Genomic DNA, 255,199 nt, shown 5'->3' with positions numbered 1-255,199 from the left:
ATGGGCGTGACTTTTGATGCCTGGAGGGGTGTGCACACTCCCTCTCAAGGTCACGGGTGCAGACATAGTTTTTGAAGAGTAATGTGTGTGTTTGAGGGAGAGAGCGGGGGTCGACATCCGCAGCAGACTTCCCTCCCAAGGACAGTGGGACCCAGTGTGAGACAGAGCAAGGCGCTCTCTCTACCGTGGGATAAGTACAGGTTGGATATAGCAAGGGGTAGTTAAGTGGAAAAGACTAACAGATGCTGGGGCTAGTTTACTCAGGGGGGAGGGAGCCTCACCGCAGCTCCAGCACTAGCACCCCGACTAACACAGACACACACTGCATTCTCACTGCGGCTTAGAAAAAACAATTTTACTGCAATGGCTGGAGAACAGTTTGTATCTCTTTAAGTTATTTTTTCAAAGCGAGAAATAGTCGGATAAAAAGCTGATTGTCTTCAGTAAAGAAAGACGTAGTTCAAACTGTCTCAAACCTTAAGATAATAAAGGGTTGGTTCACCCAAAAATCCAAAGAAACCAAACAAAACATACTTTCTACTGCATGTCTAGTGGTATCTGCAGAAGAAAGAGAACATCTTTCAAGAAACAGTGTCTCTGTTACTCTGGAAGATCCACAGATCTCACTGTCGGCCGTTTTCTTGGGGACTATTTCTTCTGAAGAAAATAGTTTTAATTCAAACTGTTCACATTGTTGAGCTTTGATAATTCATTCCACACCTTGGAAACAGCAGTTAACAAAACTTAAGATCTACTTACTCACTTGTTCAAGAGCTTTCGACCACTGCATCTTCATTATTATCAGCTGCTATCTAAAGTCGAGAATGAAATGTCAAAGCTAAATGCTACATGGCTGAGAAGTCATTAAAGTGCTCAGAAAAACTGAAAGGTTGAAATTACAGTTCAAACTGTGCAAAATCTGCTGATGAGGACCATAAAATACGGTTGAAAGTTCTGAAACAAGCAAGTAAGAGGACCTTGAGTTGAGATTGTTTTGTCAGGTGTCCCCATTGTGTTTTGTGGATTGTCATAAGTAACCAAGAGGAAGTGATGGAAGTATTATTTTTCATCTTTTTTTTGTACTTTAAGTGAACTGACCCTTTATGAATCTACCAGCTCCACCAGTTGTGGTTGAGAGAAAAGAGACAGAAACACAAAAGTTCCTATAAAGCTGAGTACTAATCAACAGCATATCTGAAGTTAATAAAATATCAGACAGAACATCTGAAAAACACTTGAGGATGAAGAGCTGTTAACGTTTTAACTACTTTTAACTATAACAACACAACTACAAGCAGAAAGATGCTTTGTTCAGATCGTTTCCATTTATTTGTTTACGATCAGTTTAATGGTCAGACTCAAGTTCGTTTCACCAGCGAGAGTTTAGTGAGAGTTAACTCAGATTTAAAAAAAATGCTTAAATTTGACTGTTTTTAGATTTAAAATAAATTTATATATTAAATTATTTTTGATTATTTAAAGTAAATAATTTATTTAAGATTCACAAGAATGACACACTGTGGAGAGACAGACCATGATGTGAGCAGATAAAAGTTCATAAAAAAGTTAATTTATAATAAACAAAATGCAGCGTAAACGTTTAAATGTTTTGTTTTTTTAAAAAGGATGTTCAAATGTGTGTGACTCCCAACATTAATATTTCTAATATGTATTAAAGGTTTCTTATTATATCTGAGTGTTTTGGATTTTTCATCTCTCAAACTTTTGCAGTTGTTGTGACCTTTGACAAAGACCTTTGTTCATATAGTGTTAAAAAAAAAAAGCAAAAACACACTATTTCCCCCCTTTTTTTAAATATTTCTATCCTGCATTTCATCGTGGTCGAGGCAGAAATCCGGGGCAATATCTAAGTGGCTTTATAAAGGTTTTTTATATTTTTTTAATCTCTTTTAACGGTAATTTAGATGAATCAGTCCTTTAATATATCGTGCACGCTAAACGGTGGTTAAACTAAACTAAACATAAACTGTTGACCAGAACAACGTTTTAACTGTCTAGTTATGCAATTTTATTGCTAACCCATCTGAGTCGTGTGGGCACAGTTTAACTTCAATACAACCACTGGCTCTCTTATACGGCCACGACTGGAAGTTGTTGTGACAACCTTGTATTTTTCCAAACTGGACTGCATCCTATTCAACTCAAACTTTATTGTCAACCAGGTCTTCAAAACACACACACACACACACCCCAAAATAATAAAATGCATACATCTCACTTTCAGCGGAGCCGCAGAGAGAACATCTGCTTACAGATGTTTTTCATACACACAATCACAACAGAATTCACAATAAAATCCAGAGAGTAATTTTGGTGCTATCATGCATGACCTCACCAGCCACACACACATACACATACACACACACACACACACACACACACACACACCCAGTCGCTCGTTCTCTCTCTCTCTCTGTCACACACACACACACACACACACACAAACCACTGGCATACCAGAGAGCCTATATTTAAAATGAGCCCTTGGGATGTTTTTTATTTTCAGCATTTAGACATTCTATCAAAAGTGGTAAATGCGGATACTTGGGTGTAGAAAGAGAAAGTGTGTGTGTGTGTGTGTGTGTGCGTGTGTGAGTTAATCAGTGAGACTGATGGTAAACATAGGTATGACAAAATATAATCATAGCATAGGAATAGCAATGAGTCAACAGCTTTTTACAATGATAATGAGTGCGCATTCAGAAAATGAGCATGAGATTACGGAATGTTTTGAGCCAGACCCAAATAGTTACAAATTTGTTAAGGCTGCAAAATACCACCTTCCAAACTTGTAGCCGTTCCAAATACAGCCCTATCATCCCACGTCTCATTTTCAAAGCCTCTCTTTTCTCCCTCTCTCCTCCCACCACAAATCCCAGAACCTCGAGCGACGGAGAGAGAGCGAGAGAGAGGGAGAGAGAGACAGAGGAGATGAGGGGAGCGTTTAAATCTAGCGTTCCGTGAGTGGTCGGGTCGGTGTCTGGAAATCTTTCACATCCTGTTTACGCCGGGCAGATTTCAGCCCGGGACCGCAGAGAGCTGGCAAGGGCCTCTGCCTGGACACAGCTTCTCTCTCTCTTTTCTATCTGCTCCCTGCCTCCCCGCCTAAAGATCTCCGTCTGCAAACCTTTTCCACACCGCCTCCTTCCTATCAACGCCTTCAACCTAAAGCAAACAAGCACACGTCTGGCTCGCTCCGCTGCCCTGCGGCCGCAGGAATATGACCGGGGTGGAATCGAAATCGTGATAAAGGAATCCTTTTTATGCAGCAAGCAGACCAAATGTGGCTAAATCACACAACAGCCCCTTTTAATGTCCAAGTACAGGTTTAATACAGCTATGTTGTCATATTTACAGTGTCTTATATCAAACAGAAACTTCCAGAGAATGTCAAGAGAAATGATCTGAGAAGGTTTTTCATGCCTGTAAAGAATGAGAGCAAAATCCTGACATTTGAATCAGGCAACGTAAAAAAATAACATCTGCTAAAAGTGATCAAATAGCGAAGGTAAATGAACAAAGGATCCATCTGTCCTCTCGTCTTTATTTTCCCCCTGAGCGAAGCAGTTTGTAGTTTTAGTCCTGTATTCATTCTCCTCCTCCTCCTCCTCCTTTCCGCCTCCCTCACCTCTTCCTCTGCACTCGCTTCCATCAGCGGCACTTGCAGGATTTGACGACCATGTTGGAGAGTTGCTCAACACGTGGCGTGCGGCCGATAAAGTACATGATGGTGAGGGGCTCAAGGTCCTGGGGAACGCAGCAGGGCGAGGCGGAGGCCTCGGGGTTCAGCTTGTTGTACAGGGGCAGGATCTGACCAGGGAATAGAGATGAAGATGAGTTAAAGGTGCTGAAGACTTTCTCAATCAGCTTCTTACTACGACCGATAGAGTCCTACATGAACACAATTTAGTTTTGGTTAATTCCGGTGAGAGATTTTCTGAATTTGTGTTTTCTCTGTTCTTTTCTCTCACTGGTCTGAAGTAGGTGGTGCTTAACTGGAAAAAGTGACAGTAATCATGTCCTTTTGGCACCAATCAGTATTTGGCAACATTTAAATCAAAATCTGTTGACAGCTTTGGGGTTGTTTGCTTATGTTGCCATGTCGCTATCAATCAAATCTGATCAAAACACACCCACACACTCTGGATGAAGCAGATCAACAGAGTAAACCTTAACTCCAACTGTTGCTTATTTAGTGTTATGTGATGTAGAAATACTTCATGTTTTCAGGGGCTTTAAAAGAAGGCTGTGTAGGTAAATATATTACTGTCAAGTCAAGTTCAACCATTGGTGCTGTATCATGTAATCCTTTATCAGTGTGTTTCATCGTTTCTTTTTCAGATACTTTGACATGTACCAAACTCCATAAACACAGGAACCAGGCAGATCAAATAGTGCAAAAGCCACAGCTGTAAAGTGTTTGATTGCAGCAAACTTCACTGTCAAATAAATCCTACACATTTGACTCAAAATGAACAACATGAAGAAGGAAAAAGTAAAAACAGACGTTCTGTAAGAGTCCGTGTGGCTACTTGCCAAACCATACGCTATGAGACAAACAGGCCGTGTTGCGTAAGTCTATATGTTGTGTAGTGAAGCCATAATAGACTTCTGCGAGGTGACAGCCCACTTATGACCTTGGGGTTAACCAATCTTAACTGACCGCGGTGTTCAGCCACCACAAACAATGCACATTAAGCTCATTTAAGGGCAAATGTCACCCGCATCTTTAAGTTTCTGCACCTTGAAGTTGGGCTGACATCTTATTGGAGTTTGGTCCAAACCAAAGTGTTTTACCAGAGCGAGTCAGAGCAGTTAGTGAGCAGCTGTTGTTTTCTGTTAGGAGTTGCTTTTGTTCCGACTGAAACAAATGTTCATGACGGCTCAATCACAGATGATTTCTGTTTGTACCATCTGGCTGTGTGTCTTTCATTAAGAAGTCAGTCATTTTGCCATTAAAATTATTACATAACAACTTTTATTTAGCAAAAAGTGGTCATGAATCTCAAGATTGGAGGAAAATATAATTTAGTAAAAAAAGAGCAAATCTAACTTGGCATGACAGTACTACAGATGGTGGTCTAATTTATTAGTCTCGGTGGTTAAAACAGAGTTTTTTTGTTGTGGTGTCGTGCTCCAGATGGGCTTAGATCAGATGTAACAGTCACAAAATGAACTGGTGTTTTTTGACAAACCCAAAAATATAAGAGATATTTATTTCTGGATGCAGACATACAGTATATGAGCTTGAATATTGTCTGAAAGATTTTAGTTCTAGTGCTGATAGGAAACAATTTTTGGTACCAATGACAAAATGATACTTCATTCAATACCTGACTTTAAAGGAATAGTTTACTTTAAAGGAATAGTATGACATTTTAGGAAATGCGCCTATTCATTCAGAACCACTAAAGCCCACTAAATAACAAGTATCTTGCTTGTTTAATCTATAAACAAACATGATGTGGTTTTACTGGGAGTTACATACTGGAACTGTTTCATAGCCAGGAAAAGTGACTTCCCGGAGTCAGAAGAGATAAAAACATGTTAATTAGTAAGCTTTAGAGGTGCTTGTAAGCAGATATTTTTAACTTTAGACTGAGCCCCTGCTTCCAGTCTTTATGCTACGCTAAGCTAACAGTCTAGGTTCATACGCAGCTGACAGACATGAGCGTGGTATCAGTCTTCTTGTATTCCTCTTGGAAAAAAAGAAAATATGTTTTTTATTGAATTATCAAACTGTTCTTTCAAGAAAGATACAAATATTTTAGTTTTTTTTTCCATTTAACAAAAAGAGGCCAATTTTCTAGTATTAAACACAAGCAGCTGTACGAGAACTTGTACTGACGATGAAAAAAGTTTGATTTACATCAGGAACTATCTTATCAAAGAATAAGTGAACTAGATTTTGAATCAGATCAAGTATTCTATGCAGGTTTTTGGTGCTTTTTTGACAGTTTAGTGCTGTGGACACGTTTCACTTGTTACCAAAAACACTGAGGTTCAACCGGGTCCCAGTCATATGTCATCGTACTGAAATAGATGACGATACCAACTCACCATGTTGTAGTGGTTGTTTGCACTCCAGAGGTAAGGGCAGTTGCCAGCACAGAAGTTGGCTTTGTAACCTTTGGGTTCGTGAATCCACTTCCAGTTGAGGTCGCGCCTGAAGTCAATGTAGAGCGAACGCAGGCAGCAGCCCTGGTCTGAACCGCTGAGACACACGGAGAGAGAAAAACTGTACTCAGAGCGAGATTTTAACTCCTGTCCTGCATTTCAATGTCTGGGGCAAAGGCCCAAAGTTTGGGTCATGGGAATATGACAAAGGGTCACCATTGAAGAACCAGCCATCAAGAGTTAATGACTATGCAAGTCAGCCAGAGTTTTCCCCTGCAGCGTGAGGTAGTCTAAATAAAACACTGCATGCCTGTTGGCCTGCAGTCTAAACACAGGTTCAGTATTGTTAGTTTTGCCACACAATAGTCTGAAAAGTGAGTTTTGGGTCAGCAGGGAAAAAAAATCTTAAATCCACCACCCACCACAAAAAGATTTCAGAATTATAAAACTACAATTCCTGGAAGAGTGTGAGCGCTATCAATCATCCCCTGAGCCCCCACACAAAACCACACACACACACACATGGGTCTCGTTGGCGGCATACCGGGTGCAGGTTGTGGCGTCTGTGGCGGCTGCCCTCTTCTTGCGGTTCTTCTTGGCCGGGTTGTCCACTCTGTCGCTAGGCAGCAGGGTGAGGATGAGGTGCGGCGTCTTGGTGCTGAAATCTGGCTGGCCTTTAACCTGACCCGGCTTTCTTATCTGACGAAGCTGCTCATCATCCACACCTGCGGAAAAGATGATACCTTTGAGTGTCTTCAGTTCGCTCAGTTTGCCAGACAATGTGGTAATTCAGTTAATTAATAATTACCACACATTTACAGATTATACTTCTGACACAGATGTTTTTTTACACACCAAAGATTGTGTTTTTAGCCATCCTAGCAGCACGGCTCTATAGAGACGGCAGTGTTGGTCAGTCTGTCCACCATTTTGGTCCTGACTGAAATATCTGTATGTAAGTATTGGATGGATTACCATCAAATTTTGAACAGACATTCATGGCGCCCAGAAGATGAATCCTGATGAAGTTATCTTGTGACTTTTCCTCTGGTACCACCATGAGGTTGACATTTTTGTTTTTTTTAATGAAATCTCTCGACAACTATTGGATGGTTTGGTTCAGACACTGATGTTCTCCTCAAGATGAATTGTACTTTGTCCATTACTTTAGTTTAAGACCAAATACCTGCAAAACAAATGACATTCCCATCAGCTTTAGCTGTACTTTGTGTTTTGTGCTAATAACCAATTGTAGAATGCTAACATGCTAAAATGAAGATGGTGAACATAATACCTGATTAACATCAGCGGGTTAGCATTATCATTGTGAGCATATTAGCATGCTGACGTTAGTATTTTGCTGTGCACCACTGTACCTGAGCAGCATAGTTGTAGAGACTGTTTGTCTTGTTTTAAGACAACATTTGAAGTTCTAAACTTTTTGAATGTTGTTAAACAAATAAGTACACGGTTAGAAATATATACATCATACAGTTGTTTCCGAGGCCAGAAATGACTGACCTGACTGTTTGCATCTGATTTCATGGTTTTTATGAGTCTTCCTGGTCTTCTGGAGTGCAAGAACTAAAAACAAGTCCCCCGCCTGTTTTGCCACAGTATCAAAAGCTGACATTTTTACCAAATGTGAAAAAAAAACTGACTTGGCTGAGCGTAAATCCTGAGGAAAGTGCCGTAATTTGGGTCCTAATTAAGCAATGCAGACAGTCTGGTATTCAACAGTATCACAGTGTGTGGAAGAACAGTTTCTCCATTATTCTTGCAGAATAGTGTGCAAGTGATTCATAAATCATTTAGGAGACGCCTTCCGGATGAGTCTACATTTTATGGTCATATTTTGTGACCTGCAGGATTATTGCTCTGCCAATAAATCTTACCGAAGTGCTTTTAACGCCCTCAAAGCCATTTATAAGAGACATCCTGTCATGTTTGCATCTCACGAGTATAAATAACCAAATGACGCAAAATAACCGCTAGTAAGAGATCAAGATCTTTTGTTTTATCTCATTAAATCTGTTATCTACTCACAACCAAGTGACAGTAAAGACTAAAATGATCATGTAACTTTCTCAGAGGAACACGCAGGTTAAACTGAGCCTTACAGAAAGCTGCTCTAGTCTAATCCACTCTGCACATACAGTGTAGCTGAGTACTGAGCCTCAGTCAGCATCATATGCAAGAAAAACAGAGAGAACCGCCACAAACCTGCAAAGAGCGCCTCCAGTTCCTCACTCTTGTTGGGCACAATGTTGTTGGTGGATGGGACAAAGGTGCAGCAGGGACAGTGGACGCCCAGCCTCAAGCCTAGATTATTCTCTGATCAGTAGGAGGGAGACAGAGGACACAGATTAATTTATAAATATATATATGGATCATACTGTAAAGTAAATGTGTGGCTGGTGCAGCAGCTGACCTGGATCTGACACCCAGTCCTTTACGGTTTCTGTGACGTCCACAGATATCCAGGATCCCTTCACCCGCGGCTGAACGGTGCGAGAGTCAATATAACGTTGAGTGGAGGTGCTTTCTTCATCTGGCTTCAGCAGCTGACACAACAAACACACACAGAGAACGACAGGACGGTGACGAGGCAGACACACGCAACATATAATTATGATTTCTTCACATCTACCTGTCAGGATAGACAGTAGATTTTATAATTTCCACTGTGGTTAAAGGAGGCAGCGAGTTCACCGCCACAATTTCTGCATAGCACACAAATGACATAGAGAATAAAAACAAAAAACAAGCAATAACCTGCAAGGTTTTTCATCAGGCATGTAAATTATGTTGACTCACTTTCCTGGGGCTAGCATTTTTCTGTAAGAGGTGTGAAATTTCCCCCTTCGAGCCAAAATATAAATATAACTTAATTGGTAAAGATTTAGTATCAAAATTGTCTTGCTGACAAATCCAGACAAGAAAAATCTACCCTAAAACAAACAAAAAAAAGGTGTTTCTGTGATATTACACAATTCAAACAGCGTGTGCACAAACAAGTTTTTTCAAAAAGAAGAAACATGTGCAGGTGATTTTACAGAGTTTTCATGTTGAAAAGAAACAATTCTGCTTCTTTTATAATAAATGGGGGATAAAATGACCTAAAGAGATTTTAAAGCACAATGGATTCTCCTTAAAACAGCGTAAAGGGTGCTTCATTCTCATATAAAAACATACAAAACTCAGGAATCAACAGTTTATCTTGTTGAACTCAAGTTTACGTTCTTGCTCTCGCTCTGAGCTGTGTCCGTTACTGACAGACTGTCCTCTACCTGATGGATCTCCACTCTCTGCTCTGACGCCCGGGCCTGCGGGTTGGGAGCTCTGAAGATCCTGAATTCAGCTTTGACCAGGGTGCTGTTGGTCAAATCCACTCCACTGACGTCGAAGTGGACGACTCTGTAATGGGGGTTGGGGGCTACTGGCTGCACCGCATCTGGAGGAAGGAGCATAAAAAGTACAGGATAATATTGTTAAAAACAGCATTGTGAGCCAGATGCATTGTCTCTGACATAATTACTGATGATAAGTGTCTCAAAACTAAATGATAGGTTTGGGCTGAGTGAGTAAACGTATCTGGCCTTGTACTTAACATGTGGGCAACTGTCACATTCATAGGCTTTACTCCATTAGACAGTTATGTAATTATAAACAAAACAGTATCCAGCTCCATAAATCCTACCGTCTCTCAAATAATCCACTTGAGACCTGGTTCAAAACACAGCTGGTGAATGTTTGTCACTGTGAAGCTGCATCAGAGGATTTAGTGCTTTGCTCAAGGGTAGCTTGAAAGTAGCTGTAAAAGGAGGGTAAACTCATAGGATAACACATTTTTTTCCAGCCCTTCCTCAGTTTTCCAGCTACAACCGCTTCTGTCTTATGATGGGCGGCATCACTGGATTTGGTCAATAGATCTAAGCAACAATAGTCAACTTCATATGATTATATTTCTGTTGATGTATTAACGGTGCACGTTCTGTAATCAAGTGCAATCTCAGGTTGCTGGTGCTTTACTTGACCATGTGGTGAAACTTTATACTTCTCTAAACTACAGAGAGATATTCAGTACTCTTTCATCTACATTTATTTCACAGCTTCAGGTACTATTTTCCTTGCAGAAATGTATAAATCTTATTAAACCTTAAAATATAATAGACTGTGAAAGGTTGAACTACCCAACAAGACCATGTATAAGAAGTTAGAGTAGCGTCACCTGGACCAGATACAACATTGAAATAGTGCTTATGAATTAATGCGTCAGTAATTGTTCAGTTTAATTGTACTGTTACTTTTAATACTTAACATATATATTATATAATGTGTAATATTTTGAATAAGGGACTTTTACTTGTAACTTCCTACATTCATTAGAGAAGGATCTAATAGTTCTTCCACTATTGTCTGAGTTAACACTAGTATTGATGGAAGTGAAGTCTGTGGTTACAATTAAATAAAGTTACAGTACGTCAGTGGTTCCCAACCTGGGGTCGGGATGCCCCGTGTGGTCCCAACATGCATCTGTGTACAAGATGATTAAAGGAAAAATATATAAATTATGTTTTCTGTCTTTTCTTCTTTTTTTCTTAAGAAACTGAACACTTCGTGCCATTCAAATAAAACGATCTGAAAAGAAAATTCGCTGCTCACATTGCTTCATTTTAACTGGAAACAATAATTTAAATTCACTTAAATTCATTTTGGACCCACGAACCACACACAAACCCTTCTCATGTATAATAGATGGACTCACTTGTATCGGTGCGGGGAGGCAGCATGTCAATCCGCTGCACCTCTTTGGCGTAATAGTCCTCCTCGCTGCTCTCGCGCTCGCATGCGGACTCGGCCAGACGAGCGCGCTCCTTCAGCAGCTCCCGCGTGCTGTTGTACAGCAGCATGACCTCCGGGGGCACCGAGCCAGACGGTTCGGCCTTGGTCGGGTCCGGCGGGCTGCGGATGCGGAGCTTGCTGAGGATCTGTCCGCGGACCGCCTCGATGCGCCGGGACTTTTGCTCGTCCAGGTTAATGAACTGGCACGTGTTGATCCCCTCCACCAGCACACCGGAGAACCGGAGCAGCAGCAGCAGCGCGAGGTGGGAGAGCCACATTGTCCGGAGAGGAGACGGAGGAACGGAGCTACTCCCTGAATGGCCGTGAAGGAAGTCCAGCTGAAACAAGACTACTGATGACTTTAAAACTGAGACTTGCAACCAAGCATGAAGAAATGTGTGCGTCAGTGATGAAAAATTTAAACTGAAGGCTTTACTGCCTCCAAAACTCTCTGAAATTAAATAAAAAGTCCAAACAATTCGATATGCACGCCTAACAGGCTGTTCTGGTCAAAACAACTTTATGTGGAAAATGAAAACCACATCTGCTGACTTAACGTTTATCCTGCTACGGTAATTTTATAACATTTTTCATACACGCGCCTGCAGCAGCACCCAAAACACAACGACACATTATTATTTAGTCATTAAAGGCAAGATTCTGGATAACAATAAAACTAAGCGAAAACATTTTTATGAATAAAAGCTTATCAGAAACTGCTTATCAACGCCAGTTGATAAAAAAAAAACTACCAAACTCCAAATCTAGTGATTGGAAATTTGGATGACGCTTCACTCCAGGCTGGTGCGCTCAGGAGCTCCGGTGTGGTCCTGCGCTTTTGACGCATGCGAAGGTGAAAAGATTTAAATGACAATCAGTCCGAAAAAGTTACAGTTTTATCCGTCTCCGTTTTCCGTTGTCCATCCTCGGATAATTTAATAGCTTTCAGGAGAAAAGAGTCATCACAGGAGCTCAGCCCATGTCGCAAATCCTCCAAACGAAAACCTGAGCTGCTCACTTCATCTGAAGCAGCCGGGCTCCTGCGCCTTCACCTCCGAAAAACCCATCGGGGGAGCAAAAAAGTGGCCCATACCCGCTCCCAGAAAAAAAAATCTAGTTAATGCTTTTAAAAAAAACCTAATGACGTCCTCCCATTCCCCGTTATAGGTAAACAGAAAGCAGGCTGCACTAAAACGTTGGAAAAAACTGTTGATTTATGTTGGAAAAACCATGGTGGGCCTGTTAATCCCCCTCATACGCTATAAACATCAAAACACGGAAAGAGTCAGGCGACATAAAAAGACATGACGCAAAAAAATATATATATGAAAGAAGTCCTTGTGCTGTGAATTAAAAAAGGCAACTTCCCAGTAAATTACAGATCCCCGGTTTAAATGAGCACCAGCCTGATCTCTGCTGGGCTGAAAGCACAGAGGCAGAGAGCTGCTGCAGGATGTGACTCCATTATTCTGCAGATCCTCTGTGAGAAATGCACCGAGTCTCAGACAGAAAGAGGAGGTAGAGGAGGAGGAGGAGGAGGAGGGAGGGACTGGACGTGTGTGTGTCTGTGTGTGTGTGTGTGTGTGTGTGTGAGGTGGTAGTGGTGGTAGTGGTGGTGATGGGGCGGGTTGCCACCAAAGTGAAGGGAGTGTGTGATTATGTAGGCAAGGGCCATCTTCCTCTCACCAAAGCAGGCACACACTCATACAGAGAGGCGCAAGTTTCTCCTGCAGTTTTTTTCTCCCCACAAATAATGCTTGAACCGCCATCTCTCCACAGGTAAACAGGTGAAAGAGGAAAAAGAGGTCAGAGTGGATGGAGGGAAGAATGAGAAGAGCCATGGATGAATTAAAGAAGCTGCTTGAGTCATCCAAGTTGAGATGGAATAAATTAACTGTCTAAAAAGCAGAGGTGGAAGTAACTACATGCTAAAAATAACTGGGTTAAATTTTTACCCAGTTTGGATCAATACAGCATCAACAACCCAGTTTCGGTGTTATTTTTTTATTTTACTGTTGGTTTATATACAGAAACTAAAGCTTTATAATCTACTCCACTCTTTTTAAACTTACATGTCAGGTTTGTTATTGATTGTTAATAAAAATGTGCATCTTTTGAATGTCATATGCAAGTTACTACAGCTTCCATAGATCAAGATTTAAGGATACCAGCTGAGCTGATAACGTTAGTCAGTTTAAAAAGTTGGCTCGCTGACGAGAGATGTTAGATTAAACTAGGAAATAAACACTGAATCTAAATGATTTAGATGTGTCACACACACACATCACTGTAGGTCAGTGTCACATGTAATATACACATGCAAGAAAAAAATGCATGGAAACAGTCTATTTAGAAGTATGTTTTTAAAAGTTTTTTGGTGGAGAAGAATCTGGGCTCAGTCCCTGATGGTTAACAGTCCAGCCAACACCCCTGGTGAGATGGTATTTAAGGCTGCACTCAGATCAATAGGGAAGAGTTTGGTTAAGAGCCCGGAGTCAGCTGCCATCAACAGGTCATTGGTGATTTTCACCAAGGCTGCCTCTGTACTGTGAAAGGAGTGAAAACCAGACTGATATTGTTCAAACAGATTGTTGTCAGTAAAGTGAGCGTGTACCTGAGCTGCAAGTATTTTAGAGAGAAATGGTAAATTTGAAATTGAGCGGAAAATTATTCAAATTGTTGGGGTCTGCACCAGGTTTTGAGTATTGAAGTTATTACAGCTGTTATGAGAGATGAGGGAACCAGAAGTAAGGGAGTCAGTTATTAAAGAGGACCGGGAAGGTAGACAGACTTATACTAAATGAATAGGAAGGGGGTCTAGCTGGCAGGTAGATGATTTGGATTTCAGAAACTGCTGGAAGTTCAAAACTATATAGTGAAGAAAAGAGGGGAAGACAGAAAGGCGATTAAAGTGGACTGTATGTGGTATGGTTCGAAGGGGTCAGTTGCTGGTGAATATTTTCAATTTTGGCATTAAAAAAGATCATGAAGGCGTCACATTGAGCAACTGAATACAGGTGAGGTGCAAGAGTGTCTGGTGGCTATAACCATGGAAAACAGGGTTCTTGTGTTACCTTCACCTGACCTAATTAAATTTGCATAAAAGGTAGATTTAGCTGTGAAAAGAGCATCCTTATAATGAAGTATGTGGTTATTGTACATGTCTTTATGAACAACAAGGCCAGTTTTCGCATAAAGGTGTTTCAGGAGATGGTCTTTAGCTTTAAACTGGTGTATTTCAGGTGTAAACCAAGGGGCAGAGTGAGTAAAGGAGACAGACTAGGAACAGGAGCGTTTAAAAGACTATGAAGTCCATCATTGTAATGAGAGGCCAGTTTGTCTGGGGTGGATAAATTGTCCTACTATCAATTCTACTGGAAAGAGCAGAAAAATCAATATTCTTAATGTTACGTAATGAGATGGAAGGTAACAGATTTGTTCTGGATAATGTAAGGTGACATTGAAAGATATTAACTTTTGGTTGGAAATGGGCAAATGCAGTTAAGAGGAATTACACCGAAGCAGCACATAAGGTCGAGAATTTGTCCTTTGAAGACGTAGGAAAAATCAATATAGTGCTGTAATCGAAAACTGTCCAGACATATTAAGTCCCTTTAGTATCGTTGGCATTATCCATGTGTAAAATAAATTCACCCAGCAATATTACATTTTAGGGGACAAAGGACATAAAAGGGTTAGAAAAACAGAAAGTTGGTCGGGGTGGTCAATAAATAGTGGCTAGTATAGTAGGAATTGGCCCATTGATTTATAGGCCAATGGACTTAAATGAAACATGCACAGATGCATTTATAGAAGACACTTTCACTTTTGGCTGTAGAGTATCATGAGACTGGTCCTTACCGCTTTTCTTGCTTTGAATTGCTTTGAAACTTACACATGTATCCAGATGAATTACTGTTCTGGTAAATATTTTTAAAGGCACAATCTGTTCTCCAAATGTACACTAAAGGGCATCCCCATTAACAAAAGTCAAAGCACAAGATTGAAACTGCTGTTAAAGGACTAACAAATCTTTTAATAAAGGTACTAACGCTACAAAACAACTCTGTTGTTTTCTTAAGTTGTTAAAAGGTTGTTGACCTCAGTAACTGTGCCGAACAAAATAAGTTAGAAGCAGGCAAAAAAAACAACAACCCAAATCTGTGTAAATATTTAAATACTCTGGAGACGACCTACTCCTGACAAAAAGCATGTTAGGAAACAACCGTACGTTTTGCAAAATGTGTAGGATGGACTTTAGTGTTTGTCATGGTGGTAAAATGATGTTAACCAGCATGCTAGGTCTGTTAAACATAAACACGCCCAAAAACCCACAAAGAACAGATCAACCATCCGTTCGATTATAGCAGGGCGGGCAGTAAAGGCACCTGGTGATTAGATCTCTGGAGCCGAGAGAAGAAACTCCTTTCATAATGTAAAAATCATGGTCAGGTGGGGTCCCGCTAAATCTCCCTTATTTTCAAAGCCAAGTGTTGACAGGTATGCTCTAAACCTAAACTAAATGAGAGGAAAGAGGTTCTTGTTGGGTTTGAGACTCCATAACTTTTGAATGATAAGCAAGTCCTTTCAAAACTTGACATAAGTATGTTAAGAGGGGTGTATAATTTCACAAAAATGTATTTTGTGTAAGTGAAGGTCTGTTATAATTGTGCCCTAACACATATAGCTGAGTCCACTCCAACGTTACAGTAACATTAGCTAAAGCCAACAGCCGGCTAGCTTAGCATAAAGACTGGAAGCAGGGGGAAACAGCTGGCCTCAACCCACCTCCACCTCTGAAGCCACTAATTAATTAACATGTTATATCTTGTTTGTTTAATCCGTACATAAACCTAAGTGTAAAAACAACAATTGACCGTTGTTGCTGTTGGTCTATTTCTCTGCTGGGACCAGTGGTTGCCTAGCAATGGGTTTCTTGGCAAATCAATATTAGCTACTCTCTGTAACATGGCAAATTATTGTTTTTACACTATGGTTTTTGTATTGATTAAATAAGCAGGATATAACTTGTTAATTGGTATCTTTACAGTAGCCTAGTAGGTAGGTGGCTCCTGTCACCTGTTGACAGAGTCAGACTAGCCGTTTTAAACGGTTTCCAGTCTTTGTTAAACTAATGTTAAAGGACCAGTAGGAAGGATTTGGTGGCATCTCACAGTGAGTTTGCAGATTGCAACCAAATGAATATCCCTCCCATCACCCTCTCCTTCTAAGCGTGTAGGAGAACCTACGGTGGCTGCGAAACTCTGGTCTACTGTAAAAACATGGCAGTGCAACATGGCGGGCTTCGTGGAAGAGGACCCGTTCTCTATGTAGATATAAAGGGCTCATTCTAAGGTAATGAAAACAGGATTCTTATTTTCAGGTGATTATACACTAATGAAAACATACTTATGAATATTATATTCCATTTCTGCCAAGTCCGTTCCGCTAGATGCCACTAAATTATACATAATGCACCGTTAAGTGCTATCGATCTTTTGATCTCTCTCGCAAACATTAAAATGGTAAAATCCACACCAGCAATTTCCAAAAATGCTGCTTTAGTCAGGATCTCTGTGTGATATTCAGCTTTTGACTCAGTCATGCCAACAGCTGAAGGCTTATTCCTAATTTTATTAAAATCACTCCACAGGCAGCCCATCCCTTTTTTCTAAAAAATCTTTATCTTTCCTTGTTTTCAATCTTGCTCCTTTCTTTCCTCTCTGTTCCTCTTCAGTCTCATTGTTAATTACAGTTCAGCATTTGGAGAGGACTGTTAATCTGTCAGGGGTGGCTTTTATTGCTGCTCTTCTGCCATCCCATTATACCGTTATTATAGTTGCGGGTGCAGGCCTGTAATTGCTATAAGTAGAAGGGAAAGGTAGGAGAGACTGAGGCTGCCTCCAGGCTTCTGGTCAGGGCAAACCCCCCTCCTTCATCGTCTCTCCTGGCAGGGTTTCTAAAAATGATAACACCGCCTGCAAACAAACAGGTTCCTGTTTCAACTTGACTGCTGCTGTTGCACCATCTTAAAAACAGCCAGAAAAGACACTTAAAAAACACTTAATTTGTCTCTTTGAATCTCAACTCCTTCTTTCTGCCATCTTAAAAGGCGCAGACGCACTACACTAAAGGCATCTCAGATCTCAGGAGTCCGCCCAGGTGAGGCGGTGTGTATGTATGTGTGTGTGTGTGTGTGTGTGTGTGTGTGTGCGCGCGCTGTAATGTCTGTCTTAAAAAGAAAAAAATTCCTCAAAAAACAGCTTCTAGCCTGGCTGCTTTTTTCTGCCTCTTTTCCTCAAAGCCAAATATAGACAAGCCACTGCCACGTCATCTGGCCCTCAGCACTTTCTTAACCCTGACAGAGGGCTCAATGGGGTTCAGAGCCTCAGCGCGCACACACACACACACACACGTAGGGTTATATTTTAGCATGTCTGTAATATAGTTCCACAAAAACCTAAAACCGATTGGGCTGTCACGGAAATTAGGACAGTTTTATTGAAAATGAAAAAGAAAGAGACCAAAAAAGTTACAAAAATAAATACAGATAAAACCACTGGGGGTTACTCTCAGGGGAACATTTCCATCCGTTGCTCTTCAAATCTCTCTCCTCCAGAGGAAACATCAGCCACTTAAATGTCAGAACTACAATCAACCAAACAGTGTGGCCTATTTTCTCATGGCACCAACTCAAACCAGAGTCCAGCCTCTTCTCTCTTCTCTCTCTCTCTCTGGACACACACAGTCCCGTCTGAGCGAGGTTGGGTGTGAGAGTCAGTCTACACCTCGTCTTCGTTCAGCAGCATGTTGGGGATTCCTTTAGAGATCGGGAACTCGCGTCCTGATTCAGGGCACTGCAGACAGCCCTCTATCACCTCCACCTGCAACACACACACACAGGATGAGTTACACCACCACTAGGTGTCGTCATAGAGCAACATACACTACATGGCCAAAAGTACGTGGACACCCCTGGGGCTGTTTCTTTATGGTTTGGGCTCATCCAATAATTCAGATAAAAGAAATGTTAATGCTACACTTTACAATAACAGTTTAGACCATAGTGTAATTCAAACTTCATGTTGACAGTTTGGGTCTTTGCAAAGACATAAAATAATCATTAAATAAGATTAAAAAACTGAAATAAAGAAAATTTGTGACTATCCTTTAAAAATAAAACAAAAAATCTATTTGCATAAAAACAGAATGAAAATAAAAGGCAATAAAACAATTAAAGAGAATGCAATTCTAAAATAATGTGTTTTTTAAGAGATGTGAATGAAGACAATGACCCTATGCACAAAACCAGGTCTATAAAGAAATGTTTTCCGAGTTTGGTGCAGAAGAACTTGACTGGTTTGTCAAACGACCTGAAAGGGAAAATAAATATGACAAATGGTGTGATTCTCCACTGAATAGGGATGATTTAGCAGGATAATGTGCACAAGATGACCACCGGAAAGCTTTGTTGCTAATTGCTGTTTCCAATAATGGAAGCATGATGTTTTCACTTTGTCAATATTGGATAGTGTAGATTGAAGGGCAAAGTGGCAATTTTATCAATTTAAAAGTAAATCTACAACATGGTGCAAAAAGTGAAGGGATCTGAATACTTTCTGAGTGTTAAAACAACTTGTGATAATAAATTAGAATATTTGCTCCAAATCTGTCTTTGTTAAAAACAAACAAAAAACAGGCATTTTACCTAAAACAGGACTGATTATGAGTTGCATACCTCTAATAGCGCTCTGTGCACTTTCTTCAGGAACTCTTCGTTTGTCTGGTAGTCTGGCACCAGCTCACTGGGCAGGTCTTGTCGATGACCCAACTACGGAGAGGAAAGGATCAATAACAAGAATTTTGTCTATATTGTTTGGTATTTTGTCCACAATACCATTCAACAGCACCACAAACTAAACAGCTGCTGGACTCTCTCTGTTCAAAAACTCCTGCTGATCTCTGTTGCGGTCGGACTCACCTCCTCCGCAGCTTGGACCAGAGCGCTCCACTCCAGCTTGGGGATCATCCGGCTGATGAACTGAGGGTTGAACTCCAAGTCGTTCACCTTCACCTCACTTGCCTGCACAAAGAAAGCATCAGCAGGAATAAACACAGCCTGTTAGTGTGAACATTGAGAATCCTAACACCCTCTCCAGACACTACGTATATACACTCTGACAGCACATAGCAAAACCAAACAGGAGACTGGAGGTAACTGAGGAAGACTGGAATGACTGGTTGGTGTTTTAGTAGGAGCAGTGACTAAAGTGACATCTGTATTTAGATCCATTAGAAAGACATCAGTAGATGAGGTTAGAAATTGTGGTTGAAAGCGCACATTTGATGACCGTGATGCTCGTGCCTTAGTGCGATATGTCAGGAAAAACAGAAGAGCAACTCTTCCTCAGGTGACCGAGAATGTCAACGCAGGACATGACAGACTGTGTCAGCAAGAACAGTCCGTCGACAATTACATAGAGAGAGATGTTATAGTAGGGTTGCAGTACATAAACCCCTCATTACAAAGATGAATGCACATTTGAGAGTTCAGTGGTGCAAAAACCAGAGGCACTGGTCCACGGAGATGTGGAAAAAAGTGATATGGTCAGATGAGTCATCTTTCACCATATTCTCGACAAGTGGGCGAGTGCATGTGTGGCGTTCGCCAAGAGAACGTGTTATGACCCTTGGTCATTTATTTGTTTCTGCTCCTGCAATAACCGCTCTCTCTCCCTCCTCGTCCCTTTAGTGTGCATTCTGATTGCCTGTGATGAGTTGCAGGTGGTGCTCCCTGATTGGCTCAGGTGACAGGATAGTTGCTGGCTGATTGGCTAACGCAAATGATTTAAACACCAGCTGATGCCGGCTCCGCCCCTCTCCTCTCTCCGATTCCCAACGACGGAGGCCCTCCTGCTAACCCTAGAGTGTGTGTTAGTCAAATGTATTTGAGTGGTTTAGTGTGTTGTGGAACTAAGATGTCAGCCAAGTCTGCTGGCATTTCTCCTACTATTAGATGTTAGTTCATTGTACGCTGTAAATAGCTGAACTACTTTTCTTAATTAGTAGTTAGAAACAAAAGACAAAGCTTTAACCTACTTATTTTTTCATTAGGGAAGTTTAGGGTGGGGTTAGTTAATTTTTGTTTGTTGTTTTGGGCATTGCTCAACTCTGAAGCATCTGAAAAATAAACTGCTACAGTGTGAACTTTGATGGTTGTTGGGTTGACCATTCTTGGGATTGGGAAGAGTGGGGGCTCTAAGCATGTTGTGTCCAGGTTTCCCCTGGACTGGGGACATAACAAACGGTACACATCTGAATGTTTGACCCCTACAGTGAGGGGATTTGGGGGCTCTGTTTTGCTGTGGGGGGCATTTTGCTGGTATGGTTTGGGTCCACTTGTCCCCTTAGAGGGAACGGTCACTACAAATCAATACAAAGTTGTTCTGAGTCATCACCAGGGTGCGAACTACAGGGGAGCCAGAGGGAGCTTGGCTCCTCTTAATAAAACATGAGCTCCCCTAAAAACATGATTTGTGAAATTTTGGGGGGGTCTCTAAAATATTGACAATATGCTATTTTTGCTGTGCCTTTCTAGTTTTCTATATCTTCATCATCATGGATCAAGCATAAAATGAGGTTATTATTGATGTATAATTCATGCATGAGGGTGATTCATCACTAATTCACTTACATAAAGATACCGGCGATAGTCTATCGCCATCGAAGCATGGCGGCGCAATATCATAAACTTCACTCACTTTAAAGGTGCAGTGTGTAAGATTTAGTGGCATCCAGCACTGAGGTTGTAGATTGTAACCAAATGAATACCCTTCCCTAACAAAACATGCAGGAGAACCTACAGTGGCCATGGAAAACGCAAAAAACCCTCTCGATAATCAGTGTTTGGTTTGTCCTATCTGGGCTACTGTAGAACCATGGCAGCACAACATGGTGGGCTCTGTGGAAGAGAAGCTCATTTTAAGGTAACTAAAACACAACAATTCTTATTTTCAGGTGATTACACACTAATTAAAACATACTCATGAATATTATATTCAGTTTCTGCCAAGTCCGTTCTGCTAGATGCTACTAGATTCTACACACTGCACCTTTAACTCAAATATCAGAAAAAAACAAACGTTCTTAGTCCCACAGATATGTCAAAAAGAAAACAAGGAAGTTTACTCACAAAAAAATCTAAGCCAACTGACTCAAAGTCAGGCCTCTGTGGTTCTAAGGTAAAGGTTATTCCCAGTTGATGGTATTATTCAATCTTAGCACCATATGTGATGGATCCCTTGTAGGCAGCCTGGCCTGTTTTGATTTAATGCTCATACATTTGTGTGTTTATAGGCTGTTTTGCTATTTGACCTGTCCATGTCTTATTTGTGCCAATAAACTACAGAATATAATACATCACTGTGCAGAGTATAAATAATCATCAGTAATGTGGATTTAATGACCAAGTAGGCAAAGACAAATAATAATAGAACAGCTAAAACAGTCTGGTAAGTTCAGAAAATTACATCACTTTACTGAAATGCAGCCTTTAAAACCAGGAAAACACAACACTTAATGCCATATATATTATGATATCCAATATCTAAGACGATATCTAGTCTCATATCACAATATTGATATAATATCAATATATTACCCAGTCCTATTATGTATGTAATTAAAATATCTTGTTCCTGTACAATTTTTGAGCAGTCAATTCATCCATTTTGGTTTTAAATATCAATAAAACTGAAGTTAAATCATTTGAGAGTCCAGTAGCTCATGAGAGGAAGTTTTATTTAAAATGAACGTCATAGAAACTGCAGACAGACTTGTGACAGACGTGTTGTGTCTGTTTGTTTTTGTTGTTGTTGTTTTACAGTATGGAGTAAATTTAGTCCTCCGAGCTCGTCTCTTTAACCTACTGAAGTCTTTCCCACATTCAGACTGTGTAGTGTTAGCAGCACTCACGCGCTCAGCCAGGTGTTTACCAGCGGTTGACAGTTTACCTTGATGAGTAGCGGGTATCCTTTAGTGACCCCCTTCACGTGAGACGTCAACATGTTGTGCGTGAGCAGCTTCATGTTTACAGACAGACGCTGGAGACTCAGAGGTAACTGATACTAGTAAATGTCTGCAGATAACTTCGGTCTTCTTATTATCACGCTGTAGCTTCTACATGTGAACCGGAAGCCAATATTTTTTTTCTAGGATGGCGAAGTCATAACCCGCCCACCTCTGCCTCTGATTGGCTAGTACTCGTTGCCTTCGTTGGTTGGATTGGTTATTTTTAGGCATGAGGAGTGTGATTGGTTAGGGTTAGCGTAACAATATCAGGGTCAGCCAATCAGAAGCAGAGTAGGGCGAGTCATGACTTCATCCTATGAAAAAAATGTCGCGGACCGGAAATGCCGTTGGTGCATCGCTTAAATGTTCCCAGTAGAAGTCGCTACTCTACCTTTGGTTCCACTGTTACAGTTGTAAAATAGGAGAAATCCTTTTATGTTATTTGAGTTATTTGGAACATCACACACCACATGTAGGTAATTATTAATATCTCCAGTATACGACACTATCTAATAGTACTAACACCGTCCTACTATAACAGCTGGTTATATTCATCAGTGGTGGAAAATATTCAGATGATTTGCTCAAGTAAAAGTGTCGATAACACTATAAAATACTGCATTTAAAGTCCTGCAAACAAAAGGTTCCTCGAGTAAAAGTATATATGTAAAATTATAATACTTAAAGGATAGTTTCCCAAAAGAGCCCCTTCAAATGTGCTTTCAGTGTAAGTGATGGAGGCCAAAATTCACAGTGTGTCCTCACAGTCATTTTGTGCAAAAATGCATTTAAAAGTTTATCTGAAGTTTATATGAGGCTTTAGCAGTCTGAGTTAGTCATATCAAGTGGATATCTGCCACATTTACAGTCTTTTAGCATCAAATTCCCTCTTTGTGTTTCCTCAGACAGTGTTTCCCTGTTGGACTGCTGGTGGAAGTATAATAACAAAAAGAGGGACTTTGGTACCAAAAAGACTATCGCTGAAAGATATCTACTTGATTTGACTGATTTGGATGACTGAGGCTTCATAATAGCTTCAGCTTCACTGCATGTATAAAATGCTGAGCAGGCCCAGTTGATTCTGATTTTGTATCAAGATGGCAAGAGGAAAAGATTTAAATGACTTTGAAAGAGGGTTCATTGTTGGGGCAAAGATGGCAGGAGCTTCAGTCACAAAGACTGCTCAACTGGTTAGTGTTTCAATAGGATTAGTGACTAAAGTGACATCTGTATTTAGATCTATGGGAAAGACGTCAGTAAATCAGGTTGGAAATTGTGGTCGACAGTTCGATAACCTTGATGTTTGTGCATTACTGTGATACGTCAGGAAAAACAGAAGAGCAACTCTTCTTCAGGTGACTGAGATGTCAATGCAGGACGTGATCAGACTGTGTCAGCAAAAACAGTCTGTTGGGAATTACATAGAGAGAGATATTATAGTAGGGTTGCACTGCGTAAACCCCTCATTACAAAGATGAATGCACATTTGAGAGTTCAGTGGAACAAAAACCATAGGCACTGGTCTACAGAAACGTGGAAAAAAGTGATATGGTCAAATGAGTCATCCTTCACCAGTGTATGTGTGGCATTCACCAAGAGAACGTTACAGGTCTGAATGCTGGACCACAACAGTGAGGGGATCTGGTGGCTCTGTTTTTCTGTGGGGGGCGTTTTGCCGGCATGGTTTGGGTCCACTTATCCCCTTAGAGGGAAGGGTCACTGCTAATCAATACAAACATGTTGTGAGTGATCACCTTTATCCTATGATGAAACATTTCTCTCCCCATCCACAGGGCATGTGGGGTCACTGAATGGTTTGATGAGTATGTAAATATGTAAATGATGTGAATCATATGCTATGACCACAGTCACCAGATCTCAACCCGATTGAACACCTATGGGAGATTTTGGGCTGATGTGTTAGGCAGCACTCTCCACCATCATCATCAAAACACCAAATGAGGGAATATGTTTGTGAAGAATGGTGTTCATCCCTCCAGTAGAGTTCAGAGACTTGTTGAACAAGACTTGTTGAACCTTACTAAGACACTTAATGTTCGTTTGTCCTTTGTCATCCGTCTGTATAAGCAGCACTTTAACCTTTCAGCCGTCCAAGGAGCTAATTTTAAATATTTTCTGGTAGTCTCAACTATAGCAATGGACCATATCTTATTAGTTGCGCAAATGTTTGGATTTAAAATCCTAATCTGCAGCATAACTACTAATTTAGCTGACAAATAAATGTAAACGTAAAATGTACTTCCCTCTGAAATGTAGCGGAGTAAAATAATTATTGGCAGAAATAAAGCAGCAGGAAGTGGAAAACTGACAACAAAATATTTGTTGTGGATCAAAAGGCAAAGATGGCGTTCAGTTTTTATACTCAAATTTTTTATTTTTTCTATTAATTTGTATACTCCTTGTCTTTGTATTATACAGGTCATTCATACAGTTTATGATATAGTAAATAGTAACACACAAGAGGTTTGACAAGCGTCAACCCGTCACCCTCACAGACATGCATCATGCGCGCACACAAACACACTCTCTCTCTGTCACACACACACGGACACACATCCCTTACACTTATTAAACAAACAAAAAAAAAGATAAAAATGTAAAACGTTTTTTTTTTTAAACCACAAAACCCAAAGTTCTCATCCTCCATTGTCACCAGATTCACATCCTCTCAACACTTATTTTGAATATGACAATACTTATGTTTAACGAAATTTAAAAAAAACAAAAACAAATAAAAGAAACATAAAAATGCAGGAAGGCAACTAAAGAAAAGGGCAAAGCAATTTCGAAGACAGAGCAGATTAATTGAACTCCCGGCCCCCGTTGTCTCCAGATCGCCATGGAGACAGAAGCACAAACGAGCTGCAAAGCAGGTAGAAGAACCACTGGCTGACATCAGGACAGTTTGCTGAGTTACTGATTCACTTCATCAGAGAGACAATTAAAGTCCAGCTTGACTTTGTGAGACTTTAACAGAATTTAGAGGCTTCACGTGTTTCTATTCAGTCAGTTATGCAAATCATTACAAGCCAGTATTAATTATTTATTATTCTTCTAGTGGGAAGGTTGCAGGGACGAGGAAGGCAACACAAGCTAGTTAAAAAAAAAAAAAAAGAGCACTCTGCAAGGTTTATGGCACAAATAACAGCACTGAGGAGGAGCAGGTGCATAGTAGGGCCAAAACTGAACCAATCACAGATCACGCTGTTGTGATGTGAGTGTAAACCATCTACCTAACTCTGGAGGATCATCAGCATCTGCAAAGACCAGACTTAAATAATACAAGTAGACCAAAGCTGGAGTCACCTGTTTTCACATCATGCACCCAATACGGGTGAACTGAATCGAAATATTCAAGTTCACCTGCTTACCAGGTGCAGGGAAACAGTCCCATGAAACACACTGATCTCACAGTTAAATTGTCCATTATTCTGTTTTGACTCCTTTAGACTATTTGCCTTTTGCGTGCATCTTGCAAGTAAGTGAAGCTGTGAGAAATCCCATTGAACTAGAACACAAACAGTTTTGAACAGTGCAACTGCAAGTACATAAATCCCATTTTCTTATGAACATCAAAGAAACCTTGAGAGTGATAATCCTATCTGCCCTTGTTTGGATTGAAAACTCAGCCGGATGAGAGTGACGGCGATATGTTTGCACACTAAACTGACAGTGAGGAGAATCTGCAGACTAGTATAGTACTGCGGGGAGGGACTCCTGCTGGATGCAAAACAATAATTAAATCCACGTATAATGGAGCCACGTAAAACACTGGGCGTCAGTAACTGCAGTAGTAGTTAGTCGTAGCTTTCTTTTTGCATTGAAACACACACTGACTCTCGTTAGTCCGTACACACATGCAAATACACATTCAAACCCTGCATTCGCTCCTTCAGCTGAGACGTTCCCAAATCACAACCTCTCTCTCATACACACACACACACACACGCTCTCGCTCTCCCACACGGACGCAAAAAAGTCGTCATCATTCTTGGCCATCCTCTGTACGCCACTTCAGGAAATCTTCCTTCCTGGCGTCCGGTTTGATCTGGTTCCGCATGCCGCCGAGCAGATTGGAAGTAGCTTCAGAGGCCACTATTAAGGGTCGGACCACAGTGGGCGGGATCTGCCGCAGGACGCCGCCCACGGCACCGGGGAGACCCTTCTGTTCATGGCCGCGGGATGCTACATCGCACAGGGTCTGAGCCGTGTCGATCACTCCCTGTAGAGGAGACAGAGTGCGGAGATATTTCAGTCAAAGTGTAAAGAGGCATCAAGTGTTTTTAGTACATTTACACACACACACACACAAGAGATGAGGCTGCTGGGAGAAATCAAAGAAAAACAGGAAATCTTCACATTTGAAAGACTGTAAAAAGCAAAGTTTTGGTATTTTTGAATGAAAAATGACGATTTATCAAAATTGTTGCCAGTCTTTCAGCTCCATATCAGACATTTTCACATGAACTGTGCATTACTGCGTGTTATGATCACCCCTTTCATCTTGTGATCATTCCTTTCACAGCAATACTTTCCCTGTTTTAAATCTGTAAAAAGCTGATGACAACTGAGATGCAGTGATGAAATCATTAGTGGTCCTTAAAGCTCAGATTTTCATCACCATATATTGTTCCAAAAGGTGAAGAACAAACATCTATGTAGATATTAGAAACCTGGTTACGCATACTGTATATATGACCAAAAAAATTGTATTTCTCCAGGAGTATCTCTTAACTCCAGCCCTGACTACAAAAACTGGGTTTCTCATATAATTAGATGAAGATGCAAGTTACAGAAACGCACCTCTCTGACGGTGTCGTAGGCCTTGGCTACACCTTCCCGGAGGTCTGCAGGCTGGGCGGCTCTGCGGGGCCGGCTGGTGGGGGCCCGGCCCTCAGTGATGGCGAAGCGATTCAGGGGTGGCGTCGGAGACAGGATGTCATATACTGTCTCTGCTGTGGCCTGTAAGAGAAGCGAGCAGACACATACAAAGGTTCAGTTATTCTTTATCTGAATCAAGTATCTGAGGTGTTGTATGTTGTACAGATTGTAAAGTCCTTTGAGTTTGTAATATGTGATTTTGGGCTCGACAGACAGCAAATACTAGAGGCCCTGCTTATTCTGAAATCCTTCTGGAAAGCACAAACATCGACATCAAGGACACATTCCTAATCTTATGTCATCATGGAGTTAATTTACCTTGTAAAGGGAAGTTTTTCTCTGAGGTATCTGAAACATTTTCTGCAGATAAAATTTATTCTATGTTCTAATTTATCTCCTTGAAGCTGCCCTGCTGTACAACTTTAATTCAGTCACTAATCATGATTTGCACTGAATATCGTTTAGGATTGAGTACCTGGATTGCCTGAACCAGCCTGTTGCTAAGCTCCAGAGCAGCTGATGCTGTTGAGGTGCCAAAGGATGCTGCCCCCCTCTGGAGACCTCGAATAATGCGTCCATCTTTCCTGTACTGCTCTATAGGCAGCCAGAACAGATCCCTCACTCCGTGGACTGGAGAAACACACAGAGATGGAGAATGAAATGATAGATGAGATGAGAATAAGAAAAGATGTAAATGTTATGCATCACATAAACTAACACTGTGTAGTAAGCAGTTTCAACTCACAAAGCTGGACAACAGAGTGCATGGGGCCAACACCTCCCAGGATGCCCGGCAGCTGATTCTTCCTGATGTCTGTCAGCCACTCTGTGACGGCGTACTGGATCACTTTGTCTACACCGAGGAGGCTACAAAGTGTTGCAGAAAAAAAAACTAATAAACTTACAACAGAGAATTACACAGGTCTGCATTTCACACATTGACTCAGAAAGTCACAAAAAAACTGAAAGAATTTGGGACGTTTACACATCACAGAAGCTCTTTCATAGATCACATAAATGTATGTCAAGCAACTAATGAGATTTTTGTGTTAGCAGAGAGATGTGTATTTCTACCCGTGTCTGCAGCAGAGCCTCTTCAGCTTCAGCTCAGAACAATTTAACTGAGCCAGGCCGATCAGAATCCCTGCAAACGTTCCCTGTGAAACCAGAGAGGGGTTAAAAGAGTGTTATCTGGACAACCTACGCATGATCAAATACACTAAAATCCTACAGATTTCTGTATTGTGACGTGACCTCTCACCTGTTCAATGACGACATGTTTGCCGTGATAGTCCAGCCAGATAGGCACTTCAGAGGTGAAACGAAACTCCCTGAAAGAGACGGCGGGGAGAACCAGGAGACCAGTATTATTAATGAATCATCATTTGCACTTGCTCTGTCTTACACAATGTTATACTTTATGCTAAGATGTTCTAAATTTTGTCATATTTGAACGTGTTACACACAGGCGTCTTCCTCCTGGTGAATTAGTGTTTACATACCGGAAGTAGATTGGCTGGTCAGAGGAGGAGGTGGAGCCGGCGGAGGAGGAGCTCTGCTCGCTGTAGGTAGTTTCCACAGAGGCTGTGAGGTCAGGTCCCAGACCACCAGATGACTCCATCTCCTCAGATGCCTTCTGGGAGGGGTCTGCCTTCACTGAAAACGTACAGATGGAAAAATAAGCAGGAACACGACAGTTAGAATACGTCACAAACTGTAAACAGCCAGTTGCTAAATTCACAGGGAAAACCAATTTGGACTAAAGCCTGTTCTTAAATACTAAATCTAGGACCAAATATTAATGTGTTCATAATTAGCTTGAGTGATCACTTAAATATGTTCCTCAGCCAGTGAAAATTCATCCATCTGCAGTAATTAAATACATCACTTATCCATAAAAATCAGCTTGTCCTACATGATTGATCTCATTTAATATATTAATGAAAAGTGCAGAGAAAAAAACATCAATGGACACAGCTCACCTTCAGCGGCAGGGTCCACAGGCAGGTAAGGGTTAACATAGGAAGCTAGATTACTGAAAAAGTCCTTCAGGAAGAACAGCGCGTCCTGGACAGCGGAGGGATAAAAAAAAAAAAGGCTGGTTAGATGCGGAGAGGCTACAGGAGAAGCACAAACGATGGTCCCTGTCAGAACGCGGTAGGCAGTGAAATCCAAAATTCGAAATAAATATCAACTGATCAACATGCTACAAAGAAATCTGTGTTTCTAGAGCATGCAGTGACTTTTGTGAGTTTAGTTATGTTGCCTGTGATGGTGAAACTGAGAAGCCACTTAAGATTGTGATAGAAAGAAACACAAGATCAGTCGTGGCTTTGAATGGCTCATTTCTTGTGTAAACTGGTAGTGACACACAATCATAACAAATGTTAAATGCTGTTTTCATTTCTAATTAAATACAACTGAAAAACAACAATAATCACTGTTAGTAGTTACATGTTTTCTCTAATCTGATACTTCTAGAGCTGATATGAGCAGTAATTTCTGGTTTCCACATAAATATGCAGAATGAATTCTGCGAACACAGTTACATATTTATTACCTTTCATACAACAGCTCTGAATAAAACTCAGACAGATGACCAGAAGACCAAAACCATTTACTTCCCTCAGTTTCCACACAGGACAAATCAAAACAAGGGTCTGAAAATGTCCCTGCAGATCTGAGAGCTCTACTCAGCCAGTTTTAGGGGTCTTGTGTTCAGCTTGAGAGTGAGTTATGATAGACGAGTAGAGAGTAGCTGTTAGTATTCATCTCAGTGGTCGGAGGTACCTGGTCGATGTTAAGTCGCAGTGGCAGCAGGCTGACTCGGAGACAACACTCTGGACCACCAAGACCAGATTCTGGACACACCTGCAGGGCCTTCACTGTCAACTACAACAAGGCAACACAGTTAACGTCATAAGATGGTAGCTGCAAATAATTATTTTCATTTGATCATTTAAGAGGGCAATTAAACCAGAACAGGTCCATTTTTTTATAACAAACACCTCCAACATTTGGCATTTCAGAGGTTTTTTTTTTAAATCAAAGACTTCCTGCCGTCTCACCATGTTGGAGTGGGCTCGGCGTGGCATGCTCTCGCTGGTGTAGAGGTAGAGGAATTTGTTGATTTGTGAGGAGGCCAGTCGGTCTCGAACCTCCAGCTCCTGGACAATAAACACCTGCCTGGAGAGAGGCTGCTCGCCACCGGGACCCACCCCGACCACAGTTGCCAGTGACCCCTCCCCATCCTGCCCGGCCACGGCCACCTGGTAGGACTCATGCTGGAAGGACACCTAGGGAACAAAACAGGAGGAATATGTTGGAAAAAGAGGCACCATGAAATATAGAGCACAACAGTGTTTGATTGTATGTTGCAATGGAAGTTTTTCTTCATCTGAACTGAGGGTCTAAGAATAGACAGAGGGTGTCAAAAGCTCCAGAACAGCCACTTAGTGGACTTTGTGGTGAGATCATTTTGTCAACCTCTTCTAGTTAGTTTCATCTCAGTCAAGATCACACACACACACACACACACACACACACACCTTGGTGAGCTGGATCTCCATTAGCAGGGTGTGCTGGCGGCCGCTGCCTCCAGCCCAGCGCCAGGAGTTCTGTGGACGAGAGGAAGTGACGGAGCGTGACGGGGAGCCACGCACACCGGCAGGGACTGAACGACCCCTGGAAGGAGGAAGAGAGAGAGAAATTATAAAGGCAACAGAAAAAATGAACAGATGCAAGTGTGTATATATATTACACGATAAACAAAACGTCTGTGGGTTAAATACTTGTGTGAGTGTGTGTTACCTATTTGCATGTTGGGCGTGTATGGACAAGGGCTTGCCGCCAAAGTCCTTGCCCCCATAGAGATGCCAGACCACAGAGATCTCCCGCAGCACCACCCTGCTCTGGGGCACTGGGAAGCGGCTCGGGGCACGGAGCAAGTCTGAGCTGCCTCGCGGCCTCGAAAAATGGCTATCTTTCACCCGGATGGGCCCCTGAGCCAGAACTGTCACCACGGGCTCTCCATCTCTGGGCTGTGATGGAGGACACGACTCACTTAGTAACAAATCTCATGTGCGGACATTTTATGAATAAGCATTCTAGAGGATTCACGCTGTGGGTGAAGAGAAAAATCACAAGAAAGACCAAAGAGACTCATCAGACTCACTGGGATGCCCATGCCGGGAGCCTCCAGGATACAAAAGTCGTCGTTGTCCTCAGAGCCCTCGGACCCTTCCTCTGACATCATATCTGCCTGAGCCTCTGTTGCTGTGGCAACCAGTCCGTCAAGCTCAGAGTCGTCCCCCTGCAGCACAGAGGGACTGCGCTTTGAGGCTTCACCGGGGAACAGGTAGACGGAGACGGGCGAGCCTCTCGGCATGGAGGGTGAACCTAAACAAACGCAGAGAATCCAGCATCCATCAGCAACAAATGCAAAGATGTGTGGTTAAGACGAGCAGGTGCTGTCGTCACTCCACCTTTATCTACAGTGACTAAACATCTCCTGAGCATATTTGTACTGTGAATGACTGCATATGGTTGCGACATACAGCAGTTTTTCTCCAAAACACTTTGAGGCTGGATTAGTTAAATCTGGTAAACCAGGGTTGTTTCATGTTTATTCACCTGATGAGATGTAAAGTATAAAGAAAAAGAAACAAACTCTTCTGTACCTGGGTCTAAACTCTCTTCCCGGTGGCTCCTCTCTGTGTCAATTAAGGCATCAGCCAGATCATACTGGTTGATCTCAGCAGTTTCAGCTGGAGGGAACGGCAGAATAGACGCAGGACTCTCTGACAGCTATTAAAACACAATATTACAAAGAAATTTAAACAGTTTCATTGTTCACATTTTGCCTCTTTATTGTGTTTCTTCATATTGTAATTATACTAAAGCTTCTTCTCTCTTCCCTGTATATACGGTAACTACTGAATGTTTGTCCATCCTGGAAGAAAGTTCTTATTTCTGTTGCTCTTCTGAGGTTTCAATGTTTTGTCACATTAAGGGTTTTAAGATATTCTATGGACAGAGGATGTCATAATGTATCTTTATATAAACAAATTAACTTGACACACTCAAATAGTTCACAGCTGTAAGACTTATCCATCCGTTAACTCTCCAATGAATACATAAGCCTCACCGGTAGTTTCTGGCCAGCGATTTCTGTGGGTGAGGCGTGTCGCGGCGGGGGGTGCAGGTCACCCTGGGAGACCAGGTACTGCAGCAGATTGACCAAAGCAGCGCAGGAATCAGCACACGTGTGGAGGTGAACCACGTTGTTGGAGCAACGAAGCTCAAACAGAGGCTGAGACTGGAGAACAAAGACAGTTAAGATTAAAGCCTGACCAGTACTAACATCGAAATTTAGGTACAAAAAAAACCTCCACCATATGTACTGAGCGGGGCATTTTACAGTTGAAAAAAGAAACTGCATAAATAAAAATATACATTTATAATACATAACTACAAACAAAATATCAAGGACTGGTCAGATTTGGACAAAACCTGTGAGAAATAATCACCTGATGTCTGCATCTATTTCCATAATAATCATGAGTCAAAAGACAGTAGAGTTATCTGTTGATTTTCAACCATTTAAAATGGATTGAAAAGTAATTTTTACACTAAAAAAAATCCATTAGAAGGTTTCCAGTTGTGAAATAAGCAAGAATCAGCCCATCGATTGCTGACTGTCGCTGGTTTGTTGATGATCACACTCAAGTTTTTAACCTGTTTACTTTTGGGCATCATCAGCGCTGTCAAAGAGCTTGTGTGTCTTTCACATCAAATACATAATATTTAATTTAATAAATACAAAAGAGGATTAAATAACAACATAATAGTGTGTAGAGAAGATGAATTGGAGGAGTGTATAGAAAGACATTTTCTAGAACATACATAAAAACAAACAAACAAAAAAAGAAAGATAAAATACACCTGATGCTATGAACATCTAGCAAGAAAAATCAACAGAGCAACTGCCTAAAAGTCAAGCCTTGTATATACAAATAGACCTACAGACATGTTTGCATTGTTACATAACAGACTGTAAACTGTCCGTTCTTACATTTGTACAACTTGTTACTGATTGGCTCAAAAGATTGTTGCATCACTGTCGAGGGACGACGTGTTTACTGTTGCCTTGTCGGTTTAGATTTCACGTCCAGATGAAAAATGATCCCACTCTTCAACTGCAAGTCTATTATTATGGTGAAACCTCATTATGGTAAAACAAATATTTATATACACGGGGCCTGCGCTTGTTGGTGGTTTTTGAAGGAAATTGAACAAAATTATAATGTTTTGTTTACATTCACATTTTCTGTGGCAGGGGTAGTCTTTCTTTTTCTTTTTTTTTTTTTTTGCTGCCGTCCTTCATGGAAAACAGGGACGTATAGTGAACAGACGGGAAACGCTCACCAGTTTGCCCGTATCGCTTCCTTTCCATGTGGTGATGGCGAGCTCCAACAGGTCAATGTCCAGAACACAAACATAGTCTGTTGGACACAAAGGAATTAATATTAACTCATTCATATCTACTGATGACACAAGAACAGTATTTTCTATGTCTCACCTCTCCTCAGGTCCACCGTGTCAGTCTCACATTTGTCGGAGAGGTAGAGAGCCGAGTCATCAAGGATGAATCTGACGGCAACAGGAGAAAATATTGACTGCACTGACTTTCATTCATTTGGTGGAGATCTTTAATGCTCATTTAGAGGTGAGCTGTACCTGAGGTGGAAGGTGGCAGTGTCTACAATGATGTTACTGGACAGAGAGAAAGACTCTACTGTGAACAACACCCGCAGCGGCAGATACAGAGGTCTGAAGACAGAAAAACAGACAGTGAGGGTAAAAAAAACAAAAAACAAAGAGACATTATGATTTTATTGCAATAAAAACAGTCTTTATGTATATACCTGTAGTCGACGGCACAGGTAGCAAGGTGTGTGTGGAGGACAGTGATGACGGCAGGTGCTGTGTATCCCAGAATAGGGTCGTCAATGACATCCAAGAAATCGACCAGCTGTAAAAAAAAAAATAAATAAACAGACTGAGTTGGCAGGAGATACAGGAATATTTTAAATCTATTCACCTAATTGGACTTCAGTGTGGAAGATGGGTGTGATTTGTGTTTTCTCCACACATTAACCTATATTTAAAACTATCAGTCGCATCCCATCTAGGACTATCTTGCTGTCAATCAACGTATCAATAGCTCTGGTCCTTATGAGCAAATCAAGCTATCACAATTAGTTTTAACCTTCTTTATAAGTGGGAATCCAAGCAGCTTGTGCGCATCAAAATTTTGTTTGTTTCTCATTCTTCTGAATGGGGGGAAAAGGCTGCAAACAGTTCACCGAAGGGTTTCTTGTGTTATTTGTTGGTTATGATGATTTACCTCTATGAAGTAAAAAAAAGAAGGTCAGTTGCATGGTTTGACTTGAGTAAAACATTGAGTAAATGTTTTTGTTGTAATTAGTCATTTTCACCTGTGTTATTTATTGATTATGAGACTGTTGAAACAAACTTCACAGATTTCACCTATCAGTTGTGTTACTTTTATCGTAGTTAAAAAATGCATTTTGTAATACATGTTTTCTAGGCTTGTCTAAATACTACATATTCATAATTCATCATTAATCTTAAATAAATATTTCTTTCATTTTCAAATAATTCTGATTATTCTGAAAATGAAAATATGCAGCGTAGACATATTTGAAGCTACTGAAAGACTTTGAGAGGCACATAAAGCTAAAAAAGAAAACATAACAAATTGCAACTGCTCTAAAAAATAACATTGGTTGCAGATCTGCTTGGCTACAGAACTTATATGTAATATATATATATATATACATATATATAATGAAGTATTGTTTTGCAGCTATTGTACAGTTATGCATTTATCCATGTTATCTTTGGGAGCAAGAAAGGCAGAGAAGTTGGTTTTCTGGCATAGGTGGTGATTTAGTGTAGGTGGGCGTTTTGAGGGAAAGCAGACTGACTATAACAACTACCAGCACAGACAGTATCACATGTCTGGTCATCTGTGTTCTCCTTTTCTCAGTTCTTCTTTAATGTATTATGTCTTCTAGATGGAAAAATTATAAGATGCTATTCACCTGTTATTTTGTCATCAAATGCATTTTACCTATTTCTCACTTTCCCTAAATCTGCTACATCTACAATCAGTTATTTCCAAAATACCTTTAAGATCCACCAAAGCAGCAGCAGGTTTATGTGATTAGAGAGGATGATCAAGAGTTGTATGTTCTACTTGAACAAAAGCAACAGCTGCATCCCTTATACAGAATTTAAAGTGATATGACTCGTGAGAAATACTTCAATACTACTTTACTGCACTCTGGTCCATTGCTACTGGAGAAATCAGTATCCTATTTCTTGTTCTCTACATTCGCCACATTCATATATTTCTATTTCTGTATGAATGTGGAATGTCAAAAATGTTGGTCTAGAGAGAGAAGGAGCCCTTTTTGACTCTGAGGGACTAAAAAAAAAAATCTTTAAAATCAGACATTTTTCTCAAAGACAGATGATAATTGTTCTGTTGTTTCCCTCCACTGTAACTGTTCTCAAAATACTTAATGCAAGTGATGCATGAAATAAGAAAACACCCTGAAATGCCTAGAAATTAAATGATAAAAATAATCACAAATGCAAGGTATACTGCCAGTGACTGTTTTTCAGTGTTTTACGAAGGTTTTTTCCTTTCACGCACTTTTAAACAAGAACATGAAGAGACAGGAAGACTTTTTTCTTTTACCTTCCTTTTACTGATTCTCACCTGCTCATGCCAGCTGTGATTGGTCTGCGTCATGTAATGTCGCATGGTGGCACCTTGAAGTCGAAGAGCGACAAGGAATTCCTACAAAGAGACAACAACGAAAAAACAAAAAACAACAACATTGTTTAACTTCAATCTTGCTCTAAATGTAAAATGATGTGCGGAGGGAGGGCGTACCTTGACGTTCCTCTGAGGGTCTAGAGTGATTTTAATGGCTGTGGACAACATCTGTTGCTCTCCCTCCCTGCCACTCACGCTGCTGACTCCCACCTCTGTGGGGTAGATGGTAGGGTCCAAGTGCTTTGGGGCAGAGAAGGCGGGCATCTCCAACCGCTGCGGGATGGGGGTGTCTTTCACCACCGCTGTAGTGGTGTGGGAGGAAAACAGTTGTGCTTGATGACGCAAAACATACATTTAAAAGTTCTGTGCACCATTAAATGTAGTATTGGACATGATTTATAGTGGAAAATATTAATAAAGTTGTAATAAAATGATTGCAAACAACACAATGATGTGCACCTCGGTGATAGAGCTCAACTCGTCTGCTCTCCAGACACAGATAATTGAGATGAGGGTCATTCTGGTGCTGCGCAACACTGAATATCTTCCCTCCTTCCAGGTCAAGCACAATTTCTCCATGACTCTGGTCCTCCTGAATGTAATGGAAACAGTTAAAAAAACACACAAATTACTTGATAAAAAATTGATATAGTTTTAAAAACATTTTTCCTTACACAAATATTCCAAGATCTGTGGCAGTTAAGCTTATTCGTGCAAGTTAAATTCAGTGTCTTCTAATATGTTTAGCAGCCACCTGACTCACCTTCCTGTCTGTCCTGGCTTGGAGGCGACCTTTATTGATAATGACAGTGAGGGAGAGGAGGCTGAGGTTGTGGTTGGGGCTGGAGGCTGATTTTGTCCTTCCAGATGGTTCACTGGCCAAGTAGAACTGAGGTTCGTCCTCCTCAGAGTCAGAGTCTATGGCAGCAAGAGAGAATGAAGACACAAGAAAACATACTTTAGCTGTGATTCATGTCCACACACTGCTTGATGTTTTGGCAGGTTACTTGTTAGTTTTGGCTCAAATGACAAAGAGAAAAGTGACAAAACGAGTGAGAAAAAACAAGAATAAAATCAGTAACCAGTAACTTAACAAGTTATACTCCTGATGGTGGCAAAAAAATCTAAATTTGGTTTGAGTCTCTCCATCAAAACTGCAGTCAAACTCACCCAGTCTAAAGGCCGACTTGCAAAGCTGGAACTCGTCGTGCTGATAGCGGCTGTGGTCAGGGCTGTGGGCCGAGGAGGGAGGAGGGGGAGGCGGCTCCCACATCAAAAGGTCATTATTGATTCTGTGGAGGAGATTGAGTTCAGCGATACTTATGATGTAGAGGACCAAAAACAACAACAGGATAGTTAAAGTGCATCTTGTAACCCTGAACCCTGTTCTGTGTTCATCTATGAACTATATTCCTTGTATTTAAGACATCTTAATGTAGATAACTTAAAACATTTTCCAACTGTTTTGAGGCCACCTGGATGATGTAAGCGTAGATGATCACACTCACACTCCTCCTACTGTACTGACGTACCTGTTGTAGACACTCTGAAAGGCCTGTTTGCTGGGCAGAAGGATGTAGGCCAGCGGCAGGCTGATGTCCACAGCGCACTGACACTGAGCGACACACTGAGCCTGAAACTGACGCATCTCCTCCGGGTCAGCTGGGATCACCATCTAAACCAGGGAAGAGGACTAGGTCAGGGCTGACATCTTGATAAGACAGCTGAATATTTTGTGTGTTTGTGTGTGCGCGTGCGAGTGCCAGCACACCTCCTCAGTCTCAAACATGGTGCGGTTGGAGGAGAACGGAGAGCTGGTTTTGTCTTGGAGTTCACAGTGGCTTTCAAAGAAGGCGGCCCCCAGGTCTCTGGCGAGGTCCAGGGTAATCCCGCCCAGGCCTGCTGCCGGGCCCTGAGTCTCGCCACCACGCACACGCACCGATATCCTGTTCAAAGAAGGATGACGACTGATCGATTTTGGTGGTGCAGTAATACCGAGTGCACTTGATTATGATTTAATGAGCAAGAACGAGTCAATGTAGACAATAGAAAGTCAGGACATCTGCTACTTCCTCGAGACAGTAAAGTGCTGATTTGAGTATTACAGCATGTTATGAAACACCAAAATACGTTTGTGTGAATTATTATCCACTCTATATCGTCACGACCATCACCACTAACCTGGGCAGAGAGTCGTGGCTCTTCTTCACTCTGATGCAGGGGAAGGAGCCTCCCTCCCAGCCCTCATACGACCCTGATGAGACACAACACATCAGTTCTCTAACTGCTTTAACAACATATATATAAACTCAACATGGCAGCAACTCGCAGCTTTAAATTATTTTCATTATCGATAATCTGCTGATTATTTTCTTAATTAATTTTTTTGTCTATAAAATATCAGTAAATATCGAAAAATGGCCGTTATAATTTCCCAAAGCCCAAGTTGACATCTTGAAATGTCTTTTTTTTGTCTGACCAAGAGTCCGAAACTCAAATCTATTCAGTTTACTGTTATGTGTGACAAAGAAAAGCATCCAATTCTCACTACTGGAAATGCTTTAACTGTTTTACTGTTTATAAAAAACTCTAATGTATGGGGTTGTGTTTGCTCCCACCGTGCAGGTCGGTAAAGGAGGCCTCCAGCAGCTGGGTGAGGCAGGGAGCCGACAGCTGTCCCAGGACGGGCTGCTCGCTCTGCAGATCCGGTGCTTCTTGGTGCTTCAGCTCCAGCTCCGTCAGCTCCAGCACCAGCGTCTCCTGCCGCACTGACCTCACGGTCAGAGGCTGTCGCTCAGGTAGGGGCCGTAAATCTGGTATGGGGAAACGAAGCCTGAGGACAGCGTGGGGGGAGAGGAGGGAGAAGGAGGACCACAGCTCAATGCTCTGGGTCTGAGAGATGGGAGGAAAGAAAAGTGAGAATATGTTAGTATTTATCATCAAAAGAAAGTTGGCTGAATTTTAGGGGATGATTCAGTCTCAGCGTTACAGTTAGTAGTTAGAGTTGGCCACTGAGAGGCTTTACTACAGATGTTGGGCAATCTGAAGTGCTTATTTACTTTAATCCCTGTCAATTATGTTCATGTTTGTGTCAGCACTAATATCAGGTCAGACATGACATGATTACCTCTTGAAACCTGAAAAAGAGCTTTGTCTATTTCGGGTTTCTCACTGTGGTAATGATGTAAAAATCCATGACACTGCACAACCAAACTGGAGCGTTTCCATAAGCCAAAAATAAAATTTTGCTTGATTTTTGATTCTTTTCTGTTCAGATATGAGCAGTCTGGTTTATAATACACAATGAATGCTCTTAAGAAGAACAGCTCATCAAATGCAATGTGTACAAGATACAAAACCCAATCTGGTCAGTTCCTTTATTATTACCCATTTGTTAAATTCTCCATTACTGTCAGATTTTTATTGAATTCATCAGTTTCTGCGTGTTTCCAGTCTGTAAATACTGCTCTCCAAATTCAATGATATGAGATAAATATGGAAGACAAATTGTTAATTCTTTGAGAGGGCAGGTCACTGCTCAGTTTGCTTCTCCTTGTGTGATTAATTACAAATTTATATTGTGATATAAACCAAGTTAGGAGGCTCCATTTGATTTAAGTACATGCTTTTCCAACGTCATTACAAACTGCCCTTATTTCTGGTCATAGGTCATAGTATTACTCATGCTATGACAAAACAGGTGCAACGACGTGCATGCTGATTTGTGTTTTCAGCCGATTGTGTCATCATGTATTTCTTTTATACACCCTGTTTTCTTGCTTGTGTTTTAATTGGACTACTGATGGTCTATATTTTTCATGTAATTAGATTCTATATGATGGGATAAAATGTACGTGAGGTTCCACCTGCATGTGTCCAGGTCCGGCTGTCTGTGAGGGACAGTAGCTGAAGGCCTTGCTCAGGTTCTCCAGGCGACTGAGGATGTCCAGGTCCAGCTCGGCGCTCAGTTCTGCCAGCTCCACTCGCACAACACTGTCTCGCCGCACCACCCGCTGTTTACCCTGCAAACACACACAAACATGCTTGAAGATTTTACATGACGTGTGACATTAAAAAAAGTTATGTGCAACATTCTTAATGCTATAATCAAAAAAATAGTAAATAGTTGCTTTACTTTTCAGACTTGCTTCATCTGCAGTCATGATTTATTTGTCTTTTAGTAGTTTTCTTTGATCACTCCTCACAGCTCTACTTCAAACACCAGTCTTTGACACAGCTTTGTGTTTTATAACAGTAGAGCCACTTTTGCACTTAAACACGCAGGAATCCAGTCTGTGTGTGTTTGTGTATTAATTCGTACCTTTCGCAGGTGTTTTTCAGTGAGGCTGTAGTGTACTTGGGCACATGGTCTGGCTGCGGCTCCAATTGTGAACAGACCAGCTTTCTGGAATTGGAGCAACTAGAAAGAGACAAAGAGAGAAACAAACTGTTGTCTAAGGTCTTCCTTATGAGCTTAGTAAGAGAACAACAAACATAAACTACTTTCAGACAACAAGGTAAACGTTTACTCATATTTGACAAAGATATCACTGAATCTAACATTTTCAGTTCTGATTTGGGTCACTTTCCTTTGTGGTTTTACATCAACTACATATTTGTTTTTTTCACATATCACAATTCATTTGATTTTGTTTAATATCGATGAAGTTAACATTCATCTTGACTTCATGCTGGCAGTCAAACTTCTATCATGTTGGTTCTAGTAGAAAAGAAAGATGAAGGACAGCTGTGACAGATGTGCTCAGTGGAGTTGAGATGTTAGACCTTATAACGATCACCTGTGACATCATGTTGTTGTTACTGTTTTGCACTGCAATCAATATTATGGACATTCATTGACAACATAATGATCTAATGTGAATGGCCAAACAAAAAAAAAACAGTCTTGCAGTGTGAGCGCTGCCACACAGTGAGCAGTGAGAGATTCTGTACCTCGCTGTATTGAGGCTTGCTGTCCTCCCAGAGGCACTCTAACAGTTCCAGTCTGCTAAAGGAAAGGTCAGAGGTCACCGCCCGACTGTTACGCCTCCCGCTCCGCATCTCGCAAGCAACCTGCACTGCTGCTCCTGTCAGCCTGAGAGAGACGATGAAAGGAGAAAGAAAATTTAGATACTCTTACCTAGGAGAACCCTGTAGGAGGTCACAACAACTTTGGTTTGTAAGAGTGTATGAAACAAAAAAGACAGAGAGGCAGAGACATGAAACACATTCATCATACCTACTGATTATTTAACTTCATCCAGGTTTATAGTACTTGAACAATATCCATCTCTGCTATCTCATCTCTTGTCACCTTTGAGTGAAATGTCCACTTTCCTTATATTTATAAAGAACTACAAGTCCAAAATAAGAGTCTTCAAATCTATAACTGCTGTGCTAAAAGAAAATTAGATGTGAACATCAATCAAAACTCAATAATGACAATACACGTGTGTGTTTTTCTACCTGAGGTGGGAGTGCGGGCAGGCCTTGGCGAAGCCGCCTCTCAGATGGTGGAAGTCTCTCTCGCTGAACATGCTGTCTTTGAAGAAAGCGAGCTCCCGGAAGAACACCTGAGACACCTGAGCCAATGATGAGGCTCCCTCAGCTTTAGCCGGCGGGTCCTCCTGCAGCAGAGTCAGGGTGAGCCCGCCTAACGTCAGACGCAGCAGAGCGTCGGCCTTCATCTGCTCCGCCTGGCCGCTGTGTGAACGTCCTACAAAGGAATAGGATGAGAGTTCAGTGTCATTTGGGAAAATACTAAAACATGAACAATGATGATTAAGTGAACAGCTGCGGTATGTGGTGACATGCAAGTTAGTAATGAAACTCTGAGGTGTCATTATGTTAAAACAATGACTTTAAAGCACAAAGATCCTGCAGGATTACTATCTGACTCTGGGTCCTTGTCATAAAAGAGAGCAACTTTCAGAACAATCCAGTACTTGCAGGCTCCTTCATAGTGATGTAAAAATTGTTTGCTCAGCACAGCAGTGATTTTACCTCTGGTGCGGCTGCTGGACTGCGGTAGACTCGTCAGACAGCCTGCTACAGGATATCTCCTGGGACAGTTCATCATGCCCTGAGAGGGAAAAATGAAGTGGAAATTACCTATTGAATCACTTGTGATTTGATTAGAACATTTGGAAGTTCTGTGTTTTGGATCTTTGCGAGGGCAGTGGTGGCCTAAAGGTTAGAGAGGTTGTGATCATGCGTGAATGTGACGCATTCCTGCAAAAGAAAGGCTGCCTCTCAGTGAAATGTCCCTGAATAAATAAAAGGTTAAAAAAAAAATAAGGAAAGAAAGAACAAACATTATCCTGTGCTATACATATTTTTCCATTTCCAAACACATGCATATTGCCTTTGATTATGAAAACAAACAAAAAAAAAACAAAAAAATGGCAAAGTAACAGAAATTTAACACTGCAAATATTAAAACTATACCCGATACTACCAATAGAAGATGCCACTATTGACAAATGCTTAAACTGTAAAAAAACACACACACACACACACACACACACACACACACACAGAGGTTGTACCTGTGCAGATAGCGCTGCGGGCTGTGTGAGGCTGGCTAGACTGTGCGTAGAAGACTCCATATCGCTGTCTGACAGCTCGCTGCCGGAGCGCACAGACGTCACGCTACTGCTCATCCCAGCAGGACCCATGGAGTAAAACATTTCTGCAAGGACACAGTTACGCACACACGCAAAAAAAAAAAACACACAGTGACAAATAAGTTAGATACGACAATATACATAAACACATCGTGGAACTTCGGTGCAAGTGAAGGAGTAGCAGGTGTGTTTTTAAATACATTTCTTCAAGAGCGACACTCTTCTTTTTCAGGGCTACAAATAACAAAATCACAGCTCCAAGTAGAAATAACAAAACTCAAAACTGAGTCTCTGCAATTTTTCACAACCAGGCACCTTGTACCTTAATCAGGCTGTTTGCTACATTTTGCTTTTAGAGGGAAAAAAAAATCAATTTCAACACTAAAGGATAAAAGAAGTCTCTTTCATTTCATTCAATATTTTGGAAGAAGCTCACTCGGGCTGGGATGAAAATAAACTAAATGCCTTTTTGAGCATGTCTGCTGAACTTATTCTGTGTTTCATACAGACAGATGATAAGTTGGCCTTTGCTGTACTGTTTACCTCCGTTCTCCAGGGTGGTAATGTAAGGTTCCAACTCAGGATCAGAGTCCCAATCCTTGTCTCTGGGACTGGAGCCCAGCTGCTTGCTGAGGTCCTCCTCAATCATACGCAGGTCGTCTGAGTCCAAAGGACGGCTGTGTACCCCCCCACACTTAGTCTCTGGCTCTGGAGGAGAGGAGAGAGGACAGAGATGAGTTCATCTTTGTGTGTGTGTGTGTGACCTTACATTTATGAGGCATTTACAGATCTGAGAGTGACCTTACTCTCTTGCTCCGGGCTACAGAGGGAACAGTACATACAGGTTTATTGCCTGTGTCTACGTGTATTTGTTCAGTCCTGCTGCCCGTGAGGAGTTTTATATTATGTGATGCTAAAGCCTGCAGGCATCTGATTACCTTCTATGTCCTACACACACACACACACAAGTAGTATTAATGCCCGCTTGATATAAATGTGTGGTGAGATTTTTTAAGTTTTATTCATCATTTATTCATCAGCACCAAGGTTGGAGAAAGGATCACTTGACAATGATCTCAGAGTAATGAGGTCATTTTAAAAGCAGTTTTATTTGTGAACAGGAGAAGTGCATTGAAGGCCCGTGTCCATTTGACTATTATTTATCTATAAAAGGCCATGCTATGACCTGACCATGACTGTTTTTTGCCATTAACCACCATAAGCTGGTCAAATCATAATCTTTTAAATCACAGAGGCAACAGGTCATCTTGTGTGATGCCATAACCACCAGGATATATTAAGCATAACCTATAACGCCAATAAAATCCAAGGATCTGAGACATAATTGCAATCTCAGATTTCTCTGAGTTATGATTAAAGGGTCAAGTGTGGTCCAGATGGCACTGGGATCTGGAGTGTTTTGAAATGAGAAGTTGAACTTGGACTGGTTCATGCCCAGTGTGTCACAGTGGCTATGTTTTACTGTACCAGTGTCTATGCAGAGGGCTGCCAGCAGGTCCGTCAGATGAGTTATTTGATCTGGAGACAGCAGCATGTGGACGCAGCCCACTTTCCCATCCAACTCCAACTAATGAACAGAGAGAGAAAGACAGGATACCTCAAATCAATATGAGAGAGCAAATGGATTTTATAATCTATTAGTACACATGAGAGAGTTGATGATCTTATATTATACAAACACAAACAAACACACACACACACCTTTGGTCCTGGCAGCATGTCGTTCTGTTTGATCTTGACAGTGGTCTCGATGAAACCGGAGCAGCTTCCTATGAGCAGCGGCTGAGATGGAGTAGAAGGAGGAACAGCCTGGGGCTTCACCTCCTCTTTCTCCTCCTCCTCCTTCTCATTGTCATCTTCCTCCTCCTCTCCTTCACTAGCCGTGGCTGAATCTGGCTGCTCTTCCTCAGGAGGGCCCTAAGAAATCAAGACAACTCTTTGAGCATTTCTAGTTGTTGTGCTGATGTCCACAAAGTCAGCTTATATTACTGCACATTTCCTTTCTCACTGTAAGGATTTTTCAGTCTGCTCCTCCAACTTTACAAATTAACAAAAGTATGTATTCTGGGTTACCACTGGGTGAAACTTGCATTTCATATAACAAACAAAAATATAAGTGGGCTTCTACTTGAAGACTTTCTTTTACCCATTTCTTCAGTTTAGAAAAACAAATATTTTGCTTAATCTTTCGTAAGCCTTCAATAAGTCTTTGAATAAGTAAATTAAATACATAAATAGAAAACAAATGTGTGAGAGAAACAAATTCAGACACAAACGGGTAAATAAAGGAGAAATTATAATCAAATTTAAAGATTTTATATAAAGACTCTACAGTCAACCAGTGACGTCACCTGTACTGTGCCATTGCTGTCATAGAACAGCTGAACTGCACTCAGCTGGAGGATCTTGTGCAAGAAGGCGGGCGGCTGGTGGATGTCGACAGGCACGGCAGTCTGGCTGGCTGGGTCCCGCACCGCCTCGTCAAAGTACTCCAGCCTGGAGAGAGATTATAAATGAAAGATGTAGATATTACGAAGTAGAATGAAGAAAAGGTTCAGTTTCTCTAACACAGTCAGGACATGATCATACCTGTTTTGTGACAGGAAACATGATTTTAATTTTGAGAAACACTGCTAGAAGGCAGAGAAGACTAACAGGTTGATTATGGAAATTATGCAACCGTAGGAACGTAGGAACATTTTGTTACTGTCCCCCACTGTTAATCAAACACTACCACTGTAACATGCCTAATTTTTTTTTTTTTTTTGAAATCAAGCCGTTGTGATGACTAGGCCTTCTGGTCATTGACCCTCGATCCACACGACTTTCCTGAGAAACTTTGTCAATATGACAGGAAAACAAACAGGTTCAATTGTGTCACAGTAACGCATTTTTTAAAATGGCACAACAGTAACAGGACACGTGGGACATAAACACAGGAAACTAACAGTGACTACGTGATGATGATCAAGTGAGTAAGAGGTTGGGAATGTGTAAACAATCTCAGTTACCAGTCAATTTACAAATGTAGCTTTACATGACAAGTTTATAATTTTTCCACATCTGTCAGGAGCCCAAATGAACACTGACACATATTTTTCTTGCTGTAATCATTTCTCCTGTTCATATAAACCATTAAGAGATCCCTTCATAATGCACTACAATGTAATGATGGGGGCCAAAATCCACAGTCCTCCCTCTGTGCAAATATGTATTTAAAGGACCAGTGTGTAAGATTTCGTGGCACCTAGCAGTGAAGTTGCAGACTGCAAACAACTGATTACCGCTCCTCCTCCCCCTCCCCTTCCAAGCATGTAGGAAAACCTACAGTGGCTGCGAAACTCATGAAAAACGTGAATCTAGTGAATCTAGATCAAACAAAATCTAATATAACCCCTATACTTAAATATCTTTACTGGCTCCCTGTTGCATTTAAGATCCAGTTTAAAGTTCTTATTCTCACTTACAGAGCTTTGCACAATCAGGCTCCTGCATATGTGGCTGATCTACTACACCCTTACTCATCAGCTTGCTCTCTTAGGTCAAATATGCTAAACTTGCTGTCTGCCCGACACACCCGCCTAAAGACCCGTGGTGATCAAGCTTTTAAGGCTGTGGCACCCAAACTATGGAAAGCTGTGCCCGCAACCATACGGTCTGCTGATTCTGCGGATTCTTTTAAAGAGCAGCGAAAGACACACCTGTTTAGACAGGCAGTGTGTGTTTTAGCTTTGCACTTTTTTATTATGTGTCTTGGGTTCATTTCATCTACTATGTTTTCTTTATTTCTTTTTATGTGGTTTTATGCCTTGTAAAGCACTTTGTGACTAATGTCTATGATAAGCGCCATACAAATAAAATTTACTTACATACTTAAAGGTGCAGTGTGTAGAATTTAGCGGAACAGACTTGGCAGAAATGGAATATATTATTCAGAAGTATGTTTTAATTAGTGTATAATCCATGAAAACCTTAGAATGAGCCCTTTATATCTACATAGCGAGCGGGTCCCCTTCCATGGAGGCTGCCATGTTGCGCTGCCATGTTTCTACAGTAGCCTAGAACGGACAAACCAAACACTGGCTGTAGAGAGGACCTTTTGTGTTTTTTGAGTTTCGCGGCCACCAAAGGTTCTCCTACACACTTGGAAGGAGAGCGGGGGGAGGGTGGGTATTCAGTTGGTTGCAATCTGCAACCTCACCACTAGATGCCACTAAATTCTACAAACTGGTCCTTTACGTGCAAATTGCAACCACTGATAAAATCTTGTTCAGGTGGATGACCTCATCAATACTGATCCTGTTTAAAATGAGCTTTACACTGAAGCTGTCTGACAATAGGAGGTCATAACTGTGCAGAGGCCTCGTCTCCTTATCTGCTTACTTAATGAGCTGAGAGAAGATGAAATCTGATTCTTAGCGACCATTTTGCTTCCTCTCTCCTCTGGCTGTAATATAAGTGCTGACGTGGGAGTGTTACAATATTACTAATGATAAACAGACACTTTCTAATGCTTACTGGTGTGAGTGATAAAAAGTGAAATACCGCAACAGAAAAAAAGGTGGTTATAAAACTAGAGACAGAGAAAAGACCCATCAAGGGCTGCAGAGTGCTTTTATGTCTTTATGACGATGGCTCATTTGTAACAACACTTGTTCACACGTGTACTTTGACAAAGAAGGCTTTGTCATGCACAAATACAAAAAATTGCAGTGTCATTTTACAGACAGGAAATGTAAAAATACTTGGAAAAATTGTAGAATTTAACAATTTAAATTTATAAATGATGTTTTGATTTCAACTATAGCTATCACAAGCTGTTGAGGGTAAATGGTTAAAGCCTTTTGAGGTTAAAATCAAAATGAAATTATATGCTTTTGTTCTGATCAAGCCTGAAACAGAACAATACACTGTTCATATAAGCAATAACCAAAGAAAACAAAATAGTGTTTCCTACTGTTCTTTTGTAGAAAAAAATGTTACATAAGCCAACTGCTTTCGTATTTTAAGTGAAGAGTAATTAATTAAAAGGCAATCCAGGAAGGATTTTCTATAAATATATCATTGCCAAATGAACTGTAAAAGTGACCTTTTAAGCTGCATTTAAATGTCCCATGAGTTGCTTTCTATCAGCGAAAATGTGACTCCACTAATGTGCTTGTTTAGCATTTCAAAATATGTGAAAATAAATTTTACAACTATGTATTAAAAAAAAATATAGCTGTAGGATAAAACTGAATACAGCAACCAACATGAAGACAAAACTGGTCCTATTTTTTTTCCTGCAGCACATTTTCTTTACATGCAGCCTGAAAGGAAGTTGCGACGTACCGTTTGATGTGCACCTCTAAGGCAACGCCTGTTTCCAGGTCCAGGGGCTGGTGCTCGATGCGGACAATAGTGTCTAGGAAGGTGACTTTAATACGACGAAGGACTACAAACAGACAGGATGAGAGACATAAAAAGTTTCATTAGCACTGATCTTTCAGACTGGGTTTTACATTTGAGAAATATTCCCACTATTACTGTCAGAGTTCACATTATTATTGTGTATGATTGTGATGTTGCAATCGTTGCTTGTTTACATGATGAGGACAGACGCAGCTTTAACTCACCCGTCTCAATGGTTTGTGCAAACATCTCAAGCCCCTCCAGCGGGGCAGGTGGCTCTTCAGACGCCTCCGGGGGGTCCTTCAAGCACTCCTGAGCCAGCTGCATGCTGGAGGTCATGCTTGATGACCAGACTTGGGAGTCCCAACCCCCACCTGAGTGCAAACACCACCATATGGGAATCAGGGATTTCTTTACATCAGAGCTACTGTGACGATTATTTATGACTGAATATAGATGATGACTAATCATAAAACATTGGCCCTTTTCAGAATTTTCTTTCTGTGTTTTGACAGAGACTTAAGTTGTGTCTGAAATCACTCCTTCATTTACTTATTCACTATTCCCTACATAGTAGTTTACTCTGAGAGGTAAATTTAGATTATGAATAATCATCATTGTGCGTCATCACTGACAGGTGCGGCATCCATGACTGTAATTTTTGCATCTATAAACATGTGACATATTGCATTGTGGAATAGTTAAACAAGGAACAGTGTACCTGCTGTTGACACAACTTATTTTGTTGTTAACTCTTCATAACGAATAAATTTCAGAATTCAGACACTCACATAAAATGGCAGACAGTAGATATAGGGCACTATATAGTCAATAGAGAGATTTCAGACAATGCTAGTGCAAGTAACGTGCATGAATGTGAATTTCTCAGTGTGTGATATAAAAAATTAACAATTCATACATAGGTGCACCTCCTGAGCTTTCTGTAGACCATTGCTGTGACTTACAGAGCACATGAAGGTCTCAAAAAACAATAAACTCTGTCTGGATGCTCGGAGCTCTCAATTAACTGTTATCCGCTCACTCACAACCTGACATGTGAACATTTTATTCTATGACACTATTCGCATAAGTTAAATCTAACAGAACAGACACCTTTCTATGTCTGCAGATCAACATCAGCTCTACATCAGTGATAGTTTGGAGGGAATAGAGACAAATTAGTGAAACTCTGGATGACTTTAAAGTAGTACAGCAATGTGAAATCTGATTAACCCTTCACTCAATCTGTGGCTGACTGGTGAGTTCTCAGTGACCCTAGAGAGAGATCCATCCCAAAGTTGACTTTAAAATGGTGCTTTATAGTGAACTTACTGGTCCGATACTTGGGTCGACATGTTATCTGGAGACCAGTAACTTCTAAGGTGCAGTGATCGGTCAGCAGAGCTTGCCAGGGTATGGTCACCGCTATGGTGCTGACAAAGCCATCCACTATCTCCAGAGGAGCCCCGAGAGACTCCAGAAGCTCATTGACCGCCTGGAGTAAAGAGGAAGAGGCAGAGAGTGAGGAGTGACAAGGAGAAAGGGGAATAATTGGTTTCATATTTGTCTCATCACTCTGGGTGCAGACTTAGAAAGCAAAGCGGACATAGCAGATGAAATATATCCATGCAGAATGTTTAGACATTTGAGACAGATACATCTGATCTGGTGCTGCTAGTAATGTGCTTCCCATATGTGCATTTCCTCGAAGAAACGCGAGCTAGGCTATGAGGCATGACGTTAGAGATTGTTGTTGAACTCGAGATCTGTTGCGAAACAGTCAAGGGTGCATGAGCCCGACACAAACACACGATGACTGCTGCTGCTGTTGTGGTGGCGGTGGTGGTGGTGGAAAGTTGACAGCCAACCTCTCTCCTCTCTTTTTCAAAACTTACCCACACGTCGAGGTTGATTTCCTTGATGACACCGCTGCCATTGTACAGGTCCAAGCCCAGCTGGTCCAGGCTCAGTCGCTCCTGCAGAAAGTGACCGAGGTAGTGCTGTAAGAGATACCGACAGGCCCGCTTCTTGATTGAGCCTGACCAGGGGAAAAGCCAGCGAGACATAGGGCCAGAGAGAGCGGGGAGAGGGAGCGAAGAGGCAGCGGAGGAGAACGAGTGCGAGTACAGTCCTCTGGCAACTGCATAACAGACTAACACAAAGTGTGCAGAAACAAGGAATGAGCCACAGCTAGCTAGAGGGGCTAAGGAAAGGGGAAACCGTAACTCTACTTCTCCCCTAGGCTTCACACTAAAGCTCGGAAATCCTTTGTCGGGACCGACGAGAGTCCCAGACTACTTGACGAGACGTTACTCCAACTGTCGGTAGCTGTCTCGGCTCATATTTTCGGTACGTTTGTGTCGGATTGGAGCGACAGGTCCTGTTGGTGCGTATCTCTTGTTTCAGGGTTGTTTATTGTTATCATACGCCAACTGATGGTATGGTGAAGACGTCCGTGCGTCACGCGTCACCGCGACGAGACGCACAACCCGGAAAATTAAGATGTGACGCAATGCAGGCGCCATCTTTGTAAGGTCTGTCGCTAACTCTGAGGCAAGACGATGTTGGAAAGGAACCAAGTACATTTACTCAAATACTGTATATAAAGATCCCTCCAGACATGTTTTAAGATGTATATAAGTACTCTTATTTTAATATGATTTGTGTCTAATATGTTTTTTCCACAAAAAAAGTTTTAAAAAAAATTATCATGTTAAAATCTTTAAAATGACATCTACTCATTCTCCCTCATTAAAAATTCCAGAGTTTATAAATATCTAAATATATTTCATTTCAGAAGTTTTGGACAGAAGATGTCTCCTACTTCACTGTAAAGTCCGTTATCAGTGTTGTGCACTGCAGGCATTAAACACATCACACTTGTGAGTTGAATACTGAACCAGGATTGGCTCCAAAACTGGTTGTGATGTCACAAATCATGCTAATATAGGCCCACCCCTTAAAATTTGATTTTTAATGAGCACAGAGAAACTTTGCACTTTCAGCAGATTAATGTGAAAACAGCCTTCTAGTGTCAAACTCTGCACATACATCATTCTGCACAGTGAAGCTCAAACATCCAACCGAAGAAACAAGAAGAAAAACACATTTTTTGACTGGAGGTGGACTTGAAGTACATTTTAGTTACTTTACTTGAGTATTTAGGAAGATATAAAGACACCTGTTACTAGTCACAAAACCTATGATCAACTTCTAGGGTATGATCTGTTGTTATAAATCAAACTATCTGACAGAATATAAAGTAGTAAACATTTCCTTCAGTCAAGCTGCAACATTTACATTTGCTTTATTACATGTTATGGTAGCAGTAATAAAGCTATATTGTAGGCTCATAAACTGTTCTGTAAATATACTTAAATATAGTGCAGCTACTCAAAAGTTTTGGTCATACATTTATTTGTTAATATTTAGTTGCTTTAGCAAATCAATTTATTTTTCTTACCACATAGTTTTGTTTTTTATATGCTCATACTAATAACAGAGAAGTTGATGACTATAAAGAGTATTTGTCTGCTATGGAAATATCATATAAATAAATCCAGAACAACAATGTTCCCAATTTAAGACTTTTTTTCCAACTGAAGTGGAAAAATGTTATGCATTCAATCTCTGTAATCTTAAAAGCACAAAAACTGCCTCACTTCTGGAAGACAACATGGAGCACATTTGAGGTTTTGACAACTCTATTTTTTATCATATCTATCTTTTTCATACAGTTCCTGCCTTAACTGATTACAAAAAAGTCTAAAAAAAAAAAAAAAAAAAAAGTCAATGTTACCTTGCTGATGTTGTTCCATTATTTGCTTAATAAAAATAAGAATGATCAAAATTCACCTAATCATAAAAAAAAGAAAAAAATCCATTGTTTCTGAGAGTCTGGACTACCTAATTATCCTTCAGGACAAATACTTTCTAGACAGTTAAATAGCTAAAACCATGCTTTAATCCTTTTGTAATAATACAGACTCCTACTAGAGCTGCAACAATTAGTTGATTAATCAATTAGTTGCTTACTATTACATCAATCACCAGATATTTTGATAATCAATTGATCATTTTGAGTCCAAATTCTCCAATTTCAGCTTCACAAATGTGAATATTTTCTGGCTTCTTTAGTCCTCTGTGACAGTAAACAGACTATCTTTGCGTTGTGGACATTTTATGGACCAAAAAAGTAATTAATTGAAAAAATAATCAACAATGAAAATAACTGTTAATAGCAGCCCCAACTCCTACGTTAAAACCATCTCATCACATGACAAGCAAGCTGTGAAAACATTAACTGTCAGCTATATAACATCTTTATTTTAAATTGTATTTATTTTTTTCTGTGTGGCCGTCACATATTCCCCTTTCAAGTTTTTCTGACAGGAAAGTGTTTTGTAATAACTATATTGTCATACTCATCATAACTACAATGTTATGAAAAAAAGCTCCAACCCAACATCAACTTTCTGGCCTTTTCCTCGATGGATGCAGTTGAGAACTCCATAAAAATCAAAAAAGTGGACCCTCAGTGATGATGTTTTTGTGAAACTCCCATTTCCAAGGTCTAGAATGAACGTGTACACTCATATTCTTTGTGGCTTAAGTGAACAAAATATTTTTATTGTTAAATGTTCACAACAAACCAAGATTAATACAAGTTAACCACTGGCAATGTGTATTTATTCCTATGAAAACATGTAGTGATGTATATACAAAATGACTAAAGTTACAATAACAACCAAAACTGCATCATAACATCAGTCTTTAGGTCAAACCTAGGTTAACACAAATGTTAACTTGATCTACATTATTATGAATAAAACAAAAGGCAAAAGAATAAAAGGATAAATAAAAAATACTTCAGATTTTATTTCACAGAATTACGCTTTTCATTTTATGAATGCAACATCGGGGATCTTTCCATCCGCCTAAAACGAGAAGAGAGGAAAAAACATTTTAGTGCCTTCCTATAATAATAATAATAATAATAATAATAATAATAATAATAATAATAATAATCATCATCATCATCATCATCATCATCATCATCATCATCATAACAGATATGCATCATTAAAATAACTCATGTCACCTTTAACTGAGTGAAGATTGCAGCCGCCCTGTTGAAATCCCACTCATTGTCTTGCAGACACCTGGAACGAAGAATAAGTGTTGAGACATTTTAAATGAAGTCATGCAACAGTGCCAAAATAACCTCACATGAAAACACAAAACATTAAAACACGTACTTCTGGGACCACTCCAGGTTCATGCCCGACTTCACTGAGAAGGCTGTGAGCATTTCCTGCTGCGGTGCAGTGAGGGTGGGGACGGGGCTGGAAGATGGAGTCGGGGCGGGAGCCACGAAGGCTCTGCGGATCTCCTCTGTTGTGGCCATCCGGATGAAAAGCTGGTCATTGACGATGCACAATCTGTGTCAGAGAAATAGAGTGAACAGGCTGTGACATTTCAGACATTTCAGAGAGAGCTGTGCCTCTTCTTCCCTCTGGCTTGTTGGCACAATTTCCCAACTTTCAGGTTCACCTAGAACTAAAACAACATGTCTGCAATAAATCTGACCTTCATGAACGTTACTGTATTCAGTTTTTGTTTAAACTTGCTTATATTTAATTGCTTTAGTTTTACCAATATGTATGTAATAAACTTGCAACTGAGTTTGTTTTTCCTGTATGCAAGTCAAATTAATAGAATTTTAAAAAGTCTTCACTTTAATCATTTTTATTCTTATTGGCAGGTTTTCTGTTTAGGAAACTACATCTGGGTGCCTGCATGCTTGAGAAAGTAATAGCCATCAGGAAACGCAATTTCAGACAAATTTGAAAACATTATGGAAAATCACCACAATGAATTATAGCTAGTAGTTGTTAAGAAACCATGAATCTGGGGCATCAAGTGTTCACCATTCAGTTCTGGGAATGGACCTTTATTGTAAGTTACACCCCTCTTTCTGCCTATTTTCTGTCAATGTGCACATTGTAAACTGTTCAATAAAAAAGGTCAAAATATCAAAAATTGTAAATCTCATTAATAGTCATTTTAGAGTGTGGACATAATATAACTGAATGCAAAAGAAAGAGACAATGATGTGATGTCCAGTTCATCTCCCTGATGAGCTACAACAGTTGTTACCAAGTATTGGGAAACATTTCCACAGGGAAAGTATGAGGGACAACATGAAGACAATAAGCGCTGGGATCTCACTAGACTTACCCAGAATTCCCTGCAGGGACTGTGATGAAAACTCGAGAGAAGGCCATGGTGGAGTCTCGGGATTTACCATCAACAGCAACTGAAAAACAGACACAGATTAGCAACAAAGTCAACAACGATACTCTGGCAGTGGATGAAAATCACATTTGAATCATGTTTATAAAACTAACTGACCTTCTTTGAAGACTCCGCTCACTGTGAATGATAATAGTGTGTTCTGCAAATAGAAAACATTTTCGCACAATGAATACAGAGGAGTGATTAAAGGCGAAAGAGAACTGCTGGCCGACAGAACAGATATGAACTCACGGTGTAGGTGTTCACGTCAACGGTGAAGGAGGCGATGTCATGTTGAGTTTTGGGCAGCTCGTTGAGGAAAGCCACCACGTTCAGCCGCGTGTGCTTCAGCAGTCTGAACCGCACCGCTGAAGGAGGCAAGTGAGAGGAGGAAGAGAGAGGAAAACATCAGCAAACATCTGATCACATAAAGATTCTGTTTTAGGAGCCCACAACAGATCAACGGCTAATTAAGTAAACTCACTGGAGTCTTTGAGCCTCTTGAGGTTTCGACTGTCTTTGTGGTACTCTCCCAGACTGGACCTGAACAACAGAGAAGAGTGACAGATGTGATCACAGCTGATATTAAAAAAGGAAGGTGAAAAAGCAGCAAATGATCGATGGAGCTAATAGAAAAAAAAAACATTTTAAAAGAATAACAAGTTATGTATGATATCAGTTTCGGTTCATTTTGCTTTTGACAGACAGACACCCATTAACCAGTAACTAACCCTTGCTCTCTACCACACTGATTGGCAGCATATCGGTCTCAATCATTCAGCACACCAACTGGGTGATGGCCTCAGACAAGCGTGCATCACACTTATTCCCTATGGCTAGTAGCAACATGATATTTAGCTGCTCAGACATGGCAGCCGGGTGCTTGTTCTTAATGTAAGGCAGCATAGTGCTAGTACTACAGCTAAAGTGAAGAGTAGCATCACACAATTTATATTTGACTTTGTTGCCTTTCAGCAGAAAATGATCCTGAGCTACGCTTTGTTTGGAGCGCTTCATTTTTTACCTCAGTCTGCTAGCTAGCAGCAAAGCCATTAGCAGAGTGTGTATGCAAATTAACCTATACACCGACATGTAACCGGTCAAAAATGTTCTTGGTGATTAACAGTGACATCCCTAGTATGTATACATGTTCGTGTCTGTGTGTTCTTACCTAGAGGGGTTCTGGGTGGAGTAAGGTGTTGTGAGGGATAACGAGGCTCCATCATGGTAAGCATCCAGGAGAGGCTGTCTGTCCCCCGAGTCGTATATACTGTAGTACCTGCAACACAGTCACATGCAACATGAGTTAGTTTTCCTCTGTTGATTCCTTTGTGTCCCTGTGATTCTTTCTTGCCCAGTTTTTTTTTTTTAAATGCAAAAGTTGTATAGAAATCAGTACTGGTTAAGCAGTCACCAACTGGGTCACATTACCAGTGAGTTAACCCTGGAACACAAGAACTGATCTACTCACTGTTAAGACAAGAAATAAATAAAGTAGAAACTCACTGTTGCAGGAATCGAAGGATGTGAGCCTTGATTTCATCAGAGCCGAAACAGCTGCCCTGGATTGTGAAATGAAAAAATATCAGTCAGGTACAGACAGGAGACAATAAGACTCGCAGTTGCAATGGTTGCAGTTTGAACTTGCACTTCTGAAGTTATTCAATATTATGAAATTACCACTTTGGAGCATTTAAACTGAATGTCATGTACACCAGAGGACATAATCAATATGGCAGTTTGAGTACATCATGTACAATTTGTTCACAAGATAAAAGCAGTAACCTTGCAGGGGGGGATAGTGGTGGGTGTTTCCACATCGAATCCAATGGGTGGGGGAAGGTCAAAACCATCCTAAAAAGAAGCCACAAAAGGAGGAACACATGAGAGAAAAAATACCACTGGTGGACCTCTCTGCCACTTTTGTATGCAATTCTTTGTGCATTTGGACATTTTAACATCCAAAATACAGCTAAAAATATTTTTTACAATCATCTAAATTATATGAAAAGAAGATCAAAACATCTGCACACTTATATGGAGATAAAATGGAGATGAGTGTGCAAATGTTTATCATGTTTGTTTTGCATCCAGCATCTCCACGTAATATGGTAGTGTGCAGTGGTTTTGGAAAGTTTTACAGTCATCTAATTAAAAATGTTGACAATAGAGTATTGCATTATCAGAAATATCAAAGAATGCACAACAATGAGGACATGCAGTGCTAAAAAAAAGACATCATAACCTGCATGTGTGAGTGATGTGGTTTGACTGAAACCGGTGTTAACAGCCTGCCTAACAGAGAGGACGATGATGGAAAAAAGATGAAGTGTGGAGATAAATGTGTGGACTTGCCAGTTTGAGAAGCCGGGGAAACCTCTGCCGCACAGCACTGGTACAGGAACAAGAAAAAAAACAAAACAAAAACAAAACAAAACAAAACAAAAAAAGAGCGATAACGTTATCATCACAAACTGACCCACAAGCACATAAATTATGCTCATTACTGCAGATACCACTCTCAGTCACACCTGCTGATCGACTTTATGTCACTGTTCAGCTGATGTAATTTTAAGCTGCACTGTTGGGGACATTTGGGAGAATAAAATCATTTATAAATTTGTGAAAATTTCAGTAGAGCTACAACCAGTGTCACACAGGATGTAATATTCTTTGTATACAAGAAAAATCCACAGACGGACTAATACATACACTCTTTTCCTCCCTTTAGTTTCATGCTGTGACAATTCTCCCATCCCAAAGTGTACTTACCAGCAGGTATACTCACCCTCTCCCCCAATATGGAGATATACACAGATCTGACATGGGGAAGCAACACAAACATACTTTTCTAGAAGCACACACACACACACACAAACATGCAGAACCCCACGGTCTACACGACTGCACTGGAAACCAGAGGATACATCCACTCTGAATCAGTAAAATAAAGAGGTTAAGCATTTTTGGGAGAGAGGTGGTTACCGCCAGTCTCGTGTTAACTTCCCCCCAAACTCTGGCCAAGATGTTGGAGAACAGATGAGTCTACATCTCCAAAAAACAAAACAGGGTCTGGGTATAAAAAAAATTAATTAAATTCACACAGACATGTGACTAGAACAAGTAGTTTAACATTCAGAGGAAGTGCCAATCACTATTAATCATGTGTGCAAGTTTGTTGGTGTCTGAGTCCATGATTATCAGCAAAAGGAAGACAACCTGAGAATAGAGCTGAACAGAAAGGACAGCGGGCCTCAGAGTGAGCTGGACCCAGCTCTCGCCCCTCATCCTATAGCTTTACCCTGCTGCACAAGCACAGCAGCATGTGTTTAATTATCACACTGCCACCACCAATTCTGAGGAGACAAAACTTCTTGCACTAGCAGTCACAGGTATTTGTACACTTTGGTTGAAACTGTTTATTTACTAGTTTAATTTGAGCTGAAGTCTCTGGTTACAGAGGAAGATTATGAAACATTTGAAAGATAAGATGATGATTTCCTTTCCTGCCCTGTGTGCTTATTATTTGAGCTTTTTTGTACTGATCACAGCCATCAGCAAGTTGGAAGAGGAAGTGTTTTCACTTTTTTTTCTCATTTGACGTATTTCAGGCAAAATTGGACTTCAATTTCCAGTTCAGGAAAATATTTCCCTCAGCAGTTAGTTAAGGGTGTTTGCCAAACTCTTTCCACTGAACAGCATTGGCCTGTTCAGGCCCGAGGAGGACCGACTGAGTGGAAGAGACAGACTGCTTTTTCCTTTCTTGGCTCATCATTGGTCATTGATAATGACACATATCCCCCTCCGCCTCAGCCCAACCGCTTCTCCTGTGTAGTCCCGCCTTCTCCATTTTTTCCCGTCACGTTCTCAGTGAGGCAGCGCTCACAGGGACTTAGGCTGAGTAATCGTGACTGTGCCTGCCTTAGGTTGTCCCGAGGTTTCGAGGTGGGATCTTACCCGTCATGGGCTATCCAGCCTTCCATACTCGCCTGATACAGGCTGCAGAGTGGGCAACGGTGCTACGAGGGGAGGAGGAAAATCACTGGCTGTGGATTTTCTTTCATTTCATCCAAACATCTGTCAAGACAACTGGATTGCCCTCTCTCCAATAAACAACCTACACTGTTGTACAGTACTGCTCAAGAGATGTTCTTGACATATTTTTGACAGCAGTTCACATCGTTTTGTCTTAGAGGACATGTCCTCTTGAGAAAAATTGTCTACACATGGAGTTAAATATTATCAGCAGTGTGATGGTGTTTTACTGCAGTTCATGAAATGATTAACCTGGATGTCAGCAGGGGAGTGCTGGGTACAGCATCACTGAGAACCTCAAAGCAGACCACAGATTGAGAGGGCGTCACCCCAGAGAAGCTGAATAACTGGCAGAGAGAAGATGGCTGTTCAAACTGTGGAGTTTAAGCAAGTTGGTAAGAAAACAATAAGGAGCTGCATCATGGTAAGATGTCCTCTTAGCAACTTTTGGAAGTAAGAAATGTTTTTTAGTTTGCAGAGTAAAAGGGAAATGTTAATCATGAGGTGGGAAGAAACGCCCTGTATAAAATGAAACCAAAAAGGAAGAATCAGTTGATCTAAACATTGAGTTGAATTAACGTGGTCCTTTTCTCCCCCTTTTCTCTCACACAAACACACACACATAAAGGGAATTAATGTCAGCCGGCTCTGCTCAATCCAGAAGTTCATCCTTGACTGCTGGGGAAATGGTTTCAGTTGTTGTACAGACATCTTAACCCAAAACAGGCTGGCTTGATCATCTTCTTTTGTAGCACACTGCTACTCTCGTCATACAGGCGATACTCCTGGACACATTTGACGCGCGCGCACACACACAGTCACACCAATGTGTCCCCTCCATAAAAACGTCTCCCCTCAACCCCCAGAATCGCTGACTGACCTGATGTATGAGGCCTGATCTTTGAAGAGGTCACACAGAGGGTTCCTGTTCAGCCACAGCTCCACCAGCTTCAGGCCTTTCACCTTGTCCAGCTCCCGGTCAGACTTCAGCTGGACAACCACATAGAAACACAACACGTTTGTGTAAGGGATGATTCCAAAATCAAAGACACACACATTTTATATTTAAAGAAGGTCTGAAAAATTCTTTCAATTGAGCATCCACTCTCACCTCGTTGTGGGAAAGGTTGAGGGTCTTCAGATGAGGCACCTTGGTAACTAATTCAGCAAGTTCATCCAGTTTATGAATACGGTTGTTACTGAGGTTCAAGCCCGCCAGCTGGCGAGAGGGGAAGAGAGGACCAACATAAGCACATTCAGTTTGAGTCACCACTTTGTCAGTTAGCAGGAAGGGTGTGTGTTTACATAATGTCAACAGCAAAGAGTTTCTGGCACGCTGAATGCCATGTTATCAATTTATTTCAGGAAAACAAGAATTTTAAAAAAAGGTTAATTGTGTAATTGTTACCTCTGGAATGTTTTCTTCAATGATCTTGATGACAGCTTCCATATTTGTCTTCCTATTCAGGATGACTTCAATGTTCTGGGACACCAGGTCTGTCACATAAAACAAAATTAGCAATCAAACCACTAAAATATTGAAAATTGGACAACATTGCAGTGACCATTTTATTAGAAAATGGAAAAACCATCACCCTGTTTAGCACAGATTATTATTAAAAAAAAAAAATCTTGTATAATTTCATGGTTTGGCCGTAATGTCTGAACAACAAAAACCAGATATTTACTTGAGATGAGTCTGGTAAGAATTGTCAAACAGCTGCCGTCTTTTTGTGTTCAATATCTTGTATTATATGTGATTAATGTTAGAAAGGGTTGAGAGAGTATAATTACCTGGGTCTGTTCGGATGTTGTTCAAGTCCAGTGCTTGCTGGGAGCCATCAAAACGTTTTGCCATGCATTGCTGTGAAAGATGGGTTGTGATGGGGTTTAAGAACAGAAGGAAAAAGGAATCAACTTTGAATGAGAGTTGTGTCTTTAAAATGAATACAAAAACACCTCAAAAGTGTTTCCTTGAAAAAATATTGCCCTCAAACTCTATTATTCAGATGATATTACTTTATTTCCAAAACTAATTTCCACTTCTGTCAAATTAAGGGCAAAGCCGACCGTACTCTGGTTAATGAAGTGCATGAAATTAACTTATAGATCTTACTGCACATTGCTTTTATCAATCAGTGTTTTTATGTAATTTATAGTTCATATTCACCCCATTCAGACCCTTCAGATAGTTTACTACTTCCTCTAGCTCACCTTCAGGTGCTCCAAATGTTCAGGCTTCAGGTCTAAGAGGAGGAAGGATGGTGGAGCGCTGGGGTTGACGTGAACCTCCACCTTCAACAAACATCAGGTAACATAAATGGTTAGTAAATCATTGATCAGTGCAATTCATGATTAACACAATATAGAAAATGGTTGGTTGACAAGTAATTGAATTAAAAGTAAATAGGATGAGAACTTAATGATAGTACAGCGGGGTGTAGCATGTAACAGTGCTCTGATTATACATGTGAGAAGACTGAGCATTCAGGGTGTCAGATTTTACAACTTTCTGCACCAGTAAGAGGGAGATTTGCAGGATTACTGCAACATACCTTGTAACCATCTGTGTCGGTGATCTTGTGAGAACATTTATGCAAAGCGGTAGCAGCAGTGGAATCATCCACATAGAAATGGACCCTGTTATGGTCAACATGGTACTGGATATAGATTGAAGGAGAGACAAAGACATAATGAACAGTCATCTACAGTATACATAAATATTGTCTACACACTTTTTTTTCTTAAATCAAACCCTCAGAAATACACCAACAACCAGTCAGTTAAAGGGACAGGACAGGGCCAGTAACAAAACATATTAAAAAATGGCCCATCTAAAAAAGTCAATATAAATTTAAGTGTACTATAAGTGTAATTTGTAGTGCCATAGGAAAGGACTGTCTGCCGGCAGGGTAAAGAGGTGAAAATATTCTAAATGTAGTGTACGCTAAAACTGATTTTTTTTAGCTGGGCTTTTTTTTTTTTTTAGGTGGTTAAATGCATTTTGCTGCTGGCCCTGTCCACAGCAGCACATTGTTTAGCTTCCATGCCAGTACTTCTACCTGCTTCTCAAGTACCTCATACAACCCCACTTCAAAAAATGCAAACTATCCCTTTAAGGTTTTTCTGACTATTTTATAATTAGCAATGATTTATATAGATGAGACCGTGCTGAACCTTACCTGTACAGGCGCGTATTGTACTGTACAGATGTTCTGAAGAGCTGTCAATAACCATTTCTTGTCATATTTCCTTCCGTGTGGTATCTGTTAAATGGACACGAAGGAAAAACCTAATCAACAAGTTGGAAGGCACAAGTAAGGATGTCCTGAAGCGACTGATGTAATACACACCGTCACTTTGTACCAGCCTGATCGGTTTTTCCCTCCTCCACCTCGGTCTCCTCCTCTAAAGCCCCCTCCGCCTCCTCTGCCGCCTCCTCCCCCTTTGCCTTGTCGTCTGTCTCTGTCAAACCGTCCATCTCCTTTCCGAAAGGGTCTTCCATAGGGGTTGCTGAGAAAGACACGATAGGGTTACAAATAATCCTCCTTTTGCCTATTTCCACCACAAGAATATTTCCAGGAACCTTTCCTGTGTTTTGACCTTTTTGCTCAGAGCTTCCTGTTCAAAGCAACCAGCAAGTCCTAGAGGTAAATTTTTTTTTTTTTTGGATTCCTTATCTGCTACACACTAATGGTTTGATTCCCTGTGACTCTTTGCCCGAGCATCATCCGTGAAGTTTTTTAAGGTACCGTAGAAAAGAGAGAAAAGGGTACTCGGCATTTTCATTTTAAATAAATAAAAACAAGTTTTGCATACATTCAATGTTCCTCACGTATCGTTAAGGTGTGACTAACATTTTGAAAGCACTTCTCACCTCATAAACCATCAAAGAAAAGCTTTCTTCCTGCTCTTAAATGACTGCCTTATTACCTTTTATGGTGCATTACCAACACCAATATGTCACTCAGTGGGTCTTTTTGTGTGTCTGTGTTCTCGTGTACATGCTGGCAGAGCACCACATACAAGCAATAAGAGAAACTTTTCATCAAAACGATGCTTTACAGCTACATGTTGGTCTAAAAAAGTTAGTGTGACATTATTGTATTGATAAACGTTAGGAACTTCCACCCTTCCTGTCCTATTAATTAAAACATTGTTTGAAATGTGTGAAATGAGTCAGCAGTAAGTTAAAATATAACAGTGTTTAGATTAAAGTGATAGGTAATGACAAATAAAATTTCTTATTTAAGCTTAATTCACTTTCACTTGTTTTTCCAGGTACTTTTTGTGTGGGTAGATGACTAATGCAGGTTTTTATTTTCTGCATGCTGCATGGGGTGTTAAATGTGAACATGGTCAAACTTCCACTTTCTCTTCCTGCCATTGTTTCTAGTTCAGAAAAGGCGTTTTCTCATCTTGTTCCGTGAGTGGTTGAAACAGATCCACATCAAAGAAATAAGATCTTCCTGTCTGTGCGTCACTCATCTTATACAGATAAACAAGCACACTAAAAAGTTAATTTTGTAATTTTACTTTAAAATTATTATACTTGCACTTAAGTGACAATATTTGATATTTCTTTGAGCCCTGTTGGTGCTTGTTTTTGAGCTTGTAAATGAATCCCACTCAAACAAACATATCTGATGAGTTAAACTATCAACACTGTGTTAAATTACAAATAAACCAACACTGGCCTGTTAGCCACACTCACAATCTGTTCTGGGAGTTGCTGTCCTGAGAGTTGTCGCTCATAGTAACATCTCCATCAGGATCATCAAGCCTAGACCGTGGTCCAGGACCTCCAAAGCCTCCCGCATGGTTTCCTCGTTGGCGGTCCCTGCGGGACCTGTCATACGACCGACCCTTGTGGGAGCCTCTGCCTTTGCGGTTGCGAAACTGTGGTGCAGTTCTATCATCATGCTCTGATAAAGGAAACATAATTGAAGTTATTTTACTGACTCAAATACCACATCACATGCATACAAGCATACAAATAAGAAGCTTTAAGTCCAAACAAAGGTGGACAAAAGAGAGTATGAACTTTACCAGGTAATGTACTATGAGATAATGGCAAAATGGAGCCAAAATTATACATTTTTATTGCTTGCAGTGTATACATTTGGGGGGACGGGAGGGATACACATCTTAAAACACTGCTGTCTGGGGGGGGGGGGGAAAACTATTATATGAATCTTATCATTCATGACACAAACTTTTAAAAGGCCTCCATGCTTGGACAGGGAACAATAGGAGCTTGTATTATTGACCAATGCAGCAATGTGTTTTGTCTTAACTCTAAAACATACTTTTCATTATTCAAATACTAATAAAAATGATAACAATAACAACGTAAGGTTAATGGATAAATACTTATACCTATAAAAGCAACATGATTAGATCTCCATGACGCCCTGTAGACATAATTTTACCTTCTGGAACCATGAAACCAGTTCTCCTGACCTCTCTCCTCACCAAAAACTCCCCACGGTCTGAAAATTGACGGCACAAGTTGCAAGATGTAAGATTAATGCAGTGGTGAACATGGTTTCTTACCGTTGTAGTAGTGCCCGCCGTCCGCCATATTTCTGCAATAGTGTTAGATTAAAAAACACAGCCCTGTGTGACAAAAGTAATATCTGTAGGGCCCTTCTTCGCTCGCTCAAGAAACACAAAGGCTGGGTTGCGGAAGAAGCGCCGACATCCCAAGCCCTCGGACACAAAGGCGAGCGACGACACAGGGAGCACTCCTTGACCAGCTGCTAACGTTAGCCTTAGCTTAGCTTCTCCTGCCCACTGCGTGTTGACGAGAAGACAACGGAACTACAACTTCACTACACACTTTCCTCTTCCGGGGGGAGGTAACTTAAACGGCGCGGTTAAATATAAATTTAAACAACAAGGATTTTTTGAAGTATAGTTGAGTCCGCTGTCACTGAAAATTACAAAAAAGTGAACACAACACAAAATAAAGGTCGACTCTAAGACTTTGCTGCCGTTATCTTCGACTTGATATCTGTGGTTACGTTAACGTTATATAACTAATCTACTCGGAGGTCTTCTGTAGGTTGGTGCTAGATTGGATGGGACAATGTCTCGCGAGATTTGTACGATAACCTGGACCCTTACCTAAAGACCAACACTATCTGCACTCGCGAGAGTTCGTCCCTTCGGCCCATCCAATGTGGCATTGTAGCATTTACCTTACCTACTACACACACACAGCATATTCATCATTGAGTTTGGAAATTACACTCAGTTTCTTCAGGATCCCCTCCAGACATGTTTTAAGATGTAAATAAAATACTCTAATTAGAATAATAATTTGTCTAATGTTTTCCACGAAAAAAAGTTAAATTATCTTAATCCTTAAAATTACATCTCCTCCTTCTCCCTCATTAAAAATTCCAGAGTTTGTACATATATAAATATATTTCATCTCAAAGATTTAACAGCTGGACACAACATGTCTCCTACTTCACTGTAAAGTCCATTCTCAGTGTATGGGCACTGCAGGCATCAAGTTTACACATCACTTTTGTATAAACTGAATATTAGACCAGGATTGGCTTCAAAACTATTTGTGATGTCAGAAATCATTCTTGAAGGCCCACTCCTTCAAATCTGATTTTCATTTAGCAGAGAAACTTTTCACTCTCAGCAGATGAATGTGGGCACATATGCACAAACACGGTCAAGTAGGAGACATCTTGTGTCCAGCAGTTATGCTTCTGAAATGAAATATATTTGCATATTCATAAACTCTGGAAAAAAACATATCAATCAAAAATTATATTCCAAGTAGAGTACTTTATATACATCTTAAAACACTCTAGAGAGTCACACTGTTCAGTTCACTGTCCATTTTTACATTTGACTGCAGTAAAAACACCCTAAACACTTTTCTTTTAACCAGAAATTTGATGACTGATTTGATGAAATTTGATGACTGAATGTGACCCAGCATATACAAACATATACAAAAAAACATTTTTGTGCAGCTGATACACATTTTTGTAGAGTGTGTGACCCATTTTTATTCAAAAATTCAAAAATCACCATTCCAAAAATAATGGTGCATTCTTCACATCGAACAATAATTAATTGAAATCGTTATGCTCTCCTGTTTTATGTGACACATGACCATTATATAATGTGATTGTAAATATTATTTCTTCATAAACAAGAGGCCTAAAAACTAAAAAATCAACTCTGCTGTCTGAAAAATTCATTAAGGATTATCTCATTGATCTGTGACTGATGAGGTATTCATGAATGATTTGTTGTTCATACATTTGCTGTAAAGACTAATTATGAGAGGATACAGTGAAGCGTCATAATATAAACAGTCATTATATAAACAGTACACAAGAGTTTCAGTTCTGGTGTACATACAAACAGGTAAACATGGTCTCCACTGACAACACAGCTAATTCACCTTTGATTATATTTAAACATTTAACATGTTAACTGCTATCTATGAGGCCAAATCAGTGTCAGTATATGTGTTTTGTTTTTGTTTTTTTTACAGGGGTTTCGACCATAATGTCTACTCTGCTCACACGTGTCCAAAGTGAAGCTAATGAGCCAAACTTACTGTGATTCAACACACGTGTCACCACAGCCAGGTTGGGGTATCTTCTCCGGCAGAAAGGCAAATGATCCATCCAGAAAATCTCTTCAACCGTCCTCAGCCTTCAGGGAACTATTGGGTCTTACTATCGCGCTAAAAAAAAATCCCCAAAAGACTAACCGTACGTGATGATAAGTTAGCCTTGTTGTCGAGCGAGACTGAAAACTTCAACCGTAGCTTTTATTTCAACTTTACCTCCGTCAGGTGAGCAGTGCGTTACGGTTAGCTTAAGCTAGCTGTTACGCTGGACTCATCGACACAATCTGACGATGTACACTGATTAGTTTTTATCTTTCTTTTTTTTTTTTTTTTTTACCGTGATATTTGTGAAGTGACGACGGGAAACGGTGATTTTTGGCGCTGCTATCGGCTGGTGTCAGTCCCGCTATCCCGCTCAGCTTTCTGCAGCACGACGAGTAACAGGACGTCCCCTGCTGGAGGACTGAAGTCACAATACTGACGGCTGAACACGCGGCGGAAGAAGCTGCGGTTTGAAAAAACACAACCTACTAGTTATGACTACAGTCAGTACATTTACTCAAGTAGTCTACTGTACAATTTCTGGGTACTTTTCTTGAGCATTTCCATTTTATGCTACTATAGATAGATAGATAAATAACTTTATTTATTCTCAGGGATAAATTTCAGTGTTACAGCAGCTCTCACATAAATGACAATTACTTGTCATATATGACAAATAATACACGTAGCTTTCAAAAACACACACAATGAGGTATGTGAATTACTTGTCTATCTGTCTATGTTGTCTTATTTGTTATGTTGTCATCTCCTTATTTTATGTTTTATCTTATTTGTTTTATATATGTAATATTAATGCAATGTTATATATTTTTGTCATGTATGATCTTTACTTGTTTTTAAGCACATTGAGTTTACGCCTGTCGTATGAAATGTGTTATGTACGGTAAATAAATTTGACCTGACTTGACTCGACTTAATTATACATACACATATATACGTATGTATATGTATATATGAGCATATGTATGTGTGCGTGTGTGTATCAGAAAATCTTCACATTTAAGAAGCTAGAACTAGCTATTTTTTGTCATTATAATTACCAAAATGATTAATTGATTATCAAAATAGTTGCCAATTAATTTTCAATTTTCAATCAACTAATTAATGAATCAACTAATCATTGTGGCTCCATTTGTAGTAGTAATAGTAATTTTTTTAAAATTAAAATTATGTATGTATGTATATATATATATATATATATATATATATATATATATATATATATAATTAGTGCAGCCTGTAAGACCAGGAAAGGACAACATTACAACACTTAAAATTTCAAATCCTTGTTAATAATACAACATGACAACATCTGTTTTATCAACATCTATATGTGTATTTTAAAGATTCATTTATTAACATGTTTAGTCTTTTTAAGATAAACTGACTAATAACAGGAAAGGTGTTCAGCTTTATCAACTGATTGTGCGTTTTTATGTGAATCAAATGAGCTTGAGAGAAAACACAAGTGACACTTTTGAGTTTTTGCAGACAAACACACACACACACACAAAAACTCATCAGTGTTGTCAGTGAGGACGACTGTACACCTCCGGTTTTCAATGGATATTACAAAAAGGAGAAAAATTCTCTTAAATATTAAGAGTCTATCTAATTGAAACCACTGGCGGACGCCAGGAGGGGGTTGCCCCTAGAGGAGAGCAAACATGATAAAATGCCCTGTAAGGTGCCCGCACACAGGAGAAAGCATACCAAAGTTCTGTAATGACTGTCTTAGTTATGGTAAATCAGGATGAAGTGCCCTATAGAGGGCCTCTATATGTGGCAAATCTGAAATGACGTGCCTTCTTGGGTGCCATTTCAGTGGAAGAAAATGTGACAGTGCCCTGTACAGTACCCCCACAAGATGTTATACAGTGCCCTATGAGTTGCCATTATAATGGGGTGAGCTGGAGGTTCTGTATTGGTGCCCTTCTAGTGAAAAAAAAGAGGAAAAAGTGACATTTTGGCTTCCCTTAAGTCTAACATACTGAAGTGCAGAATTGGGTGCCCTTTCAATTAAAAAAAGTGCCCCATAGTTCAATCCCACTGTATGGGAGAAAAACATGGTGAAGTACCCTTCCAGTGAAGAACGAGATACTTTGCCTTATAAGATGTCTTTACGATGGAGTAAACTGGCCGTTATGGTATAAATTAATGTATCCTTTATGTAGGCTGACCATCAGGAAAATAAAGCACCCTTAAAAACATGTAGTTGTTGTTGTAGCTGACATTATTGTAATAAGTTGATTTTGGTGCAGTGTTACTCACTAGTTTAGATTATTTGGGTCAGTGCAGTCTAAGCTGTAGCCTGTAACCTGAGCCTAGGCAGGTTAAATGTTTTACATATGTATTCTTTTATGAAATCTGGAAGGGAACCTTTACTTTAGCAGTTACCCTGCTAACGGACAAAACTCCTCAAAATATGTTACATTGCCAGTGACAACTGCATCAGTCAAGCGATCATTCACCAAACTGAAAGTGATCAAGACTCAGCTTAGAAACAGACACTCTCAGATCTTCTGCTGTTGTCCATCAAGAGGGACGTTCGAATCGACCATAATGAGTTCATGAACATTTACAAACTCATGGCCAAAAGAAAATGTTTTGCTTTTCGCTTCCCTGAGAAGACTAGAAGAAGACTTTCCTGAGAAGGCTAATTCTCAAAATGTTAATAGTTCCATGTTTTTACTACAGATGAGTTTGAGAAATAAACATTTAAATCCCATTCCCTGTATTTCATGACAGAGATGTTTGCAACATAAGAGTTTAAAAAGTAGATCCTTTTTAATACAGAGGTGTTTTCCTTACATTCTGAGTCACCCTATAAAATGTTCATCTTAATTGACAATGTAGCATTTTTACCAAACACGCATCATTGTTCTCTGCTGATGGGGACCCATTCAATGTATCAGGTGCCCCTGAGACAGCCTGAGTCCGCTATTGACAAAAACGCTGTTTCTGTTAGAGTATGTACATGCCGGATGTACAAATGCACAACAACCATATCAACTTCCTCCACCCATGAAGACAAGACTTAAACCCTTTGTCATCAACTCTTCCTCTCTTGTCTTCTCCAATGTAATGAGGCAACCGTTTAAAGCATAACAGCAGCCATTATGTCCACCTGATCCGTTATTTGAGTGTTGTTTAACCCTCCAGTCTGCTTCAATTAACACTCTTTTCTTCTTCAGAGCTGCTCTCCTGCTGCCAGGAGGCCACACTGATGGCCTGGCCCAGAGAGGTGATGAGGGAGGTCAGACCGATGAGGTAGCCGTCCTCTCTGTTCCCCTCGGCCCACGGGACATTGTGTCGGAGCTCGCTTGTGTCAGGCATAGGGTTTGTCTTTCCAAAGTCTATCATCCATACGTTGGCCTTGCTGCTGTGGTCGTGGACAAAGAGAAGCGAGCTGCCAATCACCTGATCAGGTCAAACATAAATATTGATGTAGATTCATTACAAGAATATAGATTTGAGTTCAGAGATTTGAATATAAATTGGTGTTAATAAACAAACAGCTAACAGATCTTTATTTATACCATATTACTTTACTTTAATGACACCATTTTCACTTTCATTTAATATCATTTTAAAGCAAAACTGTCTGTGTATGTAAACCAACCTCATGGGTTCTGAAAAATGGTGAATTCTTCAGTGCGTGATTCAAGTCCAGGAGTCTGGAGTGGTACACTTTCTGAGAGATGGAGATACAAGTGTTACACAGGCTAATTTAACATTATATTCTAACATAAATTTATATGATATATATTATTTTCATATATGTTTGGGTGCACTTTAGTTGTCATTGTGGTAAATTTCTGTTCTTGCATGCACATACATATGTTTATACTGTTTAGAGCGGCAACGATTAGACGTTTAATCAATTAGTCAATCAAAAAGTAAAAACCGTGAAACTCTCTGGTTCCAGCTTCTTAAATGTGAATATTTTCTGTTTTCCTTAAGGACGGTTAAGTGAGTATCTTTGGGTTGAGGGCTGTTGGTTAGGACAAAAGAGGACATTTGAGGTTGCATCTTAAGCTTTGTGAAATGGTGATCATCATTTTTCACCACTTCTATAGCCATTCACTAATCAACCAATCGATTATTCAAGAAAATAATCAACAGATTAATTGTTTGTTGCAGCCCTTATACTGTTTTTACTGTGAACGTTTCTGCTCAATATCTTGTACAATATTTTTAAACCCTAACAGCTCTTTTCACTTAGAATATATATTTTTACTTATTCTTAATGGTCAAATTTTATATGTATGAATGTATTATCATTATTATGCAGATAAATCATAGCACTTTACCCACAAGAGAGCAACTGGAGACACTGAATCTGAACAGATTTTTATTTTATGTCAGTTTTTGAGGATTTTTAGATTCTGTTCCATCTGTTTTAATTAGATACTGTTTTTATATAATGAGATGGATAAACGGCAGCAGCAACAACATGAGAACAATCGTCTCCTTTTCAAAAACACCCTGTTCGCACTGTCAGTTACACACAGTAACTGGTTTTAGATTATTTAGTTAATGGTCTTTGTTCACCATTGTATAATTTAGGACACCTTTTGTAAAATAAGTGCAGTGTAACTAATGTTTCTAGGACAGACAGAACTGACCAGGATGTCCAGCTGACTCTTGGTGAAGTAGAGCAGGGCCTCCGTGAGCTGAGCTAAGGACAGAATTTTCCTGAAGTCTCGTTGGACACTGCCGTCCTCCATCTGACTCACAGAGAGAGAAATACAACCACACAGACACTCAGCAATTCAACATTTAACAATTAAACTATTCAAATTGGTATTTTAGGGTAATATGAGTTATGCAGAGATTTTACCATGATGCCCTCAATCCGGAAGCCCAGCGTGGACGTTGAACTGGTCGTATCCCTCCACTGAAGGTAACGCCACTTGGTCACTCCTTTCTGTGCGTGTTCCTCTGCTGACGGAGCTGATGGGTCTACTTTAATCATCTTCTGGTACATGTCACTCCGCAGGGTGGCTTTGGTCCGTGCTTTTGTCAGTTCCTCCTCTTGGTAGGTTCTGGGAAGAAACTCTCATTAGGGACTTTGTATAGAAAAACATACTGATACAGGGAAAAACATTAACAGTGTTAGTATTTCTAGATCGATCAGGGGTAATTTGAACACTATGTTTTAGTTTTGAACAGCCACACTAGAGTCGGGCTCTATGAATACACATTTACACATAATAATTTGGGAATTACGTCCCCAATTTAGCATTGTGGTTGAAACAGGCATCAGATATAATCAATGCCACACAACAAAGTTAGATTTTTAGACTGTCCAAGTCACAAACAAATAATCTAAGGCAATTATTTAAGAATCCACAGCAGCTACTAAATGGACTTTGAGGTGAGATTGTTTTGTCAACTGCTGTTTCCAAGGTCAAAGGTCAAGAATGAACTTTGAACCTCAGCTTTTAAACCAACACAGATGAGACGTTGCCTTAAGTGCTCAGAAAACTGGACATTTGGACATCTACACTCCCACGACAACTGGAGACTTTCCATCTGCTGATGATGATCTTGTGACAAGATCGAAAGCTCCAGAACAGCTACTAAATGGAACGTGAAGTGAGACAATTTGGTCAACTATTTAGGACTTGTAAGCCAAAAAGTGCCTGTACAGTAAGGTGAAACAGAGTGAGACAAAGTGGAACATAAATGAGGAAATGTAGTGTCCAATGTCTAAATTACTGAAACTAAGAGATGGATCGGAAAGCTTGTAAATAATCTAAATATACATAAAATAAAAGAGGGCAGAAAAACATTCTTGTGTTCGCATTAATTCAGTCATTAACACCACAATATAGTTACAGCAGTATAGTAAGAACACCACATGCACCACCTACATACACAAACCTCTTTCCACACTCACATTAATAACCTTGTAAAGAGACTGAAACTCAAAGTTTTTTATTTCCGTTTTAAGAAGTGTTCGGTCCACATTTTGAACTGTCTTAGATTATGGTGACTCATCACTGTGATTTATACATGTTAATTGCTCACTAAAAATACAGAGACCATTTTCATACTCAGATCATCTAGATGGATAATCTTCAGTATCCCTAGAGTCTGCTCAGAACACTGCATTTACATATTGTGCACCCTGGGCTAGGAAGAATTTAAACCTTATCTGGAAACGTACCTTCATATCAGGCATTCAAGCATTACATTAAAAAAATGTTTCATGATGTATGATTTATTTGTTTTAAATTTAAGTTTAATCTCACTCATATTTCTCAGATCCTGTTTTGTTGTGTTGGATGTGATTGTTGTAAATTAATGTATTTTTATGTAATTCTGTGACGCCATAAACATTTTCTCTGGATAAAACACTGTTCTCAAACCTACCTGACTCCCATCTTGCAGTCCATGATAACAGGTCTCCTGAGGCCACTCAGCAGGTCTTCCAGGCGGATGTAGGAGTGTTCCCCCCTGGTGATTAAACCGTGGTACTGCGGGACAAAAGGTCTCAGCGGGTCTCTCATCAGGGAGTCCAGACACTTGGCCTCCACTTCACTGTACAGTTTCAGCACTTCCCCTCCCTCGCTCAGCTGCAAGTTACCTGATGACAGACTTAGTTCAGTAAAGCAAGAAGGCAGACTGTGGATATTATCTGATGTCAGGATCATTCTACCAGTTTGAGAAGTGTAACAGTTAAACTCCTAATCACTAAAATAAACTGTATGGAGTGGTGATGTATTTTTATGACTGCCTGAACAAAATCATCATTACTAACACTGGATTCAATCTTCACTGAAGCTGCATAGTTTATGATTCATTACTTAGGTCTACTGTAGTCTACGTATGAGATAACAATCCCTTACATAAAGATCCTTAATCTGATATAATCTATTCTAAAACACATTGTATAAATAAAAATACACAAGATAAGATTCCTGAAAAGCTGACTTTCACAGCGGCACTAATGTATGGGGCAATGTGAGCTATATATAGTTAGCAGAAGTGTTGAGACACACACAGTAGTATAAGTGAATGTAATATCCTACCATGTTTGTGCAAAATGTGTGCATGGTTTTCACTGAAAGTTTCATAGTGTCTTGTGTGTTTGTGTGTGTGTGTGTGCGTGTTTGTGTGCCTTGGTGTCCGGCCAGCTGGACCCAGGAACTCTGTCGCCGCAGCGACCAGTGCATCATGGTCAGGTAGGTTTTCCAGGAACGACACTGAGGACACAAAAGAAGAGCAGAGGACGATATTGTTGGACACATGAATTTTACACACAGTTGAATCTCTACTTCATGCAAAACAAGCACTGAGAACAAAGGTCTGTGTGAGGAAATGTCTTGAGGCGGGGCTGAGCTCCAATAACCTTTTGCATTGTTGTGGTTCTTCAGGCAGATCCTAAAAACAGATTCTGAATTATGAGTTCATATATGCGGCTACAAGAGCCACCATTACACCAGTCCATCCATTTAGCCTGTAGAGAGTCACAGGGTCTATAGAGGCATGAGCAGCACACCCTGGACAGGTCAACAGCTATAAAACATACAGACATATGTACCTGCAGACAGTTCAGAGCTTCCGATTCACCTAAAGCTGCATGCAAATGAAAATGTCCAGATGGACAGCAGGTTTGAATCCAGGACTTTGTTACTGTGAGGTGACAGTGAGCCATTGTGCTTTTCTGATACTATACCCATAGATGTAAATGAACATACGCATTTATTCCTTTGAATTCAGCCTACAGTAAGGCTCAGACATATGGATGACAACAAAAGGTTCCCATATCATTTCTCAAACATGTTCCCATTATTATAATTTTCAGTCTTTCCTAATTGAAAATGATATCTGAGACATTTTTAAGGGAGATTATACAGAATAAACACCTCTTAGGTCTTCCTTGTGTTGGTATATTTGTTGTTTACAAACAGAGCATACTTCAACAGTTATGATCTGTTTTGTATATACACAAAACAGCTGCTACCAGATAAAGGCCAGTGACAAAAAAAACAAAAAAGCAAAGGGAGCTAAAGTACAGTAGATCAGCAGAGAAGCCTCTACAAAAAGTGGAATCAAACATTTTCATACTGTTCAGGTCAAATTGGACCCATTTTTACACTTTTTACACAGAGCAGTAAAAACATCACCCATTTATTAATGACTGATGAGGTGTTTATGAATGAAAATTTGATTTTTGGTTCAGAAGTTTGATATAAAAACTAATTATGAGGGAATACTGTGATGAATCAGAATATGAGCAATATAAGCGTTCAAAAAATTTGTTTCTTATATGATATTTAAGACTAAATCGTTCAAATTCTAAATGTTACTGTTTTGGGCACCAAGATGTTAAATTCATCACATTTGATTTGACAACATATACAGTTTGCTGCTCATGACAATACACAACACAAACTGCACTGACAAAATGAACTTCTACTCCCTGGTCTGCTCCCCTCTACTCTCATATCTGCAGCGGCCAGGCATGCAAACGCCATTCAAATCTGACCATGTCAAAGTCCTCTTTCAAACCCATGCAAATCAACAGGACCACAGGCGCAAAGACCAGTTGAGAAAAATAGTTTTGTAGCCTCTTCCACAGAAAACCAGAACAGCCAAAATGCACAGGTGTGAAACCTGTTGCATAGATTGAGAGCTGAAAATGTTATTCTACATAATTAACTGTGATGTATAGCTGCTTCCATCTATGCATTCACTGTTTATCTCACCTTCCTGAATGCCTTCCTCTTAGAGCCAGCATCCTCTCCTTCGGTGAAGACGTCATCGCTCTCTGCCGAGGAGAAGTTGATGGAGGCACAGGAGGAGGTGGAGGAGGAAGATTGCAAAAGCTTGGAGAGGATCGGATGTGGTGTGGACCGCTGATGTGATGTGGAGCCCTCTCTCAATTCTGGCAGCTCCATAAGCTCCTCACTATGCTCTCCTAGGGTCTCTCCACTCCATTCGCTCCCTCCCTCTATTTCGGAAACAACAGAGCTGTTCCTCTCTTTATCCTCTTCTTCATTTCTCTCTGTCTCAGCGTTTGGGTTTCTACGTCTCCAGTGTTTCCCTTCGCCTTCCCTCTCCTGGTCATCACGCTCCCTCTCTATTGCAGTCTCCTCCACTCTTCTTTTCCCGCTCCATCTTCCTCTTGCCCATCCTTCTGCATCAATGTCATAGCTGCCCCCCAGCCTCTCCTTCCTCCTCATCCTCCATTTTGCCCTCAGTTCATCACTTGCACAAGTCGGAACTAGCTCTATGTCTTCTCGTCTTTCTGTGCCTCGAGCCTCTTCATGTCTGAGATAGGGCTGGTGATCAATGTGTGACTCTGAATCGAGCTCATTGTCCCAGTCTCTGTCCTCTCCGAGTCCACCTATACACTGACTGTAAGGGGGGAAACTTTTTGTTGACAGGAGCTTGGGTCTGGATTTCACTCTGACCCTCTTGCAACTGCTGGAAGGCCCTTCACTGATCGACAGATGCTGGTGCGTCTCATCTGATAGTCTGGCAGAAAAGTCATTATCCACCTCTCTTTCTTTCTTCACATCCTCCATGCAGTGATCATCCGTAGTGTCCATGTTTGTGTCCAGTGGGGAGAACAGACGGTGAATCTACTTCATGTTTCTCCACTCTGGACCCAGCATGTGCTTGTACAAAACAGGGAAATGTTTACAAGAGATGCAAAGTTTGGATTATGTTTGAGGAAATGCATTTACAAGTCTAACAAGCCTCGAGAAATGTTACTCGGTTTTCGTAAATTGACGCACATTTAGATGTAATGCAAAAAAACCCCAAAAAACATGTCTTAACCTACCTTACCTTACCTGAGATGTCGTAGAAAGCTCTGTGACAGTAAGCCGCATGCCTGTCTGTTCCTGCATTATCCCTGCTGGTGCCGTATTTTGCATGCAGTGACGTTGTTCAGTTTCCAAAGCTTCAACCAGGGCCGGCCGCTGGAATGTTGCCAACAGTGCCACAGGCCAAGAGGACATCCAGGAATGAAGCCGCCTGTGTCAGATGTCTGGATGGAAGCAGGAGTCAGATATCCTCCCACCAGTGATGAATGTGCACTCTCTGGGTTAACAGTTTGAAGACATCTCTCCTGATTATGTGACAATCAAAGGCCAGATGTTTTTGTACAGTAAAAAAAAGACACAGTTTTGTCTCACATGATTTAATCATGATGTTACATTTTGCTCAAGTAATGAAAGGATTGACAACATTTCAGTTAGCATGATAGGTGCAAAATGCAATGGAAACAACACCGCAGGGTTACATCTGCCTGTAAAATATGACATGTTCCTCTAACTTTACAAGGAAACTGTTTCAAGTTATGTTTAGGTTATTGTTAAATTCACTTAAATCTAATTGTATTTACTTAATTTTTTATTAATTTAATTTTTAAAAGTTAAGTTTTTACAAGCTGTAAAATATGAAGTAAACTTAACGTGTTCTTTCTAACTGTATGTAGCTTTTGGACAGTTGTTTTGTTAAGTGAAAGAAATCAGGAACTCCCTGACAGTCAGTGGCATTTTTAGAGTGTATTTGTGCATGTATTTGTCATAGGTGAACATCAGGCGTCCGTTTCACCAATTGTGCAACACAAAACGTGCAGCTTCATCATTTCCTCTTGCGTTAATTTTGACATGTTTAACCAATCAAAAGGAACATCATACTAAAGGACCTTAGAGCTCACACATGTATCTATAATAAGGTGACAATCCTTTGTGAAATGTGTGAAATGCTTGCAAATCGCTTTTGTGAAATGAGCCCCAGATCAAGACTGTACAGTACATAGTAATAAAAAAGGCTACGTGAATGTGAGATTTCTTTTGAGTGATGAGGGTTCATATGTCAATCTCATAAATCACAGGGTTACCATTAAAGCTGAAACACTGGGACACAGATGTAGGAGTGGGACTGGTAAAGCTTTACAGCTCAAACAGGACAGACAAGCCATCACCCGGCATATTTGTCGGCAGGTACTTTCTGAGTCATTCTCTTATCTTCATCCTTACATCTCACTATCAAGATCGCTCTCAACACATTCTCCCTCCTCTTTATTAATGGCCTCAGGCTGCCTCTGACTCATTTATTCCACTCTGACCGAGTGTGTGTCTGTTCTGCTGCTCTGTGCTGTCACCAAAGCGAATGTGGCGTCTCTCCTGGCTCCTTTTTGTGGGGGTTATCTGGAGGGGACCCAGCAGCTCGGCAGTACCTGCCAGAGAATTTATTTCTGCAGTCAGACACATATTGCAAATAACTTGAATAACACTGAAAAACTGAGTGTCTGTGTGTCTTTGTACTTGCAGCAGCATCTTCTTCGTTCTCTCCCCGGCTGTTGTCTGTGTTTTTCTCCCTCTCCGATGGCAGTCCATCTGTTCTGAGCTGTAAACAACGAAGAAAACAAGCAGTCAGAGCTTGTTTAGTCTGAGCTGTAACACCTAGGAGGGACCGGGTAATAATCCACACTCACTTAAACACAATCTCATTAAGTAACTGTGCAGCCAAGCGGTTAGAAACAGGATGCTGCATGCAGTGAGTACAACCTAGAATCTGTCCAACGTTAACCTATGTCCTCTCACCTGCTCTGGCCTCCACTCCACTTTCAACAGAAGCCTCAAGTAGCTGAGGATGAAGAGGACACTGAGGAAGATGAAGTTACTTGACACGCCCACCAGGGCTGATAGGACAGGGTAGTAGAACAGGAAGTATCTGATGAAGGGACACAGAGAAAAACAAAGAAAACAGTAGTTGTTATGATGATCTGTTAGTGGATTTTTATAGGAGAATTACTTTTAGCAACACACAATGTGTATCTGAACTGCTGTATGTGAATTATAAGTGTGGGAGGAGACATAAATTAACCAAGAGAGTTTTTCCCGTGAAGAAAAAGTAACAATAATTGTCTTTTAGCTGCATATACTGCATTGTGAGCTATTGAGGCTATTGCTGGTGGAGAAATGAGTGTCTCTTCCTCCTCTGAGTTGATGAAGTTATACTCTTTCTGAAGGACTGTCACCAAAACTTGATGTTTAAGGAGATTTGTAACACATTTTCTTGATAATAGCAGCTACTCAGCTCTGTAACCACTGACTCTAAATTTCATCTCATGGTCTTCTCATCATAATTTGACAAGCTTACATTATTAATTTCTAGTTTACATTGTGGGTGTATGTGGTGTTCTATTTTTTGAACCTTTGTATTTTGTAATATGTCCTGTGTGTTTTTGCTTTGTACTGTTGGTTATTGTGCTGTTATATGTTTTAATTGTGACCTGCCTAAGAGACTGCAGATGAAAATTAGCTCTAAGCTAACTCTGGTACAGTACATCAAATGGTAGCACTGTACATGGTCCCAATAAATACAATACAACAACAAATATCTACACATGATGTCATACTGTAGGAATTTAGACAGCTTTCCACAGAAATCAGACAAACTATCTGTTGCAGCCTCATTCAAATATAGATTTTTCCTTTTTTCTCTGAGAAATGTAATGTGATTTAATCTGTTTTATGTTACAGCATGGTGTATAGATCAGTTTGATATTTCATACTTTGGTGCAGGTTTTTCTGCAGCACGTAGGCGACTCTCACCTTATACCAGTGAAATGAGCGTGAACGTAGAACTGAGATGAGTAGATCTGCACCTTGTTAGACAGGATCTCAATGACGGCTGTGGTTGAGGGGGCATACTGTTCATGAGGAAAAACATGTTAGGTAGGTTTTAACATGCACACACACATCACCACAACCTCACATACTTTCACGTTTCACTTTCACAACGTTCAGCTCATGATAGTTGTAAAACCTGCCTCTTTCTGCTTGCACTTCTAGCTTCAAGTATGCTCACACACTCACTCACACAGCACACAGCAGTCATGACTCACAGGATCGTCTGTGTAGTCTGAGAAGAGCTCCACCTCCAGTGTTTGTTTCTGCTCAGTGGCTCCGGTCAAGAATGCCGGGAGGAAGAGTAGCGTTCCAATGGTCCTCAGCAGGTCTGAACGGTATCGCAGCATACTCTGACCACAACAGGACAACACAGTCAGCCTGACTTACACACCTTAGTTACATCAAAACTTTTATTTTCTCATACATACCGTAGCTGATACTTTAAACACAGATGAGGATTCAAAAGATTCAGTGATGTAACAATGAATATTTGTAAGTAGTGCTGTGATGGATGTAAAAGTTTCACTTTCTCATTTACTCAAAGATGCAACTCTGTGCTATGTGTTAAATCAACAAGAGCTGATCTCAGTGGACTTTGATTAAGATTTTTACTCTAATTTAGTCAGTTCATCCCCTCAATGATCAATACTGAGTGAATAGAAAATTAGAAACTTCTGCACAATGTAATTCAATGCAACACAACAGCCCTGCAAGATACTTTTTTAAAATCTAGACTGAAACTGAAGTTGTATCTGTATTGAAGCAGTTTTACTGATTTACAGCACTTTTTGGAGGTTTTATATATCATTCGGCATTATGTTACTGAAAAGTTTCTGTCCATCTATTTAACAAATATGAAGTAGAATAATATTAGAAACACCAGACAATATAATGCAGTCAACACTTCTCTGATATAATCTCAGACTTCATAAATTTTTCCGGTCACTCAGTGTTTAATAGAGTAATTAAAGTCACTGATGTCATACCATGTCTTTCCTCACTTAAGCTGAGCACTGAGATCACCTCCTGTTGCAGTTTAGCTCTATAGCGAAGCATAAGCAGTCTTAATCTGGCTCTGACCAGGTTGTGTGATTAAAAGGTTATTGTGCGTCAGCGCTGTACTCACAAAGCGAGAGCTGGAGGCGGACAGCAGTTGTCTTGCCTGAGAAACACACAGCAACGCAACAGTGAATCACTGGAGTTTGCAGGAACTAGTAATGAAGCACAGTTTGATTGTATATATACACATATGGCTGCCTACAGGAGCTGAGCTAATCTCACAGAGCAACTCACAGAGCGAGCAGAGGAGGCAACTTGCCCCCCATCCTGAGAGAAACAGGTTGTCTTAATCATGAACATCCCTAGATCATGATTGGCGGGAGAGTCAGGCATCTCCAGCTGCAGAGAGATCCGATAGGCCTGGCCGAATGTCAACACCTGAATATAAAATTTTTGAAAAGTTACACTCCTGGGATAATTTCTGTGAATGGATGCATGTTTAACACACAGAGAGATACTGTACATACAATAGATACATAGATAGATGCACACACATAGACATACATGTTTCTTGTTTCTCATCAGAGAGATGTTGGCCACAGGATAAGAGCACCTAAAGGAGCCTTGAGATTCACAGTCTGTCCTACAGACAAAAACATGAATGAGAGCAATCAAACCCATAGTGATTACAATATGTGTTTTCCTGATGCAATACGTCACATACACACCTGTAGTAATAGTGCACAGAAGTGGAATAAGCTGCCTTGGGCATGTAAGAGTAGTAGAAGCTCCCATATAAAAAGGCAGCAACCCAGAGGAGCAGCAGAACAACAGAGAACACAACAAAACCCTGTACAGCTCTCTGACGGGCACGTGACATCACCATGGCGACAGCATCCTGGAGCCTCAGCAGCGCCCGACCAATGAGGACTGTCAGTTCTTCACCATCTTCTGGGCGCAGATGGCTTGTTTGATCCATTGAATCTAAAGATCTTCAAATAAAGCGACGACCAATTAAGTTAATGAAACTATTTAAAAAACAAATCAGGAAAAGGAGAAAACATAAAAACAACTTAGAAAGATAAATGACCCACATTATAAACAAGCTAAAAGAAGTAATTAACAGAAACATACTGACTCCGTTTGGCTCACAGTGGTGGAGATTGAAACGTTTTCCAAAAAGTTATCTGATCCACATTTTCATGTAAAAAAAGACACATTTAGCATTGTGTAAAGTCATAAAAATGCAATGTGGTTGATGATGCTATGATCCCATGAGGCCAAAGACACAAGCCATCACTGAGAGCATCGATAGCTGTGAAACCACCGAGTCCAATCTAAGTCACAGGCAAAAGTCTTTCACATCTGATGACTCCAAACTGCGTCATCAGTCAGCTGCTATTCTGACTGTTTTATCAAGAAGCCGAGAAGTGACCAAGAAATGTGTAACAGCTTGTTTTGACTTATTATGCATTGTGTAAAAAATGAAAGTGGACTAAAGGTATTTATCAGTTCTCCACAATAAACACCAAATATCTGGAAAATTAGGATGTTTACCTCCTCATTTCATGTGACGTAAGTTTTAATCACATTTGAGTGATAATATAGAATAAAACAGAAGGAAGGGGACTTGCTGAGATTTTCAGTTCAAGAGTTATGCTGGCCAAAAAGGATAAAGCATTTGTAACTATAAATATATTTTGTCCAACGACACATTAAAAATATCTCTTTTTAAAAAAAACGTATGGTGTCCAACAGCAGCATGCCTGTAACAGTCATCTGTAGCTATAAAAACTCACCGCTGGTTTCTGTTGGCCAACTATGAGCTCTTAGGAAATCAACTGTTCCACTTCTGCTTTCCCTGAAGTCTTTTGGTCCACGGCTAGACGCTGCCTTGATGAAATGTTATGAACTGAACCCCCCTCCCCAATAACTTATCCCTGGCTCCTAAAAAGCTGTCATTGGACAGGGTGTAGTCCATCCCACATGACGAGAGCTGCAGCTGCTGCCAACTGGAGCAGAGTTCTTAGCGTAGAACAAGACACTGACAACAAGGCTTCAGCACTTTGTGATATTTAAGAGGATTTGGACGGCAGCTTATTCCACAAATTATGTCCCATAAGAATATTTTGGTGACACTTATAAAGTCGATTTAAATAAGCTATATGTAGAACACTACAAACACACAACAGGAGTTACTGTTTTCTTCTACCCACACTGGCTATAGTGTTGAAATTATAAGTTGCCAATATTTATGAACCTCAGCTGTTGACCTCTTGTTTATTTTCTTTTGTTGTTTCTGGTTTTTGTCCTATTATCCAGTGTAGTAATATCCAACAGCGCTCCCAAGTGCCAAAAATGTTCATAACTGATGTGTGGAAACTATCTTTAACATTAATCTTACATTTCATGAGTGTTACTGACTGCAAAACACTCGGAGAATGTTTCTGCATGTAAAATTGACTTATATGAATGAGCGTATCAAGCTTCTTGACACATCAAGAAAGTGTTTGTGAGAAGGTATGTTAATAGAAAGAGTATCTACTGTACAATAAATACCCAGGTAGCAGTTTACCAGGTTATGTTATTAACTTACAATGTTCAAAGTGAAATTAGCAATTTTAAAAGGTGTTATCACATCTGGATGACATCTGGATGTTTATGGCTGTGAGCTGTGATTATGGATTGTGTTTAGATTTTCTATTCTAAACTGCAAAAGCATTAAAAAGACTCATTGCCACGTTACCTTAAGATCTCTTAAAATTAAACTGAAATCCTGGACCCTAAAATGTTATGATGCTTAGAGAATCAGTGCAGAACTTTTTGTTACCAAGTGTTTAATACATTTTGGTAGATTTTTTTTTTTTTTAAATCACAAAAACAAGATATCATGGACACAGGACACAATAATTTTTCCAAGAAATCCAAAATTAGATATTACTTCAATCACAAAGAAGTGAATAAAACAGACCACAGTACTGATACAAATCCTCAAAAATCAATAATGCCTCTGAGTGCAGGATTGACAAAAACAAAGAATAAAGAAAATATTTAGATATATGTATTTATTTAGATATAAAAGAAAACAAATGAACTGTAAAGAGAAATTCATGTGTATGAAACAAAATACATGAGTTTTAAATCCCATCCTAAACTGAGGAGATGTAGAAATTTGACATAAACATCGAGGAAATTCTCTCTCTCACCGACAGAATCTCCCCACAGGACAGAAAAAACCCGCCAAAAATTCTTCAAGCGTAGAAGAAGACTCATTCGACCAATCACACGCCGCGACTGGCGTTAACCGGAAGGAGTTATATTTACTTCATTTTCACAGAAGCTTTGGAAAACGTCTGCAAGGTAAACCGCTGTTTAATATAAGCGAGCGAAACGGTTATTATTCCTACCTTTGTAGTACGGGAGGAATGATGTTTGTTTTAGTTTATTTTATTGTAAATTCTCTGTCAACACCTTGGATGCCAGAGCTTATAAACGTTTCCCCGACAGTCATTAACTTGGCAGAGAAGATATCAGTTAACATTATTTACTATATATGCTGTAACTGTAACTCTGAACAGACTGTAATAATAACAACAAATATTAATCATTCAAATTATGATTAAATGAGCACAGAGTATTTTTATTTATCATACATTACTGTGGACTAGAGCTGCAATGATTAGTTGCTTAATCATTTAGTCGATTGACAGAATACTGTTTTGATAATCGATTCATTGTGTAGGTTGTTTTTTTCACTTTTTAAGCAAAATATTTGATGGTTTCAGGTTCTCAAATTTGAGAATGACTTTTCCTCATCTTACATTAAAGTAAACTGAATATCTTTGATCAGACAAAACAAGACATTTGATTTCCTCACCTTTGGCTTCTACTAAATTGTGATGGGCAGTTTTCACAGTTTTTTATGCTTTATAAAGCAAATCATTAGGTGATTAATCAAAAATAATAATAATCTGAATCTGACTGTGCTCACTTCAGGAGCCTGTGGATACGCCTGACACAACTAGGGCTGCAAATAATGATCATTTCATTATCGATTAATCTATCAATCATTTTCTTGATTGATCAATTAGTTGTCGGAATTGTCAGAAAATGGTGAAAAATGTTGATGCCTGTTTCCCAAAGCCCAAGATGACGCCCTCAAATGTCTTCTTTTGTCTCGATCAACAGTTCACAACCCAGAGATATTCAGTTTACCGGCACAGAGGACTAAAGAAACCAGAAAATATTCATATTTGAGAAACTGGAATCAGAGCATTTGGACGTTTCTTTCTTTAAAAAATGACTCAAAACAATTTGGTCGTTTTTCAAAATAGCTGACGATGACTTTTCTGTTGATTGATTAATCGACTAGTTGTTGCAGTTCTAGTGTGAAAACAGTACCAGAGTGTAATTTGTCGTTTTGTCCTCTCCTGTCTTCTGGCTGCAGGATGACCTGTAACAGCAGTGTGACTCGTGTTAATGTGTCATCGGTGGGTCAGGCACTTCGAGCACCAGTCCACCTAATGCCCTGTGAGATTGAACACAACGGACCAGCCCAAGTCTCACAATACCTCACTGCTACCACCAAAGACCGCAAATATGGTACACTCAGTAATGTGTCTGTCAGGTGTATCGTTTCAAAAAGAGAGAGTCAGATTGTTTATGCAGCACTGGAGTGATGGAAGTTTTTCTATTATAGAGGACTACACTGTAGTTAATTGTCATCGAACCACTTTGAAGAAACTTAAAAATGATCAGTTGGTAGTGCAGAAGTGATCACCATATGAGATGATTTTCTTACAAATGTAAATAACTAATCTTTTAGATTACACATTGCTCATAAAAGCTGACTGTCTTGTTTAAATAGCACAGGCTAGCAAGGATAAGGATGTCAACATGACCAACCTCCAATACTGGTTTCACGCCGCGTTATCATGTTACATTTGTATCCAAGATGAATGGAGAGTGGTGTCCAGCCATACGTCAAGTTACCTCTTGTGAATATTTGGCAAGGACCTTATCAGACCATTCTACTTTATTAGTCACAATACCTGCATCCACGCAAGTCACCAGATGTAATAGATGGAGATTTGCATCTCACTTACTTTATGATTCAGTGGATATGATTAGCAGGAAAATTGACTCCTTTTTTGTATAAATCAAAATACAGCAAATCCTAACATTTCATGGGACGCCATGAAAGCTTGTCTCAGAGGTCAAATAATAGCCTACACCTCATGTAAATGCAAAGAGTATAGAGATAAAATCCAATCTTTGAAATATGAAATCAAGGAATTAGAAAAACAACACAGACATTCACGTGACAGTATAATTCTCCAACAACTCAAATCATAACAGCTAGAATATAACATGCTTAATACACACAAGACAGAAAAATCAATAAAAAGAATGAAACATAGATATTACCAACAAAGAGACAAGGCAGGTAAACTTTTAGCCTGGCAGATTGAGAAGAAGACAAATATGGTAACATACACAATCAAAAAGGGTGACACATTTACCAGTAAGTCTAGTGAGATTAATGAGGCTTTTCTGAGCTACTATCAATCCTTATACACATCACAAGGATGTAACCTTGTCAGCATAAAGCATTTTTTGGACAAGCTTGAGCTTCCTGCATTATCAGGTAATAATAAGGAGACACTAGAGGGCAGTATTACAAAAGAGGAGGTGATGAAAGCCTTAACCTTACTTGCCTCTGGAAAATCACCAGGCCATGATGTATTCCCTGTTGAGTTCTTCAAGGCATTTAGTCCCAAGCTGATAGAACCTACACTCACAATGTGTAATCATAGAAACAGGTAGACTCCCAGAGTCAATGGAGCAGGCACTGATCAATGTTCTACCCAAACCAGGCAAGAATCCCAAACTTTGCAGCTCCTACAGGCCTATTTCAACTCTGCCCAGCTGTTTGAACTAAATGTTATCAAGATATTTGTCTGATTTCATCAGATTTTTAGCGTCAGAAACAGGTCACAGTGGTATTTCTTCCATCACGACCATCACGATGAGAGAAATAATATGTTAAGTTTTATCTTTACAAAAATGTAGGTAGCAGTTTGCAATTTTAAACGTGTAATCCAGAAAATAATTTATAATTTGAACCAGGCTGTTGTCTTGAGTATTGTACTGGGTAAAAAAAAGATACATTCTGCCACTAATAACACTTGTATTTGTGTATGATTCCCATTACAGAGAAGACGGTGTCATTCAGGGGGCGTGGGCTGAAGGGGCAGGAGCTCAGCTGTCCACAGGGCTACACCGGCCTGGTGCTCAAGGAGATCAACAAGACCGGCTCTGACCAGGAGGTAAACACCACCAACGTCATCTGTCACATCACAGAAGCTATCCAAGCTGACCAGAAGGCTTGTTTAGTCAAATATGAGTCAAGCCTGTAGCCAAATGAGGCATAAAATCTTGCAGCGGGACACTAGTTGTGTGGGAGAGTTTTTATGCCAAATTAATTTGTGTGTGTGTGTGTGTGTGTGTGTCCAGGACAGGACAGTGAGGGTGTCCTCTGTGTTTGACAAGGTGACCTACTGGAACCTGGAAACGGCTCCCAATTCAGACGATACAGTTGTCATGGCGATGGACTGGCCTGAGCTGGCTGAGGCGGTGAGTGCTTCTACAGCTGACTTAAAAAAAAAAAAAAAGGGTTTATTCAAAGACGAGGCTAACCTGTGTCACTTAATACTTATTTTTTTAATATAATTCCTTTGCACAAGATAAATCATAAGTGTATCTTTGTGTTGGTCTAATTATCAGGCAAGCCAGTATCACAGGGAAAAAACCTTGAAGCACCTTTAGTTATATAATGTAATTATATGGCATTATCTAAGATCAAAGATAAAGACTTGATCTTAGAATATGTAGACTGTAATTTAAGGTAAGTTCATTTATATTATATGAAGACTCAAAGCAGCAGTTCTTTATTACTGTACTTAAGAGCTGCAACGATGAATCAATTATTAAATCAACAGAAAAATAGTCAGCAACTATTCATTTTGAGTCATTTTTTATAGGAAATACTAAAATTATCTGGTTCCGTCTTCTTAAATATGAATATTTTCTGGTTTCTTTAGTCTTATGTGACAGTAAATTGAATATCTTTGAGTTTTGGACTGTTGGTCAGGGACGAAACAAGACATTTTAGGTTGTATCTTGGGCTTTAGGAAACAGTGATCGACATTTTTCACCATTTTCTGACATTTTATCGACCAAACAACTAGCAGCATAATTTATTTCTTTCATGCTCTAAAAATTAATCAACAACAACAACAACAATTCTAACAACTTACTGACAGTTTGTGTCTTTTTAGTTATCCGAAAATGAAAATGATTCAATGAAAAGTGGAATTTGCTGTTGTGGCACTGTCCTTTTTTATTGTTTCTCTTCAGTTAAACAAATACTGTCAAAACTGACAAAAACAGCTACATTGACAACAATGTTTCATTTGAATATCATTTGGACGGAAATACAAGGACACAGAGGCAGGTACAATCAGAGCTGGATGCTGATATTTGGTCTCTTCACAGATTCACGGGCCAGTAGAAGACTGAAGAAAAAGACGACTAAGAGGAGGCAGACTGGCTTCGCCTCAGTGCTTCAGGAGTAAAATGTACACAACAAAAAACCGATAGATGTAGTGTTTATATTTTTGTATATATTCTTTTCTAGTGAAATAAAAAAACAATTATGTTGAATCTGAGCATTGTGTCCTTCACTGAAACATTACAACATTAACACATCGTTTCTACTGAACAATGTTTATTCACAGGGTAACATTTAGATTTTGCACACTGGCTGCCATGACATCCATTAAATGATCAGCTGTCCAGTATGAATACCCAGTATAAAACTCTGGGGTTTGTATGGTAACACCAATACTACTGATTTTTCATCATACAGAAAGTAACAACTAACTCCAAAGTGTCAAACAGTCATATAGGCACAATTAAAGCTTGAAATTAAACATTTGAAGAGAAGGTAGAATTACTGTGTGTGTCAAAATGTGCTCAGATATCTTGTCATGCTGCAGAAAAAGTCACATGATCAATGGGAAAAATTAATCATAAAGGGTGGATTCCTCATGTTTTTCTCCTTTACTTCCTCTGATGTCCTACCAGGAAATGCAGGCTGCAATTGAAGTAGTTAAAATATTAATTAATTTTTCTCTCAAACCACTTAATTGAAAATGTAAAGGAAGTTCAATGAAATATGTGAAGTAAGGCGACTGTATATAATCCTTGACAGCCACTGGAAATGTATAAACTGTCATTGCCGAAGCAAAGGATTGTGGGATAGCAACCACTTTTGTAAGAGGTTGTGTAAGATAAAAGAGGAAGCACCTTTTTTTTAGGATTTAGATTCATACTATTGCTGCCACTTTTATATTTTTGTGTCAGTAAGAAATCTTCCTAATCAAATTTTACTGCCCTGTTGAAGGAGTTGAGGCAAAGTGAAGGCTGTTTGGCACAATTAATTTGCTACTTCATCAAAGATATATGTTTAATCTTGATGAAATGGCCTTATAAGACTGATATAAAACTGATGGTAAAAAGGGTAGAACCCTAGAAAATGGCACTAGTTCAACAAAGTGTGGGAAAATGACCTAATTCACCACCTGTAATTTTATGCAGGTGTTTTCTTCCTTTAAATAAAACATTAAACAGTACAATGCTACGTCAGTTGGAATCAGTCAAACTTTGCTGGCACACACTGAAAAGACAGTCAAACAATAAAATTGGTGTAACTGATAAAATTTTCCCTTTGTGTTAAAAGTAAATACAGAAAACTGTTTGTAGAGTCTCATACAACTCAGACATTTTCATACATCTTCTACTGGATGATCACTTCTCACAGTCATGAAATATGTGAGTTTTTAAATGTATAAATGTACGAATAATAAAGATATTTTAAAAAAATGCCTCTTTAAATTTACAAAGAGTAGCACAATAGCACAAATATTAGACCAGTTTGAGGGTTTCTATGTAGACAAACCAGAGGAAACAGTCAAACATTAACAAAGTCTGATAAATGAGGGCTGATACCAATGCCACACCGCTGGTGTTCATTCTGTGTGTGTGAGTTCTTGTATTTCTGTACTTATGGAGCTCAAATGTCCTTGATAGAATAAGATGCCAAGGTGTCTGTGTTGTGTTTGCAAATATAAAAATATTAATACAATATTTGGACAAATAGAGCAGGATGGTGTGAGCTGACAAGCAGATGTATATTTTTAAATAGAAGGCAATAGACAAGCCACTTAATGAGATGAGCTCCCATTCAGTAATCTTAGTCATTTCATTGCATTTTATGCTTTATTTTTTTAAAGCTGATTGATACCTTATCCCATCAGGTAAGTGTTGTATGTAAGTATGAAGTAAGTACTGTATGTGAGTATTGAGATAAGCATTGGAGGGACTTTGGATAGAGACTGAATATAATTAAATAAAATTTGATAAAACGTCAATGTTGAAATTAGGGCATAAATTAAAGCCTGATATTTCTGAAACTGAATTCATACTTTAAAGACTTTCTGATACCCTGCTAATTTTTCAAAGTGATGACGTTTTGTTGGTTCCTGCTTCTTAAAAAAGGACCTTGATTTTGGTTTGGAAGTTAGAATTAGAGTTATTGTGATATTAGGTTAAAGTTTTGGTGTGTGCGTTTAAGTATAGAAATTCAATAGTGTGTCTGTTTGTTTGTTAGCTAAGAGGTGGTGGTGGTGGTGGTTGTAGTGGCAGGGTGTGCTCCACATCTGCCTTGCTGCGTTTGGCCGGCAGGGTGTGGTCGTGAGCTTTACGAATGTGTCGATACAGGTCGCCTGACTGCGTGTAGCTCCGGTAGCAGTAGCGGCACTCGTAGGGGCGCTCTCTTGTGTGCACGATGGCGTGCCGTCTTAGCGTGTACGTGCATGAGAAAGTCTTTCCACAGACGCCGCACGTCGGGACATCCTCTACAAAGTTCCCCATGGTGTCCTGGAATTCCTGAAAGTAGGCAGGAGCGTCCGAATGCTGCTGGGCTGTGGATGGAGGAATGAGGGAGGCAGAGAAGGAGGAAGTGTCCTGGGAGGAAGGGCCGGCACCGGAGGAGGAGGAGGAAGGCGAGAGAGGGAAGGAGTAGTCATTGGAATGGGCGGACATTTGTAAGAGGGCCTGGGTGCGGGAGGAGAGATGCTGAGGGCTGCTCAGCTCCTCTTCCTGCATGTCATCGTCAAAGTCATTGTCCACTTCCATCACCGGGTCGCTCTCTCTGCCTCCATCTTTTTCCTCCTCTAGCTCTTCATCAGATATAACAATGGCCTCCACTTTGACTTTCACATTCTCTCCCTCATACTCCTCCGTCCTCACTCTGCCCATAAGAGGGTGAGATCTTCCATCCCTATGTGTGGGTGAAACTCCCGTCTCCCTTCCAGGCCTTGTGAGTGTCTGGGAAGCAGAGTGAAGGTTTGGGCTTCGGCGTTGGAGTGATACAGCGTTCTGGATTTGGATCTGGGGGTGTGAGCGCTGCGGTGGCAATTGTGTCGGGTTGGTTTGCAAGTGTGAGGATAGCGCTGATGCGTGGATCAACATAACCATCTGTTGTTCTTCACTTGATGTACCCCTGCGGTCAGTCTCTGAGGGTTTTCCAACAGAGTCGTTGTTACTGGGAAGTCGGGATGTGTCCTGATGGGGGCTGGGGCAAAGGCTGGATTCTGATTGGAGAAGGGCGACCGCTGACCGACTACCAGCCTGGCTCACTGGGACCAGGGAGGAAGAGGAGGGCAGCTGGTTACTGCTGTGACTGGTAAAAGATAGAAAAGAGGGAGGACATTAACAGTCTTTTAGTAACGTCAAATCAAGAAAAATTCCATCAGCACATATAGAAACTAGGGCTGTAGTCTGCTGGTCTGCTGGTCGACTAGTTGGTCGATATGCTCTCGTCCGACTAAATTCTCATTGGTCGAATAATCTCCGTGTTATTTTCATAAGGAGAAAAGTGCTACATCAATAGCTTTCCAGGAGTAATCCATTATTTCCTGCGGTGAGAGGTACAGACTAACAAATTACCTGTGAAAACGGGAGTGTATTCAAAACACCCCCGTTGTTTTCACAACTTTTAAAAATAAATGCTGAAGGTTAAAACAAACACACAAAAATCATAAAAATGTGAAATTCAGACGACAGTGTTTGTCAGCAATTTTTAAAAAATCATTATAGTACTTATACATTTGAGAAGCTGCAATCAGGAAATGTTTGGCATTTTTCCTTAAAAAATGACTAAAACAATTAATCGATTATCAAAACAGCTGCTGATTCATTTTTTTGATCAGCTAATCCGTTAATTGACTAATTGTAGCAGCTCTAAACTCTACAGATAAAGTGTTATTTCCCTACTACACAGACTGACAATATGTCATCTATTACACCACATCTCCTCTTTTCCCTGCATGAACTTTGCACATTATGTCCAGTGTACTGTATGTAAATACTTCTACACAATATGCTTTATGTACTATATTTTTCCACCATATATTTTACTAGAACCAATGATTGCAATGCACTTCTCTCACATTATGTACATTTATTAAAACCTTACTTCCATTGGAAATTCATGTTTTTTTATTGGTTTGTTGTTTGTATGTGTATATTTCCTAACTCTTATCTTCAGTCATCGAATTGATCTTTTTTTGTTTTCAAATTTTTCATTTAATTGTACTAACACTTGTCTTTCATGTGCTTAGTGAAATATGTTTCTGATTCAGATTATTATTGTTCTTCTGACTTCAATTCTGCTTCAAGCTCAAAGGAAACTATTTATGTTCTATTGTATTGTATTTATTTTCATCAACTTAAAACAGTCTAGAAACTCACAACAGACCAGTACCTGTACGTCTCAGTGGTGCTACAGGGGCTGCAGAGTGCTGACCCTTCACCCTGACTGCCAGTCCCCAACCTGGCGTGACCTCCAGAGGCCGGGGCAGACTGGTGTGCGGTGTGGCCCTGCAACAACTCTCCACCTGGGGGCAGAGGAGGGCCGTCCATGCCTGGCTGGGTGGTATCAGCGAGGTCAGGGCTCAGAGGGGTCTGAACTCGTGTCTCTGATGAACCGCCGCCATTTCTGCGCTCAGACTTCACAGACTCCAACAGACTCCTCTCTGTCATCACGGTTACTGATGAGAGAGGCGCTGCCATGGCGACGGGATTCAAGTGATCTGCTGCCATCACAGGCTCAGCTCCACCATCCCCCCCACTTCCCCTCCCAATCTCTACTGCCTTCCTTGCACCAGTGCCCTCTTCAGAGCGAGTGCTGTCTGCCTCGGCCACAGGCCCTCGTCTCTGAAGTCGCCTCTTGCACACTCTCACCACCTCGTTCATGTGCAGGAAGCTTGCCGCTGCCAATATGTCCTCCACTGGTGGTGACTCCTCCAGCTGCAGCACGCCTTCATACACAAAGTCCAAGAGCAAGCTGAACGCAGCAGCCGTGACAATGTCGCTGTCGAGTGTGACAGAGCTGCTGGTGCCATTTGCACCATTGCTGCCTGGAGAATCTGAGTAGAACATATGGAAGAAAGGCGAGCAGGAGGCCAAAACAGCCCGGTGAGCCAAGAAACGGGATGAGCCCACCAGGACGGTGCAGTCACACAGGAAGCCCCGCTGGCGCTGGGAACGCAGAGCTGACAGCAGCTGCTGGGAATGCTGTGGGAACTCCATCACCTGAGCAAAGGAGAAGATAAAAATGAGAGGAAAGCAAAGGCAATGGAATAAAGAGAAAATGCTGCAGGTCTGTAGTCAGTTGCATAATACACCTTGATGTTATACTTTTTGGCAGTTCTCTTATGATTTCTTTGGAAAATAATTACTTGCTCAAATGTAATATCTAGGCAACTGGCTTAGAAAATATCCTTAAAGGTTAGGTTCACAATTTTTTAAGTCTGTCTTAAAACAGCAGTCAGGTGCACATATGAAGACTGAAAGAGGTTCTTCTCGCTGTGATCATTCCTCCTGCTCATACTGGCCATTAAAAAATCCACTTCAAATGAGCTTTCAATGTGAGTGATGGGGGCCAAAATCCACAGTGTGTCCACAAAGTCATTTTGTGCAAAAATATATTTAAAAGTTGATCTGAAGCTTATATGAGGCTTCAGCAGTCTGAGTTAGTCATATCAAGTGGATATCTGCCAAATTTACAGTCTTTTAGCATCAAACTCATTCTTTGTGTTTCCTCGGACAGAGTAAACACAACTGAAGCTTAATATTCTTGCTTCTGATAAACTTTTAGATACATTTTTGCACAGAAGGAGGACTGTGGATTTTGTCCCCTATCACCTACATTGTAAGTGCATTATGAAGGGATCCTCTAATGGTCAGTATGAACAGGAGGAATTATTACAGCAAGAAAAACGAGTTTCAATGTTTATTCGGGCACTTGAGTGTTGTTTTAAGACAGACAAAAAAAAACTGCGAACCTGCCTTTATTGGAAGTGCATGTCGACGCTGAACTCACAATATTTGGGTGAGAAAATGTAACTTCCTGATAGGGATAACATCCTCTACAACTAAAGAGAGCAAGAATTTAAGACACAAGTTGTAAGATAAACATTTCACGGCAACAAAGTGTTAACAAAAGAGGATACTCACGGACCGTACAGCCTCTTTCTGTCACCGCTGATTGACACCTGCGAGTCTTCAGTCATCCTTCTACGTTATCCACCGTTACGTTTCCATGGTGACCTGTCCGTTACGATTAACAAAAGCACGCGAGTGAGAGACAAACGCGGACAACGACATTAACCTCACGGTGTGGCAGCTATCGAGGTAATACAAAGAGAAACACTGGTAGCAGCTGGCTGTCTATACAGCCCCAACTATGCTAACATTAGTTAGCCAAGTTAGCTCAGCCTCTGTGTTAAAAATTCCTGGACAGCGAGCTCCTAGATATAAACCCAGTTTGTCAGGGTGAATTGTAAGTTATCGTCCAGATAGACAGCACCGATTCTCATCACGGGTGATTCGTATTTTTGTTTATGGATATGATGAATGTTTTCTCACCTGCAGCAGCTGTCTGTGTCATGTTTTCTTCCAGGACAAAATGCTGCTCTTCTTCTGTAGTGCCTAGCTTAACCGCCACAGCGCCACCTACAGGCGGATACCGAGAACACACCAGGAAGTGAGAGCTCACACACATTTGGTTGAGCTGCGTAAAATCATGATCTGACTGAGAGCTGCCTGCGTTTAAATGGACAGTGACAGAGGAGGAAGAGGAGGCAGAAGAGGGAGAGGAAAGAGAGGAAGCCGCGGTGGAGAGGTGAGATATAATTAGCTCACACAGGCCCATTTCTGACTCATGACACCTCCGTTTAGTGGCTGTTAAGGCAGGCAGTATGGATTGTTTGGCACGGTTAAGTCAAGGTCCTATATTTAAACCAGAGCTATGATTAGAACTGACTTTAAGTGTGTGTGTGTCTGTTATGATTGATGCCTTCTCCCTCTGCCAGGACAGAGATGTCCGCCTGTCTAAATCCATGTCTTATGCTCTTCGCCATGGAGCCAACCAGATGGGTCTCCACATGGGTACAGGTGAGCTGGACACAAACTGGTTTGTGCAAATAACTAAGTACATTTACTCAAGTACTGCACTTAAGTACAATTTTGAGGTACTTGTAGTCTACTTATTATTTCCATTTGATGCTACTTTGTACTTCCACTCCACTACATTTATTTTACAGCTTTAGTTACATTTCAGATGAAGATTTGACACAATGGATAATACAAGCCTTTAAAATACAACATATTGTTAAAGATGAAATCAGTGGTTTCCAACCTTTTTGGCTTTTGACGTCTTAAAAAAAGCAGTGTGTAGTTGGGGTCACATTTCAGATGTCTATGAGTTGTTAACAGCTCCACCAAATAGTGATTTTTCCCTCTAAACTTCTCACATGGTTTCATTTCAATAAATGTTCAAATGATCCAATATTTCACCAAAAAATCAGAGGAAATTTGTAAAACCAATTTATGTATCAGAACTTTGTTTTTTATCTGGTGATCCTTTAGAGGGGCCTGACCCCTAGGTTTGGAACCACAAACTAAATGTATATAAAGTAATAATGATGTCATATATAATAAATACATTTAGCTGCAAAACCTGTGTACTTTTATTTAAGTAGGGTTTTCTTGCAGGACTTTTACTTGTAATGGAGTATTTTGAAATTGCTGTATTGGTACTTTTACTTAACTAAGGGTCCTGAATAATTCTTCCAGCACTGGTAAACACAAGTGAACAGTAAACACAATCACTGACACTGTTACAGGTTTTGACACAACTTTGACAGCAAATATAGATTTAAGCTAGATTGTTGTCTATTTTATAATGGACAGTGCAGCGTAATAGATCATTACAACTTCTGCTTTGGATTGTTCATCCGTGTCTCAACCTGGTTCAAGTGCACGTAACAGGATGAAATGCTGTACATATGCTACCGACTGCTCCTTGTCAAGCTGAATTCACATTAGAAAATACATCTCAGGTATTCGTTTGGGTCTCTGGTTCTTGGATAAGTGCCTAATTGTCTAAAACCATGGTGATAATGTGGTTAGTTTACCTTTTTACAAGAAAATGTGCATTGGCATGTGACAGGATTCATGATCTTACCTTAAAGTAGTATTGTCATTATTAGTTACAGAGATGGTAAAGGTGAGATTTCTGCATCATTCATAGCATCAATATCTGTCTTTTCGGTTTAACAAAATGTGCGGTTCGAGGCAAAGAGGGACATAAAAGAGTGTGACCGCAGCCATAATGACTCTCATCCTCATAGATGGTTTCCTATTTGTGGAGGACCTCCTGGCTCACTCGCAGTTCCGCTCATATTCATTGGAGGATGTCGAGAGAGTCGTGGCTGCAAATGACAAGCAGCGCTTTAAGCTTCGCTCCCACCCAGAGGACGGCCGCTTGCAGATTCGAGCCAATCAGGGCCATTCAGTGCAGGTATGCAGAGTTGTAAATATCAGATGAGGTGCTGAAAAGAGGATCTTTCATTTCCCTAGAAGACCAGTATGAAAGGATGTGTTAAGTCCTTTGGTGTATACAGTGTTTAATTTATATTTCAGTTTAAAACAGAATGGACTTTAGATGGAAAACCATCTTAGTGTTTCTCCTTTACCTCTCTGCAGCCACACATATGGATATAAAACCAAACAGCAACGTGAAGTACAATATGCAGAGATAGTGATTTAGTCAAAAGGCCAATCAATATGTTTGTGTGTGTGAGAGACAGAGAGTGAATAACAGGATGTTTTCAAGGTAGGATTATATACTCTACTCTACTACACATTTACATCCTGCATGATGGAAAATTAACTCTGGGAGATCCAACCACAGCTCAAAATACCAATGTAATAAAACAATTTACACCTTCAAAACATCACCTTCAATCTAATTATCAGCTGACATATGCTGTTAGTCCTCTGACAATCATTTAAAAAAAGAAACATTATTTCTAATGCTGTAAAATAAGTGAAAACAATGTCAGTTGAAGGCACACTAAGACTTTAGGGAATAGCACCAACTCTGGTGCTAAAGTGTGACTTTAACATGTGTCTTGATTATGTTTCCTTTTTTGATTATAACTACTTTAGTCATTGACAGAGCCGTTTGAAGCAAAAATGCACATGTGAGCTGAACATGAGATGTATACAAACCCTCGCTGGCCTTGGAATTTAATCCTGCTATTAGTTTCTCACTTTATGTTTCTCTGATAGTGGTCCAATTTCACCACAAGATCTTCACAACTAATTAAGCAACAATATCATCACCCCAGGCAGATTTTAATGTTTTTATCAGGTTCAATAAAGTCTCTGTGCATTTTAATATCTGGTCCAAAAAAAATCTCCAATGTGCCCTCATCCTAAGTGTTGTGTTAATACTTGTGGCATTGTTGTGATCAGGTAACAGATTTGGAGCTGAAGCCGGTCCTGGCTGGTTCTCCAGACTGCCCTGCTGAGGCCCTCCATGGCTCCTACATCCGCAACTGGAGCTCCATCCAGCAGCAGGGCCTGAGCCGCATGAAGAGGACACACATCCATCTGGCACCAGGCCTGCCAGGAGAGGATGGTGTCATCAGCGGTAAGCTGTGTGTGTGTGTGTGTGTGAGACAGGGAGAAGCTTGACAGATAAACATTTAGATTCATTCTTCCAATGGTGTTATTCTTTTCCCCACCAGGTATGAGGAGAGACTGTGATCTAGCCGTTTTTATTGATGTACCAAAAGCTCTTGCTGGTAACGTAAGACGCTAATGACTGCTAACCCAATATGCTCAATCCAGTCCAGTGACAACAAACTGACATGTTTAACTGTATGCGTGTGTCTGACTGCATAGATGGTATTGAGTTCTTCTGGTCAGAGAACGGTGTGTTGCTGACTGCAGGCGACGCAGAGGGAAAACTTCTCCCTAAATACTTCAGTCGAGCCCTAAAACTGAGACCTACAAGTGAGAAAAACAATCATATAGATAAATTCAGTTCAGATTATTTTTCATTTTGAGAGGTGGATTGATTTACTTGTTCACTGAAGTCACTTCGTCCTGTGTTTCAGGGAGCATCCTGCCACTGCAGTAGCAGCAGAGGATACTGGTCTGTCATTGGTCACAGAGGGACTCACCTGACCATGTTAGCGTCCCGCTGTTGGTTGATGCTCATCCTAGTTCCCTTGGTAACACTTGTTTGGCAGAAGAGTGAAGCATTTGTGGTCAGCAGTAGGAGAATCCATTCAGAAATCATCCTCAATGGGACTAAATTGGTAAACCTTTCATCCTTTGGTCATTATTGAAAGGATCATGATGGCCTGATGGTTTCTTTTTCTTTTTCATTTTTATTTTATTTTTAACAGGAAAAAACAGCAGAGCAATGAAGAACATTACCAGCTGTGGGCCTGAAAGTGTTTTCCAGCAGGGTTCCTGCTGTCTCACAGTGAGGAAAAAAGCAATCAAAATAACATAAAACAAGACAGGCAGAGAATAAAAATGGTAATTTTTATATGAAAGTTCAATTGACTTATGCTGGAAAACGTCACTTTTTATTTAAAGGCATAGACACTTAGTTTTCTTTATGGCGTTGTCAGTGCTAAATAAACAGTGGCATCTATTACTCCCAAGATAATTTCACCTAGCAGTAAAATATATGGACACTGGACGCCAACAGACACGCTATATAATGCAACAACCAGCCAGGCCTTTAAAGACAGACATATTTAAAGACATATTTTTGTGAGATATGGACACACACACACAGCATGTGAGGGGAGATAATTGGTTAGAAGCTTCCTGTGTAAGAAACAACAGAAACTGGCACCAGATGTCATGACAATAGGGAGTGAAGATAACTGAGAATGAAATGTAAATTGCTTTATTTATTTTTAATAACTGTTTTGTTTATTCAACTTTTCATACTGGCATGTATTTTGTACTCTGTACAACGGTTGTTGGCTAAAATAATGTGGCTGCTGTAATATGCCATTTATTAAATGTTTTACAAGTGACAATAAAACTGCAGCTTTGCACAAAGAGACTTTGCATCCTGAGCAACAGTGATTATAATTCTTGATCCTATGAGGCGAAAAAGGAAATTTGCTGCTGGCTGTTCTAAGTGGACCAGACGCCCAGCAGCAGCCCATCATGAAGGAAAGAGCAAGTCAGCAGGAAGATCACTGGAGCCTTAAACTGTCTAAACATGTTTAGTCTTCCATCCACTGATGATGCTTGTGAATGAGGGTGTGTGTGTGTGAAACAAAGGCAAGATAACAACTTGGATAGACTGACAAAGTGGGTTGTAACACATTTATAGATGAACATAATGTCCTATTTTGATCCTTTTTTCCTTGACTGAAACATAAAATTCCACATGGTTTCTCACTGCTGAGAAAACCAGGATGAGGATTGATGTGGGTTGTGAAGGATCCAGATCTTTTGTGTTTGTGTGTGTTTCAGTCCTAGAGAGCTTCGTGGCCACCGGTCAGCTTGTGGAAGAGCTCCTCATTGAGCGTCTCGCTCTTCTCACGACTGCGTGTCGACATGAAAATGTAGCCTCCGATGAACTCGTGAACGATTTTGCAGTCGGCTGTCACGCAGCTAAAGGCAATGTTGACATTCCCTTCAAACTCAATGGCCATCTGTAGGGGTCGGAAAACACACAAAGAAATCAGAGATTTTAAAGGTAAATTTCGGTGAAAAAATGTTGGAGCAGTGAGATAGTAGACAGTAACAAAATATAATAACGATATTATGGGGTTCCTTTAAAATCTTTGCAGTGTAATAAGCATAACTCTCCTCACTTTATGGGTAGTGTTAATGAGGTCGCTCTCCCATGGCACTAGTGTTATTGCTAATTACACTGGCAGCATGGTTAGAGATCTAGTTAGTGTAGCTGGAGTTCATGCTTTGTATCTAGATGAAAGTCTTACTGTATTTTATCGCCTGTTTTGATCATGCGTCTGGCAATTATCACAAATAACAAACACTGCAACCATACAAGCCTTCTTTAGATAATTCAGTACCACATATTTTTAGAAACTAAAAAATCCTGCAAACTGTTCCTGACATAAAGTTGATGATGACAGCGTGAGTCTGACCTGTCGTATGTCCCAGTTGACGTTCCACTGCTTCATGTTGTTGTAGCGCCAGGTCTTCACCACATCACCCACCCCCAGGTCAATGCGGATCAGACGGTTGGGGGCGATGCCCAGAACCTCATCTTTCCGGCTGCCCTTGAACCTGTTGGTCAAAAACATCTTGCTTCAGTTTTCTCTCTTTCAAGACCATGCCATGACAAAAGTCAAACTTTAACCTTCCAGAGCTTAAACGTGTTAAAATATCTTCACTTCCTGCATGTGAGAAGTAAACATTTTTGTAGTATTTTCTTTATGTACCACCTCTGAGTCTCATTCTATTCTAAAAAAGACTCATAACTTTAACAAAACTCTATATTTACATCAATTAAGAGCTGAGTGTAAGACTAAATATCTACTTCACATTAATCCAGTTACACTATCTAGTTTTCTTACTTGTGTTGTGGCAAAATGCTCTAAAAAACTTTAAATTAAACATGACCTGACTACGACGTATGAGAGGCCAAAGTCAGGCAGGGCCTGCCAGATCTGCAGGAAGCGCATCACTGCGTCTGTCAGAGAGAGCTGAGCCACGTTCTGGTACGCGTCCAGGATACGAGGAGCCAGCTGGAGGGTTAGGCACAAAGTAAAGGGTCAGAGTTAATCACATGTTTGCAGACAGAAGTTTGAGCACAAACTTGGTAGTTGTTGCAGCCACAAAACCAAATTACTATACTGATATCCAGACAGAGGTTAAAAAGAGTTAATTTCAGACTGAATTTGGCTGTTTGCTTAATGTTTTAAGTGACCAATAAATTAGTAATGGGTATTATCCAATAGTAGCAGCCTCCTTAAGTCAGTCAAAACCCATCTGATGGAATCTGATGAAAATAAGTGACATCACATCTACTATTTTTTATCTTTGCACTCTCAGTGTGTGTTTCACTTTTCCTGCGGTTCCTGTACCTGTTTGGTTTTGTACTTCTTATGGTAGCGTGGCGATACTAGGCTGTGGGTGTTGATGCTTTCATCTGTGGCATCTGTGTTGCCATGGGAACCAGAGGAGGTCTTTTGCATAGCTAGGAAGGAGCGAATGCTCTGGATCTCGCTCTGGAAGCTGCTGTCTGCCAGGGTCTTGCCTTTGGAGGCCAGTCGACATCCAGCCATCCACTGAGCGTACTGCTGCTCCTAAAGGCCGAGAGACAAAGACACAGAGCAGAGAGAGAGAGAGAGAAAAATGTGAGATCTTCAGACAAAGATAGAGGTGTTGATAGAGAGGTGGTGGATATGACAGAGGATGACACACACACAGATGAGGAGAAATGAGTGTGTGTGTTTGGCCTCACGTTTTCACAGCGCAGATAGACCTCGTTCATGCCCTCAGGTGCTGGTATCAGGAGCCTGATAAGGAACTTCTGTGCCGCCACGTTAACATCCGGAGCCACCTCACATCCTGTGTGCAGGACAAGTAACTACTGAAACTTGATGAGACACTTTGTTCCAGGCTGAAATATCTCAACAACTATCGATTGATTGCCATGACATTTTTGATCTTTGCTGATCCACTGGCTTTTCCTTTAGTGCCAGTATGAAGTTCATATTTTTTATTTTAAATGAAATGTCTCAACAACTATTGGATGATTTGCCATGAATTATGGTACAGATATTCATGCCCCCCTCAGTTTTATCAAGTCAAAATATTAATTTGTCACATACTTTGGTTTAACATACTTGAATTGACAGAGTGAATTGAATTCCCATTAGCCTTAACTGCACTTTATTCACAGAGCTGCTTGCATGGCTGTAGACTCTTGTTATAGTATTCATGGGTTACACATACAGATAAAGAATAGTAGGGAAAGATTTTATTTAATGTTTATTTGTATAAGGACAAGTATATAGCATGAACTAATGCCACATACAACAGCATTTGTAACCAAAGTTAGTTTGCAATGCCCGTCCCTAGATGGACCTTTGATACAATAAATGATGTGAGTCAAACTTGAATTCATGTCATCTTGAGTATGTACGGCTGATACCTGACTGAGGCTGCTGAGTCACGTAACAGTTCATTTTCAGCATTTAGGTTGTTGTCCACATTAGCGTTGATACTCCTTTTTCATTTATGCTTCATTTCCTCTTTAAGTCTTAAGTCTAACTTCTCACAGACTGGAGAGGAAACAGACTTGAGTGCAGCATTGACACTGACTTTTTACCATTTATGGAGCTCTGTGTGTGTGTCTGTGTGTGTGTGTGTGTGGTGATCATCATAAACTAATACACACATACTTAATGATTACTGAGTTCATTGTTGTTGATATAGAGGTTAAGATAGAGTTATAATAATAATAATTATTAAAAGTACAGTAATATATTCTGTACCTTTGAGGTTAATCTGTTGAATGGGCTCTCCGATGCTCTCCTCTTTGCTCTTGAAATAAGAGATGGACGTGTCCTGGAACTTGAACCAGTACTGCTTGTATCCTTTCAGAGTCAACCTCTTCGGCCTAAAACACACAGTCACATCACTCATTTTCACCAAAACTGAAAATGTAAACATCACAGATATATGCTTTTGTTTTTCAGAAAAATTGTTGCTTTTCTTGATTTTAACTTAAAGTTTCACATCTCAGGAAGAGGAAATGGAGACAAACAGTATGCTTTTGCCCTGGTCCCCTCTTGAAGGCGCTACAGGTCTATCAAGACCTGCAACTCGAGACTCCTGAATAGTTTTTGCCCCAGAGCTACTAGAGAACTGAACCCTCTTCCCTCCTGACATCCCCTCAACACACACCCTCTTCATGTTTTACTGCTTTATTCATGTGCAATACTCTACTGCTAGTTTTTTTTTTTTTACTTGATATGTATGCGTGTAACTATAGGAGCTAATATGTATGTATACATAAATGTATGCATGTAGAGAAAGTACACAAAAATAGATGGGTGAATGTACGACATGTATCTGAGGTGTATTTATGAATCATGTATATTCAAGAGTGTTGTTTTTTTTCTTATTTATTCTTGTAGTTCTATTCTCTTCTTATCAGCACCTTTCAGAAAGTGACACCATCAGTCTCGTTGTACTGCCATGCAATGACAATAAAGTCATTCTATTCTATGCAGCAGCATGCTTATACTTTAGCTGTTGTATTTAGTTTTAACAGAATTCAATTCACGTGTACCAAAGAGTATTTGAGTAGTTGGAAAATTAACCTCACCTGAATAGTTTCAGATAGTCGTTGAGTTCTGGTGCAGTCATGTTTTCCTGGATGAAGAACAAAACTTTTTTCATTCATTTCAGTTTATGTCATTTCTATCTTGATCACATGAACAGCAATAGAAAGTTCTTGTTTGAATTATCTTCTATATAGAATCCTTATTTGCTTGTGTTTTAGTCCTAACAGAGATATAATCTATAGCCAAAATCATTGCAGGTAAGAAAGTAAATGCATTATGATTACTTAAATTAATACTAATTGTGGACCCACCAATAGCAAAAATAATGACATCTTAAAAGGATGCAACTGAAGTGGAGGTTTTAACATAAAGGCATAAATAACTGAGTCAGTATCTACCACATCTGTAAGCATTAGGATGAGACAACTTCACCCTAATTTGGACATGAGGTGACTCTCATTGTCAGAAAAATGCATCTAATATGTCTGACCAGCATCTCGGACGCGGTGCTGCTCTCTCCCTCCATCTTGACCTCCAGGGACTGCAGCGCTGACTCCAGGTCGTCCATGGCTGCATTGGAGCTCATCATCTGGGGCTCCGACTGAGACACCTTACTGATGTGGTACTGTACGAGTTTGTGTGTGAGAGAGCAGAGAGACCAAATTATTTTAACTATGTACTGGATGTTAAAGGAGAGAACAGCTCAAACTGTGTGCAATTACTGCCTGTATAATCTGGATACTCAGATTAGATCAGTTCTTTATAAGAAACTTAGACTGGCTACAAGTCTAAAATAGAAAACCTACACAGTTGTTTCATTATTCTGCTCTAAATGCAGTTTTCATGGATTTGTTGTCGAACATAATTTGATTCCTCAGATTTGGAGTTTTCCTGTGGAATTTTTTGACTAAATTTGAAGACTGAATCTGCTTGACTTTTGGTGCTTTTTTTGGACATTTGATTGGTCGACAACAACAGTTTTTAAAATTCTGCCAAGTCTAGAGATGCATTTATAAAAATCTAATCTATATTTTTATATTTAACTTGTCAAACTAAATAAAAAAAGCAAATCTATATTAAACATCTTTGATCATATTTGTATATAAATAGAGGCACATTTTAAATACTGTGATGTGTGACATTTAAGAGTCTCATGAGGGAAATGGCCACTTTCTTTAGTGTGTATGTATCTGATCTACCTGCAGCGCTCCAAACAGCATCATCTCCTCCTCGGTGCAGTCAATGTCCTCCAGCAGGATAGCCCAGCGGGCCTGCTCATACAGCTGGGTCAGACGCACTACATCGTACTGAAAAAACAAAAATCACATAGAGGAAGGTAAAGTGATGTAATGTCAAACACACAGTATATAAAAACAACATGGATACACACACACACACACACACACACACCTTGGGTTCCATATCATAGAAGGCAAAGTATTTGAAGCGAAGCCAGAGTCGGTCGTTTTCTTGGATGCCCTGCTGCATGAGACAACGGGATGAGTCCAACCACCTGAGAGACAGACAGAGAATATATGAGCTCTTATGTAAATTCTTATGCATTTATGTGAGATATATTTTCCACTTGACTTATTTCTGCTAGGGTAATCAACATTTATTTTATGTATTGCAATGTTTTTTAATACATTGTGTCTCATACTTCCTTTTAAGCTTATTACGTATTCATGTGGAAACTAAAATTTAAACTTAAACTCGAGAAAGGCAGAAGAGAGAAAATCAAAAATACTATTTATATACAGTTTAAATACAGTCTGAGTGTGTTTTAGCTGAATGCATAGCACTTCAGTGTATATGACAGAGCTGAGAAATCTCCCATCAAACAGCTCCAGTTATAATACAGTTATAGGACAGTGGTGGTATCTTTCTCAGCCAACATGCATAATAGCTACAGTAAAGTGAAGTATGAAGAGCTCTCTGTTAGGTGGCAGCTGCTTTAAAAGCTGGACTACAATGTATGCAAAGCACAAACACACACGTTCTTGAGAATATGTTTAATTAGCTTAACAACCCGTGACAGCAGAATAGACAGAAACTTGTGTTAAATCACCCAACCTCAATTATCAGGTCCGTGCTTTGGTAAAGGGGTAACAACGGGAGCATCTTTCAGCCAACAGGGAAGTTTGCTGCAATTAAGATCAAACCAGGGTCCCTCTTTTTGTGAGGCAACAGCGATAATCACTGAACCAACATGCCTCCCAGGTAATTGGTGTGCACAAGCGCTTACTTTCCCGAGGAGAAGTCTAATTAGCCAAACAACATGCAGCTGTTTGGCCTGAGTAATGACAGCCCTCATTCAGACAATAAATGCTTAAAAAAAATAACTTGTTGCTTTGATTTTTTTCTTTGCTTTGTGAGTGACAGCCAGAGAAGTCAAACATGATGATATATTATACAAGTACACAGTGTTTAAATCAAACGAGTGTCTGTTAGTTTAAAATGGAAAGTGAAGAAAAGCTTTCAATGGCAGTGAAAGAGAGTTTGACAACACTCTACTCATCAATTAAAGGTTAGAACTAAAGAAATGTAACTTCTGTGGGTTTTGGGAACAATTTCAAGTATAATATGTGTTTGAAAAGTAAAACCGTGAGATTATTGAGCACAGTTTTCACATTTTTGTTCTTGTCTTAAAAATCATCAACTAGCAGTCTAGCTTTTCCATAGACTTCTGCTGCGTTCATGTCATATAGGATTGATGGGAAAGAAGGGAATGATTCCCATGTTTGCGACTTGCGAGAGTCCACGTCATCAGACAAGTCAAGATAGTTGTATGATTACAGAGTTGGCCCAGTGAGGGATAAAAACACTGTGCAATGACAACATAACATTTAATCCCTTCAATTTTTTTTCTTGAATCTCCATGAACGCTGGACTCAGAGAATCACAAGAGGCATGATACGCCCCCTTTAAAGGAGGGGATTACTGTACAGGTATGGGTGTAGTCATACCTGCCATGGATGTGGGCCTTGTCCACCACGCTGGCTGGGCGGTACTGCTTGGCTATGGCCTCAGGAGCAGGGGGAGGCTGGGTGACTGACAGCATCTTGTAGATGTCCTCCATCTGGGTCGAGTCAGCAAAATGAGCCGGCATGCCGTTATACAAACTGGGCCGGGATGCTGCAAAGGAAGTGTACAATAACAGTTAACTCCAGTTTTCCCAAGAGTTTGTAGACTTCAAAATCTGACCTCTCAATATACAATATACATATTATAATATATGGCTCAATTTGTGCGTATAAAACTCTTTGAGGAGCTCATGCCAGATACCAGTTATTTTTTTAATTGTTTCTTTAATTGTTTCTCGGAGGCATAACTGACTCTACAAAAGCAAGATTTTTTCAGTGATTATTGTTACCTTATATAATACACCTGATTGGCTATGACTATGCTGAAAAAACTACATACTGGGGTAATGGCAACACTGCACTGATTCAAAGTCAGTTATAAAAATCTGCTTATTGATAAACATGAGGTTAAATTGTGGCAGTACATGAAATCTGCTATTCTATCATTTTTAAAGGATTGTAAACATCCTGCATCAGTCAAAGCCATGAAATGTTTTGCCTGGAGTGTGAATGAAGTGTGATGAGTGTACCCGAGGAGAGGGGCACCTCGGTCAGGTCGTAAATCTCTTCAGCCGAGTCTTTATCTTTCTTCTTCTTCTTCTCCTCTACGGGTCGAAGGAGCGAGAGCTCCTCAGGGCGACGGATGTCTGTGGAGATAACAGAGAGCAGAGGGTTTGTGAAAATCATTAGTTTTGTTACTGAAGAACTGTAAGTGATTTATGCAGCCCTCTTTCACTCTCTACTTCCAACTTTTTTATCCTTCCCCTAGTTTTGTTTGATTCAGCTGATTAGTTCACCAGGTAAAAGCTTAAAACTGACTCCATGGTGCAATAGTAGGATGTTTGACTTCAGATCAGAAGGTTGTCTGTTCAAATTACATCCGAGTCGTTATGTGTCTTCAGGATCTGTCATCTCCTTATGTTCAAATGTGGGGATTATCCATGTAGGATCCACACTGTGGGTTTGTTGACTGTTGACCTCATCATTTCACACAGGACATCTGTGCAAGGTGAGCAGGTTTTAATGGTATATGACCCTTCATCTCCAAGTTAATCAGGGTTATGATGTTGGACTGTTACAAAAAAGTGACTTCTGATTCACTGGACTGTTAATTGTATTCTCCTGGAAATCCAGTATGTCCATAAAACTGGAGATGAGTGTCTGTTGTAGTAAAATTACATCTGAATCACTGAACAATTAATTTATTAAACTGATAGTTGAACTGACTTACTTAACATACACTTCTATTCATTTAATCTCTCCCACCAGTGTTTGGTTTGTCGGCTGATGAGTCGACTGGTTAGTAGTATAAAACAGACTCTGTGGCGCAACGGTAGCGCGTCTGACTCCAGATCAGAAGGTTGCGTGTTCAAATCACGTCAGGGTCAATATGGGAAGCTCTGTCCTTTATGTTGAACTCTGTGGTGCTCAACACAGGAAATTATACATATAGTATCTACAAACACAGTCATACATATGATATCAACAAACATTAACCAGCTGATCAATGAACCAACTGCTGCTCTCAGACACTATGACGTTACAGTGGTGTGTCTCCATTCTCATTACATGATTGTTATTTCTATATCACTTCAGGATCAGTCATTTTGCTTCCAGATCAGTACTTAACTGATGTGCTGAAACTATTACACTTTAGATTTCCAAACTGTCATAGCATCTCAAAAATGATTTAAGCAGCCGTTTTTCTCTCTCTACTTCCACCTCCAAGTTTATAAAGGATGTAATGTTGCACTGATGACAAACACAAAATGTTTTTATCCTTCACCTTAGTTTTTATTTTATGAGCTGATTAGTCGACTTTTTAAAAGCTCAAAACAGACTCTGTGGCGCAACGGTAGCGCGTCTGACTCCAGATCAGAAGGTTGCGTGTTCAAATCACGTCAGGGTCATTATGGGAAGCTCTGTCCTTTATCGTGAACTCTGTGGTGCTCAACACAGGAAATCATACATATATTATCTACAAACACAGTCATACATATGATATTGACAAACATTAACCAGCTGATCAGTGAATCAACTGCTGCTGTCCAACGCTGTGAACTAATAGTAGTGTCTCTTGCACTCAATTGGTTGTCATATCACTTGTTTTTGGAGCCTGTCCTCCCAAGAAAAATAACAGAGATACTAAACACGACGCGATGTCTCACTTTGCTTCTAAATCCAGACATCACAAATGGACAAAAAAATGTACAAATGAAGCCTGAGTTTTTTTTCCTCCCTGTGAATTTTATTCTATTTTTTCTCAGTAAGCCCGTACATTAAAACAGCATTGATGCTGACTTCTACTGGGAGGGCCAGATTCCTGGATGGGCAAGCCTGGCCCCCATGGCCTGGCCATAACACCGGGACTGCGAATAAGTTGTAAATGTCGAAAACAACCTATTGTTACATTGTTAGAAGGTTTAAAACAGACTCTGTGGCGCAACGGTAGCGCGTCTGACTCCAGATCAGAAGGTTGCGTGTTCAAATCATGTCAGGGTCAATATGAGAGCCTTTGCCCTTTATGTTGAACTCTGTGGTGCTCAACCATGGAAAAAAACATACAGATGTTATCAATAAACCTTAACCAGCCTATCAGTGAACCAGCTCCTGCTGTCTGACACTGTGAACTAATAGTAGTGCCTCTTGCACTTGATTAGATGGTTGTGGTTTCATATCACTTTTTTTGAGCCTGTCCTACGAAGACAAATGACCCTATATTTCGTAAGTTCAGACGCAAAAAATGAACTATTGTTACATTTGAGTGACAGATGCCATCTAGTGGTCGTAGTAATTATGACCTGGAGAAGTGACACAGTTTAGATGACGTCTATATGAGGTGACTTTGTTGTTATGAGGATGCGGGTTGGGTTGATGGCTAGATGGTGGAAAAAAGTGGACTTAGCTGCAGCAGGCCACAGTTCACTTCCCGTCTCCAACTGACAGTCAGGACTTTTAAAAAAAAAACTGTAACATGGTGTTTACTGTTGCCATACCGACAAAGGTTTCCCAACTTTAAGAAAGTAGTAACAACGTTTCAAGTGAACATTTTGACACAAACCATGATCTTTCTCAAACCCTAACCAAGTGTTTTTTGTGCCTAAACCTAACCAGACCTTAACCACAACATTGTCACATCATAAAACATCATTATTTTCTAAGTGATTCGTAGGGGCTTTGGAAAGTGGCATATTACGATCCAATGGGTCGTTCTGGAGTGCAGGTACAAACGACATATGCGGTTGTGTAATTTGGAGGACTTGTTTTTTTATTATGCTACGTGCAATTGTCCAGTTCTTCTGGGATCAGTCTGCTACAGTACTGATACAGTCATTGTACTGCACTTTTAAGAACTATGAAAATCTACCTGCCTGCCGTGTCCACCAAGACAACCTGCACAAAACAATATTAATCAGAAAATAGACAAAGAAAAAAATGGTTATTTTTGTCCTTTCCGCTAGTTCTTGGTTTGTAAACTGATTATTTGACTGATTAATAGCTTAAAGCAGACTCTGTGGCGCAACGGTAGCGCGTCTGACTCCAGATCAGAAGGTTGCGTGTTCAAATCACGTCAGGGTCAATATGGGAAGCTCTGTCCTTTATCGTGAACTCTGCTACTCAACTGAGGAAGACATACATATAATATTGACAAACATTACTCAGCTCCTGCTGTCTGACACTGTGAACTAATAGTAGTGCCTCTTCCACTTGATTAGATGGTTGTGGTTTCGTATCACTTTTTTAGAGCCTGTCCTATGAAGACAAATGACCCTATAGGTTGTAAGTTCAGTCGCCAAAAATGAACTATTGTTACATTTGAGTGACAGATGCCATCTAGTGGTCGTAGTAATTATGACCTGGAGAAGTGACACAGTTTAGATGACGTCTATATAAGGTGACTTCCTTATTACAAGGAGGCGGGTTGGGTTGATGGCTAGATGTTGGCACAAAGTGGACTCAGCTGCAACAGACCACAGTTCACTTCCCGTTTCCAACTGACAGTCAGGACTTTAAAAAAAAAAAACTGTAACATGATGTTTACTGTTGCCATGACAACAAAGGTTTCCTAACTTTAAGAAAGTAGTAACAACGTTTCAAGTGAACATTTTGACACAAACCATGATCTTTCTCAAACCCTAACCAAGCGGTTTTTGTGCCTTAACCTAACCAGACCTTAACCACAACATTGTCACATCATAAAACATCATTATTTTCTAAGTGATTCGTAGGGGCTTTGGAAAGTGGCATATTACGCTCCAATGGGTTGTTCTGGAGTGCAGGTACAAACGATTTATGCGGTTGTGTAATTTGGAGGATTTGTTGTTTTTTTATTATGCTACGTGCAATTGTCCAGTTCTTCTGGGATCAGTCTGCTACAGTACTGATACAGTCATTGTACTGTGCTTTTAAGAACTATGAAAATCTACCTGCCTGCCGTGTCCACCAAGACAACGTGCACAAAACAATATTCGTCAGAAAATAGACAAAGAAAAAAATGGTTCTGTTTGTCCTTTCTGCTAGTTCTTGGTTTGTAAACTGATTATTTGACTGATTAGTAGCTTCAAGCAGACTCTGTGGCGCAACGGTAGCGCGTCTGACTCCAGATCAGAAGGTTGCGTGTTCAAATCACGTCAGGGTCAACATGGGAGGCGCTGTCCTTTATGTTGAACTCTGTGGTGCTCAACAGAGGAAATCATACATATAGTGTCTACAAACACAGTCATACATATGATATCGACAAACATTAACCAGCTGATCAGTGAACTAACTGCTGCTCTCAGACACTATGACGTTACAGTGATGTGTCTCCTTCCTCATTAGATGATTGTCATTTCTATATCAGCTCAAAATCAGTAATTTTGCTTTCAGATCAGTACTGTCATAGCATTTCAAAGGTGATTTAAGCAGCCCTCTTTTACTCTCTACTTCCATCTCCAACTTTATAAAGGTTGTAATGTTGCACAGATGACAAACCAAAAATGTTTTTATTCTCCCCTTAGCTTTTGTTTTGTCAGCTGATTATTTGACTTTTTAAAGGGTTAAAACAGACTCTGTGGCGCAACGGTAGCGCGTCTGACTCCAGATCAGAAGGTTGCGTGTTCAAATCACGTCAGGGTCAAATTTTAAGCTTTGTAACATGTATTAAATGTCTTGTTGCACTTACAAGCAACAACTTTGTCTATATGTGCTACTGTGTAGTTCTTCTGGGATCAGCCTGCTACATTCATTGCACAGTGCTTTTAAAAAGTATAAGAATCTACCTACAAACTCTTCCACCAAGACAACCTGGGCAAAAATGTTTCATTTCAAAATAGATATGGTGAAAATGTTTTTATCCTTTCAGTTTGTCAGCTAATTAATTGACTAGTTGCTGTTGCTGTGGACTCTGTGGCGCAATGGTAGCGCGTCTGACTCCAGATCAGAAGGTTGCGTGTTCAAATCACGTCAGGGTCAATATGGGAAGCTCTGTCCTTCATCGTGAACTCTGCCACTCAACCGAGGAAGACATACATATAATATTGACAAACATTAACCAGCTCCTGCTGTCTGACACTGTGAAACTAATAGTAGTGCCTCTTGCACTTGATTAGATGGTTGTGGTTTCATATCACTTTTTTAGAGCCTGTCCTACGAAGACAAATGACCCTATAGGTTGTAAGTTCAGTCGCCAAAAATGAACTATTGTTACATTTGAGTGACAGATGCCATCTAGTGGTCGTAGTAATTATGACCTGGAGAAGTGACACAGTTTAGATGACGTCTATATAAGGTGACTTCCTTATTACAAGGAGGCGGGTTGGGTTGATGGCTAGATGTTGGCACAAAGTGGACTCAGCTGCAGCGGACCACAGTTCACTTCCCGTTTCCAACTGACAGGACTTTTTTAAAAAAAAAAAAAACTGTAACATGATGTCTACTGTTGCCATGACCACAAAGGTTTCCTACCTTTAAGAAAGTAGTAACAACATTTCAAGTGAACATTTTAACGCAAATCACGATCTTTCCGAAACCCTAACAAAGTGGTTTTTGTGCCTAAACCTAACCAGACCTTAACCACAACATTGTCACATCATAAAACATCATTATTTTCTAAGTGATTCGTAGGGGTTTTGGAAAGTAGCATATTACGATCCAATGGGTCGTTCTGGAGTGCAGGTACAAATGACCTATGCGGTTGTGTAATTTGGAAGATTTGTTGTTTTTTTATTATGCTACGTGCAATTGTCCAGTTCTTCTGGGATCAGTCTGCTACAGTACTGATACAGTCATTGTACTGCGCTTTTAAGAACTATGAAAATCTACCTGCCTGCTTCTTCCACCAAGACAACCTGCACAAAACAATATTCGTCAGAAAATAGACAAAGAAAAAAATGGTTATTTTTGTCCTTTCCGCTAGTTCTTGGTTTGTCAACTGATTATTTGACTGATTAGCAGCTTTAAATAGACTCTGTGGCGCAACGGTAGCGCGTCTGACTCCAGATCAGAAGGTTGCGTGTTCAAATCACGTCAGGGTCAATATGAGAGGCGCTGTCCTTTATTGTGAACTCTGTGGTGCTCAACAGAGGAAATCATACATATGATATCGACAAACATTAACCAGCTGATCAGTGAATCAACTGCTGCTGTCCAAAGCTGTGAACTAATAGTAGTGTCTCTTGCACTCAATTAGATGGTTGTCATATCACTTGCTTTTGGAGCCTGTCCTCCCAAGAAAAATAACAGAGATACTAAACACGACGCGATGTCTCACTTTGCTTCTAAATCCAGACATCACAAATGGACAAAAAAATGTACAAATGAAGCCTGAGTTTTTTTTTCCTCCCTGTGAATTTTATTCTATTTTTTCTCAGTAAGCCTGTACATTAAAACAGCATTGATGCTGACTTCTACTGGGAGGGCCAGATTCCTGGATGGGCAAGCCTGGCCCCCATGGCCTGGCCATAACACCGGGACTGCCTATAGGTTGTAAATTTCAATGCCAAAAACAACCTATTGTTACATTGTTACAAGGCTCGAAACAGACTCTGTGGCGCAATGGTAGCGCGTCTGACTCCAGATCAGAAGGTTGCGTGTTCAAATCACGTCAGGGTCAAAATTGAAGCTTTGCAACGTGTATTAAATGTGTTGTTGCACTTACAAACAACAACTTTGTCTGTATGTGCTGTTGTCTAGTTCTTCTAGGACCAGCCTGCTGCAGTACTGGTGCATTCACTGCACAATGCCTCTAAAAACTATAACAATCTACCTGCAAACTCTTCCACCAAGACAACCTGGGCAAAAAATGTTTCATTTCAAAAAAGACATGTTCTATCCTTCCCTCTACTTTTCAGTTTGTCAGCTAATTACTTGACTACTTGGTGTTGCAACAGACTCTGTGGCGCAACGGTAGCGTGTCTGACTCCAGATCAGAAGGTTGTGTGTTCAAATCATGTCAGAGTCAATATGAGAAGCTCTGTCCTTTACCTGGAGCTCAACTGCTCAACCAATGAAGTCATACATACAATATTGACAAACATTAACCAGCTGCTGCTGTCCACCGCTGTGAACAAATAGTTGTGTCTCTTGCACTTGATTAGATGGTTGTGTTTTCATATCATTTTTTTAGAGCCTGTCCTCTCAAGAAAAATGACCCTTTAGGTCATAAAGTCAGATCGGAAAGTTGCGTGTTCAAATCACGTCAGGGTCAAAATTTAAGTTTTGCAACATGTGTTGTTGTACTCACAAGAAAAAACTTTGTCTTTTTGTGATGCTGTCTAGTTTTTCTGGTAACTGCTGCCTTACTGATACACTCATTGCACAGTGCTTCTAAAATCTATAACAATCTACCTGCAAAAATTACAAAATAGATATGGTGAAAATGTTTTTATCCTTTCCTCTAGTTTTCAATTTGTCAGCTAATTACCTGACAATTTAGTGCTGTGACAGACTCTGTGGTGCAACGGTAGCGAGTCTGACTCCAGATCGGATCATCAGAACAGCGTCATGGATTTATCAATACACAGCACAGTTAGGCTACTGATATTTCAGAGTCATGGTCGGGGCCACAGAATCTAACTTGCACAAACCTCAGTGAGGAAAAGGATCAATAAGTGAGGCAGACTAGATGAATATATTCAACTAAACAACCCCTTTTCCCCTGCACTCTCTGTACTACTAGGGGATGGAAAGTTAACAAGGGGAATGCATTTTGGTCATTTTGCTAACAAGGGGGATGGCATCCCCCCTAAAATTGCTTACTGCTAATACAGTCATGTGTGTTGAAGAATTATGAAAATCTACCTCCCTCCCTCTTCCACCAAGACAACCTGCGCAAAACAATATTAATTGGAAAATATAAATAGAAAAAATGTATTCCTTCCTCTAGTTCTTGGTCTGTCAGCTGATTATTTGACTGATTAGCAGCTTTAAATAGACTCTGTGGCGCAATGGTAGCGCGTCTGACTCCAGATCAGAAGGTTGTGTGTTCAAATCACGTCAGGGTCAATAGGGGAAGCTCTGTCCTTTATGTTGAACTCTGTGGTGCAGAACAGGGGAAATTATACAGATAGTATCTACAAACCCTGATCAGTGAACCAACTGCTGCTGTCAGACACTATGACATTACAGTGGTGTGTCTTGCTCCTCATTAGACGGTTTTGGTTTTATATCACTTCAGGATCAGTAATTTTGCTTTCAGATCAGTACTGAACTGATGTGCTGAAATTATTGCACTTTACAATTCCAAACTGTCATAGCATTTCAAAAGTGATTTAAGCAGCCGTCTTTTACTCTCCACTTCCACCTCCAACTTTATAAACGTTGTAATGTTGCACTGATGACAAACACAAAATGTTTTTATTCACCCCTTAGTTTTTGTTTTGTCAGCTGATTAGTCAACTTTTTAATGTGTTAAAACAGACTCTGTGGCGCAACGGTAGCGCGTCTGACTCCAGATCAGAAGGTTGCGTGTTCAAATCATGTCAGGGTCAAAATTTAAGCTTTGTAACATGTGTTGTTGTACTCACAAGAAAAAACTTTGTCTTTTTGTGATGCTGTCTAGTTCTTCTGGTAACTGCTGCCTTACTGATACACTCACTGCACAGTGCTTCTAAAATCTATAACAATCTATCTGCAAACTCTTCCACCAAGACAACCTGTGAAAAAAATGATTCAATATCAACATCTTTTACTTCAAATTGGTATTAAACTGTTGTGCTGAAACTACTGCACTTTACGTGCAAATTGGCATAGCATTTGAAAGATTTTTTTACCCCCCTTTTGTTTCTTTCAGCTGATTAGTTGAGTAGTAAGACTTAAAACAGACTCTGTGGTGCAACGGTCTGACTCCAGATCAGAAGGTTGCATGTTCAAATCACATCAGGGTCAATATTTAAGCTTTCCTGTGTGTAGTAAACACGATGCTGCTCTGTTGCGCTTGCGAGTAATAACTGTGTGTAGCCTGTACTGTATTATATTCTGTGCAAATGTCTGTCTTCTGAGATCAGCCAGTACAGATAAAAACATTGCAGAGTGGCTTTCAAAAACTACCTGTCTACTTATTCCACCACAGCCTGTGCAAAAATAGATAAACAATATTCTTCCCTGGTTTGTTAGCTGATCAGTTGACTAGATAAAGGCTTAAAGGGGATTCTGTAGTGCTACAGTAGCACGTCTGACTGCAGATCAAAAGGTTGCATGTTCAAATCACATCAGGGTCAATATGTATCTTCATGAACTCTCATCTCAATATGTTTGCTCTTGAGCAGCTGTCAGTAGTCAGAGCTGTCTCAGAATCTCATACATCACTGATCTACATCAGTTCAAGCAACTCCGTCCTCGGTCAGTGTCACAAACACATTAACTGAATCTGATAAATGCATTTTACTCGCTGCTGCTGTTTGAAACGCTGCACATTCAAATCATTTCACGGTTGATACGTTTCTTCATGACTTGCAATCTCATTATGTTTAATGTTGTAATTGTGCCTATAGGATCACACTGTGGAGTTATAATAAATATTTTGCAGGCACATACTGTATAGATGTGAAAAACTCAAAACAGACTCTGTGGTGCAGCGGTAGTGTGTCTGACTCCAGATCAGAAGGTTGTGTATTCAGATCACATCAGGGTCAATATGTTTGTTTCTCAGGGAACGTCTGGACTCTCTGGTGCTCAACAGGAGAAATCATACATTTAATATCTACAAACAAACTGATCAGTGAACCAATTCATGCTGTGGCGCAGTAGTATTGTGTCTTGTTCCTCATTAGACAGCTGTGTGTTCATGTCGGGGTCTCAGTGAGTATTTTTCATGTATCAGAGAGACACATAATCACAGGAGAGAAATGTCTCTTTCCTGTAAGGCTGTTATTTCCAGTAATTATCTTCCTGTTAAGACTGAAAACCCTGGAAACCATTATTATAAATCCACTGTGAATAAAAGTCTGGTCAAATGCCATGCTTGTTACACTGTTTTTAATTTTTAATATTCAGGACTTGTCTTTTATTCTACTCTCCAGTTTAAATGTTTCCTTTGTTTTCATGCACAAAGGGATTTAACAGAGGTTTATCCTCATGTGTAAGTTCCTCCTCTATGTGTTTGAAATACCTGCTGCATCGTAACTTTGATACAAATCTGAGCTTTCTTAATCTGTTTTTCGGCTCCCTCTAAGCTGCTTTTCTACTGACGGATTTCATTATTTCGTCTCTGCTTGCTGCTTTTCAAAACCTTTCCAGTCTGCTGTCACCTCCTGGGGATTTCTGGTGAGGGATTGAGACCAAGAAGTGCCAAAATTAGACTAAATGAAAGCACGAAACAGATGGTGAAGGTCTTCTTTCCTGGCAATGGTGTTGGTTGTTACAGCCAATTAGACTGCAACATATTAATGAGACACTTTTACACGTCTCGAAGAATAATTAGGTTGTGAACAGTTATTGCGGTGTGACTACTGACAACCAGCAAGAAGACAGAGGAGGAGAGGAGTAATAGATACTGAGGATGGAAATTATGGTGGATGTTGTGGATGGAAGACTGACTTAGATTATTTACTTTGATTAAAAAAATAGAGTTAATGTCTCTTTATCATAAATTATAGGATGCATATGAATAGATTCATAGGATTTGTCGGTTTTGGTGGACAGAGTGAGGCAAAAAGAAAGGAAGAAAGAAAGAAGCAAAAAGGGAAAGATGGAAGAAAAGGAAGGGAGAAAGAAGGAAAGAGAATGAAAGACAAAAAAAAGAATGAAGGAAGGGAGAAAGTAAATGAAGAAAAGAAAGAAACAAGGTCAGAAAGAAATAAAGGACAGAAGGAAGGAAAGAAGGAATGAGATAAAAAGAAGAGAAAGAAAGAAATATGGAAGGAAACAAAATACAAAAAGGAAGGAAAGAAGTAAGAACAGAAAGAAAGAAAGAAAGAAAGAAAGAAAGAAAGAAAGAAAGAAAGAAAGAAAGAAAGACTCACTGAGCATTCTGCAGATGCCCATCACGGTCTGGAAGACGGGGTTGGAGAAGCAGGCCCGGAGCCGCAGGGTGATGCCGTTGGGGAGGCCCAGTTTCAGGGGCTTGTGTTGGGGCATGAAGAGCAGCCGAGCGTCGGCGTGGATGCCGTATTTCTCCAGAGTCCAGGATGTCCGCAGCAGCCACCGCTGCTTCTGATCCCACCATAGCGCATGATCCGACCAGTCCCGCTTCATCTCTGCAGAAGTCAGACACAAAACACTTCACTTCACTAAAAACTCACAGTTGACATCCATTAGATTAACTTCAGGTGATGATGCGTCATTTTAGTTGTCTTAGTGATTGTCCAGACATGTTGTCACCTCAAGAACCCAAAGTGGCCTCTACTCTAATTCGCGCGCGTAAAGTGACAATTAACTGACAATTAGCTTGGAAAAAATATGACCAATTTACCTCAAGTGCCACAAGGCTTGTGACCTCTAGTGGACCAGTAGGTCTCTGTTGCGCACTGTCTGACTCCAGATCAGAAACTTGATGGTTAAACAAGACTGCTTCTTTATGATCAAATGGGAGTTATGTACATAGTATCCACATTGTAGGCTATTCCACACGTGACCTCTATGTTAGATATCATATTTATATTCATGACACTTAATAAATATTCGGTTAAAACAAACCTTATGTTGGTAATCAATTAACTCCATCCGTGAACTTGATCCTCATATCAAGTCTCAGACCATTAAGATCCAACTGATATTTTACCGTATTATACCAAGTATGGAGGCACTCTGAGACTAATTTACCACCAACAATGTTTGATCTTTCTAGATATACCAGTGCGGCACCAGCATGAGACTCTGTGGCGCAACGGTAGCGCGTCTGACTCCAGATCAGAAGGTTGCGTGTTCAAATCACGTCAGGGTCAACTTGTTTGCCTCCCAGTGATACATTAAATAGCACATTTTAATAGAAATGGAGTAAGGACATGGATCATCTGACCACGCTCGTCAAAGTCCGGACACTTTCAAGCCTCTGAAAAGTGACTTGCGAAAAACTGGACAAACCCTCTGTGGTTTAAGAATACTTTATCATCAAAAGTCATAATTTCAAAATTCATGATCATCACTTTGCTAATGAGGCTGATTTTCTTAATTCCTATGATTGATCCATTTTGGAGATCAAAGCCTTTTCCACCTGATGACAGTAGAGTTGAGTACAAAGCACATAAAGAGGTGTATTTAAGTGCCAAGTGGAAATATTTAATGGTCAAAAGCTGCATAACTTAGTATGGTGATCCTGTTTCACTGGGTAAAAGAATCAAATAGCATATTCCAACATAAGATACATAAGAGACAAATATTCTACTGACAACTAAAATGAACAATTAGGGGAAAAATACTATAAGTTTAAAATAATTGGTTAAAGGAGATAAAAGTAAATACATATTTGACTGTGTTTTTTTATTTGGCTTGTATATAAATCTTTAAACCATGAACAATTCTGATTCCTCTATGGGCAGTCTTAGCTGATAAGTTATACCAGCATTTAATTTAAAAAAGAAAGCACAATCAGACACTTTTGTTTGTCTTGTTCTCATCAAGACAATCAAAAGTATCAGTTGTATAACAGTCAGAGTGATGTGCAAGCAAAATAAGGAGAAGATAGTCATCTGTATGAAAGGTGCTGGACAAATATAGTTTGATTGATTGATAGAGAGGTGTGGTCTAAAGGCACATGATGATGGTTATTGCTTGGTATAAAAAGGTATAAAAGCTCACTTCAACTAAAAATAATATTTACTCTGACCAAACAGACAAGTGCATAATGTTACACAGGTTTATATTAAGGTTACAAGACACATTCTTAATACATGACTCATGATGATTTAAAGCTCATCATAAATTCCTGTTGCTCACTATTAAGAAATCATCAAGTCACTATGAATTTATGTGATCACTTAATTCTTAATGGATCATCAATCAGTGTTATATAGTATTTAGTTAAATATAGAAAAGGGAATTCGATGAGTCTGAGAGCAGAACGGTATCTATTCTTGTAGAAATATGAAGCTGTTTGAAGCTTTATCAATCATTACTGGTATGTATTAAATCATAGTGAGTCATGCATTAGTTCTGCATTACTTAAACATGTGTTTTGCAACTTTAATATAAAGTGATACTTGTTCCCCTATGCAAATTTGTCCATGCGAAGCTATTTTTAGTCTGCGCAGTGAAACTGACAGACAAACTGACGGAGCTTTATTTGAGACAAACCGAAGCAGACAGACAGTGACCTACGTGTCTTCTCCACCAGCTTGAGGATGACCCCTCCTATGTGGAGGTCAGAGGTCACGCTGAGGGTGACAGATGGGGCATCGGGCCCCAGGTCCTCCACAATGACTGACAGGTCCCACGCCGCCATACTGGGAGAAAGAGAGGAAGAGAGAGAAATGCAGGAGACGAGTCTGACAGAGTAGAGTTGAGTTGACAGATACCGAGACAGAAGTATAAAGCAGAAGAGACAAAAATGGGGAAAGTGAAAGAATCAAGGAGATTTAGTTTCATTGTTATATAATTGGATATCACGTGTTGTTATGAAATCCTGCTCTGAATCAAAGTGAGTGAATCAACTAAAATACTCTTTAAAAGATCTATTATGTGTTACAAATGTATATTTTTTATGTTTAGTGGAAATATATGAACAAGACTTAATCCTGTAACACTTCGGGAGTTATTTTATTGACGCAAATTAATAAAACATTTTAGTCCAAACAATAGACAAAAAGTCATATATACAATAAACCCATGCCACCCTTACATACTGTTCATGTTCTGTATCGCCTCATAATTAGTCTCAATACCACATTTCTGAACCACAAATCTATTTTTCATTCATAAATACCTTATTTGTCATTAACAAATGGGTGATTAATCCTTAATTAAGCTTTCAGGGAGCAGAGATGGTGGATTTTTTAAGCTATATCAAAGTCCTGTGTTACATAAAGCCGGAAAATATAAAAGCCAGAATAATTTCAGTGAATGTTATTGAATGTAAAGAATGCAATAATTTTTGAATGGAAAGTTTTTATTTTTTATTTTTCTATATAAATATGAGTCAAATTGAACCCAGAACACTTTAAGATGTGTATCAGCTGCACAAAAATGAATATAAAAAATATTTTTCTATATAAAAATTATTTTTTTATATTCTGGGTCACTTTAGGAAAAGTCATAAAATGTAGAGCTAAAAGGAAGGTGTTTAGGGTGTTTTTACTGCTCTCAAATGGGTAAAATTTGACTTGACAGTATGTAAGGGTTAAGTTACTCCTCCTTTTGATTTAACATCACATTAATATAACCACCAACATTATCACTTCAACACTGAGATGAAAATTGCTCAGATGTATCACTAACTCATTCAGTGTGTCAGGTTTTTTCTTCCTATCTATATATAGTATATCCTGAGTGAGCATAATCCTGCACTTTTATGTGCTCACATTAAATCTGAGTTCAAGATGTGTCACCTACATGCAGGATTTGTGACACTGTAAGCCTGTCGTGGTCCAATATGCCACTTACTTCAGTAAACATACAATGCGACTTTTCAATGATGAAGCAGATGTCATTTTAAGAATTTATGAAGTATAAGTTTTCTGTGGAAAGTATTTTTAAATATGTCCAGAGGAGATTGTTAAAAAAACCTTCTAATACAAAAACATCACAGTTTCTTTACATTAAATTGCATATTTAGGTAGGAAAAAAAAGGTTTTAAAGATGTTTTGTGTAAAATACAGCGGAGTTAGACATATTTACAATTAAAGATCCTGCATTCAAAATGTTACATAACTAAAAGCACATAAGTATTAGCAGTAAAATGTATGTAAAGTGCCAAAAGTACTCATTTTGCATAAAAAAGTTACACATTTATTATTATCTATGTATTATGTTAAGCAGCATGTTGATTGAGGTGGAGCTAATTTTAAGTCACATACTGTTTGGTAGATGTACACTATAGCAATGAATTATATTTCATTAAAAAAAGTCATGTGAAAAGCTGCAATTCATCTGCTTTAACAGTAAAATTAAAAAAAACAAACATCTGCAATGGAAGAATTTGATGGATCTACAAAAAACGCACAAAAACAGAAAGTTAGAAAAACCTGCTTCAGTTTTCCAGGACATTTAAGATATTAAACGAGACAAAGAAAGACTACAGGACATGCCAATCAACTGCAAGAAGTAAAACATTAACCCACTGTTCAATATCACATGACACTGTGTAACACTGACACACACACACACACACACACACTGGATGGCTGAGTTTATTCCAGCAACATGTCCAGTGATGAGCGCTTCCTGTTCCTGCCTTGAACTATCACCATGGACGCACACTTCCGCTTTCTGACCCGCCCAAGGTGAGATGTTCATCCAGTGCCAATACAGTACAGTCACCTACTGCATGTGTGTAAATATGTGAGAAAACTTATATTAAAAGTCGTCACATTTGTGAATCATTGTGATCAAAATCAAGTGTTTCCTCCACTTGTTTAAATTTTCAAGGACTAATATCGCAGACAAAGACAATGACACACAGATGTACTGCCTCTACCCATCTTCAAGCCTAAACGTTTATTATCTGTTTTTGAATATATATTCTGATATGTGACCTATTAACCTCTTATATTATATTGTCTAAAGTGTATATTTAACACAGAAGCCCTTCATACGTACACACCCTGACCTGTGTCTCTCTCTGTCCTCATGCCTTTTCCCTTTCTCTCATGCTGTCACCCACCCACACACACACACACCAACAACCAAACACACTTTTAAAGACAATACCGTCAGTCTCCTTTGTCCAGGGTTTTGGGAAATGGATGCTGGGGGGCTCCTGTTCTTCTGTCAGATCTCTGAAGAAGTTTCACAGGTTTTCTGTAAAATGTGGTAGCAATATCGCCTTCCTGGGGCTGGGCGGGTTGTGGTCTGTAGTTGCTGTGTCTGTGTTGCTTGTGTCACTTGTCGAGAAATGGTTTGTTCCTCCTTCTGGCAGTTTCCGCCTAGCGGAAATGGTTTTTTTTACATTTTGACTGACAGGCCCTATGTGTGATGCATATTAGGCAATGTGTCATGCAGCATATGTAGGAAATGAGATATAAACAGTTATGAGATATTAAATGGACAGAAAACACAAATTATCACTCTCCTCCCTTTGTGGCTCCCTTTGTGAACTCCACGCGCACACACACACACACACACACACACACACACACAATAGATTAGTGAAACTGTGTGTCACAAGATCAGCAATGAGTAGTTTTAGGGTGTGTGTTATGGGTTCAATTTCTTATGTTTTGATAAAGAATCTGAATTTTAGAAGCAGCTATTGTAGGTTTTGTTGGACTGTGAGATATAAACTTTGAGAGACAATAACTTGATAATTTCCAGAAACACAAGGTCTCCTGTCTGTGGAACAAATCCAGATTATCTTGCTGACATTACAGATTAACCCTGGTTAACACTGGTTGGCTTTGGGACACATATTCCAGCCTTCAAATCATGATCTAACCTTTCTTAAACTACAAACTCGTCCAACGTTACTGGCACTCAGTTATGCTATTGCTGGGAGGTGACAAAACCATAGAATACAACCTTTGTATAGCCTATTGCTGGTAGGCTGTTTGGGGCTTTCCCATAAAAAATCCCCCATAATATTATATAAATTCACTTTGTAATTAAAGACAGGTGTCTCCCAAGTCCATATCCACGTCTAAACTACGTTACACCAAGTCACAGCTTTGTATTTTCACCACTTTGTTTGGCAACGTGTGCCCATATCTCGCAATCCCAGTATTTCCGACAGTATTTGAAGTAGGCGTTGGCTTGTGGCCGTTGGTTTCGGCTATACCATGTCATCTGAGTCGGGGTTTACACTGTGAAATTTAAAATAGAGCAACGTTATTGACATTATATCATTACATTTTCACTTGTGATAATAATTATCCTTTTATTGTGGCACTGGACAGGGTAATGATTATTATTGACGCTTTTTTTGTCGTTTTGAGACAACTAACGGTCACCCCTTATGAATGTTTATGGTACCTTCCACACGTTAACGTCCAAAACAAAATGGCACATGGGAGGTGAGTGATGTTCATGAGTCGAAAACGAAAGCTACCCGCGGTGTGACCGACTCTGGCCTCTGTGTGGAGCTTCAAGTAACACGAACCGTAAGCTCAGGCATGGCACTTCAAATGTCAGCTCTATTTTCATATGTTAGAGCCCCGCTGTTCACCGTCCCTCTGCCCCGTGTCCGTACCGACATCCAGAGAGCCGGTATCAAGTTCAAGCACATCTTCACTCCTGGAAGCCCCCAGCTGGGAGGGAAGCCAGCAACAAGTCCTCTCCGCGGCCATATTCACGCTGCACCCCGAGCGGAGAAGCTTTTAACAACAACAAGAGCACTTTGGAGGTCCAGCCAGGGTAGCAGTCCTTCCTCCTCACCCCGGGGGAAATCAGTTTGGCTGGGCAGGGTTGCCCTCGGTACCGCCCTCGGAGTGAGCGCAGCAGCGCTTGTACAGTCTCTCCACACCGGGACGCTGGCCGCCATGGCCCTGAAAGTTAACCTCAACTCCGCTGAGGGAGACTGGAAGGAGACCAAGGGTGAGACTATTCTACCAGGCCCGAGAAGATTTTAATTGCAGTTTTTAAACAGTTGGTTACTGCAGGGTGCCTTGTCAACAAACTCAAGTGAGAAGAAATATGTGTGCCGTCACATGACCAGAAACACCTGTCACAGCCTGACAGATGTTACATGATGATGATAACACCAAATAATAATCAACAGCAAAGCAGTGAGTCCATGCGGACATATTAAACCTGTAACAATAACTAACGACTTATAATAATTTACCTGCCGTCATATTAAAATAGTTAGTGCACTATAAACCTACTAAAACAACTATACGAATGATATAAATAGCCTACGTCAGAGCTGCAGCCAATGAAAAGTGTTGTTGTTGTTGTTTATTTATTTATTTATTTTTACAGCCAATTGGTTAATAATTTAACCGTTAAAATGTCAAACATAATGACAAATGCCCATCACAAGTTACCAAAGCCCAAAGCAATGTCTTTAAACTACATTTTAGTTGATCAACAGACTGAAAACCAATAGGTAATCAATAAAGAATGATACAAAATGAAGGAACAAAGCAAACCATGTTAGAATCTGACCAAATAATTATCACAGCTAATGCAAAAGAGTTATTCTAATTTGTTTGAGTTTAGAGTGCACTAACTAGCAAAGTGTACTAAAAATACTATAGGTATTATATAAATACAGTAGAGCTGCAGTCAATGAGAAGTGTAACCAATTGTGTGATGTCTTTTAACCTTTAAAATGTCAAAAATACTGACAAATGCCCATCACAAGTTACCAGAGCCCAAAGTAATGTCTTTAAACTACATTTTAGAGGATCAACAGACTGAAAACCAATAGATTCTGTTTAAAATAATATGAAAAGATGGAATATTTGTTGTTGATAAATGACTTGTAATCAAATAATTCATTAATTGTTTCATTCCTAAAGTATAATGTGTAGATGTATGATTATATGCATGCCTGTGAAATATTACCATAACATTTTTGCAGTCTACAAGATATCAATCTAGATTAGAAAAGATCTGAATTTTTGTGGTTGAGTGCAAAAGCTACACTGAACCACACATCAACACTTTACTATCATCTTAAAGGACACACTACATTTTTCTGAATAAAAGTTGTTCATGAGGAGTTAATGCAATGAGTGCAATAAGCTAGGTTTTCCTAGTCTTACACACCAAAAATAACATGTTTCTCTTTTATATTTATCTGTTGTCTGTTCTCTTTCTCCATTGTCTCTCTCAGACTTCTTGCTGTCTCTGTCAGTGAAGGACAGGCGTCAGTACTACAGGACTCCTAGCTCTGTGCCACTGGACGACGTCAAAGCGTGGACTCCTACAGCAGGTCAGACACCCAACAACAGTCACCGTCATTCAGGCACAAGAAGCAGCGGTGCAAAGACATGAGCACTCCTTCCAGTGTCAGATATTTGGCCACATCAAAGTGCACATCAAGAAGCCATGTGGCATATTTTTGCATTATTTGTAAAACAAAAACACTTTAACGAACCTTGTATGAAATATTTTATACATGTTTTGAAGCTTCTGATGCACACAAATTTTCTCTGAACCTATATGGAGGCTCTTTTCCCAGAGTACTGTAAGCGAACAATAACATTTTTGCTTTTTTAGACTGATAAAAGGACACAAGTATGTCGAAGAGGTACCTCAGTTACTTTTGTCCAGTGACCCCAATTTAAAGATCTCACTCTTGTCTTAGGCAAATGTTATAGAGCAGTTTTGTAAAGTTAAATAATCATATCATTTCACAATAAATTCCTGCAGTCAACATTACAAATATTGTAAGTACATAATGATAGTCAGTTAATTAGGTGTCGGTTTTGAAACTGAATCTATAAAATGAGTGTTGAAATCTAAATGTTTGCACCAGTAGATAGTAGTAGAGTAGATTATGATATATTCAGTATATACACACAGATCCTTTTTATCATTCTCTACTTTTAAGTTAACCACTTGTTTTAGAGTTTTGATTATTTTATTATTTTAACACTGACATGTTTATTGTGCAAATTTACCAGACACGTATGTAAAACTGTTGTTGATACTGATTGTGTGTGTGTCTCAGTAGCAGCTGGTTCTGAGAAAAGTCGTTATCCCAGGAATGAGAAATTGGACCAGAAGATTTCCCTCTACAGTGGTGACATCACCCAGCTGGAGATAGATGCCATCGTCAACGCAGGTATGTGTGTGTGTAGATGAGTGAAGACTTGTTTTTAGTCTGTGTTTTCGGTTTTGTCATCAAACATGGTGGCCGACGGTCAGCTGCTGTGTTCTTTTTTTAAATCTGATGTTAACAATGCTACACTGACATCTTGAAAAAGAATAAAATAAAATGAAGATGAGAGAAAAGATTGTTTTATTTTTACTAGAAATTAGATAATTACTGCAGCACTACTAATTACATTTTTTAGGGGGAAACATAAAAGAAATATGCACACAAAAACTATAAAGAACAAAGATAAAGGGTGAAAGATGAGAAAGAATTATGGATTAAAAAGTCTGGTGCTAAACTGAGCACATCCTCCATCTAGTGCCTCAGTGTGCATGTACATAAATTTAGCACAAAACACCTGTGAGGGCGGTTTGTGTTGTGATTATGACTATGGTGTTTTCTCAGTGTGTGGGAGGGACGACTACGGGCTTTTATGTTGTTACCAGAATGTTTGTACTGTGAAGTTTTCTTTAATTGCACATACTGTGCACAAGAATAAAGGGAAAACAAAATGGTTGAAATTTCAGGGGAATTGCTGATTGGCTCCCTGGAAACTGCAAGAGTGGCAGAGCAACCAGAAAGCAGGTCTAATGTTTATGTGAAGTCCCAGTGCTGATTTTAAACACATTAGTTTGAAGTGGAACTATGAAAAATAATCAGGGATGTGACTTTTAAAGGCTAAATACCAAACTGCTTGATTAAACCTAGCGATAGCTTGTGTTTTGTGACTGAAATTGCTCAAAAACTGGAAGAAACAAGGTGTCAGTGAACGCAGCTAATCATGGGTTTATTGGGGATACATTAGGCTTAGTTTATAATACCATAAAGGCACAAAATGAGTGGCTTGGGGACACTTTCTGTAGACAAACCGTGTTTTGCCTGGAGGGATTCTTCAGGTATTGTATGCCAAACACATTGCTTGTTTATGGCTCGTTTATGTTGTATTCTCTAGCCATTTGTTTTAGGACATCACATATTCTATAACAACAAAACAAACCTCTGATTTGTTGCTTCTAATTATTTATTTGTCAATAAATAAATCTGCTGATTATTTCAGCCTTACTGTTGTCTGTCTTTTTCCCATTTATTCATATCCATTGCTGCCAAGCGGTTAAACTCCATATTGTAATTGAATAAAAATAAAATAATTGAGCATATTGTGCACAAATCATTCTTGTAATTTTGAAAAAAAACTTGAAAACAAGGAGAAAATTAATTTGCAGGTCAATCATAAAAAGAATGTCAATACTTACTTGTAAAACTTTTATATAGTGGAATGTAAGTGAAAGTGCATTGAATAGAGAAATGCAATCATTTGGAGATGTAATACTGACTGTAACAAACTGTCATTGAAAGCATCATAACTGAGGTAAATGACAATGACAAGCCAATACCAAATTTGTTATAAAAAGCCAATAATGGCAAGGTATAAACTTTATTAGTCAAATGCTAATAAATTTCGATTCAAGCAGTCAAAATAGCCTTTTTAAAAATGTTTTGCAGCAGCTACAAGTATGGCAGAGTTTTTCTAGTGACCATTAGATGGCGCCAAAAGCCAGTTCATTCATTCAAGACCTTTTCCCACACTGTTTGGGCATTGGGGGGGAAATTTAATCGGTGTCTTGGCACAGACGGTGTATCAGGGCAGAGTAAGGCAGGCCAGCATGCCTAAATGATGCTTGATGATGAGGCTTTAGCAGAAAATGATAGATTTCCATTGGCAGCTGACTGTCAGCAGGTGTGTGCTGTGCCAACATTGAGTGAATATGTTGATCGTTGACTCACATTTATGCCATTACTGCTTGTCGTTGTGTATGTGTGTGTGTGTGTGTATGTGTGTGCTTGAAAACATTCATGCATGCATCTGGCCAGGAGTAATTATGTGTTTACATAGAGTAAGTAATTGTCTTTGTCTGTATGTGTCTCTGTGTGTCTTTCGAGGCGACTTTTTCGGGTGTGTGTTTTACAAGAGCTTTTACAGAGTCCTGCGTTGCAAAGTAGCATGGAATTAACAAGAGGAAACAGCTAGTAAAGTGTCATTTAGCGAGAGAGAGGACGAGGCAAGGTGAGGACGGGAGACTGAAAAACACAACAACGCCAGAGGAAACATGACTGAGAGACAGAACGCGAGAGAGAGTCAGCACACCGACTGACAAAAAAAGCAAGAGGAGAGTCTGGAGGAGTGAAAAGAAAAAGATAAAAGAGAGGCAGGGTGAGGACACAGGCTAGTATTTAAATCTCAGACTGCATTGCCATGGCAACAAGCAGGTACAGGGTACCCACAAAGGGTTTTGGGCAGCAGAGTCCGATCATCCTTTTTCTGTCTAACTGATTGGCTGACCAGCTGACTCTCTCTGTGGTCATTTTGTTGACTAAGCGACTGACCTTTTAACTTGATGACTAACTGATTGACTAAGAGGCTTCGAGTGATGTCAGTCGAACTTAAAGAGATATGACATTAAAATAAAAGAGAGCAGTGAGCAGACACCGAGGGACGACAGAGCAATTATAGAAGACACAGTTAGTTACACTCATTTAGAAAAACTGCTCGCAAACTTACTCTCCTGTTGCAGATCTAACACCAGCAGTCAGAAAGCAGCCAAACCAGCGCCTGTGGTTTTTGACATGTGGAGGGGAGTGTTGTGGATTTTTTTTTCCTGGCTGCTCTGAAAGGCCTTGAAGCATCATTTAGCCCCTAAGGCAGCAAACATTCAATTGAAGCCAACTGTGGCCAATTATATGCTATACTGGCAGACTGGTAGGCTGGTTGGAAGGGGGGCTTCCAGGCCTGGCTGGTGGTGAGCAATTGACTGTAGACACACGGAAAACACGCACACGTATGCATACAGAGAAGCGCACACACACACGTGAGGATACGCGCAGATACAGACACAAGAAACACTGGAGGTCTGTGAATTAACAGGTGGAAACTTAGTTGGATGCAGCTCCTCCCTGTTCCTCCCTCCCTCTCTCCCTTCCTTCCTTCTTTCCTTCCTTTCTTCCTTCCTTCCTCCCTCCCTTCCTTCCTTTCTTCCTTCCTTACCTCCCTTCCTCCCTTCCTCCCTTCCTCCCTTCCTTCCTTCCTTCCCTCCTTTCCTCAGTCAGCACTCATTGATCAGGTAAGTTGGGCGTTGCAGGGAAGCGCTGTTTGTCGTTTGTATTGCTCTCAATAAAGATTGGATTTACAGTAATTCTCCACTCCTCCTCCTTCTCCTCCTCCTCCTCCTCCTCCTCCTTCACCTCCTCCTCCCGCTCCTCCTCCTCCCCGTCCACCCTCCCTCCTTCCTTCCACACTTTTACAGCCCCTGGCTCCTGCCCACTCCTATAAAACACTACAAACATAAAAACCCACAAGCACTTAAGAGCCGTCCTGGTGTGGGGAGGGGGACATGTGGGGGGGGGTGGGGGGGGCAGAAACATCCTCCTCTTTACACCCCTCAATCACTCCGTCCGGAGAAGGAGAGGGAGATGGAGGGGAGGATATATTGTCTCTGATGGGCTAGCTGATTAAGATGGATTGCACAATGAAATGTCGTTGGAGTGATGAGTTCTAGGAGTGTGTGTATGTGTGTGACTGTGTGTGTGTGCGTGTGTGTGCGGATACGACATCTCGGCAACTAACTTTGCATTAAAACCTTTTTTCAAATTGATTAAATGCAAATTTGCTTAGCTCTACTAAGCTGCATTTTTAACTCGCAAAAGTTTTATTCCTCATTTCCATTCCAGCAATTACTGTACTTTCAGCCGCCGTAGTGTTCATCGTCTTTGACATTAAATGCCATTTGTTTTGGCCTACCTTTTCCTCCGCATAAAATTGAAGCTTAATTGAAAAAAATTTAACAACTCGACCTATAAGTTCTCTCAGTATTTTTTTGTGTAATGTCCTTTTTTTTCAGTGCAAGCTGACTCCATGTGTGAGACTAAATGCAGCCGCAAAGTCTGCTGATAAATCTTTCAGGCTAGACTATAAAAAACTGTCCCTAAAATTAAGCCGTGCACCGTCAAGTGATAAAGAATATTCTGGTCCTATCTCAGTATTTAGAGCCGAACCACTTGTCATCGTCACAATTTCTGCTTGCTGAGAGTCGGTGGGAGTGTGTGTGTTTAGACGGGGCTGAACGTGTGTGCGTCACACCTCTGCTCACGTGTTTAGATGTACTGACAAGATTACATACATGTATGTCTGCGTGTATGTACACCTGTGCACAGCTGCACCTGCTTTTGCCAGAAACAGACAACACACACAAACCTGGCTCTATGAATATGATATGAAGGCTTTGTGTGTGTGTGTGTGTCTTGCATCGTGGAGCATGTGTGATGTATGTTTGTGTGCAGGTGTCCTATCGTGTGTGCGTGTGTGCATGAGATAGGGTCTCCCAGGTTTTTCTCTGCAGGTCAGAGATAAAGCTGTCGGTTGGCGCTGGAAACCCACTCACCGTGGCAACAGCTGAGAGATACAAGATTACAGCCAATAGTTTTTCTGGCCCCCAGGTGACAGACAGGATGAGAGAGAGAGAGGGCCAGTGTCTTTAGACTATACTGTAACTTCCTCTCTGATAAGAAAGTATGGATGGCTGGATGAGGAGATGGATAGCAGGGGCGGGAAGTTTACAGAGAAGGAGGGGAAAAAAAAAGGTCAAGAAATTCATGAGGCAGGTGAAGGCAGCAGCGCTCCAAGTCTCACCTACAAATTCCTTGAAAACACGTCATGTTGCCATCAGCATCGTGTGACGTACGTTGTTAAAAAGGAACACTGTGGCTCATGAGGACAAACATTTACTTCAGAGAAGCCAGAAAATTGCAGGCACAAACAAGCCAGTTATGACTAATGGGAAACTCAAAAAGCTGTTTGATATTCACAAAATTATCAGAACTTGAGATGCTAATCAAAGGTTCAAGTCTGACTCATCAGGAATAATAATAAGAATTTGGATGTGTAGTCGGAAGCATTTAAGTCCCCATTAAAGGGGTGTTTTTCCTCGCTGCTGTCGCCAAGTGCATGCTCATGAGGGAATGTTGGGTCTTTGTAAAATAAAGAGTCTAGACCTGTTATGTGAAAAGTGCCCTGAGATAACTTCTGTGATTTGGCTCCATATAAATAAAATTGAACTGAAATGAAAAGTGGAACTCAAGTACAAAGCATTAGTGTTTTGTATTACCGGGGATTCATTCATACTCTTTAATACTTACTATACTGGCCTGAGTGTAAGACAACTCTGATCATAAAATTTACAACAGCTGTTTCTGGATGAGAATTGTCTAAAGATAAGAAAAAAACAAGGTGGGCTAATCCTGTATTTATCATGCATGTGTCCCCATCACATTGGTGATTATCAAATTAACCGGATAAGGTCTGATTAATTAACATATGTTGATCAGTCAGTCAATCAATCAATCCCCCCGCTGAGCTGAATCAGACAGATCCAGATGCGTCTCATCTCGTTATCGATGTAGTTACAAGATTACTGTTTAAACAAGCGCCTCACTAAATTAAATATGTGGCTTTTGCTGTGTGATGTGGGGACACCGCTTGTTTTCCTGTAGCCTATTAAGTCTTATATTATGTTTCATAAAATTATAATAATTTCTTCTGAAATGTCACATTTAAATAAACATAGAATATGGTAAATCAGGTAAATAAAAAATAAATAACACACAGTAAGCATGAAATCACAATTTCTAACCAAATAATGGCTGGTATAGTAAGAGGAATTTTCACTCTCTCCTGTCAAGCAGTAAGTTTTCGGAGTATAGAAAGTTTTTCTCTGACTGTTAACATTTTTCAGACTGTCTTCTTGGGTTTGGCATCTTTTAACATTCAGTGACGGCGTATTTCTTGACTGCTTGATAGATGTTTGATGACTGACACGTTGGTCAGTCCTGGAGCTGGAGTTGTCAAGCGATGGTAGCTCACTGCCTCGCTCCAGTCAAACAGAAGCTTTTTTTTTTTTTTTTTTTACTGCACCAATGCGGTAGTGAATGTGTAAAGACTTTTGAATATCTTCTCCTTGAATCTAATACAACCAGATTAAAAAAATATATTTTTATTCAGGCCAATATGGAGGAGGTAATTGTTCAGCACGTGGATCTTGTGATCAATTCAGGTAGTTGATGACGACTTTTACAATAGCCACACTCATAAAAAATATAGCATTTACTGCGTGAAATAGTATATCTGCTCTTTTTCCCAGAAAGTGAAAGATTTATTTCATAAAGTGCATTGTTTTTTCATGATGTTGGTGGTATGCCTCCGCTGTACAGCAATGAGGTAAAGTCTAATATCATAATCAGAGCTTTAGTGTTTGCTTGTTATATGTAAAACGTAAAGAACGACTGAAACAAATACATATTTAAAAATAAAATGTTCTTACTTGAACAATACAATTTAATTTGAATTGAACATCGCCATCAACAGAAAAAGTACAGCAGAAACCCGCCAATATGAACTTAATTTTTCATTATTACAATGCACTATATGAGGATAGATGCACTGGGTAGGCATCAATAATTGAACATCAGTGTTTTTTGAGCTTGGATGCTTCCATCGGGTGCAATATAAATTTAACCCAGCGGTGGAGCATCTTTTATTGATTCCAGAGGAATCCATGGTTGATGATGGCTGATAGCTGTAGTGGGGCTGGCTGTGGGTTATAGAGGATGAAGGGACAGGGGGCGTTGGGAAGGCACGGATGACTGGACCCAAGACAGACAGACAGGCAGGCAGCAGGACGTCAGCTAGAACAGCTGGAGGAGAAAGGGGAGAGGGATGTGCTCAGTGATCCTGTTTGGTGATTTTAAGAGGATAATACAGGAGAACCCTTGGCTCTGCAGGTAGAGCCCCTTACAAGAGCATTACCCTACAGTGGCACAGCGTCACACATTTCTTCTGCAAGGCTTCACTGATTCTTAGCTGGCTTTGTCAATGGGGCTTAGCGCTGTGCTTAGCGCCAGAATCAGCCTGGCAGACATCCCTGCTTTCGCCATGCTGCTAGAATGTGTATAGGAGATTGTCAGGCCTGACTTGTTGTTCTAAATTGCTTCAGAGCGACTAAAATTCTTTCTCAAATTTCACCTGAGCTGCATTTTCCTCATTTGACTGGAGTAATAGGGGAACATACAGTGGGAATCTTTGCATGCTTAACCACTTTATAAGGGATTTTCCAGCATCAGGCCAAGGATTAAGTGATTTTTTTCACTGATCTACTTTGAATGCCACAGTATCTACTCCAGTCTGTAGTGCTGGTGTCTGTTTGTTTTAAGTATGTGCATCATGTAGCACTTACAAGAGTATAATCAAGTTGTATCCAGCAGTAGCGTTTTTTTTTTTTTTTCTTCGCCTGTGGAATTAATGTTTTCAAGGCTGTATTTCATCTGAGATGACTGCCACTTTGTCATCGAGTCACTTATCTAAAGTTTTAATCAGGGGAGGCATGTTGTTGTGATCCATCCAGCCTCCCTGGTAGTAACCGGGGTCTGAGGAGGTGATGGAAAGCCCAGAACAGAGACTGCTCGTGCTACTGAGGTCCCAAAGGCCCCTCAGTGTGTGCTCTCTTTCTCTCTCTCTCTTTGCTGCAGTTACCATACATCTACCCTAGAGCTCTTGTCAGCTCCTTTTAGGATAGGCACATATTACAAGATGCAAAATGTCACACCAAGTTTGCTATTCCAGACAAATATTTTATATATGTGTGTGTGTGTGTGTGTGTGCTCTAAGAAAGCATCAAAACAGACACCATGAAGTGGGTTGAGTATATTTATGCATGTGTTTTTTGATGCATGAGGGATGCTTAGATTATGGTAAGATGAAATAAAAACCGATCTACTAAAAATTCATGTAGATAGAGTTGTATTGTTTACTTGAAAAGTAAAATTGGTTCTTGAGCTGCTGTTTTGATGCAGAACAGGTTACAGATCCCTCATGAACTGCACAGTTTCTCCCCACTGTGGTAACTGTTCTTCCTTAGCTTTAGTTCCTATAGCAGTATCCCCACCGCGCTGACTTTGTGCTTTGTTAAGCAGCACTAATGGACACATTCTCACGATGTGCCTGTCAACTGTCTGTACTGTCTGTACACGCAAGCACTTACAGAGGCAAATTGGTGTTGCTGATGCTGCTTCAGTTTTAGTGTAAATATGATGCAGCGTCAAAAGTTTAGCCCTACATTGCTCACCTCTCTGCTCTACCAGCTACTAAACCGGGACAAAATAACAGTGGAGAGTTTGCCAAATGGACATGCAGAAAGAGGATTTGCTGTGCAGAAGCCAATAAAAAGAGTGTGAGGGGAAAATCCATTTGAGTAAGTCTGATCTGTATAGATTTTAATCATAAAGGTCAACAGTAAGCAGTGGCAGCGAGAGGCCAGGTCAGAAGCAGGGCAGAGTACTTACAGTACACCACAATGAATACTTAATAAAGTTTACACTGATTCTGAGATTCTTTGTTTTGTCTGGAATAGAGCAGCTGGTTTCAGTGCAGAATTAGACTATTCTCAAATTGGTTAAGTTTTTCTTAGCTCATTGCGGGTAGTAATTTAAAAGGGCTGCAACTAACGATTATTTTCATTACTGATTGATCTGTCGATCATTCTATCGATTAGTAGATTAGTCATTTGGTGTATAAAATATCAGAAAATTGTGAAAAATGTTGATCACTGTTCCCCAAAACCCAAGACATAACTTAAAATGTCTTGTCCCAAACAACAGTGCACAATCCAAAGATATACAGTTTACTATCGGGACTGAAAAAACAGAAACTATTCACATTTAAGAAGCTGGAATTTTAGCATTTTTTCTCAAAAAAAGACTCAAAACTATTATTCGATTATTAAGTAATCGACTAATCAGTTCATCTCCTAATCATTGCAGCTCTAAAGATTATTTTCATTGTTCGTTAATCTTCAGAATGATTTGTTGATTATTTAATCAGTTGTTTGGTCTGAAAAATGCTTCAGATCCAATATGAGATGATGAAAGTGAAGTAAAACCGACAATGGACTCAAGAGTATGACTCAGTGGAGTTAAAACAAAGTTTACTATGTCTGAAGGGCAAAACAAAGTATGTTACTGTGGAGTCAGTCCAAACGGGAGAAGGCAGCTCGGCAGGTCGTGACATCCAAAAAGGCAGGCAAATGGTCATAACAAGCAGGCAGGCAGAAACCAGGATGACTGGACGCAGAAGCACAATAGACAATCTGGCAGAGAACAAAGGAAAAATGACCTTTATATATACTGAGGGAGCTGATAATGAGGCAGGTGAGGATCAGTGCTTGAAGGTGGGGAAACGGCAGGGTCTTAAATAACAGAAAAGAGTACTAGCAGGCAATGGGCAAAAACAACACTTTAGGAATTAGTATAAATGCTCTAACAGGCGTTAAATTGTCTTACTGTAAAGTAAGACAAAGCCTCTCATATGTTCACATATAGGAGGCTGAAACCAGCTATTTTTTTTGCATTTTTGCTTGAAAAACTACTTACATGATTAATCAATCATGAAAATTATTGCAGATTAATTTTCCAGTCTTTTCAGCTGTAGCCTACAGTAGAGATCGTGTCATCCATTCAGGGAAGTCCAACATTTTGAAGATTGTAAATCCTTTAGAGCCACTGGGTGACATCAGTGACAACAGTGACAAAGGCATCTGAGGACATTTTAAACCACTGGATTTAGTGTGTAAACTGTTATAATCTCAATCATAACTGTTAAGATAATATTTTTCTTCTATAGTGAAACTGTGTATAATAAAAAGAGTTTCTTTAGAGACCTGTGGATGTGAAATTAATAGTTACTTCTGCAGAGAACCATTATCTAAGCTAAAGTAATTTCTCTCCATATTTGTTTTTGAGGATTTTTCACTTAATCCTCCTTATGATGTAAAAATACATATCAAAGGAATATGAAATTACTCTTACGTGCCCTCTTGAAGTAGCTCATTTTTGATGGTAAAGAAAATGAGTAAATTTAGACGATCTGAGCCCTACTGTGAGGAATCAGGGCATAAATGCTTCAAAATCACTTGAAAAGCAGCTTTTAAACTGCATCATTTTTTTATGTTGAAATGTATATAAGTATCAGCTACTTTTTTAAAGTTTGCTAACATTCACACTGTTGACCCTTGTCTTATCCTATCTTAAATCTTGATGCTTGTATCTCACACTTTTCGTTAGAGCGCTGAAGTCATGTTATGTCCACTCTGTCCTCTTGTATCTGTGTCTTTGCTGTGGGCGCCGTTCGGAGGCTGCAGAGGCTCTGTGCATTTAGACAGTGCTGCTGCTCTAGTTTTTCCAGTCCAGATCTGTCCAAGTTAATTACGGTACAACTGTCAGAAAGACCACTTTACTGGTCATTTGGGCAGCGACATCAATGCTCTCTGTGTACTGAAAATTTTGAGCTCTCACGCTTCAGTGCCCCGAGTTTTCCTGGGATGCTCCAGTGTCCAGTTTGTGTCTCAATTTGGAAGAAAAAAAGCTACAATTCTTTACGCCGGTTTGTGCGTCTTTTAGAGTTTCATCCTCTCCCTTCCCCCGTCTTTTTTTTCTTCCCTCTTCCATTTAGACATCATCGCAGAGCGCTGTGACCTGAGAGGGGCCAGACATCGGCATTAGACAAACGGGCCTCAGTTTACAGCTTCAGATAGATTTACACCCTGACATTGAGAAGTTAACATACCCTTGGAGAGTTAATCCCTAATGTTGTCCGGGTCAGTAAATAAACGGAAAAAGAAAAGCTAAACTGAAGGAGTTTGCAGAAAAGCTCATTCGTGCTAATTATTTCTCTCCCACCCCTCCCTTGTTAAAAGCTTTCCCACCCTTCCAATCAATCGGCACTTTAGCGAGCAGGAATGGATGGAGGAAGTGCGAGCCTCATTAGCCTGATTGGGCCGATGTGGGAGATGGAAAGAGATGGAGTGAATGAGGGAGTTAAAGAGAAAAGGAGTCAGCTTGATCATCAGCACTTGGCCCATCAGAGCTACTGTCATCAATGCAAGTGCTGTGTTCGAATGTGTCGGTTTGTTTTGCGGAGTTGTGAGTCCTGCTGGGCCAGGAGATGATTCTGTGGTACTTAGTAGGTACCTGGGCTGAATGGGAAGCCATTGGTGGACTTGAGCTTTGTTTATACTTCTGTGTTAAGGGGTTACGTCTGTGGTAGAATTAACAAAACACAAAACTGAGAGGCAAGTTTTTCAGAAGAGTATTTAAGGTCTTTATTCAAATCGCAAGGGTTAAAGACCTGAGTTAATTCTGCGCAGAGTAACTGACATTGTCAGGCGATACGGTCTGATTTATACTTTTAGAATGATATGATACGAACACATCTCCTGATCCCTCCTACATCTCTCATCGATCTTTTCTTATTTATCCCAATAACTCCCCTAAAATATCACTGGTTATAATATTAAAGAGAAGCTCACAGGTTTATTTACTTTGTCTGTTTATGCTTGGCAGACGATTGATTTTGTCTAGTGGCGGGGGCACCCTGCCCGTCACCAACTCCACTTCTGTGTCATGTCAGCTAAACAGTTTCAAAAACAAGAGAGGCTATATGGGATTCAAAATACATGTATAGAGCAATCAAATAAAGAACATATATCTAGTACATTAAGAATACGTGAGTATATATGCACTTATATATACAGAGAGTATATGTGTATTACATCATAAATCTTCAACACATAATCAAAAACAATTGCATTATATTATGATTTTCCACAACACGTCCTACCTATAGTGACTACATGCATAGACTTGAAAGCAATGCCGTAGGTTAAGCTGTAGCTGACATGTGCCTTCTCAAAAATGTAACTACAAGTCAGGCTCTGCAGATACCGTGTGGGGAAAACTGTGATTAATCAGCTCGGGCTGCTTGTGTTTGCTCCTACGAGTTTCTGTTGCCGTTGGAGATTGTTCAGAGTGAAGAAAACATGACTAAATTTGAAAGAAAGATACAGATATATTCTACATTTCAGAAACACACATCTAACAAACCCACTGCAAACCACTTTTTTGTTAAGTATGGTTGAGAGATTAACAGCTTGATCCCTCCAGGCTGGAGCTGATCGCGGCCTCTCTATTCAATGCTTTTGATCCCACCAGACGCACCGCAGTGTGTTTCAGAAGGGTCCCAGAAGTGGCTCTACGTTCTGCTCCGCTAAATATACGCTCCTAGTCTATTTTTGACGGAAACCACGTAAAGCTGCACAGAGCAGATCGAGATGGGCAAGAAGTCAGACACAGGAAAGGCAATTTTAAAAATAAACACCCTGTGCAGACTCCTGATTGTATATCACATCACTACATAAACATTACATTATAACTGGTGGCATCAGGCCAGAAGTCAACCGGTCAGAGGCTCTCAGAGGATATTTGTCATCATGGACGACGAGAAGTTCATATTGAAAGTGGAAAATCACAAGATTTTATGACACCACTGCTGCCATGACTGCCCCGGTTCCTGGCTTCCTCTCCAGGTAGAGGGGCAGCTTTCTTCTCTCTGGTGCTGCCAGAGCAAAACGCTCCACTTCTGAAATGCTCTTGGTGGGGTATGACACTGTGCAGAGGACGGAACAAAACCGCATTGCAGCCAGAACGCGACACAGCCGTGCCCGGTGGGATCCATGCGTACGGGTTCTGTACACGTTTTGCACTCGGCTGTGGACTTGAAAAGTGACAAGTAGTTGTGTGAGGAATGAAAAAAGAGATCTTGAGTAGAAAATTTCTAACCCTGCCTCCTTTCTCACCACGTCACACCTGGCTAATTCCTGTGTAACGTAGGTGTGATCGTCGGATCTCAGAAAGTTACAAAAATTGTTGAATGCAGCAATCTCAAACCTGACATTGGAAGAATTAAGTCAATTTATTTATAGAGCACATTTAAAAACAACAAAAGTGCTTTACAGAGACTTTCATAATACAATTAAATAATTTAAATAAAAAATATTCATATATCAAAGGAATACTTTCTTGCCGCGAGTAAGACAGTACGCTGAATATGAAGCTAGAGCAAGCTGCCAGAGTCGTGGCCTCACTGTGCGGTAGACAGCATCAAGTGGAGACACCAGGAGGTCACAGCACCGAAGTAGCACAGGAAGAATAGTCCAAAACATAACCCCACCCAGTAAGACCTCAACTTGTTGTTTTCACATTTAATTTTTGGTATGGAGTAAACAAACAAGACATAACGTGTTAATTAGTGAGTTTTTTAGGTTCTACATCTAACTGTAGACAAGAACGGGAATAAGTTTGTTTCCCAGAATGTCAAAGTGTTACTTTAATAACTGAACGGACCCAGACACAGTTGTAAAAAGATTGGTCTTGAAACTGGAGAAGACGTGACAGTGACGGGAGCAGCAATGGAAAAATCTGAGGGGTCTGGACATAGAATAGACTGCAGAGGTCAGAGATGTAAGCTGGTGCCAGTCCATGCAGCACTTTAAACACAAAAGAATCTTAAAATCCCACCAGAGCTTCTGGGGTAATATGACTTTCAAAATGGGTGACTAAATGTGACCAGGGTTATTGATATTGTATAAGAGCAGTTCTCTGAGGTTCTGACAACGTGACCAAATGTGCAGACTGTAAAGCAGCCAGCTGTTGGCCTTTTACCTATTTGCTTGTGTAGGGCAGAGTGCAATTTTCTATGCTGCCTCATTTAATGTACTTCTTAGTATAGCTTTAATTGTTCTGCATTCCCAGTTCTTTATAACGATAATAGTGTACCGCCTGCCCTTTTTTCAAATATTGGTTTTAGTGCCAGACAAGTAATCAGCTGAGTATTAAGGCTTTGGCTGTGCATCCAAAGTCCTTGTCTCCTTGGGTTCTCAGGTCGAACACTTGAGCAGCTCCAAAAAAAAAAAAAAAAAAAAAAACCCACTACGGCTACAGACGGCCACCATCACCTGATGAACGACTGTTTTTAATGAGTGTATGAACCTTTGGTGATTGATGTTTTTCATTTAGACTTTTGACATTCTAATTCAACCCTGTTTCACTGAACCAGCTGTGCAAATAATTTCAAACAGAACTGAGACTCACAAGATGCAATAAGAAGAAATTTGATATGGAAATTAAAAGTATACCATGCAGGATTTGTCGGTTGGCGGCTATAAACCCACACGTTCAAAGTTGGGGCCTCCTCCCCGGTTCAGAGAGAAAGAGAGAGAAAATGAAGAGGGCGAACGGTGCTGGTGAGAACAAAGCCGTGAATCAGATAAATAAAACATTGTTTTTCTGATTGTTCTACAGCGGTTACGTTCTAAAGCACAAAATAAACACGCCCACACCTCTGCACAACCCTACGGGAAGGTGCCGCATTGCCGGATTTTGTGTGAATGCAGAGCTTCATCCTGTCAGCTGTGGCCTCTCTGGTGTCAAGCAGACACACAGATCTGCAGCTCTTTATACATCCGTGACACAGAGACACAGAGCAGCAGAGGAGAGAGACAGAGACAGCAATGTAACCTGGTCGCTACGCTACGAGCCCCCGACCTCACACCCTGTGTGCTGTTATTGGCTGGATGCTCACCCACTGCTCAAAGGTTGACACCCAGAAGTGTCTCGAACACAGCAAAATAATAAGAAAATATGAAAATACAGGGAGAGAGCAGAGTCTTTGCAGATAAAATCACCATCGTATGAGTCTATACATTGCTTTTTAGGAAAATCCTGCATAGTATACCTTTAAAAGCACATTGGGGGAAGATTACCTCATTGTAGGCAGTGTTATTTGAATAATAAAATATAATACAGCCTGTCAATAAGCCTCCATTTTCTCTCATCTTTGTAATCATAGCTCAGTGAACAAAATACAAAGGGTGTATCATTGTAACCTTCAAAATGGGCTTTAACTAACCCTGAGTCCTCTTCCCCTCTCTCCACCAGCAAATACATGGGGCCCTCATTGTCTGCTCACATGTCCTCATCACAGACAATGCTTTTGTCACATAATCACGCACACGGACATGCAGAGAGTACAGGGAGTACACACTGCACACACTGCACACAATTACCATCTTGTAATTGCGATCTATCAGGCGTTGTTGTGAAGTGGTGCCCGATACAGGCATGCTGTCAGCCCTGCTGCATTATCAGAGCTTAGGAAATGACAAGACTATTTATAGGAGCTATTTATCCACTTATCCTGTTGTTGCTATTGTCCAAGGGGTGGAACAGGCAGCCCTGGTCAGAGCCGGACTGACAAACAGGTTGATCAGTCAGTGCATCAGTTTGTACAATATATTTAGTGCATCTAGTTGCTTAAAGAGGCTTTCGCAGATCCTCGGCTGAACATAGTGGTTGTTTCAAACATTTTGTACAGTTTCTAATGATGATGCAAAGAGAAGAGAGAATATTATAGCCTCTAATGTACAGTATATTTTTACAGTCACAGATACACCTGACTCGTATAAGCAGGTTTATTGAGCTTTTTCAACGTGTCTTCATATTTTAAATGTTTTGTGAGGCCCCTGGCTGACATACATCTGTTCTCAGCACACGAGCAAGGACGTTTCTTTGGTCAAATCAGTTTTTACACACCACAGTCTGCTGATTAAAAATGAAGAATATTTATCCCTGAAATTACAATTTTGGTGCTTGCTTGCTGATGGGTATCGAGTAAACTGAAAGCAAACTGTGAGTGAATTTGTCTTTCATAAAAAAAATAAATAAATAAAAAAATGTCAAGGACACGATGATGTATTGGGATACAAAGGACACCTCAATCACGGTAACGTCAGGCCGGGAAGAGATTTATTACACCCTTTACTTCTGGTGTCTTCTGCAAGATCAACAGCATGTGATGGGATCGTGGTCTGCACATGCACGAGCGAGACACTTATCTGCGTGTGCATGTGCGTTTTGTTAATCTTTGCACATTATTATGTGGAGGTGAGTGAAGTGAAAGTGCTCCCTTGAGATTTTGCAAATGTTCAAATTTAATGTTTCAGTGTGCTCGCTATCAACAAGGGCTGCACCAACACTGTGTTACTCCGTACTTTCTGACTTCCCTAACCTCTCTGTGGCTCTCATCCCCGAGCCTATTGGTTCTTATTTAAGATGTCAACACAGGTCAAAAATATATACATTAATTAAAAAAGATTTAATTTCCTAAGACAGGTTGTAATTATACACACATCACGGAGGAGCAGGGCTATTAAAATACATCACCACTGGAAAAAGATGTTGATGTATCATTTTTGTTCTTCTACTCTTTTTCAAATAATTGTTGATTGATTTGAGTTGTTTATCACCCTCAGGCGGTTTGAATGATTAACCACACCTGCCCGAAATATTGACCTGATGAAGATCCTACCAGGAGCGAAACATTGTCCATTTCAATTAAGATTAAAATTGTGGTTTCGGAGTAAGTGTGCAGGTGTTACTTCTTTTTCAGTAATTTCCTAAAACAGCTGGGTACTGTAGCTTTTACCAAATGTTACTAAAACAGGAGACAACTGTGCATTTGTTGGGGACTATTTTCAGCTGCGTATGAATACACATTGGGTATTTTTGTGAATATTTACTAGAGATTGACAGATGCAGTTTTGAGGACCATACCAAAACTGATACTTATGGGTTTTAAAAAATTCTGAGAACAATGTATTTATCAATATATATTTTTTTTTTTACCAAAAGGATCCCTTGAGTTTGTTTTTGGGACAAATTTATGTACTCAGAGGTGCATTTAACAGTTAAAAACTAATTTTGGTCAAACCATGTAAGTATTACTAAAAACATATCTTCTACATTTCTTCTCTGCAACTTCTCTCTTTGTTACTTATTGCCTAATATATTCACTGATACAGAAATACTGTATCTGCAATAAGCTAATATTGACTCATATATCAGCCTGGCTGATTTATCAGATCTAATAATTCCAGCAGGACAGTGTATATGAGATTGACCCAAAATAAACTACAGTGTTCGTGTTCATGGTAATGAAGGAACAAGTCACCCAGTACAACACTGTGGCTCATTAATGTGTTTGATCAACATTGGCACTGAGAAATAAGCTATATGAGAATACTTGTTAGAAGGATCAATTAATTGTCGGGTGTTGATGAGATTACTTGATAATATGGAAAAAATAGACATTGACAACTTTATCTTTTAAATGTTTGTTATTTTTCAATTCTTATAAGTTGGAGAACGAGCAATGAAACAGTTTTGCTCTAATTGATAGTCGTGATGTATTTTTTTTTTTTTTAATTTGAATTTTTGTCCATCCTTAAACCAGGCAGTCACCTTTAAACAAATGCAATGTCCAGCAGCACATTGTGTGTGCTGGAGCTCTGGTATAATCACAGTCCACTCTGTGACATTTTCAACTAAGTAATGAATAATTTACTGTGCTCCTGGATTTCATTTATTTATTTTTTTGGCTGCGATGTGTCTGCTTCTGCGGAAGAAAGGCTGAGGGTCGGTACTCCAGAGAAATCACAAGTTGCCATAACTACAAGTGCTGAGGTCTCTGTGTGGTCCAGTGTAGCCTTGGAGAGGTGGGCAGTAAGCCGACCATGAGCGAAGGCTGAGTGCTCTGGAGGAACACATCCAGCAGGATCCCACCGCCCGGAGCACTCCTTACCCAAAGTCGTTTCTCCTCACAGTTTGCTCATGTAGGCAGGAGATGAAACTGCATGCATGATGGTTTATCGTGAGGAAAAAGGGAATTCATCAATTATTCACTTGACTGTAATGTCAGTCTCAGACTGATAATGAGGCAAATAGCACAAAGACTACTTAAGGATATGAATGCTTTTAATTCTCTTCCATTTCAGATGCTCTTTTTCCTAACAGCAAGGTTACAAATACTCCAGTGGTATATAGGCTCATAATTAAGCTAAATTAAAGGATAAAAACGCACACGGATGAGAGATTGAATAGAGGACAATTGCAATTCAGGGGCAATTTTGTTATCTTTTTGTACATGCTTTCAGAGTAGTTATGGCAAAAGTTCTCTTGGAAGATGCTTTTTTTCCCCCTCCTTCTCACTAGAGGCGTCTTGCGGTGGCACCAAAGTGGCTCTCTCCCTGATAGACAGCCTAATTCATACAGTTGGTGTTGCTATAATCCCCCGGAGGCTGCCTTTAGTTTTTTTTCTCTGCCTTGTTTATTCCAGTGATGTCCTCTCCGTCTATTGCTAGAGGAACTCAGACCACTGCTTAATGTTTTGATGCTGTTGCTGGATCACTTCATAGCTTTGAGGTATTTCACTGGTTCTTTGCAGCGGCTGTGTGAGGAGGACAAATCAGTGTTTGTTATCCAGCTTCGTTGGTCCTCTGGGAACACTAGTCCCCTGTCAGTCAGAGGTGTACGGGTGCGCTTGTTTGTCCATGTCTTGTTTATTTGTAGTGGTTCTGTCCACGACTTTTAAAGAGGAAATAGACAACTTTTTTGCTTTAACTTATCATTATGAAGTAAATGTTGACTGCACACTGTACACTAATGACACCATCGGCATTTAGATTGGTTCCCTATGAGCCTCGCTTTCACTACATAATTCTGTCCTCCACCTCCCAGGAAAATAAAGGCTCGATTTATGGCACAAAGGGAGTGCCTCAATCATTGAGCCACCAAAAGAAGAAGAGCATAGTGCTTTTGTTTTTCTGGTAGCTATCGGTTGCTATATCTCATAGTAATTTGTTAGGTGGCCAACCTCTTTCTTTTGTCTTATTGCATATGATAAGTGTGAAATATTGCAGAGTCATATCTGATAACACACTACTTATATCTACTTATGTCTGCGTACGCTATGTTTTAGTTGTATTAAGTATACTACCTGAATAAACGTGTCTTTTGATTTTCTAGAGGGCTTTCGTCCTGTTAGCTCTTTAGAAATCAGTTAGCTAAGCTACCAGCCCCACAACCATAGAATACTGGATCAGTATCCAGTCCAGGTCCAGGCTGATCTGCTTGTTCATATGAAAATCAACGGACAGAAAACACATTATCACCGTGTCTGTTGTGCAGTTTCTTTCATTTTGTAAAAACATAAACATGCTTACCAACTCAGTTCGCTTTTCTCAACACACACTCAAGAATTTCTATCTGCTTTCATGTCTCCATTATAGACTAAATGAATGAACAAACTCGCTTTTTCTCCTCTTTTCTTCTGTTAATCCTCCCTCCACCCTGACGCCAACCCCTGCTGTAGTTACTTGTTTGTGCGAAGCAATAACATAACTCAAACTATATTATTACTATGCAGTGCACATCGTTACAGTAGCTTTTGCCTGTTCCCAAATTCAATATAAAATTGTGACAGTTTCAATTTACCTCTTCAGTGAACATGCTTCTCTCTTTTCTCTTATTTCCAAAGTGGTGGTGATCATTTCTTCACAGAATTAGACTCTGAGGAAAGCGGAAAGCAATCTGGTTGTCTTTGTGACTGCGGCACAAACGATGATACCACTTTGAAACACTAGGGGGGGAAAGTTGAGAAGTCGTGTGTTTCCACTTTAAGATTGAGTTAAAATTCAGACCTGGGTTAGATTTACAGCGAAGGCAGAGAGTAGAGGTAGAGGTTTGTAAATCAGAACATGTCTGGTTCAACCTCAGCAAAGCTTTCTTTGTGTGTGTATTTGAGATATTGATGTTTTGACTGTATGTGTGCAAATGTGTGTGTGTTGTTTGTTTTGATGTACACTTTGCCTTTTTTTTTTGCGCATATTTACATGCATTTGTGTTTGTCTTTCTCTTACTATTTGCCTTCAGTGAATAACACCTGAAATTCAGATGAACATTTTTTATCCGAACCAGCTGTTTGTTTTTACACACATGCTGGTGTGGAAATATATTATGTTGATAGTGTGTAGCTGGGGAATGTATACATGCATTCATAGGAATACATTGACCTTTTCCTAAAGAAGCATATAATGCATGCAAATGCTGGGAGATACATTATTGTGATGCAGCTTTACATCACTCTCAACAGCACAGCGGCCAAGAAAATACTGAGCACGGAGTTTAAAATGTAACAAATATTTCATTGCACATAGCTGAGTTGAGCTCATTTATTAAAAGCGCCTGTAATAGATATATTTAGAGATATTTATATATATGTTTATACAGTATATTTAGAAGAACAATTAATCACATGACGATGTGTAATGTAATAGTGATGAACCTACAGAGAATTAGCTCCCCTCAGCTTTATGTACTTTCATAGCTCATGGTTTCAGCTCATTGTTTAACTGTCCGCCTGCAACTTTACTGTTTTTGTTCACTCTCACTGCTCTCATAGTGTCGTTTTCAGCCACAGCAGGCAGCTGTTTTCAGGGCAGATGCTCTAAAAACTTACTGTACACTACCTGCTCAGCACCGAATGGCAAACAGACAAGTCAGCAACTATCTGGTGAACACAGTGGAGCATTTAGCAGCTGAAGTGTCAGATATTTCCCCCCATAGTAGATACTAGTGAATATTGGGCTTACATTCATTCTGTGGAAAGAAACACAGCTTCAAATTTATGATAATGTTGCTCTGTAACTGCTGGATATGTAAAAAAGCAACTGTTTGCTAAGAAGTTCACCTTATCAACCTAAAAGGTGATGATAGTGTCGTGTTCACAATGTGTTTCCGCTGCCCTGAAGTGGCCAAAAAATTAGTAATTTCAGGTTTGAAGAAATAGAGTCCAAGTATTCAAAAAAAGCACTGAAGTAAAAGGCAAAGCATTGAAACTGGAGCACTTTTCTTTCTTCCTGAGTATTTCATTTTGGATCGATGACGTACTTGTTGGTGTAACTTTAAGTCCTTTTCCACTCAAAAATGTGCTTTTCTTATTGTTACTTCAGTTTGATGTTTGAGCTTCACTGTTCAGAATGATGTATGAGCAGAGTTTGACATTAAAAGGCTGAGTTTAAGGCGTGTATCTATGAGTAAGATTTGTGACATCACAACTAATTTGGACCCAATCATGGTCCAACATGCAACTTACACAAGCGTGATGTGGAAACTTGAAGCCTCACAGAGAAGTAAGAGATATCTTGTGTCGAACTTCTTCTGAAATTAAAAATATTCATAGATTCTGGATTTATTTAATGAGGTAGAAGGAGAAGATGTCATTTTAAGAATTTTTAACTAGTTAACTGATTTTTTTAATGATTATTATTCCTAGCAGGATATTTTTATGTCTTAAAACATGACTGAAGGGGATCTTTAATGGAAGCATATCTGAAAAATCCACATTGATCCCATTTGTTGCAGTAAAAGAACACAATTCAGACCCAACACACATGTAATGGAGTCTCTGAATGTACATCTTTTTGTTGGGTTTAATATGAGTCTGAATAATTAAGCTGGAGGGCTTGACGCTAGATAACGGACTGCAACAGTGAAAGGCCTTCATAATGACTGTTGAGAACTCAAGGCATTGTCGTTAAGAGCGCAGACATGGAGATACAGCTGCAACACATTTACAGTACGCCTTTGCACACATGCATAATCACGGATCATCTTTATCTCACAGACAGCACACACTGTATAACAAACCATGTCTATCTACATACAGTATATTTCTTTCTGACGCTCTACTTCACAAACACCCATCACACGCAGTTACTCTAAGATGGACACTTATACACTCCCCCGTTCGTTATATTGATCCATGCTTACACAAGCATTAGCACTCACTTAGAATGAGAGACATGTCTTCGGACAAACACAGGAGCACACAGCATAAATACATCCATACACACACACACACACACACACACACACACGTTGTTTCTCATGTGTCTTGAAACACACAGACTTCTCGGGATAGAAAAACACTGAACATGCGTCCGCTGTGAGCTTGCACATTCTTCCAAACTGAACCGGAGCGTATAGCCGTGATGTATTCATCCAGTGTGTGCGATTTAACGAGGTCCACTCCATCTTGTCATAAATCATATTAATAATGTGAGATTCCCATCGATTTTTATTTTTTTTAAGCCATTCCAGTACATTATTTGATATATCCAGCCTTTGTTTCTGATTTAATGAACCTCACATAGACACACACCCACGCACACACACACACACACACACACAAAGAAGTCATGAAACTGCCTTTCTTTTGAGAAGTCTTTATTCATCTGTGTAGAAAAAGAGACGACAGACCAATAAATGGAATAGCATTTTGCACCCATTTTTATGTTTATACATAGTGTTTTCATTATCACATCCAAAGGTGACATTTTAAAGGAAACGGATTTCTACACAGAATGAAAGGAAGCTTCAGTGCTCTTAAAAAACACAAACAAAAACAGACGTAAAAAAACTTAAAACCCACACTGGAGCTCTTCAAATATTACTGGTATACAGTAACACAGGTTGGAAAAGAGAAAGAGAGCTACTGAAAGTAAGAATGGGTTTCAACACTTACAGGCTCTATCTAAATCACCCCCTCGTCTTCCCCTCTACACCCTCACTCTTTATTTTTCTTTCCCTACCCTCTCCTCTTCCTTTTATAATCTCTGGCTGTTTGTTGGCGTTCTGTGGGTTTTCCTTTGAAGTTCCTCCTCCTTTAAAGTATATTAGTGGAGTCAGTGAGATGCAGTTGGAAAGCATGTCCCCTCTTGCTGTTTGTGTGTGTGTGTGTGTGTGTGTGTGTGTGTGTGTGTGTCTTACTGCACAGTGTAGTGGTCCGGCTCTGATCCCCTGTTAACAGAGCTGTGTCTTTCCTGAACTGAGACCTTCGAAGCTAAAGGGCAGGCCCTGAGTCAACTAATGCACTTTAACACACAGGATAGGGCTGGAGGCATTATGACAATATTTACCTTTGATGACATAAATGTATCTAAGATCAGACACTTTGCCATAAGTTTATATGAATAGAAGCAATGACCTTATCTTTGATTGTATAGAGCCATTGTGAGTAATGTTACAAGTCAATTAGCAGGACTGATTTATTATAATATTGGAATTTTATATAATTTTATTTTGAGCTGCAATGATTAGTTGATTAATCAATTAGTTAATTGATTAGTTGTTACATTAATTGTCAAGTATTTTGATTATTGATTGATCATTTGGAGACATTTTTTAAGAAAAAAAGTCCAAATTCTCTGATTCCAGCTTCGCAAATGTGAATATTTTCTGGTTTCTTTCGTATTTGATGATAGACAACTGAATATTTTGGGGTTGTGGTCTGTTGGTCGGGACAAAACAATAATGAAAAAGAAAAGCTAGGACAGCTGTCCAAATTTACTTTTTTCACTGGCAATTGTGATAATAATTGTAATTGCCAGTACACACGCCAAAAAAGGGCATCTTGCCCGAAACGTCTGTGTGGCAATTAAAAAAGTAAATTTGGAGTGCTGTCCTAGCTTTTCTTTTTCATTATTGACTACTTTAAGGATCCAGCACCCAGTTTTCATTATATTATTGTAAATTGAGCGCATTGTATCATATTTTTAGGACAAAACAAGACATTTGAGGATAGTGATTGACAGTTTTCACCATTTTCTGACATTTTATCAACCAAACAACTAATCAATTGAGGAAATAATGGATAGTTGCAGCAATTAGATGAAGTGTTCTAATTCGTCAGGTGTTTAATTCGCTGGTTTAGTCAAATTACCTGTTAGGTACTTTTATCCCTACAGTTCATCACTTGATTTTCCAGAAGTTGCACTATATCACAGTATAGAATTGCATACAATGATGGGGATATTTTATCATTTTACATTTTATTCATATCACCCACTCCTAGGATTGTATTATGTCGCTTTAAATACAACTAAAAACAGTTACAACTACTAATTTTTTCATGAAGTTGAAAAGATGTATTACAGATAATAAGACCACAGCAGTTCCGACTTCCACCAAAAGTATTAGCTGATAAACCTGGTTTTCAATTAAATAGGTTTAACCAGCGTCCTGAAGATAATGGGGTTACTATTATAAGATGCATGATTAGGTTTCTTTCACTTAATTTGCTGAGGTAATTTAATAATGAGACCAGACCACAATAGTAATTGGGTACATGCAGTATTCTTGGTTATTTTGTAATTTTTTTTAATTCAGGGAGGGAGAGCGAGCCTTTCTTCTCCAGCCAGTCATTTGTCTTGTAGTCTTAGAAATCGTTTTTCTTCGATTGTCTTGCCACGCTTGTCTTCCTTGTATTAGCCTAATAACGTTTAGAAAATCATGATCTGCGGCATGTAAATGGGATTATATTTTAATGAAGATGCATAATAAGGTGGAGAGTACCAAAAAATAGTAATGTAATGAGTCAACATTTGACTTTAATGATCACAGGCAGCTGAAAACACCAATTCTTGAAGGAAGTGTGCAGTGAACTATCACTCTGTTTTTGGGTAGAATTAGAGTGCAGTAGTGGATACACTGTGGGTAAAACTTGAGCCATTTTTTTGGATGATGATGTCACATTATTCCAGTTATCACCCCTCTTTTTTACCCCGCCCACACCCTCCTCGATCCCCCATCCTTTTTCCTTTTGTCTGCTTTTTTAGCTCCTGCCGCTGCATTTTTCACACGCCCTTTTTTCACTTATCTTCTTTTCTTCTCTCCTTTTCTGTCCAAGCTCTCTGCCTCAAGCCAACACACCTCACTCAATGTCTCCATCCCCAAAACAGAGCACCCCTCTCTCTCTCTCCCCTTGTCTTCTTTTATGTTTTCTCTCTCCATCCATCTATCCATCACCCCCCACTCTCTCGCTCTCTCTCTCCCTCTCATTAGTCTCCCCATGCTGTGGTTTGTGTCTCCCGTCTCTGTCAGAACTGTTATCACTGCTGTCAGCTCCCTTGGCGAGAACAAAGTCGTCCTCTGCTCACGGCACCACAAAAGACACGAGAGAAATAAAAGGAAAGAGCCTCAGCTAAAAAAAAAAATAAAAAAAAGAGAGGCGGAAAGGAGGAAAAATTAAAAAGGAGGGGAGTAAACCAGAGGAAGGGAGGGGGGCCTAGGAACACATCTTTTCATGTCAACCATGATGCATTGTCATCTGTGAGTTATAACAACCATTGATTTCTCCCTCTGTCATCCCTTTATCTATACAGCACAGAGCGTACAGTTGGTAGGAAGATATGAGAGCTATCTCTATACACATCAAGTGCCTTTTCCTCATATTATAAATATATCTCCTGCTAAATCAGCTAAGCCTAGTATATCAACCTTAAAATAAGTTACTGTGTATTATTATGAGCTGAGAAGAACAGTAGGTTTGAAAGACACTGAGATATCCAAAAGAGAAAACGTAACCATTTATAACTATAAGTAGCGCAGAAAGAAGGGTCTACTGTATTATGTAATATACAGTAGTAGATATTATAGTAGGACTGTTACTTCTGTCACTCAATAGCAATGTCCAATCAACATAGCTGAAATCAGTCTTTTCTACTTAGCAAACCAATCAAAGTTGAACCAGCAGAGGCACAGAGGGTACTTTGGAAACCAAGGACAAAATGGCCACTGGCCAAGGGGTCGTCATCATAGAAATGGCACCTGGCATTCGTGGCTCAGGGAGTATGTCCCTGTATCATCACGTGTAGGCATAATCTATGTCGGGGATGCCACCCTCTCTGTAGCCACGGTTGGTACCATAAGTGACATGATGGTGGCTGGTTTGGCTGAGGATGGTGCCATTGAGGCTGCCAGCTCCGTGGTTGCTCCGGTAGGTCCCGTTGGCTTGGGAGGAAGAGGAGGAAGAGGGGAAAATGGTGTGGATGTAGGTGACATCCTCCAGCTTAGGCTGCAGGGGCTGATGGGCCATAGCTGTCATCTGAAACCCTGCAGGGGGGGCCCTGATCTCTAAGATGGAAGTGTCTTTCTTGGTGCCCGACTCTACATAGTCATCATAATGTTTTCCACCACGGCCCCTGCTATATGAGCCTGTGTCTCCTGACATGTAACCTGCTCTTTGTCCATACCAGCAGAAGATGCCAAAGATTAACAGCAGGCTTACCAATGCTGTGGCACCCCCTATGATCCCAGCCAATGGCAAGGCTGTTAGCTCTGAGTCCTGTCCCTCCTTATCTGACCCCTCCCCTCCGGAGTTTACCAAAGCTTCTCCAGTCTCTATCTGAGCACAGGCCGGGGACGAGTCTTTATTGTCCATGTCAATGCTGCCAACTCGAGATGACCCCATGCTTGACCCCCCAAAGGAAGGCTCCTGTCGTAGTGGCAGCAGGCAGATGAGGTAATGGGAGCGTGGTGTGAGCTGGGTAAGGATGTACTGCCTCCTCTCTCCAGGTACAAGAGTCTCTGTTATGGAACCAAGAGCTGCACTGCTACCCAACCTCAGCCATGACAGGCGGAATGAGGGTGCCGGCTGTGGACACAACCAGCTGACCAGCACACTGTCCGAAGAGAGAGGTTTTACAGTCAGGTCCAGGGCCTCTCCAGATACCTGTCCCCCTTCACCTGGAGGCAGAGGCATTACCAGGCCTGGCCGCTTGGCTCTTAGGGTGAAGAGGGAACCTTGTGTGGGAACCAACAGAGAGGTGGTGGTGGTGCTGCCATGGGGAACTGAAGCCACTGCATGGCCCCCTGCAACACCATCCTCTCCTCCATCTTTATCTGGTGGGTTCACCCCCATGCCAGTACTTGGACCAGCAGGGGGGCCTTCGCACTGCTCCATCAGGGAGGTTAGGTCTCTGAGGATCTGGCCTCTCACAGCCTCGGGCCCCTGACAGGACAGACCCCTGACTGTCACTGCAGCCCCTCGGCCGTGTAGCCAGGCGTGGAGCCAGCGAAGGTTGCAGCCGCAGTACCAGGGGTTTCCTCTCAGCAGCAGCAACTCCAGGCTTTCTGTGTCCTTCAGAAGTCCTCGAGGGAGACTGGTCAGATTGTTGCCTGACAAGTCCAGCCTCTGTAGCCGCCGCATCCCATCTAGGGCCCCTCTTGGTATGTGGGTCATTCCGTTGTCCTGCAAATGGAGCCGCACAAGGTGAGCTGAAGGCAGGTTGACTGGCGGGGACTGCAAGGCATTCCTGACCAGTGACAGCTCAGTTAGGTTAGAAAGACGGGAAAAGGTGTCGTCTGCAATGCGTGTGTTGGCCAGCAGGTTCCCATCCAAGACCAAGCGCCGCAAAGAGGATAGCCCACGGAAGGCATGAGTCGGGATGGTGCTGATTCTATTGTCGTCTAGTCGCAATTCTTCCAAGGATGCTGGCAAGCCCGCAGGGATGCTTGACAGATGGTTCCGAGACAGAAACAGCAGTCGAAGCCGTGGAGTCCCAGAAAAAGCTCGCTCCTGGATGCTAACTGTGGATATAGAGTTATCATCCAAGTGTAAACGTTCTAATAATGGTAACTTGGCCAGAGCTGATCGCGGTAACGTTCGTATATTATTATCCTGCAAGTGGAGCTCCCGTAATGAAGGCGGGAGGTGTATAGGGAATTCATCCAGTTGGTTGGCGTACAGGTAAATCACTCGTATGGAAGTGCTGCGTTCCAGTGACGGAGGCAGCCCGGCATTACTCAGCCGGTTGCTCTGCAAGTAGAGGATGGCAGCCGTTAATGGAAGTGGAGGAATTATACTGAGGCCACGGTCGTTGCAGTAGACAAAACCCTCATCACAGCGGCACACTAAGGGACAAACAATGCCCTCATCTCCCTCGCCCGTCTCCATGGCAATTGCCGCTGCCGCCAGTTCCAGCACCTCAGCCAATAAGGTGAGGCACAGGAGGAGCAGAAAGAGCCAATCACGGAGCTCAGCAAGACTCTCAGCTGCCATGTTGGTGCACAGCTCCTGATTGAAAGAGAGGAAATGGGAAACTGGGTTAAAACAAGTACAAAAGCTGCAACGAACTGAATCTGAAATCAAAGGAGGAGTGAATCATTACATTCAAAAGAGAAAAAAGTGTTGTTGGCAAAAAAGAGAGACATTTTAGATAAATATGGTCCAAGGCAAACCACACATTTAACCTCTTTCTCTAAAATTATTTGACAGAGGGGCTGTTTTTTCTACCTGCTGTTAAAAGTAAAGTTTTTTCCTTATTACTTTAGTGTAGAAGATTTGAGGATTGAATAATCAGAAGCACTTTAGAGAAGCTGTCCAGCATTATATGGGTCAGAGCGACCAAGCAGAAGACAAATGGACGTTTAGAGGCAGAGAGAGTGATGAGGGGTGGAGTGAGTGGGCGAGGAAGATTACAAGAATCACAGAAAGCAAAAGGATGACAGAGATGGAGAAAATTGGACAGTGACAGTTGCAGGGAGGAAAAATAAGGGAGGAAGATTTTTTTTCCGGGAGATTAACTGAAATGGAGTGAGTGACATGAAACTAAAATGGAGGAGAGATTGGGGAGAAGGAAATCCGATTAATTGCTCACAGTGCCGTTGATAGCTTTGAAGACAACAGAAGTAGTGAACTTGTTATGACTGCACTATACTGTATCTTACTCTCCACTGAAATTATAAAGAGTATACATGTGAATGGAGTTCTAGAAATGCAGGATTTCACTGGTTCCTGACTATATTCAGAAACACAACACATCTGTTTGAGGTTATGACCAACGCATACGCAGAGAAATGCGCACACAAATAAATAAACACAGCAAACACAAAGCATTCACGTACAGAACAGAGTCTCGGTACAAGCTGACATGTATAATGCATGTTTTGTCTTGGTTGTTATTGTTCGTGAAATTTCTATAAATTATTCAAGAAAGCGTCCTGAAATCCCCAGAAATGTTTTAGCGCAATGTTTTACAGAGAAGCATTTTTCTGCAACATTAATACGTTCCTCAGTCGATGTTTTATGACTTGTCTCCTAGAGAATCCCTGACACTGACATCAATAACATAAATTTACAATTCAGATAAAATTATCTCTGTTCACTCACATTCACAGCGCACTATTTATAGAATATGAATAATATACAGTGGTGAAAGTTGTGGAGATTACATTGTGGCACACTCTTGTTTGAACCCTTTCTTTTGGGTTGCCTGAGGCTGGAAAATTTGCCCTGACATGAAATGCCTGACATGATTTGACAGCACATTTGATAAACAAATCTTCTAAAGGCAAGTATTTTTTTTTTTTCCTCCCTTCTGTGCACGCATGGATGTCTATGTGTGTGTGTATTCGTATGTGAACACAGTGCTAGATGCAAAATTGCCCCTTGGCTGCAGTCAAAATCCATGCAAAGCAAACAAGAGATGGCAACAATAGAAGAGATGTGGGGGGTGGTGGTGGTGAGGAGACAGATGGAGAGTTGGACAGTCAGTCAGAGGAGGAGAGGAGGAGAGGGGAAATGAGTTCCTGGCAGTGAAGACTCAAGTCAGTATCAGCTGAGTTTACTGCAAAAAAAGAAGAATGGTACCAAAGAATGGTTGGTTGTTGTTTTTACTTTTAGATAGGTGTAAAAATAGCAACATTTGTGTACCTGCACATGCTTGCGTGTGCATCTGGGATCTGTATCAGCAACAACCAGCCCCTGTCTAAGCTCGACACAGGCAGTTTGATATGCAGGGGGGAAAAAAGAGCGTGTGCCATGCAATCCAACATGGACCCAGACTTTTTTCTATTCCGATTCGTATTTTTAGCCAAATTTCCGAGCATCACTGGCATTTGAGAGACAGAAACAGTAAGGGAGAGGAACACATGGACACAGAAAGGAGTGTCAAGGTAGAAGCTGAGACCATATTGGGAATGCTCTATGAATATCAACTAGCATATGCTTCGGTGCCACACTATCCCCGCTTCCCTTTCATAAATATGCTCTTGGCACAAACCTGCATGTGTGTTTTTGCCTACATGCCAAGGTTTCCTATCGACACATCCTCTTAATGATCCTTAGATATTTTTTTTTTCTTCTTCCTTCCCTGGCTCGTTCTCTCACTCTCTCCAACTGTCGCTCTCTCTTACGCCGCTCTCCTATCTCTACATCTTTATCTTTCACGCTATCCACCTCTCCCGTCCGCCCACCACCACCACCTCCTCCCCTTCATAATCTTTCATTATATCCACTCTTAGGTTTGTTTACAGAAGTGTCTGTGCAGTCATCCTCCTCCTCTCCTCTCCTGTCTCTGTCTCTTTCTAATCCTCTTTTATCGTTTCCTCTTCAGTCGTCCGTTGATTCCTACACACTGAGATTGGATCAATCAGCTCTGGTTCAGTCCTCCTGCCCAGACCTCCTCTCTCCTCTCCTGTCCTCTCCTCCTTGGCGACTTAGTTTCTCTTTTTCATTTAGACACAGACCCCCTACTTCTCCAACCCCCACCCCCCTTTCTCTTTCTCACTCCCTCTCAGCCTCAGTTTTCTCGCCTCCGCATTCGCCTTCCTCTCCCTTTGTGGTGTTTTTTTTCCCCTAACATTTCAATCATGCTCTGAAATAAAGCCTTTGTTGGAGTACAGAGCCAGTGTGTGTTTGTGTGTTGTTTTTTTTTCTATCATGTAGCTGAAAGCAAGATGTTGGTGTGGTGTGCATGCGTGTGCATGTGTGAGGGTGTGTAAAAAGTCTGATCGACCCGGGGTGTGATTGCAGAGGGCTCGCTAACCTGCTTGGTCTCTGTGCCTTTCACGTCTGCCGCAGCTTTGTTTTCCTTGTATCAAGGATTTGTGGAGAGGCGTATTAGTGTGTCTATAGGTGTGATTTGAGGACGTCGCTGTGGATTCTCTGTGTTAGTGCAGTTTCCCAGTCTTCTTTAGGTCGTTCAGAAGTGTAGCCTCGTTCCTTGGGGCCGTTGAATCTTCCTCAGCTTGGGTGAATGATGATACGGATGATGATAGCCTGTACTCCAGGGCCCCACAAGTAGCAACACCAGCATGGCTCAAAGCCGCCTCGGCACCCACATTTGTGTGTTGTGCACGTGTCCTAGTGCCAAGCGCTCTCTCTCTCTCTCTCTCTCTCTCTTTCACTGTCTCTCTCTCTGTCTCTGGGTAAGGGGCTTTTAAGCCTGCCAACTCAAGTCATCTTCAACCAGCATCCAGAGGCCTAACTTGAAACAACCCCTCCACACCCAAATGCTACAGTTGGGCAAACAGTCAGAAGATGGTTAAGGGCTCAAGGTTCCTTCTTCGAAGTCAAAAGCAATCCTGGATACTCTTGCAATCAGTGGGTCATGCAAAAATAGTGCAGTGCTGTGCTACGCTTGGTTTCAATAGCCAGGTTGTGGTTTTAATTAATGAGCAGCGCAAAGAGAAATAGCTCGGAAACATCCAAGAGTGTCCTTATGGAAATTTGATGTTATTATAGGTTGTATTATAACAATTAGTACAACATAAATTCACAGTTCAGTGATGTAAGGAGTACATTTTGAGACTGTGATGGACAGGTTGGCTGCATGCAGAGTACAGGCTGTGAGAGCAGAGCTGCGGTCCAGCTTCTTTCCTCTCAGTTACCACCTCACTCTCCACTGTTAAATGTTTGATCACTTCCTTTTCAGTTCATGTAGATCATCTTCAGAGGCAGCAGAGCCAGATGACTGTGTGCTGTATGTAGCCCGCTCCAAGCAGCGCTGTGATGGCCAGTCACGTGGCTCAGTGTGAAAAGGTTTCCCAAAGGTTGGTAGAAATGGACTGCTGGCTGGATTCCCAAAGATGCACTTCACTGGGATTTGCTTCAGCAGGACAGCAGGTGGAGTGGTAGCGAGCACCAACCTGAAAAGACAAATACAGTGTTAGAGTTTTTTTTTATATGGAGATATAATAAATCAGGCTGACTGTAAACAGTTGTTCTTTCTAAAGTGGCCTTTTGTTAAATATCAGAAATCAAAACAAAGTGCACAAAAAGAAAGACTAAAGGTCATGATATAGTAAACAATGCATTCTATGATTTTTTTTGTATGTTGTCCAGTAAAAGTAATGGATTGGTTATTGGAATCAATGTATGAAGTGGAAAAGTATTCTTGATTATATCAAACCGCAGGCTCTCAGGAAATGGATTTATTCCATTGAACGGTTTTGGTTGATGATTTCTGTTTTATACCATCTTGTAAAACTCCTAGGACGATGAAGATATTTTGCTGGAGTGAAAGTGCTATTCTATTAAGACTTTATGTTTTATAGTTTAACGTGCAAATGCACGAACCACAAACAAGTGAATCAAATTTAAACAGAGTAATTGAGGATGCATATGGTCATGACATTGGTCCTGGGTCAGTTTATCAACTTCTTCAGTTGAGTAGGAAGGAATTAAAATGAAACTATAAGGTGCAGCATTTCCTTTTCTGACATCCCTTAAATGATGTGATGTGTATTTTGACTTCCCAAACACAGGCTGCATACAGTATGTATAGTGCAGTGAACCTCCAAACAAAGAATATTTCATAGCCCTACCCCTTAGCTATTGTAAACAACTGTATGTCTCAGCTGGAAACCAACCAAAATATAAAAAAATGGTACAAATTACAAAACACATTACATCTTTGTTAAAACATTTGTCATTATCTCATGGCCATCCAAAAGTATAAAACAGACAAGTGAGTCCTGACACAAGTTTGAGATCTGTTGTGTAAGAGGTTAGAAGTTACAGTGATGAGTGGTATCTTGTAGGCTTGTATCTCCCAGGGATCATTGTTTCTGGAGTGAAGTATATCTGACTTTTTGTGATTAACAGTAATGTATTATTGTAGAATACAGAGCATACAGAGAGTTGTCATGGGCCTTGGGGCTCAGACTTTACTAAACTGTCTGAGATAACCAGAAATGTTTAGCTTTATGTTGAAGTTCTGTGTCTTGAGTACACACATTTAAGGGTTTTAGTGATAAGATGTATAATATTGACTGAACAGTTCAGTCATTTCATATACTGTATCCATCATGATGATTGCTTTACAAGTCCGACTTGTATATTTTACTGCAAAAAATATTCAAATATAGGCACAACATCTTACATGTGTTTATTGCTAAAATAAATAAAAATGTGCTTTTAAGAGGCTGTGTAGATGAGGCGCTTTCATGTCTTCAAATTTTTTATACCAGCTTTCTTTAAATGATGCCAAGATGTAATGTTGGGTTACAGTGTTGGCACAATATGAAATACTAAAAGGCGCAGGCTTAATAATTATCCCCATCAGAACAGTTATACCTTTTAAAATTAAGTACCTCATGAAAATACTTCCTGAAGGTCAGTGCTGTATATGCACAACAGCTCCCAGTGGACACAAACCTCCCATTAAGGTAACTCCATGTTTTATATCTGTTTGTTGTTGTTGTTTTTTTTTTTTTTTTAACAAAGCTTTGGAGCTTTCATAACCACCACGCGCTAAGTGCCTGTATCTTGTGTGCAGAATCAAACCCCCCAGTGAACACTGGCTTTAGAAATGTAAGGTTTTCATCAGGCATACTGAGTGTGCAGAGACAGATTCATCAAGGCCATTAACTGCTCCGCTGCTCACATTCGCCTGTTCACTTCATCCCAAAGTAGACTACATAGCCAACTGGGAAATTATCATGCAGTTTGCTTAAACACAAATAGAGACAAATAAAGCCGTCCTCATTTTCATTTTCAAAGGACACATGCAGCAGCTGAGAAGAACTTGGTCAACAGGCTTATATCTGTGTGTGTGTGTGTGTGTGTGTGTATCCTTGAAGGGTGTATACGCTCAAGCACTACCATAGATTGTGCACCATACATCCTAAACTCAGTGTGATGGTGTTTGTTCTTTTTTTTTTGTTGGTGTGGTGTTTTAACTACATCCACAAAGGGAAAGAAATGTTGTAAACTGGGAGTGCAGTTTAGTGAGATAATTAGACGGTTGGTGTGAGATGAATTTGGGCAGCATGTGGCAAGATAAATTGTCCTTTTTATAAAACAGCGACAGACTGATACCTAGTTTGTGGTATAGTAAACTGATTTATATGTGCAGAGTGCAGCTAACATGCGTAATGAAAACAGCCCAACGTTGGACAGAATGCTAAACAGGCATTGTTTGCAAAACCAGTCGACTCTGTGATTGGCATTTAAGGAGAAGTGAGACAATGATCTATTCAAGGACAGTCTAAATGTACACAGAGCTTTGTGTTCGGTGCTGTTACAAGTTTTGCATTCAAAAATGCTAAACCTATTATATTCCAGTCCATTCACATTAGTAATTTGGAGGCCAAGGCTTTTAAGTGGCTTCGAAGTAAAATCATAATGGATGACTTTTAATTGGATGCCATCAGTCATGTATTAACAGCAGATGCCACCTTTAATAACGCAAACTGTCCTTTTAAAACAAGTCCTCATAATTGGTTGCAATGTCTAAAACTACCCAACTACCCACTCTGCACTAATCTTTGCCTACTGCAGGTGAAATGTCTGCCTGCATTGAACAAGATGTGAATATTGAACATCAGCAGCATTTCCACAGTTCGCTGCCATTGCCCATTAGACATCAATATGTGAAGCTCTATCTGTATAATGTCGAGGCTGCCCTTAAAACTTTTTGTGATGGATTTTCAGAAGACAGCATAGCTGTGGCTCAGGAGGTAGAGCTGGTCGTCCACTAGTTGGAAGACTGGCGGTTCCAGCTCCTCCGATCTGCATGTTGAAGTTGGGCAAGATACTGAACCCCAAATTGCTGACGGCTGTGCCATCGGTTGGTCTGATGAGCAGGTTGGCATCTTGCACAGCAGCCTCTGCCATCAGTGTATTAATGTGTGTGTGTGTGTGTGTGAATGGTTGAATGTTGACATGTAGTGCAAAGTGCTTTTGAGCAGTCGGAAGACTAGAAAGCTGCTAATATAAATGCAGTCCATTTACCATTTAGGGGGAGTGTGATGGGAAGAGGAGATGAGAGGGGAAATAGGGAGCATGTATCAGAAAAATGAGTTAGGAGGTAAAAGCTACAGTAGACACTAGTGATTTAGGAGAAAACAATGTTTGACAGAGTTCAAAGAAGGTTCAGAAAGCTTTCCACTAGTTTTAGTCGTACCTGGAGGTTTATACCACTTTTCACAGGAAATATACTTATTATCAGACAAAATTTATCTTACACCTGAATATAACCTCTCAGACAGAGATTACACAAAACCTCCAAAAGGTCAATGGATGCCTCTGATAATGGAGCCAGCTGTTTTTCACTGGATCACAAAGAGCTTTGACTGATTTTTGAGTTTATCGCCCATTTTCTACACTTTAATGTTAAAATGTTCAATTTTTAAAAGCATGCTCATTAAAAATCTATTACAAAAATGACACTGTCGAGTGCCTTACCACCCTCATTCACATTCAAATTCAAACAGCATAAAAAAAGACTAAAATCAGGTGGAAAAGGTAGGGCAATGTCAGTGTGAGGCCAACAACTCTGAATTTTAAAGTTGCATTTGAATTATGATGAACTAGATAAAAGAAACAATTTTTTGTTTAGTCGCTGTTTCTCATGGCACAATTGATTAATCAACTAGTCATTCAACAGAAATTTAACTGCCAACAAACAGTTTTGCTATTAAATTAAATGTTAGGTCTTTTTTTAACCTAAATGTGAAAAATTAATTGACTGTTCGTTTTCTTAGTCCTTTATGATAGCAATTTGAAAATCTTTTTGGACATTTGGTTGGACAAAACAAGCAATTAAAATATGTCATTTTGAGCTTCAGGAAATTGTGATGGGCATTTTTTAAATTTGATTAATCAAGAAAATAAGATTGATTGATCACATTGAAATTTGTTATTAATGTCATGAATCCCTACACTCCATAGACAAATCATTGTAGAATAAATCACTGTCATATGAATAACTGCTCTCTGCTAACATTATGAAAAATGGGATTTACAAACAATTCTCTACAGTGAAGCAGTAATGGGATGCAGGAAATGAGCAAATACTCAAATCATGCTGAAAATATTCTGTGATAAAGTGGTAAATAAAATTGTAAAAAAAAACAACCCATTTCTTTTTCTCTACTAAACAATTCCAGCACACTGTTTCTTCTTTTATTTCTCCTTACTCCAGTAGTGAGAGTAATAAAAAGCACAGTTTTAACACTTTGGGCAGGTGACCCTTTATAGCGTCGAGGCCAAAAACATTTCTGACTGAACCGTCCCTGTGCGTCTTTTCTGTTATACTTGTTTTTTTCTGAATAACAGAGAGCGCACAGAATGCCTCGTTCCTCAGGGGGACAGAAATCACTCTGCTCTTGTGAGCAAGTCAATGACAATTGTGTAGCCTACAGGCACGCTGCAATATGTGACTTTCACTATTGCTTCTGTGCGAAACAAATGTTCTCGCCGTTTTGTTTTTCCCCTTTCTTTTGAACAATAACGATCAGATATTAGCATTTTTTTCTTTGCCTGCTGTGGAGACCACTAAAGAAGTCTGGTGATAACACAACAGAGAAATCTGAGAACAAATACATAGAAATATAATAATATAAAGGTCATGCATCTGCCTCAGAGCTCAGGGATGCTGAAGGCTCCAGTACAACGCATCACAACAAAATAATATTGGCTATGTGTTGGACACATTTATGCTGTTAGAGAAAGGATGTGCAAATATATGCTATAAGCGATTCTAATTATTACAGGTTTACAGATGGGAAAACATATGTACAAGGATATGGCCAGAACATTCATATGTATGTTGTTAGCGGTCACCTTGTACAATTTACAGATGGAAATGGAAAATACAGAAGAAAATCTGGTACTACAGGTGCTTTTACTGGCTTCTTTCTTCACTCAAGACAAGATGCACAACAAGAACAAAAGATGGGAATGAGACTAAGAAGGACTAGAAGCCTCTAGTTATAGAAGCAAACGTACTGCATGTAAGTGTGCATACTGGGGTATTTGTGCCTCATTTATCTACAATTACCAGGCGAAAGGAAATCTTTCGTTCTTCTAAATTTCCCTCTACATGACCTTCTATCTGCATTATTGTAAATTTGAAACAATGTAGTGGGTGGCGGCAGAGAAATTGACAATATCAAATCTCCATTTCCACCAAACCTTTGCTCCATCAGGCTGTTCGGAGTAATTCAGAAAATGGAAAGCAAAGAAAAGTGACAGCTGTGATACTTGGCAGTGTGCTAGTTCTGTGCACCATAGGGAACGAGAAGATAGGAAGTGAGGGAGTAGGAGCTAGGGATTAATAGTTATGGGGCTGGGGACCAAAGTCTGAGTACTTTGTAATCATGTGGCTGCCTAACCCCAGTGTTAGCGAGGTTGATGAGCATGCGTCCCTGCTGACACACACTCTTGCTACATCCGCTCTGCTGAATATTAATACGGAGGAGAGAATTCCTCTGAGCCCCATTGTCAGACGGCCCTATTGTTCTCTGCTGGCCTCTGCCTCGCTGTGTGTGCATGTGTATTTAGTATTAATGCGTTAGTTGGTGTCTACATTATATCCTTATGCATATTATGCCCATGTCTTCATCGCGTGTGTGTGTGCCGGCTGCAGCAGAGCAGCAGTTAAAGCGGCAGTGAGGGAGATGTAAGGGTGTGTTCGTAGCCCACTGTGGCCCATAAAGACAACTGGCCTGAGAACACTTGGACCAGCCATCAGGGCCCAACATTGGCGATTATTTCACCTGGAGGCACTATCTGTAAAATGAACATTCTCATTAAAATAGCCATGTGTGTGCACACGCGTATGCATGTTAATGTGTGTGTGTGTGCGTGTGTATGTGTGTGTGCACACAGAGTCAATTTAGAGGCTCGCCAAATATATGGCAGCACAAATGCTTGTCTTTCAATCAAAGCGTAATGTGCTGTTTATGATGTTTGACTGTGGATGTGTGCCCATGTATGTGTGTATTTACACATTTCTTTGTGTATGTGAGAGGACATCTGTGAGCATGTGTGTGTGTGTGTACATCTGTGTTTGTGTAGGTGTGTGTATGTATCTGTATGGATTTATGTGTGTGTGTGTGTGTGTGTGTGTGAGTGTGACTGTTTAACTACCCCGCACACGTAACCTCCCCATCTCTGCCTCCCTGTTTCTCATTTACTGAGCCAGCGCCAGAGAGAGGGAGTGTGGGGAAACGAGAAAACAAGTGATAGGGGGGAAGGAGAAAGAGAGGAAGGGAGAAAGAGCGATGGTGAAATAGAGGCAAGGAGGGTGGAGGTTTATACAGGAAAAATGAAGTGAGGCTTGGAGTGAAAGGGAGAGAGGAAGAGAGGAGGGATGGCAAGAGAAGAGGGGAAGATAGAGAAGCAGAGGCAGGAAGACGGGGGGAAAAGAGAAAGAGGTGGAGGAGGAGGCAGCAGATTTATGAAGCCATTGGAATGTAATTTGGAGGCAGAAATTACTGTCAGCCTGAGCAAGGTTTAAAGTCAGTGAAGCCTGAATCCAGGGCCTCTGTCTGTGTGTGTGTGTGTGTATGTGTGTGTGTGTGTGTGGCAAGTATCACAGACAAATGGATAGCAAATGTGATGCAGAATAATACCACCGAAGCTCTGCAGTTACTTGTCATACACACATAACGCCATTTGTGTGTGTGTGTGTGCGCGCGCGCGTGTGCATGCACATTTTTACTACACCTCCATGCATGAGTGACGTGACTACATGGCATCGGAACATAACCCAGCATTCATATTTAACAGCTCATATTTCATCTATGCTTGAAGACACCGATATACACACACTTGCACACCAACACTTGCACACACACACACACACACACACACACACACACACACACACTGAATTCTTGTCAGGCTCTGAAGGCCATGACTCCAGCAGAATCAGTCGAGGGTGTCGGCGTGGACAGAAGGAAGGCTAGAGGGAGCAGAGCGGGAGAGAAAAAGACAGAGAGAGAGTGTTAAGGATAGACAGAGAAAGGTAGAGGTGGGAAATGGAAAAAAAGAGAGAGGGAGAGACTCTTAAGAGGGGCTAAAAAGAAGAGTGAGGGGGGATGTGACTAGCTTCCTAACACAGCAACACACAGCTTCCATTTAGCATGAGAGTCAGGGGCAGAGAAAGAGAGAGAGATGAGGGAAGCGACAGAGCAGCGATAACCAGCAAAGATCTGAAGGGAGGGAAAAGGTTCAATACAGGGTTTTTCACTATCAAGCATCACTTTGACACTCGGTTGTAATGCACACGAACCAGGGCTTGGCTTTATTTTTGCCACTAATTTCTACTCACTTTCTACCTCATCAATTAATTGCAGTGGACAAAACGTTACAAGGACAAAGCTGTTTTTTTGTTGTTTTGAAAAGACAACAACAGCAGTGTGCTAATTCATCTCTTAATACTTTCTGACCTTTTTAACCCGTCTGGCACTTTTCACAAGCACATTTGAAGATGTAAATCTTCAAAAAAGGGGCAAAATTGTAGTTTTGATAAGGCTAAGTAATCTCCTAAAACAGCAGGGCACTGTAGTGTTACTCAAACAGGAATAAATAGTGCCTTTTTTTGGGGAACTATTTTCAGCTGCGGATTCATACATGCATTTGGTACGCAAGTCAGTATTCAAGGCAGCCAGTGTGTGTACAGGATGTGGGATTGACTCAAAATAAATTTCAGTTGTAATACTGTTCTGTAATCGATCATTGATAATAAAGACACATTTATATCATCATTTATATGTTTTTAAAAGTTTTGGGACAACAGTGGAGATCTAAATTTGATCAGGCTTTGGCTACACAGGCAAAACTTATTAGTCAGGTCGTCAGGTTTTGGTCCTTTCATGGGATTTGTTGACAATAAGAAAAATATAGAATAGTGTCAACTTTATTCTTTAAACTTTGAACATTGTAATGTTTTTTAACCATGAATAATACAAATGCTCCCTGCTCAAACTTTACTGTGGCCACGATTTGTTTGGAAAACAAGGTGCCTCCTCCCGATGATCTCACGAAACGTGGACACTCGTACTGCCTAAACTCGAGCCGCTTAGTGCATCATCCAGATTTGGAGCAGAAAATAATACCACCGAAATAAATAAATAAATAAATAAATCATGCACAACAAGCTTATAACAACCCTTTAGTAAGTTGAGCATTAATCCGTCCCTGACTCTGTCTCCATCACTCAGAAATGGAATAAATGTATTGAGAGAGATGTAAGTGCACTACAGTAGCACAGAGGTACAGTAGCTTATAAGTAGCAATGATGTACTCATGTTCTCATCACTTTATCCCATATTTCATGTGACAAAACTGTGATTTTTTTGTGGTTTTATTGTGGCTAAAATGTAATCCACAGTGAAATGTCTTTCCTTCGTGAATCTGTTTTTTTTTTGCCATTTCAAGCTAAGCACTGAAATCCCTTCAAGAATGACTACAGGAATGTGAGGCAGTGCGCTAAACATTTTTAGCATTTTGTTGTTACACACATGGAGAGAAGAAAAAAATGTCACAGTGCTGATAAATGTCAAGACAAATATGTTTAACACAGTCAATAACATTTTGGTATTATCAGCTTCGCAAAGCAGATCTGTGATTAGGTGGTTGTGCGCCACCAGCCTCCATCAGCAGCTGTTCCCCTAAAATGGACGCCTCTGCACACACAAATACACACACACACACACACATGCAAAGTAACTCTGTAACTGTGGAGCAGTTACAGAAATAAACATGGACACACACACACCCTCACAGTCTCTCTTACATGCTTTCTCTCTCTCTTGCACACTTTTTTGCTCATTTGACCCATGAACTTGCGCTGACTTTCTCTTTCTCACAGACACACATACACACACACACACATACACACACTCACTCTCTGTTCTTTGTTCTTCTAGCCAGTGATAATGATAGCAACACCATTATGCACTGTGACAACACTACCTCCCACTTACTATCTATGGCAGTTTACACCATGGTACAGTCTCTGTTTCTCTCTGCTTCCCCCCACCAATCTCTCTCCTCTCACTCAGAATAGTGTTGAGGTCAATTATCTCTGAATTTACTTATACAGTAGACCGACTACTTCAGGCAGCTGGAAGGTGTTAAGTAGCATTTGTAGAATATTTAGAATAAATTTCAACATGTTTTTTTTTTTCTGAGATTCATCTTCCTTCAACACCTTCTCCTTCCTGTTCGCCATTCTTCTTGTCCCGTTTAGATTATTTGTCTTTCTGAAATCTTTTCGCAGATTCTTCTGGTTCTATTTCTCCTTTTTGTTTCCTTCTTCCCCGTTTCTGTGTCTCTTCTTCTGCCTTTGTCCATCCCAGACTATTATTTCTCCCTTTCATTCCACCCCCCTCTCTTTTATCATCCCTTTTTTAATATAGGTTCAGTTTATTTCAGTTCAATTCTGGTATATTGGAAGGAATGTTAGGATATTGTTAAAGCGCGACAATTAAAGATAAACCTTTTACATTAAACAATTTCCTCCTGACACTGTGTACTTGTGTGGTGGGAGTGTTCCTCGCTGTGTGTCCTTTCTTTCTCTCCACTTCTCCTCCTTTACTTCTTCCGAACAGTAAAGACGGGACAAAACTCTACCGCTGATGAGATGTGAGTAAGCCACTGAGAGGTGAGCAGTGCAAATGGGGAATTTTCAATAGATGGGTCCTGAAAACTATTGTCAGAGGGAGAGAGAAGATGAAAAAGGAGTGAAAGAGAGAGGATAAAGAAAAAAAAGATGGAAGGAGGGGAGCATAGATGGAGGCGGACAGGGAGACAAAGTGAGCTGTAGAGTTTTTGCCCTGGAGGAAGCCAGTTTCCAAAGAGGGAATGAACAGGCAGAGGAGGGAGTAAACGAGACTTTGAGAGAGAGCGCTGCTGGAGAGAGGAAAAGAGGAGGAGGAGGGTGAGGTGGGGAGGACAGCAGCGGGGATGAGAGAGAAAGAGGGAGATGTAGTCAAGAGATAAAAGGAAACAAGGGGAGTGGTAGAAGAGGCACACACACGCTGAAACACACGTGCACATGACACCCAGATTGAAGGTGTTATGCATAAATATGGTGCGAATAATGAAAATGCTGGCGGCTTCATTTTAAACACAGCAGCTAATAATTAAAACAGTCAGACCTCACACTGTGGGGCTACAGAGACAGAACAGAGATTTTTATGCATAAGCGGTAAATAAACTGTATTATCTCTCATGGGGCTCTCTGAGGGCTGGAGCGTTGGGTGCTGACAATATATTCAACAACACTGTGAGCCTGAGTCCAGCTACTTCACCCACTTTCTTCACCTCCAATTAGGCTTAGACAAATATGCAGGTTTAACGATGAATATTCATGTTCTTTGACTGAAGCTGCTGCAAACCAAAATTCCCCCATCTTTCAATTAAAATTTGACCATTTTAATAGTAAACAGAAACCCAGATTTAAAGTGATTCACTGTCCACTAATCTAATCTAATTCTTGGCAGGACAGAAAAGCCTCTGCAACAGCAATTAGAGCACGGGACACTGAAAAGCCAGCGAAAGTCTCACAGATGAAAGCTTTTAGGTGGGTTGGCAGTTCCTTAAGGCAGGGTGAGGCAGGTTTCATTGCATGTTTTTTTTTTTTTTTTTTTTTACAGACTGACACTCCTGAAGCTGTGAGTAAAATCCTCCCACACCACGCTGGAATGATTTCACTGCTCAGCCATCTGCGATTTAAAAAATAAATAAATAAATAAATAAATAAAAAATAATAATAAAAACATATTCAGTAGCCGCGGTGAGAGTCTCCATCACATCACAGCAGTGGACAATGTGACCTGGTCGATGTCTGAATGAAAAACAAACAGTTTCACTATTGGCCCATTATATCAGTCTAACACTGTTTTCAACTGTACACCATCAGTGTAGGAGAAATGCATTAAATTTATCTAATTTAAAAAAAAAAAAAAAAAAAACTACACACCCATCTGCCTGCAATATTATGTGCCAGGAGATGCTATGATATACCCCATCTCTCAGCAAAACACACATATTGACACAGGGCCCAGCACACATACACATCGTCTCATGACAGTACGTGGATAAATAATCCCATTAAATATGATTGAGGGTTTTTCCGGCTCAAAGCATTTACACTCTCTCTCTCTCTCTCTTGCTTTCTCTCTCTGTCTCTTTGCTCAGAATGAGGTATGCACGGGAAGTATCTACAGACAGGCAATTTACGGGCCGGACACCCCCCCCCCCACACCTCCTCACACACACACACACACACACATTTACACCCATACACCCACACACCCACACACACACACACACACACACACACTCAACGGTGCACCAGTAGGCACTCTTAGATAGGTCACAATAACTCTCGCTAGGTTGAACTTGGCACTTATGCCTTCGAAACAGAATCCCTTTGAGGGGTGTGTGTGTGTGTGTGTGTGTGTGTGTGTGTGTGTGTGTGTGTGTGTGTCTGTGTCTGTGTCTGTGTCTGTGTGTGTGTGTGCTCATGATGGCAGACGAAACAAGTCATTTTAAATCCAATAAGATGTGAGGTACGTGTGGCCTCCTGGTGGCAGGCTAAAGCATAATACTTAAGGTTCAAATCCAGCTGACAAGCTTTGTTACCTTTCACCCACTACCACTTTATCTCTCTCTCTCTCTGTCTCTCTCTCTCTCTCTATTATTTCCTGTCACTCGCCATTTCATTATTACCTGGAGAAGAAAAAAAGATTCCTACAGGAGCTCAACTTTTTGAAAAGAGGGAAAAGAAAATCGTTGTGAAATATGCTGCTGCTGCTGAGTAAAGTAAAGGAACCAAAAAAAAACTGATGCAACTCCTGTCAGTCTGTCAGTCAGGAATCCTTCTGTTTTCACTGTGTTTACCTTTGTTCCTCATTATAAAGAGACAATGAGCAAACTCTAGAAAAAGGCTATGGGGTAATTATCAAAGCTTATTCAAGCACAGAGTCAAGCGTGATTCCTGCATACCTGAGAGATCTATTGGAATTCAATACATCAGGTCAAACACATTCCTGCCAGTCGCCCTCACCACCGAACACCATCTTGTCGTGATTTGCAGAGTGTAGTGTACTGTCTGAACACGGCTCCGTTATTGGCTTTTGTACATGTTTACTGTGTTCTTTGATCATCCCGGATAGGGTGTCAGTGTTTGCTTTTCACTCTTTGTTGCCATGGTAGTTGGTGGTAATTTGCCATTTGGTTCCACTTTGACACATGTTTGGGTCCAAATTTAGAGATTTTGCTTCTTGCACAGGTCTGAAAAATAGTTGTTATAATACTTAACTGCTGTGGGATTACGTCTTGATTTAGTGTGGGTGCACGAAATTGATGTTTTTTTTTTTTCTTTCAGAAAAGCCCTCAGATATCTGGTCAGCTGAACTATAGAACAAAGAAGGAGCTTTGTGTCATGCACCGAAAAACATGTTAAAGGTGAAAATTAGAGACTCCTCTTCAGATTTACTTCTCAACAGACAGGCGTTACATTCGAACACCCACTGTTTGTCATTAAGCAGGGGTTTAGTCAGGAAAACATTGCCAGTAAAGCCACACAGTTTGGTGCGAGTCCAAAAATCTAAAAAAATTAGCTTTTTTTAAAAACACAAGTTCCAAATTAATTACATGCACCACATGTCATTGCAACACTAATTTTTTTGCTGCAGGCGATGCACTCAGACTGATACAAAGTTGCAGAATAAACAATGTGGAGCCATTATAAATGTTCTGTATTTAAAGGCTGATGTGAGAAGCTTCATTTATGAGGCTGTAAACAAGGATGGATATCATTGGATTTGTATTATTCTGCATATTGAATACAGCTCTCAGTTTTTGAGGAAAAAGTTACAGCACAAATATATGTAAATAAAAGTGGGTTAAATGTGTTAGAAAATAAAAAATCCATGTTGAGAAATGAGATGATGAATGTCTCTTTAATCCCAATCTAATCAGTTACCTCTGGCCATAGGTGCTTGATTTATTCATTAATACTTTGATACCTGTCCTTCTCCATTAACGTTCTCAGCTTTTGATCCAAGAAGGATTAAAAAGAATCACTCTTTGCCTCAAATGAACTCCTTATCCAGACGATCACATCTCTGGCCTTTGCTTTGGGTTCATTTTCTCTAGATTTTTTCGATTTTGACGCAGTAACAACCACAGTTTGTCCAAATTTTCGTGGTCATCTTTCATTAACCTGCAATATAAAAGATCGAGGGTCAGGTCATTTGTGTTTTAGACGAGTGTCTGCTGAGGGGAAATGATTTATCTGCAGTAGCCCCAGTTCTTTTACATGAATGTCAGTTTGTGAGCACAACATTGCTTTGTAAGTGTTTAAAATACATTGTTAACGTGGATTCTCGAAAAAGTCCTTTCTCTGATTGTATCAGAGGTTGTTATTCTCACAAAAAAACTTCGCCAAACTATTTAGTCTGCATGTCTGAAAACAAAATACATGGCTCCAACTGTTGATGCCCTTTGTTGCATGGTTTCTTGGTGTCCTTGGCGTGTTTTTTAAATAAAATATAACTTTTTCACTCTGTTCTTGTCAAGTCTGCAGTACAGTCTCTTTTTGAATGCATGGAAATAATCTCAAATTTAATGGAATAGAATATGGATAATTTCCTGTTTCTACTGTTATTCAGCTCATCTTAATCAAAGGTGCCAGTATTTCTGGAGGCGCCTGTAGCTGGTTTAAAGCTAGGTAAGCGAACAGCGTAGCGCTCTGAAGTCATCCTGCTGCTCAAACAAAAGCTCATCTCTGAACTTCTCTCTGTGCGACTTCTATTCTCTCTGACCTGCCTGCATCTCTCGCACTATTCCTCTGCTCCGACAAATCTACTGACACACACACACACACACACACTCAGACATAAAGCCATAATTCAATATAACACAGCCTAATGCACGACCATTGTGTTTGTGTGTGTGTGTGTGTGTGTGTGTGTGTGTCAGAAAGCTTCCTAAATTGTTAAAACCTTCCCTTGTGTAATGCATCTCTCTAATGTTCTTATCTGACGTCTACTGTGGGATATATTTATTTCAGGTTTTTCTAGGGATCGTATTTATTATGTCTTTTCGGGGACAGACTCAGCCAAAGCATGGCATAACCTCAATTATATAAAAGCACAGTTTGTTTCAGTGCCATACTTCCTCCTACAAGGGCCCCATGAAATCCATGTTAATTTTTTCCAGATTCCGTTTTATTTTTTCCCCCAATTCCGTGTTTTCCGTCTTAATTTTGTACAATTTGTCATCGGAAAGAGTGTCTAATCATGTGTTGGATGAATAAACTTTCAACAATTCAGTAAAAAAGTATTCACACTTTAATCATACATTGAATGAAATGAATATATATCAGTTAATTTGCAATGATGCAACACAACATTGCTGCCGTCTCATCCAGTAGCTGAGTTAGTACAAGGATTTGCCACATTTTAAGATTTGTGGCAAACTAAGGTAAACTGTCTACATACAGACAGGTTTCATTTGTTAGCTTGTTCATAACAATTTGCTACGGACGGATCAGTTGGAAATATTGCTCTACATGTTTCTGCTTGTTGAACAGGTGTTTTGATAAATTACTCTTACTGGCTTTTTACTTGCAAAGATTTTTTTGCACTTTCAGTTACGAGCGTAGTTGTCGTTGACTTGCGTAAAACTTTATCTTTCACTTCACCTAGTTCACTGTCTCCACCATGGCCTCTGTGCTGGCCGCTCTGAGTGTGTGTGTGTGTGTGTGTGTGTGTGTGTGTGTGTGAAGGAGCTGAGCTGTGTGAAACACCAACACAGACAGCAGTGGACAGAAACAGCTGCCTGTAAATGACAACAAAAACATGGTGGAGACTCTCAGCATAGTTTTTTTTCTGTTTATTTGACTTAGCCGCTGTGAAAAAACGCTCAGGTGTTGCACCGAAGTCTTATAATTATAGGGAAACTCTGATTTTTACAAGTTGCATCCACATTTTGGCAAATTCCATGATTTTCCACGTTTTACAGTTGATTCCATTTTTGTTATCAAATTCCGTGATTCTGTTCGTGTTTTCCACAACTGTGTTAACGTACGATCCATTTTGAAATGTTCATGTGTTGGTCTTCTTATCTTAAGCTTTACAGATTGTTTGCTTTTTCAAACAGAAAGGAAACGCAAAAGGGAAAAGTGGATTTTACTCTTCTTTTTAGTAGACTTTTCGTTGTTCATTCTGGGCCGTCCCGGGGTCTGAATGACTGTATTAGTACATTTACACCTGGCATCAACACGTGATCTGTATCTGGCTATCATATCTGGATAAGGAAAAACACATGTGAATTGAAGGTGTGACTGGACACTGAACGCATTGGGATTGGGATGTGGCCACATGTGGAGATGAACTGTGATCGTATCTCAGCCGGGTGTAAATGTGATCTGTACAGTGTGGAATAATGTGGAACCAGTGAAGGACTGTGTATCACATCACCAGTATGCACACGTATGTCTTAGTCTGCGTACACAATAACAGAGTAAACAGGGACCCACACGTCAAACCATTGATCAGTAGCTGCAATAATGGTCAAAAACTAACAATTATTTAATTATAGATTAATCTCCACATTATTTTTGATTATTCAATTAATAGTTTGGTCAACAAAACATTATAAAATACTGTAAAATGCTAATTAAGTAAAGCTTCAGGTGGTGTCTTCAAATGTCTTGATCTGTCTGACCAATTTACTAAATTGTAAGTGTGGACCCATCAGTTTTGCTTAAATAATTACTTTTTTATTATCAAAATAGTTGCTTAATTTTCTTTTGATTGATTAATCAGCTAATCCTTGCAGCTCTATTTTGATGTTCTATCAACTGTACGGGGAACAGAGCTGCATTTACTCATGGACATCCATCTGTCTTATAGTTTTGGACAGTGCAAAAATTATCTATTAACATGTTTCAGAAAACTATTGATAGTTAAAACTAAAATTTAAGAAACAAGTTCAAACTAGAGCTGCTCCACTGATAATGACTATAGATTTGTTCTTTGTCAGTTTGAGTGTTAATGTCTAAATGAGTTTTGTGTTCTACTAGAATTTGTTATGGGTGAGAAAAATGTGCTGTAATCCTCAGTAAATCGTCCTGGGTGCTGTCTCAGTCTGAGTCGCTGTAAAGCTGTTCAGGACATGGTTATGAAATCATTGTTTCGGGGGCGGGTTAGACTCTAAATCTGGCTAAAAGTGCAGTGTTTCCCACACACAGGCTCTAATAGGGCGGGGTGCCTGGAAACATTAATGCCCAGGTATATTTGGAGACTCATATATATATATATATAGCAGGCTGTTCCCTCCTACTCCTGTTCTCTCGGATTGTTCTGCTTTTAGGAGAAGGGACTACACACTTTTTTGTGCCAGTGAGTCACAGACTACCATCACGTACACTTGTTCTTATATTTTGGTTAATTACTGAGCTCTGTGTACTATGTCTTTTCCATTTATTTCCTGATGTACGCTATGACCATGAAGATGACGAGACAATTTCCTCTCTTGCTGATCAATAAAGAACAATTTGATCCAGTTCAATTCATCTGACTGTTCAGTGGAATTAACCATTTGCCTTCCTGTGAAAGTACCTACTTATTTATTTACTAAAGCAGCTATGAAAGGCGACGATTCAGTCAGGTCAGCCTAAGCATCACTCTTTTTTTAATAACTGAGTATTGATTTGGATGGGTACTGATTCAAATATTGAATCATTAATAAAAGGAAATGTTAACAGCATGCCAAAGTCGACCAGCATTGATATGCTAAGTAACAGCCCAGTCCTGGTTTCATACTGCTCAATTATTTACATTTTGCACTGAAACATTAATGCTGAATGTCATGGCTTTAGGCATGAAAACAAAGCTGAGGACAGTGTTTGAAAAAGATGGAAATCAATCTGTAGAAAGCTAATTGGTGTAAGCTACAGTGTGAATTAAAGAAGAATTTTGACGTGTGGTTTTTGGCTGGACCAGCCACGGACCAGCCCTGTAACCCCGAATATCTGTCCGTCACTGACTGACTGAGTTATGAAGTTACACCATTGGTGCAGCCGGCTCAGTGTTGGAGTTTCCCCATTGGCCGTTGCTCTTTCAAGATGAAGTGGCGCAAAGTTTCTATTACGTCATCAGGGGGCGTTAACAGCGCCTCCACAGTCATGTCCACATGCACTCAGCCTCTCAGCGGGACTGAAGTGCAGCCCCGAGCGCAGCTCAACCGCTGTGAGACTGAGAGTGAACGCAGCCCCGAAATAAGTTTTAATTACACACATTTACCAACTAAAGTGTTGACACTGAGAGCACCAACCTGTGGTTCTAGCAAATGAGTACACTAATAAACAGGATGCTGTAGGACTGTTAATATGTCACTTTATTAAGTTTGAATATTTTTTTCAGGCAAGAAAGCACCAATTTAGATTCCCAATATGTGGTCACTTTATCCAAATAACCCCTATTTGTGTCATAACATCTACATGAGAAGAGGATCTTACTGTCAATTTCCCCATGTTACATGTTTCTAGTGTCTTTTAAAAATACAGCACTTACGTGTTCATAGTTAATGAAACAAAAGTCATGTAACAACATGAAGCACTGTATTGGCATCATTGAAACTTAACTCAACCCTTCTACAGCACCATACAGTCTACACCCAAAATCTGGTGCAATGTATTTGAAGTATTTTTAATGTGTTTCTTATGTGTACAGCACCTTGAGTTACAACTACTGTATGAAAAGTGCTACACAAATAAATAAACTTAAACTTACATAAAAACAAACATCTTACAAATGCTTCGATGTCCATGTCTAATGGTAACCAGGCAACACACAAATTTTAATTTGTACTCTCTAGTGTTTCATACACGGTCCAGCCACATACTAGACTATGTTAGATAAGAAGGTCAGATAGCCTCTGAACAGCAGACATACTGCTCCATAAGTGCATGAAGCACATAGTCATCTCTCCCTCTTGACACCTGCTGATCTGCCACAGGCCACTGACCCGGTGCCTCAAACACTGCTCACCACTACATGACATCACTCACTGGTAAACTGAACAAACAGCCACCAGGGAAAAATGCCCTCACCTCTAAAGAAAACGGGGCTTAGTTTTGACTCCTGGGGTCATACTTGCAGGGTTTTACATTTGACAGCATGGAGTGAATTGACTAATAGGAACAGTTCAGTTTTCAGTCATTTATCAAGTTCTAGAGATTTATTAGCTGCACTAATCAATGTTTTCATGTCAACAATGGAAAAAATGACCACATGCAAAATGAGTTGCTTGTAGTGGCAAACTAGGGCTACAACTAACGATTATTTATCAATTTATTCTGTCGATTATTTCCTCGATTAGGTGTTTGGACCATAAAATGTCTGAAAATGGTGAAAAATGTCGATCAGTGTTTCCCAAAGCCCGAGATGACGTCCTCAAATGTCTTGTTTTGTCAGTCCAAATATATAATATATTAATATTATATAACATTGTATTTAAATATTCAGTTTACTGTCATAGAAGACTAAAGAAACCAGAAAATATTCAAATTTGAGAGGCTGGAATCAGAAAATTTGGACTTTTTTTCTTTAAAACTGACTCAAAACAATTAGGCCTAATCAATGAACAAAAAACAGTTGGCGATAAATTTAATAGTTTGCAACTTATCAAATAATCGACTAATCGTTGCAGCTCTGTGGGTTATCACCTGACGCTGCAGTTTCTCTACACAGTGTTTTAGCATCTCTCAGCTCATTGTTTTGGTATTCCAACCCACAACATCACTGTTCACTCTCACCGCTCTCATCAACACATATCCAGCTGCAGCAGGCAGCTGTTTGCAGCAAAAAAGCTCTAAAAACCCACCATACGCTACCTGCCCAGCAGCCAATAGCAGACAGACAAAGATAATGACTCGCTGATTAACATAGTGTAGCATCTAACAGCTAAAGAGCCGGATATTTCTCTCAGGAGTTGGTGGAGACCAAAACAGAGCTAAAAGTATTATGAACATTGGACTTGGCTTTACCAGGTGTAAACAGCACGACTTCTAATGAATGCTAACGTTGCTGCGTCTCTGCGTGGTGTGTAATCGGCACCTGTTTGCTAACACTTTCACCACAACAACTTCATAAAGTGATGATATGTCAATATTGTGTTTATAGCTTGTTGCACTGCCCCCAAGTGGCCAACAAATCATTTAATGCAGGTTTAAGAATTGAAAGGATGTCAAAACAACATCAGACAAGGATTTCATCGTATGATCTCAAATTATGTTCTTTCCAGTGAGTCTCTCAGGCTGTTTCTCTCATTCCACTTTTCACCACATAGATATTGGTCCAATCCTTCAACATAACATACAATTTAACTGTTGCTTTGGACAGTTGTCCTCTATTAAGGAAGATCTAATACCTCAATTATTGGAAGAAAATCAGGCTTTTGGATAAGATTTTAATATTATGGTAATTCACTATGAGACACCGTTTATTAGCCTGATATTGGCCTCATATCCCATCAGCAACCTGATTGTACAGCTAAGTCAACAACACTAACACAAGAAGACTAAAAGCTGCTTAAAAGACGAGATTAATCCGTCAGAAATAATTATTTGTGTGCAGTTTGGGAGAACATGCCCCGAATGCTGGTCTACACAAACGTTAACCGGCAACACAAGTCACCATTAACATCATATAATCTTATGCTGTTAAAAGCAAACAGAGGACTCTTGCTCAGTCAGCTGAGCCACACATGTTGAGGATTTTAAACAGTCAAGTTCAACTCAGGGGTGATGAATGATGCCTGTAACAGATTTCAGGAAATGAAAAATACAGCTATTCAGGCACAGATACGTCTGTTTGACTGAGAACACCCACCTCTGTCTCCAGGATTTATTTTTTTTAATTTTGTTTGGCAATTTTGACAATCTCTTAGGTGCCTATTGTGTGTGGGGGTTTTTGGGGTTTTTTTTTTTTTTAGTCTCTCCACAAACCCTTTTGGTTTATTATGTTTCAAATGGAGAGTTATATAAGCAGTGTTCCTCTCCTGCTGTCGGATGGGTGAATAAGAGGAGATCAAAAGGCAGGCGATAGAGAAAGAGTGTCTGCTGCCTTCTCCTCTTCTTTATTCTCGCCACATTCTGCCAATGTGCAGTTCCCCCTAACTGCATGACTTGCCCTGGATTCTCTCTTTCTCTCTCCCTCTCTAGGACATTACACTTTAATCTCATGTCCTGTGCTGCTCTCTCTCTCTCCCCCTCTCTCTCTCTCCCTCTCTTTTTTTACTTGGTCTCTTTGCCTCTCAGTCTCTTCCCTTGTTCTCTGTCCATCACTCCATCCATCCATCCATCTCTGCCTTTCTTCTTTAATCCCGTGTTCTGTACCGCTTTGGCCCCGAGAATCTCATTCTAATCTGCTGTCTCAATATGGCCTGGTATGACTGCTAATCCTGTGCTTCTATATATGAGTGTGTGTGTGTGTGTGTGTGTGTGTGTGTGTGTGTGTGTGCAGATGTATGTTTGTGTTTACATCCAGTGAGAGATGCAAGGCAGTTCTGCTGAGATGAGTTGGATGACGCAACATTTTGTTTTTGTGTGTTGTTAGTCTAGTTGGTTAAAGTAGGGAGGAGGAGGAGGAGGAGGAGGCGGACGGGGGGGTTGCAGACATTGTCATGTAAGAAGGGCATGTCCATTGGGAGACAGTCAGTCGTGGACCCTTTGACAAACACACCACAGGCAATTATACACATTGGAAACACACACACACACACATACACACTGCTCACATGAGGGATGCAGGGAGGAGGGATGGGAGAGATGAGAGAAAACATGCAAGTGGGAATTCTATCTCTTTACAAAGTATAATCTCTCACTTTAATCTCCCTCTGCCTGTAACTCTCTGAAGCCCTGCTGTTTAAATCTCTTTTTACTTTTTTTTTTTATTATTATTATTTCACTGTGTAAAATCCGGTCCAGCAGGTAGCTGCACAAATACACACATTTTTCCCAACAACAAGCCTGTTAGCATCAACACCAACCATGAGAAACATAAAGCTTCACAGTCCAGCTTCCTTAACCTGAATTAACCGTTTAGTCATCAACCAGAAACAGATCCTACCTTTGTTATCCATTTCTGCTGCCTCTTTCTCAGTCTCTTTCTCTCTCCTCTTCCTCGTCCCTCAACTCAAGGCATCCTTGTCAAATCATCCTCTCAAGTTAATACGTATTTCTACGGGTCCGTTAAGTCCCGGTCAAGCAGCCCTGTACGCGCCGCGGAGGTACCGGAGGAGGAGGAGGTGGAGGAGGTAGAGGGGGGGAGGGAGGATGTTCGGTCTGCCCGCAACCGAGGAGGAGGCTCCGCGATGTGCGCTGGTTGTCTCCCACCCTGTTGTTTCACTCTACCGTAGGTTAATGTGTTTGCAGCGAGTGTGTGTGTGTGTGAATAAGAGAGAGAGAGAGAGAGAGAGAGAGAGAGAGAGGGAGGGAGAGACTAACCTCGGATAAAGTCTTGCCTCCCGTTTTTTTCTCCTCTCTCTCTCCGCCGTTTTTTTTGTGCCAACGGTTCCCGCTGTCAGTTAGCCGACATCCAACCTACGTCAACTTCGTTACTTCAACTCCAAAGCAGCTTGTCATAACGTTATTGATACACTCCTTTTTTTTCCTTTTTTTTTCTTCCTCCTCAAGGGGCTCCGTGTCTCTCCCCGAGCGTAAAACAGCGTCAGTAGGTGCGACTAATCTCTATTTCCACCTCGGTTTTTTTTCCCTCCAGTCTTCAGGGCGCTTCAGTCTTTTTAAATAAACCAACTGTGTTTAGTAACAGCTTGACAGGTGTCGCCTCCAGCGCACGTTCAACCCTCCTCCTTCTTCTTCTTCTTCGTCTCGCGCCGAGGCTACGCGCACTGTTGTTTTTGTGCGTGTGCGTGTGTGTGTGTTTTGGGGAGGGGGGGGGGGGGTTCCCTTTACAGCGGCTCTCTGAGCTCCGTTTCAGGGGTTCAGCAGGTCGCCACGGTCCAGCAATTATCGACAACTCACCAAGCTTTAGACTGACAGGTGCGCACACACACACAGACAGAAACACACACACACACATAGACAGAAACACACACACACACACACACACACAGGGTGCTCTGGGGCCGCCTACGTGCTGCCGGTTTGGGGGCCCTTTAGATGGAAAATGAGTGGATTTCAGTCCTTGAGGGAAGGAAGCAGAAAGGTTTATCACACTTGCCAGCGATGTAGAAAAGAAGCTGGTTCTACATGTCAGACTCAGCTTGAGGTTTAATTTAAAACATATAGGCTAAAGTAACACAAATGCTGTCGCTGACATGTTATTGTGTCAACAGGACTGGGTGGGGGAGTCAAGTCACAGATGCAGTGCTTAGACTCTTTAAAGGCTGAGTGTGCTCTCAGCTAATGGCCGGGAGTCATTGCTGGTTCACTTAGTGTCTGTTAATTCAGACTTTGTGACCAATGATTTTTATCTGCCTAAGAGGCATCTTATGTTTTACGTCTTGTACCTCACTAACAGTTACCACAGCTGAGCCCTTTGGGTGCTGCAGACACAGCAATATTAAATGTAGCTTTCACTGGCAGAACACGGTTGTGGTGCCTTCGGCTGCAAAACACAGACAAACATATTTTCATGTGCACAGCTCATCAGCACACTGAGCGTCTGTAGAGGGCCAGTGTGGGCCCCCTTGGGGCTCCAGGCCCGGGCGCAGCCGCATCACCAGCACCCTCTGGCGCTCCTCCAGAGGTAACTTCCCAGGGTTTAGTCTGATTCAGTTTGAGCGACTCCCACAGTCAGACTCAGTCACAACCAGAACGAGACAGTATTATGGTGACCATACTGGATTTTTGAGGCCAATATCAATATTGATATTTGAAATTTTAGAACATCTGATAATGATATATTAACCAATATTTATTTAATGTAACATAAACATTTTGATAAGGATCCCTTGAGTTTGTTATTTAAGACTTGTGACATATATATGCACTGAGCTGGAAACTGTATGGAAATAAATTTAGTGCTCTCTCGTGAACAAACGATATCACTGTTTCTGAGCTTCTTCAAACCTATCTTTGTCATTTTTGCAGTTTTTTGCGACTTTGGCCGACATATACACATACTCTGATATCTGATGAGATAATATCGGCCGATTTATCAGTTGGGTTCTACTAGAAATTGTATACTGGAATGTGTGTCACTGATTTTTAGTTTTAATGGTTTAATGAGGGAGAATAAAATAACACAAACACCTAAACAATATAATGCAATTCAATGCAGTATTCCTGCAATAAATGCCACATTTGAAAAGTCAGTTTTTGTTAAGAGAAGACTTCATTCCTCTCTAGGGTAGCATGCTATGCTCTTCAGTGCATTGATTGTGGTGTTGTTGTATTGAATTACATTATATTATGACATTCTGGGCCCTCATACAAGAACAAATAGTGTTGCTAATTGTCTATTGTTATAATAGGGGATCATTTAAAATCAGTTAAAGTTTTTTTTTTCCATTTTGTTTTACAGTTTCCTTAATGACAAATAGCAGTCATATTCCTGCAGGAACTATTAGTGCACCAGTGGCAAATTACTGTAATTTATGGTCTAGTTATACCTCATGGTATCAGTTTAATAGCCTTGCGCAGACAACTGTCTTAAGTAAAAGTAGGTTAAAGCATGTTAGTGCTACAATCCCTTGAAATTGCTTACGTCATACAAACTCAAAGATAAATGCTACAGATGAAAGAGAAAAAAAACGGTGGTTGTGCAGTAGGACGAGAATCTTTTCATACAATATGATTTAGAGTCGTGGGTCACAACGCATTGCAATATCTAATCAATACAATGTTGATGAGATGGCTCATGATTCTGTTGTCATGTTGCACTCTGTTATATACTTGATAAGAATTGTTGCACTTCTCAAAGTATTTTCTGAGTAATGACAATCTGATTGTTGCTTCTTTCATCAAACAAAAAGTGAATATACAGTATTTTATTTCCTCTGTTTCTTCTATAATAAGCAGGGTGTCATTTGTGCTGCTGGTTGTAGGTTTGCAAGTAAAATACTGTGGTGAAATGTGCTCTCACCTGACTAGACACCACCTGCATGTTCATCTCTAAACTAGTCAAACCACAGACGGCAATACAAAGCTTTCTTCTCCTCGCTGTCCTCATCATCACCGTTCAACCTTTGCTCTGCTTCCTCTGTGATATATTTGCATGTCGGCCATCATATTCTGAAGGGGTTGTACGGTATGTCCTTGCAAATGAAAGCTACCACCAGCTCAATAATTTTCTGAGAGCGTAGCTGAAGATGATGTCAGCTTGTCATGTCAGACAAAGCCTTTATCCAATATTGCCTGTCAGAGGGTAAAGAGCTAACCTGTTGAACATCTGGGTGATGTCTGGCCTGCTGAATGTGCAAGTTTGTGACATCACAGCAGTTTTTAAATACAACTGAGGTGAATAAGACCCGCCATAGCGCTTCACTATGTGAGTAAAGGCTGATGTATGACGTAGTCACAGTATACATACTGTGGTTGTCAAGTATTGAAACCAGAAAATGAAAACTTGTTTTATTTCCCAGCAAAAAGCATCCGAATAAAGTATATTTAATATTAGGATTTACTAAATCAATACAGAATCTGAAATAATAGAATCAGACCACTCTAGTGTTTCACCCAGCCATTTGTGGCTTAGAGGAAGACTGGTCAGTATCATCATATAAATATTTAAAAAGAGCTCCTACTGGGAGACAAGCTAATAGAGATGATATCTTTATAAGCAACAGACAGATAACCAAATCAAAGATACAACAATTTACGCAGGAGACTTTCCTACAGCAAACTGGAAATATTGTGCATTTACATCCAGCTTGAGCAGAGCGCTAAGAAACCTATAGAAATATAAGGACTATTAGCAACTATTTATATACTATACTATTTATTTATATCAATTAAATTATCATTTTGTAAGCAAATATATTAACCAGATACTCTATGAAATGTAAAAAAAAATAATGACAAATAATCATAAAGCAAGCAAAGCTCAACTCTGTCTTCAAATAACTTGCTTATTCTGACCAATAGCCAAAAAACAAAGTAAGTTAATAACCAAAAGTGGAATCAGTCAATTTTTTTCTTAATTAATTAATTCACAAATCATTTTTAATGTGCTTTTGCTTAACCTTCAAGTCTTTTATAAAAAACTGAAAAACAAATTCAGCTTTTATTGGGTTTTTTTGTGTTTTTTTGCTTGTTGTCAGTCAAATGTCTAAGGCTGTCCCTGTGAAATTACTTATAATATTACAATTAATTGTTCTTTTTACTGCATATAATGACTGACTTGTGTGGTGCCAAGTCATGTGTCTCTCTCTCTCTCTCTCGTGGCCAGCGTTCCTGCTGTCACTTCTGGGTGTTTCAGTTCATACTGTGGAATTGTCGAGGAAGTACAATAAATGCAGCCAACTATTGAGTGTAGTAACTGTAGTCACAAGAGGATTTAGAGCAGAAGAACATTAAGTGAACACATCTACTCTTCAATTAGTCATTTCACCACCACATCGCCGCTTATTTGCATAAAGTTGAACTCCGCTCAACCTTCTCCTGTATCCAAGTTGTTTCGTCACTCCTCGTGTCTCGTTTGACATTAACTTGAAAATAGTCACTGCCAGCGGCTTTGTCTTACAGTTGCTGCAGGTATCGCATGGTAAAATATATATATATACATGTAGGTAATAAGTAATGTTAGGTTCTAGCATGTCACTTTTAAATTTACTTTCAAACCAGATTGCTTTAAAAAAAAATACAAACTTTGCTGTGGAGGTTTTCGTTGATTTTTTTTTGAAGAGAATCATCACCAAATCCAGCATGATGTTTGGTTTGTGAAGCACAAGCAGTGTTTCTCTCTGTTCACCACATGGTCTTAGTGCGTCAGTCACAACCCTGAGGTGAAATACGGGTCTTTTATATCAAGGTGTGAATGAGACCGCAGGAACCTTGAAAACACATTCACAACACAACTCTGTAGCTACATTCGCTGAAAGGCCAAAGAAATCCGATAAAACCCTGTAAACACATCCGCAAATAAGAACAGCAATAAAAATTAAATTCTCTTTAAAATCAAGAGACCTGATATGTGCAGTTATCACCATTTAATTATGCAATCCTAAACGACATTGCACTGTTTGTTATGTTGCACAGGGTGGGGCAGCCATTAGTTAATCCGGAGATTTTGTCATTATATGCTTAATTTATTATATGATGGTTCGTTATTAAAAGCAAGTGCATTTCTCTTGGAAATTTCTTTTTAATTTTTATAGCCTTCTTATACAGTTCATCCTGGTGAGAATCTGTATCAGTTTAGCCATATTATAATCTCGTTTAATCCCAGATAAAGGTGTCTGTATTTATTCTGTGTAGTATCTGTTGCTTTGTCCTTTTTTTTCCCCCATGAGGACACTAGCAAATTGATTGGCATTCTGAAGTGGACCAACTAAATGATGGCAAGAAATTAAATGACTGAGAGGTATAAAGGTGGTTAGGACAAGTGAAGAGGGAGAGAGATGGAGAGGAGAAGCGGGAGAGGGAGGAATACACAAACAGGTTGCACCGGGGGCCTGGGGAATAAGGGGGAGAGGGTGCAGAGCGCAGAGAGAACGAAAAATAAGATGGAGGGGCCACAGCAAGCAAAAGAGAGAAGACTGGTTTAATAAAGCTTCACATAAAGGAGATTTGAGCCGGTTTTCATCATCATTATCATTATTTCAACATAATCCCCAAACACACACACACACACACACACACACACACACACACACACACACACACACACACACACAGGTGGTTACACCCCAATTTTTCAACAGAGCCAAACAGCAGATGAGTGCTTTCATCCTCTCTTTAGTCTTTCCATCACAGCCAACTTCTTTCTCCTCTTCCTTCCTCTTCTCTCTGGCCAGGTTTTAAGCATTTAGCTCTTGTCCTTCACTGATGCATCAATCTATTTAGCTCTCCATCCCCCCTCTCTCACCCTCCACTCTCTCCCTCCTCAATTTCTCTGTCTCTCCCCCTCAGCGTGATTACTTACCTCCCAAGAAAGAAGTACACTCCATCTTGTTTTATGTTCCCAGCAAATTTAGTCCTGCGTCTCCCTTCTCCACCCTCAACTCACTTTCACTTCGTCTCTGTCTCTCTCACTCACTCCCTCACTCACTCTCTCTCCTTCCCTCCCTCCCTCTCTCTCTCTCTCTCTCTCTCTCTCTCCCCCCCCTCCCCGAGCCCTTCCTCCGTCCCCCGACACCTCACACTCTCCTCCTCCACTCCCTCCCTGTCAACTTACCCTCCCTCCTCCCTTGCCTCGCTCCGTATGTAGTTGTATAACTTATCACCCTGATCCCTTCCCCGCTCCGATAATTGGTGTGTCTCGGCAGCAGATGCTAGCACGCTTTATTTAGCTGCTCAGTATTAGCTATTCCAATTAGTCATCTAATACCAATAAGAAAAAGAAACTGTTAGCCTCCATGTATTAAGTGCCATGGGAGAAGGGAATTGTGTGTTTGTTTTTGCCTGTGCAACAACTGTGGCCACTGTTCGTGCCTCAAACACTCACACACACACACACGCACACACACACACATGCAGTGCTACACTCGACCGGGTACCAGGGTACATGTGGGTTTTAACAGATGGTGAAACACTTTCCCTCGAGTATCGACATTACTCTCTCTCTTTCTCTAATTAACTAGGTTTCAGTAACAAACCTTTGGGCTTTGTCGTCGCCATGGTTACCCAAACACTGAAACACGACTGTCTGCATTTGTATGTGTGTGTACGTGTAACTGCTGGCAAGTGTATGTGTGTACATATGTCAGTGTTCACAGCCCTGTGTGTGTGTTTGTGCACCTTCCTGTGATGTTGTGCTTGTATGTTTCTATGTATGTGAGTGAGTATGTGTGTTTGTGTGTGTGTGTGTGTGTGTGTGTCCATGTCTCTTCAACTGCGTGATTGTGCATACACATGAGTGTTTTTGTTGCTTTGATGTCTTTGTTTCCCCACAGGGCTCACAGGCTAGTTTTGTCTCAAGCACCTACACAGAGAACAGCGGTATTACATGGGATCATTGATAATGTATCACAGGTCTATTGCACCTTTATATAATATCATTTAAATAATTATATAATCCCATGAATAAAGATTACAAGTGAGATGAATTTAAAATGGAGAGATACAATAAAAATGTATTCTGCTTGTAACAGGGAAGGTAAAAACTGAGCTTGAATTTGAACTTGGCATACCTTTTCTCTGAAAGGCAAAATAGGATGAGAGTAAAATGTGGGATTATAGCTTTTGAATTGCCTGAGCAGCCAGTGATTATGAACTCAATCAAAAATGTCTTCCTAACACCTACTATAGCCAATTATAATGTAATACTGGTTTGATACATTTTTAGAGGGTGCAGTGAAGTACCAACAGAGAGGAGTATGCCTGAAGCGACCTAGGAGGTACCATGAACATGTCTAAAGGCAAAAGTGTTTACACCTGTTCTCTTGGACACACTTGAAGGCGGGCGAAATGTCTGCCATCATAGCCTCCTCCTGGTAAAACACTGCCTCTCTGATCTCTCCGAGAACTCTGTGTCTTTTCTGTGTCTATGTGAAGGAATTAAACAAATGGAAATAATGGTGTACATCTTCAGACAGTCTCTTCTCGAAGGTTTCGTGGTGTCGCGCTCAACTGTACACACACAAAGTGATGGAAGTAGTTGTGTGAAGAATGAAAAAAGAAAACTTGAGACAAAAGTTCAACCCTTGCCTCAGTTTCTCATCTCCACACATCAAGAGATGTTTGGATGCGCCTCCAGCTCTGCTAATCCTAGCATCAGTAAAACATAGTGGATTGGGGTATCAGACGTCATCAGAGGACCCAACAAGCACTTTGTTTGCATTATGTGCATACAGAAGCATCCCCCATGAGCATTTCCCTGGGGTTGTCTGTTATCAATGCTGATATTTATTTCAATGGATAAATACATTTACATTTACATTTTGTGATTTAGCACATGCTTTTATCGAAAGTGACTTACAAGCGAGGCAAGACAATAAAGCATCAGAGAACAGTGACTCAAAAGAGCCGCAGTACGAATTCTCAAGTAGCTGACCAGGTACAAGCGCAATGAGAGAGAGTGCCAAACAGAAGGTTTAATTAATTTATTTTTTAATTAAAGTAAGAAACGACTGGAAGTAGACAAGTGCCTAAGAAACGAGAAAGTAGTGCAACAATCAACAAATTGCTAAAAAGTTAAAGGGGCTCAAGTGTTGAGGTGTTCAGAGTTTTCAGGCATTTCTTGCAAGTTTGCAAGAACAACATACCCTGCAATTCCGAGGCCTTTTTTTTTTTCTTCTGCTCTAGGAGGTATATTTTTCTTATTTCTGAAGGTAGCTGTCCAAACACGCAGCAGGCAGCGTCACCTTATACTGAGACATTTTCAGCAATGAATGTGATTGCAGAAAAACAAAACCAGCAAACTAAAACTTCATTTACAGCCAGATCTTAGTGTCAGATGGTAAGAGAGGGACTTCTTCATGCACACCATTTCGCACCAGCCGTTCATCAGTTTCCATCATGGAGGGCGCAGAGATACAGATTTCTACACTGATGGCAGCATTAGTAATTCAGAAGGCAATGTAGCCATAAAACATGTTGTGTTTTGAGTAAGAGGAGACACTTCTATTTTCTTGACTGGAGGAATCTCACTATCACCGTCAGTGTGTTCTCTGGGTTTTATTGCAGTGACATTCTGGGAAATGTTGGACATCAACTGAAATAGATGTAGACAAGGCAGGTGGTGGGGAAAGCGGGTGACAAAATAAATTTCAATACTGCATCACAAGATAAGTCCTGAAATGCATTAAACATCATAAACTGATACATAACAGTAAAAGCATCTGGAGGCATATTTTTCATTTAAAGTGCACTGATGGAAAAACCTTAGTGGTGTTTTTTTTTTTTTATTACTATATATCCACCTGGTCCAGGTGGTTAAATTGTGACAACCTTTCGGTCACCCCTCTGAGCGTCAGGCAACTGCTGCCCCCATTATGTTATAGAAACCAAAAAATACACTATGTTAGCAGTGAAATTTAAAGGTGTTAAATGAAAACTCTTTTTTTTCCCTCTGATGACTTTGGGTGTCCATGTGACCCTACATGTCGACTACTCCCAGTATGTATCTGGAGCTGGCTGCACTAGCCTAGTTATAAATGTTTAATAAGTGGGGATTTACTCGTCACTAGATTCAAATGGGTTGCACCAGTTATAATGTAGAGAGTAGTTGTTACTGAATATTTACACCCAGTAAGTGTAAGTGTTGCTTAGCTGACTCAACCACTGGACAGAACTAACGTTAGCGTGCTAATAAATGAGCCGTTTAGATTGAATGAAGTAAAATTGGTAATATGGAATATGGTCAACATGTCTGACGTGACACTTGATCAAAATACTGTTTAACAATGATGTAAACTGGAAAGATTTTGACTAACAGTGTTTTTGCTGATAACATGACCAGTTTGGTTAGGTTAGTATAATCTGAAATACTACTAACTCTGAAACATATTTACAAAGGACTGGCAGTTACATTTAAAGCATTGTTTGGCTTCTTAGACATGTTGTCATGTCAAGCTTGTCTTAAAACAATACTCACATGTCCATATGTACATTAAAACAATTTTTGGCTGTTCCTCTTGTCCATAGTGGCTGTAAAGAGATCCCATCCTAATGCTGTTCCAGTGTAAGATCAACAGTCCATTTTCTGCAAAAATGCATCTCAAAGTTTAATCAAAGTTATTGTGAGGCGTCAGCAGTCGTATATAGTCAATTTAAGTAAATATCACTCATAAGATTCACTCATTTTGTTACTGTGCCTCCTCCGTTGCTCTAGAAGGAAACTCTGTTCAGGAAAACTCTAAAATGACCTTAACTGTGGAAGAAACCCACTTGATTTGAACAACTCAGACTGCTGAACCTTGATATTAACTAACCTTTGGAACGCATTTTTCATAAAATGAGAACCGTGGATTTTGTTCCCCATTTCTTATATTGGAGTCATGCTACAGTAGGAAGGGATCACTTCACAGCCAGCATTGAGAGGAGGATCAATTACAGCGGCCAGTAACTCTTTCAGTGTACATATGGACATGTCAGTATTATATTAAAATAAGAGTTGAACTGAAGGAGGACTTCAAACACAAACCTAATGATGGATTTATGAATAGCTGGTGCAACCCAATCCTGGTGTCTCAGACGGGCTCACCAGTTCACTCCACCAACCAACCACACTGTGATAACTGTGGTTTCGGTCCAGTGCTCCATGCTGGAGTCACATCATCTCTCCTTCGGGCAGATTTGTCTTTTACTTTAAAAAGCAAGTCTTTCACTATTCTGCAGTTCAAATGTACCTCATACGGCCTAGAGCGTGTTAGTCAACATGGACGAGTATTAACAAGAATGTGTGGTACCACGCTTATGTACAGCCTGCAGCCAATCAGCAGAGGATGAATGGAAGACTTAATGGAGACATTTCATTTGTATGAGCTTTTACATTAGACTGAGCTGTATTTCAGCTCATCATATGAGCGCTACAAGCTCTAAAACAACCTTTGCACAGGAAAGTCTCACACCACTGTCACATTAAATAACTTCCCTTCTTTTAATTCACGCTGTAGTGTATAGAGCTCTTTTTCCAAGTGAGAATGGACATTCACTCTGGGAGATGTTAGTGAGGCAGTTGTTCACATATACTGAGAGGTAAACTGTGTTTAAAGGCAGAAATTAAGTGGGATTTACAATTAATGAGGCAGTGGAGGATGGTGAAAACGATGAATAGAGGAGGTTTCTTAAGAGAGAAAGACAGCAGTGGGATTTAGTCTCTCTACTTCCCTCTCTAATACCAACTTGTCTGATACACTGTGTGAGTGTGTGCCCAATTGGCACAATGCCCACTGGCAAAGAGTAACTAAAATGAAGGGCGTCCCTTGTGTGTTATGACTTAACTTTGTAACTGTCCCTCGCAGAGAGATTATGTTCTTATCTGATTTTCCCAACATGGTCACAGCAACCAAAATGTAATCCATGAGCAGAGAAAGAATTGGAGAACATTATTTTTATGAGTTTGTGGTCAGGTTTGAATTTTCTAAAGGCACTGCAGATGTCCCCGGGGTAGCACTGCTGACTCCACATGTTTATGGATTCGCGGGTGAGAAAAACACTTGGATTATCGCCTATGTCAGAAGCAGATGCAGCCAGTCTTATCACCCTGCCAGCAATTTACACTCTTTAAACATGTGTAGTGTCTTCATATTCAAATAGTGAAGGTAATGATTTGGGACACACTGGCCAGCGAGGCTACTAGCTGGAAAAAGATCTCATTATGGTATATTGTTGTTTTATTTAAGATACAATCACCTCCTGCTTATCCAGGTAAAAAAGCCACAGTATGATTGACTTGTTTCATAACTGTAAGACAAATTGAAGCATAGTGTTTGCCTATTTCTTCTCACAGAGTTGTTTATTTTCCTTTGTACTGCGGCCTCAGCATGAGTTTACTCATTAGCTTTGCAGGCAGTGAAACTACTTGTTCATATTGTGCGGTGCTTCTCAGCCCTCATTGACGGGACACAGAGCCTGCTGGTTCTCATTCTATCCATATAATCAGGGGCTGAGTTACACCTGCAATGCCAGGTGAATGCAATTAACTCGCTGGTTGGCAAAACCAGCAGTATCATGAGCCCTGAGGACTTGGACTGAGAGCTACTCTTGTTGAGAAATGCTGGCACCAATGACAAATTATGCTCTGAAGGACAAATGCATAGACTTTTATTTTACCCAAGAAAATAAATGTAAACAAAACAATACCAAAAGTTATTTTAGCACATTTAACCCATTAGATTTAAAACCCCATTAAATCTGAGGAGATCAAAGCACACACACACACACACATACACACACACACACACACACACACACAAACATAGTGAGAAGGAAGAAATGCTCTGAACTCAGCTGTTAGTAAGTACAATGTTGGGGCATCATAATGTTCTTTTTGACAGTGTGGTGAAAGGTTAAGGCCATGCAGAGCCCGATTTCTGTCCACAGAAGAAAGGAATATATGGTTCTACAAAGATATGATGTAGAGAGACATCTTAAAGGGGACATATCATGGTTTTTATGATTTTCTGTTATTTCTATACTGTTATGATGTCTGATGCCTATGTTTAACATTGTCAAAGGTCCAAAACTTGAGGTGAACATATGTCAGAATCCTCCCTGCAAGTTAAAAGCCCAGGCTTCAGTCTAATCTGGACGCTTCGTTTGCAATAATGTTACCTCTGCTTCCTCCTTGTTATGACATCAGATTGTTCATGCATACGGCCATCCGTTCCGTAGCCTTTGTTGTTAAGGTTGTTCCATGTGTTGTTCATGTTGTCCACTCACATATTTTGAATTGGATTTGGGCTCAAACATGTACAGATGTATTTGAGAAGTTTCCATTTGAAGTAAAGAATGAGAAAAATAAGCTAAATCCTGCTATTACTGATTGTTTACGTAGCCTGTGGGCTCATCAGAAGGGGGGCCTCAAAGAGACAGGAGCTGAAACGGCCTGTTTCAGACAGAGGCTGAACTGAGGAGCTGCATAAAGAGCCAGTATATAATAGCTTAATAAGGAGTTTTTTTGAACTGTAAATCATGCAAAGATACTCCAGCAGAGCCCCAGAATATAAATATAGACTTGGAAATGTGCACTATGTGACCCCTTTAAAATGTCAACCAACAGTACAAAACCCAAAGATATTAAATTCTCAATACTGAAGAAGATTTGTGAAGCAAATCTTCACATCTGAGTTGCTGGAGCCTGGGAATATTTTCCATTTTTGCTTGATTAAACAACTTTAAACTTTAACTGATTATTCAAATTGTGGCCATTGATTTGATTAATGGACTTTTGTTTTCAGCTCTGTTGTAGTTGTGATGTTTCCAGGCATGTTTTTTCATAGTTCTTTCTTCTTTCTTGTCTCTCTTTCAGCCAACAACTCTTTACTTGGAGGAGGTGGAGGTAAGTCACAACCTGTCTGATCCATTGGTTGTCTGTGATCGTCTGCCTGCCAAGATACTTGTAGGCCTCGGCTGTTATTAATAGTACAGCTTTGTGGTGCAAATAATGCTCTCTGGACACAAAATAATTTAAAATGTCGGTCTTCTTTTAATCAGATGATGCAGTGCAATATACTAGCTGAGGAGTGTGTGTTTTATGTCCTGTGTGTGGTGCGTCTGTCTGTGTTTTTCTTTGTATTTGGTATCAGGTAGTGCTTTGTTGTGGCAGGTGTTCAAGGTGCGTTTGCATGCAGTGCAGTGTGTGTCTGTCTGCCCGTGTGTCTGTTTTTTTGTGTGTGTGCGTGCAGGTGTGAAGTCGATAGCTGATAATTTATGGGTGTGGAGTGCTGTGGATATAAACAGTCATTTTTCAGCGTATTGTTGACTCAGTGCTTTGCTGCATGCGCGTGATGTTGGACGTCCATGGTTAATCGATACTTGTAATAAATCTGTACTACTAATGCGGCTGCCGCATTAACTAAAACATGTACACACACTCCACTCTGTGCGTGTGTGTGTTTGTTAATGCTTGCAAATTTGGGCGCTGGTGCGTTTGCCTGTGGCTTTTTCTTCATTTGGGCAAACAGCTTTAGCCTTTCAGACCATCTCAGTTGCACTGCCATTTTTAACCTTCCAATTTGTATGTGTGTTTTTTTGCTTTCCAGTCTCCATGGTGACATATCTAGTGGCACACCTATGTTCTTATGCACTGTATGTGTGCATGTGCATTTGTACGGCATATCCATTCATAGCAGTGCATTTGTACAGCATATCCAATCATAGCAGTGCATTTGCCTGCTTCGAAAAGTGCATTAGCTCTCCTGAAGTGCTCTGTTGAAGCCATAAGTCCTCATATACGCACACGTAAACACACCACCCTTACTGATATATACCAGCTGAGCCTCAAACCATAAAAATGAACCGCACGCTCTTGTGTCCCGTGGCTTCACACACATATGCACATACATGCAGCCCAGCACCTCGAGATCCACAGCGTCGTTTGATGTTGTCCTGAAGTCTCAAGTCTCTGATGGCTCTACAGAGACAGATGGTTTCTAGAGGGGCCATGAGTGTGTGTGTGTGTATGCATCAGTCCGTATGTGTGTATGAATGTTCATGTTTTTCACTCTGGTTTAGGTATTTCAACATTTAAATGGTTTTAAATTTAACCACAACATCTGTTTTAATTTTAAAAAATTCCCCCGACTGGCTTGAGGAGACCACATATCATCCACAATCTGCATCTGTCTTTTTATCTGCTTCTGTGTCACCCACTGCCAATTTCTCTCTTGCTCAGTTGATTTCTCTCTTCCCTTCCTTATTGTATTTATTTCTCTCTCTCTCTGTCTCTCTTTCCAGCTCTGTCCTTGGGGGTTTGCTAAGGCAGATAGAGCCTACAGTAGGTGTTAATTAGAGAGCGAGGTAAGCGTAGAGACAGAGGGAAGAACGGAACAAACAAGAGAGATGGGAGGGAGATGATGGTTAGAGCGAGAAGACAAGAAAGACGAGCAATGAAGGTCCAATAGTGTTTGGGAGGCAGTCACCGGGGATTGACAGATGCATGAGCAGAGCTGAATGGGGGAAAAAACACAAAACTCATTTGGTATACATCTCCATTCGCTGAGATCACAGTCTGCACTGAGTAACCAAGCATTCATTCATTCAGCTTTAGTGAGTTGTTCTTTTTTTCATCAGAGGTGAGGCAACAAAAGGTCTTTACAGTGCTTTACTACTCAGTCTCAAGGGTACCTGGGTAAATGTCATTCAGTTAGATCAAACGCACACCTGCCGACATTGTTTTTGCACTTCAATCTAGAGGAGTGCTGAGCTCAGGCAGCGCATCACCAACAAACTCAAGGGCAGGAAATTAACCTTTTTTATGTCCACTGCCTGCAGTTGCTCATTTATTTCAGAGCTTATCTGCTATTTCAACGTTTCACTGGTTTGATTGATTTTCCAAATAGAAAAAGAAAGCCCAGATGATGATGAGTTACCATGATGTATGTATACATATATATATATATATATATATAAATTATGTGTGTTTGTATTGAATGAATGCCATTAAAATTACTAGAGACAGGACTGACACTTTTGAAGTTTGTATTTGGTTCTTCTTCTAGGTCACCATATGTCAGTATGTACCTTTGGGAAGTGTGCTGCATTGAAGTGTTTTTCCACAGGTTTGTGGTCTGCACAGAAATGCCATCAACCCTCAGTAAAACATAAGCAGTCTATAGGGATGAGAGGCTGAACATATATACCACATTTCCACATTACCACAGTAAATACAGACGTGGCCGAAAATATTGGTATCCTTCCACCTTTTTTTTAAAAAACGAAATTTTCTCTGTATTAAGTCGATACTGACAGAAGTATATGGTATCCATCATTCTTTATTTCACATTGAATACAACTTAAACTTTGCTTCTGATTTACAACTTTTCATATTATTTAAGACAATAAAACAAATTAAAATGGCATGGCCAAAAATATTGGTACCTTTAACTTAATATTTTGTTGCACAGTCTTTGGAGGCAATAACTGCAATCAAGCGCTTTCTGTAACTCTGAATAAGGTTTCTACACTTCTCCACTGGTAGTTTGACCCACTCTTCTTGAGCAAACTGCTCCAGTTCTCTCATTTTCGATGGGTGCCGTCTCCCAACTGCAAGTTTCAGCTCTTTCCACAGATGTTCAATTCAGATCAAGATTCATAGCAGGCCACTTCAGAATGGTGTTTTCTTCTGAACCACTCTTGGGTGCTTTTTGATGTATGTTTAGGGTGATTATCCTGCTGGAAGACCCATGACCTGCGACTTAGACACGGCTTTCTAACACTGGGCTGTATGTTTCACTCCAAAATGCCTTGATAGTCCTCTGATTTCATTGAGCTCTGCACAGATTCAGAGGCAGCACAACAGCCGTAAAACATCACTGAGTGTCCTCCATGTTTCATGGTAGGTGTGGTGCTCTTTTCTTTGAAGGCTTCATTTTTTCTTCCGTAAATATAGGGTTAGTGTGATTTACCAAAAAGCTCTAATTTTGTTTCATCTTCCAAAGCACATTCTCCCAGAAGGACTGTGACTTGTCAACATGCATTTTGGCAAAGTCCAGTTTGGCTTTTTTGTATCCCTCTTAGAAGTGGGGTCTTCCTGGGTCTTCTATGGATGGTGCAACTTGAAACTTTATAACCTTGAACTTGAAGATCAGCTTTGATCTTTATTGAAGTTTTCCTTGGTTCTTTCTTGACCCTTCAAGCAATCTTTCTGTTCAATCTTGGGCCAATTTTCCTCTTGCGACCACGTCCAGAGATGTTGGCTACAGTTCCTTAAACTTCTTAATAATATTGGCAGCAGTGGTCACAGGAACATTAAGCTCTTTGGAGATGGTCTTGTAACCTTTAGGTTGACCATGCTTGGCCTATTACCTTTTTTCTAATGTCATCAGACCACTCTCTAGTTTTCCTTCTGTTTTCCATGTTCAATGTGATGCACACAGTGGCATTTTCTCCCTTTAAACTGGCTTCATGAGTGATTATAAGATTGAAAACACCTGTGATATGAATTAAAACACAATAGTCTGCTCAGCGTTGTTTCCAGCCACGGCAGGCAGCTGTTTTAGCACAGAAACTCGAAAAACTCACCGTACGCTACATGTCCAGCAACAAAGAACAGACAGATGAAGATATAGCTAGTTGGTGGACGTAGTGTCTAGTGACTTTAGTGTTTAGCAGCTAAAGAACCAGACATTTCCCTTAGGATTAGCTAGTAAGAGAGTGAGTATCAGACTAAGGTTCATCAAACATGAATCCAAATGAATGTTAAAATGTTAATCCATGTGTGCTAAGCACCATATGAACTTAAAAGGTGATAATATAATATGTCAGTGTTTGCTGCTTGTTTTCGCTGCACTAAACTGGCCGAACATTGTACGTTTTAAGTAAACAGACATTCTTTCCACTTTGTCGTCCAGTTGAGTTATAAAAAACAGATCAGTTTAACGTCATACTGTAATCATTCACATGAGCTAGCCTGCCTCACACATACACACCTATTGTACTTGCGTTTGAATGGATTTTAGCCTCTTATGTAAACATGTTATGAAGGGATGGGAAGATTCACTGATTCGCATCGGTGCACCAGCATAAATGTTCATGATGCAATTGCCCTGATTAAAAAAATGTGCACTGGATACAATTTGTGATGAACTCACGATGCATCATTTATGACATCTTTGCATTGGTTAATTCTGATTTATTTACATATAATTATTAGTAGAGGCCCCATGCTTTTATTATTTAGAAATTTGACCAATGATTTGTGACCAACAATTTGATATTTAGATTGATTCCTCCTCTCTAAACTGTTTCTCAAGCATGCTACAGCTGTGGTGCGCTGCCAAAACGTTCCGTGTGGAATTCACACTCTTCACACTTAACTGTTGTTATTAAACTATTTTGACAGTAATTGTTTGGGTCACAGAGCATATGCACGTAAACTGGAGACAGGGAACACTGTACTACAAAGAACTTTTATGAAAAGGCCTGTTTATGAACAGTCCAAGTGTTTTTTGTTTTTTTAGAGGTCAGAGAGAAAAAGCATAAATGAGATACTTACTGAGTTGCAGTACTAGAGAAACAAATATGTAAAGTAAAAATGGCACTTTTTTAGTTCATTTATGATTTGCTGTATCCTTAATAAATAAAATCAAACTCTCTGTATCATATTGAATTGCATAATATCTTTTTTTTTACATTGTGTCAAATCACATTGTGTTGAATCAAATTGTGTCAAATCACACTGCATTGCAATAGAGGTGAATCATATTGTGCCACATTGGTAGTTGCTTCATAAGTATCTGTAAAGTAATCGGATCATTTGCATTGCATTGAGATGCATATTGCATTGGCCTCAGTGATGGAGATGCACATCCCTAATGTCAAGGCTACCTATAAAAGGATAGGTTGAGATTTTTGTCTTTGTATCTTATCTTCTGTTTTAATCCAATACTCACATGTCGCGCTTGTATGCACACTGATGTACACTGAAAGAGTTATTGGTTGCTGTAATCGATACTGGCTGTGAAGAAATCCCCTCCTACAACGTCCATACTATAAATGAGGGAGACATAATCGACAGTCCTTGTTCTGTGCTGCTAATGTTTAGCCAAATCAAATGAGTGTCTTCCAAAGTTACAGTCTCTTTAGTACAAAATTGTCTCTTTCTGTTTTCTTCAGACAGTGTTTCCATGCTGAGCTTTGATGGAGTGATACTTCCTGGTGTGGATTTTGTCTTATATGGTATCGTTGCGCAACAAATGGATTCCCTCACATCCAGTATGGATAGGAGTATGGCCGGATAAAGCCAGACCCTGGGGCATAAATGAACTTCTTATCCCCATCAACCCTCTGTTCCACCCACTTTATGTGTGTTGCATTCTTGATATTTGGGCAGATAGGACTTTCTTCAGGACCATCTTCCTGTGTTTATTCTTGCTCCTGTCCCAGACACATCTGACTAATGAGAGAAGAGAACATTCTCACGGCTTTTAAGGATGCATTTAAGTTTGCTTGGATTTTTCTCTGTGAAAAGAGCCCAAACCGAGGGGAGAACGCACAAAGTTCACCAACTCATCCACTGATTTAGACCAGAGCAAACCAGCTATAGGTTTGAAAATGCCCTGAGGCTGGAGCTTTCAGGGGCCCTTGGCAGGTACGCGCTTTGCCTGGTTTTCTCTTAATCTTCTCTTCGGCAAGAGCAATGATTACAGCAATGAATATCTCTTGACACATACATATACCATGTACAGTATATTCTGTTAAGATAGATTATATTTAAAAGATGAACATATCCTTTAAGTACTGTCACAGAAACACATCTGAATTCATACTTGCAGCAAAAGGAATCAGCTATTCAAACCCTCCACTATGATGTGCTGCACTTGTATAATAACAACTTACTGATCAAACAGACACACATCACACACTCAGGCAGCTGGTATCAGAGAGCCTGCTCTTGGTCTGTAGGGACAGAGTGCACAGGATGTGAACCAGCCATGAAGACACTAGTTCCTGCCTGTGATTGGTTTAGGTGTTTCAGGACAGCCAGACCCAGCACAATAGATGAGCACGATTCCAATTAAAATTTCATCCACTTACATTTTTTAATTTGGCGAGGGGAAGAAAAGGACAAAATTCCCTCTCTCTGGTTTTCTTGCAGAGCTAAAAAGCCAGTCTGAGTTTGTGTGTTCTGACATCTATAATCAATCCTCTAGACCGGGGAAGGGGTTTGATGCCCAGCGCTGGAAGTCTCTCGGCTCGGGTCCCTCGTTGTCTGCAGCCCTCTCTGCTTTCTTTTTTGTCTGGATGTGGAGAGAAATGCAGGCGGAGGATAGGCTTGTCTGCTTGCCTTTCGGAACAAATGAACAAGAGAGCATGTATTGTGAATGAAGGGAGAGAGCAGAAGATTGGTTTTGGGGCGTGGAGATGAGATGAGAGGCAAAGAGCACTTAGTGTACCTTCCACATACAGACTGTGCTGTCGGTGTCTCTGCTGCATACATAAATTCGCCTGTTAGCAACAGCCATGTTCGTGTGTGTGTGTGTGTGTGTGTATATGTGTGTGTGTGTGTGTGTGTGTGTGTGTATGTATGTGTGTGTATGTGTGTGGTGGATAAGTTCATACTAGTAGCATTTAACAGGTTGCTGCATGCTTGTGTGTGCGCGTTTTAAGTTTGTGTGTATACAAGTGCCTATATACAACTGCATGTGAGGCAGTGTGGATGTGCGTGCATGCATCCACCACCAGACCCATCCTAAATGTTGCCTTGGCAACAAGCTGACTGAAGTAAATGAGTGTCCTGGCTCTGCTGAGGGATTGTGGGAAAGCAATATGCCAGCGTTCCGCCCCATTAGTTTGACGGACAGTCTGTTTGGCCTATAAGAGGTCAGCTGGCAAGGGCAGCCATATTAGTATTCCATAGGAGAGACCTCGGGATTGGTTTTACTCTAATGTCAATCTACCTGTGTGTGCGTGTGTGTGTTTGTAAGGGTGGGTGTTGGGCATTTGTCCTGGTGTATAACATCGCAGGCAGGTGTGTGTGTGTCTGTGTGTTTGTGTGCCCTACTGGGGGTTGCAGGCTCCTCGCCAGGTAAGCATATCGCCAATTATCACTTCCCAGTCCTACTACTTCTCTGGCTCCCTCCCTCCCTCTCTCCCCCAGAGTCAGTCAATACAGAGCCTGTGAGAGAGACGCGATAACACCTAAACTGGTCTGCCGCCTGCTTAGCTGGCCGGTCACTGGTCTAAAGAAGCCAAAACACTCATTTCTACCCCCTCCCTGCATCCATCCATCCATTGCATCCTTTTATCCTTTCTCTCTTTAAAATACCCGCTTAACATTCATCTCTTCCCTTTTTGTTTTTAGCCTCCCTCGTTCTCTTCACCTGCACTTGATCCCTTTCCATCCGAACCCATTTCTCTTTGTCCAACTGTGCGCTTCAATTCCCCATCTCCTCTCTGTCTGTGTGTGTCTCTCCATCTTTCCATTCTGTTTTTTTTTTTTTATATCTCCGTCCCATCTCTCATTCCCCAGAGGACCAAGCTTCAGTAGCAAAAAACGTTGTGTGATGTGATATTTTGTATGGTAATGAAGGCTAAATAATGAATGCTGTTTTTTAATATGGAAATAAGTTTGACACTTCCTAAAAGATTTTTTTTTGGTGTCTAGTAATATAAATTAAATTCATGACTAATTCATTATAATCTGTTGATGTCTGTTGGTGGCATTAGGTGTAGCCAATTATGGCTGATTGTTGAGTAGTTCAGTTACCCAATTTGCATGCGACGGAGTCAGTGGAGTATGGACAACATGTATCCTTTGACACTGTGGTGATGCTAATTTGGTTAGGGCTTCCCTTATCTCCACTGTCTAAATGAAGGATATATCAATACCCGATACATGGTACAGTACATTCAGCCAATATGAATTTGACTTTATTATCTCCAAAGGGAAATTGATTTGCAACGAGGGCACAGAAAAAGAAGCATACACATTAAAAAACTAATTAAAAATACAAGTGAAAAGCACATCAGAGACACTGTCCACACATGACAAACACCCATTCTGGTGGAACATCACAGAAATGAGACAATGGCAGTGTCCGAAATCACTCTCTTGTTCACTCATTCACTACTCCCAATACAATGAACATTCAATGGTTTTCTCTGTAGCGAGAAAATTAGTGAGTAAATTAAGACTTTGGACATTTTTTTAGGATACTGTATGGTGGCTAAATATATACACTCAGAGTATGGGGACTCAAATACTGTAAAGTAAATAAAGTGCACTATGTGATAGCAGTGAGTGATTTTGGGCACAGCTTAAGAGTCTACAGTTTTTAACATTTGCTAACTACTCAACACAAAGTGCAGCTAAGGCTGCATTAAGCCTGAAAACAGCCCTTCATAAAAACAATACAAGAGGCTGCAGGGGTGGGGGCATGTTGTTTGAGGTACCAATGAAATACAATCCAGGAAGTAGAGTTGGAGCTACAGATTAATACATTTAAAGGCTTATCAGACGCCAAAACACTGCACAGGTTTGTAATACTCACTGAGAGGATTTTACAACTCTGGAAAGTTATCACGGCAACAACTATTTTATCTTTTGTTGCAACGATTGTGAGATAAACAGGCGAATATGGCATTCATGTTACAAAGTACACACATTGCCTGATTATTTTGTATTATATACTGAAGCAAAAGTTCAGCCTGGTTCAACTTTTTTGTCGGACAACTGCTACAGCCTTTTGCCAAGCCTCCTGCAGGGGCACTGCCCCCATTCAAATAAATGAGAAGGCTGTTTTTTTTTCAATGTCGGTTTTAACGCTGCCTGAGGCTGTCTGCATTAGTCTTGCAGGTATTAAGTCATAAATCAAAGTATTGGACAAATTTAAATTTTGACTTGATGACAGTGCTCAAGGAGAAGTCACAGATACATCGTCTGGGAACCTTGAATGTCTGTACAAAGTTTTGTGCCAGTCCATCTAGCACTGTAAATGTTGACACATTTCACAAGATAAGTGAAAGATTTGACCTGCTGGTGGCGCTACAGGAGAAGACAGGGTATCACTGAAGTTGGTGGGATTCATCCTCTGGGAAATATGGATATCTGTGACGAATTTCATGGCAATCCATCCAATAGTTGTCAATTAATTTCACTAAAAGCCGAAAATGTCAACCTGCTGGTGGTGCTAGAGGAAAAATCAGGGGATCACCAAAGTCTTTAGGATTTATTGTCTGGGAACCATGAATGTCTGTACAAAGACTGACATCATCCCTAAAGCCACACTGTTAGCATGACTAAAAACACCCATAAAGAGGCTAGAATAAGATATCCACAATACAAAACTGTGGTACAGAGAGCCATGTGGAACATGTCAGAAATTCATGCAGAGCAACTCAACTATATTTGGTCTTTTTATGAGTTCCAAAAAGTTTAATATTTAATGAGGAAAATTTGATTTTAATTCAGTCATTTCACCCTTTGCAGTATGACCAGATTGTTCTGTGGAAGTAATTGCTAATATTGATGCTTTCAGTCTCCTGCTATCGTTGAACATTAATACACCTGCATATACAGTAGACAGGCACCGAAGAGGTACTGCTGGTAGAGCTTTACTTCAAAAGCATCTTTCATTTGCACTCCCTCCTGCTCATGAATTTCATATTTCTGACCGCATTGAAGTGCCAGAACAGTGTCTGAATCTACTCAGTAGCGTGTGGTGTTCATGCTGGGCCATTACACCGGCTCCCACTGAGTCAGAAGTTACCACAGTCTGAAAGAAAGCTAACACGGGCTGTCTTCAGTGAATGTAGTTGGAGGGACAGCTCTCTACATTAGAAAGGTGGCAGTAACAGAGACTGAATAGGTGTATGGATATTTATTAAACCTGCTCACCAGGTTGAGAGAGAGAGAGAGGAAGAGAGAGACAATATCAGAGGCTAGTTTATTCTGTCTCTTCTCTTCTCATCTCCATTTGGCGAGGAACTGACTAACTTAAACATGACAACATCAAAGTCTTCTTCGGCTGAATGCACAAAGCACAATTCGTATGAAAGGGAATGCGGCGCAGCTAAAAGGGCAGATGTGTTGGCCGCTTTTCTGAGTTGTTCACCAATCTGAAATTTGAAACAACATGAAGGGACACTGAAGTAATGTCTCAGTGTATCTCGATGAAGCGTTGGCACAGCGGCGACAAAAGCAGACATCATTTTGGTTAGATGGTTAGCCCAAAATTACTTACGCAAAGATTTTAGGTACACAGTTATAGTAGAGTGAGAAACATGAATCCCAACGGATGGATGCATCAAGCTGCACAAACAACATAAGCAGGTTTTTAAGGTTTATAGTAACATGCAGAGATGAGTGGTTAAATGTCACTGTCTTCCGAGCAGCTTTCCTACGCAAGGACGCAAGTCAGCTAATCTTGGTGTTTAGCTGTATGTGCGCATGTACATATCTGCTGTTGTGTATCTGCAAGTTTCATTGTGTATGTTTTTCAGCTGTATTCGTAACCAATACATTACAATATGGTTGTATATGTGTGGGCCTCATTTAGCAGAGCAGCAGTCAGGTCAGAAAGCATTGCTGTAGCTCAAGGCTAATTCAGTCCACTCATAAAGACTAGGGGAAAAGGCATTTTGCACCATTATACAAACAAACACACCCACAAGCACACGCAGAGATTTATATATCTGTCAAACATGAGGCATGAAACAACAGAAAACATATTGTTGGTTTACGTTTCAGTTCAATTTCCATTTCTTTTTCGTTTGATTCTGTGTTTCTTGCCTGTTTCCTTATCTCCCTCTAGACTATTTTTACATCTGCTGCTCTCCCTTATTCCCCTCCCTCCCTCCTCTTTTCCATCTCTCCATCTTATCACACTTGTTCTCTATTTCAGAGCTGGGCTGCTTCAAAGTTGGTGCGTGCAGCGCGTGTGTCACCTCAAGGACTCTTCACACACACCACATGCACACAGATACACACATTAATACATCTGTGCACAGTTGCACATTTTGCTTTGACGAGGATATACACACACCAGCAACATTTCCCGCACACACAGACACACACACACACACACACACACACACACACACACACACACAGCGTGAGCACGGTATCTGAGCTTGTTTCTGTGCACCCTGAGGAGGTAGCCAATGTTCAGAGCTCTCCTTTCACACCCTCACACTTGCGCTTAGCTCACAGTGCGGCCCAGTTCATCGTGGCACAGCATGACACGGCACACTACAGCTCAGCACTGCATGCAATATGCCAACTTAACACAATAACGTTCAGATAACAGCAGACACCTGCCTGGAGCCACTCAGTTTGGCGAAACACACCGCTGTAACAGCTGGTCTGTGTACAGTCAGTCAGAGATAAGACCCACAGGCCAACACGCTGAGCTGTGACATATGGATGGGTGTTACAGAACTATTTTCACCAAGTGCTGACAAGTCTCACAGCGCTGTGACAAACGTATTCCTGACAGATGTGTTTTATTCTGGGTTAATTATTAATTGTTTACACCAGGCTCCTACATTATACACCAGTATTCTTTAAAAACAAAAGCAGAGTCTTGAATCAGGTGCAGTATCTGTCACAAATAGTTGAGGTTAGGTTTAGGCAGTTAAAGTACTTTTGTTAAGGTTAGAAAATGATTAATTTTTCAGTGTTTAACCAAGAGGACAATCTTCCCCTAACTTTAACCGAGTGCTGTGAGTGCCTACACATAACCATAAAAAAGTTTATTGTATTGCAAGAGCTGATATTAAAGGGAAAACAAATTAAATACATGGTCAGTGAACAATTTTCAGATACATTTTGTGACTTGGCATTATATTTAGTAGAAAATGTATTTGTTGTTTCAAATTCGAGGCATAGAAACATCATTTCTTGGAGACATGGCTGCATTCTGAGCAATAATATTTGAATATATATGGTCTTTAGCGTGTAACAGTTCTGTAACTTTGTCCCTGTGGCTGACCACCGTACGCCCAGACCATGAGCCACAAATCTATCTGCCTATAACACTGCTTAACACAAAGTGGCACGTCTGTTTCTACACTGATTGGTTTACTAACCTGATGATTAGTTGAAATGTAAAAGAAAACGAGGGAAATCCCACATTAATAACTAAAAAAATCTTTTTATAGTAAATCTATGTTTTGCCTCTTCTACACATTTACTGAAATGTTCATCTATAGAATTTAAAGTAAACAGATTGTATTTGAGTCAAAAAATGTGCGCCTTTCCCCTCCTTCCTGTGATATTTAGCTGTGAGCTAGCTTTGAGCTAGAGTAGGTGGGTGTTTTTCCTCAGTTCTTGGTCCAATTCTTTTTCGAGTTGTCATGATAAATTATAAACTAGTTGTATGTATGTACATCACATACTGTATGTGAAAATATTATGTTTTGTGAAGAAGAAAAACAAAGTATACTGGCCTTGTAGAACTGTTCATCACAGGTATTTTTATTTGTTTTTTTATTGTTGCATTAGCAATTGTAGGATTAAAATTTGTTTTCAAGCGTGATTTGATTAAATTTGAATTGCTGCTTTAAAGGGTCCATAATGCAGAGAATTGTGATAATAAATCTGTTGAGATTAAGATTGTTTAAATATTAACTTTGAGGAAATGAGTCTAACTGCAAGGGGTGCAAGGATTCTGACTGAAACAGTAATTGCCACAGCTGTAAAATTGCTTTTCCTGCATCATTGCCCTCCTGGAAATGAACACAGTCATGGTCTTTAGATGTGGTGTGGATCAAAGACAGATACACAGTTCTGAGTATTATGTAGATTTATGAAAATGTCATTAATAAAGACTAATTGACCAAAAAGTCAAAGTCAGCTGAGTCCTTAATAACACATTTAATCGAGTAATTAACTAAGGCAGTAGCCCTAAAATCCATTAAAAAGACTGACACACAGAGAGACAGATGCTCTGACTTATTAAAGTAAAAAAGGAGGATTTGAGGTGAAAAGTTAGACCTGCAGAAGACAGGAAATTCAACCGTTCACCACTAATGCCGACATTATCCAGGTCCTTGCAGCACTAAGCTTTGACACCTGCTACAGAGCGGTAAATGTGTCTGCTGGACTTCAAACAACATTCAGACTCCCTGTAAGTAGGGGATTCACATAAGTAGGCCAACTCTCTGAATCTCCTGTCCTCTCCTCTCCAGTGGACGGAGCGATCCACCGCGCTGCAGGTCCCTTGCTAAAAAAGGAGTGTGCCTCCCTCCACGGCTGTGAGACCGGAGAGGCAAAGATCACCTGCGGCTACGGCCTCCCAGCGAAGTGTGAGTACAAAGTGTGCGAGTGTTTGTGTATCTTTCAGCCGCTCGAGAGAAGCCGCTCAGTGCAGTTGTACTGGACGGCCTCCAGGTGTGAATGTGTGGGAAAGTGTGACAGTGATGCAAAAAGAGCAAGCTGCACAGAGGAGTTTCCCCAAGATGAATAAAGGTCAAACAGCTTTATGAATAAAAATTAGGGGTGCAACCGATCACAAAACTCACAGTTTGGATCGTGTCACGGTTTTCAGTCACAGATCAGATCATTTTTCTGATCAGCAAAACAAAAAAAAAATATATAAATACAAAAAATATATATATAAAGACAAATATACCTTTGCTCTCCATAAATAAAGTTTAAATAAAGTGTTTAAATATATAAAATATTCAATATTCAATTATTAAATTGACGTGCAATATGAGGCATGATACCTTCTTCCTTTAAACATGGTAGTGAACGACACAACAGCCTGTGTCATCATCATCAAAACTTGATGATGACTTACAAACATGAACACACGTCTTGTCCTGCAGCTCAGCTTGTTGAACAAACAAACATTCATCGGGGAAAAGTGCACCACTAACATCAGTTAGCAGCTAGATAGCTAATTAGCTACTCAGCTGCAGCACATTAAACAGCATGTTGACATAACTGAAAATGTCACTTTGGACCTGTTAGATGCTGGTTTGGTTGTTGCTCTTCAAAAACCATGTTAACAGTGTCTGTCCATGACTTGTATTTACAGCAGTGTTTTTTTTACTTTGTCTACAATGAGACATTCAATTTTGCGATTAATCTGCGGTTCACATATGTGCTGAACCGTGGGGGGTGATCCGTTACACATCATGGATCAACTACGTTCCGTTACACCGTTAATAAAAAGATTTACTGATTAATGATAAAGTCCTGTTCAAATATGTACCAGGAACCATTTCTTCTTCACAGAAATCATGTAATGAACTTAATCTGACATCTGTCTTTTGGTATAAAGACTCAAACTCAACACCCAGCAGAAAATCATCTAGGTGTCCATATTGTAATAATGTCACTTACGCCTTCCATTTATAGCAAAGTAAATGGCTCTCAATTATTTAGCGGCACTCCATTGCAGCATGTATAATGCGACGAAACTGAAGATTCAACATGACAGAAAAGGGTTTTCTAGGTGTTTTTTCAGCTCAAAAAAAAAAATCTCCTCCAATATTCCTGACGTCCAAAGGACAACATGTGACTGTGGGGAGCATCAATGTCGACTTTAACAAGAAGAGTTCAGCAGCTGCAACCACATTTTGTTTTTCTGAAAGGTCAAAACTCATGACTAGGATTTTAATTTTGAGTCAATTATGTAACTCTGAAACAAAACAGAATTAAAAATGCAGTCTTTAGGTCATCACTCATGCAGTTACAGATATTTTTCTCCATTTTTAAAAGTCTTTACAGCAGACTAAAATACTGACTCACAATAGTGCTTTCACATTTTGAAATGTTTTGGTTTATTTACTGTAGAAGAACTGATGAGTTAGCTAACAGCATTTACAGAAACTTTGTCAATAGTGAATTCAAGGAAAAAGTACTTTTCTATAAATAGATTTACTGTTTACTCCATACAATATAAAAAAAATAGTGAATTGAAAATGCCTGTCACGATTTCTTACATCCCCGAGTGTCTTTATTTTATCTGACCAACAATCCATTCAAAGTAAAGGTGTCCGTACGCTTTACCCGAAGTGCTCGTCAGATTGTCAAACAGCCGCTGAAACCCCCTCCTCTCACACCTCTCCACTTGGAAGGTGCATCTAACAAGTTTAGTAACTTTCCAGAAACAAGCGCACCCACTTCCTGCAGTGATTGGTGAAGTCTTCAGAGGTGAGCAAGTAGGCAGGATGTGAACTTCACTCTCAAGCTCTCTTTTTCATTCTTCTTCTACTTCCATCACGTTTCACATATTCAAAAGAGTGCAACACTGTGAATGCAGAGAAAGGAGAGACTGTCAAATATTTGCCACCATTATGTCCATATTTAAACAGGTATCGCATCTTGCTCATCTCTATGACAGCAGACTTTTCACACCGCCATCGAATGAGGCTGTTGGGAACATCTATAAACACCTCTGCCTTCAGACGAGGTTAGACGGCACGTCGTACAAAATAGTTTGAATAAATAACTGAAAAGAGTATAAAATACAGGAAAGCAGCAGATTCTCTCATTTCAGAAGCAAGTGTTGATCAACTAATCAAACAATTGTTTCAGCTCTACTTGTGCTGCAATAATGATCACAGTTTTTCATCGTCAGAAAGATTATACTGAATTCTTCTTAACATGGATTATCCATCATAACACATAAGATTACTTGTTTTGTACCGTTTGTCACGTGTCACATGGTTCCAAGTGTTCCCATGCCACTACATGACACTCCCCCTTCATTTTGAATGTGATCCGTTGTCAGGAGCTAATCATGACATCGCCCGCCACTGTAACGGCACGCACACAGCATGACACTAATAGGCATCGCAATAATGCACAAGCCAAGCTTTGTACATTTAAAAAATGACCACCCAGGTGTGTGTGCGTGTGTGTGTGTCACTGTGTGTGTGTGTGTGTGAGAAAGAGAGAGAGTGATTAAAGGAAGACTGAGCTTGTGTGATATCAGCTTCCACAGAGAGTTTAAATTCACAGTGGAAGGAGAAGGAGAAAAAAGGAGAGAGAAGCGATGATAAAGGCGAGCTCAAGGCAGAATGGAGAGCAGGAGTAGAAGAGATAGATAAGGAGGGAGTGGGAAAAAATACATAAAATGAGAATAAAACGAAGCAGCATGGAGGAGGGGACGGATGTGAGGGGAGCTGAAGACAGGAGGGAATTATGAGGAGATGAGTTCTTACATTGTCTGTTCTCCTTTGTTGGTTCACTTGTTTAACTTTGAGGATGCTAGCTGTAATGTGTGTGTGTGTGTGTGTGGGTGTGGGTGAGTGGATGCTGCTGCGTGTCGCTGTGTGTCCTTATGTGTGCGTATTTTTAGTAATTGCGTGCATGTGTATTTCTGTTTGCACCTACAGTATTGTGTACATGCATACTTGTCTCTGTGTAGCATTAAGTGCAGTATATCAGTGTGCACAGAGTGGGTTTGCCTGTCAGGTCCTATCACTGTCTTACCTATAACTATCTGTCAGCATGAGACCTGTGTGACTGACTATGTTTCTGACTGACTGACAGATTAACTGTGTGTGGGCGTGTATGCAAGCCTCTCTGCCTCGCACTTATGTGTGCGTGGCCGTTGCCCAGCATGAGGTATGGAGACTGGCACTCTCCTCCCAGACAAGATATTAAGTCCCAAGAATAATTCAACATGCGTCTGCTTCAATGCTTAAACACTCACAACAGGGCTTGATTACCTCTCAGCAGGAGGGAGAGGGAGGTGAGACAGCAACAACAGAGGGAAAGCAAAGGAGAGATAACAAAGCGGGCAGAAGACTATGTGAAGACAGAGCGGTGCAAAGGAAAAGAGCGAGACGTAAAAATGAAACTCGACAGGAGAGAAGCAGAGATGTTGAGAGACAGGTCCAATCTAAGCCAACACTTTGATCTTGATTTGTATGGGCTTGCCACCAGATGTGGGATTTCAAGTGAGTGTCTGACTCACAAGTTGCCAAATGGTCCAGAGGACCTGCTGTCAGCCCTCAATGCAGAGTGTCCGTCGATGATCCCACAGCCACTTAGCCGGCAGCATCCCAGTACCGTAACCTAGCAACACCCGGAGTGCATGGCACACTGCTGCTGCTGTTTAGCAAGAGTCGCATGCAATTTGGGGATGTTGACAAATGACAGCTGGAAAATTTCAAGCAGGCCTCGCTTAAACTCACATATTAAGCAAAACTTGAAGGCAGGTTAAATCAGCAATCTGTCAACTTTGGGGCATGTGAGCCGCTGTAATGAGGGTTTGATTAGGAGTGTCTGTTTGTGAGCAGAAGATCAGTGCGTTGCTCACTTGCAAGCCAGAGGCATATTGTAAGATACATGTGTAGGTGTGTGCTTGTGTGTGTTTTCTTGTCGTTGCCCAACAAGGGAGTGTTGGCAAAATGTGTCGTCCAGACAACCCAGCGGCTCAGAGCTCACCTGTGTACCGATACACACAGCTGTAACCCATCTAACCTGTTCCCCAGCCAGCCCCTCGCTCCCCTGCCGAAAACACTAAGATACAACATTGTGACACACCGGGGAGCGAAGGTGCCGGAGGGCAGGACTAAAGAAAACGAGAGACAGCGTGAGGTCACAGCCATAATCAGTATCCTCATCAAGTGAAAGCACCTGCTTTGGTGACGTCAGTGCAGACACAAGTCTTAGTTTGCTGGTAAACTGATATATAACCATTCACAGTTTTCCATGAATGTGATACAGATATCCCATATTTGTTTGGCAGTTGGAGCTTTGGCAGCTTTGTTGGCAAAAAAAAGAAAGAAAAATGCAGCAACATCACCAAAAATAAGTCCAACGAAGCAACAAACACAAGCATTCAGATGGTCATACAGGTTGAAACTCCTGGGTGGGTCAAATTTATTTGGTAGACAAAACTAAGATGAGTGAACAGTAAAACCGTCCGTTTTAAGGCTGAACATGCAAAAATGTCAGATTTGTTTACAGGTAAGAAATGTACAATTCAGCAAATATGGAAATCTTAATTATTTAAGATTAATTATTTAATTCATATTTAGTTGAGTTTAAATTGTGCTTTTTTTCAAGGACATTCCTGTTTTCCCTAAGATATTACTACCAATTTAATTCCTTCCAAGAAACTTCACAGCAAATAACTAGGAAATTACAGACCCGTAAAATAAATCAATTGTCTCATACAGGTTCATTTTCTGCTAACTTTAACCCTAACCTATCTTTTTCTAGATGTTAGCCCTAAAAAATCCTGCAACAACTCAGGAAAACAACTCTCCAGCATAACTGCACACAATGCTTTATTTCATCTCATATGACAAATACTGTACATTGTATTTGAAACCTTCTGTATTCAGGGGGAAATAGATGCAGAGTGAAGGATACATATAACATATAGTAAAGTTGGAGTACCACAGTTGGAGGTAGAAAAAAGATGGAGAGAAAACAAGATGGAGCTGGAAAGGCCCAGATAGAAAAAAGTGCTGGGGGAAATAAAGAGGTACAAAGCAAGAGAGATATCACTCTGTCAAAAATTGGCTGTTATGCTCCCCTCTCTTCCCTCCCTTACTCCCATCTCCCAGTTTCTGTTCCCTCGGTGGCCAATTACCGCTAATTAAAATCCTCACTGCAGCTCTCGCGGACTCCCCCTCTTCCTCTCCTCCAAGACCTCCATCTCTCTCTGCTTCGCATGTCACCCTGTCGCTCTCTCTCGTCTTCTCGTTCTTTGAAGATGTGGTGTTTCTGCCTGTCGCGATCAACAACTTAAACACCTTGTTTCCTTGTGTTCCTCTCTTCCACTTCATCACCTTTCTACCTCTTCTCTTTTTTCTTCTCCTCACTCCTACATTTGGTCCCCCCTCCTCCTCCTCCTTCGTCTCTCTCCCATATATCTTGCTTCCATCCTACCAGACCCAGTCCCCCCCCCCCCCTTCCCCCCCCATCTCACCTCTTCCCTCTCTGTTCCTATCATCATCAGCAGTAAGGTTTCTTCAGTAGTGCCAAGAGACTTGACAAGGCTCTGGGCTAAAGACTGTAGCACTCAGACTGTGATACCTCGCTAGTTGGGGGAGTTTTTTTTTTTTCTTCCTTTTTTTCTTTTTTTGACAAGGTTGTCGACATCTTTGCTTCTTCCTGCCTCGGCGTCAGCAGTGCGATCCTTCTAGGTGTTAAAAAGCTTCGTCAAAGCTGCTGCTGCTGATGAGGAGGAGCGTGATGATGATGATGATCACAGCAGCAGCCCTGGTGTTAATTCATTCAGTTAATTCATTCGCCTTGAAGGAGAAAAAAGGGATCAAAAAAAAAAAAGGCTCCAGTGTTGCTTGTCTAAGGGAAAGAGAGTTGGAGAGCAGGAGTGAGAGGGAGTGGAGAATGTCTTTGCTGCTGCTGCTGCTCTCTGATGAAGAGAATTATGTCCGCTCCTTTTAGCATCGGCATCTTGTCCCCCCCCTCTCTTTTCCCATCTACTCTTGTCCTCCTGTTTAGAATAACTGCCCCTCTGTCTCTTTCAGAGAAAGGTGGAAAGAGATAGGGAGAGCTAAAGGCGCCTTCCAAGACCTGAGCCTTCCTTTTGTGCCAAGGCCCGGGCCTGGATTTAAGAGCTGTGTGCGCTTGGCTGAGCACAAACTGAGGCCGAGTGCACAAAGGACCAGCTAGCCTTTTTCCTGCCTCCTGCTTTAAAGGCAGATGAAGAAAGGCGAGGGACAGATGGAGGTATGAGAAGAAGAGAGGAGAGACAAAAAGGGGAGGGGAGAGGATGGACGGATGGATGGCCGTTGAGTATGAAAAGCAGGAGCAGCGACTCGTGGCCTCCCAGGTAAGAATGGTGAGAGGCCACTGGGGAAGGGAGGGGAGGGAGGACAGAGCCAAAAAGAAGGGTAATGACAATAAGCAGGAAAAAAAGCTGAAATGGCAGACAAAGGAGAAGCAGGGGCGGCTGTCACCGGATGGCACTCAGTCAAGTCCTCTTAAGGCTCATGCCAGTGTGACGCCCACTTATGAGAGAGAACAGGCAGACACACACACACACACACACACACACACACACACACACACATACACATAAATATGCAAGGCAAATCAGGTGTGTGATGAATATAGTTTGAGCCGCACTTAAGAACAAATTTACTGTGCTTTTCCCCTCCTGTGTTATTTGGCTGTTTGCCTTCCGTGTCTGCGTAGTTATTTTTACCTTGACTTTGTTTTCTTCCATTATGTTTTTTCAGCCTGTTCATTATTGTTTTTGCTAGACGATGATGCAGTGTTTTGTACTGTTTTCTTCTGATGGGGGCTTTAATAAAACAAGTGTAGCAGTGTGTTTCATAAAAGTGTTAGAAACACTCTTTTGTGTCATAATTAGGTCAGACTGACTTGTGTTTTTACACATCGATGAGAGAAGCATTTTTGCATCTTTTTCTAATCGACCTGATGGGAACTGCTCTCAGGATATTACCACAGAGGGAATTAGCAGTTAGTTAGGAGGAATGCTGTGTGAGGGAGGGACGTCTGATATTAAAACAAAACCAGGTCATAACGTTGTACAAGGCTGGACCGTGTATGGTCACTGTGTGAAATTGTGGCCAGTTTGTTACAGGGATAGTCAGTGGTAGTGTCTATAATGTGAATTCCTGTATATTAAATGTTCATCTTCAATTTTCTGTCGTGGTCCCAGTAATATTTGTTGTTAAAGTGTATTGAAGTAGCATATCACATGGTTAAACTACGTTTGAGTAAAAGGAAAAAAGGTTTTAAATGCAGTTGCAGGAACAATACCATACAATACCACTCATATCTTGGTATGTTTGATTTGAAAGAGAACTCATTTTAATTATAACTATTCTAATTACCTATCTGTTATCTCCCCCTGCTCTTTCATCTGTTTCACTCTGTGGATGTCTCTCCTTTTTCACTCTGTATTGAGTGTTTTGTCAGAGTGGTTGTTATTAAGGGTGCTTTAACTGTGCGTTCTCCCTCATGCCTCTATCTGCCTTTTTTCTGCCTCTTTACTGATCGATGATCATGGAGGCTGCGGTGGAAATTGTAAAGAAAGTTTTGACAGCATTTTGGGTTCAAATTGAGGAGGTTTATCTCCGCCTGGTTACTGCAGTTATAGTAAAATCAAGCGCACCTGCAGAGAAGCTGCCCCACACTTAAATGATGTAACAGCTACATGAGTTGCATGTTTTACCTGCAAGACTTGTGTTTTGATGCTGTTGTTCATTATTTGTGATGTGAAAATGTCAGAGAAATAAAAAGTTTGCGTCCTGGTATTAGTTAAGTTATAAAATCCACACACACTGTGGAGCGTCTCTCCTGCTGGCTGTTGACAGCACTGTCAGCCCCAGAGTCGATCACACTGGACGGCAGAGGAGGAGACGGTAGACACGCTGGTACGTGTCTGTTTACACAGGAGTTTAGCTGACTTCACTGCATTTAACACCAGAGCAGAAAGTGTCAGACCTCGGAGCAGGAAACAGTCACTTTACATCGTGCTGCTGTCCTCCATCTCCATCATCTCGCACAGATTCATTTTGAAAGAGCAACAGCCAATGGGGAAACTCCAACACTTGGCTGGCTGACCAATCGTGTAACTTCATCACTCACTTACTCACTCACTCACGGACAGCCGTGGTCATAGGGCTGGTCCATGGCTGGTTCAGCCAAAAAAACATTGTTCAGAGAGTTTTAGATGAGGAACTTGTCAAAAAAGTTTTAAAAAACTGAGAGGAAGAAGCTTCTGCACACTGTTCACTTTATTTTCAATCATATTTTATTGTGAACAATGTTTTTATACAAAGAGTTTAATCAGGTTGTCTTTAGAGAAGTAAAAGTTTAGGTGGATCTTCATGGGTTGATAACAAAGTACAGTCAAGTAATGTACTTTAGTATCATTTGAGATATTTGTACTTTACTTTTAGTATTTCCATTTCCTGCTACTTTGTACTTCAAGTTCTGACCCACTAAATTTTTCAGAGAGAAATATTGCACTTTTTATTCCACTGCATTTATCTGACAGCTGTATTTATTTTACAGAGTAAGATGTTATATTAAAATAATAAGATGTATTGCTTTACATAAATCTACCTAACTGTAGATAAAGCTGGTCAAATTAGCTCTACCTCAACCAGCTACGCCATTAAAATACTGCTTACACATTATTGCATGAGTCATAATAATCCAATGCTGTAATATATAAAATTATACCTCTTGACAGGAGCCATTATGCCTCCATAATGAGTACTTTAATTTCTTTTGAAACTTGTTAAATACATTTAATGATATTACATCTTAAGCACCTTTACTTAATGTATGTACGACTTTGAGATTTTTACCTGTAACAGTGTATTTTACACTGTGGTATTACTGCCTTTACTCAAGTAAAGGATCAGGGGCAGTATTCACAAAACACCCCAAAACTAAAAGTCGCTCCTAACTGGCTGAAAAAAAAGAGGTACGTCAGTCCTAACTTTAGGATGGAGCTTTTGGTCTGGAGTAGATTAATTCAGGAAACATTTTGGCACTAAAAGTAGTTCCTAAGTCACTAAGTCCTGCTCACAATCAGCTGTCATGAGCCTCATCACATAAGCTTTTTGGTAAAATACAACAATAACAAATTTTTAAAAACATATTTAGACGGCAGTTGAGTTAATACTTATCCAATCAGCAGAGATGACAGTTTGCACAACTCTCCACTACTGGGTCTCTGGATAAACGCAGTTTGCAGGGCTGATTAACCTGGAGTATCTCAGCCATCTGTCAGAATTAGTCAGTGCGCTCTTAAGACCCCGATTGGTTTGACATTACTTGAAACGTACTTTAAATAATCACTGCTTGCAATAAATAAACAAAGCAGATGTCATGGCGATCGCTGGATTACCCAATGAATATGATATATAGAATTAACTCATCAAAGGATGAAGATTTGCTCGTTTAACTGTAAGGAAATATCACAATGTGAACATGCAGATGGCGTTTGATGCCAGATATGATCTACTTGACATGTTGATATTTTGATATAACATAATATTATATTATATAAATGTGTATATGCATTTCTGTCTTTTTGTCGTTTCTTTTCACATCCACTGACACAGACCAGGCTCTCCAATCACTGTGGACGCACAGTAGTTATAGGTTTATTCATGAAACATGATGTTGTCCATAGCAACAAGGTCAACCCCCGCCCCCTCTCTTATCTTGGGAGCTCTTTCAGTTTCTTACTAAAATTTGCTCTCAGCAGCTTTGTGAATCAGTCTTGAGAGGAAACTCTCAATTAGGACCTTTTAGTGCCAATTAGGAGGACTCCTGATGGTAAGATAAGATGCTTTGTGAATTCGGCCACTGATTGCTTGGTCCATCGCTGAAAATAGCACATGTTGAGATACGGTATAATTTACGTGCACAAACAAGTGGAAAGGCATGATGACAGAAAATTTACTGTAGCGTGTATTATTTGTAAAAATGATTTCTGAAATGATGTTAGTAGAGACTTGAAGAATCTTATACTGTAAATACCAATTTGAGCACTAGAAGTTTACACATTATAGTATTATACAGTAAAGGAGTCAATATAAACAGTGTAACTAGCTCTGCTAAACCGTGTGTTTCCTTCATTAGCTCGAAAGAATTGTTGCTTTAAACAAGTCTGCAAGCAAGAGAAGTGGAGCGAGGAGAAGGAGAAAGAATTTAACATCCAGTGAGAAAACTGCACGGCTAGATTACATGACATCACAGGCGGCAATCAAGTCATTGCACAGAATATCTTATTACAATCCGACGAAGCTTGTTGTTCAGACCCCTTTGGAAGCAGTCTTCAGGGTAAAAAATCAAAAGGCCTCACATCTGTTTAACAATAGGTCCTGATTCTCCCTCCTCTTTGTGGAAGATCGACTTTTCAGACCCACAGAAGCAAAGACACAATACTTCACTGGAATGCAGAGTCCCAGGGTAATGACAGCCATTAATTCATATTGCACGCTAATGTTCATCCGCAGGCAGTTTTTAATTTCTTCTCTACATATCATAAACGGATGTGTTACACACTCAACACGTGCATATTCATGTAATGACAATTTGGAAATATTTAACCTCGAGTGGAATGATAAAATGTGGCTATTACATGCACATTTTTGCAGTGTATGCAACTGCCACAATGAAAGCTGCTGTTTTTTTGCTGCTGTAGACGGCATAAAACTGCTTGTCGGAAAAAATGCTTGTTCCTGTTATGTGCAAAATCAGCATGAACGAGCCGGTCTGTTAAGTTTCTCCCTCATTAATCAACAAAGAGATCCAGAAACTGAAAAACATTCCTGATATGGGTGCAGTTTGATTGGTCCATGTGGATCCACTAAACCTTTAAAAGACGTGCCTTCCATTTCTCTGAATAAAAACTGCTGGAGGTCTTTGAGCCAATCAGAAACTCTTGTCAGATGTAAGTGAAAACAGCAATTTTTCCATTCAATCGTTGAATGTCTGTACTTTCCTATAGGCGCCTATCTTTGACACATTTACACGTGGAGACATTATATTTATTTCCAAAATACAACATTTTCCTGAGGATAGAGCTCTGATTTTGTGGTGCCTTTGCCTTCTAGTTTTTCAGAGTTTTCATTATCCTTACGATATATATAATCCTCACTTCACAAAGCAGTGAAATGCTGGACAAATAGACACAATAGAAGTCACCTTGACAAATAGAGAACGGCACTCTAAAGAAAAGTGAAAATGATCTTCACTGCAAAAATATATTCACAGTGGAGGTACTGGAGATCACCTTGCATGAATGTACAATATACAGAACGGCTGTATTTTTTTATGCAGTATTTACATTCACTAAGGGAACCAGGTTACACGGGGGATCAGAGAACACATTTACATGCACTGTTGTAACCTGGTCTACTGTGTAGACATGCTGCAGATCAGTAAACAGATTTCTCCTTTGCTTACCGATTTTAACTGTAGTGATAGAAGACACTGATTTCTGATTTTTTGGGGGGGGTCGCAGCACACAGACAGCACTGAGCTTTTAATACTCAAGTGTTTAATGGTGGAAACCAACTTATTTAGACTTTCAGAGGCTACTTCGTGTTTGTTTCAGTTTCAGTCTTACTTTGGATGAAATAATTTTAAATCCGAGGATGCATCGCTCCATGCTGTCCTTTTTCTGTCTGCGGTTAATTGTCATGCTCATGCGTGCTTGTAAAAAGATTTATAGAAATCATCGTTTTCCCAGGAGAAATCTACCTGTGGACACCAGATGTCTCTAATCCCCTAGTCCAATTACGATAAGCAGGTTTCTTGTTTACATGACGTTTAAGAAATCAGCTAAGGGCATGTAAACGCGCTGATGGTTTGGTTTCCTGTTTTGGGAAATATTAATCTTAGTGCTGGTTGCTGGTTTGATTCTTCCTTCTCCATGTTGAAGTGTCCTTGAGCAAGACTCTGAACCCCAGTTGCTCCCAGTGGTTAGATGGTAGCTCCATTGTGTTCTTCCAACTGGGAAGTTTGACATATATAGTATGTAACAACAGTTTCATATATGTTATCAATCTATCTGTAATTTTGTCATCCTGCTTTTTCATACTTTCATACTGTATTTGCTATCTAGTCTGTTCCATACACACATCTACTGCATGTCCGTACGTCCTGGAGAACGAATCCCTCCTCAGTTGCTCTTCCTGAAGTTTCTTCCATTTTTTCCCCGTTTAAGGGTTTTTTGGGGGGAGTTTTGCCTTATTCAAATCAAGGGTCTAAGGATAGGGGATGTTGTATTCATGACCAGATTGTGAAACCCCTTGAGGAAAAATTGTGATTTGTGATATTGGGCTATATAAATAAAATGACTGACTTGAAGACTGGTTTCAACATGACAATAACCACATGCACAAAACAAGGTTCAAAAAGAAATGAAAATTGTTTTCCCAGCTTTCCCAGCCCTGACCTCAACCCCATCAAACACCTTTGGGATGAACTAGAACGCATTCTGTAACCCAGGACTTACAGTATCACCCAATATCAGTGCCTGATCTCACTGACGCTCTTATGGCTGAAATTACCTGGAGCCAGGTCCCAAAATCTTGTGGAAAACTTCCCATAAGAAAGGAGAAGCATATTTGGCCTTATAGTCCACATTTTCACGACTGAAGGGCAAGAATCCCTCTTTTGACAGTAAAACTACATAATAGCCTCTTGTATATACATAGGCGGTTGTTTATGTTATATACACCCATAACACACACACTCACACTTACTGAGTCACACACACATATTAAGAAGTCACACATCCACTTTCTCTCTTTAACGTTGTTCCTTGCACACACTCCGTAACGCACTATCCAACACACCCCCCCATCACACATAAATCCCTCACACATCCTAACATGCTCCGCTAGCTTTCCATCTCCCCATCCAGCAACCCCCCTTCCTCCCCTCTCTCTCTCTCTCTCTGTGTTTCAGGGTAATGTGAGCCAGCAGCCATAACACTGGGGTGGGGAGAAAGAGGAGGTGGAGGAGGAGGAGGAGGGGGAGGAGGGGGGAGGGTTGCGTTGATGTATGGTCGAACTAAAGCAACCCTGCCGATCGATAATGTAAACAGGAGTGAAGAGAGGCGGTAAATAAGGCCGACTCCTGACAGAACTGTCTACCTCAGGTGACAGAGAGAAAGAGAGGGAGAGGAGGGAGGAGGGGAGGGAGGTGGGGAGTGAGTGGAAGATCTAATAGAGGAAGGGGAAGGAAGAAGGGGGGAGACAAGGATGAGGGGTAAAGAGGATAATGGAGGGATGAGAGAGACAAGGTAGGAGAGAGAGGGACAAATCAGGTAGAAAAAGAGGAAGGAAAGAAGGGACGGAGGAGAGGGTAATGGGGCTGAGAGGAGAGGTGGAATAACTGGATGAGGTAATGGCGAAGAAGGGAGGGAGGAGGGTGACGACAAAGGACGTAGAGAGTGAAATAGAAAGATGGAGTGAGAAGTAGGATGGATGGGATGGAGAGACAGAGGAAGGGAGAAAAGATGAGAGGAAGCAGCTCTGGTTAACAAAAATAAAGAGGAAATGTCATGATAATTCAGTTTTATCAGTACAAGTGCTTATATTTGTTTGTGTAAATGTGTGTGCGCGCGAGTAAAAACAGTGCAGCAGTGACATTTAACAGATGACATGCAGATGAATGACCACCAAGTGACCCACTGTTGAACCGAACCAGCACACACACATATGAACACACACGACCGAGTTGTGAACCTGGACACCGCTGAGTGCTCCGTTGCTGCATTGGCACGGCTGAGCGACTTTTTGAGAGCGCACACACTCACTGTGGGCTTCTTGACTACTGGAGGAGTTCAGACTGAGCAGAGAGTAAACACACACACACACTTGACAACATAAACAATTACACAATACATGTACAAACACACACGGAGAGCAAATATGTGCCAGAGTGTTTTCTTATGATTACACTGCACTCCTTTGAGTCTCTACTTTCCTTTTTTTTTTTTTTTTGTTCCGTCATGCTTGACTGCGTGTTTGATCACGGTAATTAAGCTCATGTGTCCGTAAGTGTTTCATCTGCTGTGATTTTAACTAATTCGTATGTTCTAATCTGTCTCTGCTGCTATTTAAGGAAGCATCCGAAGCTTTCTTGCACACTATAAATAAAATTGTTGCCGCTCACCACTGATGAATCACAATAGTGATTCATCCTATAGCCGGCTCATGGAAGCTCTTAAATTTTCAGTTTTGAACCAGTGTCGATGTTACAGTCTAATGGAGGGTTTTCTAATGCTCTCTTGACAACTACAGTATTGTACAAAATGCAACACCAAGTAGTGAAGTATGTTACATGATGTAGCACTAACGACAAGACAAAAGCATTTTTCTAATACTTTATTTTGAACATTATTCAAATTCATCCACAATGTCCATACTGGGTTGACAACCCTGATTAATCATGTTTTAAGTGTTTTAGGTGTTATAGTGATAACTCTAATCATCAAATTATAAATAATTGTGATTTAAAAGAGAAAAGAAAAAAAAAAAACAGATTTGTTCATGGGTGCTGGTGAGAAAACATTTTTTGACTGAACCTTTTTTTTACTGGTGTCCAGGTTGTGCGACAAAGCAAATTCCACCATTTTTGAAATGGTGCAATTTGGTGCATTCTGGCCATGATTTCCATCCCTGGAAAAGGCACTAATTTATGTATGAAAAGTAAAAAATGAAACATTTTACTTTCAAAAAGTATGCAACTAGTGATGGAGTCCTATTTCTCTCCTTACTGAAATAAAACTTCTACTTAATTTAACTATCCAACTATATTTTAGAATTAAAATAACACAAATATCTATACTTATTATCATTTTCAACCTCAAAGGCAACCAGAATCTACATCAGTCAGTAAAAGAAAAAAGTTAAAATTCTTGTCACTTTCATATTAAAATATGTGATTGCACACTGACAATCTTTCAGGTTAATTACTTTGTGTTACTGCTTGTTTGTACTTTTTAACCATTTAAATAATATATTATTTTAAAAGAGAATAAATTTAGGACAGGATTAGAATTGATTTGTATTTTAAATGTAACTAAATGTTGTTTCTAGAGCAGCAGCAGTAAAGTTTACAACAGCAAAGTCACTATATAAACTCAATAATATCTCACTGGAAACAAATCTAAAATATCAGTGAAATAAACAATATTTCTGACCCGAAAGTACTGAGTGAAGTTTAGAAAGAAAGAAGAACACAGACATCAGTCAGTATCAGTCATTCCTCCTCTGACCTCCTCCCTCTGCTGCTGATGTGATTCACTGCTGCAGGTACCGCTGGTAGAGAGAGAAGGGGCTGGTTTGTCTCAGCCAGCAGCTTTAGTTCACAAGAATTTGCCAAAATTTAAACTAAGCTAAACAGTTTGACTACATACAGACAGCTTTTGTTTTAGCTTGTTTGTACCAATTCTAGCTAGCGCGCTTTGGTTGTGTAAAATATGTGTATTGATAAAGTTTTGGCTCTTTAGTTGCAAAGGTTTTGTTGCACTTATAGTAACGAGCATAGTTGTCATTAACGCCAGTAATCTTCACTTCACTGTCTCCAACACGGCCTCTCTGCTGTGCTGTTTGCTGACTTCATTCAGCGCACGTGTGTGTGTGTGTGTGTGAGAAGCTGCAGTGTGATAATAAATTACACCAAAACGTTAAAAAGTACTGATAAAAGGATCTTTTTTTGCATCAGTGGTAAAAATAAACAGATTATGATGGAACAAATAATTCACTTTTGACAGAAATCCATCTGTAGATGGAGCTTTTGTACCCGTGTGTGTTGTCAATACAGTGACGTATCAAATGAAGAAGCACCTCAACCCCATCAAATTTATGCTGGTGCTGGTGGCCTTGGAGCTCTTAATTGCTTTAAGGAGGAGAACCGCACACAGACGTGCTCATTTCATCATCTTTATTCAAACAGCTTTATGTTGAATCACAGTCAAACGTTTCAGCTTAGACCTTCAATACAGTGAAGCCCAACAAGCATCTATGAATCAGGGAAAAGATATAGTATGTGTACTTACACATAAATACCTATATGACACAAGCTTTTAGTTGAATTTTATATCAGATTATTAAAATGATAAGCGAAACTCAAGATTGAGCCTTAAAAAAATCTGATGCACCGTCCTGGTGGCTCAGTGGTTAAGACGCATACAATTTGACTGCAGCATCGCCGGCCAGGGACCTTTGTTTCATGACACACACCCCTCTTCTCCTCTTGTTTCCTGTTTGTATCTGTGCTGTCCAATAAAAGCAAATGCCAAAATATTCAGGGAAAAAAAATCTAATGAACATCAAATATTGATGGTGATAATTCAGTTTTGGGGAAAAATGCAGCATCCGCACATTGGATTGTAGCTCACAAATCTTTTTTATTACTGACTTAAAAAGGAAACGTTTCAACCTCTCTAGGTCGAAACACTCTACTTTCTTCTCTTGATCTTGTTTGTTGTCCTGTACCTGACCTAAAGATATGATCTGGGATGATATGGGCACACACTATCTCTTTGCTGATAATTCAATATTATCATTTATCGAATTTCAGCAAAATACTATCAAGAGGATATAATCTTATCAGGTTGTGGTTTACTTATTCCTCTTGTTTAAATTAGTGATTCTGAGCAAGCTATCATAAAAAATGTACGTCTTTTTTGACAAATAAATAAATTAACCTCATTTAATGCCAAGGCCATGTTCAGAAAAACAACAGCACTGTGCAGCTGGGAAAAAAAGGAGAAAAAAGTGTAAATTCCTGGTAGATTATTTTGTAAAGTTAACACTTTCTTTCTACAGTGACGAAATGAAAAAAAAGATCCTGTCTCAGAGTATTTTAAACTGACAAGCTGTGTTCTGGCATCTGATAAGCCTTCAAACTGATGGATCTATCACTCAAACTGGACTCCCTGGATCGTACTTCATCAACTCAGCACGTCCCTGCCAACGCAGCCCCTTGCATTTTTGAATGCCCTGTAACAGTATGTATATATATAATTATATATATTGGAAAATATCCGGAATAATGTTGTGATAATGATTTCAATCATATCCTGCAGCCCTAACATTAAATAATTCAACACTTGAAAATAAAAAACATAAAACATTACAACAGAGGAATATAAAGTGCTACATCAGGTAATAATGACAAATATTCAAAGCTGCGTAGTTATTTTTTTCTACAGGGGGACAACAGGCCACAGTCACTTCCTCTGCATTTTTTATAACTACAATTAAATAAAAGGTGGATGAAGGGATTGAAGTAGTTGAACGGCAAATATGCAGTTTCCTTTGTATTTTCTCTCTTTGATGGTGCACAGACCGGTGAAGCCGTAATGTAGAAAGAGTACGGTGGAGTCAGAGTGAACAGATTACATTGTTGTTGGTGCAAGAGAGAAAAAATATAGTTAGCTGATGTTGTGACTCTTCACATCTACTAGGCTGGTAGCCGGAGTCTGGTGGAAAATTAACACTCATCGACGCTGAGCGCAGATTTTGAACAAATGTGGACAGAACAAGGAGTCAGATGGGAGAGTCAGACTCATCAGGGTCAAATGTGATCCTCCCATTACAGATTAAAGATGTGTGACTGAATCATCAATCAATCAATCAGACTTAATTTGTATAGCACTTTTCTTACAAATGAAATTGAATCCCCCCCGACACACACACACACACATCCACACACAAAGTGATAAATGACTTTGTAATTAATAAACCACACAGAAGTAACAGCACTCAATAAAAACAGGAACTGAGGAAACGCGATCATAAATCTCATCAATTTGCAATGAGCAAACACCAGGTGAAGATAGAAATAGATAAAAACTCAAAATAAGGTAATAAAAAGTGAGATATGGAAAAAGAAATGATAAATGAATAAATAATAGTAATAAAATAAAATGGTAGATAAAAAGTAAATTAAAAGTTAAGAGCACAAAATAGAATAATAAAATACTAAAAGAGAGGAGATGTATTGAAGTAAGTAAAACCAGAAATAAAAGGTATTAAAAGTAAAACAATCCAAACAATGAAAAATAAAATAAAAGGATATACCAAGAAATAAAACAGACAAATACACAAATAAATAAAGTTCAGTTAAAAGCCAGGCTAAAAAGGTAGCTCTGGAGTTTGTTTTTAAAGATATCAACATTCTCTGCTGCCGTCAGGTCTTCAGGGAACTGTTCCCGAGACGTGGACCACAATCATAAAAGGATACCTCACTGTGGGTTTTCGTTCTGACTTTTGGTATAATTAAAAGTCCACTACCAAAAGACCTGAGGGTTCTAGTGGGTTCATAGGCTAAAAGCAAATCTGATAAATAGGTAGGACCAAGACCATTAAGAGCTTTATAAACCAATAAAAGGATCTTAAAATCAATTCTGAATCAAACAGGCAGCCAGTGCAGAGACTTTAAAATTGGTGTCATGTGTGCTCTCTTTCTGGTCTTTGTCAACACACATGCAGCTGAGTTTTGAAGTAATTGTAATTGAGCTCTATTCTTTTTTGGGAGGCCAGAAAGTAGAGCATTACAATAGTCAATCCTGCAAGTAATAAAAGCATGTATTAGTGTCTCTTTGTTGGCTTGAGAGAGAAACTGTCGCACTTTGGCAGTGTTCTTAAGATGATAAAATGCATTCTTAGTTGTGTTTCTAATGTGAGGTTCAAAACTAAGATCTCTCTGAGTTTGTCTCTCTGAGCTTCAGTACCAATAACCAAGACTTTAGTTTTATCCTAGTTGAGCTGTAGAAAATTCTCTGCCATCCATAACTTGATATCTAAAATACAGTTAAAAAGGGCAACTATTGGCCCTGAGTCATCAGGAGACACAGCGATATAAAGCTGTGTGTCATCAGCATAGCTCTGGAAATTGATGCCGTGCCTCCTGATGACGTTTCCAATTGGCAGCATGTAAAGGTTAAAAAGTGTAGGTCCTAAAATTGAACCTTGAGGAACACCACAATTCATTTTATAGCTTTTAGATGAACACTCATCCATCCTTACAATAATTCTTTATCGATAATATTTGAACCAATTAGAAACAGTACTAGAAAGACCAATCGGATTGTGAAGTCTACCTAAAAGAAATGGGTGATCTATTGTATCAAAGGCGTAATTTAAGTCAAGTAGTACTAATACAGAAAGTTTTTTATATCCATATTGGACCTGAGGTCGTTTACAACCTTGACAAATGTCTCACTGCTATGATTGGCCTGAAAACCAGATTGATATTTTTCAGAAGTATTGTGGGAGTTCATAAAATCATTTAACTGATTAAAAACAATTCTCCAAAATTTTACGTAAAAATGGCAAATTGGATACTGGTCTGTAGTTATTAAGAACTGAGGGATCTAAATTGTTTTGCTTCAGAAGGCGGTCTTAAGAGCAGTAGGGAAATCACCCATCTGAAGAGAATAGTTAACAATGTTGAGTAAATCTTCATCAAAGCTATAAACTGTCGGATGTGAGAATCTAAAAAGCAGGTTGTGGGTTTTAATTGAGAAATAACTTTGCCAAGCATCTCATCATCAACCATGACAGATTACTCCAGTGTTTCCTCACATAAAAACAAAGGTTCTGGGGTATTAAAATTCATAGGCTGACATTGACATAAATTTGATCTAATAGTGTCTGTTTTATCTCTGAAGTGGACTGCACACGCTTCACATATGGAGTTGGTAGACATACTGCTAGACTTCATAAAAACAGGGTTAATTAAACGGTCAACGGTTGAAAAGAGGATTTTGGGGGTTATTCCGGTTGTCGGTTATCAATTTTGAGAAGTGTGCTTGTCTTGCATGTTTAATTGCCTTATTGTAAGTCGTCAGCTGTTCACAGAAAATTTGATAATTGACCATTAATTTATTCCTTCTCCATTTTCTTTCTGCTATTCGACAGTTTCTTTTTAATTGTTTAATTTCCTCATTTCTACAGGGAGGTGTTAGATTAGAAGTAATCTTTTTCAGTTTTAGTGGGGCCACTGTGTCAAGGATTGACCTTAGTTTACTATTAAAATTATCTACAATAAAATCACAAGAGGAGAGTAAAATGTCTGCAGGAGTGTCGCATAAGAGATCAATAAAAGTTGCAGCCACTTCAGCAGTGAGATAGCGTTTCTTGACAGTTCGTTCAGGAATATCCTGTTGTATAAAACCATTGACAGTAAAAAAGAGATTAGCCCCATGACACCTCCAGAGGGATCATTACTGTTGAGAAGCTGCAGTAATGATTTGTCACACACACACAGACACACTCATTCTTACACAGAGCCTATTGCTCCTTAACATTGCTGAATATAAATAAAATAAAATGCATCACACACTGAATATATAAAGACACTTTATGAAGTACAGCAATGAGGCTAAACCAAGGAAAACCCATAATCATTTATTGATTCCTCTAGATAAATATATACCAATCATAAAGGAAGAGCTGGAGAAGGATAAGAAGAACCTTTACGCTTAGACACGAGTGAGATTTGGATCGTGGTTCTGCTGAGAATCAGCAAGTCATCATTAAAATGCTGTCAGTTTGCTGGATAACCACCTCCAGTTTCATGTGATATGAAGGAAGCTATATAACATAACCTTTGATAATCTATGCAATAGGAGAATATTAGTGTCTAATAGCCATGTCTGTGTATAAATAGACTTTGATTGAAATACTTACTATTCTTTCTGTGTGGATTCATGCACTCAGACTAAGTGATTTCTCAGGGACCGCACTCTTCTTCATCAGTTAGAAGCTCGATGAAGGACTGTCATGTTATTCAGACAAGTTTCTTTCAATCCAGATCTGTGGACTCGACTGTAAGCACAACTCTCTCATACCAGTCTGTGGTGCAGACTTTCATCCACACACTCCTGGGGCCTCATTTATAAAACAGTGTATTGGATCCATACCAAAAATGTATGTGTGCACAAAAGCCGACAATGGCGCGTGCCAAAAAATAATCAGATTTATAAAACTGTGCGCACGCATGAATGCAAGCATGTTTCCCTTTATAAATCACAATCAACTTGAAAATGTGCGCATGTGGATGAACCTCATATCCCATCCCCTACACTCCCGCAATTAACCATAAATGGTCAGTGCAAAACCCCTCATGAATATTGATGTACATGTTGTTCCTGTGAAGAACAGCAGCAGTAACAGAAGAAAGTTTGTGAGGCTGATGGCTGCAGCAGCTGTTAATGCAGTCGATGCAACAAGCGAAACAATTCCCAAAATTAAACAAAGTGGTCAAACATGGAGGTAGATGTCAAGAAGCGCATTTCTGCACACAGGGTATGGACTAGTGGAGGCACGGTGACACCAAAGCTCAACACTTGGTGTTTGTTAAGCATCTACTGTATATAGACACATGCATGATTGATGAGACCACACCCTCAATATCTAAAATACAATAAACACTGTATACATTTATATTTACTCCAAAATCCAGCACACAGCTGTTTCTCTAATTTACACAATCTATAAATGAGTGCAGGTGGTGAAGATGTGGTGGTGAGGTGACTAGAGCAGGCAGAGTGTGTGTGGCAGCCACCGTGGTGTCACCAGCGCGCTTTGTGCGCCTGACAGCACAGTCGTGTTCACTGCAGCGATTTTACACATAAAAACTGTATGAAAGCTAAAATCAGACTTGGTGATTTATGCAAAGTATTAGAGGATATTATTAAAAATCTATAAACAATCTGTTCTTCAATTCTTTAAAGTTATTTGATGTCATCTTGGATTTCTACAACTGATGGTGATAATTTCATCAGTTAAATATTGTGGTTGAGGTGAAAAGAAATCAGTATATTCATGCTTAATATCGGGGAAAATCAAGCCAGACTTTCCAGAATCCCTCCACATCCTGGCACCATCCTGGCGTTTCAGCGGTGCTGTGCTGTTCCACAACTGACCCCGAGTGTGAGCACCATACAGCCCGGCCCTCTCCTCTGTGCTCTGGGAGTTGGAAATGTGATGGTGAGAAAGCGCATCGCACTCAATATTTCATTAATAGTTCAATAATAAATCACAGGTGTATATTTTTAACATTTGAGTTGGCTTATATCTTTTAAAATCAAAAGGTGCTTATGGAATAGTTCACTACAAGCACGAGTAACTCTGCTGGCTTGAAAGTTTATGATAAAGTGGATCTATAATTAACATTTGAAATCGAAATAAAATTTGAAATTAAATGTGCGAGAGGAATGATTATACAGTCTGGCTTCAATTCACCACCTCACCATCTGCATCACCAATTTCCCCAAATTTCTCCAAAATGTTGGTATGCATGGGTCAGAGTTTCCATACAGGTACGCACATTCTCCCATCAAGTTTGTCTTTATAAATCATAACTTTTTTGTGGGAAGTGACATACACCTCTTTCAAGCCCCATTTTGTGTGTACGAACCGGTTATAAATGAGGCTCCTGGTCTTAGTGGGACACAGAGGCATCGCACATGTAGTTTTTGATAAGTTACTATTTCAGCAAGGCTCCTCGTCCATTCTTAAATGATTGCAGGCGGAATATGTTCTGCTGAAACTGCTGCTTGATTCAGAAGAGCAGCAGAAATGCAAATATTATGTTCAGCACACAACTCATGTCTGCTGCCCATCATTTGGGTAAAAAAGAGTGAAATATTCACATTCTGAAATTCATATATTCATACTACTCACCAAACACTGAAAGAAAAATGAAAGCTAGACTCAAAGGATAGGTTCACAATTTTTCAAGTCTTTCTTGAAACAACATTGAAACAGGTTTCTCTTGCTGTAATTATTCCTCCTGTTCATACTGACCATTACAAGATCCCTTCATAATGCACTTACAATGTAAGTAAAGGAGGACAAATTCCACAGTCCTCATTTTGAGCATAAATGTAATTAAAAGTTTATTTGAAGCTAATATGAAGCTTAGAAGCTTAAAGACTTTTTTAGTGCCAAATTCCCTCTTTTGGTTACTTTACTTCCACAGCAGCATAAAAGGAAAACTGTCACAGACACATAGAGGGAATTTTTTACTATAAAGACAGAAACTTCAGAAGATATCCACTTTATTTGACCTAAAGCTTCATATTATCTTCAGATAAAATTTAAATACATTTTTGCACAAAACAAGGACAATTTGTCCCCCATCACTTAAATTGAAAACATGTTTATAGGGGATCTTTTAATGGTCAGTATGAACAAACGGGATGATTATAGCAAGAAAAACCTTTTTCAATGTTCATTTGGGTATCTGACTATTGTTTTAAGACAGACTTGTGAACCTATCCTTTAAGCAAACTAAAACTTCTACTTACTGATCGCCTGTATTATTAAAAGCACTATGAGTGCTGTAAAAATAGATGGCAGATGGCACATTACCTGCTGCACGCATAAAAATAAGAAAACAGCTACCCTGTCCTTATACCATCAAAAATACAAACTCACCAAATTATTAAAACATTTATATAACAGTATAAAAAAGAGTGCTGTAACAAAATCAGGGATGATATCTTTTAGCTCAAAGCATCTAAATGAATTAAATGTCAAAAATAACACAGAAAGCTGGTGGAAAGTCAGATTTTATAGAGTTTTTCACATTTTCTTGCATTTCAGTCACTCTTAAGTGATCAGAAAAAATTTCACTTCCTGATCAGTATTGATTAAAGCTGTGTTTCCAGATGGTGGAATTGAACCAAACACAAACTAAAGATTAGCAATGATCAATGGGACTTTTTACTGGGGAAAAAGTGACCCTGTCATGACCCTTTTTATGTCCAGAAAATTCTATTTTATGTCAATAAAATCATTTATTGAATTACATTGAATCATATTAAAATGCCTGGTTGTTATTGTGTTATCTCTCTGTGGTATTGAGGTATCCATGTAGAAAAATAATAGCATGGTCAAATATTACAATAACTTATAATAAGATGGGTTTTGATATAAATACTGTATTGAACAAAGAACTGTGTAAAACCTACATGCTATTAAAATATTCGCTACAACGCTCATCTTTAGGTGAATTTAACAAATATATCTTTTAGATTGGAGCTATGATTTAGGTCAGCTGAAACCAGCTTGCCCCTTCCCCAAGGTTTCCTCTCTTTCAGCTCTGTATTTAAAATGCCTTGTTATTAAGAACAAAGTACAAATAGCTTTTTGGCAGCCAGAGCCCTGTTCCAATGCCCGCGCGTAATGAGCCGATCCTGCTTCGCTAACCAAATATCCTCCATTGATCGTGGTTAGCTGGCAGGATTTCCTTATCAATGGATACAGCGACAATTTCTAACAACAAATGAGGCTGTAAAGAATCTCGAGGAAGTGCACGGGAGAACACATTTCATGCTTTCATTATGAATTTCTGGTTTTGAAGTAAGATCACCAGATCATATTTCAAAAAGTCTCAAACACTGTGTTAAATCTTTCTGCCTAATGGCCTCCGATCCTCTGAGGATTGGATTAAAGAGCTTCTTCTGGGTTTCTTGTGTGCTCTGGAGTCTGCGGCTTGTTAACTGTGTGTGGGTGTGTGTGTGTGTGTGTGTGTGTGTGTGTGTGTGTGTGTGTGTGTGTGTGTGTGTGTCTTTGTCTGTTTGTGTGTCTGAGAGCGAGAGAGTGCACTGTGTAAATGTCCATATTAATTAATCTTTAGACTCGTATTGTTTTGAATTCTAATCAAGATAAATGTGACCCACGAGGGTGTAATAGTCTTGTCTATTTTTATGCGGAGAAAAACAAAGGAGATTACTTTTGGGACTTTTACAGCTAATTTATTACTTTCCCTCCTGTTTCTTCTTCAGGAATGTTCACTATCGTTAGCTTTCCATCCAAATGTAGCGCAAACTGTAACCAAGTTTCCAGGAAAATCAACAGAAGAATGTTTGAATGAATACGAGTTTCCATCCACTGCGATTATGCAAATATTAGGAGTTGGGTTGTCGAGATAAACAGCTGGTGCTGATAATTTTCCAGTCAGGGGCCATTAAACCATTGCAGAAGAAGAGGGCAGCAACAAGATGATGTAATTAAAAGAACGTCAAACCAAAACAATGTTAAAAAAAAAAAAAAAAAGGCAAAACACTCCACACAGATCCGCTGCTATTTTTTCCTCTCTTCAGTGGACGTGTAGGTCACATGTTAAGTCTGTTTCCTTTGCATTTTGTCACATGTTACTTTTATCAATACACCAACTTTTCCACCTCAGCCAAGCATAAAAAGTTCTTTGCAATATTTCAAAATTTTGTTTAATTTTCAGCTTTTCCTCTTCATTTTCTTCATTTTTTTATGCGCAAATTGAAAATGCAAATACAAACAGGTGAATGGAAATGTACTTTATGATTTTTATACAGTCTATGGTCAAAACTAGCATTATATAACCTGTCTGATTGAGCGATCAGTCAGGAAATAAGCACACCGCCCGATGACTGACACTGATCTTCCACTTATGGCTACAGTCAATATGACGGGTAAGCTGTTCATCCAGGGGGACTTCATGGACCTGCTCCAAAGCTGCATCCCTTATTAAGAGGGAGAGAAGCAGCTCACTCCTCGATGCATGATTTGAAACAAAGATAATACATTTTGTTTTAGATACATTTAGCTCAATTATTAGCTTATTATTTTCTACCCAATTTGACACACAGGAGGGTTGCAGACCTCTGGTTTAATCTATAGCGATACATTGTATTTTATAAGGCTATCATATGTTGTTATATTAAGTGCAATATTTCCGTCTGAAATTTAGTGAAGAATAAAGAAGCAGAAAGTGGAAATATAAAAAGTAAAATAAGTACTTGAATAGATGTACTTTCCACCACTGACCAAATATTCAAGAGCCATCGTGCCACATATTTTATTAAATGACTAATTTTGGTACAAACATTTATCTGCCAACGTGGCGGATAGCCTTCTGAGGTTTACTTGCCAAACTGAAAATCCACTTCCATTCGGCGCTTGCTGGTGTTAATTTCAGACCCTGGTGGCAGACTTAGGCCAGAGGCTCTGCTTCCCAGCTGAGATCATGTTAACCAACCTCAGACCAGACCTTGTGCTATGGTCAGCCTCACTCTATCTCGTTTACATCATCAAGCTTACAGCGCCCTGGGAGGATGCAGTGGAGGAGACCTATGGGCACAAGAAGCTGAGGTATGCTGAGCTTGCAGCCAATGCGCAACAACATGGCTGGAATGCAAAGGTCCGAGTGGTTGAATCAGGCTGCAGAGGGTTTATAGCCAGATCAATATCAAGGCTACTCTGGGAGATGGGAGTGTGAGAGAAGGCCCACCTACGAGCACTCAAAGACGTCTCCAGTGGCTCTGGATGAAGAGAAAGGACTCCACCTGGGCCCTCAACTGAGTAGATGACATCTAGCGGTTGAGCCCAGGATGCCGGCATTCACTGCTGAACCCTCTGGAGGTGTCGTGGGCCTATCAGCGAAACATCAAGGAAAGAGGGCGCCCACTTGATAACCCAGACGATGACATCACTCACTTGACCTAAGAGTCTAAGCAGCAAGTCTCACATGTGCGATTAAGTGATATTAACATCTAGTCCTACATAACAGATCTGTTAAGAAAAAAACGAAGTCTCAATACTGGATTAAATCCATCGTTGAAGTGGAATTTCTTTTCTGTGTCGAGGCGGTGGTCCAGCTAGGTCTTATAACAGCATTGGGATTCACGCTGAGAGCAACACGCTGAGCCTCATCAGAATGAGTGGTGGCGTCGACATAGGCGTGTAGAGGCTGGTTAAACTACATCTCAACTACAGCTCTCTCTGTTCCTCACTCTGTCCCCCCCCCACCCCCCCCCCCCTCTCTCCTCCTCCTTCAATTCAATACACTTAGATTCATTTACCCTTTATTTAATCAATTAGTCCAATTGAAATAGTTTTTCACAGACCTGAGAAGAAGAAAGCATTCATTAACTTGACAAAGGAAATACACTGTATGAATTAGTCAAGCACTCCAGCAGCTACATGACAGCAAAATATGAAAAATATATTGTACAAAACAATTAAATGCAGTGAAAGACATTGTTGCTGTAAACTTGAGGAAGTGAGGAAGACTAAGACTAAGAAAATGTCGTTTCAAAGCCTCTTGTCAGTTTAATAAAGGTGCAAAGTACTAGAGACAGTCCCAGTAAAGTGTTAATGTGAGAATCATTTAAAATCAGCTGGTGTGATCTTGTAGTAGAGCATTTTGGTGACCTGAGACATCCTCTGGCAGCCGTGTTGGAGGTCATCAGTTCTTGGCAACAGTGGCGTGGAACTACTAATTTGGTTTTGTAAAGTAGCTTGCAGGCTAATTGTCTTGATAACAACCCAAACAAAACAGCTTATTTCTCAGTTTGGATACCAGTTAACCTTGTCAGACTGCTGTCCATAATGAAAGACCCACAACATTCCTCCAGCGTTTCCTGCCTGGATGTTATATATTTGAAAATTATTTACGCACATCCTCTACACCAGTGACAGGAGTGCCTTTATAGCTGCCCAGGTGTGCTGTTAAAATGAAACATTAAGTGTGATTAGTATACAGGGGGATAAGAGAGAGTAATTTACTGAAAGCCGAGCCTGGTTCCAGACCTCTGAATGGCTGCTCACATCACCATTTCTTTCAGCTTTTAAAATGAAGATGAATAATGAAGTTGTAGTGCTGGCGCCCCACATAAAGGGCAGATGATGTTGTTTTGGCAATGGAAGTGAAAGTGGATGGTGAGGAAGCAGGTCAGAAGGCAGGAGTACATACAGACAAGGTTATTAACAAAAATATGAAACAGAGGCAAAAATGAACCCAAAGGAAATTAAAAAAATAACTTAAACTGAAGCAAAAGAAAAGAAGTTAACAAATAAAATCTGCAGCCTCATAGGAAGCTGCTATCTGCTCTCTTCTTTCACACATCTCAATTGATCAATGACTGGCCTTTTGCCATCTCAGCCTCACCTGACTGGAACATACCATCTTCTCAGGTCACCACAGGACTGATACAAAGCTTTCAAAACATACAGAACAACATTGATGCAAAATTTCTGTCACTGCTGACGATCACAATTTATCTGTGGGCAGACAGGCTCAGTCGTGATTGCAGCAAATTATACAGAATGACATTTACTAAATGACTACGTGACTAAATGCTTAGTGCCGCTAGGTGATGCACATCTGTTGTCACTATTACTAATTAAGCAGACGATTTGTCCAACAGTCACAAAATTCTTTCAAAGAAACACATCACAGCAGGACAGAAGCGAACAAAAAATAACATTGTAAATCATAAACTATGCAAATGAAGCATAAATTCTGTTAATTTTGCAACATGACTGATATTAGCAGAAACATTGGACTGAAATTAGTGATTAAAACCCCCCAAAAAACACTAGAAATGTTGGGAATCAGGGCCTAGTGGAAAGAAAGAGGAGAAACCTTGTGAAAACAAAACTGGAGATCAGTCTGCTATGGCACAAACTGTGAAAAACATGGTTTACTTTGCACCTAACATGCTTGCAACCTAAGTGTGAAATTTTGATGTGATTTAGTGCACTCTGTTTCGGTGGCCTGGGGGGAGCATGTTTGACTCACCTGTGACTAAGAGATCCACTGATACAGTATTTAATACATATAAGAATGAGGTTTCCAGACTCAAGCTGTCAGTTTTGCTTAAAAACATCATCAGGAGAAGTTTGGTGTGAGAAAACAGCTAATAATTACCACGTGTGCAATCTGATTGCATGAATTAGGCTGATGATGACACAGGCCTACACAGTTTGAGTAACACATATAAACACCACACATACATCAACACATAGAAACATCTATCGCCTGGACTCTATCACCCGCAAGGCTGGTGGTGACAATAGGCCTTTTTCACAGCAGACGTTTTGACTTCTCATAGCAGGGAAAAGTGTTACAGGTGTCACTAATAACATTAATGATGGCTCTGTTCACAGTAAAGCCATGACACTGTGACAGAGAGCCGGCACACACAATACCAGCACCCTGAAAGTGGAGCAGCAAAATGGAATTCAGCCATTGTTAATTAAATTATTAACACCAGCGCTTTTCCTACTGTAACATGTCAAAATGTCCTCTGTGAAAAAGGACTGTTCTCGCTGCAGCTAGTAGACCTCTTCTTGCCCTGCTTAACCACCTGTTCTCTCGCTGTAGGCAGCTCAGGTTTTATTTTATGGGTAAAAAGAAAAGATGGATGGCATATTTTGCCTCAGGACCGCACAGTTCACAATCTCTATTATTCCCTGTCTTGAATATCAAATTTGATATTTTGCTATTTTAAAAAAAAAAAGCAACAAAAACCTATCCCCACTGCTACTCTCCTGGTGTCCCTAAGGTGTGTTGCTTAATTTGTTCACCCTTGTGTGACTAATCTGCCAAACCAAGACACACATCATAACAAGTCGGATAATCAGGAGATGAACTCTGTTCCAGCCAAGATACGAGTCTCTCAATGAACGTTAACTGTAACTGTATTTGAAATCTGCATGGACAAAGTTGAATGTATGACATTTTGTTATGTTTGTTATGTTAGAACTGAATTCAACACCTGTTATGATTAACACTTAAAGAACTTTGAAAAGTGGGAAGACTCGGGATACATTTTACTCACTACTCAAGCAAGTCTCTCTCACGGTGGTGGTAAGACGTGCTTCCTCTTCATCATTCTTATCTTTTCTCTCTGCAGATGTGATCCACACCGTTGGGCCGATAGCACAAGGAGGAGTTGGAGAGAAGCAGAAGAAAGCTCTGAGGTCGTGCTACAAGAACAGCCTGCAAACAGCAACTGCAAATTCTGCACGTTCAGTGGTGAGAGCGCAGGGATGAGATGAAGGGATGATGGGACCGGGTTACAGGGAATGAGAGGGATGAGGGAAGGCCAAATTAGCTTTCTGACAGATGCTAGCAGTAAATTAACCGAATTTATAATTTTTAATATATCTTCAAGGTGAATAACTGTAATGTAAGAGCTGAAATGTTACTCAGTTCTCTCTACAACGATCACAACAAACAACTTACTACGAGTTGTTTGTTGTTGTGGTGGAGAGAAGGAAGGAGTGCAGATATCTGAAAGAACCAGTGAAGACTGGGACACAAAGATAAAAAAAAAGGGAAGAAAACATAAAAAGACAGAGAGGAAGGAAGGAAAAAAGCAAAGGAATGGAGTCAGGACTGTGTGACCTGAGCTTAAGAGAGAAAAATCACATCAGGACTTTTCAAAAGGAAACTGCATTCGAACTGAGAGGAATGAAGAGAGAGAAAAGAGGAGCTGGTGGGAGGAGTGTTGAGTTGTAAGAAGGTTTTATGAAACACCAGGCAGGAGGTTTCACAATAGAACGAGGTGTTACAGTCAAAGAAAAAACACCAAAGCAACATGAAAATAAAGTCAGAAGAAGAGTAGAAGAAAACAGGCTCAGGGAGGCCGTGTGAAGATAAATGCTCTGTTTAGAGTTTCCAACATTCAGCTAGCTTGATTCTTTTTTTTTTTTTTACATTACTACAACAGTTAGAGCATTTGTTACATTTTCTGTTACATCCACAAATATTTGCAATGTGTCATCTTACCTTCAACATGTATTGATGTTGAAGGGATGTTATTGTTGACTCCTGTTGTTGTTGTTTTATCGTAGACTCAAATTATATTCATAGCAGTGTGTACAGGTTGGAGAACCGAACTTGTTGACATTTATACACTTGTCATGTTCACTGCTCCGTCATACAGCCTTTCTTCTAGGTACATGAATTCTGTTAAGCATTTTGTTATTGGATTTACTTCCACGAAGTAATATGTTTGCTTCTTGCCTTCAAGAGCTCGTACGTCATGTCTGCTCTCACCCTGAGTTGCCAGCTCCTCAGTCCGGTCAAACAAACAGATCTGGAGACTCTGGGAGCAGCCTGGCATCTGCTCAAGCTGCCGTATTTGACAGCAGGTTGAGAACGAGTCAGATTCAATTTAGTTTGATGTTTACTGGCCGGTTTACTCAACTCAAGACCGAGGCTGTAGCACAGACTAGTTATAATCATTAAGATCTATTTCATCATTTCAAACACTATTTTTAAAAACTATCTGTGCTCTGTGTTGGTTCAGCAGTCGCCATTTAATGTAGTTACATTTAGTAATTACCTCTCTAGTCTGCCTTTCTTGTGTAGGATTTAAATTACTTACACACTTACAAGGGATTCAGAGGAAACAATGCATGCATGTACTTAAATGTCACTGTTTGTAGTTTTATCTAATTGTTAGAAGCCTCTTGTTACTAATTGCTCTCCTACAGCCATATCAAGGCTGTGTTATGGTGCTGCTGAATGCAAACTGAACATTTCCCACTGCTGCTGCTTCACATTTTAAGTGTTGAAGTGTTGGACCACATTGCTTTTATTGTGCAGCAGCCATTTAAAATGCAGCGCATTTATCACAGTGGTTCTTCTCAGCTCACCGTTTGTCTGGCTTTGCTGTAAACAGATACCCAAGAGGCTCTTCTTTTCTTATATCTGTTTTGTTAAAGGGGATATAACATGCTTTTTGTGATATTCTGTTATTTCTATACTGTTATGATGTCGGATGTCTACGTTAAACATGGTTAACAGTGCAAAAATGGCTGAGAAGTTTCCATGTTGAGTAAAGAACGAGAAAAAGAAGTGAAATCCTGCAACGACTGTTTGTTTACGTAGCCTCCAGAGCCTCCCGATGATCTAAAACAGCCTCTTTCAGACAGAGGCTGAACTGAGTCACTGCTTAACAGCCAGTATAAGATAAATAAGGAGTTTTTTGAATTGTAAATCATGCACAGATATACCAGTAGAGCCCCAGAATATAAATATAGACCTGTAAATATGCATGATACGTCCCCATGCTGTAACCGTCAGTAACCACGGGTGTTGCCACGTTAACCAGTGCTGAAATCTGCATCTGACTTCATAATTACTACATGCCTGTTTAGCAACTTACACTGCTGCAGCTGTAAAAGGAACTTTTTCTTCACCACAAAAGATGATCGACACTTTGGTCTTTAAATTGATATGAAAGTCAGCGAGAGAAGAAAGGCTGTCATAAAAAATCAATCAAGAGAAACACTTCATTGAGATCCAGTAGAGAGTGTGATGGTTTGTGTGTGTGTGTGTTTGTTTGTGTGTTTGTGTATGAGTGTGAGATGAAAGCAGGCTGTTATGTGATCAGCAACAGACTGTAACCACTTTGTCATCTTCACTCTGCAGGCTTTCCCTTGCATCTCCACTGGAATCTACGGTCAGTGTTTGTGTTTATGTGTGAATCTCCTCCTCAATCCAGAACAAATGCATGACATTTTCATCTGTTGAGTGATAAGCATGTGAGATTTATCACGATTTTCATAGTTTTACTTCAAGTGTTTATGGCTTAGGGCTTTGTAGTGATTTTCTTTTTGAGTGAGAGAGAAAAATAATCCATTTTCATCCAACCATAACAACAACAATTTACTATATCTGTGTGCCTGTGTACACACTGGCTGTGTTTTCCATCACATGCTTGTTTCCAGTATCAGTCATTCTGTTTAACCCGAGTGCTGAGCCACCCAGTGCCTCTTGTCACATTATCTCCTCTAGCCCAGAGGGAGTTCTCAGATTAAGGCCTTGGATTAAGACCAACAGATTTAGATAGATTAGGTTGCAGATTGTGTCAGATTGACTGTAATCCCCCTTCACACTAGCAGGAGAGAGAGTTAAGGATAGTGCTTAAACGCTCCCCGGGGTGGTTTCGGGTGTAAGGGCCAGTTGTCAACACTCCTCTCCCGCTGCTAGAAAGAGGAAAAGGCCAAAGTTCTGATTGACTCAGTGTGTTATCCATGTCTTCCTCCCTCATGCTTGTTTCTCTGTTTCCTCCTGAGTGTTTGCTAGCAGTAAGAGAGTTGGAGGAGTAAAAAGAGGTTGCATGATTGTACCAGATTTAAACAGCACTCAACCTCCATTTGAAAGAAAAAAAAAAGAAATAAAGCAAACCTGTTTATGCTCATTATCCTTTAAAAAAAGATTTCCAAATTGCAGGTGTAAATTATTTTCCTTCTTGACTCATTTTTAAAGAGGAAAAAGAAACAAGAATTGTTTTGCACACTTTTGTGTGACCCACTGGAGCTGATACTTGCCGCTTTTTGATGTAATTTTAAAAAAAAAAATAGGGGAGAAGTGGTGCCAACAGTAGGCCTACTAGCCAATCACAGTGGTATTTGAATAATGCTACAAACACTGAGCACTGAAAACCCCAAAATTCAAATTGAGCAGCCTTCCAATATTTCACAAAATAAGAGGATACCTCCAGTTTAAAGCCCTGAACACAGGAGTTTTTAATCATTTGGGCTGATTAGACCTCGTTACAGGTTAAGGAGGGCAGATCTATGCTATCTATGAATAACTTGATGTATTGTGAAGAGTGATAAAGGTCTAATTTGCTCCACCCTAACAGCTGCAAAAGAGCAAATATGAGCCCTAAAATGTACATTGATATACTGTTTTAATGTTGTTTATACTGTTTTGGAGGAAATGTAAATGCTGCCTGGATTCTGTTTAGTGGAAAAGTTTTTTCCAGTCTTGTACTTCACAGAAATCGTTTTAGGATGGCAGGGTAGATGATGAATGTGCTGTTCACAGGTTTTAAAAAAACATATATACATTATTTTCCTGGCTGAGCATGCATACTCTTTTACAATGCCATGTTTACAATTAAATGAAAAGGAAAGGCAAGCAACAAACAGAAATTAGACAAAATACAACGTGGAAGTTCAGTGAAAGCAGTCACAAGCAGGTAGAGAACGATTACTGAGAAGATTCTTGAAGTTACAAAGAGGTTATGATCGTGATTTTTAGGATGGCATTGCAGATTATTCCATGAGATTGCTGCACTAACAGAAACAACCTGCTTTCCTAGATCAGTTCTGGTTCGAGGTGCATGAAGCATCACCAGTCACTGGAGTGTGTTAGTGTGTTAGCGTCAGAGTGCCACAGCAGCAGATATGAAATGTAGGATGACAATTTCCCATAAATTTTAACACTGGAGATGAAGGTTCACATCTTGTATCCTGTGTCTTTAGGTTTTTGGTAAAGTTTTGATTACATATTAAATTAACACATCTTGTGTTGTGCTTCAAGTCACTGTAAACAATTACAGTGAATGTTTTATTGATACAGTATGAACATTTTGAATCTTTATAGATATATTCCTTTAAAACATTTCCTCATTATGTTGATAAAAAACAGAATCTGGGCAGTGTTGCTTTACATTCAAAACATATTTTCTTTTGGAAATTAATTTTATATAAATGTAATTATTAGGAGACAAGGTTGAATAAAGCTAACAGGAGGAGTGAGGTAGGTGTCACAGTACTGTATGTACACACCCACACTGTCCTGAGAAGAGTCTAATGAGGCATAAGTAAAACCTGTGTGAAGGTACTTAAAAGTTCACTTATTTTAAAGGTGCATATTTATCAGATGGACTTTTGAAAAGGGAAAAAGGCAATCAAATGTTTTATATAGTGTACAGTTGAGGGCCCAATGTGACTTATTTCATTACATCCTTTGCAATGTGAATACTGCATGTGTTTATTTTGATGCTTTAACAATACATTGCTCAGCCGTAATGTGTATTTGTATTCCTACGTTGAACTCAAGCTCATGATGTATGGAATAATTACTGCATTTGGGCTGAGCAGTTTGGCCAGACGAGACATTTTCACTGCCTTTGTGCTGCGATTCCAGCAGTGGGGATAATTTCTCAGCATTGAAAGGTCTCAGTCGCTCAATGAATATAGAAGAAGCACTGTAGTCTTTCTCCATCTGTCTTTTCGTAACCAACAAGTGTGTTGTTTCTGACTCTCCCCGGAGTAGGTGAGCCAGGATGAGAGCAAGTGAGAAAACACAGAATGCAAAGTGTTAGAATAAAGGAAAGAAGAACAGATACCTGTCTGGAAAAAAAAACAAACAAACCGCGCAGACAGCAACCGAACGCAAATGCACAGATCTGTCACTGCACCTGTTCTTGCAAATTATGTGTATATTTTTGATGTTTGTGTGTGTTTGTGCAGGATATCCACCTGAGCAAGCCGTGCACGAGGCGTTAGCAACTGTGAGGGAGTATCTGGATGAACATCATGACAAGGTGCGTGTATATGCGTGTGCGTGATTGGCAATTTTTCCTACCATTTCCTCTAGGTATTATTCCTTTCACAGCTGTTGTTTTTGTTTTCTAGTGAGAGAGAGGAGAAGGGTGTATTGAGAAAACACACACGCGCACACGCTTTGACACGCACGCACACAAACATACATTTAAACACACACACTCCCAAGTTCTGGCTCTCATGCTCATGGCCAAGTCTGCGTTTTAATTGGCTCCTTGCGGGACTAAACCCGACTAACACAAACACACACACACACACACACACTTTCTCTCCGGAGAAACAGCGAGCAGAGAAAAGACAAAATGATGGAATAGATGACTGGAGGGGAGGGACGGTGGAGGAAAAAGGGGGGTGAGGGGAGATTGGAACAAAGAGGAAACTTTCCAATCAGTCGTTAACATGCTCTAAGCTCTCCTCCCCTCTTCCTCCTTTACCTCTCAGGTCTCCTCCCACTCCTCTTTTCAGTCTTTCTCTCTCTCTCTAACCGCCGTGCCGAATCACCTCCCAGAGAGGGTGTTGACGATGTTATTGTTAGCGCCGGCGTCTCCAGAGTCTCTGCAGCAATACCAGTCAACTGTTGCCGTCAGCCACTCGGAGCCCAACAAATGAAACATGTCTCACCATAGAGGACGACAGTCAACAAGCCTTAAACGGCTGAAAATAAGACCGGAGCCAAATCAATGAGACTCTTATTTACATTCTGCCCAGAAATACAATGTGTTTTTTTTAGTGAAAAAAGTGTTATTGTAATCTAATGAGATGGTGAGAGGGAGTTTGTTTGCATACATATAAAGTAAGAATGTTCACCAGAGGAAACTGGGTTTATTCTCTAATTGAACATAATTGAGTGTTTTGTTGGGCTTGCTCTGACTTGGACTGCGGTAATGTAGAAAATGAAATTGAAAATTGCACACACATAAGACACAAAACTGGACTCGTGACACGGGGCAATGTGCCAATATTTTGTATCAGGAGTAATAATAAAAACATAAATCATTTATTCATAAAACATCAGCAGAGCGGTTACAAAATGCCGGGAGAAAACTAACAAGCAATACCCACTGCAGCTCATAATAAGTTTGAGACTTGTTGTATTTTACAAATTAGTTTCACAGTCGACCGGAAAGTTTCAACAAAAGTGGTGTGTGATAGTTTGAAATAGAAAATACTTGGTGTTTGTTTTGACTTGTGTATTTATTTGGTCTAAATTGTAATTACCAAGAAGTAGAAACTGAGCTTTTGCTGATTTTTATGCAGTGACAGTTCCCACGACAATAGTTTGCTCCAGTAAGCATGAATTTTTGGTGTCGACTGATGACGGCTGGTGCAATATCTGTGTGGCATTTAAAATAGTTTGTAAAATTGCTTAAATTCCAACAGCCACACAGGCTGTTAACCTGTTAGCTGAGGGCTGATGATGTTAGAGATTTGAGTATTCCCTACATTACTCCACACTTTACTGTGTCGTGGTGTAATGGTTACACGACTCTCTGTTGTGAGTTTTCACAGTCTGGTCATTTGCCGTCACTAACTAACACAACTGAACCAATGAAAGAAACACTGAGATCCTCCTTTCTATAATGTGGCGTGAACACAGGAGTGTGTGAACGAGCTGCCGATGACTCAGCAGGTGTTAAAAAAAACATGAACCAAAAGTAATATCACGTCTAGTGGGAATCAGTGCTAATTTGGAGCCAGGACCTTCAAGTAACATTAAACTTAATAAATGAGTCCTGGAGCCGAGGAGAGCAGCAGGTGAGCCAACAGTCAATCACAGCTGTCAGTCAACACCCACACAGCAGACATTACAGCTGCTATAAGACCTCACATATTATTAAAGGAGCAATAATTTCTAAAATGACCACTAGCACAGAATTTAGTGATTGAGACTATAATGACTCATTAAAAAAACGTATTGACTTAGAATTTCAAGAGAGAAGTTGGCGCTTTTTGAATGGGAACCAGCATCTAGCAGCCGTCGATGGAATTGCACTTTCAACCTCAAGCTGTAGGAGTTCCCGCTTGGTGCTAACATTAGCAAGTTAGGCTAACTAGCCTTCACTTTGTGAGTGAAATATAAACTTAAAAGCACAATGGCTCCTCCCAAATGTTGAATGTTGTTCAGGGACAGATGGATTAAATTGAGGTACATAACCAACATGATGTAGACTTGTTAAAAATGTCTTGTATCAACATTCGTAGGCTTCAGGGCTACAGTCGGTAGCACACCACAGTAGTGTTTCTAGCAACGCTGGCTCTCAAATGCCAACCTAGAGGATTAAAGTGTTCGACACTGTTACCACAAATATCTACAGAGCGGCCTTCATCCACTTTTGAAAAAATGAGAAAATATGCACAAGAGCCACAGCATCATTATAGTTTACAGTGTATTTTCCCCACAAAACTTGAGAAGAATTCAAATTTTAGTTTGACTTTAAAGCAAGGTTGAGTAAGTTTTCATGTGACTTTGTGTATAAAGTGTGTATAAAGTCTGCTAGTATCAGTTAATTCCCCACAACAGGTCAAAGTGAACTGTGCAAGATGTGAGAGATAAATTTAGCTGCAGACTCTTGTTGTGTTTGAGAAGGGAATACTTACAGGCTCTGTGTTTCCCTTAAAGACAGGCAGTTCTGAGAGAGCCCATTGCATTCACTTGATGTTATTGTTAGCTTTAGCATCTCCAGGGTCTCTGTTGCAGTAGTATCAAAATGAGCTCCCCACTGCTAACGCTTTCTGGAGGCCATTTTGCATCTCTCTTTGCAAGCATTTGCTTTAATTTGAATGGGGGAGGCTGCAAATTGGCGCAAGTGGAAGCAACACTGTGTGGAGGTTAGAGATTTCGAACCTTAGCCCAGGGGATGTAGTTACTTACCGCACATTTCCATATCTTCCCTTTTAGCCTCCATTCAAATCCTGGGGAGTGATGGTAATTGTGCAACAAGCCGGGACTGAAAAACACGAGCTGCGGGCTAGCAGACTGCTGAAATGTCTGTCTTTGAAAGCAATGAGACTTAAAACTCCCACACCAGACAGAAATTGATGGAAACAGCCTGTCTATAAATTGCATTGCCTCACCCAAAACAGAAAGGAGCCAAACCTTTGTAGAGACATTATGGTGGTAATAATGTTTGTCAGAGGCTGAGAAATAAGAGGGTACAGTGGAGCTTATCCCTGGAAGCATCTTTTTTACTGTAGCTACAGTAACTTTCATTATCAGGCTACACACAGTGCTGTGAGCTGTACTGTACTGTATGTCCAGATATACAGAACACAACATAAATATTACAGACTGGATCTAAAGAACGCAAGAGCATAAAGATTGTTTATTGTCGTAAAATAGCTGCACTTATCCGACCAGTGTCTTAACATTATTTGAAAGCTATTATGTTTATGGCTTTGTGTGTTCTGCTGTGTGTGTGTGTACTATGAGTCCGGATTTAGTCGACTAGTGTCTCTCACACTGTAATGAGGTAACTGAGGGCCTGTGCTAAATACACACACACACACTCTCTCAGTGTAATACTCAGGGGCAAGCACAAAAGCACACAAAGATACATGCTCTTCTCTTGCCTATACACACACACACACACACACACACACACACACACACAAACACACAAATACCTGTATATACAATAGAAGTTTTTATTGACCTACAGTACAAACTCTTTTCTCTCTCTCTCTCTCTCTCTTTTTCTCTCAACCTCTCACCCACCCATACACACACATACACACATACTTTCTTCCTTTACATTTCCAGCACTCTGTCCCCAGCACACAGTGTAACAAGCGACATCTTGTGCCATGATTATAATAGGGAGCTAATAGAGGAGTAATGGACTGATGCATTAGCTGCATTCTCCTGATATCGCCGCCGCACAATGTCACACACTGTTACATTGTTCCCTGCTGCTATTGATGAATTCACGGTTATTGCATATGCTTGTAATAAAGGTCATTTTGTGTGTGTGTGTGTGTGTGTGTGTGTGTGTGTGTGTGTGTGTGTGCGTCAGCTGGACAGAGTCATCTTCTGTGTGTTCTTGCCGACGGATAAGGAGCTGTATCTGCAGAACCTCCCGCTCTACTTCCCTGCTGGTGAGTTGTCTCTCTCTCTCTCTCTCTCTCTCTCTCTCTCTCTCTCTCGCTCTCTCTCACTCACACACACATACACACATACACACACACACACACACACACACACACACAGACAGCTAAGCTCAGCTCAATTTAGCTACGCACACAAATAGCAACACACACAATGGTGTGATAAATACTCATCCACTGTGTGCTGTTTGCACATCCACTACATTCACACATACACAAGGCCCTTACGCTGTGTATATATAGCACACTTAATTGTGTTTAATTACATCAAATGAACATACACTTTGCTCTACACCCATACATGCAGTGACACATTCCACATTTAATTACACACGAACATGCACAGTGGCCTGAACCACATGTATGCTCTATCTTTTTTTTTCAAAGCGCACCCATACAGATACACACATTTAAGAGATTATCCACTGATGTACAGTACATGTGATGCATATATTCTGTTTACTGACATGGCCTTTTCCATAGCTGACACCCTGAGAAACTGTCTTGTTATTTTTTTCATGAATTTATTTAATCAAATCAATTTATTTGAACACAAATTCATTTGATTGATAATAATTGTTGTTGTGCCAGACATTTGCTGTGGTGAGTTAAGACACTGTTTAATGCACATAGTGATCTGGGGTTACATATACTGTATGTCATGTAAATTATGATCTGGAACAAACAAGATGTGATTTACTCGAGATTTAGTTCCTTTTTAAATTTATTGCACCACTAAAAAATTAGACGGAGAGAGTGAATAGGTCCCTTTCCTGTGAGATTTGTTGAAAGAGTAATTTTATTAGATGCAAGTACATTGCTATAAGTAAATCCACATAACCAGCTTAAACTACAAATGTTCATTATTGACACTGACCTGTTAAAAGGTCAGCAAAATAAAAAGACTTAAAAGACAGTTCAACGTTTTTTGGAAATACACTTGTTTTGCTTTATTTTGAGAGTTAGAATGATGTCACTGTCATATCAGTGTGTTATTGGATAAGTTCACTTATTTTTCAAGTCTGTTCTAAAACAACAGTCAGATGCCCAAATGAACATTGACACGTTTTTTTCTTCCTGTTCATACTTGACATTGAAAGTTCCCCTACTAAAACAATTTCAATGTAAGTGATGGGCACCACAATATACAGTGCCCATTTTGTACAAAAATGTATTAAAAGGTATTTTTGAAGCTAATATGAGCCTTCAGCTATTCAGATCAAATCAATAGTTAAACTTAGTCTTTTTGGTGCCAAATTCCCTCTTTTTGTTACGATGCTTCCACTGCAGCTGAACATCAAAAACACTGTCCTTGAGATACAATGAGGGAAATTTTCACTTAAGAAGATATCCACTTTATTTGATTAACTCAGGCAGGTGGAGCCTGATATTATCTTCAGATTAACTTTAAAATACATTTTTGCTGAACATAAGGACTGTGAATTTTGTCCCCCCATCATTTACATTATAAGCGCATTTGGAAGGCATCTTCTAATGACCAGTATGAACAACATGGAGAAATTACAGCAAGAAAAAACTGTTTCAATGTTCATTTGAGCGTCTGATTAAGACAGACTTGAAAAATTGTGAACCCGTCCCTTAAGTGCAGAGCTCCTGCTTAGCATAAAGAGTGGAACAGACAGAACGAGAATGTGTATGAATGTGTGTGTGTTTTTCATTTTCAAAGTTCTGTGAGATTGGTGAGATTGCAGATTTTTCATAGCCAATCATCTGTGTTTTCCCTTCAATTCTGTGCCCGCCCCTTTAGCCTGCTGACCAATGACAGCAGCTTATTGTTCAGGTAACCCGCATGGTGTGCGTTAACATGTGTAGTTTAGACTTGTAGATGGGCAGTCTTAACCTCTGTGTTGAATGTAAATTCTCTGTTCACGTAGGGAAACCCTGACATGTCCTCTAACCAGCACTTGTCGTATTCTGAGAATAAATTTTCTGTCTTTGCACTTCACTTAAAGACCATTTCGCTGATTTTCAACCTTGAGCTATCTAAATTAGGGATATTGTGTGGAAAAACGCCTGCAGTTGTTGCTGATGTTCTCTGTGTCTCTGGGGCACAGCTGCAAAATCTGTTGTTCTTCTGGCACCAGCACCATCATATGACTTTACAGTGACGTAGTTGGGGGGGGAGAAGAACTACAGGCTATTTCAGCTCGGATTTCTAGTCCCCACTTCTGGGTAGGCAGGGCATGCTCTAGATGCCGCTCAAAAACAAAACTTCCTTGTAATGTTTTCCAAAAGCAAAAATGGCATCCCAAAATATGACTATGTTATGGACAAGGATACATTTTACAGTGTTTTAGTGGACTTTGGATATTCAACTGTATTTCTTCAAGCTGGAGTGGGTTGTGGGTTGGCCGTCAGAAGCTCACGCACAGTGCATCCTGGTCCATGTAGGCACTGCCGGCACGGCTCTGCGAGCAGGAAAACTCAGCTTTCTCAGTCAATATAATATGCACTGAGGAATTTATTGCTTCAATTGACTATATTTACCATTAACACTGACTGGACATCCACATAAAACATGGTGAAATTTACCTTTAAATGATAATGGGTTTTTGCGTTCTTTGCATTCCTGAATGCAAGTAACGAGCACTGCTGACCTCAAGCTAACTAGTTAACAAAATGTTGTTGACGAAAAAAATGTTGAAAGCTTTTTCCTCCCAAGGTGAAAAGTGCCTGGTTTGAATGAAGAAAAAAAAAACGACCGCATTTTGAGCCTCAAAGATTCCTTTTTGAATCTGTCTCACCTGCTTTTCAAAATAGACTAAGAGGAAAAAGAGTGTGGCATCATCGTAGATTGATCTGTACAGTTAATGAAGTTTAGTAAATACGTAAATTTTATGTTGGCTAGGGCTGTGACATGAAGACTTCACCCATTTGTTTTGATTACACTCATGATTGATAGTGTTATAATGCCAAGCAGTCTGGGCCCCTAAGCATGATCAGTCATTCACTCAATTATTCAAATTAAGCATTGGTATTACAACTGCAGCCTTAACCTCTAATGTCTTGCTTTACCACTACTATAAATCAAACTCACCTCTCGCTTCCAAACCATTTTGAAAGAGAGGTCTCATACTTTTTGCGTTTACAGTATGAAAGAGTTATTTTTTTCATGACTTGGCACACAGCGGCTGCCACAGCCAGAGTCAAGACCAACAAAACAGAAAGTTGCTGAGAAGATTCTCGCCTCCACAAGTTTTGTAGAAGTGTCAAAGTCTTATATTAACCTGAATTATTCAGATGGAGCAGGGTCACTCAAACATTCATATTCAGAATTTACAGTAAAAAGTCTGCTGTGTAAATAATTGAATTAGTGCCTTTACAACCTGCCTGTCTGTGCTTTTAGACCTTACAAAAAAATATAATAATCAAACTTTATTCTTAACTTATCACTCTCTAGAGTTTTCTGTCAAAAAAGCTGAGATAAATTAACTGAAATTTGAAAGAACGTTAATATAGATAAACAAGAACAAACAGACAAACCTTCACACTCTGCTAACAACAAAAACATGGCAGCCTGTTCAACAAAAAGCCAACTCATTAAAGCAAGGTTGACACTGAAACCATAGCAGGCATGCTGTGCTTAAAAGGGACCTATTATGCTTTTCCTTATTTTCAGTCATATATATAATGTCACAGTGTCGGATGTTCATTTTAAACGTGGCCTCAGTGTCAAATACTGAGGTAAACATATGTAGAAGTTATCTCTGTGAGCAAAAAGCACCGGCCTCAGACTGCTCTGAATGCTTGGTTTCCAACAGTTTTTTCTTCTTTCAGAAGTGTATATATATGGTCATCTGTTCACTGCTCTGCTCCACCAACATTATGGCATTTTTCCATTGTTTGGGGGTAGTCACGCCAAACCATGACTCCATTATGCAGCAGGGCAAAGTAAAATAAGTTGTTTACCTGTTGGAGGTGTGCTGGTCATCTGCACATTTCACTCCCTGTAAATTCTTCACAATGAATGTGTCCTGTTATTCATTTAAAAGCCTTTAATATGAAGCAGTAAAGCAGGAAATGTTGGGTTTGCATCGACGGTAACTTAACACAACTCTGATATGGCTGCACCTCAGCAGCTTCCTGAAGCCACCTAATCAGAAAAGAGTGGGCTCATCGGGAGGGGCCTCAATGAGACAGGAGCTAAGACTGCCTGTCAAGAGACAGAGGCTGAACTGAGATGCTGTATAAAGGGCCAGTATAAGATAAATAAGGAGTTCTTCTGACTCGTAATCATGCAAAGCTACTCTAGTGGAGTCCCAACATAAAAATACAGAGCTGGAAATGAGCATAATAGGTCCCCTTTAATTTCAAATGAAAGGAGAAATTTCATGGTCTCCATGAAATTAAAGCCCTTTAGATATATTTCCTAACAGACAAGGAGTTACAGAACTGAAAAGAGAGAAAAGAAAAGCACTGAGACAGAAGCCCGTTAAAATAAGAGCAGAATCTAATCAACTTTACAGCCACATGTCTCACATGAGCTTTAAACTCAGACATTGGGTTAAGAGTCTTAATTTTTTTTAATCTTTTTGCAGACAGATCCACTAGTCATGGCCAATGCCAGACAGGTTTTCTCTCTCATGTCAATGCAGGCCTTAGGGAAGATCAATTGATAAAAAAATAATGGGATCTCAAACTGATGACCTTGTATTCTGTATTTTCTACAGAAACCTAAGAATATTAGGTTTGTTGAGTGTGTTTTGTTGATAAAAAACTAGTAGTCACATCATACTAAAGGATAGGTTCAGGTTTTTTTCAAGTCTGTCTTAATGCAATATTGACATGCCAATACAATGTACGGTAAAATGGATCTCGGTTGCTCGTTCTGAGCAAAAATACATTCCAAGGTTTTGCTGAAGCTATTATGATGCTTTAGCAGTCTGAGTCACTACAGCGGCAAACAGCACACAGACAAAGTTAGAGACTAGCAGGTGAACATAGTAGAGCATTTAACTGCTAAAGATATTTTCCTCTGGAGTTTTTGGAGAGCAAAACGTGAAGTGAATATTAGACTTACAGGTGGTGAGAAACACAACTCCAAATGAATGCTAATATTGCTCTGGGTCCGCTGGGTGTGTAAACATGAAAATGTTTGCTAACAAGTTTGCAATGTTAACTTTATACGGTCTTAATATGTCAGTGTTGTGTTTACAGCTTGTTCCACTTAATTGGCCCAAAAAATCTATTAATGTTGCTTTAAAGGTTTATGAGCACCATAAGCTTTGATTTCATTTCATGGATAGATTATGTAATTTTTTTATTTATGCCCTATATACAGTTAACATGCCAGATGATTTGTTACACAGAACCATGTGAGAAGTTGTCCTTGGAAACTGTTAAGAAAAGGGCAGGCACTTTCAAAAACACTACTTGGCAGGTGATTGGATGAACCATCTGTCCATCATCGTCTATCGCCGTCTTACCTTGCGAGGCAGCCGGATTCACGACACTGATTGGTCCGAACCACTAGTGGCTAGGACACATGCGCATAACCTGAAGCCTGACAAAATGGTTTCTCGCTTGTGATGTTGTGATCTTGCGAATCCAGCTGCCTCACAAGGTAAATATATGTTTGCCAAATTTACGTTATATTATTAAATGAGTTAGAAAGTCTTAAGTCATGAGGAAAACTCCACTCAATATGCTAAAGTTACAATCTGTGACACAGCATCAACTCTGCACTTGAAGCATATCAGCGCTTTCACATCCTCACACCGGGTCGGTCGACTAAAGAGATTATTTTCCAAAAATGCAAGAATGCACGTGTGTCCCTTTAAAAAAGTCTGTGCTGGCTGTCGGTGTCTTCCTCCTCTAATGGATGTGCAGCAGATTTTGTAGCAGCAGTGAGCGAGCAGTAGCGGTGCTTGGCTGGTAGATGGACCGGAACTGTCTGTCTGTGTGACAGAGCTGCTGCAGGCAGGCCACCAACTCTCCGCTATAAACCTTATGTGTCTCCAACACCTGGCACTACCCACACTGGCTGTCTGTTTGATGTGTATGTGCACGTGTTTGCATGTTTGGAGTGTGTCTTTAACCATGTTGGACTGAAAGTGACTAATCCTCACTAACAGATCCCTCTGAAGCAACCAGATGCTCCAAAAGCCAAATCGCTTTTAACCGCTGCATGACCAAGGTAAAATGCTCTGTACCCTCGTTTAACAAGTTTAAATCTTTCTCTCCCAGCTCCCACAGAGACCACAGTGAAGAGTAAACTCTGAGAGAGTGGATTGTCAGATTTGGTTGCTGTGGATACACACCGCCACGCTCAGCATCCTCCTTTGTGTCGACGCAGATCAAGACCTTCTTCAGCAGGAAGATAACTCCTAAGAGGATGATTGCTTTTTTTGAAGTGCAGATGTTGATTAGTTTCTCTGTTTTTCGCACTAATAGCTGAGGTTAAGATAACTGTGTGGAGTGATGATACTTCTTCTTGAGAAATGGACTGCTTGCAACTTAAACTGCACTCTAATTTGGTCCCCTATTGTCTGTCATCATCAGTGGTAGCTTTGCATTAAACAGACACCCTATGAGTTGTGTGCTACTGTTTTTGATTCCAGTGAGTGTGAAGCAATGATAAAAACTTATTAAAACTAATCACACAGGCTTCTCGTGTATGAATGGATTATTTCTCATGATGTGATACGAGTCAGTGAGCAGGACTATCAGGAGGGACTTCTTCACATGAGTATTTCCTTCATCATTTTCTACTGTGCATCTGTCTCTGTGTGTGAAGAAGACAGAAAGAGCTCGGGTTTTTACACTTTTTTTGAGGTGATGACCACAGCACCTGTTCTTTCTTAACAACTATCATCACTCCTCCCCCCTTTCCCCCTTTTTCCTTTATTTCCATGCTGTCCAAATCCCACCTACGCTCGCTGCCTGTCTGCCTGTCAGAACACTCCATATGTGTATTTATGCTAGAGCCATCATGCTTCTCCCCACAGCACATCTGTATGGGGTTTTAATTGTTTGTTGCAGGATGTAGCTGTCACGTGTCGGCAGGGCGCAGGCGGTGATTTGTGTGAAGTGAAATGAGTGTTTAGAGAGCCACCGTCCCGCCCCACGACTTTCATCTGCCAACAACCATCTTTATTGATTCCAAACAATCTGCCACGGTGGTGCAGGCGCACAGGGAGGAGGGAGGTGGAGTGATGGGACAGAGGAAGGATAGGGGTTGTACTGTATATAAACTACAAAGACTATCAACAGGAAATTGGGAGAATGCCCCCTTTTCTATAAAAGCTTCATCTGTCACAAAGGGGATTGTCTTTTCCTCTCCTGAGCTCTTTGATTCTCTCCCCTGTCTGGGCCTCCATTTCTTCCTCCTCCTCATCATCCTCCTCCTCCTCCTCATCTCTCTTTCTCGCTGTTGTACTCTACAGGATGGTGGAAAAAATAAACAGATGGAAGAGGGGAGGGATAAAGAGACAGAGAGAGGAAGGATGTAGGAGTTCAAACTGAGAGAGGGGGAGGGAAAAAAAAAGGTAGGGATGAGAGGATGCAGAGCCGGCGGGAGGATGGGAGGATGGAGAGAAAAAAGGGATGAAGAGCCTGATGAACTCATCTAAAAGCGCTCTGGGTTTTTTAATAAGCAGCAGACTGTGAAGCTACTCTCCGACCAGTCACTCTGAATAATGAGAGAGAGGGAAAGAGAGAGACGGAGGATGAGAGGATGAAAAGACAACGAGACTCATTATCCTCCGACCAATTTTCATCACTGTCCCGTCAGTAATCTCTCTCTCTCTCTCTCTCTCTCTCTCTCTCTCTATCTCTCTCTCTCCCTTTCTCTCTCTCTCTCTCCCTCTCTCTCTCTCTTTCCGTCTCGGACTCAAACAGTCCACAGCTCTGTTTGAGATGACAGATGAAGACCAATTACGCTAACTGTTTTGTTAACTTGAAGGCTGATTCCCTGCCATCTTCCAGAACATACACTGATAATCCTGTTGGCCCTGGAAATTACTCGCTGCTCACGGCCCACTAACGCACCTGTGTGTGTGTGTGTGTGTGCACAAATGTGTGTGTAGCTTTTAATACATTCAAGAGCAAAGTGTGTGTGAGAGGGAGGAAGTGTGTGTGTTGAAAAATGTCCACTGCTTGTTTAGTCGACAGTATCTGCTGGTAGTGAACACTCAGGTGTTTGATGAAGAATTATTTCAGGCTGATGACTGCTGATGCTGACTTTTTTTTGCGTTGCAGTCTAATAGGTGACTGCCTTGTCAACATTTTCTTGCCACTTAAACATATTTGTTGCTGTTCTACTTGAGTTTCTTCCGGCAGAATTGTTTATTGCTTTTGCATTGTGTCATTTAATCATCTCTTATTCAGAACCTGTGTTGCTCTGCTGTTGCACTGCTCCTGGTTTGGTTTGGCTGAAATGCTCTCATGTAGAAAATGAGGGAAATTGGTGCTTTTGCAATTTTCGCTGGATATTTTTTTTTTGTTACAGCAAGCTCTCTCCGTGAGGTTTTCTGCATGCTGTGTTTCAGCTGTTCATTGTGTTGCTGTTGCAGGCCCAGGCAGTGCAGTTAATTGCAGTGTGATAAAATAAGTTAGTTATTCATAAACAGGTTTTGTCACATAATGTAGCACAAATCAAGTATCACATAGTGTAAAGGATCACAAAACTCTCTCTCAGAGTTTCTGTGTGGGTGTTTGGTCCTAAACGGCTGCAACAATTTTGATCATCCATAGTGGGAATAATGTCACACTATAACACTTTTTGTTGACTGAAGTTACAAAGAAATTAGTGGAAAGTTGCACACTGATGTGCTTTTTTTATATTAAAGCCAAAAGATGATGTTTTGGCACATCTTACCTTCTTTACTAATACTGTCATTCTGTTTCTCCATATTGTAATTTTTCTATTGATAGAATTTATTTATTCTATTGCATCCTGGAAGAGAGATCTCTCCTCTGTTGCTCCTCTTGAGATGTATCCCTTTTTTTCTGTTTAAAAGGTTTTTAATGTAGTTTTTCATTATCTGAATCAAGGGTCTAAGGATAGTGGATGTTGTATATTTTAAGGCAAGACAAGTCTATTTGTGTAGCACTTTTCAACAATAAGGCAATTCAAACTGCTTCACAAACATAAAAGGCATTAGGACACATTCAAATAGAATTTAAAAGAGTTAAGTAGAAAATAAATCTAAGCTAAAATACCATAGGAGATTAAAAATGACAATGCAGTGCGATATGAATAAAAATCCCCAAATTTTATTTAATAAAAGGCAGCAGCAAGCAGAAAAGCCTTGATTTAAACGAACTGAGAGTTGTAGAGGACCTGCAGTTTTCTGGGAGTTTGTTCCAGATATGTGGAGCAAAAACACTGAACGCTGCTTCTCCATGTTTAGTTTTGACTCTGGGGACGGAAAGCAGACCTGTCCCAGACGACCTGAGAGGTCTGAACATACATAATGTAGCACCAGATCAGAAATATATTTTGGCCCTAAACCATTTAGTCGTATTTTAAGATGCATTCTTTGACAAACAGGAAGCCAGTGTAAAGATCTGAGAACTGGAGTGATGTGATCCAGTTTCCTGGTCTTAGTGAAGACTCGTCGAGCAGCAGCGATCTGAATCAGCTGCAGCTGTCTGCTCGACTAATTAGAGAGACCTGTAAAGACACTGTTAACAGTAGTTAAGCCTACTGAATATAAACACATGGGCCAGTTTTACATCCTGTGAGACATACATCCTTTAATTCTTGATGTATTCTTAAGGTGATAGTTGGCTGATTTTGTAATAAACTCTAAGATTTCTGGCCTTGAATGTGTCTTTTAAAGTTAGCGATTGAACTTGAGCACTGACTTATAATCGTTATTCCTTGGCTTCAAAAACAATTATTTCAGTTTTATGTTTGTTTAATTGAAGGTGTTGACACATCCAATCATTGATTTATTCAATACACTTACTCGGAGACAATCATCTGACCGATTTACTGTATACTGTAGTTTTCTCGGACAGGGCAGTCAACCTGGACACAGAAATAGACTCAGCAGAGAGGTCTTTACAACCTTGAGAGGTCTTCATCAACTTGTGAAAGAACAAACATTTCTGGACTGACATGTCAACATTCATTGTAGGAATATAGTATAAAAACAGGTAAACCAAACAGTGCTGTATTAACTGTGAAACAATCATTCAACATTTGTCCTTTAGTGCCCTTTGTGACCGCTTGTAGCAGACAGCGCTGTGTTTGTCACCTCTGGTGTACAAGTGTCTGAATCTGCAGTTGGGGGATGTTATCTCCCTGAAGGGCCTCACAAAGCTGCAGGCCACTCAGAGTCAGAGGGTTATGGCTGCTGCTGTTGACTCTTAGGTCGTCACACAATCACAGTGGCAAACACAGTCTGGCCTTTATCTTGCAGGCAGCAAAGCTTTATAAAAGTGACAAGATGATGAATTATTCCAGCTGGATCTTGTTAGGTAAAACTGCAAAACCACAAAATAAATGGTGTTTTAGGGCACCTTTAATCACAATCATTAACACAGCAACACAGGTGGCTCATATTAGCCTAAATACCAATTAGCAGTGACTATTACCACTGCAGGATGTGAGTTTTACATGAGATATGAGACAATTAACAGAGTTCCAGAGTTTTACATGTGTATATCAAGCAAAAATAATGACAGCATATGCCAAACACAAAGAAAAGTGTATTTACAAAGTGGAAGAGTGACCAGAATTTGAAACGATCAACAAATATGACAGACACAGTCAGTGTCCTGTGCAACAAACTGACATGGGTCTGCATGCCGAGCCGTTCCCGGGCCTGTTCATGCTGCTGCCTCCAGCCAGAGACTTTTTTTACACTATTTCCCAGCACTAAAATGACAAACTCATTTTTCAGG

The 255,199-nt window shown here is 40.2% G+C and overlaps 12 protein-coding genes and 13 non-coding genes across 44 annotated transcripts; 16 read left to right on the top strand and 9 right to left on the bottom strand.

Annotated features, from left to right (window-relative positions):
* Positions 1 to 3,309: 3,309 nt before the first annotated feature.
* tgfb5 (transforming growth factor, beta 5) lies at positions 3,310 to 12,540 on the bottom strand. Its single transcript, XM_067599515.1, has 7 exons — positions 10,907 to 12,540; positions 9,429 to 9,592; positions 8,570 to 8,702; positions 8,362 to 8,472; positions 6,683 to 6,863; positions 6,082 to 6,235; positions 3,310 to 3,831 (listed from the first exon to the last, which is right to left on the bottom strand). The coding sequence occupies exons 1-7, from the start codon at positions 11,259 to 11,261 to the stop codon at positions 3,673 to 3,675; spliced, it is 1,257 nt and encodes a 418-aa protein (XP_067455616.1). The 5' UTR covers positions 11,262 to 12,540; the 3' UTR covers positions 3,310 to 3,672.
* A 4,913-nt stretch (positions 12,541 to 17,453) lies between these two features.
* trmt112 (tRNA methyltransferase activator subunit 11-2) lies at positions 17,454 to 22,193 on the bottom strand. Of its 2 annotated transcripts, none has more exons than XM_067599519.1 (4): positions 21,996 to 22,193; positions 18,965 to 19,066; positions 18,722 to 18,814; positions 17,454 to 17,867 (listed from the first exon to the last, which is right to left on the bottom strand). In XM_067599519.1, exons 1-4 carry the CDS (start codon positions 22,068 to 22,070, stop codon positions 17,766 to 17,768), a joined length of 372 nt encoding a protein of 123 aa, XP_067455620.1. In that variant the 5' UTR covers positions 22,071 to 22,193; the 3' UTR covers positions 17,454 to 17,765. The 2 variants fall into 2 exon arrangements, with proteins under 2 accessions (XP_067455620.1, XP_067455621.1); XM_067599520.1 differs by lacking the exon at positions 21,996 to 22,193 and adding an exon at positions 19,612 to 19,680.
* Positions 22,194 to 24,427: 2,234 nt separating this feature from the next.
* On the bottom strand, positions 24,428 to 50,317 carry atg2a (autophagy related 2A). Its single transcript, XM_067599496.1, has 42 exons — positions 49,761 to 50,317; positions 49,198 to 49,360; positions 48,090 to 48,239; positions 47,806 to 47,908; positions 44,826 to 44,970; positions 44,176 to 44,391; positions 43,942 to 44,041; positions 42,997 to 43,161; positions 42,376 to 42,518; positions 41,831 to 41,909; positions 41,294 to 41,543; positions 40,781 to 40,922; positions 40,149 to 40,247; positions 39,694 to 39,849; positions 38,446 to 38,719; positions 38,009 to 38,081; positions 37,599 to 37,773; positions 37,360 to 37,502; positions 36,998 to 37,119; positions 36,591 to 36,745; positions 36,287 to 36,419; positions 35,945 to 36,129; positions 35,768 to 35,848; positions 33,882 to 33,988; positions 33,694 to 33,786; positions 33,536 to 33,606; positions 33,382 to 33,458; positions 32,102 to 32,272; positions 31,635 to 31,761; positions 31,130 to 31,353; positions 30,766 to 30,995; positions 30,504 to 30,639; positions 30,024 to 30,251; positions 29,746 to 29,847; positions 28,938 to 29,022; positions 28,458 to 28,611; positions 28,217 to 28,286; positions 28,030 to 28,112; positions 27,701 to 27,822; positions 27,431 to 27,585; positions 26,878 to 27,036; positions 24,428 to 26,296 (listed from the first exon to the last, which is right to left on the bottom strand). Exons 1-42 carry the CDS (start codon positions 49,929 to 49,931, stop codon positions 26,060 to 26,062), a joined length of 6,054 nt encoding a protein of 2,017 aa, XP_067455597.1. The 5' UTR covers positions 49,932 to 50,317; the 3' UTR covers positions 24,428 to 26,059.
* A 2,145-nt stretch (positions 50,318 to 52,462) lies between these two features.
* Positions 52,463 to 66,232, bottom strand: nxf1a (nuclear RNA export factor 1a). Of its 2 annotated transcripts, XM_067599497.1 has the most exons (22): positions 65,795 to 66,232; positions 63,630 to 63,689; positions 62,912 to 63,122; positions 61,551 to 61,710; positions 61,380 to 61,463; positions 60,753 to 60,857; positions 60,412 to 60,492; positions 59,992 to 60,061; positions 59,606 to 59,694; positions 59,309 to 59,416; positions 59,078 to 59,187; positions 56,518 to 56,554; positions 55,948 to 56,016; positions 55,669 to 55,724; positions 55,334 to 55,441; positions 54,647 to 54,705; positions 54,415 to 54,530; positions 54,280 to 54,322; positions 54,106 to 54,184; positions 53,124 to 53,306; positions 52,967 to 53,027; positions 52,463 to 52,802 (listed from the first exon to the last, which is right to left on the bottom strand). In XM_067599497.1, exons 1-22 carry the CDS (start codon positions 65,862 to 65,864, stop codon positions 52,764 to 52,766), a joined length of 1,998 nt encoding a protein of 665 aa, XP_067455598.1. In that variant the 5' UTR covers positions 65,865 to 66,232; the 3' UTR covers positions 52,463 to 52,763. The 2 variants fall into 2 exon arrangements, with proteins under 2 accessions (XP_067455598.1, XP_067455599.1); XM_067599498.1 differs by lacking the exons at positions 63,630 to 63,689; positions 65,795 to 66,232 and adding an exon at positions 63,754 to 64,447.
* An 895-nt stretch (positions 66,233 to 67,127) lies between these two features.
* Positions 67,128 to 75,865, bottom strand: si:ch73-22a13.3 (inositol-trisphosphate 3-kinase A). 2 transcript variants are annotated; one of them, XM_067599500.1, is made up of 8 exons: positions 75,685 to 75,865; positions 74,593 to 75,507; positions 73,002 to 73,086; positions 72,254 to 72,467; positions 70,716 to 70,920; positions 70,501 to 70,602; positions 69,495 to 69,566; positions 67,128 to 69,292 (listed from the first exon to the last, which is right to left on the bottom strand). In XM_067599500.1, exons 2-8 carry the CDS (start codon positions 75,436 to 75,438, stop codon positions 69,041 to 69,043), a joined length of 1,776 nt encoding a protein of 591 aa, XP_067455601.1. In that variant the 5' UTR covers positions 75,439 to 75,507; positions 75,685 to 75,865; the 3' UTR covers positions 67,128 to 69,040. The 2 variants fall into 2 exon arrangements, with proteins under 2 accessions (XP_067455601.1, XP_067455600.1); XM_067599499.1 differs by having other exon boundaries at positions 74,593 to 75,865.
* Positions 75,866 to 76,018: 153 nt separating this feature from the next.
* Positions 76,019 to 81,464, bottom strand: LOC137189559 (seipin-like). Of its 5 annotated transcripts, none has more exons than XM_067599501.1 (10): positions 81,336 to 81,464; positions 80,265 to 80,528; positions 80,101 to 80,179; positions 79,831 to 79,974; positions 79,664 to 79,699; positions 78,753 to 78,887; positions 78,460 to 78,557; positions 77,446 to 77,575; positions 77,167 to 77,248; positions 76,019 to 77,078 (listed from the first exon to the last, which is right to left on the bottom strand). In XM_067599501.1, exons 2-10 carry the CDS (start codon positions 80,513 to 80,515, stop codon positions 76,933 to 76,935), a joined length of 1,101 nt encoding a protein of 366 aa, XP_067455602.1. In that variant the 5' UTR covers positions 80,516 to 80,528; positions 81,336 to 81,464; the 3' UTR covers positions 76,019 to 76,932. The 5 variants fall into 5 exon arrangements, with proteins under 5 accessions (XP_067455602.1, XP_067455606.1, XP_067455604.1 ...); XM_067599505.1 differs by having other exon boundaries at positions 77,171 to 77,248; XM_067599503.1 differs by having other exon boundaries at positions 80,265 to 80,564; positions 81,332 to 81,461.
* A 1,294-nt stretch (positions 81,465 to 82,758) lies between these two features.
* Positions 82,759 to 87,266, top strand: rnaseh2c (ribonuclease H2, subunit C). Its single transcript, XM_067599494.1, has 5 exons — positions 82,759 to 82,896; positions 83,984 to 84,138; positions 85,753 to 85,865; positions 86,053 to 86,172; positions 87,094 to 87,266. Exons 2-5 carry the CDS (start codon positions 83,985 to 83,987, stop codon positions 87,115 to 87,117), a joined length of 411 nt encoding a protein of 136 aa, XP_067455595.1. The 5' UTR covers positions 82,759 to 82,896; position 83,984; the 3' UTR covers positions 87,118 to 87,266.
* Positions 87,267 to 89,179: 1,913 nt separating this feature from the next.
* zbtb3 (zinc finger and BTB domain containing 3) lies at positions 89,180 to 93,634 on the bottom strand. The gene is made up of 4 exons (XM_067599486.1): positions 93,592 to 93,634; positions 93,181 to 93,273; positions 91,427 to 92,256; positions 89,180 to 90,343 (listed from the first exon to the last, which is right to left on the bottom strand). Exons 3-4 carry the CDS (start codon positions 92,251 to 92,253, stop codon positions 89,266 to 89,268), a joined length of 1,905 nt encoding a protein of 634 aa, XP_067455587.1. The 5' UTR covers positions 92,254 to 92,256; positions 93,181 to 93,273; positions 93,592 to 93,634; the 3' UTR covers positions 89,180 to 89,265.
* trpt1 (tRNA phosphotransferase 1) lies at positions 93,242 to 98,104 on the top strand. Of its 3 annotated transcripts, XR_010929660.1 has the most exons (9): positions 93,242 to 93,357; positions 93,626 to 93,847; positions 94,038 to 94,119; positions 95,358 to 95,527; positions 96,487 to 96,664; positions 96,762 to 96,818; positions 96,919 to 97,029; positions 97,134 to 97,337; positions 97,428 to 98,104. XR_010929660.1 is itself a non-coding variant. In XM_067599493.1 (8 exons), exons 2-8 carry the CDS (start codon positions 93,779 to 93,781, stop codon positions 97,154 to 97,156), a joined length of 690 nt encoding a protein of 229 aa, XP_067455594.1. In that variant the 5' UTR covers positions 93,242 to 93,357; positions 93,626 to 93,778; the 3' UTR covers positions 97,157 to 98,104. The 3 variants fall into 3 exon arrangements, 1 of the variants encoding a protein (XP_067455594.1); XR_010929661.1 differs by having other exon boundaries at positions 96,762 to 96,823; positions 97,134 to 98,104; XM_067599493.1 differs by having other exon boundaries at positions 97,134 to 98,104.
* fermt3b (FERM domain containing kindlin 3b) lies at positions 97,592 to 122,054 on the bottom strand. 4 transcript variants are annotated; one of them, XM_067599483.1, is made up of 15 exons: positions 121,682 to 122,054; positions 119,135 to 119,259; positions 116,842 to 117,075; positions 105,931 to 106,047; positions 105,284 to 105,452; positions 103,728 to 103,830; positions 103,517 to 103,624; positions 102,808 to 102,942; positions 102,359 to 102,405; positions 101,523 to 101,647; positions 100,487 to 100,593; positions 100,107 to 100,328; positions 99,643 to 99,767; positions 99,165 to 99,306; positions 97,592 to 98,705 (listed from the first exon to the last, which is right to left on the bottom strand). In XM_067599483.1, the coding sequence occupies exons 2-15, from the start codon at positions 119,256 to 119,258 to the stop codon at positions 98,526 to 98,528; spliced, it is 1,938 nt and encodes a 645-aa protein (XP_067455584.1). In that variant the 5' UTR covers position 119,259; positions 121,682 to 122,054; the 3' UTR covers positions 97,592 to 98,525. The 4 variants fall into 4 exon arrangements, with proteins under 4 accessions (XP_067455584.1, XP_067455583.1, XP_067455585.1 ...); XM_067599482.1 differs by having other exon boundaries at positions 119,135 to 119,301; positions 121,682 to 122,053; XM_067599484.1 differs by lacking the exons at positions 119,135 to 119,259; positions 121,682 to 122,054 and adding an exon at positions 117,515 to 117,533.
* trnaw-cca (transfer RNA tryptophan (anticodon CCA)) lies at positions 106,717 to 106,788 on the top strand. The gene has a single exon. It is a non-coding gene; the product is annotated as a tRNA-Trp (tRNA).
* trnaw-cca (transfer RNA tryptophan (anticodon CCA)) lies at positions 107,239 to 107,310 on the top strand. The gene has a single exon. It is a non-coding gene; the product is annotated as a tRNA-Trp (tRNA).
* trnaw-cca (transfer RNA tryptophan (anticodon CCA)) lies at positions 107,832 to 107,903 on the top strand. The gene has a single exon. It is a non-coding gene; the product is annotated as a tRNA-Trp (tRNA).
* Positions 108,909 to 108,980, top strand: trnaw-cca (transfer RNA tryptophan (anticodon CCA)). The gene has a single exon. It is a non-coding gene; the product is annotated as a tRNA-Trp (tRNA).
* Positions 109,969 to 110,040, top strand: trnaw-cca (transfer RNA tryptophan (anticodon CCA)). The gene has a single exon. It is a non-coding gene; the product is annotated as a tRNA-Trp (tRNA).
* trnaw-cca (transfer RNA tryptophan (anticodon CCA)) lies at positions 110,448 to 110,519 on the top strand. The gene has a single exon. It is a non-coding gene; the product is annotated as a tRNA-Trp (tRNA).
* Positions 110,783 to 110,854, top strand: trnaw-cca (transfer RNA tryptophan (anticodon CCA)). The gene has a single exon. It is a non-coding gene; the product is annotated as a tRNA-Trp (tRNA).
* Positions 111,845 to 111,916, top strand: trnaw-cca (transfer RNA tryptophan (anticodon CCA)). The gene has a single exon. It is a non-coding gene; the product is annotated as a tRNA-Trp (tRNA).
* On the top strand, positions 112,422 to 112,493 carry trnaw-cca (transfer RNA tryptophan (anticodon CCA)). The gene has a single exon. It is a non-coding gene; the product is annotated as a tRNA-Trp (tRNA).
* trnaw-cca (transfer RNA tryptophan (anticodon CCA)) lies at positions 112,770 to 112,841 on the top strand. Its single transcript has one exon. It is a non-coding gene; the product is annotated as a tRNA-Trp (tRNA).
* Positions 113,813 to 113,884, top strand: trnaw-cca (transfer RNA tryptophan (anticodon CCA)). Its single transcript has one exon. It is a non-coding gene; the product is annotated as a tRNA-Trp (tRNA).
* Positions 114,298 to 114,369, top strand: trnaw-cca (transfer RNA tryptophan (anticodon CCA)). The gene has a single exon. It is a non-coding gene; the product is annotated as a tRNA-Trp (tRNA).
* trnaw-cca (transfer RNA tryptophan (anticodon CCA)) lies at positions 117,691 to 117,762 on the top strand. The gene has a single exon. It is a non-coding gene; the product is annotated as a tRNA-Trp (tRNA).
* Positions 122,055 to 122,963: 909 nt separating the features above from the next.
* Positions 122,964 to 250,952, top strand: macrod1 (mono-ADP ribosylhydrolase 1). 6 transcript variants are annotated; one of them, XM_067599489.1, is made up of 11 exons: positions 122,966 to 123,499; positions 124,746 to 124,844; positions 125,586 to 125,699; positions 191,481 to 191,510; positions 204,803 to 204,919; positions 234,763 to 234,884; positions 237,291 to 237,321; positions 240,128 to 240,201; positions 244,234 to 244,315; positions 246,093 to 246,125; positions 250,532 to 250,952. In XM_067599489.1, exons 1-10 carry the CDS (start codon positions 123,079 to 123,081, stop codon positions 246,098 to 246,100), a joined length of 1,098 nt encoding a protein of 365 aa, XP_067455590.1. In that variant the 5' UTR covers positions 122,966 to 123,078; the 3' UTR covers positions 246,101 to 246,125; positions 250,532 to 250,952. The 6 variants fall into 6 exon arrangements, with proteins under 6 accessions (XP_067455593.1, XP_067455591.1, XP_067455590.1 ...); XM_067599488.1 differs by lacking the exon at positions 246,093 to 246,125 and having other exon boundaries at positions 125,589 to 125,699; XM_067599487.1 differs by lacking the exon at positions 246,093 to 246,125.
* Positions 150,862 to 184,602, bottom strand: flrt1b (fibronectin leucine rich transmembrane protein 1b). 3 transcript variants are annotated; one of them, XM_067599480.1, is made up of 3 exons: positions 178,512 to 179,486; positions 156,173 to 157,274; positions 150,862 to 153,420 (listed from the first exon to the last, which is right to left on the bottom strand). In XM_067599480.1, exon 3 carries the CDS (start codon positions 153,403 to 153,405, stop codon positions 151,210 to 151,212), a length of 2,196 nt encoding a protein of 731 aa, XP_067455581.1. In that variant the 5' UTR covers positions 153,406 to 153,420; positions 156,173 to 157,274; positions 178,512 to 179,486; the 3' UTR covers positions 150,862 to 151,209. The 3 variants fall into 3 exon arrangements, with proteins under 3 accessions (XP_067455581.1, XP_067455582.1, XP_067455580.1); XM_067599481.1 differs by lacking the exon at positions 178,512 to 179,486 and adding an exon at positions 184,491 to 184,602 and having other exon boundaries at positions 150,862 to 157,274; XM_067599479.1 differs by having other exon boundaries at positions 150,862 to 157,274.
* Positions 250,953 to 255,199: the final 4,247 nt, after the last annotated feature.

The sequence above is a fragment of the Thunnus thynnus genome, chromosome 9 (genome assembly GCF_963924715.1).
Source record: "Thunnus thynnus chromosome 9, fThuThy2.1, whole genome shotgun sequence".
In the NCBI taxonomy this organism is placed as follows: domain Eukaryota; kingdom Metazoa; phylum Chordata; class Actinopteri; order Scombriformes; family Scombridae; genus Thunnus; species Thunnus thynnus.
This window is presented reverse-complemented; position numbering and strand designations above follow the sequence as displayed.

Coding starts and splice junctions, on each gene's coding strand:
- LOC137189559 (XM_067599501.1), bottom strand. CDS start 80,515: ATGGATCAAACAAGCCATCTGCGCCCAGAAGATGGTGAAGAACTGACA. Junction 79,975..80,100: donor TGATGAGAAACAAGAAACAT/GTATGTCTATGT, acceptor TTTTATATTCAG/GTGTTGACATTCGGCCAGGC. Junction 78,558..78,752: donor CAGACTACACAGACGATCCT/GTGAGTCATGAC, acceptor CCTCATGAACAG/TATGCCCCCTCAACCACAGC.
- fermt3b (XM_067599483.1), bottom strand. CDS start 119,258: ATGGCGGCGTGGGACCTGTCAGTCATTGTGGAGGACCTGGGGCCCGAT. Junction 102,943..103,516: donor TGCTGTTTGGAGCGCTGCAG/GTAGATCAGATA, acceptor AAACTCGTACAG/TACCACATCAGTAAGGTGTC. Junction 100,329..100,486: donor TCTATCTGCGCTGTGAAAAC/GTGAGGCCAAAC, acceptor CTCGGCCTTTAG/GAGCAGCAGTACGCTCAGTG.
- tgfb5 (XM_067599515.1), bottom strand. CDS start 11,261: ATGTGGCTCTCCCACCTCGCGCTGCTGCTGCTGCTCCGGTTCTCCGGT. Junction 6,864..8,361: donor ACTGGAGGCGCTCTTTGCAG/GTTTGTGGCGGT, acceptor TCTTTTCCGCAG/GTGTGGATGATGAGCAGCTT. Junction 3,832..6,081: donor CAAACAACCACTACAACATG/GTGAGTTGGTAT, acceptor TTCCCTGGTCAG/ATCCTGCCCCTGTACAACAA.
- macrod1 (XM_067599487.1), top strand. CDS start 123,079: ATGGCACTTCAAATGTCAGCTCTATTTTCATATGTTAGAGCCCCGCTG. Junction 234,885..237,290: donor CAAATTCTGCACGTTCAGTG/GTGAGAGCGCAG, acceptor TTCACTCTGCAG/GCTTTCCCTTGCATCTCCAC. Junction 240,202..244,233: donor TGGATGAACATCATGACAAG/GTGCGTGTATAT, acceptor TGTGTGCGTCAG/CTGGACAGAGTCATCTTCTG.
- nxf1a (XM_067599497.1), bottom strand. CDS start 65,864: ATGGATCATTTGCCTTTCTGCCGGAGAAGATACCCCAACCTGGCTGTG. Junction 59,188..59,308: donor TCAACCTTTCCCACAACGAG/GTGAGAGTGGAT, acceptor GTGGTTGTCCAG/CTGAAGTCTGACCGGGAGCT. Junction 53,307..54,105: donor GTCCCTGCAGGGAATTCTGG/GTAAGTCTAGTG, acceptor TCTCTGACACAG/ATTGTGCATCGTCAATGACC.
- flrt1b (XM_067599481.1), bottom strand. CDS start 153,405: ATGGCAGCTGAGAGTCTTGCTGAGCTCCGTGATTGGCTCTTTCTGCTC.
- atg2a (XM_067599496.1), bottom strand. CDS start 49,931: ATGTCTCGCTGGCTTTTCCCCTGGTCAGGCTCAATCAAGAAGCGGGCC. Junction 29,023..29,745: donor TGCGACTTAACATCGACCAG/GTACCTCCGACC, acceptor TCCGCTGTCCAG/GACGCGCTGTTCTTCCTGAA. Junction 27,037..27,430: donor GGCTGGTTCAGGCAATCCAG/GTACTCAATCCT, acceptor CTTCTCTTACAG/GCCACAGCAGAGACAGTATA.
- rnaseh2c (XM_067599494.1), top strand. CDS start 83,985: ATGACCTGTAACAGCAGTGTGACTCGTGTTAATGTGTCATCGGTGGGT. Junction 84,139..85,752: donor CACCAAAGACCGCAAATATG/GTACACTCAGTA, acceptor TTCCCATTACAG/AGAAGACGGTGTCATTCAGG. Junction 86,173..87,093: donor GGCCTGAGCTGGCTGAGGCG/GTGAGTGCTTCT, acceptor GTCTCTTCACAG/ATTCACGGGCCAGTAGAAGA.
- si:ch73-22a13.3 (XM_067599499.1), bottom strand. CDS start 75,438: ATGGACACTACGGATGATCACTGCATGGAGGATGTGAAGAAAGAAAGA. Junction 70,603..70,715: donor TCCGGATTGAGGGCATCATG/GTAAAATCTCTG, acceptor TCTGTGAGTCAG/ATGGAGGACGGCAGTGTCCA. Junction 69,293..69,494: donor CATTTTTCAGAACCCATGAG/GTTGGTTTACAT, acceptor TGACCTGATCAG/GTGATTGGCAGCTCGCTTCT.
- trpt1 (XM_067599493.1), top strand. CDS start 93,779: ATGGACAGTGACAGAGGAGGAAGAGGAGGCAGAAGAGGGAGAGGAAAG. Junction 94,120..95,357: donor GGGTCTCCACATGGGTACAG/GTGAGCTGGACA, acceptor TCATCCTCATAG/ATGGTTTCCTATTTGTGGAG. Junction 96,665..96,761: donor AGAGGATGGTGTCATCAGCG/GTAAGCTGTGTG, acceptor TTTCCCCACCAG/GTATGAGGAGAGACTGTGAT.
- trmt112 (XM_067599519.1), bottom strand. CDS start 22,070: ATGAAGCTGCTCACGCACAACATGTTGACGTCTCACGTGAAGGGGGTC. Junction 18,815..18,964: donor TGGTCCAAGCTGCGGAGGAG/GTGAGTCCGACC, acceptor TCCTCTCCGTAG/TTGGGTCATCGACAAGACCT. Junction 17,868..18,721: donor TGCACAGAGCGCTATTAGAG/GTATGCAACTCA, acceptor TGTGTGTTGCAG/GTGGAGGTGATAGAGGGCTG.
- zbtb3 (XM_067599486.1), bottom strand. CDS start 92,253: ATGGAGTTCCCACAGCATTCCCAGCAGCTGCTGTCAGCTCTGCGTTCC. Junction 90,344..91,426: donor AGCACCACTGAGACGTACAG/GTACTGGTCTGT, acceptor ATCTTTTACCAG/TCACAGCAGTAACCAGCTGC.